This window comes from Aulostomus chinensis, chromosome 13, assembly GCF_037954235.1.
Source record: "Aulostomus chinensis isolate RoL2024-O1b breed Wild chromosome 13, RoL_Achi_v1.0, whole genome shotgun sequence".
In the NCBI taxonomy this organism is placed as follows: Eukaryota; Metazoa; Chordata; class Actinopteri; order Syngnathiformes; family Aulostomidae; genus Aulostomus; species Aulostomus chinensis.
Genome location: NC_141332.1, coordinates 21,231,622 through 21,518,593, shown reverse-complemented (window position 1 = coordinate 21,518,593; position 286,972 = coordinate 21,231,622). Strand labels below are relative to the sequence as shown.

Sequence of the window (286,972 nt, the reverse complement as noted above, 5' to 3'; positions counted from 1 at the left end):
TAAAATTGAGGGGGAAAAAACATTTTAAACAGTGGAAAAAGGGCATTCTGTTTTACATGAGCCAAAAGGAACAAGGACTTTTTGAACCGTCAGAGAAAAGAATTGAGTAATAAACTTCTCTGGTGTTCATCCTGCAAGTGTTGGTCCTTGCGCTTAAACCTGATTAGAACGAATAAAATGTTTGGTATGGTTCCACTTATCCTTCATTTGGAGGAAATGACATGAAGTGTGTCATTTTTATCATTAGGAAATGGAACACACACCCTCATGACTTGAAATTATCTTCCTTTTGTTTCCGTATTTGTCCTTTTCTCCCCTCAATCTGTGTGACCCCTCATCTTATCTCTCAGTCTACACATCCTGGATTCCTGGATTCCTGGATTCTTGTAGGCCCACACGTGAAGAAAGGAAGGATAGATCCCCATCACATGAGTACTCACAACAACTTTTAATGTACTTCATCGGGTGGCGTGACAGGAAGGTGTGGATTTTGTTGTTCTGGTTTCAAGATACAGGCCTAAACGGGCTCATTTTTGGAGCCGGTCCTTCCCTGGAAATGACCCACGTGGTCTTTTTTCAAGCAGCTTATGACCTCAGTGTGTCACTTTACACTGAAAAACCACTGAATGCAGTAACTGGACACCAGTTTTGCTACAAATTTGTGGTGACTTTACTAGCCACCGCTGCATTTTCTGTGTTTGTCATTGAGTTTTAGTTGAACCTCTACCACCATAGTTTTTTGAGCCTGAACCAAACTCGGCCGTAACCACAGCGCTATTGAAAAGATTCTAAAATATTACTTATTCCACCGAAAAGAAAAGGAACTTTCTGTTTGTTCCTCTCAGAATGTCACTTCAGGCGTTTCGTGGTCTGGTTCCCGGATCAGCCCTGCGTGGCGTCTAACTCATGGTCACCGAGTTAGAGACTGGCGTGTAACCTCGGAGCCAAAACACCTGACTTGTGTCACTAAAACTCACAAGAACAAAAGTATTTCACAGCTTTAGATCTGTTTTGGGGAAAAGTTGTGTGATAGATGACTTTTTTTTTTGGTGGCAGATTTTTTTTTTTTCTTGTCAAATTTTGTCACAGCCTTCCACACATACATAATGAGAGAAACTCAACAACGGAACAGGTATTAAAAATCCGTTCTGCCCTGCTGAAGCTGTGTCGCAGTTGTCAGACATTTTATTGTGAGACTGGGTTGCACCAGCTGAGTTTTCCACCTCAAAATTGGATTGAAGCTTTCAACTTCCATGGAGAAGCGACCTTCCGCCAATGTGAGATGACGCTCATGAAGCATTCGTATGACAACCTACGAAAAGGGATGCACAGTTTTCCTGTGGACTCGTGGTTAAGATTCAGGTACGACTTAGTCAGAGGAAGATCATGGTTTGAGTTTATTTATTTTTGGGGGATAACAGTGAATTTTCAGGGCCAGAAAATGTTAACTCTTCCACACTCGCTTGTAACTTTTTTCTTCTAAAGGAACAGTTGTGTTGTGCTCCTGCCTGAGTGGTGCTCTGACTAGGATATGGCAGGAAGCCTTTCAAGCCTCACCTGACTTTACAAGACAGCTTTTCCACACATTTCCTGCAAAAACTGAAAATGTGCAGTGTGGCCCTGGCTATTTGGATTTAGGAGGGATGTTTGGAGAGGGAGGAGGAGTTTGCCAAGAGGATAAAGCTGAGACGAGCCCTGCCGTGCCCTGCCGTAACTGCTCCTGTGTACTTTGCAAACTTTCATGTTAATTAAAGAGCGTATGTAATCCTCATGATAATAATGGATGAGAGGTATTTAGGGAATAAATCCACTTTATTTCTTCTCCTGAGTTTAGAGAGGATCTTCAGAAAAATATTAAAAATTGTCTGTTCTGAAACTGCTGGAGGAGCTGAGAGGAGATGTGGAGTGTAGGAGGAAACTGAAATGACTCATGGGGTGTGTTGTGTGTGTGTGTGTGTGTGTGTGTGTGTGTGTGTGCATGTGTGTGTGTGTGTCTAAAAAAAAAACAAATTACCTTTTTAACGAAGCTGATGAAGTTTAATTTGGCAGAATTACCTGAGAAAACTTCATCTGAGCGCAAAACACATCTGAAGTGTTTATCTGGAGCAACAAATAAAAGCCAATTTAAATACAATTGAACAACAATGAATACAAAGTAGTACAAACACAAATAAAAGTATTAGATTGAGTAAAACCTAGATTTGATAAATAATAGTTTTATTTCTTTCATTTACTCATTGTTTATTTTAAGATCGGCTTTTACCTGTTTTAAAAATGAATGAACTCGTCGTAGATGTATGACAATGATGGTGCTGGTTTGGCACGGTGGTGCAGTGGTCAGCACTGTGGTCTCACAGCAAGACTGTTCCGAGTTCGAGTCCCGGCTCAGGCACGGGATCTTTCTGTGTGGAGTCTCCATGTTCTCCCTGTGCCTGCGTGGGTTCTCTCTGGTACTCCGGCTTCCTCCCACCATCCCCCCACGACCCTTAATGTAGTAATAAGCGGAAGACAATGGATGGATGGATGGAGCTGGTTTTGGTTTGTCAGTGGTTTTGCACTGAATACTGCAGTTATACGTCATTCAGAAGCTAATAACGTTTTAGAATACAGTTAAAAAGTAACGCAGTTCACCCAACTGTGGGTACTTGACAGGCAAATTGCATGTTTTAGTGAAGTTTCCAAACTAGCTTTCTTTAGTTATCAGGGCAGAATCAACACATTTAGCTGTTATTAATATAATTATTATATTTCGGCACATCAGGCTTCATGAATAATGTTCAAAGAGCCAATCAGCAATCTGCAGCTACACAGGAATATAAACTCAAACTGATTACTGTGTTTGAGAGTCCTTTGGCTTTAAGATAAGAGCCTCATGCTGAGAAGGTGTCTGTTCAGTCTCCTCTGACAGGGGAAAGCTGCTGATGTTGATACAGCGCAGTGAAGAAAGCTCCTGTCAGGCTATGTGGGGGTGACGAGTCGGCCTGGTGGAAACATCCAGGTGTTTCAACCGGGGACGTGAGGGTAGCTTCAGGTCTGTCTGGCTGATCTTTGTTTGTGAAGAACCTTCTTCAGATCTTGAGGGTAAATTATCTGTGAAAAACCTGCTTTTCAGGGAATAAAACTGCATTGTCATTTGAATCTTTTATTTTACAATCATTGTTTCACACTGTCCTGTGTAAAGGTTACCTCTTATGGTTATTTAGCTTTCCAAAAATAGTTTTTTTCCTGAAAAAAAAAACAAACAACACACCTCACCTCAGAATGACAGTAAATGGTAATTTATTCCTGATATTCTATATCAGTATCAGGGCAACACAACCACCGCCTGCGAGTGACCCTGTGGAAATAACAACCTTTGCCTTGTTCTTGATTTGCAACGGCTGGCTTTTTTCTTTCCTCTTTTTTTTTTTTTTATCTCACGCTGCTCGTGGATGTAACTTGAATAAAATATTTTGGCCTCGGATCCTTTATACTGTGTTGTGTACTGAATGCTTTCTTTATATGTTTGCTGTGTTGTGGTAGTGTAGTCTAAGGCCAAGTATGTTTCATTAGTTACCGCAATAAGCTAACCGTGGATTGTAAAGGGACACAACAGGAACATTTTGTCCTCAAGCTTTTATTAGCATCACACTTTCGAGAAGACAAGTGCTCCTTCCTCTTAAGCCTTTGAAAAAAACAGTTCCCAGAACTCATCAGAACTGCCACCAGGTAATCTCTGCATTCCACAGGTGTATATGAAGTATGAGTTGACTTTCCTGAGCCAACGGGAGGATTCATGCTACTCATGTGCAGAGCAGGCCGATTTGCTACATGCTAACTCGTGGCTAAAAATTGTTTGTAATCGCTGTCACTCACAGCCACATGACGGAGACAAATGTTCTGCACTGTATCTTTAATGTGAAATAAAGGGTCAAATTCTCAAGCTGGTTTTCCCAACAAGGGATTCACCCCCGTCTGATCCAGGCCACCTCTCCAACCTGCTGCAATGCCAGACATATGAAAGTAGTGGACGACCCAGTCAGTGAACTGTAGTTATAGATTGTTCTGTGACCACAGCAGGTCCAAGGTTGGTAATTGCATGATGGGCTGGTCTCCCTGCAGGGATGGACAGAGACCAGGAGAGAAATGGTCACATTGTGTCCTTAATGAACATCAGCAGGATGCCTCAGAACTTTGACAGCACAGACCGCTGCAGTGTCAGACCTGCCTGCTTTGATAAGGGATTTAAAGAGTCAATCCAGGACGTTTATACGAGCAAATAAAGTAAGACATGGGTTTATCTTTTAATACGCAGTCAGACTTCAAACCTGGGTCACTGCATGTGGAAGGAGAAATTAGATTTGATATGTGACCAATTGAGAATTTTGCTGCCCGAGGCTGGATGTATTCTCCAAATGTAATTTAATTTGGCATCTTCTCAAAAGCTGTCAAATAACTGTACACCACGGCAACTTTAGCTTGTTTAGTGATGCTAAAAATATAGACGTATATGACGTGAGGAGAGAAAACCACAAATATGAGGTACAGAGAACACAAGTGCAACCAATAATAGGAAGCAGCTGACCATTGATGAGAGATCTACAAAGATTTAGCCGGCAAGAATTAACACAAACTCACAGTTGTGTCTTTACAGTCTCCATCACAACACTTTAAATGCTAATTTATCTGACAACCTGCCCGAGAAGCAATTCCTTGACTAAATGAGCAAACTGTTTTAAACAAATGAATCAATGGGCCTTTGTTTTCTGCAGCCGTTTAACTTCGCTCTTGATGACATCTGGATTAAAAAAAAAGACAGACATAAACTGAAGTTTCTCCTTAACACCTTTTACTCTGGGAACTCTTTCTGCACTGCTCAACATTTCCCCCGTAACCTGCAGATTAGCTTTGTCTGTGGGGCGATCCCTCTTTCATGTAATCTACTTTGAAGGAGAAAGGAGGCCATGCAAACTGCCACCTCGGCATTGTCTCTGTAGATATGAGGGGTCTCGTGGCCTTTGTCTTGTGAAAATGCTGATGTTACTTAACGGGAAGTGCCTTCCCAGAGGACAACCACTGCCTCTCCTTTTTCTATATAATCTGCAGTAGCAATGTGACTTGTACCTTTTTTTCTTTTGAAAGGTTCAGAATGGCTGCTCGACTTTGCTTGGAGTTGTATTTTATTTTTATCTGTTTTTAAAACAGGATTGTACCATGTAAAGTTGCACTTGATTTGTGAGATACAAGATTTTATTTTTACCCTTTATAACAAAATGAAAATGCATTTACACTCCCCAGTTCTGTGTGTGTAACCAAAGCACTATAGACTTCCCGAGGTGCAGCCATTGTTGTGGTGAATCATCACACCTGAGCCACGCCCGTTTCCCTGGTGGCTCACTCACAAGCACATTTACAGCCTGACACAATGGTTTCTTTCATGATCTTACAAAACAGCTGCCTGTCAAAACAAAGATGTGAGGACAAAGGAAATATTTGTTTCATGTGTTTGTTAGTCAAGAAGAAAATAGGAAGATGTTTTGGAAACACATAACATGTATGATTCCTTTCAATCAGACAGGCTTTTGTTTGAGCCTGCACTCATTGTGTCTATGCCTTGCTGCTATGTTTTTAACTTCTCAGTCCCAATGCTGTTTTGTTCCTGTTGTGAATTTTAGTTATGCATTCATACATATGTGTATTATTTTGTTTCTTTTTAACCTGGCTTTTTAAGTGTGTTTGTCTTTTAATGTAAAGCACTTGGTGATTTTATATCCGTGAAAGGTGCTATATGAATAAACCTTACCTACTTTGAGATATTCCTCTGTAAAAATGATTTTTATCTGATACTTATTAATTAAAAGACTGTCGTGCATTTGGGTTTAAGTCCAAGTTCAGTTGTGACAGGTTCTGTCCATTTAAGAAAAATCATTCCTCACTTTGAGGACTTTAATTAAAGTGGTGCTGATCAGTGAAGCTGGTTTTAATCAGCACTTTCTCCCTCACTTTTTCAATAGAGTTTACAAACAGGATGTAATTCTGCCCTAAATGGAGAAGGAAAAAAGAATCCTCCAAGGTTTAGCAGACAGAATTCCAGTGATTGAAGCATTAAGGGTGACCTCTGAATTGAAAAATGCTTGCTAACAATTTTAATCAATGTAATACCTCAAAGCTACATCCTCCGATACCAATCCTAAACTTCAGAATATCCATTTGGCATTGAAAGCTAAAGTGCACATGCTCTGATGGCAGCTAGCGAGACAGATGGACTGAGTTGGAAGTGGGTGGGGGGGTGCACGAATGACGTAAACTAACCTGTGATTTGGGATTTGATGGTTGAGAGGATTTGAATCAGTCAAGAGCGAGGTTAACAGAGGCATGAAGTGAAGAGGCAATAGACTGGAAGAATGTGAGCAGTTGATTACGGAACCCATTTGTCGCTGAAACCTCCAGAATGGAACTCCAACAAACAGGTTGAAGCTGTTCCGACGGTTTTGGACTTTGAACTGAAGAAAGGCTGGAAAATGTGAATTATTGCTTAAATCCCATTGACTACACGCCCACACTGGATATGTAAAGCACGTGTGACGATGCAGACGGAGACTTTGACGCTAATAGAGCGCTACAGTACCTTCCAGCAAAATGGCAGAGGAGTCAAATAATATGCAGACAAACAGTTGCAGACACAGCTCCGATGTGACCTTTTAAAAGAGAGGTTAAGGCGGACGGAGTGAGCTCTGCAGTATATCTGAACAGGTTTCCTGGTCTGTGAGCTAATATCCCTTGAAAAAGCAAATGAGGCAGAGTGACAACCGTGTTACAACGTGCGATCCAGAGAGCAGGAAAGACGATTATGTGCAGTTAAATGGCTGTGATAGATTCCCTCTCGCTCTGCACCTCGTCTTACCGAGATTTATGCAGGTGCACGTGCATACATGCATGAACACAAAGTGCACTTGCTTAGACACACTCGACCATAAGCGCACACACACACAAACACACACATCTGGGAGTCTCAGCACTGCAGACATCATGGTATTATTCTAAATGTGGTGTAAGTGAATCGAAACCACATGATTGCATCAAATGGGGGGGGGGGGGGCAATTTAGGCTTGGCACCACACTAAAGAAAGACACACTGGTAATTTGAGGCTGCCAGTGGTACACACACTGAAGATAACCCCTCGATGATGTGAATTTTGATTGGTGATGTTTACGGTGTTTTCTTAGCAATGCTGCGTCATTCAGGTTGATGCCTGTTCGGGTCACCAATCTGGATCAGATGATGTATTGAAAAAAAAAACAACAATCTGTCACTTTGACGCTGGTTTTATAAACTCACCTAACTTGAAGGAAATAATCTGTCAATATCAGTCAAGCGAATCATTCAGACGTTTCCTCTTTTACAAGCTGCTGCATGTGTTTCTTTGTGTATTCTTATCATGAATTAGATTATTTTGGAGGCTGTGACAAAAATTGCTTCAGTGAACTTGTCAGCCTCTGCTGCCAGAGGCTTTATGTTTGAGGCAGATACATTAACGCCGTCGCATTTTAACGGTATGATGAAGGCAGGAACTCATTCATACACAAAATTCAAAATAAAGACCCACAACTGAAGCTTTCCTTCGACTTGTGTGACATGAAAAATCATCATTCTTTGTGCTCAGATTCAAAGCCTTGGCAATGAAATATTGCATGAAATGGTTTCTCTTACAAAGTATCAGTAGATGCGCTCCCCCTTGACACCTGATCTATCATAGAGAGTCTTTGTGAAGGACCTCATCAGTCACACCCTACATCTCGCACAGACACATTAAGAAGAAGGCTTGGCCCACATAACCGTTCAAACATGGCTGTCCTTTACGGGGTTTTAACACTGGTTTTGATCCACTACAGCAGTCCCCGAGATTTTAAAAGCAACTCTTCATATGACAGTTGATGGTTTACTTGAAAGGGAACACATTTTGATTTCCCTTTTGTTTCCCTGTCATATATATATATATTTATATAATATATATATATATATATGTTATAATTTGCCACATATTGTAACATCATGAATAGTTAAGGAAAAAATCCCTGTGAGCAAACCCCCCCCCCCCAAACAAACAAAAACAACGCTTTTCAAACTAGTTTCAGCCGAGGCTCACTTAATGGCGTGTGACTAACATGGCAAAGTCATTTCACTTGTCATCACTTTATGTGTTTTGCTTTTCATGTGTCAGTTTGCTCCTCTGAGTCTCCTGAGTCTTCCGCTAAGGAGCATCATCTAAGGCTGGAATCTCATCCAGGAAACAAGCCAGATGTGTGTGTTTGCCGTGTTTCTGGTGACAAAATCGGGTCTCAAGGGACATTTCTGTAAAATTTTCTGCTGAAAGCTGAGAGCTGGATTCAGAGGCATACTTTAGCGTTGGTCGTAAAATTAGATCCTTTTTCAATATGTCTGGAAAAAAAATCAAGCTAAATCTGAGTACCACCCAGTTACGCAGAAGTGGAATGGAAGTGTACGAGGCATTCAATGGCAGGGAGTTTTCCCTCAGCAGGCTTCAGAGAGGTGGCAAACCAGAATAATGGTTTGAAGGGGGCTTGTTTTAGACTGGATCAATTCGGTGGGAGGGGTTGCTTAAATGGCCAGTACAAAAAAAAAAGATTCTTTTTTTTGCACTCATGCAAAACTTCTCCGGTGGAGTCCCAGCTTAAAGAACTGAGGATCCCATAGTAGGATGAAACCATCGATACAGTGGTTTTTAACTGTTTGTGTGATGGATTTCTGCTTCTATCTCATCAAAAATGTTCCTTCAGCATTTCATGCTAACGCTTCCACAAGCGTCCGTCTGTATTACCATCCGAGACAACCAGATGTTTCTGTATCACATAGTTAAAATTCCCGCAGTCAAAGTTAATTAGCGCTGGAGGGCCCGTACGTCTGAGCTCACCCAGCATTTGTTCTGCCCCTTCATGTCTGTCCAAAGACGACGCTGTCCTTCATCTACACACCGGACACACAGAGACAGCAGACAAATTATAGACAGAAAATTCTTATTACAGAAAATAAAGCCATCAACAGTGCTGCATTACAACTGCACTTGGTAACCATCCTCCACACACTGTGAAGCTGAGAAAGAAACTTTATATTCTGAGTGAATGAAGAGAGAAATCATATAAAAGTCTGTTTCTTGTAATAAGTCGGTAACTCCAAAAAAGAACCAAATGCAGGCTTGGCCTGGAGTTGAGCAGCAGTGGTAATGACCGCAGGGCAGAAGGAAATCAGTGGAAGTTGATATAATGTATAGTGAGAGATGTCAACATCGTTGGATGGGGGATGTCTCACCTACCGCAGCTTCTGGTGCAGGAGATCAGCGTTCACTTCCCGCTGTGAGCAGAAACCGCTGTTTTGATGGACGCTGCTGCAGGAATCCGCTGGTCATTTCCTCTTTTTAGCTGTGAGTCAAATATTTAGATGTATTATCGTAACTTTTAATCATCCTCATTTTTCTGTTATGCATATACGCGTGTGTGTGTGTGTGTGTGTGTGTGTGTGTGTGTGTGTGCGCGCCAATACAGTTCATCCTTTACTTTATTTGAACCCAAACATGATTTTCTGTTGAACTCATCAAGTACCTCCGTGCCTAAACCTAACCGGATCTTAAATTTTGTATTGACACATCATTAAACATAATTATTTCTCAAAGTTGCTATGGAACAAGGCCACAAAAGTAACACGCTAATGGATCGCTGAGGGAATCTACTTATTTGTCAGTGTGCTGGATGACTTGGTACATCCACACTATCCCAGCACACACTAATGTTTTATGTTGCAAGAATCTCAAGAAATTACCTGTTAAATGTGAAGGATTACAATAAAAACACAATTTTCTTACAAAGTGGAAGATTTGGTCCTCCTGTGCTAGGAGATATGAGAGAGAATTTATCAATTTTGTCCAGACTGAACTCCTCTAGTCAGCAGCTGTGAGAGACCCCGAGGCCAAAATGCCATCATGAGTTGATGCATGAGCTTGTTCAACTTCTGATATATCCAGGCTGCCATCTGGTGAATAATCCTTTACTGGCCACTGTTCAGATGATGAGCTTCCTCCCAAAAGAATCCTGCCTGCACCTGTAATACACACACACACACACACACACACACACACACACACACACACACACACACACACACACACACACACACACATATATAGCTTTGTTTTGGTGGCCTGCTGTGAATGGGGTAGCATGAGGAGAAGCGTTCTACCGTCATTACAGGATGTATTTAAAAAACCTAACAGCAGATGTTCAAATGTGCTCCTCTCTCAAGAGAAGTTACCTGTGTAACTCAGTGTTGCAGCAAAGCAATAATCATCTTAATTCCTGCATGATTTACTCCTCTTCATGAGTGGGAGAGTTTTAGCAGCCAGCTACCCCGGGGAGAGAGGGAGAACCAAGCTGCACGCATCCATCTGTCTATCAAAAGTGATCGCTCAGTTCATGCATCATATGTCTTTATGTTGAGTGTCAAAACCACTCAGATGACATTTGATGAAATCAAATTTACGAAAGTTTAAAGGTCCCACACCGAGGGGAAGTACAGCCTCACGTGGGTGAATCAGAGTCCCTGCTGGCTTCATGTTAGTGGTTAAAGATGAGATGAGAGTTGTGAGGTCCTGAGAGCAGGGGCAGCTAACTTAGCAGGCCTCACCTCTCGCCATCTGTAACCGGTCAGCGTTCACGTTATCAACAGCTTCATGTCTGGTTGTCAAACTGGAGGCTTTATCGAAGAGAAAAACCCAGAAAAAACAACCACAGATTACAGCTTTAAACACCCACGTATTCTCCTAAAAGACACTTCAAATACAAACAATAAAAGTGCAACGACAATGTGGATTCCTGTTTTTGAGAACTGAAAAAACAAATTATTCTGTGGCCAAACAAATGGTGATTGCCATTTCTTTTTTCTTATAAAACAAGTCAAGGAGTTACTCAACAAAAATAACTACTAAGATATCAAATAATTCATAAATTCACGAGCAGTTTCTACGTTCCAAACCTAATCCACAAATGCATTAAAATCTGTTTGTTAGCACCTCACCTTTGTTAAGGAGACCCCATCTACCTGACAGACATTTGAACTTCCTGATTAAACAGAAGGATTATAGCACAGATGTGTCTTGGACTTGCCCCTATTAACTAGGATGAATAATGCTAACACAAAAAAAACAACAACAGTGCTTTCATTGTCACAAGTTTTGAGAAGTATGCAATGGTACGCTGGCAGCAGGAATGTCCAGCAGCGCAGTAATAAAATGGAATTAATGTTGGTGGATTCAAGTAGGATCAGGTGACTCTGGTGACAATGATTGTTGGTAAAAGAGGAACATCACATATCTGATGTGGCTCACCCTGGAGTGGAATGAATCACAGGGGGAGGGACCTCTGGTAAAGGCTCGGTCTACACGCATCACCTGGGTGTGTTCCTGTAGGCCATTTGGCCCCTTTCATGTCAAGTCAGTTGGGGCCCTCGGTGATTGGAGTCAGGACCCCTTAGCAGTCAGGTGGTTTGTGTCTTTCGTGTGAGATTGTCTTGCATGACTTCACTCACACACATCAACAGAGGAAAGACATGATAGATTCTATCGCTGAAATGAGTCAGACTGTTTACAACTACGTTCAGTTACTGTATACTAACATGTAGAAAGTACAGATACAGTAAGTCATGTATATACTGTACTACTGTCTTAAAAATCAACTGCAAAGGCAGTGCTTTTCAAATTTTTTCATGATAAGCGTCTGGGAATTGCAAAATTGTTTCTTTTGTCTTATTTTAACAGTTATGCAACAATTTTTAAACAAGATCTTCCAGCAGTTCTCTACAAAACCAGTTTAAAGTGGCTAACAAGGTGAGAGATAAGTTTTTGGTCTATTACAGTAGAAATTCAGCTTCCAAGGTATTTGTGCTTGCAGCTGTGACAGAGTCATTCTCTGTGTTTTACTGTCAGATCACAATGAGCCTGATCTTCTCAAGTTGGTAAAAACACAATGGATTAAAGTGCAGGTGAGAGTGGAAGATGAGCCCAGATTTCCTCGCGGTGACGGAGCAGCAGCTGAAGCCATTCAGATTATCCAACAGAACTTTAAGAGATCCTTTGTGTTGCTTTTGGAAATCTGTGATATTCCAAGAGAAAACCGTTAAAATAAAGAAAATGCAAGACATTAATAATAAAACTACTCACAGGGAATGTAAGATCTTAAGAGCTTTGTAACACAAAGTGCTGGCGGAGTCGCATCACAGGCGTTAACACTCAGCTTAAACGATTAAAACGCTCTTCTGTCGGAGCATCTCCACAGCAACACAAGCGTCTCATGAAGCCGATTCTCATTATTGCTGCTGATGTGTGACATCAAAGCAGATGCTTCTCTGGGAAAATATCCCCCCCCCCCCCCGAAAAAAAAAGAAATAAAAACCTCCAAAGAAACAACTGGTTTAAATGATTTGGCTGTCATCACTTCAGAGCAACTCTTTAGAGCAGGAGGGGAACAAGGCGGAGTGACAAACTCAATTAATCACTGTCTGGCTTGTGCACCGCGGGCTCAAGATGCTGCTTTTGTACCACGATGCTCATTATGGCTCACGTCTTGATGTATGAAGAAGAAAAGGCTCCTTGTTTCGTCTTGTGTTCGAAGGCTCGTCCGCGTTCAGTCATTCATCATTCATTCGTCTTAATTGACTATCCTCCTCATTTCTTCCCCTTATTTAAAAAAAAACCTAATCTGTTCATCATCTCTCATGGGTTGGATAAGGGAGAAATATTTTGTTGAATTTAAATAAAAGCAAAGTAGGTTATACAAATGAGATTACGGTTACGAGTGAGAATGCTATTTTAAGGATGATTCGTGTAGAAATATGGAAGTCTTTCTTCCAGACTTGCCTTAATGGCTGTTCTAGTGTCTCTATTTATAGTCATACCTTTTTCTTAATGACATTTTTTTATATTACAAAGCAAAGTTATGCATAAGATGAATAAAAATAGCCGGAAAGAATCACTGAGGGAGACATTAAACACATTTTAGGGACAAAACGGAATTTATCTGAAATGAATCTGGACTGAAATCTCTTTACGACATGGGGCTGGAGAATTTTGAAAAAAAAAATCAAATTGGGATGATTTTGATTGATGTTGTAGTGATATGATTTGTGATATTAGATGGAATGTTACTTTTTACATCATCATTCTCATTTTCATTAAAAACGATAATAGTGTGTTTTTTTGTTCGGATCTGTTTAAAAATGTTCCATATCTTACACGTGGAATATTATCTGTACACAAAGTTTAGTTTAAAGTGGCTTTTCGACACACAATTCGCTGTTACGAAGTTTTGTGTCCTCTTGCAGCTTGAAAATTGCAGTATGCCATGTTGCGATTAATTTCAATTCGTTGTGCAATTATGCCATGTCATAAGCAGAATATTCCCTTTGAATCCCGAAAGGTTGTAAAATAAAAACTGCTCTGGAATTCGAATGATAACCCACAAAATTCCGCGTCAGGTGGAGCAAGTTTTCAGGGAAATTTTTTTGGTGTTTTTAGCATGACAGTGGAGACGCTGTTTCGGTGTCAAGTCCGGGTGTCCTTAAGAAATGTGCGTAAATAACTTGACATTGCTTGAAATTAAAGAAAATGTCAAACAAATGAGTCATAAGGATAAGTTGCAGTCGTATTAACTACAAACTCAAAAGGATTTGAGTGGTTTCACAGTTCGCCAGTCTGCCAGGAAATGCAGCTCCAACAATGTGAACCACTGATCTAAAATATTAGTTATCCCAGATGAACACCAGTGTTCTTTCTTAGCTTCAGTCACACACGCTGCTCTCAGTTGCTCTGGATGCCCCCGGAGTGCTGCAGCCTGGATGTGAAGCGCAGGTGTGACACCTTTCCCAGCTGTGAATCTGTATCTGCTGCTGTAGCAGAGACTTGCAGGGTGAGCGACTGTTCAAAAAAGTGGACACCAACAAACGTGCCTCACTCGTGTCATCCGGCATGGAAGAGAAACACGTTTCGCTGTCCTTGTTAGTATTTACCATCTGCTCGTGATTCCTGAGATAAATCTCAGGTTTGTAATAATCCTCTGAGGATAGTTGTGTTGTTCAAGTGGATCATTTAACCCTGTTTCGCATCACACAGCTGTATAAAATGCACATGATGACTGAGAGTTTCCATTTTTTTATACTACTTAATTGTCTTTGCTGTGTTATAGCATATTTAGATTTGGATATTTAACTGTCACTTATTTTGATGGTGATAACACCTACTGTACAACTGTAAATGGCTTCAATTTCACATTCATGTGTCCTTCACGAAAGACTTTTTTGAGGATGATGCACAGACTAAATTAGAATCAGCATGTCAAATGTTGTTTTTGTCTGAAACCTGTGTTTTAAAGCTTTCTGTTTTTTTGTTTTTTTTTGTTTTGACTCTGGGAAGTACACAACATCTACTGGGTCAAACTGAGGTGATAAACCACAGATTTTCGTTCATGCAAAACCCTGGAGATCCTTGTCAGATTGGATTTGGGCAAAACCATCAGGCCGTAACATGAGGAGCTGAGCTGTTTTTATGTGCGTCGTGTCCACACTTGGATCCACCTTCTTCCAGCCTGGGTGCTGCTGCGTATCTCTCACTCCACTCCTAAATAATTAAAGGCACTTAATGTGTCAGCTGTCATTAGGGACATGGGCCACGTGCGGCCTGCCTGACAGGGTCAGATGAGACAATGTAAGACTTCCAAGGAAGTCCTGAGTCATTTTCAAACATCTGTCGGGGAAAACAGCCAAGAAGTTTGTTAGGCTGGAGTAGTTTGGCTGCTGAATGTCCTGACCATGTGCTCCATCGGCATCAGGCTTCACGCTCTTTCAGCTCTTTCATACCAGACTTTTACTGTGATTGCAAGAGGCACTCAGCAAATGGAAATACTGTGTTGTTTGTGTTTCCACCCACATATTTCTGCACATGTGAGCAGGTTGTTGGTTTCTCTTATCGCGATGCTTTTGACAAGTTCAACACTGTAGAAAAACTTACCAAGCTGTGGATTGTGTGACGCAATATTTATACTTTACTCAGTGTCTCGGTCTTCCCAGTGTTTGGTTTTAGTTTGTTTCAGTTCAACCCGTAGCTCATTTTTTTCTTCCGGCTGAGTTCATTTACCATCAGATTGTTTGCATGTGCTTTGTGTGGTTTCTAACAATATATAGAGACCTACTGCTGCTAATTTGGGAGTTCAGCTGGGGATATTGTTCCTGCATACCTGAAGTACACTCCCAGTTTGTTTGCTGCTCGTTCAATAAACCAGTGTAAACTGCTTCCTTTACCTTAGATCAACATCTCTTTAAGACAGAAAAACTACTCTGTAATGCTGCTACTGTAGCTGCTGTAAAGAGAGCTGTTACATCTGCTAACTTTGGTATCCAAAAATGGATCTGTAAGTGTTTGTAAGCTGGTGGAGATGGTGCTTGTTGCACCAGCAGTCTGTCACGCAGAATGACGGCGTTTGAGGTGAGGATTTAAACCCCCCGTTTAAAAAAAAAAAATCCCACATCAAAATATAGCTGCCTGCATGTTGGATACGTGACTTTATCAAGTGGTTATGAATATCACCCGTCTACATGGCACTATATGACCAACCAGAGCTTGTTCTTTTGTGGGACGCATCAGTCAGGAGTTATTGATCAAATGTTTTCTGTGTAATTCTATGTCATCATATTGTATATATAATAATATATCATATTTTCTGGAAGGTTCTCAACATTAATGTTCACTTTTGTCGAAACTCACCAAATTAGAATGTGCAAAACACCTTTGAAATGTGTTACTGCTATTTGCAACATTGCCTGCAGTGTCCTGATACCATTCAAGCAGAGATATTAAATGAAGCTCCATTGTACCGAGTTAAGTGGCGTGCTGAATCGGTGGATTACAGCTCAAAAGTGCAGACAGCAATTTGACCCACTCCACCTGCCCTAATGCTGCTGCTGGATCGATCCACTAAGCTGTTTGTGGGCAGATTCTGTGCAACTGGCGCTTCAAATCAGACACGTTCTATAAACCGGCACCACTGTTGGTGATAACACAGGGTCTCTCTGTTTTGATGACTGGCTGATGGGGCAGAAGATTGCTTCTTCCCCTCAGGAAACCAAACAGGATGAAGAATCCCATTGCTCTCTGACACACTTTTAAGTATTTTGATCTTAATATGACCTTTACTACCAGTAATCACTTGATAGAGTAAGACTGAGAACAATGTGAATGAATTTCAGGTAAAGTCCTCAAAACCAAGCCAAAATACCAGTGAATGTTTCATAAACTTCCTCCCCTCTTTGTGTCTGCTAAATCTCTATTTGACCACATTGCCGTGCTTGTAGTGTCTCCAGAAATGTTGCATGCGCTGTGTATACTAACACCAGAGTACAGGATGAAAGTATTCATGCGCTGGACTAGTGAGTCTTGGTAGAAGCTTCAACTCAGTGAAGCAGTCAGTGGTTTTGTGTCATAAAACATTCAGAGTGATTTGTCCAGGTCAGCCAGGAGTCCATAAAAGGGTCATTTCACATTGTGAGGGATGTTTTTTCCATTCGGAGTCTCTGGGAATTGACTGAAATCAGCCTGAAGCATTGTGTATTTCAGTTGGATTAGGGCTGCTGTTGAGCTTTTGGTTTTTATTCTAAATCCTTTTAAACTTTGTGTTTGCAGGTAAACCACCACCGCTGAGAGATTGTCCTTTTGAGTCTTGTTTTGCTCTGATGTATTTTTTTTTCCCTGTAGTCACGCAGGATTAACAGAGCACTGAACAGACAAGTCCAACTATGTTCCAACTACAAACTTCAACAGACAGAACGAAAATAGTGCTCGCCGCTCGGCTCCAAAGCCCCAGCATCCCACATGTACATCTGCTCCAGTCCAGCTGGGTCCACAGACTCATTCAGGCCCAACAGTAACTTAGAGAACAACAGAATGTCCTTGTACATTGTTAATGCACTGCAAAGGTACATTTGACATGAATCGCATGTGCAGTTCCTCATACATGAGAGACGAGGAAATGTGTGTTAGCTCATCAAGGCAGCGGCTTTTCAAGTTGATTTGCTTGTCCACTTAACGTGTTGTCGTAGGTAGCTTGACGCTGGCAGTTTTACAATGAAACTGCCAGTAAACGAGCTTTCAAAACGATATTTTCGGATAAGTTCACGGGATGTTTTTTAAAAAAAAAAATTGTATTACGATTCAAACTTTCAGTTCTTGAATAACTCAGGAAAGCACTGAAGGAGCGTCTTTTGTCAATTTCTAGGGTGAATCAAATCAATTTTGGTGCTCAGAGTTCAAGTTCACTGTATAAACATTTTAGAGGATTCAGAAAACTAATCAAATTTCACACAAGTATCAAAAAAATGAAATGATGACATTTCATCATCCAAATTGACCCTTATTCATTGCCATACCTGACAGGTAGAAGGGTTATACATAACTTTTATTTAGAAAAAAAAAAAACCAGAACAAAATAAACAAATATTTAAATGATTTTTAATGAATACAAACCTCTAATTCAATTACATGCAGGAATTTTTGAATGGTTATTACAAATTTTCAGAGTTCGTTCATCAATGTAATACTGCTTTGACAGTGAGCCCCTTTTCCTTCCTCAGCTTATAGCAGTTCAAGGGTTTGCAGGGAGGAAAAACGTTATCCATTACTCATTAAAATGCTCCAGTTTACAACGATAGTGTGAATTATCTGTTCTGCAAATTCAAGTTGGTGTTTGTTCCTCAAAGTCACGCACAGTCAGTCAATAATCAATCAATTCTGTTTCCACCATTGCGTATCAATAGTGCCATTTGAACTGAACAAGGAAGAATTGATCACCAGACAACAAGTTGTTTGTTTCAGCGTCGAGATCTGGTGTAATGTTACTTTCTATTCTACGTATTGATTTGGAAATGCTTTTTATTATACATGGCCTTCCAACCAGACTTCATCTCAGATGTATTTGCTTTGTGAACCGGGGACAAGGTACAACCGGGATAGGAACAAATGCGTGCACATCCACAAATACATACATGAGCTGGATAAAAAGTGAACCATCCCAGAAAAGGACGGAAAACAGGTCCACACAGCGCTGAGCTCCCAAAAAAACTTTATCTCCGAGATCTTCCTCAGGCAATGTGGCGAGAGCCCAATGGTCTCTTCAAGCAGAGGTGCAATCAACCAAAATCATTATCACCTGAAAATAGGGACACTAAAAACAAACACCACAAGACGGTGGCTCAGGTGACCCACCTCAAACAGCTTAGCGACACTGCAGTGAGTATCTTTCCTGTACATTTCTAGAGTGAGGAGCTATTTCTCACTCTCAAAAAAAGAAAAAAAAAAGGCTTAGAAATGTGATAAGTGTAATTGTTTATTAAAGGTCACAGTGTATCTCATGAGATCTCTTCTCTAAAAGTTTGTTTAAGTGAAAAAATGTCCCCGGCTGAGAATGAATTAAAGTTGACCGTAAGTCTCAGTGCCTGACGTGAGCGGATTACGCCAGCCCAGGACGCTGGATCAAAGCGTTGCAGATAGAGATCAAGAGACAAGCAGTCGGAGGGTTGGATCAGCGGACAGCGTGTGGAGAGTGTGCAGCTTCCCTCTGCAGAGAAAGTGTGTTTTGGAGCGGTGAAGAACAGGCATGATTACAATCTGTGGGGGGTTCACGCGAAAATATGAACCTTATCAGCATCGTGTCATTTTTACGGATGAATGCCGAGAGAAACACCTCCATCTTGGCTGATGACACCTACTGAACTTTCCATGCTGTATCTGCCAGAGTTCATTATTCAGTGTTCCGTTAACTATTTCTCTGGAAGGTTTTCAACATCACTTCCTTCGCTCCAAATGTTGATCAGCTGACTCCGCCAGAAGCATTGTGCAAACTTTCACGCGTACAATCTACTTTTGTGCTGACGTGTTGACTCACAACATCCATGGATGGTGTTTTCTTTTGTGATCAAGCATTCAAACATAAAGAGGCAAAAAGCTGTTACATTTTTAATAGGCTGCAGCTGTGCGTCAACCCCTCGATGCGATGCGAACACCTCCACTGCCAATAATAGATTATTCCCAGGGGTTATTGTTTACCCTTACACCTCTATTGAAACTGGATCCCCCTTTACAACTCTGATAAAATCAGTCACCGTTGTATTAGGATGATCTTTCACCAGCTCACGACCAGAAAGTAAATAAGGACAAATGAGAGAAGAAGTTCATTTTAGTGCTGTTTTTGTATGATTGTAAAAGAAATATGAATGAAAGAATGAATAAAAGACTACGACCCGTCCAGAGTGAACCCTGCCTCTGACCCGAAGGCTGCTGGGATAGCCTCCAACCCCCCCCACGACCCTTAACAGGATAAGCAGAAGAAAATTGATGGATGGATGGAATAAAAGACTAAATGAATAAAGACTAATTGATTATTATATTACTGTAAGTGTTACGGGAAGCCCAGAGCATAGGAGCTTATAAAACAATTTCATAAACAATGATTAAACCTATGAAAAGAGAAAGAAAGTTGCAACGATGCAAACGTTGTGTTGTTTGCTGGTTTTCCCTCCTGTCTTATTTGCATATGACTGTGAAGCGCTTTTGTCAACTGATGTTCTTTTAAATGTGCTGTAGAAATAAATCAGACAAGGAAACAACAGAAAAATATGGCCCTTACATGAGTTTAGTGTTTGCAGCTCCAACAAATTACAGATAAGTCCTGTCAAGCACAACCTAAAAATCAGAGATTGCCCTCTAATCCAGGTTTAAGACACGGAATTGGCAGTCTGAAATTCTCCAGCCTTAAATAACCACTCTAGTTTCTAGGGTTTTTTTTTCTTTGTTTTGCTTTTACTTTTGCATCAAACTTGGAGTCATCATGTCATGTACTATAGAATACAAAATTCAGTCCTTTGAAGTCATTGTATATGTGCATATATTCTCTTCAGGCAGAGCTCTGTGTGTTTACTGAGGTGCAAAAAAATGGCAGGCAGTTATTTTTGAGGTATTAGATGTGGTATTAAATGAGTATATTTTAAGTAGAGTTCAAGAGTTCACCCCCTGTCATTATTTAAATCTCATTTATTCTCATCATCAGCAACAGGAAGCCCCATGAATCCTCGTTTAGTCAGCTAGAAGCTATTTGGACTGTAGAAGCGTGTCTGATCTTTTCGGTCAGTCTCTGTGACTGTAGAGCAGCAAAGAAAGAGTGACAAAAGCAGAGAGGATATTAATCTGAGAACTCACCGTCTGCAGTCTTGCTGGAATGGTATGTGTGTGTGTGTGTGTGTGTGTTCCCCTGATAAGAGCTGTGCTGAAAGGTCTGTTCACTCCCACCAGCCTGCAAAGCACTTTTAACACACACGCACAAACACACACACACACACACACACACACACACACACACACACACACACACACACAGACATGCTGACATATACTAAACAAACCCATCCACTGTCTATGTTATTATGATGTGTCCCTCAAAAGCTGAATACGTTCACAGTAGAAAGCAAATTCGCAGCCCATTTCCACTTTTGCAGTGATGAAGAAATTTAAACGCATCACCAACATTGGGGATGAGTGGGAATTGCAAATGAGATGTAAAACCTCGCTGGCAGGTAAATAAAAATAGAGATTGTGTTATTTATACATGGTTTACCGACATGATGAGCAGAGTAGAAAATAACAGAATTTAAAAACAAACTCTCTGAGCTGTGCTAACTTTCAAACCTCAACTCCAAGAGATTAAACCCTTGAAAGAGTCCCTGAATATCAATTTTTTTAAGTGCTCTCTCGAACATGTCGCACGCCATCGTAACATAAAACAGGAAAATTCAATACAAGGCCAAGAGTGGTTTAAGAGAATGTAAACCTTGAAATGAGACGTTGAGATATGAAAATGTGTGCGTCCTCAGGGGAAGGGTTTGATTTTTTCCCTCTGATAATCTGGTTGAGCTTCGCTTTTAGCATAAGTGACTCAATTCCTGCCTTTGCCCTGGAGGTAAGATTAGTGCATAACAGGATCTCAGCTCTTAAAGCTTCTGTTCCTCTTTACAGACAACTTGAATCATCCTCTTCCACGGGAAACATTTCCGACCACCGTTATTGTTTATGCGGCTGCTGATAGGCTGCAGGTAGAAGGGAAACAGAACGATGACTGGCCTCCTGCATGGAGGAACAGTTGTTTGATCAGTCACTGCTGGTACACAATTGCAATTTCAGATTTTAGGAAACATTAAATCATCTCTAAAACTCTGTGTATGTGTGTGTGTGTGTGTGGGGGGGGGGGGGGGGGAGTCCTGGCAGGAGCACTCAAAATATATTAGAATATTATCATAAATGGATGATGGGGCCCCAAATCTCTTACTGCAACGCTCGCTGTCACTGTTGATGGACAAGCAACAGTGGAAGTAATTCGCCAGATTTGGACCGTAATAAATTAATAAATATATTTCCCATTACATATATTATTTCACGACTGTAGCTGAATAATTACTTAGTAAACTAAATGTAAGAAAATGTAACGATGTGGGTTCTCGTTCTCGTTCTCTTGTTACTTATAAAGGAAATACTTGTGAATCAGGAGCGAGACGTCATCACATTTGCAGCTGTTTTCATTTATTAATTTGTTTTACTTTCAACTCAAATGACAATTTTTCTCTAACCCAATAGGTTCTGTGCCAAAACCTGACCAAACCACTGCAATGTGTCATGGAAAAGTTGAATATCACACTGTGTTTTCTTATGTTTGGACTATGCTTGAACTTTGTGTTGTTTTTAGGTTTGCTCGATGTTGGAACTTTGTGGTCGAGTGACATTTAGGTTTGAGACAGTCGTATGTCTGGGAAACGTCTCGAGTCAGACGTCCTTTTCTCTGCTTCTAAGCAATAAGCCTCTGGGTCCCTGTTTTTTGGAAGTTTCACGCTTAGCAGGTGCACAAGCTGACAAGAGTCCAACTTCAACTTTTTATGACAGCAGGTTTACACGTTCATAGAAACTTAAAAGGAATTCTTAAGGGGAGGTGGGTGTTGCACTATTTAAGGGAATCTTTGCTGATTTTCAACCAGCTTTACAGTGTATTGGCCAGGTAGTGGACGCCACGCTGACAGCTCCCCTCCCTCTCATCTGGCTCTCTTCTCTGAAATCAAACGTGTCTGCCCGGGTTGTCACCCAACTGAGGTGAAAAGGAAGTCATTGTATCATGTCTCATTAGTGTTGTATTACCAACACAACAACGCCACAGCAAGCTAACGAGACCAGAGCATTTTGGTTTTTGTCAATTTTCTACATTTTCTTCTTTAAAACCAGGAAAAATATTCAACTCATTGACATATAAAAGAGAGAGAGAAGCTACAAATCTTCACGTATGAAAACCAATAAAGTGATGATGTGAATTAGACAAATTAGGATGTGAATATTCTCTCCGGGTTCTGTTTATTGCATGAGGAGAAAACCTCTCATTTGTCAGAGAAATGTCAGCTAAACATTCTCGGCCATCACAAGCATTACCCATCTGAACACCGTACACTGGAAAATACTGTTTGACCTGGTGTCTGGTCAATAGCCGGCGAAGTAGATAAGGCGAGACAGGGGCTGCTGAAACGACACTATGGAAAGCCGTTACAGGGAGAGGATAAACATTGACACTCCGCCAGAGCCGGATCGAAAACCCGCTCATTACAACTCTTTCTCTGTGAGGAATTACTCTCTGTCTCTCCCTCGTTCATCACTCGCTATCGTGCTCGTGACGAACGATAAAGGGGCACAAATGTGTTGAAATCTTTCATAAAGTTGTTTTTTTTTTAATTGCCTTTGCAAAGACAATGTGACCTCTGTCTTTGGCCCAGGTATCGGTTTCTGAGGGGTGCAGGGAGATATCTTCCTGTTTGGTTTTGCGTTACCTTCCTGCAGCTTTAATGGTATGCGCATTGACCTGTTTTTTTTAGCTGTAGGTGTAAACTAATTCAATTAGATGCAAAAAGCCCACATCCACAGGCTTTCTGTGGACTAAACATGAGTTGATGTCATTAAGGTCACCTTGAAAACACTCTCCTGCAGCCCTCTTAGTGCTTTGAGTATAAACTCCGTGACTCTGTTTTTAATGGTTCACAGTCTGCCACCATGGTGATATGAGATACAGTAATGTGGCAGAGGTGTTTCCATTAGTCAAGCTGCATCTGTGGTGAAAAGCTTGATACACTGAGCCCACTTTGTACCTTGACCCTGCTTTAAAGGACACTGTCTGAGATATAATACAATCACTCAAATAGATGTGAAACAAAAGAGAAAGCCATCGCTGTTCTCCGAAGCTCAGCCTGTGTGCAATAATCGACCTTTTCATTCAGAGAAGCTGCCAGTTTTACACCGAACGCCATCAACAACTTTGAAAGAAAGTCACTGGCTGAAATGTGATGTATGTAGCAGAACAAATGCTCCATCCTGATGAAAACTTTTGTGGTGTTTTAGGTTGCGTTTAGCTTGGCAAGTGGTTTCAGAATGTGCTGGGTGCATTGGAGGAAGCCCAGCTACGCACAGGATAGGTGTTCACTTTTATAACATCCTCTGGTGGATTGTAGCCAGCAGAGAAAACAGCACTATCAAGGAACAATCTCTGTGCCAGTGGGCTCAGCTGAAACAGTCACACAGAATATGACAACAATGCAGAATTTACCTCCACTCAGGAGGCGTGGATAAAACCGGCGCTGGATCTTCTATCAACTCAGAAAGTCGAGGACGGGCTGTGATGGAATGTGGTAGAATGAGAAACAACTGATGAGACTTGAGAAGGAATCCATATCTGTTGACATTTCATCGCATGGGTGGAGGTGTGAACTCCTCATCTCCTTCCTCTTACGTGTAAGTCATTAAATGGAAGGGTGGTTACATGATGGCCAAGTTAAACTGGGCCTTCACCAGTTCTGGAAGGGAAGATCCTAACTTCACAAATACTTCTCCGCGATGAGGAAATTAGAACAAAAGGAAATCGAGTGAATAGCTGTGAGTTCAATCACAACACAGTTATTTTAGAAGAAAATTGAACTGTTGGGAGCACAACCGATACACCCTGATTACAGCGTTTCATAATGAAAAGGCATATTAAAACTGTCGTGCCAGCCCCAGAGGTTGTGGTCATTTCATATATTTCTATTAATGTTTGCTCGACTACTATAAAGGACAAATGATAGTAAGTAAACAAAAAGACAAAACAGTATCAATTCTATAAAGAATACTGAAAGACTGGCTGGTACAGTGATAAGGCAGGTTGTTATAAGGCTGATTTGAGACTTCTGGCTTCTTGAAAATGCATTGCTATTATTTCTTTTTTTAAATTCGTGTCATTATGTAAAGACAATGAAAGGTGTAGCCGTAGGATTGACATTTGCTGACATCACTTTTGGCTTCAGCTGCAGTTGTCTTTACTCGCCTCTTCTCAATTGATGGAAATTCAGCTAATTTCATACTTTTTGTGACATTTCGTGACAAAGTTGGCTTAAAGTTTCCTCCATGATCAAATGGAAACACTGCTATAGCGACCAGTTTTGTGTAGAATTTCAGGAAATGTGTTTTCTACATTTTCTGCAGGAGGAAACCTGGACTAAAACTGATGTACCCACCACCCACTCTTCAAATTAAATTTCCAACCTTGTGTTGTTATTCTGTGACTGATTTGAATTATCGATGGACCCTTGAACAAATTGATACATTGATGGTCGATAGAATAATCATGTATGTATTCTGGCTTTTACCAGTGATCAGAAAGGGTGTGGATAAATATGTGTCTGCATGTTTTTTTAAACGCTGCTCTTTCCTGTTGGTGACAAGCTGAGCAACAATTTAGTTTGGGGTTGTTTTTTTTGTCCCTTTACTGTTCGAAGAATTTAGAGCAGCTGATTTGAATATAAGCGAGGTGTGTTTGAGAGGCAATTATGATGTCACAGATGAAGGTGAAAACACGCCACTGCTGTTGCCCTTTTACACATCCAGTCTGTGGAAGTGTGCTTCCCTTGACCTGGCAAACAGTCCAAAAGAGACTGACTGACAGACATGAAAATTGAACAGTGATCCACATTTTTCCAGTTCCTATGTGATTCTATACACATCTGCCAAAATAGCAACTGAAACAAAGGGTCTTCTTATAGATTTAAATCCCTGTTATAGTTGTCTCTCTCTTCCCAACCGAACTATGGAATGGAATCTGGATCGGTACGTCAGTCATCATTCCGATGTCTGACCTAAGGAGGATTTCGGGGTCCGCTTTCTCACGTCTAAGAATGAACAAATAACTGATAAGGTGTAAGATCATTTTCTGTGCAGCTCCTACGTTCATCCACCTCGCCATGATGGGTTGACCGGCACACATGGCTTGAGGATTTAGACACTAATGGACATCCTTGTAGTGTCCATCTTTATGTTTGTTCCTCTGCATCACAACAGAAATTCCAATCTGCAACAACTTAGAAGTTTACCACTAGAGCTCACATCCCCACTGTACTTCCTGAGTATCGGAAAAAAGAAACTTCCGATGCGCATGAAGTCGTAAAAAGACCAACAGCAAGATCGAGGATGAACTGGTGACAATGTAGAGTATGTAGTGTTGTTTTATGAGTTCTTTCTTGCTTCTCTGGGAGCTTGGTAATGGCAGACAGACTTAAAAATGAGGATGTCTTTTAAAGAGAAGGTGTTGCTTCCTGGCATTTCCCTAAAGGTCAAATAAGGACCTTTGAATAAGGATGAACGATCACCCAGAGATATTTCCACCAAGAAAATATCAGGCATCTTTGAGATGTCTGTTAGTGGTAATAATAATTTTAAAAAGTTCTTCTTTAGTTGGTGTGGTCCCTCTTTGAATCAATAGGGAGTTTGTGGAGAGCTGCTGAGAAAAAAATAGGCAATATTTCAGGTTCAGCCTTTTGTTAGGTAATGGGGACATAATTATGTCACATGTTTTCGCGTCAGTGATGAGCTCATTCATGCTGCAACTTGGTGGACCTGTTTACTCTCACAAGTACGCAGTTGACCCGAGGACTTGTCAACTGCCAACAATATCACTGAGAAAAAGTTGAATGTTCTCGGTTTTACTCTTCACCGACTGCTATAAAGTTCCATCTCTTTAGATGTTTAATTTCTCTTTACATTTCTTTTCTGAAAAACTGTGATTATATCTCGTCCGCCCCTCGTTCCCTCTCCCCTTCTGCATGAGCGTTCGCGATGCACGAGTGATGACCCCATGTGACATACGTGTGACACTGAGTTTGAGCTGGTGAAGTGAATGAATCTTGCATGGGCGTGTGGTGCTGAAACGGTTCAAGTCGATACAGGTGAGAATGCAAGCTGGTTCAGTGCAGAGAATCAAGGTTCAGACAAACCCATGTATTTCAAGAACCTGAACCTTGAACCTGAAAATGGTTTCGGAAGTGCTGCTGGATTTTGGGACCCATTAGGGTCCCATGGGGGGGTTGTGTGTGTGTGTGAGTGTGTGTGTGTGTGTGTGTGTGTTCGTCTGTTTTGTTTTCGGAGTTTAGTTGTCTTCTTTTCTTTTCTTTATTTTGCTTTAATAAACTCTGAGCTCAACAGTTTGTGCCTGCCCTCTCATGTGCTCACCACACATGGCAGTCAATCTGCTTGACGCCGCTGCTTCTAGCAAGGGTTGCCATCCTGTCTCAGATCCTCATGTTTAGCATAGTTAGCAGAAACTGCATGTTGTCAGGTAACATTCTGACAATTAGGTGCGGAATGAAGAGATGTAATGAGGCCGCGTGGCTTTAGTCATTAATCAGACTTTGGAGTGAAGCCTCCACAGAAACATGAAAGAAATAAACTCATGTAAACACCTTAATGAAAAGGAACATCTTGTGTAAAAACTCTCAGATTGAGTTTTTTTTTTTCCCAGATAATTAAGGGTTTCTGGACACCAACCATTTCACATGAGCACAATCCCACTAATGGTTGTATCCTGCCTCTGGCCAGAAACAGTCCTCACAATCTATGTGATCCAGATCACCTTCCAAAGTAATTACTTCATAAAATAACCTAACACTACCAAATCTAATCACAATCAGTTCATTAATTTTTGAGATATCCTTCTTACACACACACAGACACACACACACACGCACACACACATACACACACCTCCTTGGCTGAGATATTCAGGCCATGGTCTGATTACATCCTGTGTAAACACACTCACCATATGAATGTGTCAGTATCTTAGCTCAGTGGCAGTTCGCCACATCTGCCAACAGCGTAAGTGTGTGTGTGTGTGTGTGTGTGTGTGTGTGTTTGATAGGGCGAATGTGTTGTAGAGTATGTTAAGAGGTCATCAGACTATAAAAGCTCAATATAAATGCAGTCAATTTACCATTTAAATGAAAGCCTGTGTCACATTTATATGAAATGAGGTTGGCTGAGCGCCGCCACAAAGCATATTAAACCCATATTTACCTGCCCTGAAAAACTATTGCAACATTAAGAAAACACACCTGATGAGTCATTTCTGCAACGGGGAGGTCAGCAAAGCTCTTTGTTGTTGGATTTAGAGTAAATTCAGAAAATGCAAAGTGTCTGTTTTAATGTTTCTTGTCGATTGTAAGTAGCTGGAGCAGCAGATTTTCAGGGTGTGTGTGCTCCAGCAGATGGCTGCATCCCAGGTGATTCTCAGCAGACTTCCTCCAGCTTGTAGGCAAACCTGTTTAGCTGTGTCTCTGCAGAGAGACAAATGAGCAGGAGTCAGGGGACATTCTTCATGTGGCGCTGATATGCTTATCAAGTCGGTAACATGGCAAAAGTTTAAACGCAACACATGGATGGATTTACTGTTGCAGCTGCTGTGTATTTTTTGAAGTGATTTTTTTTGTTGTTGTTGTTGCTAAATTTCCTCCTGTTTGTCCTCATTCTCGTAACAAGGTTCACTTAACTCACGTACTCTGGAGCTTTCAAACACACCACAGGACCTTCACAGGATCTGCTGCCCTCCTGCTTCATCCTCAACTCTAGAAGTCACAGTGGAAGAGACTTTTGAGACTGATGTGTTCCTTTCATCTGTCTCTGAAAAAAAAATAGCAAAAAAATTAACACAAGTTTTATGAAACTTGGCAACCCAAACTTTTCAGGTCAGAACTCCCCCAAAATTACTGTTGCAGAGACTCAGTTCCTCCTAGAGGTGGTTGAAGTGTGCAAAACACAACCTAAAAGGCCCCAAAAAACAGACAAATTTGAATAATTTTTAATGCTATTGTTTTCAGTAGCTTATAATTATCTTCAGAAACAAATAATAATCATGAATGATGAAACAAATACTCAGGTACTAAAAATACCTGTTGTTCAAGGTTGTTCCCATTTAGACTTGGGAATTTTAACTGCTCAGTTCCAACTGAGTAAAGCATTCAGCAGGGGGGCGGTTGAAGAAGGCTCAGAGACAATTACTGCTACCATCTCAGGTTTTTTTGTTTTTTTTTCCCCCTAAAATAAGTGGATTTTACAAGCTTTTCATCTTGTGGAAAGTTATGAAAAAGCTTTTATACGAACTGGCACCGTGACAGGTGAATAATTATTTATGTTGCATTTTTTCTATTAAAATTTGTGTTGAATCCAAGGTTGATGGTTCAGTCCTGGTGGGAGAAGCTCACAGTGAACCACCTTTCATATTTTCATATTAGATTCATCGTTTTAAATGCCCCCGAGACACGACAGTGTTTGGATTTCTGACTAGGCTTCAACCAGTAATTAATAAATAAAGTGGTTGATGTTAAGAAAAGAAACTGTCTAATTTCAGGACATGGAGGTGCGTTATGTAACTGGTATGGGGTGGACCCAATCGCAGCACTTAGAACCAAAACTGAACTAAAAGTAAAACTCCCGGGAGGGCTGGGTGTGGGTCCGGACCGAGAGATGGAGTCGGTGGGGATGAGTCACCAGAGAAGGTGAACTGGTGAGGTGAAGCTGACAACGTGGGTCTCTTGGTTGAGCAGGAACAGGCTGAGAGCCAACCGGCCACAGGCAGACAAGCAACTGAGAACGGGCAGGCAGCACTTGTAGTCGGGAACGGAACGGTCGGGGGCATGTCGGGTCGATACCAGGTAAACAGTCCTCGAACGAGTGCTGGAGGGTCAGGCATGAGAGCGAAGACAATCTGGCTAGGAGTGAGTGGAGAGAAGCTGTGTACTGGCTTGAATGCAGATGGTGAGCAGGTGAGGGCAGCAGGTGAAAGCTGTGAGCTGATGAGGGGTGTGGCTGAGCAGCAGAGCAGGGGAGAGACAGAGCAGACTGTGCTACACTCAGCTTCATGCACTACAAGTATTAAAGATCCACATGGAAATGTCTAGTGACTGACAGGTTGGTGGCTCCTGCGTGTACCTGAACTGTGGGGGGTTGCATGAGTGCAGGCTTTGTACTGTGCAGGGAAATGTGGAGGAAGAGAGAAGGGCAACTCTTTTTTCAGGCATTACAGTTCATCCTTTGCCGATCATTCGCAGCAGAACGTCTCTGGGAACTGTGACTGTGGCCATAAGGATGCTAACGAAATCAGGAAGCTCATCTTTTGTCCCGCGTGGCATTCGGCTGCTTAACAAGCTCTGGTCACACAGATATAACATTGACTCACACTTAATATATTTTTATTTTTGTTTTTTATGAGGTCTTTTTTATATTCCTTTGAGCTTAATGTGCGAAGGAAATTTCCGCAGGAACATTGAATGTTTCATTCAGTTCACGACACCTCCCAAAAAGTGTATTAACATGAGGATTAAATGAAGATCAACCAAAACCTCAACAGCCTGTAGAAAACAGCAGCTCATCAGTTACCAGCAATTGTGATTAAAAATGTATATATGAAAAGTGTGATGCAGAGTATGTATAGGTATTTTTTGGTGTGTGTGTGTGTGTGTGTGTGTGTGTGTGTGTTAACTAAACAGCACGTCATAAATGATTTTCTCTGTAAATGTAACATTTTCACGGACAGTTTATGTTTGGATTTTTGCTGCAAACAATCACAAAGCTTTGAGCCATAACGTCCTTGATGTAGCTGTTTTATTCTCCAGGGCCAGTTTACTCTTTAGATCCCTTCAGAGAGAAGTCATATTCCTAAATTTAACAACCTGCAATTATTCCTGGGCTGTAAAAGTTTATAGTCTAACACATCCTTAATCAGGGAGACGAGCGGTACAGCTCGTAAAAACACCGCCTGCCCTCCTGTGCATAAAAGGAGCTGTTTGATATCAACTTCCACAATAAACAGACGTATCTTCACACCGCCACAATATTCATAAACTGTGTGATTTAAAGCCCCCACCATGCATCCGTGACATTCCCCGATGTAAACACAAATGATGGTCCAGCTCAGATATATATCAGCAGGTGAATTCACAGAGGCAGGAGAGCATTATTCATACGGTTACTGTTGGTGTGTGCAGCTGAAGCCTCCCGCTGTGGAGAAAATGACTCCCACCTGTTAGTGCAGCCACTGAACCAAATCTATCTGAAACACTGCCTTATCAAATGATCTGTCATCCCTTTATCTCCCGTGTGAGCAAACGGCTACTGAGAATAGGCTGCAGCAGAGAACACAGGATGGCTGTGCAGTAGCCTGCTTGCTGCTCTTTTGTCAAGTTTAATTCATATAAATGTGATGGACAAAATGGTGGGAAAACAACAGCAGCAACAATTACAGCCCACTTAAAATAAATCAACGCCTCTCAAGGGTAGGTTCAATAAACCATGTAATAAATAGAACGATATACTGCTCACGAGGGGGGAGTTACGGCGCAGTTGTGTTATTGCTCTGTTTGCTATTTTTCTTCTGCTAAATGTGTCTGCTGCTCAGCAACAAAACTTTGAAGGCCAAAAAACAAAAAAAGGAAAAAAAAGGAAAACTCACCTGCTGCTCAAAAGGACCGCTGATTGACCTCGAACAGACCACTGATTTCCGTGTCACTGCTGAATCACAGGTCACTCAGTCCAAACATGTTGTTCTGGATTCCTGAGGCGTAGACGTTGCTAAGTATCAGCATTTCGATTTTATTTTTCACACTCATTTAAGATTTTTGCTGACTCTTTATGGAATAATGTCAAATGTTTGGATTTGGCTTGAAAGTTTTTGCTTTACCAAATACTCTGTGTATTTAAGAAAGAATCATTAATTAAACCTGATGGTGGCGCGATGATCAGGGAAACTCTGACAGTATGTTCTAGATCACATGATCATTTAGACCTGTTCAGGGATGCTTGCGGCTGAGTTGCGGCACAGACGAGGTGGATCTGTGGCTCGGTTCAGGTGACGTCATCATTTCAAAGCCAAATTTTTTCCTAATTACAAATGAACTAAGATCAGAGTTAAGCCACATTTGAACCAAACACTTACTGTCAAACTAAAATCAATCTTTTCATTCTTTTTTTTTTTTTGCCTGAAACGCTTTTACTCACGGACAGCACCAGCTGATAATCATTATTTATTTCTAAAGTGTGTGTGTGTGTGTGTTTGAGGTTGAATAAACATGTCAAATTCCTTGCCTTTTCTGTAAATCTTTGCAAATATTTAGAATTACGTAGCATCACCGAATGCTGAACAGTGGAATGGTGTAAATCCAGCTGCAGGAAGGTGCATCACGTCGCCTGCTGTCCTTGTGCATTTGCAACGAAAACAGAGATTTGTGCCCCTAATAAAATTTTTAAAAAAACATCACAAAGTTTCCTCTGCGGACGACGCCTCAATAGATACTGAGTTTGTACGACGATGGATTATTCTCAGCGATAAGTTGGGATTGTTTTGTCAAATAAAATTGGTGTGGGTGGGGTTGCAGACTGATGTGCAGCACTATAGGAGAGAGCTGCTGTCTTTGAATTTGAAATTTAAAGACCAAGAAAATTGGTTGTCAGGTCAGAATTCCAACTAATGTCTTTGTGTTTCCTCCTCCTAGAGAACCGGGCCGTGCTGGCAGGTAAAATGAAGCTGTAAATGAGCGGGACAACACCCACAGCAACAGTAGAAGGCTAATTTATCATTTGTTGCTGATTCTGAAGAGAATGGAGCTCTACAAAAATGCACATTTCAGCCATGGTGCCAACACAAAAACACCTCATCTCATCATGGCTGCTGCTTTGAAAGAATTATTCGACAGGTGGTGGATGTGGAGCAGGTAAAGTGTTTGCTAAAATTACAATTTGCACATAAGCCACTATTTTGCTCAGGAGAGGTGCTTATGAAACTGCTTCTCTCCTCTCTGCTTTTTTGTGCCATTAATGACAGAATCAGCCTGTAATAGTGCTGGAATGACTGTGTTCTGATTTGCCAAGCATTTTGAGAGAGAAAAATAAACCGAGTGGTCAAAATAGGGATGATGATTGAAGATGATGATGGCGGTAAGAGCGAGGGTGACAAGAGTGATTACTGACTGCGGTGACGGATGAGGAGAAAAGCAAGCACTGACAGTTCGTAGTGAGCCGTCAGCCAAGTAAAGCTGATTTAACGCCGGTAGACAAGTCCTCAGCTGGAGGATCCAAACTGAAAGCTCCACCCGACTGCTTTTTTGACTGACAAAAAAAAAAGAAGGGAACAATAACACAGACGAAAAGGAGTGGATTGAGGAAGAGATCACAAAGACGAAAAGTTTGAAGAGATGAAAAAAAAAATGATGACAAAAACAGACAGAGAAACTGAGCCAGTCAGACACACACTGTGAAAATCACCACTCGGCCAATATCCTTCTTTTTGATCCTATTCCACATAAATCATCTCCTCTATCAAACTCCCTAGAGACCTCCCCCCCCCCCCCCAAAATTCCCTGGATGCTGGGGTGAAGGCTTGCACACACACCCTCTGGCTGAGATGTGACTATTTCCTAGGCGTCTGCCATATCAAACCCCAGCCAGTTAAAGATTCCCCAGAGGAGAAAGCAGACAAAGGAAGAGATCTGAACCACCAACAACCTGTGCAGGGCGAAGATAGGGACAACCAAATGGCCCCCCACTGGATGCTTTGATCTGCTAGTGGACACCCCTCCAAGACACCATCGCAGCTTCTCCCCACAAACTGCAGATCTTAAACCCAAACTATATAAAGCATTTTCTTCCCCTCTGACCATTCGCTGCCTTTGCTAATCTCACAGATGAGGTGACTGGCCTCTGCTTATAGGGGACATATGGGCTGATCTGTTGTTAGGCGTGTGTGTGCGTGTGTGTGCGCGTGCGTGCGTGCTGATGTGAACAAGGTGCTGAAATTGCAAGAGCAGGAGCTCCTACGGATTAGAAGTGTAGAGTTGCTCTCAGGTGTACCTAAGAACTAATATTCTCTTTGGCATAAACCCTTAAAGCTGAGAGGGAACATTTATCTGCACTCATTTTTATCAGCGTCCACTGAAACACTGCCTTTCTTCACTCTGAACCCGTTGATTTATTTTTGTTCATATTCATCTGTAAATCCTGACTCGTCTCATTGTGGACACCTTTGATGACACCTGATATAAATGGAAGTCTGAGACACTATTATGCTGCGTTTAGAGGTTGTGGTTATTTCATGTATTTCCATGAGTTAACATCGGTGTTTCTTAATGATGACAATTGTGCAGCTCTCACTCTGAGGGAGGGGCCAGTTGGTTTTCTTGGGTGAACGTGATGACGCTTCCTTGTCTACGACCTTCGACGTTGTCCATCATGTAGACTTCCTCGGTGGACGGTGGTGCTGCACTTACACTGCTGAGACGCTAGTTGGTGTCGGGGCTTCTATGCCGCCATGTTGAGTTCTGCGTATTTTCAACTGTTGCCACTGAATGGAGCAACTGGTTACGTTCAGTGAAGGAAAGGGAACGCCAGAAGGAGCTCAAACAGAGGAGGAAATGAAGGTGTGAACATCATTAGGAGGAGTCACAGGTGTTACTCCTCACGTTATATTTCCAAGAAGGTGTAGTAATACGGCGCTGCATATCCTATGATGTCGCTCACAGGATCAATTTGATACATAACTCTTGATCCAAAATTTTACCCAATCATGATTCTTGGTAGCTACAGAATCCTTTTATGGAAGTTTGGTCTTTCCCTCTCTTATTTAAATCAGCAAGGCTTTGATCCACGCATGGGATCAACAGAGATGTGCTGCTGAACCTTTCCATCACACCTCAAAGTATGACAACAAATTTCCATCAAATACAAAAATAAAAAAATAAAAACTGCCGGAGCCAAAGAAAAATATTTTTGATATATCAGAGAATCCTTCTTTCCAGAAGAACACCACAGTCTTTATTATTCCTGGCTGGATTTAATGATTTGATGATACACCACTAAACAGAGAGACATTTCAATGCCAAAGAGTTTTCTGCAAAGCAAAAGATAAAGGAAAAGAAAACCTGACAGTGTTTTCCACTGATATATCAGGGACGTGCTGGCAGAAGCGGGTAAACGTTGATTCAGCCAAGGATCACGGGCAGTTATCTCAATCCTGCCTGTCATTCCTGTTGTCCAAGGCAATCCCCCCGGCGGTAACAGTCTGTGTTTAACCTCACTGGGTAATCGAACGCTTCTCATTCAGAGCACTTGTCTCCCGCTGCAGACGGGGATCAATATGAGGAGCACTACATCTAATCAAGTACTGATTACTTTCTCAACATTGATTGCAATTGGCTAGCATGTCGCTGGGTGTAGCAGAGCGTGTTGTGTTTCCATAGATGATCACTCAGATGAAACTTCCTGCTATTCTTACAGCTCACATGCATTGCTGTTCAAATGCAAACAATTTGTTCTGCCCAAAAAAAACAAAAAAACAAAAACAAATGCAGTCTTAATTTTGCTTTTGCACTCACACCTGGAGCGCATGTTTGCTCTGCCCACTGAGAGATTTCTGTAGCCAGACACAAAGGTCAGCTATGATTTCAGCTGTTATATGCATCAGTGAAACAACAACTAGTCCTCATGGCGCTTGAGCTGCTTTGTTTTCTCCTAATTTTTCCAACTCCGGACAAGGAGATGTTGATGGCAGGGCGGCACATTCCGGTGTTGCGGCGTAATCACTCACGCAGGCTCAATCGCCAGGGTGAAGAATGTGGCATAATCCAAGCGAAAGTTACATGAAGCCCTTGTTTGTTATTGAGACATCTCTTACAATCATTACCTGCTATCCTAGCAGTCAGATCACACACACACACACACACACACACACACAAACCCATGCATTTGGCCTGTTATGCAAAGGAAGAAATCCCCGGTGCACTGGCTGGGAAAAGGGAGCCGTGACACTGCAACCTAAATATTTTCTCCAATAAAAGAAAGATCTTACACCTGATCTCCATCAAATTAACTCTCATTTCGACACGTAGATGTTTTTTTTATTAAATTGACCTGTGTCTTCATAACAAGAACTGAGAATACGCAGTCAGATATTGATTAGAGAAGTTTGTAACATGCTATATTACCCCAAATTCCCAATCACAGTCTCTCAAACAGAGGATAAGAGATTGTTTAGTTTTCTGGAAACTAGGTTGGATTTATTTTACGTGCTCAAATGGAATAAACTCTGCAGCCAACAAATAAAAAACTTTGAATTGTGCGTTTCTTCTGACCTTGGAGCTGTTCCCTCAATCTCCACGTACGTCAAAGAGATGCCATTTGATTCTGAAGCCAACAGTGGAATTAAATTCACATACAGCAGATCTCAAAACAAAATGTGCTGGTGAGGGAGGATTTTTCATGATGGTCAGGTTATGCTTTGGTTCAAGATATGCAGCTCTTAAATGAAAACATTACTCGTCCAGCCTGGCACAGACGTTCTCGCTAACTATAAATGTCAACAATGTTACATTCATTACTCTTTTCATGAATGTTGATATGAAACATTTCTGGTTGAGAAACACTGAGATAATAATTATCAGTGCTTTGCAGAAACAACTTGGCTGCCAGGGTGCTAGTATTTTTGTGTGTGTGTGTTTTTTTTTTAAATAACTGCATAACAACCCTGCAGACCACTGACTTACAACTCATAAAATCATTCTTTGTGCATCGTTGTTTCAGCCAGAAAGACAAACAACATCCACGGTTGTGACTGATAAAGCTGAAGAAGTTGCAGCGAATCGCACACACTTTGGATTGGAAGGAGAATGGGCTCAACACTCTTCAGCAGACGTCGCTGATGAGACTCTCAGTTGGGATTCTGCTGCATTACACAACCTCAATTGTTTGTTTTAATCATTTGGCGGCGGTGGCAATAACCTTGATCTTCTAGGATGCCGTGATCTGTGGTCCTGCACCACATATTTTGGGGCTGTGTCATATCAAGGTTACAGGGAATTAAACTCAGTTGAATTTGTATTTGCGGAACGCGGTTGTTTCTGATGATGCATCTCGTGCTTTCAGCGGAGGTGTCAGACTTTGCCAAAGTGCTAAAAACAAATAATGGTTCTGAGAGGTAAACAAGCTGTTTTGAATTAACCCTGAGAAATGCCAATAGAGCAAACATTGCTATAAAAACTGCAATAACCTACGAGAAGTTTGCTCTCAGCTTGCGGAGTTATTGCCGCTGTCTCCCTCCTGTACGTCAACCTTTCACAGTAACCTTTTCATCACTTTGCTGCAAATATTTACTTTCCGACTAAACGATGAATTCCTGGTTCCATGTTGTGAAGTGTAGCTATTGGCAGCGAGTGAAAGTTTGTATTCTCTGAATAAGACTGAGGAGAATTTAAGGAAACAACTGTTTCCTGGCATGCTCAGACCCGAGGTAGAAGGGTCCAGTGATTTATTGCTCGCTCACAGTTCACACTAGGAACATTGGCTGCCTCTGAAACTCCCTGATAAGATTGGGTGTTTGTAAAAGTGAGGCTCTTGTTGCTCCACATTAGTCTTTATCTTGGGTGTGTGATTTGAGATTAACTGATAATGAGTTCATTTATTTCAAAAGGAGGGAATTTAGTTTTTCAAGTAAAACTACTTCGGAAATTAATTTTAGCCAAATAAAAAGTCTGTTCATAGCAAGAGTTTTTGGTCAAAAAAATAACTTTCATTCATTTTAACAGGAAAGCCACTGATGAGGAGCGGCTGGTGCTGACATCCAGGACCCACATCAAAAACAAAACCGTGCGCTTTACTTCCATTAGTTTACATTGGCAATACGATTTTTCCTCTTGTCTGTTTTTTGTTAAATTGAACAAATTTGAGAACCCGACTACATCCCAGTTGCATGAATGCATTAGAAGTCACTTTTTGCAAATCAAAAAGGGCCCTGTTTGTTACATCAGGCATACTTCCTTTAACCCCTAGGTGGCGCTATGATTCTGACTTCAACTCAGCTTGCAAATGTATTTAGGCCAGAACTCTCATTAAATGTGGAAAGTTGGGAAAAGCTTGGACCAAACAAGTTAAATCAGTAAAAAAAAAAAAGTATTCATTTTGCGGTTTGGTTCCATGTTGTTACATTTTTTTCGAGGAGAATGGTGTATCTCTCGGATACAAGACAAATTTTCAGACAAATATAATTGACAATACAGAGAAATCGAATCAAATTAAATCACAGTTTTGTGGTTTCAGTAAAGCTGTGTCACCTCACCATGCTTTCCTGTCCCATCATGTTGTTCTTCAGGCGAATCTCATCAGATATGAGATGATTCTCATCGACCCACTAGAAGGAGATGAAAGTGTGAAAATAAAAACAACCCACATGTAATTCCCTTTTGCCACTAGGTGGCGCTATGACTAATCTGCCCCATAATGCGTTTAGCGTAATCCTCCTGCAAGACAAAGCAGCCCCTCTGATAACATGACCTTCTTGGTGGAGCAAATAATGAAATAATCAACATTATGCAAATTCATGCTTTAAAGAAAAAGTAGCAGGTCAAATGTTGCTCACGGCACTTTTTTCTCTCCTCTTATCTCCTTAAGGATGACATAAACGTACAATCAATACAAGAACGGGCAGCCAAGCCTCATCAACCAAATCCTAGAGTGAAGCACCTATTTTATATGCATTGCTCCTGTTTAGGAGTCGGCATTGAGCCTGCTGGTGGAGGAATGATATGACCAGGCCAGCATTCCTTAATTGAAACCAGCGGCTGCACAAGCTATCCCATTACACCAGCCGGGTTGAGGTTGCCAGGTCAGAGTATAAGAAAGCTCCCATGTGTAATTTATGGCACTCTTACCTCAAATAATCCATACGTATAAGCTGTGAGGTTATGAAGCTGCAGACCCCCTACCCATCTGCAGCCAATTTGGCCCTTGCACAATCCTCCTTAAATCACACAAAGCTCCCAGACCTTGGTGACTGCACTATAGAGGAGGAGGAGGCTGTTTTCATTTGAATTCCCTTCGCATGCCCCTCCTGGTAAATTCAAGAGGGAAAAAGAGACATGGGCATTAACTACCTGAACTAGTGATCCTCTTTAAAAGCCCACTCCCTCTGCTTTTTCCTCTCACAGCAGTAAATTGTGAAGAAATGCAGGCCCCTGCACCAGATCAATAAAACTTCTTTGCAATTTAACAAGAACAGATGTTAGCAATCCTACTCAGCATACCCCTGTTACATTTTAAGTGAGATAACCACGAGTGTTTGTGTGTGAAAGTGTTACACAGGAGCACAAACATGGGATCCTTCTGTAAGCGGCCTCTTATCGCAGGCATCAACCATGTGATCCCCTTTATCTGTGAGATTAATCACCATGAAGATAACCATAATCTCAAATTACATTTCTTCACCCTATTTCAATTATAAGGACAAACTTGGTGTTGGGGAAGGGGAGTAGGTGGCCCTGAAGACAGAAACTAACCAGCCCATGTGATTACAGAAGCCTGCAGGCTGTTTTTTAATGCTGCTGTAACTTTTTTTTTTTTTACCCTCAAAATGATCTTTAGAAAGAGTTTAAGAACTGGCAAAATCAAAAAATAGTGTTCATTGTTCACTGCTGATGAGATCAGGGGTTCATTAAGAAAGCACGCCGGTGTAAAAGTAGCTCTATTTTGATTGGCCAGGGTTCAGGGGAAGTGAAGAATACGGGTCATGGATGCGGGGATGTGTGAGGTTGAATGGGGGTCAAGTTAAGTGTCTGGTAACCTGAGGTCATGTCTTGGAGAGAACCAGCTTCAACATCCTCCCCGTGGTTCCCATGATTAAAACAAAAGAGAAAAAGTTGGTGGGAGGAAACCGGAGCTCCTCGTGAAAGTCCATAGGGAGAACGTGTAGGATCCATTCAGAAATAACCTGGGATGACCGGTGTCTGTGGGGTGCAAACGCCAACCACTTGTAGCTCAAGAGGAAGAAGGGCATGGTTTGCTCAGGCGAATGGAACAATGAGGGATGAGTGGTTTTTGATCCTTAACCAACTTTATTTAATGTCAACACCGCACAGCTGCCATTAAATTAAGTATAGGCAGCCAAGTTTGTCTTGGTTGCTATTTACAAACAGGTTTCTATGGTTTCCCTCCCCCTGCTTCAATCAATATAAACAAGAGAAGCTACACGTGATCGTTAAGATTCTGTTTGGCATCTGGTAAATGACCTCCTTTGCAAAGCCATTGATAAAAGGGATAAACAAGCCGATTGATGGTGGACTACAAATGTTATATTTGAACAAAACATTCAGACTTTTGCATTTCCCTCCAGAACGCACGCTATGAAATGTCGCTCTGATCTGGTGCCTCTACTGGCAGGACGGCATCACGCCGGCCAAAACTGTTCATCACTGCGTTTTGTTTGGTTGTAAAACTAACAGCTTGGTTCAGGAAAATGTAGAGATACAAGTACAAATTTTGATTGTAATCGTGGTTAAGAGGGAAAAACAATAACGTTTGGAAACTGAAAACAAAAAAAACATGAACATTGTTTGGACATTTTGTAGTTACAGCCATTCAAACTTCCTTCCTTTGAGGATTTGTGGCTCTCACTGACATATCTGTGTCAGACACACCAACACTGGTCACTCTGAACACACGGTAGTTGTGGTCATTTTTTGGCGTAGGAATATGTTCCACGGGTTCATGATTCAGGCTCTCTGCTTTGTTACGGCTTTCCCGCAAATGACACATCTCCTTATTTGACATATCCTGTGAATGCTAACTAAATTATTTCATATGTTTCTAGTTAGACTGTAAGTAAAAAAATGTTTACAGGTTTTGCAAATTCACTCCTCACTCCATACTTCAACTTTCATCATCATTTCTATCTCGCTTGTAAATCTTCTACAGAATTTACCAAAGCTGCAGCTGTTTACGGAATCCCCCATGAGGTTAGCTATTAACGCTATAAATCATGTCAAAAGGAAGCTTATGTGAAACATTGGGGCACTTCTTTCAGAGCTTAAGATTTTCCAAGGGGCAGATCTGTAATTCAATTAGATCCAATGAAAAGGACACAGCATCCCTCGCAGGACTGCTGGACTCCTTCCATCCATTCTTTCACACTTTATTAGATCCACTTGTTGGAAATTAGATTCTGAAAGTCTTGCTCAATGGATTTAAATCATCCCCACTGGGAATGTTGAAATGTTCTGTAAAAGGTCAGCAGGCATCCTTCCTCTGGTGACCTCACTTAAGGGGGCGGTTCGTTGTAGGATTGAATCCGAATTGGCACGCAGGACCGTGGAGCCCTCCTTAAAGTTAGTATGTAAACATCATGAGACAGAGGAATGGGCTCACTAAACCTTGTCTGACAGCATTATCACAGCCATTGGTAACAGTGGAGGGCACCATGCAAACAGCTTCCTTTCTGATACATTCAGAGCCATTACAGGCAGCGGCGAGGTGACGCTTTGCATCCCAACAGTCAGTTTCTATAGGGAAGCTCATGTACACACACACACACACACACACACACACAAACACACATTGTGGGAAAGAACAAACAAAGTAGGCATATCTGCCTCTGTTGCTAGGATACCATTCCTCCTGGCTCCTAAGTAAATCAGGGTGACTGGTGGCAGAGACGGCAGAGAAACATTAACACACTCGCCAGTAACAAAGTAAAAGTAAAGCCAAACGGTTTCGTGAAGAAGTAAAGGTTGTAGTTGTGATGTTAAAAAAAAAAAAAAAAATCCTGAAATGCTGATAGCTTTTGAGTGAACGCATATCATCGTGTCCCCCCCCCCCAACTCCATGGCGGGAGCGTTATAGAGCAATTACTGCCATTGATTTTCTCTCTCTCCGTAGCACCCCTCGCCATGACAGCTGGCCGTCCTCAGAGGCCTCACTGGACTCCTAACTGCTGCTTTCTCTCAACACGTAATTTGCTCAGAGATTTGGTCAATGTAACACGTTGTCCTTGTCCTCTCCCCTCTCCAAAATGAGCTTCACTGCTGCTGCTCTAATATTCCTCCATCTCACATCCCTCCAACCATGCTTTATTTTGTTTTTAAGTAATTGGCAGGGCTGAGAAGTTCAGGTACCCTGAATATCTCAGTCTGCTCCACCTGCAGCTGCTCAGTGATCAAAATACCATGGGGACGTGTTTGACAGTACAATTCATTGGTGCACAGTCTGCACAGAAACAGCTTTTTGTCTGATTTAAATAACAGCTTTGGAAACTGACCGTAAGCTGCCAACAATGGAACATATTGTTTGTGGTGAAGTTGGTACATTGGTAGAAGTTTTTAACTGTTAGACTGTGCAAAAAGTAAAAAGTATTTTTCCAAAGTTTTAAAAAAGCTTTCAAGACATTGTTTTTCATCTATTTATCTTGATTTTTTTTTTTTGAGAACTTTTCCTTCTGCCTTTGTTGTCCTGATGTCCCATTCTTCATTTTTAACAGATCAATATCAGCTAAAGTGATCAAAATTCTGTTCTTTTGTCAAAAGTTTGGACAGTGTTTTTTTTTTTTGTGGTCGTTTTCTTTTCCACTTCTGTCTGCTGCAGCTGCAGTGCTGAACCCCTGCGGTTCATCAGCTCTCAATGTCGACTTTCAGTCCCACTTGGCCACTTGGTGGGGGTGAAAATTAGAACGTGATTGTGAGAAGTTATCTGAGAATGCTGGCGTGAGTCTGAACTGTGACATCCTGATTGGTGGAAAGCTTATCAGGCTAAACTATGACTCAGATTCTCTCTTTGCTGGCTGAATGTTCTCCAACTCCCTGGCAGTTTGTCGTTTTTATCCAGCACAGATTACAATGACAAACTGTCACTGCAGCAGGTTTCATCAGCTTTAGTGATCTCTTCAAGTTAATTAGTGACAGGCAAGTGCTTGTTTTTGTGTTAATATCAGCCGAAGTCGGCTCTGTGTCACAGTATTTTCTGGAGTTCCAACGACTCCAGCAGAGTTCCTCTTTCTAGTGGATCATCACCTCACATCTACTTATTAAACTTTTTAAATCTCTCATATCAATAATTTAACCTTTGGAACCTTCAGTGTTTTATATTGTAGAAGTCAGACAGCAGTTGTATTCTCTTGTTGTGCATCGCTCTTGATGCATGTTAAACTCGAGGACCTCAGCCAAGGCCAGTAATGGTCCGCTCCTCTGGTATATGAACGATCATATATGCCTTTGAAACTGATAGAATTGTGTAAAAATAGGAGTGAATTGAGATGTCTAGTCGCTCTGTGCTCTAAACTGTAGCTGAGCAGCAAGCCTGGTGTTCTAGATAAACTTGACCGTGGTTATTATAAAGCCTTCATCATGGTGGTGTGATCATGTTTACCAACAGGTTTCAAACAAAGTCGGTCATCATCATCATCATCATCAGGATCATCAGGGCTAACATCAGATAACAAAGGTGTGGCCTCATCTAGATAAGCAGTGCCAATGAAACACTTAACCTGGCTAAAACCCTGGCAGGTGAACTGAATGAAAAACATGAGACAACCACAAGTAGGTTTGACCTAAACAGTAACAATCAAAATAAGTCAAAGATTAATGAAATCCATGACAAAACATGTGAAGCCTACTGTATATATTTGTCAACATGATTTTTAAATTACTTTAATTCCCACTGTAGTTCAACAATGGCAAAAAATGACCACACGCCTATTTATTCGTATTTCTATGTCAAATCCAATTGATTTTTGCTTATTGTAAAACCTTTTTAGCGGCATGTTTACAGTAAGCAAGTTAAGATAGCTCGCTAGTGAAAAACTGTTACATCAATGTGTTTTAGTCTGTGGTCACAGGCCCGCTGGCTCAAATGTTTTCAGATTGAGGAAATCGAGATTTGAGATAGTTCCAGATTATGAGCACAAGATGGGCTCCATCTCTCTCTCCCTGACAGACACCTCTATCCAATTACCGTCAGTGCGTCGCCTCATGTTGCAACAAGCTCCGAACATACCCACGTTTCCGTAATCGACTTTTTAGATCACAATAGCGCAGTGAGACACTTTTGAAATGCAACAAATGTACAAAACGTCGTCATCCTCTATTAATTCAAGATTCAAGATAAATTTTATTGTCTCTCAAAGTGAGAAATTTGTTCTGGGCCAGTCGCCCGTGCTGCAGCCACAACACAACATACAACACAACAACAAGCATACAGCAGATATGCACATCCATATCACACAAGCTGCTGAAGACTGCGAAAACATGGTGCTGTCACATGTGGTATGGCGTACATCCTCTCACATCCACTAATTAAAGTCGTGCTTTTGTCACGCAGGTTTGTCTTGTTCAGGTGTGGAAGAATTTTAGAAGCCTGAGAATCCCTTCACTCACGTACATCGAGTCTGTTGTCTTGTTTTGTCAACTCTTGTTCTGCTGTGTATTCATTGTGTCATTCCACTCACATGCAATTGAATTATGCAGGTCATGTGGTTAACTAGTCGCTCATGTAGTTGATGCCACACCTGTGTTGTCTGGTTTTGAAGCCCTGCTGAAGCCTTATCTAGTGGAATTACCATTTTGGCTGTTTTAATGTTCCAGCAACAATAACAAAGGTGTTTTAATTATGCTTCATCAGAGGGATGCTGCACTTTGCACCAAACTACGCGATGAAGTGCAATTTTTGAGCACCTGCTGAGCTCCTCACCTCAGAAACAGCCTGTCAGACATTTAGCATATAAACAGAGTTTCATCACGTCATCTTCGCACAAACTCTAGCTGTTCTTTCTGCAAGTTCAAACGCTGAACCTCAGTGGTGGAGGAAGGGCTGGGTTACTCTGGTCTAAGTACAAACATAAAAATGACATTACAAACGGCGACAGCTGGTACGAATGGGCTAGCAGGTCTAAATCCTCCCTCTTTTATGTGATTTTGATGAGAAAATTATTGTGTAAATAATTTACCAGAATCTGAAGATGTCCTGAGAACTCGGATGATGGCGGCAGTAGCAAGAACAAGGTGGATTATCAACTTTCTATCCACTTTCTCATCACTTTTTCTAAATCTTTTCACAGATAGCCATCACAACTCAGATCAGTCAGAGAGGGGCTTCAGTCCACCAAGGAGGATGGAGATGTGTCTCAGAAGCACGATTGGACAGGATAGACTCTGGGGTCCATGGAGCAGGACGTTTGCACCCCAGAAAGGCCGTTGATGTGAGCTTCTGTTCAAATCAGGGAGGCCCATTCTTAAAAACTGTTTAAAGGGCCCTCATTTGTAGGTAGTTTTCTCATCTGGCTTACAGATTTTGTCGTCTCATCTCTGTAATGGCAGTTGTTTTGAGGAAGAGAGAGAGAGAGAGAGGGAGGGAGAGGACGAGAGAACAGTTTCTGTAACTTTGTGTCAGTGGATGGGATGTTGCTTTTGCTGCCACGGTTAACGATTAATGGGTATAAGGCATTTTTAAGTCCACTCAACCAATTTCACTAATGCTGATTAAACCATTGCCGTCTTCTGCTTTGTCATTTTGAAGATTACACTGTTAAAAACTATCACTGTATTCGTCAAAACATGTTTTGTGGATACTGTGTGATTTCTGCTGTTGCTGCACACCATTCCTGTCCAATCTTTATCTCAAGAATCCTGTGAAATTTCAAGTGATCCTTTTCTTCTTGCAGTGGCCATGTTCTATTATGGATTTTACAATCTTTAATATATTTAATTTACTTTTTTTTCCCCACGCAATGTTTTTGCTCCTGTTACCACAGCCGGTGCACCACATCCATCATCACTCATTGTTCATGTCTGCATGACAACAGTCCACTAGTCCCTGTGTCTAGCTTCCTGTGGCAGGCATACTGGAGCATTAATCTCTGCAAAAGCTATATCTTTTCTAAGCCTTGATGAATTTTGATTTGATATTTTTGCTAAATTTGATTGAATATTTTATTTTTTCACTCATGAGCGGAGAGGTTTGCTTGAACGATGGTGCTAGCAATATTTGATAAAGATCCCCAGCAGTAACTGTAGCCGTTAAACAAGAGATGCTTGGAGTATCTACTTGAAGTAAAAGTACTACAGCTGTGACTCTGTAAACCTTCTGCTTCTGTATTTCGTAGGTTGCTATTTAGTTAATAATCCAGTGAATAAAAATAGTGGCTTGGCTAAGTTTTGTATCATGATGCAGTGATGATTCTCAGTTTTTCCACCTCTCCTTTTACGATCAGCTCATCAGTGCTTTAGTCTGATGAAGGCAAGTGGAGTTGAGATAGAAAGGTAGCCAATGATATTTACCTTTTAAAGTAAAGGTCTCAAACAATGTTCTTAAGACAAAAAAAAAAAACATTGTAATTTTGAGTTCAGTTTTATGCACGAGATCTTTTTTTTTTTGGACAAGTGTGGTTTTATTGTTTATTTCCTGTGTTTATTGAAAACTACGGCATCTTTATTCTTGCACAGACGGCGGTGAAATTCATTGATCAATCAGTAAGTGGTCAGAGAAAAGATGGAGCAGGCTGTCGAAGTCCGACCCCAGAAATCATCATTAAACAACACGCTGCAAATGTATACCAACCTTGACCCTCCAGTAGACATGTGCTCTTCCATGTTTGATAGAATATTTCACCATATATGCAGCAGAAGGAGCCTGCAACACTGAATGAATACAATGGAAAGAAAGGAAATACTGTGATGAATATTTATTGTCAGGGACTGTTGGACATTGAAATGAATGTCATGATATCTGAAAACTTGCCCGTGAACTTCAGCTTGAGCGACTTGGCCTTGGAAAGTGAGTCTTATGTACTATTTGACTTCAGTGAACTGACTGTTTCTCTCTCAATGAAATAAACTAAAATCAGTATTTGTGATGGGGTGCATGTAAAATTGTACAGAGGTTAGTTTGAAGTCTTCATTAAAGCAATACTTCATCCAAAAAGTGTATTTTTCATGAACTCACAGGTGGCTTCAGCTCACTGAGATGATTTTTGCCCGGCGGCATCGCTACACCAGAACGTAGACAGAGCCAGCCATGTATATTTAGCTTGAAGCTAATGGCATCCCTTAGCCAACAACTACAAGTTACAGCTAAGAGCCCAAGAGAAGTGCATCATGTGACATACTCCATGTCCATTGGTATGCTCAGAATAGGTTTTAGCTAAAAACAAACTAAAATGCTACCTATAATAAGTGTGTCAGGATCGCTGTGCATGCATGGACAAAGAGGACACAGATTATCTCGGATGATATGCTTGACATTCAGTAAATGGCTTTTTCTGGGCAGTTTTGCTGTTGTCTACAGTTGGTGGCTATGAGGCGGTATTGCTATAGCTTCAGTCTAAAAATACCTGACTGGCTCTTTCTCTTTCTCTCAGCATTCTGGCGTCACACAGAGGGGAGTGAGCTCAAGGCACCTATTTGCCAGTACTGGAATGGTAAAATACATTTTTTCGGTGAATTATGGCCTTTAAGTTTACATTGTGTTGTATTCCTGTTTTTCAGACCGTAACAGCTGGCTACTACATAAAGCCTGCTTCATCATTTTTGTGAGAGATGATACTTACGTTTGAATCCTTTGTAAAACTTAAAAAAATTTTCAAATTCTCCAGTTGTATCATGTGCTATGTGGTTGGGTTTTAGAGGCACCTTTCTAAACATCTGAGGTCAACATCTGCGCTGTTTCTGACAGGTTTTCAGATATTTACACTGTAAACCGTCAACTAAAATATCTATAAACAGAAAAGGGTGATTTCCATAGCTGCTCTATCCTTTCCACCATTTGTTTTGATGTGTATTTTAGCCACCATCAACATGGAGATCTTTGGTTTCCATGATATGAAATAGCAAATGCCTTCAGTTTCCAGAATCTTAAAATGCCCAGATGCAAGACCCTCTGTTTGAATTGCTTTTTATGTGATCAGAGAGAGTTGTAAAAAGCACTCAAGTGGATTTTCCAAAACATTTTTCACACCAAATAGCAGCTAATTCCTCCTTTCATGTACTTGAAAACTTCCCTCTAAATAGAAAAAGCTGGCCAATTCAGACCTCATACTAAACGCTGGCTTGACTTCGGGGGTGGAAGAGCGAGGCATAAGTACCTGCAAAAAAAAAAAAAACAGTTGAAAATCATCTTGTGGAAAAAGCCTCTGCACACACATGTACCACTCCCCCTCACACACACAAACACATAGACATAGATGCATCCAATTCCAGTAGTCTGGTTGCAGTGTCGCAGAATATCTCAGCTGCAGCTGTGTCAGAAGTTTTTTCTACTAATCTTCTGAGTCGAGGTTCTTTGAACGGGAAACTAAATATCTGTGTCTGAGGCTGTCACACAGCATCAACACAGGATGATCAAAACTCCCGTCTGCAGGCTTTCGTTTTGTCTGAGGGAAGGGCTTCTTTTTGAGAAACGCAGGCTGCGAGAGAAGGGGTTGGCTGGTTGCGGCTGTGGAGGGAGGGCTCAGAGGGAGAGGAGTAAAGAGAGTTGGAAGCAGGGTTAATCCCACACTGTCATTATCCTCACTTCTTAGCCACAATCTGTGAGCTTCCCCGTAATGAAGGCCATTTCCAAGGATTTGCACCTGGCACAGGTTCCAAATTCTGCAGTAATTACTGACACCCTAGAGATTCTGCTTACCTTTAGCATTAACTGTGGGATATAAATAGTGATCCCTCATCATTCTGCATAACTGTAAAACCCCGAGGAAATGGAGCATCCACAGAACTTCCGCTGCTTGCTGGTACTGATCGACTGCGTCTCTCACCATTTTGCTTTTGTGTGGCTTATTTGCTTTGTTCATTTCATGATCAAAATCGAAAACGCTGAATATTCAGAACACAACCAAACTGCACCTACTGTAGAGTTTATTAAGCATTTATGGGGATGATATCAGGAAAGCCAGTCTCCAGGACTAACTGGATTCAGAATTTGAATATTAGTTGTGCTCTGCATATGGAAGCCAGGATGAGTCATTATGAATCTCTGGTTTCCCCTGTTGCAACACCGTTACTTTCCCACGATGGTATTGTCACCGAGCCTGTTCAGGCATGAGGATCATGGACAACCCTCCTCTCACTCCTCTGGCTTCATCTTACTACTGACAGAGCTTCTTGTGTTGTGATACACATCCTGCACTGGTGACTAATAACCTAGAAACAGTTTGCTCAAACATTACACAAAGCATTACTCACTGCTGGATTTATTGTATTTAAAATATACAGGTATATATTTGTCAGCTAAACCCAAATGTGTCTGCTTTGGCTGCTCTAATCTACTGGTTTAGTTCAACTGTTACTTAATGTTCACTGCGTTCCTCGATCCCTGGTTATATACTCGGACTGGTTTTCGTTCAGCTTTGAATAAAGTCTTGACTTCATCTGTGTGGCATCACTGTGAAGCTCCACTGTTCATTAACGTGACCCTTTTCCATTTCGAATTGTGGAACCAACAATGTTTGTTGTGCATTTCCTGCAAACCTGCAGCAACCTTAAGTAAACATAAAAAAAAAAGCATATCAATCTTTTATTTACACTTTTAACATTATGGTGTGAAATTGTTAGTAATGTGTTGTTTGATAAAAACAAATATGGGCTGTGTTGATGTAACCTTGTTTTGTGTTCTCTAGCATCAGCAATAAACATGTCTAATTTTTAACATAATCCGCTCCTAAGTAACAGTACTGTGAGACGTGCTTAAGACTTGAAAATTAAACCTCAAGTTTTGCATGTAACTTACTTCCAGCCCTGCCACTAAGCCGTGAAATGAAACCCCGACTTGGATTTTTGCCGATGAAAGTGTGCCTGCGATGTTATATTCCCTGCATGCACACGCTTTGTTTCCTGACTGAATAAAAAGATTACTGCTATGGTGCCAGTACTTGGTGTGTGGTAGAAGTCAGGTGTGGAGACTCGTGATAAATTAAGGCCATAATGAGTTTTGGGTGCCTGTGAGGGTCAAAGTTTGGCAGATGTGGTGTTCAAGGGAGAGGATGGAATTAAGAGTCATGCAATGCTGCATGTCTGGGAGGATGGGGAGGCGGTGATGTCATCCGTCGTCAGTGTGATGTCATTATCGCTGTAGCAGGTGGGGTTGAAGCTTATGAGGAGGAATTCAGTGTTGTCACTTTTGAGTGTGGGGAGATTTTACGTCACCCAGACCTTTATTACAAACAGGAGGGAGGTTTCCTGATGTATATTGTAGTGTCATCAGCATATGAGAGAAAGTTCAGGTTGAAATAGGGAGGTTGTAGAATATGAAAAGGAGTGGGCAAAGGACAGAACCTTGTGGAGTCCCTTATGTGACTGAGGAATCAATGTGAACTCAAACAAAGCAGGATCTGCTGTTGAGGTAGAACCTGAGAAGTGCACCAAAGGGAGTTGCACTCCAATTTCCTTGAATGCTATACAATGACAATAAAGGCTTTTGATTTGATCCAGCTGAGAACGGAGCAGTCAACACCGTTCAACAAGTCTAACACGCAGGATGTCAATGCTCATTTTAACAAAGGAGGAGGCAAATGAGGGCATCATAAATCTTAGAGGAATGACTGCTTTAAATGCTAGATTAATTTTTACTTACACTGGCAAAAATGTTGTCAAACAAGGTCATCCTGAATTTACAAGTTAGAAGCTTTGGTGATCACGTAACTTAACTTTGAAATACCAAACATGCCGCGCATATCACAAGAAATCTGTGCAGCTTGGAGGGGAGCAATCACATAAACTAAACATTTTGACCAGTTTAACATTTGTGAAAGATCTGAGTATTAAACCTTTAAAACATTCTTCAGTGATATTTAATCTGTTGATTGTATCTTCTAAATGACCATCACAATAAATCAGCACCTTAAACAACTTCAGTAAAACGGTAAACACTGTTACCCTCATGGAGGATGGACTTATAAAAGTGCCGTTCCATTATACAGCCCCAGTTTCACTGGTGTGAATTTAAACAATGTAACCGGATTGACATTTAGAGGAATTTTAATTGCAGTCTCACCCATAAGAACACTCCCATGGAGAATAAAAGTCAACGAACATTAGCATTTGTTGCCTAAAGGTAGTAGCTGCACTCCATCAAAATCTAATAATAACAAACAGGAAGGGTTTAGTTGGGAAATTGGATGAAAAACTGTGAAATAAAGTGTAATGTTACATCAGTTACAGAGCCTGCAGGAATATTGAAATGAATAAATTGTACCTTTGTGTCTGACAGACGACTCTACACTCAACAGAAATATCTGATGCGCAAACTGCATTTCTGTATTCAATGGAATGCACAGCAGCTCTGTTAGAGTTCCTCCTCCAAAGGTGGGAATTATGAGATTGCTATTCTATCTATCCTGTACATTTTCTGCACATACGGTTTGACAGTAAACACATTCATGGTTTTCCCCATTTAAAGCAGCTACATGAGCTATTTGCTGAGCTGTATGGCTTAAAATTCAAAGAAAGTAACACAGATTCTCTTGAAGAAAATTGAGTCATTACATGGAAAACAAAGTCTCCAGGCATTTTGGTTTTTTGTGAGCAGGTAAAACATCCTTGTCATTTCAACCCAACCTGTTTAAAACTAGTTTGGGTTTTTGCTGACCAGATCTTAAAAACATGACAAAAATACATGTTGTTGTTTTTTTAACCTACTGCTCTAACGTGTTTGCGTGTTACCTGCTCAATGCAAGAGGGTTTGGTGAGTCACATGCAAACATTTCCAAAGCAAAACAGTGAAAAATGTCAAATTAAGGGGATGGAGCAATGCAAAAACACACGTGACACAGTTGCAGAAAACCCTTTAGGCATCTCAGTCCTAAACTGTCACTCATCACACAGAAATGGCTAAACCTGTGTGTTCAAGAGAAAAATAGCTGCATTGAGTTAGCATGAAGTGGTGAAGAAAATGTTGTCGTCGTGAAGTAGATTTGTTCCAACCAGAAGGATTTTTGTTGCATGTTATTTAGAACTATATTATATTTCTGTTTTAGACCATTTTCAACTCCGTCATACTCTCAGCAACAAAGAGTATTTGAATATCAAAGTGTTCAGTTCTTGAAGCATATTGTAGTGTGCTTTTTTTAGGGTGGAAGTAAATGGAGAGAATCCTCAAATCCTTCACGTTGCCTTGTCAGTCATAAAGTTCTGCTGTGTGGACCTGTGCTTTTTAGGGTGCTGGCTTGTTTGCATCTCTATGGGTTTCTTTGACCAAAAGCCGATTGGATTTTTACGTTAGGTTTTCGTTCACTGCAGAAAATAAACGTTGTGGTAATTTTTTTTTTGTCAGTGAGGTCATTCCCATCTATGAGCACCACCTTTTCAATTTTTTTTTATTGAACCATAGACCCTCCTTCAGCCATTTAATTGAAAAACAATTCAAAATATCCCCTTAAATTTGTGATGAGGGGACCGTGTTGTTCAACAATGCTAATTCCAACTCACTCCTACATCAATCTATTTTCAGCGTTGCCTCTGCAGTTTCTCTCAGCTCATAACAGTCATGATTTTTTTTTTTTTTTGCTGGAAATGCTTTGTTTAGTTTGTCTTTTTGTCTAAATCCATCGAGGAGGAATATCAGTAGAAGAAGAGAATGCGGTAGACGTAACTAAAGCATTGATGAGAATTTCGAGAAAGAGGACTGAGGTTGTATACGGTCTGTAAATCTGCACCATTGTGGCGTTAATGTGGTCAGATGATCCTCCGAGTGGGATTATATAGTACGAGCTGCGCTCCGTGACTTCGCTGCACTTCCAGGAGACGAGGGCACAATCAGGGGATTACTGAACTGCACATAAACGCAACGTAGGGAAACTCTAGGTCATATCAGCACTTATACTTAAATGCAAACGCATTCTTTCTAGGAAGGGAAGTGTTTAAAAACTGGGGTCAGACATGACCTCTTGTGACACTCCTGCTTGCAGCCCTCTGGTATATGAGGAGTGTTGCTTTAAAGTGTATAATTGCCTTCACTTGCACAGCAGAAATTATCATCCACATAAATCCATACTTTTTTTTTCTTTTTTAGCCCTTAAGCCTTTCAGGCTTTAAAGGAATGCACCGACTTTGAGGGAAATTTGCTTCTTTTTTCTTTTCCAGAGCTACACAAGTAGATGTAGATCCCCATTCTCTCCCCTCTCTGTGTCTCCTCTTTGTGAATGTCCCGAAAAGTTGGCATGTTCCTTTAAGTCAAACATCAGCAGGGGACACAAGCACCTCTATCACCTCAAAACAGCAGAATACTAAGAATAAAGACTGCTGTACTTGATCGCCTCAAATCTTTTCTTCCTGTCACGTTTCCCTGCCAGCAGATTTCTCACTGTTTGCTCATCTGTTCGGGGCAAAAGTGACACATAGATCTCTGACATTTAGCGATGCATCACTTACTCATCAGCCGTCAACCCTGTGAAATCACTCGGGCTCAAACTTTTTCACACGACTCCAAATTGTGAAAGAGGCTATGATTTAACATCCATTATTCTTCAGTTTAAAGTAATAATTTGAAGAAAGGAGAAGAAGAGGAGTTTTTTTAAATGACAGTGAAAGATGTAATAGACTCCGATTACATCTTTGAAAAAACAAATCACGACTATAGAATATTGATTAAAAAAAGGTTCAGTCAAACTGTATGTAATCTTATTTTAGATACAAAACTCCAAACGTACATGACATCCCTGTATAGATGAAACCTTCGGACGCTTTCTTGCATCAAAACTAAAGTAAATGCTCCTATTTTTAAAAAGCCAGTCCAGGACTCTAGCTGTCAAATGTGTGTTCTTAATATTTGCAGTGATTAATCTAAATTGATCACATATCAATTTAAATATATCAATTCAATCAGATTTGTGTAAATGTGTCAACGAATGAGAATCTTTTTTTCCCCTCCATGTTCTGCCAGCACTTCTTAGAAAGAAATGTCAAATATGACGGACAGAGTAATTCAAGTCATAATTATAGAGTCAGTAACAGCAGGGCCAAGAAATGTTGTTCATCTGCGTCCATCATCGACAAAACCACTTAGTGTGTTCAATCACGCGTGACGCTGCGCTGCTGCGTCTTCGAGTTCCTCTTCTTCTTCTTCTTCTTCTTCATTAATTGGCAGACTAGACGCAGTCATGGCTCACTGCTGCCCTCAGCTGGTTACATGCAGCTCTCCATTTACAAAGCACATGGGGTCAAAGGGCAAGGATGTGAATCCCTGGGTTACTTTTTTTTTTTTTTTTTTTAATGAGTCAAAAATTAACAAGTTATTTTGACAGTCCCATGGGGAATACAAGTAAAAATCTTGCCGGAAAATAAATAATAAAGTATAGTTGTCTGTAATGAAGTGATTCATGTCGAGCTCCGGCACGCGCTAGTGAAGCCCTTTAAGAGGGCACTGAACGCTGGGAGTGACTTGTTTGTTCTCAACTATTCTTAACACAGTTATTAAAACCATTAAAGCACTACGTACACCAGCAGTGAATCTTTCTATGTTATCTGGTCACCATTCCAGTCCGCACACATTTCCACCGACGTGGTCAAGAAGATTCTACCTGGATCTCCTGTTTCCGGTCCAACAGCACAAACCTGCTCCATTACCTCTGCCAAATACCGTTACATGACAGCCACTTGAGTCAGAGGGGGTGGTCCCGCAGGCGTGCTGTAGGCGTGTACGCACAACAGCTGACAGTCAAAAACCAAGCCTGGGTCGGACACACACACACACACACACACACACACACACACATACACATTTACACACATACACATTTACACACAAAGCAGCTGGGAAGAGCCGCTCCCGTGAAGTTGCAGCCAGGTCGGAGGCGAGTTTTTTACGCGCGCGGTGAGGACCCACGGAGCCGGAACGCGTACATCCCCGTTATACTTGGATGAAGCGGCGCTGTGACGAGAAAGCGCATCGCTGCATGGGAATACATTCTTGTTTCTGAGGACGATCGTAGTTTGAAGAAGAAGAAGGGGGAAAAAAGAGGTAAGATGTGTTTGCGATGCGATCGCGAAGAGGACCGACCGGCGTGTAGCGGTGCAGAATTCCGCTGCTTTTTCTCCCTGTGCGCGCACATGGGTGCAGGTCTTTCCGAGTCTGTTTATGCATCCGCTGTTGTCCAATTGGTCTTAGCATTATTCGTCAGTCTGAGCTCTGAAATCCTCTTTAAACGCTTTCATTGGATGTTGCATATGATGTCGTAGAGATCATTAGCTGTGTACACTCAAATCAGCTGAATGAGTCCGTTTTAATGAAACTGTTATTATCTTTATATGAGGTCATAGCAGTGGTGCTGAATCTAGAACTGTCACTTCTCTGATTAATAGTTTACAATGTCACTTTTTAGATTAGTCAGTGTAAAGTTTGTTATTGCAGTTGTAAAACCAAAAATATTGCTTTTCAAAGTTGCAGACTTAGAATCCAGTGAGTCAGTGCTTGTATTTAAAAGATCAGGCACTTTGTTTTCGATGTGTTGCTTTCCAAGGATGCTTTTACGCTGCCAAATATCCTGAAGTAACAGCTGTTTTCTTTCCTTGCAGTTACTACTACTGGCAGAAGAGAGGACGTTTGTTTTGCTTTGCACTTGGACCCTTGTCTTCAGGCTGCTGCTCTTTCAATGATACAGTTTTGGTACGACCGCCAGGCTGAAATCCTCCAAGGTCAGGACCACTATTTTGGTAGTCCTGTTCGCAGGACTGCTGCTTTTTGCATTGCAGGCTCCCCCCCTCCCCTCGGCCCCAATGGCTGAGGAGGAACCAACTTCATCGCCCACCTTTTTCCCCACCTTATCCACCATGATCCCCGCCAAACCTGTTGAACCCGCCAAGCCCATCAAATCCGTAAAGCCTGTCAAACCAGTCAAACCTATCAAACCCATCAAGTCTGTCAAGCCCGTCAAGCCTGACGTGGCTAAAGAAGGCAAACAAAGTATTCCCGCCAGACGGCTTCCACAGGCTATAATTATTGGTGTGAGGAAAGCTGGGACACGGGCTCTGCTTGAGATGCTGGGTCTTCACAGTGCAGTGGCGCCGGCTGAGGGGGAAGTGCACTTCTTTGACTTGGATAGTCACTACAAGAAGGGCTTGAGTTGGTACCGTGGCAGGATGCCCCTGACCGTCCCTGGTCAGTTGACAATAGAGAAGACGCCAGCCTACTTCAGCACCTCCAAAGTCCCTGAACGTGTCTATAAGATGGACCCAAAAGTGAAGCTGCTGCTCATCCTCAAAGACCCCACAGACCGGGTCCTTTCAGACTACACCCAGATCTATTACAACCGTATTGAGAAGCACAAGGAAATCAGGTCCATTGAGTCTATGCTGTTGAAGGACGGCCAGCTCAATCTGGAATACATGGGCCTCAACCGCAGCATTTACTATGTGCACCTGAAAAATTGGCTGCGGTTCTTCCCATTGAAGAGCATGCACTTTGTGGATGGGGATGAGTTGATCAAGGATCCTGTGCCCCAGCTTAAAAGTGTGGAAAAGTTCTTGGAACTGAAGCCCGAGTTGAATGCTGACAATTTTTACTTCAATAAAACCAAGGGATTCTACTGTTTGAGAGGCAGTGGGATGGAGCGGTGTTTGAACAAGTCGAAGGGCAGGGTCCATCCTCCTGTGGATCCCTCCATCCTGCAACGACTCCACAAGTTTTTCTATGAACCCAACAAGAAATTCTTTAAACTGGTGGGGCAAAAATTCAACTGGAAGTCAGTGCCAAACACTCCATAGTCTGGTGAAGGGTTATTTAAAGCATCTGGACACACACACACACACAAAAAAAAAAAAAGTGGTGATGAGAGTTTTTTTTTTTAACAAATACAATGAAGAGACAAAGCTAATGTATTTTTCTACCAGCAGGTTTGTATGATCGAGCCAATCATCAGGGCAGACTGCAGCTAGTGCATGTCTTTTTATTTCCGTTGTCAAACATATGCATTGGTATAATCTTTCTGGGGAGTTGGAAACAAATCACTGCTGTTCAACTCGCTGTCTGATCAAAGCAAACAAGTTATTATGACACTGGTAATCACAGTAAGACTGAGCCTGTTGATGTGTTACATAAGCAGTTTATTATCGTAACACCTTCATCTCTCACTTAGTGTAACAGGACATTAACTTCTATAACTGTATATCGGGATCTGAAGGACTTTTTTTTCTGCTGCTATGATTTACTCACTGGTATTTGAAGGGGAAATCTGCAAAAACAGATAAAAGCCATCCTTGAAATGGTTAAATAATGAAAATAAAACAAAATGAATTTTGTATTTTATTTTATATATTTGATTTCTCTCTATATATGTATATTTTTAAATCGTTTTTTTTTTCATTTAAAGAATGGCTTTTATATGTATTTGCAAATGAATTCATTTGTTATTTTTGTTACTCAAATGTTTCTTAATATAAAAATGTGTTATATATTATATAAAAGCTCTTGTGCACATACATTTGCTGATTGCAGTGCTGATTTTTTTTTAAGGAGAGGGATTAATACCATAATAAAGATGTATTCTATTTTTAGTATGTCTGGAGTTTTTTTTTTTTTTTTTTTTATTTGTACATCTATTTTTATTCACCCACAGTGGGTCTGCTGTGCAGTTTTAGATCTTATCTTGAGTTAAGTGTCTGCACCAGTATCTCTGGAGGATGTTTTCTGAAGACGTTTATGGAAGGCACATTGCCGTCTTTTCATATATCTCACCACCTTGAATTTCCTGTTTGGTCCCCCTCTATCTCTACATGTAGAACCCAATGGATGTCCGTCCATCCATTTTCTCCCTGGTCGGGTCACCAGTCCATCACAGGACCAACATAGAGACAGACAACCATTCACACTCACAGTCACACCTACGGTCAATTTAGAGTGTCGATCAGCCTCGTCCTCTCTTGATGTCTTTGGACTGTGGGAGGAAGCTGGAGTACCGGAGAGAACTCACGCAGGTACGGGGAGAACATGACAATTTTTTTGGATGAACCTTGAGGCGATCGTGCTAAACACAGCACCACCGTGCCACACGCAGTGGATGATCTATCTATAATTGTCTGATGCAAAGTCATGTTTCTTGTCCTTCAACCGCTAATATTTGCTTTGGACTTTTAACATCCCTCCAGAACATTTTCAGCTAGTTAGTAAAAGAGACTTGAGAGTGAACAGTAACTCTGATCGCAACACAATCCCAACCATATGAAATCAAAAGAGGAGTTGTTTATGCTCAAGGGCACAGTCTTGGTGTTTTTAGAGAGGCAAGGGATTATTTATTGAAATTTAATTGCTTCTTTGCAAACATCAGCAGCAGCATCTCAAAGACATTAAGCTCCAAAAAAACCTTGCTGTTTGATTTAAGTGTGGCCTAGATTTACTGGTACTCTGCAGACAGAAAGTTAACCTCATTGCCCCTTCAATTTCACACCAAAGCATTATTTCTATCTTTTCACCTCTTTTTTTTTTCTTTTCCCTCTGGAGAGAAAGAATATTATTCCCTGATCTGTTTTACATGTGTTTTTTTTTTTTTTATTGTGAAAGTGTTGAATCAGATTATCAATGGCTATCAGCAGCGCGGAGGCTTGGCTGCAGGCTCAGGGGGGAAGGAGGAGGAAGAGTAAACAAAAAGTACATGGAGGCAGCTGTGAGATTATCAGACAGTCGCTTGCGTAATCTGGTATGTGCAGCAATAACAGAGCAGGCGTGTCCTGATTTTTGTGTTGCTTTGAAGGTATCAGGTCTTCAGAGGGTTCAGGCACATCTGGACGAAGGTGCCGGAATGTGGTTTCAGCGCTTGAATGAGGGGGCACTAAGTCAATGTCAGCCTTGTTTCAGTGAAAGATAAACCAGTGTTTCTCAACACCATACCCTTTAAAAAAAAAAAAAAAAAAAAAAAAAACAGGAGGGAATTACCTGGTAAGGTGACAAGTAATGTACATTTCCACGAGTTCAAAAGTTCATTTGTGCTTGTTTTCATCTTAAACCTATCTTGGTCTGTATCACATTCACAGAAATCAAAGCAAAGTCTTGTAAAACACACAGAGCAGATCTGGTTTGTGCCATGTGTCACGTTTTCGTGTCCAAGAGAGACAGATGGTTACATTTAACTCTTTGAGATTTAAATAGATATGTAATATTTCAAAAAGGAGAAAAGAGTCAATTAACAAATGACTTCCATAATTCATAACAGTTGAATCATGAAAAAGTCACAGGGGGCATTACTTTGCTGCCAATACTTCTCTTTCTTTCACACATAATTAAGAGTTTTTATATCGTGGTATTGGTTCATTACATTATACACTGGGACACTGAACTAAATGGTGTGCATACATCTTCCTCTGTTGGCTCTTCTTAATTACACACATTTGTCTGACTCCATCCTGCTGGAATTACAATCAGCAACTCTTGTTTTTTCCGACTCCTCAGCATCATCTGTGAAGAGATCGTGAATGTAGTCGAGCCATCTGAAGTTTTACTGATCTCCCTTAACGTCACCTAATTCATCAAAGACACATAATTAATTAGCATCCTCGCCTCTAACGCAGTAAGAGCAGTAAACTGAGGCTACAAGCAGGATTAATGGCCCCACCCTCTCGCTGTGCTCCCTCAGCCACCTCTGCCACACCGTTTCCTGTGGAACTTTCTGGACTAACTTGTAGCTAGTCTAACACCGCCCCCCCCCCCATCTCTCTTTCTCTCTCTCTCTCTCTCTCTCTCACTCTGTCTCTCCCCATCGCCGCCACCAGCCCACACGAGTTGTTCCTGAAGGGGCCTGTTTCCTCCGAATCACAATTACCCATTCTGGAGTTTTTGAAAGGATGATGTGATCCGATGGAGCACAGCCTCTTCTGCAGTCTCCAGGCCTGCACCTCGTTTTAATTGGAATAGATTGTTTGTCCACTCAATGTGTGAAGCTCGGCAGAAATAACACGTGCACACGCACGCACACACACACACACACACACACACACAGATACACTCTCTTTTTCTGTCTCCTCTCCGTGCATACACAAAAGGATCGCATGCACACGCACTCACACATGCACTCACACACATGCGCACACACACACACACACGCACTATCTCTCGCTCTTATTCTGTCTTCTCTCTGTGTACACACAAAAGGATCACATGCACACACACACGCATTACCTAACTTGTTAGCCTCGTCCCCTCTCATTGTCACCATTCACCCATGTCACAGGGGTAAGCATCCGATTTTCTTACAGAATTCTACCAAGTGGTACTTTAAAAACCCAGATTGTTCATAAACTATGTTCAAAGTCTCAGCCAAGAAGATTATGTTTTCATTGCTGTTTGTTAGCGAGTTAGCTTGTTTGTTGGCCTGTAGCCAGGATTACTCAAAATGACCGCACCAATTTCAATGAAAGGTGGTGGAGGGATGGCGCATGAGCCAAGCTGGAAGCCATGACCTTCTCAGACAGGTTTTTTTTCTCCCAATTTCTTTCACGTTGTGTAATCATGCTTTTTTTTTTTAAATTTCTTAATTATTACTAATTTCTCCAAAAATATCACTTGAAAAATGTGCACGTTCTTGATATGTTCAGAGCATATTGTTGACTTCTTGTGAAAATACCTTCCGAGCAAAATGTCATTATGTAGAGGAAAATTACAAGCTTACCTCTGTGAAAGGTTGGAACTACCGTACTTGTTACACCATGTTTGGGATTTGATGGTAAATGAAAGACAAGGAAACAAAACCCAAAGATGTTTGGATTCGTCCTTGTAAATTGCTGCTTATTACAGGACACATGCACATTGACTGACAGCCTCTCCAGGTGTCATCCGCTGCTTATAAGAGATGAAACACTGAAAATAATAGTTCTGTCCTTTATACAGTATGAGGTTTGCAGCGTTTATTCATTGTTGACATGCACTTCAACCCAAGATAAAGCTACTTCTTTACGACTGAGGTAACCTTGATACCAGAACACAGCCTCACAGAAGAATGAACCGATTCCCCAAAAATCTGTATTTCTTATCTGCAGCCTTGACTACCATCTTTGCTTAAAGCATGACAAAGGATGACAGTGAATCAAAGATTCCATCACTGATTTCAAAGTAATGGCTTGCAGGTTTCTGTTGATTTTAATCAGTATGAAAAGACCGTTTTGAATGGAACTGTGAGCAATGTTTGGTCCCTGCTCCTCATGGGACCATCTGCAGGCTTTTGACTGTGAGTGAAAGTGTGTCTGATTATGGACCCTCATTCCAATACAACACTGAACCTTCTACTGTGGACTACACATGCAAATAGTTGGAAACACTTTAAATATTTGCAGGTAAAACTAGAAGCTTGTGAAGTGGGTCTGAATTATACTCTCTGTGACATTGTTCATGATGCTAAAAGACTGAAGCTAAAGATGCAGGACTTGAATTTGCATCCTCAACGGTTGACACGCAAAAGATAAAAATACAAGAAGAAAAAGATCATGAATGAGATTGAGATCATCTCACAAAAACATAGAATGCTTGGCTACCTGCGCACTACTTCTGTTTTCAAACGGAAATATCTTGTCATTGGTAGTACTTGACAAAGAGAATGCTTCATATGTTAGTTAATGTTTAGTTACACACAAGAGTGCTTAATAAGCATCAGTTCAGCATAACTGACATTTACTAACTGGTAACTAAACATGAAGTCACCCTTGTTAATATTATTGTAAGTATATCCTTTCATTCTTCATGTGACGAGAGGCTGTGAAGGAGGACTAACCTGACCAGAGATGCTGGTTTGTAACCAACTAATTCAAATGCAGAAAGATTTTTAGGGCTGTTGGGCCTCACGCTCTTATTTCACTCCTATATTGGTTCTGGTACAAAACAATAAAAGTAGGAAAATCCTGTGTAGTATTCATGAGACATGAAGCCATTGTTTCCCATCTGACTATGTAGAGGAATTGTGTTTGATAAATTGAACACGCATGCTGGGGAATATACAATTACCATTAAAAACAAAAGCCTCAATAGTGCAGCAGACGTGTGTGGTGTGCAAACCCAAAAGAACAAGCAGTTTGAGAAGGTCTATGCCAACTAAATGCAGCAAAAAGAAAGAAAAATAATGTGCTTACAACACTTAAATGCTAACACTGAGATTAGTTGCTGTTTCATTGTCCCAGCAGCACTGCAGCTGTGTATGGGAGCTTGTTACCTGCTGTGGTTCAGCAGCCGCCAGCCCTTCAGTGTTCTGACAGAGTGCTCCATCACTGCGCTGGTGATGGGCCTCCTTCTGTTGTGGCTGAAGGTTGAGCACTGGGGTCAGAGGTCATGATAGTAGTGGATTGCCCACATCATTAAAAACAAAAAATCTCTCATAACCAATAAAGCATGTCCCTGCAGCAGCACCCGCAGTTTTGCCTCTCTGCATCAAGTATTTGGACACTGACTGAAGCGATTGCTTTCTGACAGCAAAGGGGGACGAGTTTGGATCCAGTGCCTTGATGAGGACTTGAATCTTAGCAACTTGGACTTGAGTCATCACTATTTTAATGACTTGTGACTGGACAAAAAAAAAAAAAAAAAAAAAAAACGTTTGAGACTTGAATGACTAAATCTGATGAGTGAAAAGATTCAAAATTATTATTACATGAATAAATATTGGAACAGCATTTCTTCATAAAGTAAATGTCTAACTCTTCATTATTAATATTAATATTATTTCCCAGCAGAGAACTGGTGTTAGTTTTATATTGGCTCTCAAATGTTGATCTTATCTAAGACAAAGCTGGAAGTATTGATCAATGCCTAAAACCCAGTGCGTGTGTAGTTACAAATCAAATCTGTGACACATGAAGCCCAATGTTCTGCAACTTGATGCGGCGTCTGCTTCTGGATTGTGGCTTTCTTTTGGATTTTTTGTGGTCTTTAATGTTTGTCCACAATTAATGGGGTTTTTTTTCCAGTTGCTTTTAAAATTATGAGAAGACATTGTTGCCTCCAGACGCTCCCCAGTTGTTGTTTAGTGTCCTCCATCCGTCAAGAAATCATCTGTTGTGTTACTCCTGCACAAAGAAAAAGCAGTTTTGGCAGCGCGTGGGGACGTCACAGGGAATAAAGTGAATCACCGGAATTAAATACCCCAGTTTACGACTCAAAGTTATGATTCTCTCTCGTGAGATCATACAAATCATCAATTTCTTGCCGTGCTTATTAGATCTCTACGCATTTTCATCTGGCAACTTGACATCACAACAAATAACATTTAGATAATGAATGAGAAAAATGGGGTTTTATCTCTTGAGTGTCTTCAATCCTGTTTACCCTTTCGGAGCTAATGGGATGTAAATACACGTGATCAGTGAGAAGAAGGGAGGGCTTGTGTGATGTATGTGCACACAGTCCCATCATCCCCTTCATCTCAGCCAGCGACTACATGTGCTGGCCGCTGTTGTGTGAGTTGGTCATTGCTGTGCTCTGTTATCAGTCATTTCCTGGCATGGCTTCCTGTGGCAGAGGAATAAGTCTCCATGGCCAATGATAACTCCCACTGCTAACAGACACCTCTGCATGGGTGAAGCATGACGGGGTCCACAGATAGCTCTCAATCACTGTGTGTGTGTGTGCGCGCGTGTACCTGACTGTGTGTGTTATATTTATTATACGTGTGCGTGTCCATCCACAGGGAGCAGTGAACCATATGGATTTTAATGCTGCACAGGATTTTCAAGCATTGGGCTGCAGACCCAGATACTCCCAAAAGAGCGCAAAACCCTAGAATAGCTCCAAATGAGTTCCCTTACTGGGAATAGTTTTGTCACATAGTCCTATTTTCTGTTTACATCACAACTGAGCTTATTTGGAATAAAAAGAAACTGTTGAAGTTATATTGCAGTGTTACTTTCATTGTAAAACAATGTTTTCTCCCATGCTGAAGTCACCATCAGTTCTGCAGACAAATGTTCTGTTTCCATGCACTCCAGTGACATGCAAAATCTCTCAAGTGTTGAATTAAAACTGTGTGTTTTTAGTGGAAAAATTGAGCTTGGCTGCTGCATCTTGAAGCCATGTTTTGTCTTGTCCCCTGGTAGGAGTGCCAAACTCCTCTTACTGGTAAACAAAACAAATATTCATGATTTTCTAATTAAAGTCAGACTTATGGGATGTTGTGACTGAATTTCTGAGGGAGATACAGCAGTTTACGTGCAGAAAAGCTGCTGTTCAAAGATTTGATTTGACATTTACATTTCTGCTTATATTCTCGACAGAAACACAGGGAGGGACTACGCTCTATCCAGTCAAACTGAAAGACTTTCTGTTGTTGTTTTTTTTTTTTCACACATTTCAAAAACCTCTCGTGTCCTCACATGTTAACACAAGAAAATAGGAAACAGGTGGTGAGGGTGCTCGCTGCAAGAAGACAAAATTACATTCAATCAGTGTAGTCAGGGAGGGAAATTTCCCTCTGCCTTGTGCCAAGTTCCTCAAATAAAGAGAGGAAAATCAATTGTCTGTTTCGTGATTGACCAAATCCCTTTACCTGCGAGTTTTGAAATCCAATGATCCTATATATATATTGGTTTGCACCCACAGACTGATAAAGCAATCTTTTCCCTAATTGACATGTTGCCTTCAAATCCCTTCTCATTCTGTGTTGCAAACTGCAGCTGTTGTTTGTGCTTTTTTTCTTTCTTAGACATTGCCATAAACATTTTATTGCTTTATACTCATTACTTAGATATAATTTAATTATTACCTCCTCCAAGGACTTTGTGCCTTCAGTGGCTGTGCAGCTGGATAGCACAAAACTACTAAGTTGAATTTCCTAAAACTTCTGCCAATGCCACGGGTTTACTGCCCCACAATGCACCGTGTTTCCTCGGCAGGCAGACACTATACTACTGTTACTTTTTGCTGTTGGGCAGTTAATAAAATGTTTTGAATCATTTCAGCTGAGAAAGTAACAATGTAGATCCTCAATGTACACGTCCAGAGCTTTACAACCAGGTTTCTGAAGATCTAACAAGTTTGTCAAGGTCGACAAATACACCGACCACAAGTTCTCTCCCAGATTTTGTTCTCCAATAACTCAAAAAACTGATTTTGCATGAACTTAGTGTATGACAAACTTGCAGCCTGGGGTTTCTGGGTGTTTATCTGGACCTTATGTAGCCTACTTTTATGGCTACTATCTTATTGTTAACAAGGGCTACATGTACCTTGAATAACACACTTGAGTTGAGAAGAAGCATGAGTATCCAGCATGGTTAATGCTCAAAACTCAGGAACACGGACCGATGACGCTTGTGCTGTATCTTAGCAACTTAGTGCATCTTTACTCGTTATACATTTTGTTGACTAAGCACAGGGATGCTGCTCCTACAGCAGAAATTAAACACTGACTTCCCTTAAAGAGGCCCTATTGTGCTCATTTCCAGGGCTTTTAATACAGCGTTGGACCCCAGTGGGGCATGATTGAAAGATTCGATCAATAAAAAAACTCCATAATTATCGCATATTGCAATGTGTGTACTCCTCTATTCTGCCTTTTTTCTGCTTCCCTCTGAAATGCTTGGATTCAGCACCCCCACCCCTCCCCCCACCCCCACACATACACCCCTTCTGCGCCCTTACCGCACCCACTCTCCTGAGATTGGTCAACGTATCGAGGGGCCTGCCCCCCCGCTGCATAATAACAGGCCTCCTCTCACATGCAAGGAAGATGTCTCACCCGGTAACCGGCTTGTTTATAGTTTTAGCATTTTTAAAATGTCAACTTCAGCGATACGACCAAAGATCTGTGACCCAGAATCTGACCCAGACACCAACAATATACACAACCTGAACCTTGGATGCAGCAACTACTGTTGCAAGACGTCTCTGAATGGTAAACGCTAAAATCCCCCACATCTCATATTATCTACTAACTACACTACTCTGCTACTGTTTTTTTAGTCACCTTGGCCTGACACTAAACCTCAGCAAATGCTGTACGGTGTGTACCCGCTGCTTGGATTTATACTAGGAGCAATTCTTTCACCTCAGTTCAGAGCTAAAAACAGACAAGACACTGACAGAATGTTACTTGCAGCCTGTGGTTCTGTGTCTGGGACCGGACAGCAGTTGCCTTCAGGATTAGTTTTTTCGCAAATCCAGCATTGAACTGAGGTTTGTTTAGGAAACTGCTGTCCATGAAATGCCAAGAGCACCCGAGTGGTCAAGGCAAAAGAGTTACTTGCTCCCCCAAAAACAAAAAATCTTCCCATTGCTCCCTTAAGTCGTCTTCTTTGGGAAGTTCGTGCAAAGATAAGAAGAGTTTGCAACCAAAAAAAAACACTTTCTGTTAGCCATTTCGACGACAACACCGTAGCTCTGTAGTCTGCACCGTATATTTCCATGGCAGAGCAGCGTGGGCAGCCGTATATGGAGCTTCCCCTGAAGTTGTGACGTCACAAAATGAGACTTTTGAAAACCCTCCAAATCCGAGCATTTTCAGCAGTGCAAAGCTGCCTGAAACTGCCCCCGAGGATTACTTTAACACACACCTACCTCGTGATATGACACTTCAACGTCCTCTAGAACAAGTGTCCAACATTTTAAACATATTTATAGGTCTTGAAAAGCTGGAAAAGCATAATAGGTCCTCTTTAAAGTCAGGAAACTCCGACCAGCACACTCTCCGAATTCAGAATCAGCTAGAGGGATTTATACTGACTGCCAACCTTGGTCACAGAACATAAAGGCAGTGCATGGATACACAATGTCTGTGCAGGATCTCTCACGACAGACACTCTTTATGTTTTACATTCTCTGGTTACAGCAGCTAAAAACCTTGGCTCGCTGTCCTTCAGTGTCGCAGAACAAATGACACTTAGCGACAATTTCTAGGAGCCTCTCGTTTTCAGGTGTTTCTCCACCTCTCCACTCCCCGACGAGAACAAGTTTGAGCATCAAAAGTCCCCCAGAGAGAAGTGAGCGAGGGCTAGAGGGAGAGAAGGCATTGATCTGCTGGTGTGACACGCTGCAGTTTGCCGAAGGTCAATGAAATTCCATCAGTTTTCCTCCCGTTGGTCAATATCCATCTATCTGAAGAGGCTGCACACACATTTGCTTCTTGCCTGAGCCCTCACACACTCGTATCCATCTGCAACCAGGTGCTTTCAGAGCAGACAAAACAGAAGCAGATGCAACATAGAGAAAAAAATGGCCTTAATCCATACCGGGGTCAGGGGATTCACTTGGACATTTAATCTGAAATAAAATCACGGTGCTGTTCTTTTTTACTTTTATTGCATGAGACTGACACTAACAGGTAAGGGTTTTAATCCTGTCAGTACTCTCTCCACTGTGCATGTGTTTGTTGTTGCTCCCTCTAGTGGTTTCTCAGCTCCCTTTGGGGAAGAGGAAGAGGAAGGTAAATCAATGACAATGTCACTTTAGGCCCTCGTCTAAGTGGTTGTTTGAGAAGGATTTCAGGTGATTGATACTTTAGTTGTTCTTTTGGCTGTAGTTGCAACCGGTGGGGATGTTTGAGGCGTCGCATCCGAACCATTTCAGCAAAAGAAAATGTGACATTTAAAATGTTTATTCTCTACAGACTTGATTGTCTTGGGGAAACCAGCAAGGAAGTAAAATGTGGTGAGGTGGAATTAGGAACGAAGTTTCTCCTACTCAGACACAGGATCAGCCAGTATGGAACTCACTAGAAATTAGACTTGTTTTTTTTAGGGATCAGCTGAGTTTCCAGTGTTTGTATTTGTTGAGGGACCAAAATGATTCATATTTTCAAAACTAGAAATTGTTATAAATGCCAATGTGAGTCTGTGTTCCAACAGGAAACAACAAATTAGATTTTTTTGTTTGTTTATAATCCACAAGACCCAGCTTTGCAAACAGTGAATTTGCCACCCATTTGGGCTACTTTGATCCTACTGGGCTGCAAAATATGTAATTGGATCATTGGAACATAATTGATATACCTTTGAGTGTTAATTCAGGTTTTGGCTTTGTTGATTAATCAGGTTTCTGGGACCTGAGCCGACGAGCCCAGGACTCTCTCGGTTTCGTCTTTCTGCGAGAAAACGCCGTCCTGACTGAAACGATGACAATATGATTTAGTCAGGTTATTTATGTGATTATGCAGCTAACTCTAATAATTTCACTGATTGATATTTGATTGTTGCAACGTGCTGCTACTGTCTGCATTAACATTGTATCTAACCAAGTGACTGTATTGATATTTTGCAGTTTATGGTCCTTGTGTTCCCCTAGCATGACCCTTGACCTCCGTCAATACCCCCTTGATTGATTAAACCCATAAGTACTGGCTCATCATGCTGTTGGAGGTGGAAACTATGGATCATCAGTCTGGGTAGATTTAGTGGCTCTCTGGATCAAACGATAGGAACTGTGGTAGGATTTGTTTTTCTTCCCCGCCTGGGTGCTGATTTTCTTACTAAGGACTGATATGGATGTTCCCCCCGGGTTTTATGTAAGTAAGAACACTGTCACATATCTGTATGATAGCGTGTCCCATGTGCAATGTGTGTCACGCAAGATATTGCTGCCTACTGACTCACATGAAATACTCCCTGCCTCCATCATGTGTCTGGCGGCGAGGTGCAATTCTACTTCCTGAATCGCCAAGAAAGAAGTGAGATAACAGAGACTGATCCCCTCATTTTATTCATAAATCAAACATACAGTAGTTTCTAACTCATTTTATATGTTCAAAACTCCCTGATAAAAAATATTATATAAGCAAAACAAAGCAGAGTTTATTCCAAGTCAGCAGGTTGAGCTCCCCAGCCTCTATTTTTGAAGGTGGCTCTCATAGTTCAACTCAGAGTCAATGAGACTCTTTTGCATATTACCTTGGCAACTGCCTTTTTATCATTAGGCTGGTGTTCAGAATTTCCTTAATAGTAGTTTCATTGTAACCCAGGCATTTCGTATGGAAATGAGACTCCTCCCTGCTTTGACAAAATGAGGCTCTCAGCAAAACGGATTTTGTTTCTAACTCAAAAACAAGACCTGCATTAACATATCAAGGAGGTGGGAAAAAAAGATTGAGTTATTCTAAACATCCTCCTGGTGGACGTCTGACAATAGATGTCTTACTGGAGTGATATTTCAGCCAAATTAATCTCAATTTTATAATTAGGTATTGCTTTGATATTTTTTCATTGCTTTTGTTCTCTTGCCGCTGTTGAACATGCGTTTTTACTTTCATTGTGCATCTTTGTGTTTTTAGATTTACATTTAAGCAGGTGTGAGTGCTCTCGCAGAATTAATAACGTTTTTTTTTTCTCATTCCCAGTTGACTGGCTCTTATTCTCAGGTCAGAGTTGCCCTCTCACGCATGCCGAGTGGCACTCGTCATGTCCCTACATCCACGCATTCTCACTCAGTAGAAATATTCACTTTGATTTTCAGCGCACCCCCCATGGGTATACACAGTTGCATCAGGGGTGCGCACACAAAAAAAAGTAAAATATTCTCAAAGTCAGTCACAATAAACTAGTAGTTCTGTTTCTCCCAGTCATGGTCTGTGAAGACCTGCTTCCTGTTTAGGCAATCACAGTAGCCCTGCAGGTGGGTCTTCTGCTTCGCCTCCAGTTTGCTCAACTCCTCCCAAGATGGAGAATAAAAAAATAAGGCAATTTAGCACCGAATATGTTGGCTCATTTGCTTAAATATGCATAAGTTGTTGAAACAAAGCTTCCCCACATCCATGTGAACAGCAGAAACTGCCACAGGATGCAGAACATCAGCTAATTAGGATTTTTTTTTCAGGCAAGTTGCTCCACTCATACTGTGACTTAACCTATTTGCATCATTTCAGGTGCGTCTTGATGAAGTATGAGATGGTTCATCAGGCTGAGTAAAGAGCAAAAGCTGTGAATAACATTGCCATGTCTTGATAAAACAGGCCTGCTTTATGTTTGTTTCACTCCTTTTTGCACCTTGCAAATGTAGCAGCACATGAGCGTTGGCTGTGCGTGGAGGTCGAGAGTACCCAGCAGGAGGGTGACTGTTTCAGGACTTTAAACAACTTGGGAACCACTGAGATCAGGGGTGGGGGGGGGGGGGGGCTTGTGGTCGTGTAGCCGATTCATAATTTGATTTCACTCAGTTGATTTGCAGATTATTTTCTTACCAACAGAGGTCCTTGTCCCTCTTACGGTGTATGTGTCGCCCCAATTGTGTTGTCATCGGCTTTTTTGTTGCTTTCTTTTTTTCCCTCAATAAATAACATTTCATCAGTGAATGAATCGATCCAACAATTTTAGTTTGTCAAAGACTAAGCGTTTCCTCAGGTTAGAAGTGCTGCTACCGATAGGCTTGCCTTTTGCAACACGGTACCTGTAGAGAGCATTGCTTTATCAAGTTCTGAGAAGAGTTACAACACTTGAAACCACTTCCGAGCCACTATTTGCTCTGTTTCCTGAGCAAGGGCGACTTCACATCGTCCCACTTTTCAGCTGAATCTTCTCGATCACCCAGACTTGCACTCCAACAATTTGCAGCAATTGACTCAACGTGGATCCTCGGGATGTTACATGGGTCACATACAGGTGATGAGTTCAATAAAAGCATCCCCTCTCTGTGTCTTCGTGACACCGACGCCGTTAAGGAGGCCAGTGTAGCTTTCTATGTCTTGCGGTATTTTTTTGAGTAAGTGACAAGAAGAAGTGGAGCAGTAGTGCTGCTGGTGTGTGATAGTGGCGTGTGGGGGCTCTGGGGGGTGCATTAGTCGCTGTCTGGCGTCTGAAAGAGTGAAGGGAAGTGGGAGAGAGAGCGGCTTAATGTCTGTCTACTTCTATTTCCCTCTTAATTTCACACACTGTTGAGTCAGCCTATTGACTGACTGCTTATGGTGATGTTGGCGATCCACCAACACAGCCGAGGAAGCAGCGAGCATAACTCTTCCTCACTGCTAGATTTCACCATGTAGGACCTCCACTTATCTAATAAGCCGATACGAGAGGGCCATTCTCACCCATCTGTGCATGTGTGCTTCTAACTCAGGAGTTTGTGTGTGTGCGTGTGTGTGTGTCTGTTTATGTGTGTGTGTTTGTATAATGCACTTATCAGGTTGTTGCCTTACACGCTCACTGTGTTTTTGTGTGAGACAGGAAGAGATGTGAAGTAGAAAGTGATCCCTCATACACGCTGAAGGCTCTTAGCACATTATGTTGCATGTATGCTCCAAATCAATACGCTCCTAATGTTTCTCCTGAAATTCTCCTAAATGTTTACATCAAGTAGCAGTCGAATGAGGCGATTTTTGTTTTTTATGTCCAAACAGGTAAAGAAACAATTTCCTGTCTGAAAAGTCTCTCAAGATGATAAGTTAAGCCTCCATTTTAAGCTGCCGTGTATGTTCAACAAGGGATTTATAGACTTCTATTGCAGAAGAAGCTATTTTGGCACGACCATGAATCACAGTTGAAATTCTCCCAGCTGAATCAGCTCTGAACTTCAAAACTTTTATGACAGCTAAAACTCCCAAGACGCATTTCAATAAGAAGCACCCAATCACTGATCTGAAAATTCTGGAGGGATGTTTCATATTGGTCGCTGTAATATTTAAATGCTGCACATCTATCCATCTGCAGGTTTAATCCCTTTCTTTCAAATTCGGGGTAAATTTTTGGATAAATTCTTTGACTATGGTGCCGATGGTGATGACACGACATAATCGCTCTTGGTTTTGGAAGTCAAATGGTGAAAATGTGCGAATTTTTGCTCACAGTGAGGACTGTTATATTATCCCAGTTTCTGTGTTAAGAATCATTGCCGTTACGAAGAACAAATTAACATTTCTGGCTCTTTGTGAACATCCCCCCTTATAGTCTCGCAGGGAAAAGTCTTGACGGACATAACAAAAGCAATTAAATGGGTTGGTGATAAGAAAATGGTCACTGTTTTCATTCGTCTTGAATGTCATTAGACAGCAATTATAACCAAACCTTCTCTCATTTATACAACAGCACTTCTCTAACAAGCCAAGCAGCAAACTGACATCTGTGTGCAGACTGATAGTTGGCTGGCACGGCCCAGTCGTAAATCCTTACGGAGCGAGCTGCAAAAACTAATCCAGGAGGCTATTTTCTGTGTTTACTTTTGTCTGACACGGAGACAAACTGATGTTTATTTGGAAAGATGCTTGCACTGCTTTCCACGCTATAAGCTGTTGTGTCATGTTTTCCAAAACTGTACAGACGAAACGGTGAGAGCATGATTTATTCATCAGAGTGAGAACAATTCTCAGAATAATAAAAGACCTGGGCTGAAAAATACTGAAGATTCTTTTTATGCAAAAATTGTTTTTCTAGATGTCAGTAAAACATGTTTGTAACTCCAAGTGATGCAATTAGGTTCTGCATTTACCCATTACGCATGTTTGCAACTCAGAAAAGAAGTGAGAGAAATGGGTGTTTAGCAGTTTTGTGACTTTACAGAGAATAAATGACGTGAGACTCAACTTGGCCAGACAAGTTTAGCGCTTTAGACTTGAGTTTGAACACTGAATGTGAAAATGTCGGTAATGTTACCAGCTATGCATGTTCCGCTGGGGAATGTTCAGATGCCGCGGCCATTTCACACGTCATCTATCACCCCCCCTGCTCCCCAGTGTTTTACAATTCTATATGTTGTTATTATAATTTATAATATTACCACTGCATTCATGTTTAATCCACATTATTCTACTGCCATAGATAGTTAAAGCTCTCACAAAATGAAAAATACATGCTCCTAGTTTTAATCTTGCGTCCCTTCTGGTCATTTATCTCTTGATATACTCGAACTATATGTTTAAAAATCTGTATTTTTACATACTTGATGCCCTCCTCCATCCACCCAGTGATGCAAAGCTGCTCAGTTCTCCTTTTTGTGTGAAATGATTGCTTCAAAATGGTGAATTAATTGTATTGATTGTGACACCACTTGGGCGAGATGACTTGTTTCACTTTCATAATGTGATCGGTTTGCTCTGATCATGTTAAGAAAGCCTGAAGGGTCACACCATTAAATGATTTATTCACCTTCATGGGCGAGACGTAGCCAGCTTGTCCAGAGTCATCTCTGATGCTTGGCATGCGCTATCATTCACATTCAATCATGTCATCAGTAGCTGCGAAGGTGAGGAGGAGCTTCACCCTCACAACCTTGATTTATATATATTTTAACAAACAAATGCCACTCCTGTCACTAGCTTTTGTTTCACGAGGCTTTAAAACTGAGCTCATTTGAACTCTATTGCATACTGCTGGATATTTTTTTTTATCTGAAACTGTGCAACACATTATATTAGATACTTTTCAAGACTGTGCAAAAGCATCCTCCAGCAAACCCAATGTTATTTTTCATAGAAGAAATAGAACTGTACCAATCCCAAAAGGAACATTTAAGAACTGTAGAATTGTAGAAAAATATACCAACACATCTGGGGACGTGTGGTTTACTCTGGATAAGAAAGGAAAATGTCATTTGTAACCTGCTGGAAACGTGTAAGCAAAAAGTATAATATTTGCTTCGAAATGTGCAACAATCCAATTAGGACTGTTGATTTTCAGTTCGGGGTCATGTGCCTGTTTCATTATGTAGTTTCACCCTCATGTGTCAGACATATTTACCTGCTGCCTGCTCATTCTTGTCAGTTAATCAGTGCTCTCAGCCCAGTTCTCATTATCTCATGGCTCAACCAGCTCCTCACCCGCCTCCATGTTCTACATCCATCTCCTGTTGTGTGATGAGTTGATTGTTTTTCAGTTCCTTGTGTTCTTTCTGTCTTTGTCAGATTTTGTTCCATTAAACTGGTTAACCTGTTCTCACTGTACTTAGATTTGCACATGTACATACACGCAAACGCGCACACACACACAAATATGTATATACATATCATTCTGTATCATTCGCATTCAATCATGTTATCAGTAGCTGCCCACCTCCATGTTCTATATCCGTCTCCTGTTGTGTGATGAGTTGATTGTATTTCAATTCCTCGTGTTCTGTCTCTGTCAGATCTCTTGTTCCGTTTCCTGGTTAACTTGTTCTCACTGTACTTAGATTTGCAACCTGTATCAAGAACATTGTACAGGATAAGCAGGACTCAAATGCATGACTAAGACCGGTGGGATCAGACAAGCAGGGTTTATTTCCAGGCAGAGGTCGGTACACGGGTGAGCAGTCCAACCAGGCAGAGGTATCCAAGAAGTGAGGTGAAAGGCGAGGTCAAAAAACAAGTAAGGTTCTGATCTTAATGAGGCTATGACTGTGAATGAGAGTGCCGGAACGTGAGTCAGGAACATCAACGAACTGGCGACAAAATAATACACAAAGGGGGAATATAGGGAGGGCTCATGGGGGGTGATGAGACACAGCTGAGGGAAACACAATCAGGGATCAGGTGGACCCGAACGACGAGAGGGAAGGGCAGACAGGAACCTGAAGCAGAGACAGGGGTGAGTGATCACAAAATAACACAAGAAGGACACGACATGAAACATGGCAGGAAAAGAAAAGACCGTGACACAACACCCCGCCTCCAAAGTCCTTCTTTTTGAATTTTGCTGTGAAACGTTCTCAGGAAGTTTGTTGTTGTTTTTTTGTTTCAGTACTCATAAATAGGTGCCTTGAGCAGTTTCTTCCCTTAGTACATCACCTTCTTTGTGGCTCCAGAATGCAGAAAGAGCCAGCCATGTATATTTAGCTTGAAGCTAATGGCGATTTACTGTTAACAGTAGCCACAGCAACAATGATGGAGCATACGTCTGGATAAAGAGTATTCGCCACGTTAGCCGTTAGCTCCAAGCTGAATTTACATGGCTCGCTCTCTCTGCTATCTAGAGCCAAAAAAAGTGATCCTGATGAGCGTAAGACACCTGTTTGTGAGAATGAGAAGTGAAGTATTGCTGTAAGCAGAGTACTTGATTAAATGTACTTAGTTTTGTTCCTGCATTGGTATAATATCCTTTCAATCTGCATCTCAATCTTTTCTCAAATGAAAGAAAAGTTACTTGAGCCATTTTTGGGGGGCCTAGGAGATTCAGTAACGCACCGTAGACAGTAAATCAAGTCGGTCTGCGGTGGAACAGCAATGTATACTAAATTTGCTTTTGCTCCTTTCTAGGTCACGGGAATGAATAAGGTAAATCACCAACTTGTAATCTGGCTGCTGTCACCTTGTTCCCAACGAAAGGCCCTTATCAGCATCAACAGTGCTAGAGACATTTTGTTTGCAGGGTATAAATAACGTTACACCGGTCATGAAGCAAGATAAGGTGTGAAATGTGAGCCAGCTTAACAAATTTTGAAAGGTAGCTGATATTCTGTTGAGTTGATTTGCCTTAGGCAGGGGGGGCATTGGAAATGAGATAGTGAAATATGTGCAGAAGCTGCGAGATATCAGCAATTTCTCCTGATGATTCTGAGAGCGCCGTTGATATTATTGTGTGTCACCGAGGAGAAGTGGGAACTGCTTATTTAATTATTGACAAGGTTTCATTACTGATGTTACATGGTGACATGTAATTTACCAGACACTGAAATGGGGAGGAAGAAGAGAAATAGATTTCTTTTTTTTTAAACGCCAGCACCTCTGTTCCCCATAGCAACACCTTCAAAGTGTTTGTCCACTCCTCTCTCTATAATACACCCCTGGTGTTACAGGTCCTGTGAAGAAAGCTTCTGGCAATGGGCTTCTTTAACAGGAGAGAGAGCCACGTCTGGCCCCGTGATTTGTTATTCAGTGAACCACATCTCTAGAGAAATGGATTTACTGGCTTGCCCTCTGCAGAGAAATGAAGGTCGGCCCCTACCTTGGAGATGCCATTTGTAGTGAGAGGCAATTGTTAATATGCAGCGTTGAGAAAAGCGAGCAGAAAAACATCCGTGCCCATTTGGAATTCCAGTGATGGGGAGAGATGAAAAGAGGAGGGTGGAGGGAGAGATGAGGAGGGCAGAGATATGACGCTCTGCTGGTTGGTCGGTGGGTATGGGCTTGGGGGTGGGGGGGGTGACAACTGTAGCAACTGTCAAACTGCACACATTCCTCTTGGCATGCATAGCTTAGAGGGAAATGTGCCCTTTGACTCTGAATGTGTGAGGCCAGAACAGTTTTGATGTTGCACCTGGAAGAAGTCAACCTTTATGTGCATGTACGCGAGAGTGCAGCCTGCGTGTTGTTGTTGTGCAGCAGAGTTATGAGGGAAAGACATATTGTAATGTCCTTTCTGTGTGCTTGTCCTCCCCGTGTGTCTGTGTGGGATTTCCCTGGGCGTTCTGGTTTCATCACCACCGAAGACATGTTAGGAAGCTAATTCTCCTGCCGCTGCTCCTCATCAAGGAGCTGGTAGAAAGAGCTGGAGATGCTCTCCAGAGGCAGCCCGCTGCTCTGGAGAGGACGGCTTACATGCAAAGGATAAAGTTCATTGAAGCCTGCACAGTCAGAATAAACACTTTCTTTCTCATTTTTTCTTTTTTCCTGCATGCTCAGATGTTTCAGCTAACTGGTACTTGGACTGGGCCAATCGACACTTCAGTTGCTCCATAACCAGTACTGCCTTTGTCTTCAGGAAATTCTGCAGCCATTATTTTACAACAAACCTATTTTCTTTTTTCTTTTTTTTCTAGCAAGATGGTGGTGTGTAATTTGCAGCCGTTTTTCTGGCAACATTTCGGGTTTTTTTTTTAGTATGATTTTGATAAAATTGCCGCCGTTATTTGCCGGTTTTAACAGGTTTTTTTTTTTTTTGTATAACTTTGGAAATGATCAGCCATTGTCCAACTGCAAAAGTGGGTGTTTTTTGCAAGATGTCGGTGGGATATTTGCAACCATTTTTTTGCTGACAGAACACGGAATTTTAGCCAGACTGAGGACATCTGCTACCGTTTTGCAAATCAAATTTTGTGATTTTTAGCATGACATCAGGACATTTATAGCTGTTTTTATCCATTTAGGTACTTAGGTATGTATTTTTATTTGTTAGCAACAGTGTTGTCAATATATTCCACTGAGAATTCAAATAAACATGACACGTGACATTTGCTCTTGGTTTTCACTGCGGGGGTTTTACGCAGACACACTGACTCCTCATGTTGGTGGACATAGACATGAAAGTGTTTCATGAGAATATGTTTCATCATTTAAAAATTCAAAGTGGTGGACATGGCAGTTTCTCACCTGTTCTCAGTCTTTATTCTCGGCTAAGCCGGCTGCTGGTTTCTGGCTGTGGCTTCATATTTGCTGCACAGGCAGAGGAATTTCAATCTCCTCATTTAAATCTCTGGAAAAGAATCAAATAAGCATATTTCCAAAATCACTCATTTAAGTAGGTTTCCTCCCTCATATCCGAGCAGAAGAAGAGCACTGATGTCTCAGTTTGATGTAATAATTTCACAGTCTTGCTCAGAGTTGTTTTGAATATGTAGGACAAGATTCAGCGTAGAAAAGTTCACTATGCTGTGAGATTTTTTTTTAAAAACACTCTTCTTCTTCAGCTTGTCATGTGAAGATAAAACTATTGTTACATTGCCATTTTTTTTATATGATTGCTGCACTGTTGCTGCACTTTTCCTTAAGTCCCAAGAGGAGAAGTTTGGGAACTCATGAAGTATTAATTCAGGGGGGATATAAGATAAAGGAGCTATTTTCAGACATTTCACAGACACATCAGTTCCATCTCAGCAGCTGTGCCAAAAAGAAATGTGCAAAAACACCCACTTGTTGTTAACTTGTCAGAAGTGACATAAACGCGTTTGTAAGAGATGTCGTGTCACATTTAGAACCTCCTCACCATCTTTTTCTTTTTGGGTCCATAATGTTTCCTCCCCCTGTCTTCCCCTTCCCTTTACTGAACTGTTTCCTCTGAGTAAAGTCCAAATTCTGATCTGTCGAGATTAATCAAGCTAAATATCTGGACAAGTATTGTTCTGTAAAAGCAAAGTTGCCTATGAATAATACATTATTTTTTTACAGTTATGTTTTACTTTATTTAAATGATTAATTTGACTATTGGTATCTTATCAAGTTCACTAGATATCTATTTTTAATGCTGTTTTGTTGCTCTTCTCGCCACTGTCATGTCATTCAGGTCCAAACCGAAATATCTCAGATGACCCGTTACCATTTTAGTCAGCTAACTTCTCCTCCTGAAGCAGCGGCATCAGGTCAAAATTTTAAGCATTTCGTTGATGAACAGCAACGAGTAAAACTAATTATAACATCGACCTCAGCTGATCACTTTTGTTTCCCTTGCAATAATGTGATTATCAGAATGGAGAACTGGCTTGTACTCTTCTGCCACTCTGATAATGGCCACATGCTGCATTTCCCCTTCACTCATGAAACATTTAAGCAAATTAAATACTCGCCAAGGTGCTGCTCATTTGTCTGTAAACAGGAGCACGCCAAAACTATTGAAACTTGGCAGGAGGATGAGGGCACGGAGTGAGGAGGAACTCATTTGTTTTTGTGTATGTGAGTGTATCCAACATTTTCCAAAGAGAAAATGGTTAATACGCACACGTGTTTTGTGTTACCAAGTCTTGTTGGATATTTGTTCAAGCAAGAGTGAGTCATGTTTTCATTCAGACTGTTGCCAAATGATTTCAGACAGTGTTCATTAAGCTCATTGCAGGCAGTTAAATCTCTTTGCATTTTGGACGGCGTTTGTGTGTTTGACAACATTCTCACACTTCTCGCAGGATGCACACTCCACAGACTGCATCGGCCAAGGTAGCGTCATCCTGATAGCCCTCTAATAACTTCAATTTGGATAGATAATTGAATCGTGCAGCTATTTCCAACTGTTATCAGCTCAAGTGGGTCAAATTGTGGCAGTGAAATGATGCATTTTGCAATTGTGTGATGCTCGACACAGTTTATCCACCATTTGTGACGATTGAGTAGCCTAGATCAGAGCCTAGGAGATCACATTAACTTGAGTACAAATGTGGAAATAAAAAGTTTGTTGCCCTAATTTCTCCTCTTGGTGCAGCTGCGAGCCCAGCTCAGCTGATGTAGCTGCAGTAAACCATGGCTAAATAAGTGGTTATGTTGTCCTTCTTTGGCATCGACCACTAATTACATGTGTTTGGTTCACTGAATCATCTGATTCCAGGTAAATATGAAAGAATACACGTGTCCCAACCCCCTTCACGGTGAAATGCTCAGAGAAAAACCTCGCAATGAAGACTTGTGGTCAGTGACCTGATAATAAAAGCCCGACAGGTCAGTTACAGCTTTTTTCCATCTGTAGATTCAAGTGGGTAAATTGTACCACAAACAGCTTCGGTGAACAAAGTAAGTGTAACAGTTTGACCTTTTCAATTTGGAAGCACCAGACCTGAAATACTGTACCTGCCTCAAAATTGACAAATTCCCTCCCTGTCTCAGGGGCCAGTCATATCTTGGGTGTGTGTGCGTGTGCGTGTGTGTGTGTGTATGTGTGTATTACTCAGGGGAAGAGAAGCCTCATCTGGACACTGCAGATAGTTTCATCCAACAGCAGACTGGATCTCACAGCTGCTCCGTTTTATACACCGTGAGCACAAAATATGTTGACAAACCTGCCTCACTAAGACGGTTTATTATCAAGTCACCTGGGGACCAACATATTTGATCAGAATAAACCACTCGAGATGTATCATCTTGAATTCAAGAGGGTGCCAAACAAAAACTAACATTCAACTCAGTGAAATTGATATCTTTTATCAGCAGAATGTGCCTAACATTTGGTGTGTAGCAAAGTTTCAAGTTAGCCCGTGAGATGTAGCACTGAGAGGAGATAGATTGGTTTTAGAGGTTTATCAAGAAAAAGGAAAGATGGCCATATACAGGAACACCGGCATGTGTCCTTACACTGGCCTCCAGCATTGATTTCTAAATGTTAGCGTTGCTTTTTAGAAGCTCCGACATGCTCTGACATCGCTCGCTGTTTCTGGCTGCTCTCTGACGGGCTTGTGTGCTACGAACACGCAGGACCCCCCAGGTCATCTGGAACAGGCTGACTGGTTGCTCCCAGGTCGCCATGAAAAAAATACTATAATTTTTATTATTCTTATTCTTATTATCATTACTAAATAGGTTAGCATTGTCGCCTCACAACAGAAGGTTCCGGGTTTGAGTCCCGATCCAGATCTTTCTGTGTGGAGTCTCCAAGTTCTCCCTGTTCCTGTGTGGGTTCTCTCTGGTACTCCAGCTTCCTCCCACCGTCCAAAGACATCAAGAGGGGACGAGGCTGACTGATACTCTAAATTGACCGTAGGTGTGACTGTGAGTGTGAATGGTTGTCTGTCTCTATGTGTTGGCCCTGTGATGGACTGGTGACCCGTCCAGGGTGAACCCCGCCTCTCACCCGAAGGCTGCTGGGATAGGCTCCAGCTCCCCCCCCCCCCCCCCCCTTGACAGGATAAGGGGAAAAAATGGATGGATGGATGAATTATATTTATATTTTTATATAATTCTTCTGTCTCGTCTCATCCACAGTTGTTATTGGATTTTCTTTTATCAGTTTTTTTGGCGTAGGTGGCTATGGGTCGCCATGAGCTTCAAGCTAAATATATGTGGCTGGCTCTTTCTGCATTCTGGAGTCACACAGTGATTTAAAAAAAAAAGTCTTTGTGAGCTCAAGCCACCTGATAGGAAAAATACACTTTTTAGATGAAGTGTCACTGTAAAACACGTGGCAGGTTTTTGGTGGCTCAAATGTTGAGTGAGACTGAAAGCAAAGAGATGCATCTCTTCTCTGCACTGACATCTGGACTGTATATTCAAGAGGAAATAAGCATTTTTCAATCATCCTCATCATCGTCATGAATACTTCCCACTCTCTACATGATGATGCCTGTATTTGATCATTCCATCTTAAAATATATCCAAAGATTGCTGATAAAAAGTAGGAAAGGCAGGATGTGTTTACTGGCACCACCAAGTGGTGGCTACAAAACAGGAGACATCTCATTTACTGGTGAAGGGAAGCTGACAAGGCTTCCTGTACACAACACGACTAAAACAAAAAGGCTGCACATACGATGTTTATCAGGTGAAGAAGCAAAGAAACAGCCATCTGTGGTTGTCACAGTGGATTTTTTTTAGATATTTGAAACATCAACACAAAGAGGTATCCGCCTGGTTCCGTGTTTCCTCTGAGGCTTTGTCCGACAACCTCAGCACATTGCAATTAAAACACAAAGAAGTATGAACAGATTGGCTGTGTTTGATCGCAACGGTGTCATTTACGTGAACTAAACAAAGCCGAATCCTTCAGTCCTCAGAAACATCAAATATGCAAATGGTTTCTCGAAGTAAGGCCTTTATTTTTTAGTTGTTGGGATATTTAAAGGGAATATAAGCTGATATTTTATAGTTTCCTGTTGTCCAAAAAAAATCTGCTGAAACGATCAAAACTAACATTGAATCAGATCCTGCTGAGAAGTCCTGATATAATTTACCTCTCTCTGCATCGTCCAACTCCTATCAAAAACACATCAGCGCGCCACATCATTTCACTTGGGTGACGTGTTCATTCCTTACGTGGAGCGTAAGAGTTGATCCCACATTCCTGAGGCATAAATACACCAAATCTGTGGAAGGAAACTGACCCAGCCAACTGTTTTATTTCCTCCTGCTCAAATCTACTGTAACGCCTTATTTATTTAAAAAGGTCTGTGTTATGATATCATACATCTTTAGGATACACTACAGATGAGGTACAGAAGTCGCAAAACGGACCAAGAGTTAAATTTTAGTTTCGTCATGAGATTTAATGTACTTTTCAAGTCAAACAAGAGAAAACAGGTTAATATCCCACAAAAAAATCATAATTGGTGCCATTAACATCGACAATGAGCACATTTGTCCAGTATTACTGACGTCAATTCCAAACGTCATTTAAAGGTCTGCGTATCATGTTTTCACATCTAAAATCTAAATATCCATCAGTAATAAGTGCAGAGCGAGATTGGAAATGTAGCATCATATGCTAATTAGGCATAAGAGTATAAGCAACCAATCAGCTGTAATGTCCTCATCACCTGTCATATGTAGTGTACTTGAAAGTACCGTTTCTGTCCACTAATTGCAGCTGCAGGCTTCAGTCTGCAGAGCAGCTCGAGGTTTTCACTCCGTCCAGGATCTACAGTCATCGCACAGTCAATTAACTTCCAATCTCAGCCCCGTTGTGTCCCTTCAACCACTTGAACCTCATGAGCGGGCATAACACATTCAAGATCCGTGGATTATATAAATGGAGTTGCTGTCTAACTCACATTGTAGGCAATGAGGATGAAATAGGCTTCCCCATCTTGAAGTTAATGGGGATGGATTGTGTCCGAGGTGATGTAGAGCCACATTTACTGCAGGCCGCAGCCGGCGTGAGGACCTGAACTGTGAGACCGCTGAACTGCAGCAGCACAGAGACGGATGTCTGTTCTCCCAACAGACTATTACACATGTGACCGGACCAGAGGTGGCCGGGAGATTGCGGACCAGGATTCAGTGGTCCAGAGGTTGCAGTAATTAGACTTGACCACTCTGCTGCTCATCCATTATTCCTAGTCCCACGGTTGCTCATTTGGAATTAAGCAGACCGTGTGTGCGTGTGTGTGTGCGTGCGTGTGTGTGTTTAAGAAAAATCAGCAGACACAAGACCAGTACGTTGGGAATGTTATTTTCAATGTGGGATAAAAGCTGTGTCCCCAAATGGTAAAACATAGATTTTTAGGATCAGTGGTTAAGGTTAAGCAAATACCCCGAAAGTGCCATGTGCGTGTGTGAGAGAGAGAGAGGGGGGGGGGGGGGGGGGGGTAGTGCACATAATATAGCAGTTCTCAATTAAAGAAATAATCATTTGTATCCCGTTAAAGTAGTGGGTTTTGCAAAGTTTCTTTTGTTTTAACTCCTGAGCCATCTGCATCATCCTACATTCCATTATTGCATTTTAGTTTATTGCAATCTCAGTTTTTACATATGATACAATTTAAAGGACTCCCAGAAAACTTTAAAATGCACCAACTCAAACATCACCCAGCCAACATGCATGTAACGTAACCATGTGCATGCAGGCTGTGCAAAATAAATAAATAAAGGAAATTAATTGGATCCCGTGGTAGCAATATGTTTGAATAACACAGCAGAACCGTGGAGAAAATCGATTACAAGTCTTCTTTCAGTGGACACATAAAAATCTCCCTGGTTCAACAGATGGTGGGTGATGCAGTGGTGGTTGATACCAACAAATACAATGACGTTTTGAATGTCTGTTACAACTAAAGGCTCAGCATCGCTGCAAAAAAAACATTTTTCCACAAGAATTTTTCACCATATGCATGCGTCTTTAATGACCTCAAGTTGGATGGATGTTTCTAACAAGACAGTTGACGCCTACACATTAGCTTTACTAGCCTACATCCTGACAAAGGTGCCCCGCTGCTGCTGCTGATTTGAATGTGTCTCCTGAGAGGCGGGGGGAGCATGGCTCGGAGCCTTGCTAACAATCAGCAGGCCGGTTCTCAGCTCATTAGCCATGGCTCCTCTCCCTCTGACACACCTCTTCCAGAGACGCCACACCACAGCAGTGAAATGACTGGGATAAATGAAGAATGATCAGGGAATCGTTCTGGCTGAGATTTGACCTGAATATGGTGATCCTTGCAGTCTTGGAGCTACCGCCAACATGTTGATACTATTATAATGAACGCAGAAGGAGACATACCGATGCACGGTCGTTCTACAGCTGAGATAAAAGAAATTTGGTTCAGAGAGGAATGACAATCTAACAGAATTTTCAGTACTTTATTTTAAGACCCTTGAACGTGCCGCACACAAGCACAGACCACAATGCAGAGGAATACTTCATCAGACCGTCTTGTAAAGGAGCACTTTTGTGACCCCTATAGCCAAAAGCAGCAAGTTTACCAGATAAAGACAGTTTTCCTCAGGAGCATCGGTGTCGGTGATGTTGTGAGGAACTCCGGAGGTTTGGCGTTTTTAAAGTGCGCCTCTAAGCACCTTTGTTGGTTTCCACGTTAATGAATAGAAAATTACGGTTACAGAGCAACAGAAATGCGCTTGTTCAAAACGACAAACAAGATGCATTGTCGTGTGCATCCTGCAAATAAAATATGTTGTATCCTGGCTTCAAAGAGCTGTCTTTTCTCCGGTAAACTCTGGTGCTTTGGACCAGAGGGGCTGCCAAAGTCAGCATAAACTGAAAGTTCACAGCAGCTGCTTTAAAGGATGGTCTGATAAAGAATTCTTTTATGGTCTGCGCTTGTGTGTAGCATCACACTGACAAATTCTGTTAGATTGTCATTGCTCTCTAAACCTAATGTTCTTTATGCATAGGAACTACGACAGCTAGGCAACAGCGTGAAGGTTTCAAAACAGAGCTGGATCTCGCCTTTGTCAGTCGTAGGTGCATCAAGTCTGAGCTGCTTTAGTGTAATTACTCCGAGTAACCTGGTAATTGTACATGGCACATTGCAATAAATCATTGAGGAATTGCTTAATGTTTTGTTTTGTTTTTTTGAGCCCATGGTAGCCATAGAGAGACCTCCATTTTCTCATAATTGATTCGTGGACGTAAAGTAAGAGTATACGAAGAGTTCACTTTTTAGTCACATTTTTTGAGTCAGAAAAACGATACAACAATTATGAAGCTGTTTGCATTCTTATTAAAAGTAGACGCTGTGCTCAGGATGTGTTGCATGAATACCTTGTGTTCCCCCTTTGGCCCGTCACTGAACCGGAGGGTTTCGAATACGCAGCCCCACTCAGGGAGCATGGCATCCTCTTGTCCACACTCCCTGGATGACTCCCGCTGGCAGATTCAGACGGCGAGGCAGTGACGCATGGACAGTGTTGGCACACAGGGATGATTTGGGATTTGTAGTGAACAGAGAAAGGACTGGATTGACTCTGAGACAGGGTCTGTTGTATGACTTGCCCTTCTTATCAGAGTGGACACATTCAGGTCCATTATGGGACATTTCATTTCGGAAAAACGTGTCACGTCTGTGCCTGAGGCTGCTGGAAGGCATTGGCATGGTTGGTGGTGAGCCTGGTCCAGCTGCACATGAGCGATCTCAAGTGTATGGCGGCGACTTGTAGATTCTACTTCTGGCCACGGCCTCTGTGTGGGGGTTCTCTCTATGTCTTATCTACAGGCCACAAAGTAATCAAAGCATGGGGACAACTTAATAATTTATTTTTCCCTCAATGGCAACTATAGGCAAGGCAAGGCAGTTTTATTTGTACAGCCCGTTTTTACAAACAGTACAGGTCTCGCTATTTTTCTAATATGGCTGCTTGTTGCCTGTTATTTTCCTTATACGTTTTCTCCTTTTTTTTCCCTTGTCGTCTTGTCAAAACACTTCGCAAAGCTTTGACTCATGGCTGCTGTATCAGCTCAGGTATCTTCCTCCAAAAGCTAATTTTTCATGTACGGGGCATTCGTTTTCTAGTCAGCTTCAGCTGTTAGCCATCGCTATTCTCCATCCATCCATCATCTCCTGACCTTCAGCATGGTGCCCTGACGGCTGCCCGGGGCAGAGGGAGAGTGACTAATGTCGTCTCAGTCGCCACCTCCCTGTGCACCAAAGGCCCCTGATATCCGTCCAGTATTATTCGACCCCGGCGTCTACAGATTCCTATCACAGCTCCCAGCTTTAATTATTCACGCTGCTGAATCACACTCTCATCAGAGCGATAGCCACACCGCCTACCCTTTCCCTCCCTCAGATCTTATCTATCTGGCGGCATGACACTAGGCTGGGCTTCACTGTGACCAGGAACACAATGAATAAAGCACCTGGACAGCAATCCATTACCAAGGCAGTACACAAGGGACGAGTGTGTCACTCGAAGGTGTATGTGTCGTGATGAATTTCTTCATTTTTGCTAAATCTGAAGATTTCTCATAACATCAATTAATCATTACTTTTACAACTGAAAACAGGTTTTGTCTCAGAACCAGAAGACTTTTCCTTGTTCCAACAAAGTTTATTGCAAGTCTCAGGACAGTGTGCAGGACCTTTTTCTTTTGTTTCATCTAAAAAAAAGGAGGAAAAAACTCAGATCGGCGAGGTTGGAACTGGCAAATGCTCTGTAATTTTTTTCAAACTGTTAAATTTTTCATTGATTATCAGAATCATTGCAGCACATTTTCCCATCGAACAAACCAGTTCCAATTGAAGTTGTGTGTAAATTCTATATTTTTGTAAGTTTTAAGTCCTTTACACACTTGATATGAACAAATTTTGTAAAAATGAAACGCTCAACACCTCTGATGCAAAATTTGAAAAGCTTTGTATATTTTTTCAGGTTTGTTGCAGTCGGGTTCCATGTTGTAATTCTCAGTAGTGTCCTCAGTGTTCTGAAAGGGATGAAGACATAATATTTGCATGCTTTGTAGAGGAGGATAAAACTCAAAACATTGCTGTTTTCACAGTGACCAGAAGATGGTTCCCCAAGATAGAAGACCGACAGCTGAAAGTTCTGCCTCCTATGACTTCAGGAACCTGAAGCAAGCCTGAACCTCAAGTACAGTGTTCTCATGGGGTAACAATTACAGAACCATGAGCTTGTTTAGATATGACTCCCTGAAAGTCACACCAGCACTGATTTGTTTTTCAGCATTGTTTCCAGATTAGAAGAGCCTAAATTTCATGTGACACAGGCGAAAGAAGACGGTCCTTGCAGTTTGTTTCATAGAGAAAATGAAGCGACACTTCAGTGAAAAAGGTTTATGTTTTAATCTTTGAATTCCTCAAAAATCGAGCTCACATATACATTCTTCCCTCCTGCATTGCCTCTGCAGTGTCTCAAGAGAGCAGAGAGAGCCAGCCAGGGATATTCAGTTTGAAGGTAATCGCAACTCATGGATGACAACAGCTTAAGCAACATCTGCAAAACGCTCCTAAAACTTTGGAGTACATTGACTGGTTTAATCAACTAGTTTGTAAACTGTCTTTAAAAAAAAAAAAGAAGAAGTTTTAATGTTGTTTTAAAAAAAACAAAAACTATCACCATTAGCTTCAAGCTAAATATACATGGCTGGCTCTTTCTGCAGTCTGAAGTCACAAAGAAGTGATGCAAGGTGGGAAAAAGGTCTGTGAGCTCAAGGTAACTTTTACTGAATACTTCGCAAAATACACTTTTGGTTGAAGTAGCGCCAGATTAAAGATCATGTCCTGATGAAAGATGACTTCTAGATTCCTCACAGTGGCGCTGTCGGCAGCGGTGTGGCTACGTCAGATAATATTATCGTAGATGACATAATCATAAATCAAATTATGGGGACGAATCTGAGCCAGATTAAAAGTCAAAGCTCTCTTACAGTTCAACCCAAAGTTCTTACGATCCAACAGACAGAACTTTTTGAGTTCTCCTGCTAAAAGGCAGATGGAGGAACCAACGCCGGTGATCACATTACCTCCTTGGCAGAGGCAATGAATGTTAGAAACATCATCCAAGGGAGGCATCCACCCACATATCCTGTCACTTTGTGGTTATTTTGATAGTCACTAAGGCGGCTGCGCACACATGATAAATTTAATGTGGTATATTACTGTCATCATATGAAATCCTTCCTGCTGTTCTGGGATGTTAAAGTTGTGAACATGTGGACTTTTAACTTTGGTATGAATGCATGATGGGTAACTTTGATCACCCACACACACTCCTATGGACACACTTCAGCCATATTCAACCTCCAGGCTGGGATCTTGTTTCTTCGTGACAGGTCCAGCACAGAGGAGCAGAGGATGGCTCATTTTTTGGTTGCGGGGGGTGGAGAATGAGGGGAGGGGAGAGCGCACAGGATGAGCTGCCGGATTGACAGGCTGATGGCCGGGGCTGTTGCTGGGGGAGAAGGTGTAGAGATGTTCGGGGAGTTGCCGTTTACCAGCTCAAAAGATAAGCATCAGTGAGAATATGAGAGGCTAAGATTGTAATCATTGACAGGAAGTCAGCTATACCATTGCAGAAGAAACCACAGGAGAGGGAGGCTGACCTTGTGCTCAGCTGCATTGCTGTTTGGGGGAAGCTACGCCTCCTATCCACTGCAGACAGGAAGACACCGTCGGGCTCTTTATACAAAATGCAAAGTTGTACATTTGGTTTCCTCATCACAGAAAAACCACATACATTTTATTTTTTGTATTTTTGCATCACTGCACTTTCTATTATTTGTATTTAGCCACAGGTTTCACTAACTTGCTACAAAATATTAAAAAGGTTATTTTTATTCCAAGTCCGTCCACATTAAAAACATTTTTGCTGTTGTGAGAGGGATTTTTGCAGTTTATATTGCTTTTTACTGCTGGTATTTTTCAGCCGTTTGTGTATAGCAGTGCGCGCTTTGACAGTTTTCAGAGTAATCTTTGGTCCCAATGACCTCAATCACCATTACCAATATAATTTCCTGCTCTGGCCACAAAGATGAGTAATACACAGCCCCTTTTTCTCTGAGACTGCTGTCGGCGTGCCCTCCGCACTGGTCAATAAAACCCAGGTTCAGGGCCGCTGCTGAAAATATTCTCAACACGATTCAGCAGATTTGTCTGCCTCATTTAGTCTGATATATTCTCTAACTTTTACTGTCTGGGGTTCGATATCTCTCATTGTCTACAACCTACTTGGACACTTAAAGCTGAGAACAAGACAAGATTGTTTTGCACAAGTGTTTTTGCAAGACAATGACAGAGTAACACATCAAAGTAAAATTACACTTTTAGAAAACTATATTTCTGGGTTTGAGCTCCCGTTTGATAAAAGAAGCCATCTACCATGAAGAGTAAATGCTGACTTTTGCACTCGGCAGAGCAAAAGCTGAAATGTCACAATGTCCCTGGTCAAATTAGGAGGAATACGTGAAGAATTTGCCAATTAATTTGACCCAGTTTGATTGAACTCTTAGACGTGGATTTCAGATATTCTACATTTGCTTTAAAGAAAGGACGGATATCTCCTTCAAGAAGAAATTGATTTTTCACATTTAGTTTTTGTGCTGCCATTTCAGGAAAACCATTTTATTGCTCTGTGCTGCATGATGAAAGATTACACCTGAAACAGTGAGGCTTAGACTGCAGATGATGCCCTCAACAGCTCTCCATACATCATTAAATTAATAAAACTTTTTTTTTTAAACTTAAAGCCAAATACTTGTAACACAAGCAGTGCATTCACTAAATATTTATGTCATAATCTGCTGTGATACAGTAACATTTTTAAATCAGGATACAAAATAAGAGCAGAGACACCACTCCTTACTGTCAAACACCAGTTAAATCCTCCGGCTTTTGGCCAGTTACTCACCACACAGGAAGTCCTTTTGAGTTACAGCCGGGGGGCTGCCTTACTCAGAAAGTCAGGCTTGAATCAGCCAAGGAGGTTTTGTATGTCTGAAGGAGGTTAAGAAAAACTGCAAACTACCTGTTTGAGCTGGACGCCCGCTGATGCCGCTGTGCTTATTCTTCTGAAAAGGTAGAAAACTGTGAATTATTTTGTTCCCTGCTTTCAATTGCATGTTTGCAAGTCTGTAAAAACTACGGCAGTACGGAAAAGGAGAACAAAAGGAGTTCTGTTGTACAAAAGGGTGAAAATGGCAGGTAATGGAGTATAAAGAAGAGAGATACTGGCTTTGAGAGGAAATCATTTCTGCTGGAATTGGAAAAACAGCTTTCCTTACTTTTCAGTAAAAAACATTAGGTGGTAAAATCATCTCACCTTGATTGGAAATTGGGTATTTGAATTGATTTGAATCCAAACACAGTGACTTATCATGTGTCCCTCTTGATGATATTTGAAATATCTTCAGAAGAAGAAAATCTAAAACTAAATAAAATATTATTATATATATCGTTAATTTTTTTTTACGCTCTATTCCTGCATTTATCCAAGTAAAGAACATTTTGAGATGAACTCCCAGATAATTATGCATTTCCTGTCATAAACAAAGTTTAAAAAACAAATTTTTTACTCATATATAAACACAAATTAAAAAAATACTTTTAGTAATCTTAAAGCCTCATAAAGAGCTCGTCTGCTTTCTAATTATCAGTCATTTATGTCAGCACTTATAGACTGAATCCGTACACATTTAGTAGTTCACATTTTCTGCAATTAAAGTTAGTTTAATTATGCAATTTGTTGACTTGTCAGCAGGATTTCCAGGCTGTAATGGCACATGTAGCTGTTTATTATCAGCTTGAAAATTGCAAAACCATGAATTAAGTCACCTGAGGAGACCATATGTAATAGAAATGCTTGGCATATTAAGAAAGAGTTGGTCCTGAAATAGAGCCCTGAGGCACCCCGAATTGTACTAGAGAGGGCTAAAACATAGTTTCCAATATAAGCAAAACATTTGCAGGTTAAAAAAAGGATTGCCGCTTCAAGACCGTCTCAAAAAACAAATACCTGCAGTCTCCTTCTATGAGAAATGAACACCTGCATGCAAGGCCTTTATTATGTGCAGTCTAATGACATTTTCTGATTTTTGAAAAAAAACAAACAAACCCATAATCTGCTAAGAAACTGTCTTGTAGCAGAGGTTTAATGGGTTAGGAGCAGCGTGTTAGCTGTTCTATAAATAATGAGAGCCAAACCAAGAGAATAGCATGAAGAGCGCATCTGATTCAATTGTTAGTAATGCTGCTCAAAACACAGTTAAATGAGATTATCACATTGGTGGGTGGAGGTGGGGGTGGAGGGGGGGGCAGCTCAGTGTTTTTCATTTACTGGAAGCTTCGTTTATGTGAAAAAATTTGATGTTAAAATATGGGCTCTCTAGTTTATTTGGACAAATACTATCTTTTTCATAGAGGAATGCACGCTGCCTGAAGAGATTAAAATAAAATCGTCTGTTTTTCTGCAAAGTCATGCTGTATACACTCTTGGAAGGGCACATTCCCTTGCAAACATAATCAATTATTTTTCGTTTTAGTTTCACTCTGTTGTTGGCCGCGGAGGAACGGAGCCATCATGAGTCTGCACTGAGAATAGAGAGTCCCACATTCACTAGATGTCCTTGTTGGTTCCACATGAATGTTTCTGGGGGCTCTTTGAGAGTTTGCAGGGGTGAAACGTTGCTCTGTCATTGTTCGTGCACACTAAGAGCAGAAGATCTTTGCTGTTGTTTTTGGTCAGATGAGTAGTCCTGTATTTCATAGTTTAACTGTTCCCATTCAAATTGATCAGTTTGTTCATGTTAGTTATTACAAAACGACTAAATTTCAATTTCAGTCAGCCCTGCGGCTTACATTGATGGTTTTTTTTTAGACTTTTTTGTAGATGTACAGAAGAATAATTCATTCGATTTATTAGACTTCTTAAGGCAATAGGTTAACAATGTGACCATAAATTATTACCTTGCATTATTTTCTACTCCTGGTCATTTCTTCTTGTTGTAACATCTCTCTCTCTGTCATCAAATTAAGATTTCTGATAATTAATTTCATTTTCTGAAAAATATATGAATTGACCATGTCCACTAAAACCCGTATTTCTTTGCCTCAGTAGCAGATAGAAAAGAAAAAAATGCCTCGGCTTTTGGCTTCTGCTTGAAACTGTTCTTTTTTGTGACTGTTATAATTATATATCTTTTTAAAAATCACACCATAAAGGATGTGGACTGAGCATGCGGTCTCATAGGAAGCATTCAAATGGCACCTCAGGTCATAAAAGTACAAAGAAACAGCAACTTGTTCTTTCAGATTCAAAGGGATGAATTCCAATGAACATAAAAGCTGTGCAAAAACAGAGCTCCAGATTTGATTGGTCCCTAAGCCAGCATGGTTTGGTGGTCAGTATTTTTGCTGGTACACCTCAACACCTATTAAAGAATCTGCATCTTGCCCCCCCACAGGATCGCTGCAGGACAAACATGAAGCGAAAACAGCGACTTTGTCACTATAGCAGCATTGTGGAGCCCGAGTATGACAAAGTGGGTGACCATGAGGACAATGAAGTACGCATACTTCCTGCAAGGCCTTTAAATGATCCAGGAGTGTATGCAGGTAGAAGCTTTCTATTTTCAACTTCGTTTTGATTTCAGCTCCATCATTTAGACTTGCGTTTGTAGAAACAAAGACTAATTATACTTTTTACTGTGCAGGTTTAAAACAATCCATTAGTTTTGTCCTGTGCTTTTATCTGTGTTCTTTTGTTATAATTAAATAAATAATAGAATCTGTGATTTTGTTGACAAGTCAAGCTGAGCCAACAACAGTAAACCACAAAATTGCCGCTCTTGACACTCAGTGGGCTGCAACTATAAGTGACTCACTCTGTCTGTGTGGGAGTTAATCTGACCTTTTGTGTATGTCAACACCAATCACCCTCCTGTCTCCCTTCTGTGTATAAAAATATAACATTGACTGTCAACTCAGAAAATAATTAACCAAAAGTCCCAAACTTGCAAAAAAACTCAATCCAGAAAACAGTTTGCTCTCCAGTCGATACCATAAGGCTGAGTAATTTTGGCTTTACCACCCACAAAAGCTCCGGTGATGATTAGAATGAGACTGTATAAGTGCCAGAAAAATAACAGCTCCTCTGCAAACTGTGGCGAGAATGAAAGCAGTGTGTATCCGAGAGAGATCAAGCTGAGTGAGCATGATCTTGCAGTGGGTCTCCAGGGCCATCTGTTGGCTGAGTCAGACTGCAGGAGATTACAATTATCCAGGAGCCGAAGGGGGCTGGAGGGGCATGTAGTGTGAATAGACTCCCTTTACTACCCCGCTTCCTCTCTTGCATAGAAGTGGCACACAGCCAGGGGCCTCACAGCTGCATGTCGACACATTTACACTGAATGTTGCTTTTAAATGTGTTCACACTTGGAGTGTTCTCCCTCTGTAATCAATACAATCTGCTGCTGGAGTGTGCTGCTGGGACTGGGAATGATACAAATTCAAAAGTGTTTAAATTGTCAGCTCACACTGAAACTGTCATTACTGTCACTGATAAAAGTGTGGAGATCACAATTTATTCCTCCTTTAAGACAGGGATCTTCCAAGGTCAGGATCTGCCCCGAGCCTTTCATCAATCTCTGTAAGATTTATTTTGCACTTTACATGAAGGTACCGTTACAACAGAAATACTGCTATTGTCTGCTTACGCTGCATTTGTGTCGTTCTGATCTCTGTTAGAGCAACTCTGACATTCCCCCCAGAAGTCCTCGCAGAGAATGTATTTCAGGTAATTGAAGTTTCACATAACTTGCGACTCCAGCAAGAACATGAAAAGGAAAGTCGGATGGAGGGCCCATTAACTGTGTTTTCAACCATCCTGTGTGGCTGTTAGCAGCAAACTAGCTCTGATAAAACCCCTGTGCACCACCTGCTGAGCAACAAAGCAGCCGGGTTAGCGAGCACCATCTACCAACAAAAGATACTTCTCGCACTGATGCAGCTTTAGTGGAACCGTTTATGAACTCAGTGGAAAAGATAACTGATGGAAAGATATGAATTGGATTTTAAGGAACTCATCCATTTACTGAAGCCACATCGTCTCCTTCTTTTGCCAGGTTTATAGTCTCCATTTTAACACCAAACAAAGAGCCATGAACTACAAATTAAAATTTGTATTAGCGTGTCAAAAGCAACAAAATAGGAACTGTATGAGTTTTAGTTTGGTCATTTCATAGTTGTTTGTTTGTTTGTTTTTTAGCAAACCTCAATACTTCATTTGGAGTATTTCATTCTTCAGTGATTACATGTTTTTCATTTATATGACTTTAATCCTGGGTGTTGAACTTTGACATTTTAATGACACTGTTGGAATTGGTTCAATTCTATCGAGCATTAGAAGGTTCCTTATATTCAGTAACAAATTTAACACCCAAGGCGTAAATCTCCATTTTGCTGGGAATTTTTCGAAGTTATAAAACTGCTTTAAGTGACAAATTGCGGAATACTGATTTTAAACAGACACATTTGATTTATGAATCCCAAAAATAATGTATAATGTCACTTTCATTTTGTTAAAATGGATTTTGATAGGTATTACAAAAATGTGTATCATTCAGAACAAATGTGAATCATTTTCAAACTAAAAGTAACCTGTAACAACACGCGTACTTCAGCATCTCTTCCCATGCAACACTCACGGGTCTTCTGTTTTTGAAACACAGTACCTGCTGTGAACAGAGATTTAAAACCGAGCAGAAGGAAGAGCAGACAAGGTAACGGAACGTCAAATGTCAGGCTCATGTTAGCGTCCCAATATTCATTTGTTGCTCTTACAGATGAACAGCTCAGACCCAAGCAGCCTGCAGACCAGGTGAACATGCAACACAACTTTGACTCTGTTTTATCAGCAAATTGGGTTGACTGCACTTAATTATTTCTCTCTCTTTCCAATGTTGCAGTGCTCACGAAGGTAATTCCCTTGGCTTATTTTTTTTGTCCTTTTTGATTTAAAAATTGATCTTTAAGGGACTTCTCTGTTCCCCCAGACTTTCTCCATCACTGCCATCGTGTGCCTTGGAGTTAGTGAATCAGTTTCCTGGTCTGACTCTGAAGGATCCCTGCTGGAGAGAGTGGGTTTCCTCCTCTTCCCTTTTTTTATTCAGTCCTGTTTGTCAGCTCCTTCTTGTTACCAGAGCAGAACAATGTAGCTTCAACACCATCTGCTGGTTAGAAATATAGGCACAGAAAACACTTCAGAATGCATGTTGTGACGTTATGCTCCTTTTTTGTTTATTTCAGTGGACAGAGAGTAATTGAAAAGGTATTTATTTGAACTCATTTTACTCCCATTACGATTCTCTCAGTTCTATTCAGCATTACCCTTCAATAAATTGTGCACCATGGACTGTTAAACATTGGCTTTTCAATATTTTGATAGGAAGAATTCAGTCAACATTTGAAAGGTAGGAGCTCAATAATCATGTTTGGGCAATAAAAAAAAAGTCTTAAAAGTCAAAATAATGCTGAATGTTTTTAGGTACACCGACTACTGAAATTCTCTCTGGCTCCTACACCAATCTCAGATGTATGAAAGATCGAGATGAAAGGTACCAGTTTCATTTGTAAGAAATGGTTAACTCGCGTCGTGTTTACTTTACTCTCTCTCTACTCTCTACTCTTACTCACTGTCTCTCTCTTTCTCTCTCTGTCTACATAGGTCACAACAAAACTGTGGTGAGTTATATGAGAGATCATCAGTGTCGTCATGCAGTGCTCGATTTATTAAGTCAGCATTTCCATCTTCTTAAAGAAAGACTGGTTCCGTATCATAACCAGCGACCTCTAAGCGGAGAGGTCACAGACCAGGACCAGCATGATTGTCCTCCAGAGGAAAACGCCCACCAGGTATTATATGCGCAAGAATAATGTCGTGCACTTTAAAGAAGAATGAGGTAAAGTCTCACTATACATTTCTGGCAGATTTGCTGTGAGGCAGATTGGTACGTTGGGGATTTTAATCGAGTGGATGCTGAGCATGCCTTACACCTAGTGAACAAGGTATTTAATAAGAGATTATTTCAACTATTTCTTCTTTTTTAATCGTTCCCGTTTACCTCACCACCAGGATGGGGCGTTTTTGGTACGAAACTGTTCCGTCAACACCAGCAGTGAACCTCTTGTGTTGGCTGTGTATCATGAGAGGAAGGTCTACAATGTAAAGATTCGGTTCATCAAGAGCGTCAACAAGTACGTCCTGGGGACGACGGGACAGCGATCGAACGATGTGAGTTCACAAGTTTAGCAAGCAGGTTCGGCTACGCCGGCGTCATATTGACTGCTGTCTTATTTCGCCTCAGATGTTTGACTCCGTTGCAGACATCATCAGGTTTTACTCCATGTTCCCAATCACACTCATCAGTGGGAAAAATACAGCAGGAAGTCAGGACCCAGAAAACTGTATACTGATGTGTCCTGTAACAAAGAGAGATGTTGAGCTGCTGCTACAATGATACAAGCACCAGTGCAGCGGAAATAATCTGTTGAATCCATCTAGTTTGTCTTGTTCTGTTATCAAAACATGTCCCTCCAGATATCAATGTCAGAATTTTTTTTTTTAATAATTTTATTTTCTTTGCTCTCATCATTTCAATTATTTGTAATTGTAGTGATTTTTAAACTTCTGCGATGAGGAACATACTTCAGAAAGTCACACACACACCTTCTGTGCCAGACTTACAAAGTGTGAGGTCGACCTCCAGTCAGTTTCAGGTGAAGCGAACTGGAAATCGCTGCTGGTTTTTCCCAGAAGCCAAAGATCTTCATGTGATAACCCTCATCTTCCTGCTGTGCTTTAGAGCAGCTAATACTAAGGGGCTTTCTCACCTAAGGAGTTCTCTTAAGCATTAATGTGCTTTATTAATTTCTTGATTTGGGGACTTTAAACTTTGTGACAATAAACAATTTTTTGGACTAGAACAGTTTGTGAATACCACCCCGGATCTGTTGATTTATAGTGATACCTTAACACGTCAGAAGCATTTTAATTAAGGTCATGCTGTAGAGTTTATTTTGAATAAATTTCCATCACTTTCCCCACAATTTTAAGGAAAATGCTCATGTATATATGTTCTCAGAAATGTTGAATTACACATGAAAAATACACTGGGAAGGTCAAAAATTTTCAGCTCATATTAAAAGTTAATGAATTCAAATAAATGACAAGTTATGTCGTTAGAGCATAAATGGGTACATTTTAACTAAACCATATTGATACTGGGTGGCACGGTGGTGCAGTGGTTAACTTTTCGGGGACTAGAAATTTTCAAATTCTGTGATTTGTTTTTACAATCATCTGAGCTCACTCTCTTTCCTCGCTCAGTTGCACTTGTCACCAACAAGACATTAAGTGTGAGCGTCTCTCGATGTCTACAGACCTTAATTAAGACATTTCAACGTGTTGATTAGCACTTAGTACAGCTGTGTTGAAGCAAATAGAACCAGTCTTGTAAAATGCAATCATGTTTACTCTGTTTTAATAGAAAAAAGAAAAGATACACAATTGTTATTATAAAAGCATGGAACACGATGATAATAAACACTGAGCCCATGACACTTGTACGTGGTAGCATGAGTAAATCTCCCACACATGAAGAGTGAAATAAAAGGGCCAAAGTAAAACATTCAGAAAAGGACCGTCAACACCTTGAAAAGAATATATACACTTCACTGCAGCCTGGAACACTGCAGTGTTAGGAAAGTTACAGACAACATAATTGCTGCTGTTCGAGAGGAAGAGGGATGCTAGCCTTTCTCTACTGAGTATCAACACCAGTCATGTTTATACTTAGAGGTTTATATAGATATATACAATACAAGTGGTAGGTGGCCAAAAATGTATATACACAAGAAATGAAACTATGGCACAAACTTTACCGATGATCTGAATAACTTTTCAGTATTAACACTTGTTTCTAGGACTATAACTCAAGTAGGGTGATTGCAAAAGATCTGGAATTGAATGTGATGTTACATAAAAAGAAACAGCGCTGAAAAATTATATGAAAGCATTCAAATCAAAGTTAATGTTAGACTCAAACATTAAATAAGTGCACAATGACTGTGTGAGCTTTTTTTTTTTTTTTTTTGGGCCCTTTCTGGTATCGACGATAATCAGATGTAACTTGAAGCTCCTGCCTCATGAAACACAACACTAGCGCTGCATTCAGGTGTCAACTGGTAAGGTCAGCGAAGGCCATCTCACAAGCAGCCACAAGCGTCTTTTATTTACACGCTGCACCCGCTTCCTTATTAAGACTATTCATCTACCGGTGAGCAACTGGAAAACAAATCTTTACATCTCAATATCTCCCAAATTCAAAAGTTTACAAAGACTGCCTGAATCCACAACTTCACAAATTACTGACCGTTTTGGTTTGGGGAAAGCTCGCTGCACACAAGATAACAAATGTGCCTTCCAAACTTGGAGTTGGGAGAACTGCAGGCTGCATTGTGGAAGGAAATAGTACAAGATAAATTACTATGGAAATGTGTAATATTATAAATATATATATATATATATATATATATATATATATATATATATATATATATATATATATTTTATTTTTTTATTTTTTTTTAAGCAGCCCAATTAACTATGATGTATCAGAAGTACTGCAACTCTTCCAACCAAATGAGGAGGGCAAACATGCTCAGCAAAGCAAAACATTCAAGGGTTTAAGCATTTTCAGTTTCTATAAAATGCACAGATAATGATCTGTCTTCTCCGATTGTTTTGGACCATTTAATTATCAAAGTATAATAAATAAGACCATGATTCTTGTTCCTGTGTATATCTTGTAGTGTGTTTTGTCATGTTTTTACCAACACCCATTTTACACAAAATTTTGTCCCACTTTTGAGTGGATGTACTGCGAAAGAACTGCAGGCTGTAGCTTTCGAGGGGAGCAAAACAGATGCACACTGCAACACGAAGGATGCAAACAAAAAAATACAGCAAGTTATCATTATTAAACCAACAACATGCATTAACGCCTTTACTCCCTACTGTCTGAGACTTCAACAGTACAAAAACCTGTGTGTGTGCGAGTGACGGCTGCAACCTACAGTAGTATCCCTGACTGAGAGCAGTTGCGTTTAAAAACTCCATGTCCCATCCGTATTTAGACGACATGTAACATAATGATCAGTGACTCTAAGATGTTAATATGTTCTCATCTTCTAGTTTCATAAATAAACTAATTGTTCTAGTAGTTAATTTTTTTAAGTCTTCCCCTTGTAATACTAGTTATTTCCACATATGTACACTTGTTTTCACTGATAATTTGTCTCATAAATTCATGGACAGACCCTAACAGTGCACCCCATCACCTCATATTTCTGCCCCATCACTTTGCTAAGCCTCATTTTTAATATTTGGCACTTAGGTGCCACCTCGGGGGTGCCTGTGTCAGCAACAGTGTCTGCCCTCTCCTGTACAGGGGCCCGTGGCTTTGGGTGGTTCAGCACCACCACAGGTTGGTTTGGGCTGGGTCGTTTCACCAGTTGGTCCTGCTTCAGAGGCATTGGGTGGATAACTGTACTGTCACTTAGGCTGCCCACAGGGAACTGAGGCTTAAATTTGGGTATTCTAAGTTTCAGACTTTTCTTGCTTTTTTTCCATACACGTTCATCCACCCTTTTCAAAGAGACAGTCAGGAATTTTGAGGAGATATCAGGCTCAGGCAGTAAAGGATCTACAGCTGGAGTTGCACCAACATTTGAGCCACATTTAGAGATGGATCCCTCATCTGTTGATGGTTTTAAGTCAGTGTGACCGCACTTAGTTTTGTCCATTGGCGTAGCGCTGTTTTCTTCCTCCTTGACATGGATATCTTTCTGTATAGGTGTCAGAGAATGCAGAAGACCTTTATCTTGCTCCTCTACTTTCACAGACTCGCTGGTCTGCTCCATCAATAAAGGAGTAAAGGATCCACTTTTTGTGTCCACCTGAGCATGGTGTTCAGGCTTTGATGCGTCCTTCTCTTGCTCTGTACTGCTTGTTAGTTTGATAACATCCCCCATCAAACTGTCAGAGCTGTCACTTTTGTCCATCACAATGTCACGCAGAGCCAGAACCAGTGGCTGCATGGAACCTTGAACATCTTCTGGTTGTTGACTCAATGAAAACACAGAGGAGATGACTGGAAACCCCTCCGGCTCTGGCATGTCTCCATCAGTGGATCTACCTCCCTGAGTCCACGCTGGAATGTTTGAGTTTGTGTGAGTAGAAACCACAGGTGTTTTGACAGACGATGAGGGCTCATCTAGAGCCCGCCGCGCGGCGCCAGGTACTGGAAAAGATGGATGTGGAGTGGCATTGTCCTTGCAGCCTGAGATTGCTGAAGGTCTCAGGTGGGTTGCTGCAGCTAAATGAACATTCAAAGAAGGAGAGGCTGATTTCAAATTCTGCTGGTTCCCGCCCACTGATGCTTTCTTTATTTTTGAAGCAGCGTTGTCTTTGAGGCGCATACTGCCTGGTTGCAGCTTAACGGCATGAGACGTTTCGCGAGGCGTGCTTTTTACATCACTCGCCTTCACAGAGGAAATACCCTTAGGATGCTCTGGAAGAAAAGTCTTTCTCTCATCCACTGTTTTCTGAGAAACACATGCTCCCATGTTTTCTGGATGTAGGGTGTTTGTCAGCCGATTGGGAATCCTGCTGGAAATAACTGTGGGAGGCGTCGCCTTGTGATTTACAGCTTCTCTCTGAGTAACTGTGATCCCTCCATTTCTTTCTCTTACAGGATTGTGGATGTGTTTGGAAACTTTGTTTGGAGGGTGGCAATCCAAGTTGATAACTCCTTGCGAGTTTCTTTTTAAACCATATTTTTCTTTGCTGATTTGATTTGAAAGGCTTTTGGGTATGTTGACAGGTGCAACAGTTGGACGTTCGCCATTCACAGCCTTTGTTTCACACTGCTTCCTGTTAACAGTGCACATCCCCATATTTGTTGACTTAACTGTGTTCGGATGGTTTAATTTGGGTGATAATGTCTTTCCCAGTACAGCACTTTGACAGACTGCCATCCTTGAATCTTTTATCACCGACTCATTCTCTTGTTGAGAGACCAACCTCAGCTTTAACTCCTTTGTCCCATTAACAGTTTTCACTTCAACAAGTTCAACCAAGCAGCCAGCAGGTATTGTTACTTCCTCTGGAAGTGAAACTGTTAAAGCCCTGTTGTGCTGAATAAGTCCACTCAGAGGAGAAGAGAGTACTGTATTTCCATTTGTGACATTTGGGAGGTTTGAGTCCAGTGTTTTAGCCTTCTGCTCATCTTTATCTAGTCTGACAACTGGTGCGATGGGTGTTGGCACTGTCACCCGAACAACTGGTTGACGTGTTGATGGATCAGCAGTGGGCACACCTGATAAGGCACTGGAGAGTGGGACATGTGGAGTTTTTATCATGCCGGGCTTTGTGGGTCCTTGAGCAATGCCTTTATTATGCAAACGCTCAATGTGCTTCACCAGGCACAACCTCCGCATATATCCCTGTCCACAGTGAGGGCACTTGAATGGATAGGTGGTGTGTTCCTTCATGTGAGCCTTGAACTCTGACTCGCTGAATGAGACGTTGTAGCAGTGCAAACAATAAAATCTTGTTCCCATATGCTCAATCATGTGCTTCTTGAATGTTGCAAGATCTGTTGAAGCAAATCCACATTTCTCACAATACATTACGTTTGAAGCGTTTAAGACACGATCCATCGGCAAATTTGGATGGCCACCATCCACTGATGATGGCATGCTTTGATAGCTGACAGGTTTCATGATGAGGGGTCATCTGGCAGCACGTCCAACTAAATCAGATATTGAACATCCATCTCAAGCAGGTGCACGCAGTGCACTCCTCGGAGAGGTGCAGGATACAGCCACGTTAGCTGTCAAACGAAGCAACTTCTTCCTGTAAAGAGCAAGTTATATTTTAACAGTGGTCAAATTGCAGACAAGGCCCAAAGAGCCCCTCCCCCTCACAGAGCTCTAGCACCAAGCTTTTCCTGCGCCAGATCCCGATTCATATTCAGTGTCGTCCGGACAGAAACACACCAAAACACACTAAACGGTAAACTAAACGGAATACAACCATCTCTATTTTCATTTCCCGACTGTAGTTGTAGCTACGCTCCCTGTCACCACAAGGAAAAGGCCTTAGCACTACCTGGCTACAACAAGGGGGGGTGGGGGGGTCGCAAAAACGACGCCTTGCATTCCAACTGTTAATGTTTGCAAATGCGTTACATGTCACATACACGTACCTTGCTGGAGTTTTGTGTAATCACGTTGACAATAAATATCTAAAGGTCCCTTTGTTTATGTTGTAGCAACGCCTGTCGTAGCTGCCAGCCGAACCGCGTTAGCATTAGCTCAATGTTTGTTAGCCTGCTAACATGATACCGGAGAACGTGAGCTCCTGCCTTCAAAATAAGAGTTTAATTTAAAATGTAGGCACTGCAGTACATTAGTTTCTCCTTGTGTGGTATTAACACGCCATTTATTCACTCAACTAAGTAAATTAAATATTTGGTGCCACAAAACAATTTATCTGTATGTTCTATGGCAAGAGTGAAATCTTCGTTTGAAGGATCAGACCGGATGTTGAAGTTGTGTTTTGATGTATGACAGCTGGCAGACCGAGCGTAACATACGTGCTATTCTTGAAGGGTAGCCGTACAATTTTTTTCTGTACATTGTAATATTATTTACGTCAGAGCCCAACTCTTACTTACAGAAATCACGTAACAGTTCGATTGGATAGTAAAATTTATCCACGCCTTTGGAGATAGCGGCTGCCAGCATCCATATTTTAGATTATTTCGTCGGTATAACCCTCCCATTGAATAACGGCGCATATACTGTACTTGTCTTTAGAGGAAGATTGTCCGGCGGTTAATAGCGCGGTTAGGTAAAGAGTTCAGACAGTGACACAGGAAGTTGTTGAAAGCTTTTGTGTGTGGTGTGATAATGTAGATCAGGCCTCTGCTAGCTGAGAGTGAGCAAAGGGAGAAATAAATACCGGCACGCTGTGTGACTGGTTGAAATGCCCTCGAACTTATATCAACATGATGTTTGTTAAACTCTGCAGACTACCTCCTACTGTCCCCAGGTATGTAGCACCACTGAGGGTAGTCCATGACTTCAAATGTGATCATAATGTGTGGTTCAACTGTTCGGATTCATCTTTGCAGTTGGATATTTTTGTGCTACGATGTAACTTACACCTGTTATTGTTACCGCCGGTAGCTCATGTGAGGATCACCACCATGACCATTGTGAAAACGTTTTCTGGGATTTACACACCATTGTTGCAATTCATAATGACACAGCAGTGGCTTTCACTTGACCCTCCCACTCGCCATTTGTTCCACGCACACACACATACACACACATACAGACACGCCTGCGAGCTTCCTGGTTATGGCAATAATAATCCGCACACAAGCTCCCCGCTTCCTCGTCTTCAAAGATCAGTTTTTCTCGTCTTTTCGCAGGCACGGTCTCATCCGTCGCAGCATGTCCTCAGTCATGGCAACCGAGCGGTTCGACTTCCTGGTGATCGGCGGCGGGTCTGGGGGGCTTGCTGGAGCTCGGAGGGCGGCGGAACTCGGAGCAGCAACCGCCGTGATCGAGAGCCACAAACTCGGAGGTACCTGCGTGAGTAAAAATAAAACACTGCCATCCATCCTGACCTCGTCGCTGTAGCTTCTCACACAGACACGCTCGTTACCAGCTGCACTGCGAAGCCTCCGGACGCCTTTTGTAAATGTGTTTTTCGTGTGTGTGTGTGTGTGTGTGTGTGTGTGTGTGTGTGTGTGTGTGTGTGTGTGTGTTAAGCTAACATGGAGTGTTTGTTGGAAGTTTACAGATATGAGTTAAACTGGATTTGTATTTACTTGCTGCAAGTTGTAAATGCGCCAACACTTGTTAGTTACCTATGTTGTTGTTTTGATGGTGTCGTGGTAACATGCGGCAAATATTAAAGATGCACAAACATATCAGCACATATCAGAGGGTAGGAAACATTGTTTGCTAAATGACTGTTGTTTATGATGAGGAAGCGATGCAGCTTTCATTAATGGGCCTATTTCAAATGTTTCGGAGATAAATAAAAACGTTCAGATTCTCAATGTTTACACCTGTTTTTCAGTACACACAAAATGAGATTGGAGAATCTCATTGTTTTTCGGTTGGTGGATGGGAAGTTGAGAGGAAATTCACCATTGCATCCTACCATTGCACCAATGCATATCATCCAAAGTATGATGTTTCCTTTAAACATCATACTTTGGATGATATGCATCCAGATGTACATACATATTTTCACATACTGTATGGATATCTCCACATATTATGACCCTAATTTGAGGTCTTCTTCTGCTTCTTCAGACAGAACGTTTATTGTGTGTGTGCTGTTTTATTTTTTGTATTTGAAGAACCTCAACTGTAGCTCATATTTCATGAAATCACACCCTCTTGAATGCTGTTTTTGTTTTATGGAGTCTACACAACAATGACTGACTGGTGTACTGTTTCAATGACTTTCAGGTCAATGTCGGCTGCGTCCCAAAAAAGGTACAGTTTGCTCCCCACACGTGTTGTAACAGTGTTCTTACAGATTTATATTCATATATTTGTAGTCATGCTTTTTGTTTGTGTTTGTTGTTGTTGTTGGTTTTTTTTTACAGGTTATGTGGAATGCAGCAGTCCACGCTGAGCTTCTCCATGATCACAGTGACTATGGCTATGAAGTTGAAAACATTCGTTTCAGTTGGGAGTAAGTTATCTCTTGGTGTCATTTTTCACTTTCTTGCACAACCTAATTCATCTCCTGTGAAACCTGTGAGGGTTAGTTCCTAGAACACAGTGATGGTCCCTTTCATAGCCAAACCCGAACCACCCCCCCCACCCCCGCGCCCTTCGCAACCTAGATAAGCCCAGATGACTGTTAACGATGGAAGAAGGAGTGGCAAAAGTCAAACATACAACAGGGCTCCACTGTAAATCCCACTAGGCTTTAGTAACTTTATCCAACTGTCTGCATTCTTCTATATTATGTGTCAATACTGTTGTTTTCCAGTATTGAAAACAAAGTGAAAAAAAATGTGTACAGAGTAGTATGGAAACAATATGATACAGCACAAGCAGTCAGAAGCGAATTCACACCGTGGACCAGCAGCGACGTTTCAGTGAACTTAATCAGAAATTGTAGTAATTTAACTCTGCAGTGTGTAGGAGTGTTTTTCACATGGTGTGTGTTATTTTTGTCCAACCCCCTGTACAACATCAATAAAATATTCGTCATAATCCAGTTAGAGCCTGAGCCGTAATTGGATTTTTTTTTTGTCCTTAATCCATTCATTTACACTCTCAGTTTTTGAGATTGATTTATTGTGCTTATCAAAGATAATCTCAGCCACTCATATGGATTGTGAAGCATTAATGCAGTCGTCAGAAGAACAGAGCTAACGTTACGCTATGAACGAACATGGCGGTGGACACGGCGCTTTCGCTGTTTTCAGTGTGATGAGGTTGAAACTCTAAAAACTGTTTTAACACACACAAACGCTTCAAAATTCTGGAGTGCAGTATTTACTGTCATATTTTATGTTGGAGAGTAAAGATGTCAGGCTTGTGTCAACCACAGACTTTATTTCAGGAATTTAACCAAAGCCCCATTATAAAAAAAAACAGACTGGAAGGTTTTAGGATTCATTCAATACTCAGATAATTCATTCCGCATACAGACATGCTTTAACATGCTGTGATGCGCCCAGCCTGTTTCTTCTTATTGAAACGTGTTATCAGTGGAATATTGAATAACAAACAAAAGTAACAGAACGCTGCTGCTAACTTCAGATGGTTGCACGTTTGAATCGCGGGACCAAGTCGAAAATCTTCGAAGCCAGAAGCGTTTTATCACCTGTAAAATTGGTTGAATTAGTTTAGTTGAGCTGCTTGGAGACAAACAATAGACAGAATGTGTTTTCTAAGAGCAGCTTCAGGTCTGATTCTCTGTAACTGTGTTGGTAGGATGTTGTCAGAGAGTAAGCAGAGGTGCAGTAGTTCCTGCTTTTTCGGACTGCGTTAGGAAAGTGTGTGGCCGGTTTCACTCTGCTTGTTAAATCAAAGGTCAAAAGGGCTTACGTCTGTTCCTCTGAGATGAATTTGGGTTTCCAGCCTTTACTTAAGGGAAGTGGATTTGTTAATAAACGTTAAGAAATGTGACTCTTACCCATCATCATATTCTGTTTTTGCAGAACTTTAAAGGCCAAAAGGGATGCTTATGTTAGTCACCTGAATCGCATTTATCGCAACAATCTTGACAAGGTAATTGCACATCGACACAACCGTTCCATCAAGATTGATATCCATTTGCTGTAAGCATCACACACCTGTTTGCATCATTGTCTTTGCAGGCTAAAATCCAAACTATTCAGGGTCATGCAAGGTTCACCAGTGACCCTGAACCGACTGTGGAGGTCAACGGGAGGAAATACACAGCACCTCACATCCTCATCGCCACTGGGGGGCAGCCTTCTGTCTTGAGTGATGCTGAAGTTCCAGGTAGGATATTGTTGGATTCTATACTTTGAACTGTGTAGTGATTTGTTCTGCTCTATTTAAGAAAATCACAATTAAGTAAAATTATTTGTTTATTGGCTAATCCAGGGGCAAGTCTGGGCATTACCAGTGATGGATTTTTTGAACTTGAAAGCCTTCCAAAGTAAGCCCCTTCTTTAAGCTCTTCCTCGCTTATTGGATGGCAAATTTGTGCTTGTAATTAAAGTTTATGATCCCTCTACAGGCGCAGCGTCATTGTGGGTGCTGGTTATATCGCTGTGGAGATTGCGGGGATCCTGTCCACCCTGGGCTCTAAAACCTCCCTCATAATTCGACAAACAGGAGTAAGGCAACACACCTCTTTACAATGAAATGTACAATGCTGATTTTTAAGGTCTGTGTAAAATTGAAAATAAATTAATTGAAATACACGTGTCGTATTCTCTCTGTAGGTTTTGAGAACCTTTGACAACTTTATAAGCACAAACTGCACCAAAGAGCTGCAAAACTCGGGCGTAGACATATGGAAGAACTCTCAGGTGAAGTCTGTGTGTAAAACAGATAAAGGTCTGGAGGTGACGCTCACAACCAAAGACCCAGAGAAGAAAAGTGACGAGGAGAAGATCAGTAGACTCCAGGAGGTGGACTGTCTCCTCTGGGCCATTGGCAGACAGCCTAATACCTCTGGATTGAACGTTGGCGAAATGGTAACAGTCTGCTTTGCTCCTGAAATGTATCCTTAGGATTTTCTTTTGCTGTAAACAAGATGCCAGAATATGCAGAAGTGACACAAAAGCACAGGGGAAAAATGGGTAGTTGGTCCTTGATTGTCAAATCATTGAAAATCTTAGTTTTCCTTGTTGGGAAATTTCCATCCATCTATCCAATTTCTACCGCTTATCTGGGCTGGAGCCGATCCCAGCAGCCTTCGGGCAAGAAGCGGGGTTCACCCTGGACAGGTCACCAGGCCATAGCAGGGCCAACACATGTAGACAGACAACCATTCACACCTACGGTCAATTTAGAGTCTGGATTAACCTCATCCCTGCTTGATGTCTTTGGACTGTGGGAGGAAGCCAGAGTACTTAACCATTTACTAGATTTCTGCACTAAAACCATCATAATTATAACACAGTTTTACTGAACAGAAAAGACCTACTCTTGATAACACTATATTGGATGGGTGGTTACATGTTTAAACACCTCTTTTATCAGCGGAAACTAAAATAATCCTGGATCGGGGAGATTTGAAGTCAAGGACAGAGTATTATCTAAGAATAAGACAAGACAGTTATCACTTAACACTCTTCGTTACTTGTTTGTATTGAGAGGTGAACTTCAAATCGTTGGCACATGTGAAATGCTTATTAGCTCAGGGTGGACATCCAAAGCGATAAAAGATTAACAGCTGCTAAGTCTTGGTTTAGTCAAAGCTCTCTTACTTCTATTTATGGTACATGAACGGTAGTAAGCTGCAGAGTGAAGCGGGGTGGTTACTACTGAGACCGAATCATTTGTCCTGGTATATCTGCATTAAGCGTACAGTGTTTGCAGCCCAAGAGCTCATCTGATCAGAGAGCAGAAACAGCTGGAACATCGCTCCTCATCAAAGAAATCGACCAGTATAATTCTAAGACTGTCAAACTACGTTTGTAGATATTAAACTTTGCTTGTGTTCCTTGGACAGGTAGCACTGGCTAACAGTTCTTCCTCTGCTCATCAGGGTGTGGATACAGATGAAAGAGGCCACATTGTGGTGGATGAGTTCCAGAACACCACCAGACAGGGGATCTACGCGGTTGGAGATGTTTGTGGCAAAGCCCTTCTCACACCTGGTAGGAAATTGTACAAATCAAATGTGATCTTGTGGTATTTGAATGCTGGAGCTGATTTTTATGACTACTTTTAGGAGGGTGCAGTGCTCAGGAAGCATTTTCAGAGTGTATTGATTCTTGTGATTTGTTTAAACTTTCATGGGGTAAATGTGTGTTTGTGTTAACATCTGTTCTAGATTGGCATCAGTATTTAAGAAAAAAAACAACAACTATCAAGACAAAGCATGACTGGCTATCTGTCCAACAGATGACCTGCAGCTGAGTCAGTATGTCTAGTCTCAAGCTATTTAGTGAAACTGGATGGATGGACCCCATCTTTCTCCTCTGTTTATCTGGGACCAGGGGCACCAGACTGGCTAAATCCAAGTTCAGCCAAGTGTGGTGTTTTAAGTTGAAGTGCTGTTGTTTCTCTCACTGTTTTGAGATCAGCCCTAGTATTGTCGCGGTCAGCCGTGTTGCCCACCCACGCGGGGCCTGCTGGTCCGAGGGGAACCGGACTTGCTGGCACCCAGCTTTGTTGCCTCCAGCTTGGTTGGGCATCCTTACTGACACTATTGGGTGCGTCTGCAGCTGGGAAAGTGTGGCTGGAGGGTGTCTGTGCTGGTGGCTGTACTGTGCCTCGCCTCTGGTCAGACGCCAGTTTGGAGGAGAGGCAAACTTGGGGTAATGCTGTGATGATCCTCCACCAGCTGTGTCCTCCTGGTAAAACTCCTCCTCCACTGTCATTTGCTCCTCAGAGCCTCAGCTGGGGTGGAGCAAAGACCAGGACAGCTTGGGAGGGTGAATCAACAATCAAAATGAAACAAAATAAAACAGACAACAGAACAACTAATCATAGATACAAGCCACTGCTTTCAGTAATTGCAGTGATTGTAAACATTTCCATTTTTGCAGTGAAGTTAATATTCCATCAGCAGACAAGTGAGAAACAAGTTCTCAGAACTCCTCAGAGCCAATTTGTTTCTCACACTTGCTGGACACACCAATTTAATAGCAGGTTGCCAAAATGCAGGTCCACCTTTGTCTGAGGGGAGTGGGAGCTGACACAGTCTGGTGGCATGCATGTTACACCCAAGACACTCCCATGACTCCCTTTGTGCCTTGCCACCAGATTCTTAACTAATTGTGGGTCTGTTAAGAGAACCCTGGTGTTGTTCAGAGTGGGACTCTGATGATCTTTTGTACTTTGGGACAGTTGCCATTGCTGCAGGCAGAAAGCTGGCACACAGACTGTTTGAAGGCAAGAAGGACTCCAAGTTGGACTACTCCAGCATTCCCACCGTGGTCTTCAGCCACCCTCCCATTGGCACAGTGGGCCTCACAGAAGGTGAGTATGCCTTTACCAAAGATGTCCCCAGGTGAGCAGTGACCAAAGCCTCTCCTTGTCAAACATCTCCCGTAATACGCTGCTATTTACATTCCCTCTACAGCAGTAAACAATTAAATTGTGAGCTAATGGAAGTATTCTATTCATCAAAGTTTTACTCATTACAAAAATGAGAATGCACTTTAATCTTTGTTTGTCAGAGGAGGCCGTTAAAACCCGGGGAAAGGAGAATGTCAAAATCTACAAGACGTCATTCACGCCCATGTATCACGCCCTCACGAGCAGGAAAAGTCAGTGCATCATGAAGCTGGTGTGTGTGGGCAAGGAGGAGAAGGTATTGTGAGGCTAATCTCTCCATTCCCGCAACACATTTCTCTCTTTTAGTGTATTTCACTTCTTACTGCAGTAAAGTGGGTGGTTTTGATATCATAATGAGTTAGCATTGCTGAGCATCTGGCTCTCTGGTGTCACAGTCAGTGCTATTCTAATGAGCTTTCAGCCAAATGCCTGACATATAGTCTGTGTCTCACTCAAGCCAAAGATACTTCAGCATTTCTGTGTATGACAGAATATGTCAAACACCACACTTGTGAATGTCTCAGCTTGTTTTGTGTGTTGAAAACGGCACTGAAGAAAAAACAAGCGTGAAGCTTATTTGTGATAATGAAGAAGACGCATGACAGATGTAGTTTGTTTATGATCTGACGTTTGATTCAATTGAATTTAAGCTTCAAAAATCTTCGAAGCGGTGTTCTTTTGTGAAGATGATCTTGCTGAACAACACTTACAGTCTTTCAAGCTTTGGTTTGCTTCAGAGCTTATTTTCAGAAATAAAGCAAAATCCATTCAATAAATCCCATTGGCTTTTGATCACTCTTGGTGATGCTAACTCCTGGGTTGGCCTACAGAAATACGTCATCCCTGCATCAGTCTGTTGGAGACACACCTAACTTGTTTTTACCCCGAAGATAATGGTGCTTCCAAAACCTGAATTGTTTTGACAAAAAAATATTTTTCGTATTTTCATACAAATAATAATGACAATAACAACTTTTGATAAGTTGCACTGAGGATGGATGTTATTTGGGGTACTTGTTTTCTACTCTTTAGAACAAAAATGGACGGTGCTGATTAAGAAATAATTCTGAATAATAACCATAAAGGCCCTGAAAAGTGATTTGTCTTTTCTGGTTCTGGTAATCTTTGTGAATATCACACATTTGTGGACCGTTATCAGAACTATGCAACATTCAAGTCATAATCTCAAGACAATTTGTGTGTTTCTTTTTTTTTTTGCAGGTCTGTCTAATCACATCAAGCCACACAGAGTTTTAATGCTGCATATTTGCTGTGTATTTGAACATTAAACCTTTCAATACCAATCGTAGATTAAAATGAATATGGGGCCAGATAGGTTTGTTGTTGTTGCTGCCTTAAATGAAACTGTAATTTCTGACTAGTCGACTCAGTCCTCTACAGCAACTTGCAAATGTGCATGTCTGTCTTTTTTCCTCAGGTGGTGGGTCTGCACATGCAGGGCCTTGGCTGTGATGAGATGCTGCAGGGTTTCGCTGTGGCCATCAAAATAGGCGCTACCAAAGCGGACTTTGACAAGACTATTGCCATTCACCCCACTTCATCTGAGGAGTTTGTTACCATGCGTTAATGCAGACACAAGCTCCCTCCTGGCTTCCCTATACGACCAGCAACCCAGACAATCACCCCGGGACAACGTCACTACTCCAGCATCAGCTTGAAGACTTGCTTTACAAAACTACCTACATGCTTCCAGTTTCTCCAAATTAAGTGACCTTAGTTGTGCACAGTGTTTCATTTTTACTTCAATGTACCAAGACTGAGTTATGGCCTTCATAAACTGTACTGTGGGTCTTGATGATTGATTGAATATTCTTGATTCCATTTTAATGATTTTGAAATGGAAGTGATGGATCTGCAGGTATTGCATTGTTGTCAAAGGCAGTCCAAAGACCTCTCTCCTACTGTATGTGTTTGATTTGTTCGTCATTTGTCAGATTAATATTATGAAAACTGCTGCCCCATCAAGGAGCAGTGTGGAAGATTTAGCGGTCAAGTTGCTAATTGCAACCCTTAACCCCTCCCCTCTTCAAGCATTTAAGAGAAGGCTAATATTTAAACGATCCTGAAATGATTTGTCCAAGATTTCAGTCCTTCTCTCTTCACATTGCTCAAGGCTTGACCTGGAGTCAGCATGCTGTTGACACTGTAACGCACACTGTTCTTTAACTTTGCATTCCTGCAGCATTGCTACCAATGACAGCCAGCGTGTCAGGGCCTAGTATTGTGATTGCTTGTGCCTGGGTGCAGTACAGAGCACTCACACTCGTCAGATGATGATACTGTGAGACGAACGAGCTTGGACACTTTATGGATCCTGAATAGGCCCTTCGATTTTGCTGTGATTTAATTGCAATAAATGGATCAAAATAATGAAAAAAAGAAGTACAACATGATGTCAGATGTCATAGCTGTGAATATTCTATTCAGTGTCTGCTAAAAGAGTCCCTCTAAATCCTCCACACTGCCCCTTTAGGGCACCAGTTTACTACCAATGCAAAGTCATGACATATCTAGTGTACTGTTATAAAGAATCAATAAACCTGCAGTTTTTTCATAAGTGTTGTGATTCGATTGTCTTCAATGTGTAGCAAAGCATTTGTGCTTTTTGTTTTTGTTGCAACTTCTCTGTAGTCCACTCCCCTACCTGTTCATGACTGACATGGGATGGGCAATGACTGAAAGACAATGACGGAGCTGCTCATACCAAAGAGACATGTTAATGTCCTGGCAGCAAACGACTAAAGACAAAGCTGAAATGGAAAGAACTGGAGTAAGTGGGTCTTGGAAATAGGTGGAGTGGAACATTAAAGAATACACCTGCACGACCCTCTTCTGTTTTTTTTTTTTTTGATTCTCATTTTCTATTTCTAATTCTGCATTAATTTTCCTCTTACATACATATTTATATTTTATAAATGTTTAATTCGATTTATTTTCTGAATTTGCTACATAATTACAAGTGAATAAATGCAGTGGGAAGGATGAAAAAAATTGTAAGACCTGCAATAAAGTAATTGAAAAAAAATGTCAAGTCAAAACTGATGTCAGCTAATCAGATCAAGAGTTTTCAAAGATACATTTTTAATTGTTTTTATTTTGTTTTTCCGGAGGTTGTAATCTAACCATACATGCTCGAAAAAAATCTCTCTCTCTCTCTCTCTCTCTCTCTCTCTCTGTATGTGTATATATATATATATATATATATATATATATATATATATATATATATATATATATACATATATACATATATATACATATATATACATATATATATACATATATACATATATATATCTTAATATTGTAATTTCAGGTGTCAAAAACTTACTTAAAATACAAGTTCATATATTAAAAAATGTACCTGGTAATAGTAAAATGACCTTGAGTCCATCAGTATCGCGATGAGACGTGTCACGAAACTGGATTCAATGACGCTCTCACGAGAAGATTAGCGTCACTGGTCACATGCGTATGTTTGTAGCACGAACCGCTTGCTCATAGCGTTATCATCAGTTTACCCATAGATTCTCAAAATGGATACAGACTATGCCGAACAGTCCACGCTATAGAGAGGTATGACGTTTTAATGACCACACTTTAATGTATTAGCCAGTAAATTGTTGTTGTTTTGTCATGGATTAAAATGTTAAACTTGTCTTTCTTTTATCTAATGATGTTGGCTAGCTAGCCAGCTATCTAGCTGGGCGAGCTAAGGCTAAATGGGTGCTGGTTAGCAGTGTTAGCCGACTAGTAGAGATATTAGTTAACAGCCAGGTGATCGTGAGTGACAACATTTTTTCTGTCATCCGTGTAAAGCGGTTCTGGTTTTATTATTTTCAACAATGGATCTCGTTGATGCAGACAAGTCTTGAAAGGCGAGGGCTTGTGGTTAATCTGTCTGAATGAGGTTAAGTTGACAAGCCGACTGCTAGCATAACTAACCGGTGTTGTTGTGTGTGACATAGCAAGTTCCTGCGCGTTGCTAGCGAGCCCTGCTCCAGGGGAGATGTTCCCCAGCCTGGCACACCGACAGTGGCATGTCTTCTGCAGGGTCTCGTTGCAGCACAGGGCGTCCTTGTCGCAACGATCCCCGAGGTTAACCCAGCCGTGTTCCGGTAAGGGCTTCCACATGTTAGCTGGAACCTTTTTTATAATGGGTGCTTACTGTAGTAAAGCCAACTTTCCTCTTGATTGTGCTGTACAGGCTGGCAAATTGGAAGCATTTATAGCCTGTGGTTCAGCCCGTTGGACTGCCGTGTTGCTTCTCCCGGGCTGTCTAAGGTACACTACTACTCCACCTCTGGAAAAGGTAAAGATGGTCCCCCGAAACCAACAGCAGGTGATTCTCCTGTGGGAAAAAATGTGTTACCTGGTGCTGCAAAACCAAGTCCAGCCTTATCAGGTAACATGTTTTTTATTTCTGTCTGCTTTCGCAGTGATTTTTTTTGTAATGCATTGATATTTCTTGTCCTCCCCTTTTACGATGTATATATTTCTGTTGTTTGATCTTTAATTACCCTTTCAACACAACTAGTAGGAGTCTCTTCTATTTTTTATCTAACTTACATGATTGGTTTCCTTGGTTCAACAGTTAAAGGGCTGACGAAAGCTGAGACAATTCAAGTGAAAGGTAGTGTGATTTAATATTTGATTTTACATTGACTTGCTTCAGATTGTGTGAGTGGTATGGCTGTAGGATTGGCTGCATAAGGGCGAATGTTAACTGTGATTGCTAAGAAATAACACCACTAGGACACATGAGCTTTTAAATATTAAGAAGAAAACACTAATACTTTTCCCTGTGTCAAATTCTCAGTCCGGGCTGTCCTGAAGAAAAGGGAATATGGAGCCAAGTACACTCAGAATAACTTCATCACTGCTGTCAGAGCCATGAATGAGTTCTGTCTCAAGCCAAGGTACCTGCTGTAACCTTGAAATTTAAGTTTAATTGATCACTGCACAGATTCATTTGAATTAATGAGTAAACACGTGGCTATAATTAGCTAATGTAGGGCTGGCCAACATAATTTGATACAAGCGTGTTCTCATCTTCTCATGTGATTACAGTGACCTGGAGCAACTTCGAAAGATCAGAAGACGCAGCCCCCATGATGACACAGAGGCTTTCACTGTGTTTTTGCGGTCAGACGTGGAGGCTAAGTTAGTGTTGCAACCTTCTTTTTGACACCTCATTAGACCTTGAAATTAAAACATGAAATGACATCCATGAAATTGTGAGTAAAAACCACAAAATTTCATCCTTCTGGAAGCTGTTCTCTAACATTTTTTATTCTTTGGCTGGTAGAGCTCTAGATGTGTGGGGAAGCCATGAAGCTCTGGCCAGAGAGAGAAAACTAAGGAAGGAGGTGGAGAGAGAATACCAAGAGAGTAGGTTTTGATTTCATGCTGGTTACTAATTAAACTTTGTTTATAATAATTAGTTATATATTAATGCTTTAGAACAGTGTCCACCAACCTGTGGGCTATTGATCTTTCAGGCTTTAAAGGAAATCTTTTACTCTCGAACTTCCTTTGGCCTGTTTCACCTCTAAGATGCACCATTTGTTTTTGCTGTTTCTCTCCATGAAACCATGACTAAAATTGCAGCCGGCATGAGTTTTCTCTGGAAACTAAATGCTGTCATGTCTGCGTTTGTCATCCAGAGGTTTAAAAAAAATGATGAAACTGATATTAAAAGTGATCCCCTGACAGCAACAGTGGAGGGTTTGAGGTGCTCACAGCTCTGAATTTGACCATGACGTTCCAGATTTACATCTATAATATTTTCTGGATGTAATTCTAATCAACACATTTGAAGACTGCAAAAGTACCTGCATCATGATTGTGAATTGAACAAAGTATGAATACTTTGTCACATAAGTCCATCAGATGACATGCAAACTTTGAAACTGTTTGTTTTCTATATGGATGTTTGGATTTTGATCAGCAGCAGTGGGTTTGACATGTAGCAGCTGATATTATCCTATGAGGTAACATCATGTGACTTTCCTGAGTTGGAAAATGTTGCACTGACCACTGCTTTAGATTTTTTCAGTGGACTTCTGAAATTATATCAAAAGTGTAATTTATAGGCCAGGCTGTTCAGGTGTTTGCGACTGTTCATCTCACGCTGGCATGTTGTGTTCGCTGACCTCCAGATATATTCCGGAATCAACAGTTGTTGAAAGAATACAAAGACTTTTGGGGAAATACAAAGGTGAGCACTTTCTTACCCATAATTTCATGTATTATTTAGTCAAGAACCTTTTCATGTGAAATCATTTGTATGCTCCAGTGACTAAAGCTGCAATGAATTAAGGACTTTTAAGCATCCATTAAGTCTGTCAGTTATTTTCACAATTAACTGAAGAATTGAGTCGTCAAAAAATTCTCACCACAATTTCTCAGAGCTCAAAGTAGCATCCTCATATTGCTCTTTCTGCCTATTCAACAGACCAGAACCCAAATACTACTCATTTATTCTGTGACTTCTTACAAAATAAAAGCAAATCCTTTCATTTAAGTGCCTTAAACCAGGAAATGTGGGACACTTTTGCCTGAAAAAGGCTGAAACAATCATCAAAATAGTGGGCAGTTCATTTACTTTTGATTCACTTATTGATGAGATGTTGCCCCCATTTGCCTTTGCGTGACCTTCGCCCCTGTTACTGATGTAACTATATGACATTGTCATTATGTGTTGCCATTCATGCAGTCCCCTCTCTTAGCCTCTACAATGGCTATACTGTGCACTGCACTTTTCTGGTATGTGGTGGTATGTTCTATAGATCACTGGCCTTCTTTGACATGCTCTCCCCTGTTTATGATCCGAGATGAAATCATCGGTTGCTTCTGGACTTCAGACAGGACATTCTTAGCATGGGAGCTGAATATTAGCAAACCTGTCAGTCAGAGGAACCCCTTCCCCTGACTAAGAGGGGTGACAACTTTCTGCTGATAATGGCACTTTACCAACAATTCACATATTTGTCTTTATTTCATTAAGCCCCGATCACGCAAGAGGACAACTTTTCTTCAAGGGCCAGGAAAGGTGGTCATGGTCGCAATCTGCATGTGAGTTTTCATAATCTCATCAGACTCTCTTCTTCCTACTGAATGCTTTGTGGGTTTTGCTGTGAAATCTTTCTGTTCTCCTGAACTTTACTGAGCTTCAGCACTCAGTTGGAGATATTGGGTGAGACAGAGGACGCAGACACCAGTTTTCAGCAGTTACTGCATACAGCATCTAGGAAATGTGTCAGTTAATCTATTCAGGTCTTGGGGGGGGGTTGCTCTATTAACCTTTGTTGTGGAAACAGATATCTTGTTTTCAAGAAACAGTCTGCACTATACAATTCTGAGTTTCCGTTAGTGTGGGAACCTTGTCTCACATGTGAGTCCTGTGACCTCATATAGCCTATTGGATTTAGATGATTGTGTTAGTGGACACGTGCAGTCACATGGACAGTAGTTTCCTTCATTGAGTGTGTAGCAGGACACACACTGAATTACTGATGTGCATACTGCAGGAGAGCTCAGTCTGGCTTTAAATTCTGAGATTAAGAGCCATTGAAACATAAACTATAAATAAACCATCCATCCATTTTCTATACTGCTTATTCAGGGTGGTGGTGGTGGTGGTGGGTGGGTGGGGGGGGGGTCTATCCCAGCTGACAATGGGTGAGAAGCGGGGTTCGCCCTGGACGGGTCACCAGTCCATTGCAGGGCCATCAGGATCATTGGATCATCAGGATACTTGGACATGGTCACCGGGGGAAGTGAGGATGGAACCAGCGACCCTTCAGTTGCTAGACAGCCACGTTATCTTTGAGTCATGCCATCCCCTATTATAAATAAACTATAAAATATATTGAAGTGATTTGAAAACTGCTTGTACATCCAGGTTAAATAGCTTTTTGTGGGGGGATCTGAAACAGAAGGCTGTCTGTAAATTGCTCGTCATGTGCTCTGTAAGAAAAAACTGATCTGAAAACCAAAGAAATGTCTGAGTCTCATGTAGGCAACCGTCAGTCTTGTGTCAATGTAAAGGAATGCGTGCACGTTATTTATCTACGGTAAATAGATCCAGCTTGTTTACATACAGCTGACAGCAGCTACTTCTAACCAACAAACCCGCCTCAGCTCTCCTGCTGTTCTGTGGCCTCCTCCTTATCCAGCCTGCAATAATGAACACATCCTGTCCTGCACCTCAGCCTCCTGAACAAGACAAAACAAACATTAACCCAGAAATGTCATGGAAGTCTGTGTAGAGATGCTGGTGTGGCCCAGTGCCACTGCAAACAGCAGTCTGCTATTGAGTTGTATCTGCTGTAGTTTTACGGATAGAGGGCAACATTGGAGGATTTCAGATTATGGATGCACTCATTCTTTTTTGTCGCTGTTATAGATAATTAGGCTTTGGGTATCTGCCAGTACCTTTATAGAAATTCAATACCAATTGTTTCATTGATAAACTGAATGCCCCAATGGAAAGAGGTTGAGATAATTAATTCTGTGTTGTCCTCTTTTTTTAAATGAGTAAGGCAACATCAAACATAATTTTATTACAATTTATCATTTTCCCAAGTTTCAAAACAATTACGATTTTTTTTTAATTCAATTTGTTCCTGTATAAACAATCCAACTGCTTCAAATGAGCACAGTTAAGTGACAAAACCAGTGCAAACAAACGTGATAATTCTCAAGCAGAAAACCATTCAAAACAAGCAGGAATTAGAATTAAAACATTTGTGCACAAACGTGGAAACATGGAAGGAAATGAAGAGCTGAGCCTAAAATGGCTGCATTCTGATAGTTTTTGCTGTGGTTTGTTTTGTTTTTCTTGGGGAGGGGGGGGGGTGTTGGACCGACTTTTATATACTTTTTCTCAAGGACATATATTTTATAAATTCATTTGTGACAAAACATTAAAAACCCATTAAATCAGTTTGACTGCGCAACAGGGTCAATAATTTGATTGACATAAAATAAGTGAAAACTACCATAATTGTTTCCAAACGTCTTATCAATCACAAGAAAACTAGAAACAGGCCTCTACTTTCTCCGATAGAACATTTGTTAACCATTAAATGCTGTTACTATGATGAATGTTCTCATTTTTCTGTGAGGGTTTAATCTGCTGGCTTCTTTCTCTGCAGCAATGGGTTGAATTTCTTCTTCAAGCTCCTGGCGTGGGTCTACACCGGATCGGCTAGCATGTTCTCTGAAGCCATCCACTCTCTGGCCGACACCTGCAATCAGGCTCTGCTCGCTCTGGGAATCAGCCAGTCAATCCGCAACCCTGACGCTGGGCACCCGTAAGTAGCGCACACACACACACACACACACACACACACACACACACACACACATATATACGACTGTTCATGTATAAAAATGGGAACAGGAAATTGAAGGAGTGTGAGATTAATAAACAAAAAAAATGCTGACTTAATATTTGTTCTAAGATAAGATCACCCCGGCCTTTTCAGGTATGGGTTCTCCAACATGCGCTACATTGCATCCCTCATCAGCGGAGTGGGAATTTTCATGATGGGAGCGGGTCTCTCCTGGTACCATGGCATTATAGGATTGCTGCACCCAGAGCCCATCGAGTCTTTGCTGTGGGTGAGTGTCTCTATGAGTCCGTCTTGTGATAGAAGTTAACTGTCAAGAATATTAAGATCCATCAATTCTGTTGCAGGCCTACTGTATTTTGGCAGGCTCTCTGGTGTCTGAAGGAGGTGGGTTCAACTCGTCAGCAGATCTCCAGACACATTTTGACATTTGAAGTGAAATTTATTCGACTATTCTTCTTCTGCAGCTACACTGCTAGTGGCGGTCAATGAGATCAAGAGAAGTGCCCAGCGAAATGGACTCAGCTTTTATGAATACGGTACGTACAGAAATATTGAGTTTCCTCTGACACTACCAGGCTCAAGGCACGTTTGCCTCCATCTTCACGGACGTTGATGGTGAAACAATCCTCAAACAGCATATGTAAATGTGTTGGAGGATATTCAAGCTCTTAGTGAGGAGGCTGAACAACATCCGCCCCCTCCTTCAGAATTGTCTGTTGATAATTAACTGAAACACTCGTTGATAGCGAGTGCGGCATCCGTCTCAGGGAATTAAAGTTCACCAGTAATGGTCGTCTGGCTAAAGAAAACACATTTTTTCTAAAAAATATATATATACATATTTATAAATGTTGGGTGGTATAACTTAAACAAGTGTAACGTGACTCTGTACTGCTTGTGTTGTGTGCAGTGATGCAGAGTCGAGACCCCAGTACGAATGTTGTGCTGCTTGAGGATGCTGCTGCTGTGCTAGGAGTCATTATGGCAGCAGGTTGCATGGGGCTGACCTCACTCACAGGTAAGCAGGCAGCAGCTGTTTGGAAATGCATGGTGACATCTGCAGAGACTCTGTACTGTTGTCAAAAAGAAGAAAAAAAGTAATCATTTTAGTTCAAAATACATCCCTTCTGTCATATCACATCACAAAATAGTTGCTCCTACAATGACTTTAATTTCAGTGACAATTTTATTGGCCAACAGAATGTGTTACGACAGTTGTGTATTAGACAGATTTTCCATCACCTGCTAAGACCTAATATGTCGTGTGAATTTGCGGCAGTCTACACACACGTGGCTATTTGAGGTTGTAGTTAAGTTAACTTACCAGCTGCCTCCTTACATTTACTGTTCATGTTTCAACATCAGTGGAGAATCTGTATCCTTTATTGCCAGAACATGCTGGCTGTTTAGAGAGAAATACTCGTTCAAGGCCATGGCCCTCAGGAATTATAAGCGGTCTCCCTTGAGTTTATGAACTATGGCCTCTAATTTAATGCTGGCTAGAAACCTGTCTGTCAAACTATCTTGAATTTGTTTTAGATGTTTTTCTTTCATCTCTTTCTTCCTGTGCTGTTCCAGGTAACCCGTACTATGACAGTTTAGGCTCCCTTGGAGTGGGAACGTTGCTGGGAGCCGTGTCAGCCTTCCTCATCTACACGAACACTGAGGCCCTGCTGGGACGCTCCATACAGGCTGAACGTGTACAGAAGCTCACAGAGTTCTTAGAGAATGACCCGGCTGTGAGGTCAGCGAATGGACGCACGTGCTTGTTTCCTCACACATTCCTCTCTGGGACTATGAATCATTCCTGTGAATCCATGTCATCCAAACTCACAATTCATCCAGTAACCAAATTAGCTGGTCCACCTGATCCCTCGTTACCGTTGGCCCTTCTAGCAACATGGCGGCTGTAGTCAGTCAGTTTTTTATGCTATCTGCTGTGGAGCGATTCCCTCACAGATTTTAATGTTTGATGTGCAGAGCGATCCATGACGTGAAGGCCACCGATATGGGACTGAGTAAAGTGCGCTTCAAGGCTGAAGTTGACTTCGATGGTCGAGTGGTGACCCGGTCTTATTTAGAAAAACAAGACATTGACCAAATCCTCAATGTAAGTGGCTTCTTTATTTTATTTAATTTTATTATTTCCCCTTTTGGTATGAATGCCAGTTTTTTTTTTTTCCCACATGTAGTTGCGTTCTTTGAATAAAACATATTTTTGACCTTCAGTATGTTGTGCAGTCGCTCTACTTTCTCACTAATTGAGATGTGTCGACTTGGCAGGAAATTCAGCTGGTGAAGACCTCTGAGGAGCTGGAGAACTTTATGCTGAAACATGGTGAGAACATCATTGACACACTGGGGGCAGAGGTGGACCGCTTGGAGAAGGAGCTCAAGGTACACAAACTGTTTTGTTTTTTTAAGTACTTTCTAAACATTTAGCAGTTACAGAAGCATCTCTTCGAACTGGGAGGAAGATATGCAATTATAATGCACAAAATTAACTGAACCAGATAGTTCCCATTGCTGGAATCAAGAGTGTATTTACAACCTACATGAAAAAAAACCACTTTTATCTTGATTTTCAAGATTTATTTCATGCATTTCTTTATTTTTGTGAATATAAATGCCATTTAAAAGCTGTGAGTAACGCTGCTCTGTTCCTCCATAGCAACGTAACCCAGAGGTCCGCCATGTCGACTTGGAGATACTATAGTACCAAAAGGGCCTCTGCTGAGGGAACGTCCTGCTCTTATGTGAAGAATCTCCAACTAGAAAAGGTGACAGGAGGGCCACACCTGCCTCCTCAATCAGCCTCCCAGTCTAACATCACAAACCACCTCCATCTCCTCACAGGTCTCTCCATAGAATAGTCCAGAACCATATTCAAGGACAGTGCTTGCACACAGATGGTGCTCTCTTTGAGTTGCTTGAACATCATGACAAGTTAGCAGTTAGCAAGTGTTTCACTACTTCCTGAGTTTCAAGATGGGTTTTAATCTCTGCAGCAGTTCTCTCGTGGGTATGACAGTTAACGCTTCCACTTTGCATTCACGTTCCCCCAGGAATGTGTTTGTACTTGGATCAAATCATGACTCAAATATGACCTCAGCAAGTCTGACTGCTACTTAACGATCCTGTTGTCCACTAAGATAGTTTTTCCTCAATAGTGCAAACAAAAGCTATTCAAGTAGGACATATTTAATTGCGAGGAAATACTAGTTCTTTTGTTTGTTTGTTTTTTGAATGTTGAACAGATTGATCAAAGAGGGCACAGTGGTGATGCAGGTTTCCTGATGAAGACTGATGAGTAGATTTTATTGCACATACTGAAATATGCAATTAAAAAGCGTTATTAGTACTTTGCATTTCATTTATCTGGTAGTGACCGTGTTCTCAAAACAACAGGAGATAAAGAACACCAGTTTATGCAAAAGTATATTAGGAAGCTACAAATTTATAATATCTATGATACAACAAAGACAGTCGAACAAATGCATATTGGGCATCATTACCAAAGGTTACATGTCAACAAGCCGTGGCATTGACCTTCTTTGCCAGCTCCAAACTTTGACGTGCAGTAAGTTGAAGGTTTAGAAAGCCTGGCAGCTCAACAGCAGATCTGATTGTAACACTCCAAAGATTAATACTAGAAGAGATGTTAACGTCTTTGCAACCCAGGGGAACCAAGTTGATGAAACAATGCTTCAAACAGACAGATGGAGCCCCGCATCGTCCATGCGCTCTGCCCCACAGATCGTTTTAACTGTTCAAAATGTAACCGGTGTAGTGTGTGTACCAGAATCCCACATACTTGGCATTTCTCTGCAAAAACATACTGCTTTTACTTCAAAGTCTTTTAATTTAGCACTTCCTCATCAGCTGCAGCAGCATGGGACACAGCTGCCGGTGAGCCAACACCTTCCTCGGCTTCAGGAGGTGTTCGAGAGTCATTTCATCTGTGTTGGGAGGGTGAATTTATATTTTTGAAGGTGTTAATAGTGTAATATTTCCATTTTGGTTATTATGATGTTGCCACTGCTGAAGGAGTCGGAATAAATTTGAAATAATTTATTAAATTATTTTGCTTTCCTTTTCTGCTGTGGATTTCTTTCACTCAAGATGTGACGGTTCCAGGTTTAGGTTGAAGTGCTCCGTGTCCAGGGCCAAATACTAGTTTCTTCATCAGTTAATCGGACAGTTGTTCTCATGATTAATCAATGAATGTTTTAATTGGCAAAATGTAGAGAAAATTTGAAAAAAAGGGGGGAAAAAAAGCTCATCACAGGTTCCCGAAGCCCAAAATGGTTCTGTTCTCCACATTCCAGTCCAAAACCCAGATTCTCCATTCTCTTTTAGAAATGACAAAAAGCATCAAGTCTGAACCAGTAAACATTTTTGTTTGAAAAAGGACAGACGGCTAATTAAATAACCATAACAGCCGATGACTCATTTTAATTCAATCCATGGATTGATTTTTATTTTTCAGCTGTAAAAGAATATCAAGAAAATTCAGGATCTGGGATATTGTGATGAACATTTTGAAACGTGACAATTCAAATTGCATCTTTGTTTGTTTTGGGTTTTTTTTAATCCAACAGTCCTGGGAAAGCAAATGCTTAGATTTGTTTCTTTTTCTTTTTTGTTAAAAGGCAAATGTATGAGATATTTTTGAAGGAAAAATATAATTTATTGTCATCAAAATGTTGCTGATGTGTAATTTACTCTGACTCGTCTGATGTATTGTTGCAGCTCTATTCCAGCTGTGCCGGCTCTAGTTAAGACTGCCAGCTTGAAGAGGACGGTCTCCTCATCAGGTTTTGACATGTTGTCCGTGCTAAATATGTTCTTCAGTGTAAATGAAGTAGAGTAAAAGCACAATTGGTCCCTGAAATGGAAAGACTCCAGTGCAGAGACCTCGACAGTGTATTTAAGTACAATACTTGCGTTAAAAAATACCATTTATTTTCTTCAACTGACGGAAAACACAGCAGTTTGTTCCCATCGCCTTCTTTGAAAAATAGAATGAACTTGAAGGAAAATCTTCGTTGGACTGGAAGCACTGGTGCATCTGGAAGAGTAAAGAGGTGCGTTTTCTCTGCTGTTTGGAGGAGATAAGCCTTGTTTCCTGTTTAGAGCTCAGATGTTTGACTGGAATGTAAACCCAAGTCCATTAGATGGTGCAGTTGTAGGGACGGGAGAGGGGGGCACTAGCCTGCAAGCTGACGTCAATAAAAACAGTCATTTCCAACCAGTCTGCGCATTGACCGACCATTCAAAACATTACGCACGGCATCGCGGCTGCTGGACCACGTAGACTACCCGACTGAGAAAATGTCTCGGAGAACGGGGGAAACGCGGACAAACTCCATTACAGGTTATTGACCATTGAATGTTGTCTTTTGGCTGTTGCGCGCATTTCAAGTGTCATGTCTCGTCATGCCATCTCCCGAGTGCCACTGCCCATCTCCTTTTTCCTCCATGTCTCCCCTCCTCAGGTAAAACCGCTCGTCGATGTTGTTTCAAATCGTTCGTGTCATTATTTGTCGAGAAACCGAGCGTGGATGTGCGCCCGGACATCACCTCTGTACCCCTGCATCCTCCTGCACATCCATCGCTGCTTCCACCATCATGATTTAGCTTATTTTGGAGGTGGCTGTAAAGCTTTTTTGTCATATTTTTCGATGCATCCATCTTTTTTTTTTTCTTCTTCATTAAAAAAAAAATAGTTACATCTCCGGCAGCTCACGGAAGGGGGCGCAGTAAATGTGCTCCCCTCCATTATCGCTACAAAAGCTTGCGGTTACAAAACCCCCTGAACCCCCCCCCCCCCCACCCCTTTTACTCCTGCGCGCTATTGAATGAAAGGAAATAGGTTTTTAGTGCTGCGATGAGATGATCAATACAGGAAACATCAGCTTTATTCACATGTCGTGTTTCTCTCAGTAATCTGGCTGCTGTTTTGAACCACAGGTGCAGGAAGGTGATGGCGGAGCAGCGTCGTCGCCTCCATGCTCTACGCTTTTAGCCTCTTTACAGTGCTGCCTTGTCTATAATCATGTTCAAGCAGCATTGTACAGGGCTATGACAGCATAGAGAGCTGTACCACGGACTGCCATCACGCCTGGACAGATCTCTTCAGATGCCATGCTTGTGACCTCTGAAATGCGTTGCCATTTAATGTTTGATTCTCTTGAGTTTAATTATTCAAGTTAGTAGCCAATACATTATTGAACCAATTAAGAGTAGCAGTAGAACCAATTAGTGATGCTTCAGGTTGTTTTATGTCTGCTGAGAGACTACAAATAAAAAAAAGTGCTACGAAAAGATGGCATGTTTTATTTCTTTGATTTTTTTTTCTCGAGTGAATTGTGCCGTATGTATGTTGAGCTCCACGTGTCCTGTTTTCGACTTGCAGCAAATGAACAGATGCTCACAAGAGTTTTATTTTAATTCCAGATTCAAGTTACACTTAATCCAAAAATGTGCATTGGACCTTTTTAAATAATCGCAAATTAGGTGTCTCTTAAAATAACTTTGTTGTGATTCCGAATGCAGAAGGAGCCAGCCATGTATATTTAGCTTGAAGCTCATGGTGTTGCAGCACTACAAACAACAGCACGACCGTCCAACATCGTCTCTATTCAAGCCCTGGAACATATCGCCTTGCACAGTCAGGTCCACCTATCCAGCTGTAAATGTAGTACTTCTTAAACACGTGGATTTGAGCTAAAAAACATTTAGCCACACAGTGAAAAGGCCAGTTGGTTGCTGCTCTAAATTAGTGCTGAACTGCATGGTTTGGTAGCTTTTAACTCAAATCAGGTTTTGTGGATTACTCAAGATACAGCTGGATAAAGAAGATATGAATGAAGATGAATTACACTGGACAATATGCCTGAGACAAGAAGGTTCCGGGTTCGAGCCCCTGCTTGGGTACAGGATCTTTCTGTGTGGAGTCTCCATGTTCTCCCTGTTCCTGTGTGGGTTCTCTCTGGTACTCCAGCTTCCTCCCACAGTCCAAAGACATCAAGAGGGGACGAGGCTGACTGATCCTCTAAATTGACTGTAGGTGTGACTGTGAGTGTGAATGGTTATCTGTCTCTATGTGTTGGCCCTGTGATGGACTGGTGACCTGTCCAGGGTGAACCCCGCCTCTCGCCCAAAGGCTGCTGGGATAGGCTCCAGCCCCCCACGACCCTGAACAAGATGAGTGGTAGAAAATAGATGGATGGATGGATGGAATATGCTTGAAAGATTGAAACGTAAATTTTTGGACAGTTTTTGCTGTTTTTTGTTGGTTGCCAAGTTCACCATTAGCCTCAAGCTAAATATATGTGACTGGCTCTTTCTACATTCTGGCATCACATCTAAGTGATGCAGCAGTGAAAAAATGTCTTTGTGAGCTGAAGACAGTTAATTTTTAGTGCTTGAAAGAACAAATTCGGGTGAGGTATTGCTGTAAATCTGAAGTTTTTGGTTACAAGTCGAATATTATATAGAAAAATACTAATCTGTTCAAAACATGAAGCAAAAACCAATTCAATCAAGCTGGAGTCCTACAATGCTCGTGGCAAGCTAACGTAACTAATGCACCTCAGCGTATGTTCAACGTGTTTGCTAACTTTCACATTACCAAGTGACCTGTTCAGATGCTTGCTCAGCGACCTGATGAAGTTTAATATGGTGGATCCAGCATCCTTCCTATTTACATCTGAGGTGTTGCATATTCTTTTTTTTGTACTTTGTGGGATGCTGTCATCGCCAAAAGTTATGACAAATGCTCCAGGTCTGCTGCTGCTGCTGCTCACAGAGGTTTTTTTTCCTTTGTTCAGACAGTTCCTTAATGTTGATACACCGAATAATGATTATTTATAACTCCAAAAGGCAAAATTCAAGTCAAATCTGAAATCTTTAGTGGACGAGTCCGAGTCGGGCCTGAAATCACGTGAGTGAGACTGGAAAGGCCATGTCCCCGACTAAAGTTTCCATCTCTGCTCATTGAGCCCTTGACTTTCCCTCCCTATCCTGTGTCCTTGTCTGCTATGGGATTAGTAATTAGAGCTTTGTTAATGAAGCTGATTAAGTTCAGAGGTGAGACAAGTTCACATCTCCTCCTTTTGTGTAAGAATTTGTGTAAGTGTGTAAAATAAACCAATAGGAGAAGCCTCTTGGTATTTGCACTAAAAAAAGGGCCTATAATAGAAGAGCTCATGGTCAATACCAAATTCACAGATTTTATTACAAATGTTTGTCTTTACTAAGAATGGCCATGGGAGAAGAGTCATGCAGTCCTGTCACTTCCTGCATTGAAGTCCAGTTTCAGGGCCCCTGACAGGATGAAAGAATCCGGGTCAGGCACTTAACATCTTCACTGGCTGCAGCTCACGCAAGGCTGCAGGCCGTTCTCATTGCAGGAAGTGCACTTGAGGGCTTTGAAGGAATCAGTGAAGCAGTTACGAAACACAGACATCTTGCTGCCATGGCACGTTGGGCACGGGATGAAGGCGAAGCCCCCACAGGTCTGGCACATCTGGGGATGCTGTACCCTCTAGAGACAGGGATCACACTCCAGGTTAGATATCCGACATTATACAAGATTATTATCTATTGTACTTTAAAAACAAATCGTGCATTTCAATCAACTGGATTTGGTTTGAATGACTAAATCATCTGGGAAATTTGCAGGATACCAGCTCTGTCTCTACAATTCAACAGTGCTCGATGTATTTTTCTGTATTTTCAAAAACCAGAAGAGCGCACCTCTGCCCAACTCTGTTAAATATTTGATGAGAATGCGACTAAATTTTCCAGAGACATGAATGATTTTACAGGATACAACCTTTTCTTTGTAGTTGACATACTTGTCCTTCCTTTTACTGTATCAATACAACAATAACATGAGATGGAGTACAAGTTAAACTGTCGGAAATGTCAGACAAGTGTTTGGTAAACACACTGAACAAAAAGGCCTTTTTGGGGTTAATTAGCATGAGAGGTGCAGCTGAGCAAAATTGAATGTATCCATGTGTGTTTAACAAACATGAATGTGACATCAATTGTCTCATCTGATTTTTCTCTCAAGCAAATAAGCAACACTGCTTTGATCGCAACTTTTCTTCCACATTCGTAATGTTTGGAGGGTTTGACTTGAGAGAAGCCAGCACACAATCAAGATTAGTAACTGTTGCTCTGGACTTTTCAGAGATGAATGCTTTTTATAACTGCCTGCAGTGACCATGATACATAACTTAAATGTCATCACACTGCTTTGTAATCACTCCTGGTTTTAATTAATTAATTAATTTTTTTTGGTCATGGGTCTATGAAGCACGGTGGTGCAGTGGTCAGCACTGTTGCCTCACAGCAAGACGGTTCAAGGTTCAAGTCCCGGCTCGGGCATGGGATCTTTCTGTGTGGAGTCTGCATGTTCTCCTGTTCCTGTGTGGGTTCTCTCTGGTACTCCAGCTTCCTCCCACAGTCCAAAGACATCAAGAGGGACCAGGCTGATTGATACTCTAAATTGACCGTAGGTGTGACTGTGAGTGTGAATGGTTGTCTGTCTCTATGTGTTGGTCCTGCCATGGACTGGTGACCTGTCCAGGGTGAACCCTGCCTCTCGCCCGAAAACCACTAGGATAGGCTCCACCCCCCGTGACCCTTAACAGGAGCAGTGGATAGAAGATGGATGGATGGATGGGTTATGGGTCTAAACTGTAACCTGGAATGAGGCCTGAGTTAATACTTGTGTGCCTGTCAGAAGCAGCAGTGGTAGTACATTATCATTTAGTACTTCAGAGAAATGTACCGTGTGTTTGAACAAATGTGTTCGAAGCAGAATCAATAACAGACCCTCCATTATTGTTGGTCACTTATTGACATGCATGCATCTTTTACACCGTAGTTTGCACATGTTTTATTCATGATGTGACTGCTGAGTGTTCATCTCAGTAGCTTTGGTTTTAATTTATAATGACTTCATAATCACTGTATGCTTTAATATTACATGTGCTACAAAACACATATAATAACGCTCACTCAACCCAACAAGAAATATAAATAATTAATCATCGTGTGTCAAGTCAACAGGAAAACCCTCAATTTGATCAGCATCAGTTATTCATGATCCGGTCTTTAAGGAACACACGGAAAACTGACCTCAATTTTGGTCAGAAGATCTTGAAGCTCTCCTGATTCGTTCATATCCAGAATTTTCTCAGCGCTCTGCAAAACAAAACCAGAGCTACAATTTAGTATTTTGTGTTTTATTTATACAAGACAGTACACATTAAGGTAGAACCGGCGCTGACCCCAAGGTAGTGTCCATCTATGAACACCACGGGTAGTGAGGGAGGTTCTGCAACACGTTTGCATCGCTCCTCCAACTCCTTCCCATACTCGCTATCCAGGGCGATGTTCTTCTCCACAAACTTCACCCTGTGGTTCTGGAAGATCTTGCGAACCAGCTCGCAGCGCTCGAAGGTGGTTCTTACAACACGGAAACTTGTAGTGTAGATGACTATCCGTCCAAATTCCAACAATAAATCCATCTACAAGGGAGTAGAAAACCCTTAATGTAGTCATATGATTATCATCTGCCATTCACAGTACTGTGTAATACCACGTTACGCCCATACAAGCATTTATCTGCACGTTCATGACTGACATTTGAATTGTTATACACTTACCTTTGTTTTTATACCTTTTATTCTTTCTGACAAGGCATCCATCCTGAAGGAATAACTGATGTATTTTTCACTGGTTAATACATCATTGTAGTAAGATCTCCCGATCAGGTTTTATCCATTTATGACAACTTCTTAGCTGTGAGCTTGTGATAAATCCTGGAGCGTTGGATCAGTTACCATCTACAGTGAAGCTGCAGATAGTCTGAACTACTAACCCTGCAGACGGCTGTCCGTCACCGTGGGCAGAAGGGAAGACAGCTTAGTGAGTTCTGTTACTCTTTATAAATCTGAGCACATGAAATTGATTTTTTTGTTTTGTTTTGTTTTGAAATGTGTTTTCAACATTAATGCAACTGAGGTATTTCAAGAAGATGGTGTGCTGGTACCCTGGCAGTGTTTGTACATAAAGTTTTTACTAATTACTCTGTACATTGCAGGGGGGGGGGGGGAAGCATAGGGTTAATATTACACTGTTTTCAAGGTATGAACAATGGCTGTTCTCTCTCTGTGTATTGTATGTTTTATTTAGCTATGACAGGGGTTCTCAACATGGGGTTTGGAACCCCTTGGTGTGTCATGAAAAACAAAGGCAGGGTGTAAGATAATTTCATAAATCCAAAAAAGATTCTAAAATGATTTAAAAAGACCTGAGTGTTTCTAAAGTCAGAACCTCCCCGAAAATACCACAAGAATTTATTTGTGTTTGCAAAGGATTATTTGTGCATGTGTGTGCAATTTATGCGCACAAACACACACACCGACACACACACACACACACACACACACTCTCTTCAACCAGTGGAGTGTTGTAAGTCTCAGGCACCTTTATTTTGGAGGTACTGAGCTGAAGAGTTTTGGAACCCCTGGTCTCAGGTACTGAATAAAGAATCCACTCTTGGTTTGCGTGGAGGCCTCTTTTACACCTTCACTCTCACATTGGAAACTTTTTTTTTTAACATATATTTAAAACAAAAGTTTTTGTTGTTCACTGTATAAAATTGCCTGAGATAGCATGAACGTGCATCATATCTGTCAGTGATTTTACGCAGTGATGTTGTCCCTGTTAATTCAGATTCAGAAAACTTTATTTATGTGATGTTTTATGAGCCCTAAAGTCACCAAAGTCAGTGCTAACACTCTTTTTAGTGACCTTCATTCCAACACATTAACACAGCTTTCCAATTACATTTTGGAACTTAGGATCCATAAACCTCATTTGCATTAAATTATTTCTCATTTATATTATCCCTCCCGGGTCAAAAATGACCTGAGGGCAACCAGAAGGTCACGTTTTTTGTAATGGAATATCCGACTCATTCCAGAAGTAATGTCAGAATCCAAGGCTTTTTGTTTTTTGTACATCATTTCTAAAAAAGTAGTTGTTGAGATAGAGTTTAGAGGGATAACCCTACATAATCTATTCCACGTTGACCCTGTTCACTTCGCGCTGAGCTGGTTTCTGTGATACGACCTTCTTGCATAGTTACCTATGAACAACAAGCAGGTCTTTGTGCAGGGATACTAGAAAGCAAAGTGCTGAGAATTCATTAACCTGATTAGTTTCTCTTGGAACACTTAACGAAATGTATCATTAAACTTTAATTGCTCTGCGACCTTGTCTTCTATTGTCAGCCTTTATCTCAGTCCTACACCCACATGTTGCTCCTACAAGGAACCAGACTGGAGTCAGACACCAGGAACAAGGCTTCACTCCCAAAGCAAAAATGTCATCAAAAAATATTTTAGGTATCGTAATTAGAAAGAAATGGGCCTTGCTCATACTTACACTGTTGCAATTGGGAAGGTTTTCAAAGAGAGTCTGACCTGCGCTGACTTTGTGTTTCACCCCCCTCACAGTTCCATTTTTACTGAGGATGTTGACCCTCTTCGTGGAGCCCATCCAGTCCTTGGTGGCCCCTGCATACATGAGCAAGTCATCAGGCTCGCTCTCACTGTCGTCCAGCTCAGAGCCCAGGTATCCATACACGTGTCCATGTGGGTCTCCACTTGTAGACGGGGTGCTGGCCCTCTCAGCATCAGAGCTGCTAGTGCAGTCTGAATCCAGGGAGTCTGACGGCCCCTCGTCTTTGAACATCTCCTTCAGCACCCGGCCGCTGTTCCCTGAAGCCACGCGGAACCTCACCCGCTTCTGTGGCTTCTCCTGCCCTGGTGTCAACATGGTCCCCTCCATTATTGACCCTCTGCCACATTACATGGTCCACAAGACTGCAGTACAGCTTCTTCCTTCTCATTCGGAGGTAAAGATGCAGCTCAGACACTCTATTTTGTTTCCCATGGATTACAAGTACGTTTAATCCTCCTCACAGTGTGAACAGATCTAAAAAGGACTGAGAGCCTAAGCTGCCTCACAGTTAGACTCACAACGCCATTAAATAATACATGCATTTCTGTCATGGCAACCTGGCAAGCAAAGTAAAATGATAGTCGTCTCTGAATTATTCATCACAGTTTACAGAGTTTTCACCAAAAGCTTTGACAGAAGACTTTTAATGGGCTGACTTTATATGCTTTAATCAAGCAAGCAAACATGTCTCCCTCCGGCGATGAGATGGCAGCTGACACTGAGAGGCAAAAACAGCTTTTCAAGACACATTACAGTTATAATTTTCTTTTAACAAGCAAGTAATGTCGAGGGGCTGTGTTTTCGTTTGTACAAAAACACCTTTATTTGAATTTAACTTTTTTTTTTTTTAAGAAGTTGAAGTAATAAACCTGAACAATAAATTCAGAAAAAAATCATTTCTACAAGTGCGTAATACTAAAGAAAAAATTGACATTTTAGGTTGGAGGCCTACATCCTTTCTTTTTAGGCTGAGATTTAGAGATCCTTCCTGAACTGCTCACATGTTCCCATATGGAATCACCCCTGACAGCTAGTTAGCTTAGCTTAGCTTAGCTTAGCACTAAAAAGTAAAGGAAGAGTCACGTGAGCCTGCTGTTCCCTCCTGTTTGAAGCTTTTATGATTGTCATCAAACTGCATGGAAACAAATTTATGGGTATATCAAATTGCTAGTCTAACCCTTTTAGTACTACAAAGGCCTTGAGCGACCATAGAAAGAAAAAAATATAAAATGTGTCGCAATAACAGCCACAAGATATAACTTGTTCCTTCAATTTAGATTTTCTGAGAACACAACATATAATGTGTTCCCACAATTTCATTCATTTTTGGACACAAAATAATGGTACATATTTAACTTCTTCCAGTGCTTTTATTTGTTTTGGGAATGAGCTGTATATTCTTGCCTCAAATAACTAAATTGAGGGAACTATTTATATCATGTGGCCACATTTTTTTTGTTTATAAGGTCACAAAATATTAAATTTTCTCTCTATGGTGCTCTATTTTGTCTCTGTTTCTCTTAAGGCTCAATAACAATCCTGGGTCTGATTACCTTTAGGTTACTAATTTTTGAAGTAACACATCAGAACTTTTTTTTAAACCACGATTTGTGTTCATTGTGTGTAAACTGCATTCATTCAGAGATAAACATACTGTGATATCCCATATTACATGAGAACACATGATATTCCTTGACTGTGTTCCAGCCAAAGTGAGAGAGCAGGTGTTCACTGAGCGTACGGCCGCGCCTGAAGAGCAGAAATCACCTTATGTCACGATGAGACAATACAGTAGCATGTCCACGGAGACGCCTTGGACAGTGGAGATGTGACACCTCAGCTCAGAGAGATGACGGCACCACTCTGTTTGAGTGGGCTGAGGTAAGAGCAACACACACACACACACACACACACACACACACACACACACACACACACACACACACACACACACACACACACACACACACACACTCTTCCATCTTCCGGTGGAGTCACCTTGTACTGATCATCTATGTAATGTGTCATACTAAGATTTAGTGACAAAGTCTGGTTCTGGTTCCAAGTGGTATTGATCCAAAGTGACCCTGACTCTCCTAAAAACTGTCTTTTATTATAAAGTCTGTTCTAATATGGCTTGTCATTGTGCATGATTGTTGTTAGCTGCCGGTGTTAGATTCCATTATAGTGTCTAGACTTTAAAATCACTGTCTGAGGAGCTGAGGGAAGCTACATTTTCATCTTTTGAAAGCTTGTCATTCTTTGACACTTTCACTCGCTCTCCTTAGATTCATTCTCACATATGTCTGGAAGAGGGTGATGTCCTTGGACCAGAGTTCAGCAACAGCTGAATCTGATTGAGGTGACAGTTGATATTGCAAAGTGGCTAGCATACATTTCATGATGCTGCAGACAAAAGACCATGCAACCCTCCCCAAAAAAATTATATATATACATATATATATATATGTGTGTGTGTGTGTGTGTGTGTGTGTGTGTGTGTGTGTGTGTGTGTGTGTGTGTGTGTGTGTGTGTGTGTGTATGTGACATTGCAAACCAGTAGTTTGTGTTTCAGTTTCATTGTTGAAAGGCCTGAAACAATAAATTATGAACAGGAAAACATTTAAAATTAAGAAATCTGACACTAATATTCTGTTCTATTCTATTCTATTCTGTTCTATTTATATGCAGACTTTGCTCTGTGTGTATGAGAGATTCTTTAATTTGTCAGTCTGTGCTGTCTTTATTAGTCATGATAAAGCTGCTTATATTACTCCAGTAACATATTGGCGTGCCAGTTGAACATACTGTTCAGATCAGTCATGGTCTTTACATATCATTTTGATTTTAATGAGTTTTTTTTTTTCCTATATCATAGAGGATCCGTTCTCAATCATCCCGCCCCCATGCAAGCGTCATAGGATATGAAAACCTCTTCAGCAGTGACATCCAAACTCTAATGCCACAATGACTGAAGAAAACTAGCTCACCATGTTGCCTAATACATGCTTATCTAGAGTCCAGTCAAACACATGCGCGCCATGTAACGTCAAGCAGCCATTTTATCTCATTTGAGCACATTTAGACCACCGAGATGGTGATCCAACCTGAAGAGCTTATCTCTCAGCCCTCCTCATCAGTAGTGCTAATGTAGCTTCACCAGTCACCTCGACTGCTATTAAAAAAGCAATTTGGAAAGATTAATCCTTTAACGCTCTTTAATTTCACTGCTGTGTTTCGGCTCGGCTGTGACTGAGTGGAAAAAGTCAAACAGTGCAGGGTGATAAATGGTTTTAATTTTGAGAAGCTTGAGTGAAAAGATTGCCTGAATGACTTTAATGTTTACTTCATGACTAATCCCCAGTACATTTCTGAGTTGTAATATGACAGACTCAAACTGATCTCCACACATTTTGAGCTTAAGAGAAATTTGTTTTTAGCTCTACTTAACTTTATTACATCTGAGTTGGGTTACAGACTGTGAAATGTGTTTTTTGTGCAAAGTTTGACAAGACTTAAAAAATATCTTTAAACATACCGACTCCTGAAATTCATTCTCAGATGAAGATTGATGTCATGCATTTCCTTGAGCTGGACCAATCAGAGTTTAGCAACCCAGGATCTGATAACAGTCGTTGGACCAGTCACACTTTTTCTTCAGTTAAAGTGAAGCACAAATGCAGACATTGAGTTAAAGTCCCATTCCACTCAAAAACATGTTTAGCTAATGACCAGCAAGTCTGTTCTCATGCAAGTCTGACAAATATCAATTGACAGCTGTGAGCAGAGTTCAGGCAAATGACTCGGCGGTGACTCACCACTTGTGATTAGTTGGCCATCAAACCACCCCACCCTCCCTGATCTCAGACCAACATCCACAAGGGGGCAGAGTGCAATTCAATTACAGCTAAATGTCAGACTGCCTAATCACTCCCTTCAAAGCTGTGGGCAAGAAAGAAACATGCAGTTGAAGGCCTAATGGTTGCCTCCATGTTTTGTTTTGCTTTTTCCCTCCCAGCATTTAAAGTCTCAACATAAGTAAAACGATTATCTAAAAGCAAGATTAATGCATCCTGAAAAGACTTATTTTTCAGTCGCAAGATTTAAAAAAAAATAGTGCAGAGGCGTTATAGAGACACACCTCCTCCAGCTGTATTCACATAGAATTTCTATTTATATATCTCATTTCATAGATTAATTCATTTAAGTGTTTCCTGGGCGGCACAGTGATGCAGTGGTTCGCACTGTTGCCTCACAGCAAGAAGGTTCTGGGTTCAGCATGAGCATGGAATCTTTCTGTGTGGAGTTTGCATGTTCCCCCTGTGGCTGTGTGGGTTGGGACGAGGCTGATTGATACTCTAAATTGACCGTAGGTGTGACTGTGAGTGTGAATGGTTGTCTGTCTCTATGTGTTGGCCCTGTGATGGACTGGTGACCTGTCCAGGGTGAACCCCGCCTCTCGCCCGAAAGCTGCTGGGATAGGCTCCAGCCCCCCCCTTAGGATAGGATAAGCAGTAGAAAATGGATGAATGGATGGATGGATGGATGGATGGATGGATGGATGGATGTTTCCTGCTGGTTTTAAATAATATAACAGACTGACATGGTGTATTTTGCTTCATACGAGACATGGTGCACATCTCCAGTGTGTGACTTTGTGTTTCTTTTCCCACATGACCCCAAACGCTTTCTCCTGATGAGGTCGCAGGGCTTGGTCAAACAGGTGAACATGAGGAAATATCAAATTCATGTTATAATTTGCATGTATCTGAAATTGTTGTCTTTCCGTGTTGTTCATCTGCTCTCTGAATGTCTGTCCATCCTGGCAGAGGTTGTCTTCCATTTTTTCTCCCCTATTTTTTTTTTAATAGTTTTTCCTCTCTCTAATCCAGGATCGAAGAACAGAGGGTGAACTGAGGCATGATCTTTGATTTGGGGTTTTATAAATCAAATCTGACTGGAGTGACTGGTTGTAAAGTAGCGTATTGCATTTGTGGTCACTGTGCTGTGTTGGCACTAGACATTAAAGTTTCATCGTACTTGTTTGGTCATGCAGTAACTGTCAAGCTATAGGAAAGTCCAGCATTGCTTTCCTTCAAGATGTTTAGCAATACAGGGAGTAGTTCACATCCGAGGGAGGTTTCACTGAATTTTTGATATCACTGGAAAGATACCCATAACAGAAATAGTGCTTCATCCTCTGTAGTCAGCTGGAAACCTTTTTTAAAGCATGTGATGGAATCCAGTAAAGTTTTTACAAGAGCAGATTTGCAGTATTTTATTTTTTTAAATTTCCTTCAGCTCCTAGATACATAGATGGTGTTCACCCAGATCATTAAGTATGGGCTCCACCTGAGTTTTGTGTAGTATCTCTGAAGGACACTGCAGCTCATCATAGTCAGCGTGATGTGGAGAACGTGACTGGGAGGCGTTTAGGTGAGATGAAGGAGCTATTGGTTGCTCCAGAAACATGTTCCGTATCCGCTTTTTTTGGGCTCATCTGATGGATTTATGTAAATTAAAACAGAGTCGAGCCTGTGGAGGTTGAACAAATACGCTGCAATGAGACTCAAATTTGCAGCGGACTTAAGATACAGCCATTGATCCATCATTCTTTTGATGATTCTCTGGTAAATTTTGTTCATATTAAAAGAGTTTCCAACCAACCAACAGATAGCATTTGAAGCGTTGCTGGGAATAGTCAGGGTTTATACTGACCTATAAATATATATCTGCATTTCACTCATCACAATCAATAGAGGCTTAGTAGGCCTCATGGATTTTGTTTTCTCTATCAGAGTGAGAGTGTACAGAGAGGAAGAGAAGAGGTGTGTTATATGCATCAAAAAATCCCTGACCAGAACTGAACCAGGGAATGTTGAAAAGTTGGATATGCCATGTATGAATTTTTTATATGTGGAAGGCTAAATGCGATTGCTATTCATAGCTCATCAAAGACAGGCATCCAAATGATATAAAACCCCTCATACGAGAGTAACATCAATACTTTACTGGCACAGCCATCCAAAATATGTTTGTATAGATACATAATAGCCAATTAAAGCACAAAGGTGTGTGGAGGTTTAAGTCTTTTTATTCTGATAAAGATTAAAAAAATAAATAAACTGATAAAAAACACTCAGTTAGTTCATACAGGTTTTTACGGTAGAATTTTGGACAGCTGGTTGAACTAGTCTTTGTTTGGACTGATGTGCTACAAAACATGAAAGCCATTTCACACGCACACCCAATCGAGGAGGCAGACTCGCTGTTGCTTAGCAACCGTGGGAGCTACAGAGTCAAATCCCTATGGTGGCGAGCTGGTGTTGAATTAGGTGGAGTGGGGGAGAGAGGAACTCTTTGGAAAAGATGTGACAGCATGGGAGGAGGCAGAGATGTTCAGGTGGGCATTTCTTATTTTTGGAAGTGGTGATTCTCAAGTGCGTGCTCTTCTTTTGCTGCTGTCTTTTTTCGGTGTTCAGAACAGTACTGAGAGATTGATTCAAAATGTAAAGAAACAATAAAACGTGTAAGTTCCTCAGTCTTATTCTTCTGCGATGTATGAATACAAATGCATCTGGCATCTTCTGCAATGCTGACACATAAAGCCTGCAGATTGTTTTCAGGCACATAATCTCATCTTCCCCTTATCCCCATAACAGTACACAGATATTCATTTTAAAGGGAATAAGGACCAAACAGCTGAAGAATCTCTTCATCCCCTCCTGACGGCAAGGGCTGAATAACATGAAAGCATCTGGAAGAACCCAAAGTCTTCTAAGTATTCCTCCACATAAGCATAAAGTTCTACATTATGAATATTTCTGCCTTTGCAATATGTATTATGTGTGTGACACTGCAGTTCTCCCAGGCAACTGCAGTGGTGCTGCTGCTGTACTAACACTCTCCTCTGTGTGATTTGCATTTCAACTGCAGGAAGAAAGAGATTTGATTCACTTTATGTACAGCGGCCAAGCATTGTCGCAGCTTTTTTTTCAGTGTATTCGCATGCGTAATGCTTTTACATGCCCTATATTTGCTAACTGAGGGTCCCCCTGAGCAGATTCATGGCAGGAGAATGGCACACTGATGAGGGATAGAAAGGAAGCCAGTGTAAGTCGCCCTGGATTAGATCTTCTGCTGAGCTTGTCTCTAGACAATAATCACATAATAACACTACCTGATACTGTGGTGTGCTTACAAGTGTTTGTTGTTGATATTTACTGTCCAGAGATGTCTCTGAACAAAAAACAACACATTATTTTTGACCTGTTTAATATGAACCTTTCCCACATGACACACTACGACTGATGGTTTGAGTCAGTCATCAGTGAGGAACAGCAGAGTGGCCTGGAATTATTGTGAGGGTTTCCCATCAAAGTATTAGTAGACAGAAAGTTCTGCTGATGCATCAGAAGTCACTCAACCTCTCAGATGTGATGGGACTTCAGCAGCATCTCACATTCTTTCAGTTTAAAAAAAAAGTTTTATTATACGTCCATTACAAACACAGGTCATGTGAATATGGGATGCTTCCATGACTGGAGAACAACTAACTCCAAAAAGAGAGTGTATGGTAGTTCGTTAAATGGATTAAACTCTGCAGCTTTATTTTAGTGTTTAAATGGCAGGATTATGTCTTGCTTAACATCCATCCATCCATTTTCTTTACTGCTTATCCAGTAAGGGTTTGGGGGGGGGGGGGGGGGGGGCTGGAGCCTATTCCAGCTGACATTGGGTGTGAGGCGGAGTTCACCCTGGATGGGTCACCAGTCCATCACAGGGTCAACACATATAGACAGACAACCATTCAAAGACATAAAATAACATAACTGTTCATAATGTGCTGTTCTGAATGTGCATTTCTTTGTGTGTGACACACACATTGTCAAATATTCAAACAAAAGTTAATGAAATTCTGGGATAATTCATGTTCATATTATTTTCATGAAAATGTCGACGATGTCATCAGGAGAAGCACATTGTTTTTCTGTTTTTATTAAATGCTACAAAATGACACAAAACATAAATTCATACATCAAAAATAAAAACAAACATTAAAAAAATAAACACAGGATCGACATTGTTGTATATAATCAAGCAGTAATCAGTATTGGTATGTAAAGATGTAAAGATGCTTCATAGAATTAAGGGAATTTCAAATGATTCTTTTCAATGTGAGATTGATTAAAATTCTCTTGTCCATGTTGAATAACCTGTAGAGTTCACATAATAGTGTTTTTTTTTGTCAAGTAAATGTTATGTACACATTATTTCAGTATCACTTATGATAAATTGTGGCAAATGTAATCGCTGATATCGGTGTTGTTTATCTTTAAGAAGAGAAATATAGTAAAAAGTAACCAACATATAGTTTCTATTAAGAAAAAAAATGCCGAATCTGTGAGGCTCTCCTATCCAATCAATCTTTGACTTTATTCCTCTTTATTCATACATATAAGCCAGAATAGTAAAGAAACTTACAGGAATGTGTGATCCAACTGCAAAACATCGCCTATTTCGAAAACACGCTGTCAATATGTTTACATTAACTTGAATTTTACGAGATGTATTACTGTTAGCAGCTATCATATTTCAGTAAATGGTCAGGTTTATCATGAACAGCACTGCAATGGCTATTAATACTTTCATATTCATAATTTATTAAAAAGGAAGATTTCGTTGTGACGAGCCAACTCCCACCCACTGTACTATTGTTGTTTCTTCAACCTGAGCACAACAGCTCCCGCACGACGGGGGGGGGGGGGTCCGCACAATGAAGCAATTTAATAGACAGTTTTAAAGCTTCTCTACACCGTCAAAAATGACAGGCACGTTATTTAAATTCAACTCGCTTTTTTAATTGTTTCGTTAAAACTGAATGGGCCATGATTTGCTGTCCTTAGAAACCATGTTATGATTATTATGTTTATCACCCCTCCCTTTGCGGTAGGGAGTGGTACAGTCCATAATGTGAAGCGGCGCTGTCCCCCTCACTTCAGTTTATGCTAAGTCCGTGTCCACTCCCGCTGCTGCACTGAGACCGTCTGTTGTTTGGATGTTCCGTGTGAACTGGGATGCCGGGAAATCCGTGAAACCTCCTGGACCTCCTTGTTGCAAGACCAGGAAAAGAATGCTGGTTTTATCTCCCAAGTATCCCTCATCGGCAGTAAACACGCATGACAGAAATTGCTCTGCTAAATTTTAGCTGCTTTCTTTTTATTTATTGGCGGTGGAGAGGGAGCAGCCACAGGGAGCAGAACTATCCAGCCGCGGCCGCTTGACAGGTGCCGTCGCCCGGCTCTACGAGGAGAGATGCCGCCCGTCCAGAGAACCATGTCAGATCTTCGTACCCGGGCGGAGGGTATGTTGACAGAATTTTACTATAACGTTAAAGATGTTGTCCAAGCGTCCTCGGACTATTTTCTTGTTAGTGAAGGAAGGCCGGTCCACAGCTCTCTAGAAGTAACTGTAACTTGCTAGCAAAAGCTGTGTTAAACAGTGCAGGAAGACAGGGAATCCCCTGGTGAGTTCCCCAAATATATCCTGATAAAACGGAACTTCTTGTTTAATTATAATATGACCAAATACGGAACGAAAATCACCCAGATATCATCATCTTTATGTCTGCAGATAAAATATAGGTGTCTCTTAGACAAAAGCCTTATCAGCTGAGTGATGCTTCTGAAGTGGACTGACCTGGTTATAGACCCCCTCCTGGCTTGCACAGAGATCTAAAGTACAATGACCAGAAATAATTCAGTGACAGCAGCCACAAGCCTGACAGCACACTAACAAGTGGCATCTACAGTAGCAGGGCTCTAACAATACAGCCATTGTACTTGATCTGGGACCCTGTCTCCTTCACTGCACCAGTAACTTTCCACTGCATCTCACTTCTGTTTGCCAGAGAAAGAGGATGCGGATACATAGCTAAAATGATTTCTCCATAAGTAGATCTGTTTCAGTCTGTTAAAAGCAGCTTAGTTGCATGATGTGTTTATCCAGAGAGCTCCTACAACATGACAGGCTCATTACTGACTGCAGATGCACCTTCCTATTCAATCTTTAAAAAATATCACTATTTTGTGGCCTACCCTGACCTCATGACCTCACAGGGATAGGAGCAATCATTTATCTGCAGGATCAATAATATGTCAGATGGTTGTGATTCAGTATGTTTACTGCTGTGTCTTTTTCTCCTCGCTGATGTGGTTTGATTTGGGGTGGATAGAGTTTGATGAACGGCCTCAGGCTCATAACTTAATTTGAGTTTTTGCTGCTGAGAATATTTTCTGGCTACTAAAGCAAAACGTCCAAGCTCGTAGAGTCAATTAGAGTGTATTTCATTTTATTTCTTAACTTCCTCCTCCGGATGTTTTGCCCAATATTTTAGAAATACTGCGACACAATGAACATGCATACTCTGATTTCATTAATTGAATACTTGCACCAAACGATTTACCACTAATGGAAGGAAACAGGAAATATTACAGAGATGGTTCCACCATCCAAGTAGATAGGACGGTGGAGAGAAACACATTTTAAAAGAGACATGCAACAGAATTTAAAAATTCAGTATCTGTGAACATGACGGACCATTAGAAAGCTGCTGCAGAGGAGCACGAGACCAACCTGTGGTGCCTCAGGTTGTGGTGCACGATATCTATCAGTGGACTTCTCCATATCCCACAATAACAGCTTACACATTTACGAATACTGAAAACAGTAACATATAATTGCACCTGATATCACACTCCGCTGATTTGTTTGTCATTGCAAATGCTAATGGGGTAAATTCCATTTATTAAAGCAACAATTCAAATGCTCCAAGAGGTCTGCAATAGATGTCAGAGGCAAGGAGTTACAAATAGCCACCAGGCTTTTCTTCCTGTCTGTAAGACTAAATTTAGGGTTGAAAAAGTCCTGTGGTTTGTAAGAACACACATTGTCTTACAGACAGGAAGAAAAGCCTGATAGTGATTTGTAGAATATTTCATGAATGAGAGCATCCTTGGCTGAAGATGTCATATGATCTTACTGAAGTGATAATGGAAGATGTTAAGTTGTGCGAAAGTAAAAAAAAAAAAAAAAAGAGGAAGCTGTTTGTCATCGAGTGCAATCATAGTGTGATGCGACTGAAAAACTGTGTATTCTATAGTCAAAAATCTAAATAATTAAAGACCAGTATAGATTCCATAGAAAAGTGTCGACTGATGCGTCTTCTGCAGCCACAAGAGTGAAAACACATGAATAATGCAGCAGTGATTGCTGCCCCCCCACCAACTACCACCTTTTGGGTTACAAAGAGAAGATGATTGCTGTTAGCATCCGCCATCTTCAGTGAAACAATACCATGTATTTTTTTGTTGTGAGCCTGTTAGTTTAACCTCCTGCGTCTGCAAACCCCGCACGAAACACTGTCAACCTCGTGACTTCATTTGTTAACCATTGTCCTCAGTCACATGTCTTTACTTCAACATTTCCTCGGACTGATTTTATGGGAGCAAGCAGCACACTCCCCACCCTTATTTTAATCACCACAGTGCATCAGGCAGGCTTCCATCTAGAAAGGGCAGCCCTCTGCCAGGCTTACCACCTAATCCATCAGCGGCCTGCCCGTCAGCTCTCCATGCAGCACACTCCCCAGCCTCGCCCACCACGTGCTCCACCACCCCTTGTCACTCTTCTTCTCTGTCGTGCTACGGAAACGTCACTGCCACCCCGTGCTTGCGTTTATTGACAATATAATCTCATCCCACCTTGGCTACACATGACATTCTATAGCTCCTTTCTCACTTGCTAAAAAAAACTCGCCAACACCTGCTAACCTCTGGTTTCCCTCTGCAGTGGGAGCAGGTTTACTGTAATCAGAATTCACTCTGGCTCTGACTGGACTGGTGTTGACATGATCACAAGTCCTGGGTAAATGTAGTAATCTCAACCAGCTTCCTTCGCTTCCATCTCAGATCCCCATATGACAAGCAGTCACAGCTCCGCCATCAACAAGATACATGGTGGCAATGAAAGCTTGTCACCTCAGCCAGTAACTCGCGCAAATTTTTGTCATGTTGGCCACAAATTTAATACATCAAGGTCTCCAAAATAAGGCAAAATCTGGATCAATCAGCTTTTTTTCAGCTGGTCAACCCCAGTGTGTGCAATAGAAGAGGGCCGTATCAGTTTTCAATGCTGTGCTAATGGAGACAGGCACCTGTTGTTGTTCATCTTTCTGCTGCAAATTTCCACGATAGATGGCAGGGTGCTTAAAACCGGCTTCAACTGTCTAAATGCAGCTGATCAACAGAGGCTGGGCAAGTTAAGGCTAGACAGATGGCAACAAGCATCCGTTTACCATCTTAACTCGCACGCTTATCTGCAGGCCAAATCTCCTCTCACAATTGACACTTATTGTTGAGTTAGGCAGGTAAGCCTGTCCTGGGAGGATGAATCCATCAAAACATCAAACGCTTCTCTTTTGGTGTCAGCTGGTTCACATGATTGAGGGTGCTTCTCAGTTTCAGTTTGCCTACACAGAAGACACAAAGTTGTCTGCTGGAACCTGTTTTATATCCTCACCTTTCCTTTCATTCTAAAGTTGTTGTTCTTTTTTTCATGTGCAAGTGCAGCAGGATGTTTCCTCCCTAGCATTTCAATAACACCAGCTAAGCCTCAGTCCGTCTGAATAGCGGTAACAACATTGGGAGGGAGACTGGAGGGGGATAGACTGCTTACTTCTGAAGGGATCGAAAGCTGCCCATGTGCCTGGCGGATCACTGGCTGATAATAACGTAGCACAAAAGCCCAACACGCCACTAAATCCCCTGTCTGGGGCCGTTGGTGTGTCACATCAAGTCCCTCGGGCCTCTCCACACTGCATGTGCAGGCATGGGACGTCTTCTCTATTTTCACTTCATCTCCTTCCTCACATCACTAACATGGCTGGGAATGGCACATCATTTTCAGTTGACATTCACTGCAAATAGGAATTGGATATATGTGAATTAATGTGTGAAGAACTTTTATATCTTGAAGGCAACTTAACATCTAGAGCATCTCCTGCTTTTATTCTTTTTTTCTGGTTTTGTTTCAGCTTTGTTTTTTTGGTTTTTTTCTGGCTCCGGTTCAGGAAGATGACATCTCCTCTTGCTTCTTGGGTGTCTGCCAATCAGGTGCCAGTAAGGCTGTGTGATATGATGATATTGTTTGTACCCAAAAGAGGAATGTGGTTTAGGGTTATTGACTAAAACCCCACTACCAGCACTAGTGAGTGGACAGAAAATGTGCTACATCATGATGTGTATCTTTACCTGACGTGAAATTACTTTTATGAGCATTCGGGATTGAGTTCATGGCACAAAGCCCTAGCTGCCAGGGTGTGATGGAATAGCTGAAAAACTGACACGTGTAAATTTCCAGATCTGTAATGGAAGAGTCAAAGTTTCCTACTTGCTTGTGATGTTTCCTTTCATATTATGTATGTATGTGACTTTAAGAAGTCTGAGTACCCTGCAGATGGCCTGAACACTGTTGTCTGATAAAGAATGATGTTTTGGTTTCAGCTGAGAGATAGTGAGCAGCTCTCCGCCTCTCTAGCTTCAAGGTTATCTAAATGCATAAAATACTGTCTCATCTTTGCTCTGGGCTCATTTGTGAAGCTCACTCGTATGAATTAATCAGCAGATGCCTGAATTAAACTTATACAAATACAATTTTTGTGCTTCATTGAATAGAAATGACCACAGAAGATGTTGAACCAGGTCAGTTTTAAAGTAGTTTCCAGAAAATGTTTGCAGTGTCTTCTTATGGGGAAGAATGTGAATCTTTGAATCAAATTAAAAGTATGATTCTAGACTCTTCCTAGAGTGTTTCATGGAATAACTTTTATTGTGATCTGGTGCTTTAAGAAAAAAAGAACTGATTTGTTTCAAGGATTGTTCAACTAATTTAAAGATTAAGATAAAATTTATTGTGCAGCCCTAAATGCAAAATGCCGTATTGCCTCATTGCCCCTTTGTCCACAAATTATCCATATTTTTTTGTGCTTATCGTTGTATCTGCACCTCTATAGAATATCTGTTAGTTCAAACCTTATTCGTGAGGCCATTAAAAACCCTATACACCCAGAGTAACGTTTATATTGCATCAAAGCTGTTGTCACTAACTTCCGCCATAACATCTTAGATAATTGAGGAAGAGGCCCGGACAGTTTCCTCACTCATAGTTCCTTCCTCTCAGGCTTAGTTGTGTGCTACACTCATACATGACCAGTAGCAGCCTGCGGTGTGACAAGGTCAAAAGGAAACGTGTTAGCTGGCGCTCCACAGGAAAGCTACACCATCAATAGCAAGGAAAATGAGACTCTTGCCGTCCTTGAACCCTCCCCAAAGTTCTCAAGCATTTTATGACCTGGTTTCTGTCTTGGCCTCTTGTCCAACTAGGTCATAGCACTGCTTCCATAGATAGATGGTTGGTTATAAAACCTCCCTGTGCATGTGGTCCAGGCCATATCATATCATCCATGATGTCATTACAAGTGGGGGTAGGCAATCAACTGAAAATATTCTTAAAAAAATAAAAACCTCTCCCCTCTCTTGTGCATGTAATCAGTGTTTGGAAGAAATATACCACAAATTGTCAAAAACATTATCACACAAATATTAGGAATGAATTGGTAAACGTTTTGTAAAATACTAGTTTGGTGTTGGTTTAGCAGTGTTTCATGCAGTGGATTTGGAAGAGGGTGTAAGTAAGGTAACGTTTGTCATGGCGCAACACCTCATTGGCACATTACTTTCTGAAGTCAGGACACAAACAAGACCAGTCAGATTTTTGGTGGAGCAATCATCGTTGATTAATCTGCAGATGTTTTTCTAGATTAATGTGAACACTAAAACTAGTCAAATATAGCAGAAACCACAGTGTAAAAAACAGAGAAAGTCATGAATCCTCTGAGAATGCTGATCCGCACTTCTTGTTGATGATCTCTCTGCAGACCAAGCATTTGAACATTGAGGGCGTGTCTTTCTTTCCCAACCTTTTTGTAGTAGGTTATTTTTGTTTGCACGAATGGAACCAGTAATCTGTCTTCTATCAGACAGAAGTTGCTCAACACTGGCTTTACCTGACAGACTGGCATTGACGAAGTTACTTGTTACAAGTCCTTGTCTCAGAGGAATTGGACACCATGTAATTTCACTTTTTCCATTCATTATGTGGAGCGGTCTGTCCCTATAGAGCTTAGCCAGGCCAGACCTGTGATGTCACTGATAGCCCCCGCTGCCTGTTTTCTTCCTTGACCGTCCCACTGAAGTTGGCCTGAGCCTATGGGGAGCCAGACGGAGCCGAGCACGGAGGGGGATTAATTCTGCAGCTGCCCTGTTGTCGCTGTGAGTGCTGGTTACAGCATTGTGATCTGATAAGCGACTTATGGATGTTGCTTTTGCTTAACTTGGGGCCGTATCTATATCCCCCCTCGACTCTTCCCCTCATTCACGCACACGGTGAAGATATAGAGGGGATTCCTATGAATAGACTGCGGCTGCTTTCCCTTCTGAAATATTTATCTGGCATAAATGAATCATGTACAGATCTTTCTTTGGTGGTGATGAGCAGATATAAATAACACAAATGCCCCAGAAGGGCATGAGATTGAGAAATCCCAGATTTTGGATTATGTTCTGACTCTGGTGCAGGAGTGGAAGGCTCAGCTGCTGGTTTGCACCTCACTTTCCCTTAGGCACTTGTTACCGTGGCTTCACATTTCATACCTCTTGTCATCTTGCATTTTCTGTTCTCGCTGGAGAATGAGTTTTTCTACTGAGAGAGCTTGACTGGCATTCATTTGTTCATGTTAGATCAATGTCAGTAGCCCCAAGCTGCCCCCTTCATCCCATCCCTGGTGTTATTGATGAATGGTGTGGGAGCTTGTAGTTGTAGCCAGCTCACGTGTCCCCCTCATCTACAACTATTGACCAGCCTACAACTCTCTCAGGCTCATTAGTGCTTGTTCCCTCTCCCAGCAGCTACACTGGACCCTCTCTACCTATTTCTGAAGAGATAAACTTTGCTTTTTTCAATAAATATTACCAACTAGGATCAGTCGTACATGAAAAGAAGTTGTCAAATGCAGCACATAAATCTTTTATTACTTCCTCTAAGGACATCATGTGATCTGATTTGTCTTTTTTTTTATATATTTATATCACAAGGATAACTCAAAAACATATTCATGGATTCTGATTAAATTTTGTGGGATGGTGGAACTCAGGTTGAAGAAAAATCAGTTCGATTTTGGAAAGGCTCCAAAACTGATGTCCATTCTGATGGTGTCATATGGGCTTGGCAGAGGATTAATCCTTAATATGACGGCTGCCTTGCTTTTTTGTCTGTCGTTTAGCAGAACTTTGCAAAAGAAGAGTTTGTTGCGAATCAAGGATCAATATTATCGCTACTATTGTGTTATTTTTTTTCAGGAAATATTCCATGGACCTTTTTTTTTTTTTCTTTTAAAGAAAAAAAATAAAGGTTTTGTCTAATGCCTAAGGAAATAACAAACAAAACATCAATATCTGGAATAGTAGACTGTTCACATACAGACCTTGCTCGATTATTTTGCCATTTTTTTTATTTGTTAAAGAAGCTTAATTTAAGGTCAAACATGAATAGCCAGAATCCAATAGTGTTACTAAAAATATCTGGGCTACAATGGCAGTGTCCATTTGATCCTCTTACTTTAAAAACAAGGATTAATACTGCTGCCGTGACAGTGGAGAGCCATTACACTGGCCATATTTTGTGGATGGATTATCAACATCATCAGTCAGCTGGGGGAGGTCAGTTATTTGTGTGTGTTCTTTTAGCCCTGAATGTCACCAAATGCTTCACCGGGTCATATTGTTGAGTATGAGGTCATTATCGTTCCTGTCATTGCACCATTTGAGGCATTTAATCTTGCTTGTGTTGACAGTCATGGCGGCAATAATTTTACACCCTCACCACTTTGACCTGACCCAAGCTCATACATTATCACGCAAGACATCGTAAATCTGCGGATGATGGTTCTGACTTTAACCTGGTCGATGCACCCGCAAATATTCGGGTGTATTATGTTATTGCTCAGTTGTTGTTGTTGTTGAGGTGAACTCGAGCGTTTTGACTTGTGAACAAAAATGAGATTTTACGCTGAATAAAATATCAAGTTCTCTAATCTCATTATGAATTTCTTCGGATTTACTACAGAAGGAATTTTCCCGATAGCGTCTCTGGAGCCTGAAACACTCACAGAGGATAAAAAGACAGACCAGGGAAGACCGGCACACCATGCCGTTTTTTTCCCATCGGGCAATTTCTTCAAAATACATGCTCCCTTGTGACTATTGTTGCACCAGTCTGTCTGTTGGCTGACACAAGCAATAATCCTGACATCTGGCCTACATTCAAACTCATTACGACACTTGGTGGCATTGATCCCTCCTCTAGAGGCTTCCCCTCCAGTGCTGGGTGCTCCTGCTCTTTACTCCTTTATCTGGCTCCTTGGTTCTTTTTTTCCCCCTCTCTTCTCTGTCCTTGCATCCAACAATGTTTTATATAGCCACCGTGTTAACATGGTGAGGGGGTATAAAAGATGTAGTTATGAAACAGAATATAATGCTGCTTAAGAATTGTGGGTGTGCGCCCAGTTTCCCCCGTTCTTTGGTTCCTTATTGACGTCAGAGTTGCTGAGCTGTGACGAGACTGCAGTTAATGAAATTAGTGCCGAGAAAATGCACAGTATCCACGGAGGAATATTAGGAGCAGCTCCCACTGAGACATTTGTGAATGACTGCATTATTCACAGAGTGTGTGAGAAAGCAGGGAAACAAGGTGGTTATTTTGGGAGGGAGATTCCATACAGTAGGAGAGACTATTTTAATGATGGGATCCTCTCCAGCTATCACCCCTCTGCCCAGCTCCCTGGACCGTGCTGGCTGCTGTGTTTAAATATATCGAGGGTCACAGTTCCGTTGCACGTGTAATATATTTTTCTGTTTATTAGCTCTGTATTTTGATGTCAAACTGTGCCAACAGTACTGCAGACTGTCCTTTCGTTGCATATTCTACTATAAATGTTGGATGCTGGAGTAGTATTAGACCCATATTTCTCTTCTGAAGCCCAGCTGATCCTGTTTTTGCCTCAGCTCATGTAATCCAATTAAAGTGTTAAATATGCAGCCTTTAATTGGCTCATGTGCTAGTAGCCATAGGTTGTACAGACTTGACAGTCACATCCATGAACTGGTCAATAGGCCTTAAAATCCTCCCGCTTTCAACTTGTTGTCAGAAAAGTAGGAAACAATCTCGTTGAACTACAAAAAAAGAGACCACAGTTGTACCTCAAATATTCATCATGGAGGCGCTAGCGTTTCACTATATGTAACATAAGCAATCTTTAAACTGTTTGATCTTTGTTTTTGATTACATATTTGTATCACATCATCTTCATCTTGTTTTATGTGGTCTAGTCAGTTCAAAGTCACAGCATTTTTATCTTAAATTAGTCAAAGAAAACCTTAATTTTACTGATTTTAGTCAGTGAAAAGTGACCTAGATTTCTTTGTGCTGAGAATAAGGTGTGTTATGGTTTTAAGACATCTGATTTGAGTTTTTTTTGACATAAAGGGATATTTTCTTTTCATATTTAAGTCTCAGTTTACTGGATGAAATCTGAAAAAGGGTTGTGTGAACTTTATTATATGGCGTCAGTTTGGTTAATCGTGGAACAAAACTGTTTCGTTTGGGTGTTCGCCATCGTAATACTTCGTTGAAATAGAGATCAGTCGCTGGTCCATAATGTGACACTGCAGTTATTACCAAAACTTTAAAAGAAAATAAATCTCTGGTACAAAAGCTGCAAAAAGGAGCATTCTAAAGGACCAAGTTAAGCAGGAGCAGTACCAGCTGCAACTGGTGCATTGCAGCACCTGGCAGGACACCACGCTGGCTCCTGCTGCGAGGGCTCATCCTGAACTCACACACGCAACATCAATCATAGCCGCTCAGCCAGCTCTCTGGCTTGCTTCTTCTTCACACTGGCCATATGCTGCAGTCACCAACTATGCCAGCTCCCGGTTTCCACTTGTCATTATAGACACTAATTCCTTCATTACCCTTAGCCTAGCTTCACAAAGATGTGGCTTCTCCTTAACTTTCTCTGCAGGGTTTGTCCCTTGTTACAAGCTGATGTCTCTCGTTGACAGACTATTATTATTGACATTGTGTTGGACAGTCTGAAGTTGGGAGTTTGTTGCTTCTTTCCTTGAGCTCTTGCTTTGACTTGTGCTACATGATTTGAATGTGTTTATTCTAAGTTGCTTTGGATGAAAACATCTCTCAAATGAATAATACTGTCATGAAAAGTAAAGTAAGAAGAAACGTAAATTCATCGCTCAAAATTGGAGGTTCTATTTTTTCCCCCAAATTCTTTGGAAAGCTTTTTGTTTTATCACTTCATACCTTTTAGAATGTTCTAAATTAACTTGAATCTTGAAGATAGAAGGTAGAGAAAGAAGAGAGAAATTGTAATTACGGTGTGTTTGTGTTCAGACTCAGCCTGCATGCCTTTGAGAAAATGTCCTTTCTTTCACCTTTATTCAGTGCTGTTACTCATTCCCAACCACCTGTCTTCCCACTGTTACTGGGCGGGATCTTGGTTGGAGGGACAATTTCAATTTTGGATGAGAAGAAGGGGGCAGGACCTAGTGATGGGCAAAGAGGAGGCAAGGGAACTCCTCTAGGAGGTGGCCTGCTTTGTCAAAGTGGTATCAGTAGGTCACCTCTGCAGGAATATCGTCTTAGCCCGTCGTGGCACAACATTGCAGCGCCTCAGTGTCAGATTTGATGAGGTCGCGTTTCTATAAAATCTCACCTGGCATGAAAATACCTTTTGATATTTCCTCTGCAGTTCAAAAATTCAACCTCAATCATTGCTCTGTGGTTTCGTCTACTGGTTCGATATGATTCTGATTAGCATTTTCAAGTTAATTACAGGTGTCGTTGAATCTCACTCGTGTTTACATGCGATGCAAATTCGAAAACAATCAACTCTGGAGACCTGGCTGGAGTGAGATGCCATGAGCTTGATCGTACGCTCGTTTAATCACATGCACATATTTAGATGTTTAGACTCTGGGTTTAAATGCTGCCTTCACATGTGACGAGAGATTTATAGCCTGACTACGCTGCCCTCCACCCATGTAAGACAATACCCCCAATATTAGATATGGGCTATTTTAAAATTCTGTGCCAATATATTGTCTGAACTGGAAAATGTACATGAATACAGTACATGGGCTCTGTTTATACGTACAATGTTACTGTACCTCATTCTCAAACCAAAGACATGCAAGGTGACAATCTGCTTATTGGGAGCAATTAGGGCTTCAATATGTAGCAAGGGCGCTTCATCCGGGGATCGAACCTGATTACCAGACCGCCACGCTACCACATGAGCCCTGCTATTGACCATGGTGCGCCCTCACCACAATATGCTGCTCTTTTTGAGTTGCAGAACCGTTGACCTTTTGCCGTGATAAACATTATGTAATAGATAGTTAGGAGTTCACGCTCACTTTTTCAGGCACAAAGTCACAGAGGTGGACACGGCTAGCTAGCAAGACTGGGAGAGTAGAGAGACGTAAGCAAGTACATGATGTCAGATTTGGAGGAGAGACCTCAGGATTACCTGCACTTGCCTCACTGTTTTTTTTTCCTTTCTTTTTGTGACAAGAAGGTTTGTTCAATTTTTTTTTTTTAAACATTGATATCCACTTCAATTCGTGGGGTAGTTGGAGGACCTATGTGCCGTGCAATATTCAACATTTGTAATGAGCATGTACTTTGGGGCCTTTTGCCTGTGATGTTATCGTCTTTGATGTTGTGATGAAATCATCTTTAATGTTGTAACAATGTTTTGGCGTGATTACTGTTGAGGCAGTGTAAGACTGAAGCTGAACGCACGTGTGTGGTAACACTGGTCGAGACGATTCAATTCATCCCTGAAGGGCAAGTGAACAGCAAGCAGTACAGGGTAAAATAGCAAATTCGAGGAAAAGAACAATACTCATATTATACTGTGCCGCACTTACTCGTTGTCTATATCACGCTGTGGACATGGTGTGTGTAGTCTAAATCGGTGGTCCCCTGGTTTTGTCAATGATACATGGAAGAATCCCAGCTGTCGTGTGCAGGAAGTTTCCCTCCTGAAGCAGAGGGCACCACTGGTTAAGCTCCTGTTGCTGCCTGGATCCATGCACACCCCTTTGCCACCACGCTAATCCAATAAAGCACCTATGCTGCTCTGACGTCCGGGTGGGCTCTTGCATAACTAGAGCTGGGATAGCCAACCCATGTTTACCCCGGTGACCAAATGTCTACAGGGGGGGCCGGTTATTTTTAGCCCCAGAGCACTTGCTAAGGGGAGAGACTATGGGAAGACGATGGTGGGAAGAAGGAATGTTTGGCTGTCACTCTTCAGTAATCCTCTCTGTGAAGCCAAGTGAATCATTAAAATAACAGCAGCTGTAATGTAAGATTCTGGCTTTGTGTAACATGAGTGAGAAAGTGCAAACAGTAAGGTGAGAATAAGAGCCGGAAAAGGAGCGGAGAAAGTGGGAAGAGTGACTTTGAAGACTGTCAGCCTTCTATTTTGTTTCGTCTCATGGAGGGAGGGAGGGAGGGAGGGAAGGGGTGGGGGGATCTTTCCATTTTAAACTCCCCGGTATTATCTGTAGTTATGGAAGCTATGTTTGCCTCACAGCACCGAACACCACCGCTGCAGCACACTGAGGAAGGCTTTCCCTCTCACTGGAAAACATGCAACTCGAGCGTCTGAATACTGGCGAGTTGTACAGTGTTGCTGGGTTGGTCAATCAAGTCTTATCAATCATATCAACACAAACAGCTGTTTCTACATATGCAAGCAATGACCTTTGATTTCAGAATGGATGACCAGTTGATAAAATTATTTGCACATTATCTTGACGTATTGGGCCTTTTCTCTTTGTTGTGAAGGCATGTAGAAGGTGAAATGTTCATCTAATTGTCTACACGATTCAACGCCTTTTATATGTCTTTTCTCTGCCAGCTGGAAAGTCTGCAGAATGCTGTGTATCGATCTGTGAATAGCTGGAATGGAATTTTATGCAGCTGCTTCACTTAGATGTGTTTGATTTCCAGCTGATTTCTTGTATGGCCAGTGTGGATCTTGCCTTGATTATATCATCGTTACTGTGCGTCACTCTATATCAAATAGAAGTTCTTTTGGTGCGACGACTCAAAGTGGCATCCATGACTGTTGTAAGCAGCCTGTGCATGTTGACTGGACATCGTTGCTAATGGTAAGAAGCAGAAACGGTTCTTTCCACTGTGAAGAGTGTGTGTTTTTGAAAGGAAAAAGGGAATAAAAATGTGATGCGTGCTAAGCATCTCTGCGACCCACGTACTGCACAGCCATCATTTGATGTGCTGGTGGAGCCAACGTAGCTCCATCCCACTTAGTTGAACTTGGTGGGAGCAGAGCCGAGCAGAGTTTATCCTCAGGAGGATCCAAACATCTAGGAGGGTTCATCAGCACTGACTGTGTAATGGTGGCTTAAGATTTTTTGATGAGATCAAAATTAGGGATGTATGAGATATGTATCGACCCCAACTGTGCAGAAATGATATAAATACTGTTAAGATTAAGGTCCTGTATGGACGGTATCTCTGTATTGTAGTAATAATACTCCAGCAGAACCACACTTTATCTCCAGTCACTGGCAGGATGTTCCCAGGAAATTCTCAGCTCTAATCAAACTGGGAAACCGAACATTTTCCAGTAACTAATGGTCTCAGAGGGTTGTCAGAGTTAGATGCTGAAATGTGAACTCCCACGTAATCCGACTGCATGAACATGTACTGGCAAAAACGATTATTTCCTCAAGATAACTTCATTCTGACATTCACTTGGAGTGAGTAAGAGGGTTTTTTCCTGAGTGATTATCTTTGAAAACACGAGATGAGATCTTTTTGAGGTCATATGAGGGTTTGTGATTCTCTCACTCTGATAAATTATGTCCAAATGAAAATGTATTGAAATGCTTTTTATGTGGAGAGATGTTGAGAATTTAATTCTTTAAAAACAATGATCATTTGGACATATGCTTCCAGATTAAGTCAGTATCAGGTGGAGTTGACGCCATTTTTTTTTCCTGCTAGGGAAGTGACTTTTGAGGAACACTGATAAGTTATTCTTGTGTTGGTTGCTGTGCTTTAGCATGTGAATGTTAGGTTTCTTGTTTTGGTCATTTGGTGAGCTGTGTGATGCTAGCTAGTGTGAGCCATGATGGCCGAACGTAATCTTGCCCGCTGCATTTGACATCCTTACATTCCCTTCATGATCTGGTGGTGTAAATCTTCTGGCAATTCATTTTTGTAAGTGTTGGTCACAGGGAGATACCAGATTTATCTTTTTACACAAGGTCCGCCAAACTCTACTTTTTAATTTACTCCCAAGTCTTCTTCTTGGACTCTGGAACCAAACAAAGAAAACTCTCTGATCACCACTAACAACACCTTTTCATTTTACAGTTCTTCTTTTTTTATTGTTCAAGAAAGGTTTTGTTTTTATAGAATTAGAATTTCTTTTCCCATTTCTCTTCAGGGTACGAAAAGACGGACGACGTGTCAGAAAAGACATCCTTAGCTGACCAAGAAGATGCCCGACTGATATACCTCAACCAGCCGCAGTTCACTAAGTTTTGCAGCAATCGTGTCAGGTAAGGAGATGTTTCTTAAAATTTACTGTATGTTCTGATGGAGAGGAATTGTTTACTGTAAGACAACATTGAATTACTGTATTTATAATGTGTTGGATGAACAGGGAAATGACAGATTTAACGGTCTGGTATTTATAACCCACGTGGAATGTTTTTTGACCCTCATCATATTTCCGGTCGATGCTGTAAAATTCTCACAGTCCATGTTTAATAGCCTCGTGTGATCAGTCCTGCATAGCTCCCAAGCATTGCTAAAGTTGGACCACAGAGAGGGTTGTTGGAGTTGATTTCCAACCTATACCAGCTGCTATCCTTCTATGCATCGTCCTGCACTCGGGTGGAAATAACTTTGCAAGCAGCAATTTCACTCCGGCACTTTCGTCAGAGGAAACAAAGACTGTCCTCTGTGAGATTTACAACAGAGGATGAGCACAGAAATTTCAGATATTTCATGTGCAGCTATTTAGTAAACGCTCCTGCATCATTCCCGTGTTCTATCAGGTATCATCCTGCTTTTACGGTGTAATTATGCAATGCAAATATTATTTCCTCAACCACTAAATTAGTCCTCATCTACTGCTTCATAAATTCACAAAATTCCATTCTTTTCAGGGACTTTGCCATTTGTGTGAATTGCTGCTATTTTTGACTTATTAATGGCAGCCCTAAGGCCGTTTTTGTGCTTCATCGTGACCTGCAGCGTAAGTCGCCAGTTTACCTTTAGCCCTACATTAACCTTCAGAGGCTGAAGTTTAACAGTGGAATTAAAGCTGCTTTGACTGGGTAGCTGCTGAACAAATGTAATCCTGGGGCAGATCTCCCAATAACAAGCCATCTTTAAATTTAAGCACCTTTCGAGCATATATTGTTGAAAAAAATAATTGCACAGACTTCACTCCACTATTAACTCAAATGCTTCATCTAAAATATAATGGTATTCTACCTGCTTGATGGGATTTTTAACTGGACAGCCTACTGTTAAGACGTTCACAGTGGATTTTGAGGTGAGGGGCTGTACAGGCATCGCTGCTGCGCTGGTACTGTCATGCTGGCACCCTCAGCTGTGTGATATTTGAGTAGTACCTGCTAGAATTCTGTTGTGCTTTAGTATAGATATTCCAAACTCGCCCCTTTTTATCCTCTTGTTTCTCTTTGAGGATCACGCTGCTTTTAGCCTTAAAGGTCAGGATTGTTGGGTCAGGCGGTCCTCTGTCAAGGAATATTACTGTTAGCATTCCTCCTGCATGAGCAGCCTGAGATATGTGTGTGCGTACAAAGACACACAAGCCGAACAATGAATGAAGAAATCTGAAGCGTGCAGTAATGATGATAGGTCAGCTTTATGGTTTCATGTCGCAAGTAACACGGGCAAGCTGATGTGATGCATGAAGAATGTTTTCCTTACTGAAATGACTCAACTATGGCTGATTCTCCGTGAAATATATTTTACGATAAAATCAGGAAAGGCTTATAATATAAATGAAAGACAGCTTCTGAAAGACTCATTTTTTTAACTGCCCCAGCTATTTAAAAAAAATCGTCCTCTAATTTCAGCTGTGTAATGTTAATGAGCACAGTCTGTTTAAATATTATTAGAATTTGTATTTCTATCAGAAATAAGTTTATCGGATTTTCCTTATAATTTATTCATGGGGTCCCAGTCGCTAGTTACAATTTTTTTTTCATTATAAGGATGAGTTCAAGTTACAAACTGCTCCATGAATTGAGGTATGTGTTTGGGCGTGGCTAGCAAGTGATTGACAAGCCTGTACCACAGCAGGATGGATCAGGACGGAAGTTCTCCACCAAGGCCCTCTTCCAAATAAATATACACTTCCAAAAGGACTGACAGTAGTTATGTGCAGCATTGGGTGTACTCTAATAATTCTAGAAGTTTTATTGCATTATTTGAACCGTAAAGTACCCTTTTTTTTAATTAATATAATTTCTGTGAACTTTGTACACTATGTGGCCAAAACATTTTCCTCCCAGTTTAAAAAAAGAACAGGTTTTAGTCAGCTCTGGATCTCATATTTGCTGTGTTGGATTGACTGGGGCTCTGAAAGTGACCTGTAGGAGACACAAACAAACAGGTTGTGTGGTGAACGGTGAATATAATCCGGTTTACAGACTAAAAAGAACCATTACAAGGTCTTGCTTTCCCTTTCTCATTTCCCACCTGCAGAATATGTCACCACTCACTCCCGACACCCAAGCAATACGTGTGCATATGTGTGTGTCTGATGCATGTCACCAATCACAACAGACGGGCACCCTGCTCTCGCTATTATATGTGAGGATTGTTTGTTCAGCTGTGCTGGTTGCTGTAATATAAAGGGGATTCATGGATGAGATCTGGCAAACAGGAGCGGCTGTACAAACCATTTTGCTGCCACGTATCTCTGAAAACTGAACGTGTGCGTGCGTGCATGTGGAGGATATAAGGGACAGCTGAAGCTCATATAGACCCGAACACATCAACTCAATGATGCACGTGTTGTTTTTCTTAACTGCACACAATCATTGAACCACATTGGTCTCACCATATGTCTTCTGCTGGTTGGCTCGTTGATGTATTTTGTTATCCTAAAGGCATATATTAATAAAATAACTAAACCTGAAACATGAAGTGTTGCTGCTGGTGTGAATGCATCAAGCACAGATGCAGTTACGTATCATACGGGTGAACAAGAAGTCTTTCACTTGTCCAACCAGCTCACCTTTGTGTCTGCAGTGGTGTTTATACTTGAAATATCTGCTCTGAGTCGCCTCTGTGGGCAAACAACAAGGTTTTCATTATAGCAAAAAGGGATGCATCATAACAAAGGCAGATATTGGTCAGTTTTTAAATATATTGCTATCGGTCTGATCACAGGTAGTGGTAGTATCGTGATTAGATTCTTTATTTTTGCTCATTGTTATTTATGATGAAGCAACAATAAATAAAAGGCCTTTTTTAAAATGTTTCAGCTGTAAAGAAGAACGTAATTCGCTCCTGATACTCTGAAAATATCGTCTGAATCAGTTGTAAAATATCAGCTGGTGCATCCCTGTTTGCAGCTCCTCTTCTGCTTGCTGTTTATAGTTTTAGCAGCTTGAATCAAATTTGTCTTTTCAAACAATTTAGATATATATTTGAATATTTGTTGACAGCCCTGCTAAGCTTCTATTAAACTCCTTAATTGACGTAAATGGAGTCCACTAAATACCAGCCAGACTTTGCTCCGTGCTCTGTTCTGACAGGCCCTTCATCAGGTTCCTCGCTGAGGCTGGTATTACATTCTACCGCTGTCAGAACAATGCCCTGCTCCTGCTCACTTGCTTTCACTCTGTCCCTCTCGCTCATCATAGGCAGCCAAGATGAATGGAAAACTCTCCTTTTGAATGAATTCAACTCCGTCCCACTTTACATTGGGCTACAAGTGAAAACGTGCTTGTCAGATGTGATTCAGTCCTACAGGGATATAACTGTGCTATTGCTAACATTAAACTCCGTATGCTTAGGCCCTTTAGATGAGTTGGAGGCTACGCTGACTGATCTGCCTCTATGTGTGTGACGGTGCTTGAGTGTGTGTGTGAGTAAGTAAAGTGTTATTGCCAGTGGCCCGGCATACGTCATGGCGTTTATCTTGGTTCAAAGTGGCTGTTCTGACTGGCCCTTTCACGCAGTTGTAAATCAGACAGCTGCAGGTCTTACCGAGGGGCTGATGAGGGCTCCGCCAGCCTCCATATACCAGCTCCACCCGTAACCCCCTGATCCCACTGCAACACACCGCATAGCTCACGTCTGCCACTAGCTTTTTACATCCCCTCTGCAATCTCCCGTCTTCCTCCTAATTATTCTTTATGATCCTTGAGTGGCCCCGTAGCTGCTGTTTATCAGTCACACACATAAATATAGAGGAACCTGTCCCTGCAGCACTAAAGACTTCCTAGTTGGGCTCTCTTGCTGCGAAGAAGTGGTAAATGTGCTCTAGCGGTGTGCTATTTACACTGGTTATTTTCATCATCTGCTATAGCTGTTAACAATTTCATCATTTGATTTGTAATATTTGGGGAAATAGTGGCTTACTGATCGTGCTTTGCAGAACTGCGATGTTCTAATTCACCACCACTGAAAAAAGGGACGTACAGCAGCAGCAATTAAAGCGACCACTAACCCACCAATGCCTGGCAGTCAGCTGACATCACTCGGCAAGTAAAATCCTGTTGCTAAAAGTGCTATAAAAGCTCTGCAAGTAAAAAGTCAATAATTTATCAAAACATTTAGTGCTGTAGAGCCGAGGTATTTTCAGGAGTGTCAGCCAGAGCGCATAAATAAAGGATGGGTTTATTCTAACTAACTAAGCCCTTTAATCACTCTGTTTACCGCCCAATGAAAGCAAAGTGTTTTAGGCACAAACATTAAAAATAATTGTTGGTTTGCGCCTTCATTTGTGCAAAATTTGTCATGTAATTTGCCATTGTCACCGATCCGTGGCTTCTCATGTGTACCTGATTGGATGGATTCTGCATTTAAATCACGATGAAAACTTTAGAAACTATGAAGGATATATTTCTGTTCGTAGAAATGCTATTTTATGACAATCTCAGCGTCCGTTGTGATGCTTTGCTGCAGATTGTCTGAATTTTTAACATCTATGTTGCCAGGTTGACGTCATAAAAACTGCTCCTGTTATTATGAAAATTTACCATGTTGTTTGTTTCTGTCTCTCTTCCATGGTTCCACCCATCACCTTGTTTGCCATCGATCCCTTGATCGGATCTTCAGCACAGCCAAATATAATGTACTCACCTTCCTCCCCCGGTTCCTCTACTCCCAGTTCAGGAGGGCAGCCAATGCCTTTTTTCTCTTCATTGCGCTCTTGCAGGTGAGATGTGGTGTTGTGTCAGCCTCTACTGTACGTGTTTGTCCGTTACAATCAGTAGGAAGCAGAAACTCCAACCTGAGATACATAGATGTGAATACAAATACACTCATGGAAAAACCACCTTATTAATGTCACATCACAACTCCTCTCACCTTCACTTCCTTCATTCTTTCCATTAGTATGCCAGTTGTGGTCTGTTGTTACCGTTTACTGTGACCGAGACACGTTTCCAAAGGTCACGTCTCTAATTTCATAGCACATGCCACACACACACACACACACACACACACACACACACACACGCGCACACACACACACACACGCACATATGAATAATACATGCATTACTTTGTGCTTCTATTATAGGGAAGCAAGATTTACCTGCAGGCTCAACAAATTATATATAATAAGGCATGTCTTGAAAATGCATGAGGTGCAGTGGTTGGTCATGTTTTTCACTGCATTTATGCTTTTCACAGCTGTACAACAACCACACATTCCTTTTTAATTGTGTGGAGGAAAAAAAAGAAGATCCAGAGCCACCGATAGAGTAATTATGTTGAAGTAGCGTTAAACGAAATCACGAGAGCTAAAGAAATGAAAAGCCATTGAAGAGAAGCCATCTAAGCTATCTAACTGTTCACCAGCATTTGAGTCCCTACAATCTGAAATCTTAAAAATATCTAAGGCTTGAAAGCGAGAGCTGAGGACCAAGAGTGTGAAGAAGTTGTCCTTTATTCTCGCATGTTCATTGTTCAGCCAAGTTTGTCCTCTGCATTTAAGCTGTCCTCAGCAGTAGCGTCTCTGCTTTTTTTTGTGAGAAATGTGTGTTTGTTTATTTTAAATCCTCTCGTTGGATTTTACAGTAATTCATCATTAGATGTTGAAGCCAAGGGTTTAGGCTACCTGGAGGCAATGGTATTGACAAATATTTTAGCTAGCTGGCGGCAGGAAATGGAACATGCCAGCCATTCTATCAATGAATGGACAGATGTAAAAGCAGAGATCTGTTCTTGGACATCTTGATCAAATACAGCTGCAATATGTCAAACTCCAGAGTCTTGTTAAGATAAAAAACAAACAAACAAATGAATCCCGGATTTTTGTCTCCCGGTGTCTCATTGTGTAATAATAACAAATGATTTATGTTGGTTAATTTGTAATTATTTCTTTCCACCTGGACGTTTGGACTTAAGCTCTGCCTCTTTTTCATAGTTATTCCTGGAAGAGGTAAATACCAGGAATCGCTTTCAAAGGAAAGGAGGTGTAGAGATGATCTTGAAACTCTTTCTTACTCATCTGTGTGGAAATGAACTTTTCCTGAGCAGGAAGTTTAAGTGTCCAGCTCATTAGTCTCTTCTAGGGTTCTGACTTCTTCCCAGGAGCAGCAGTCATCCACATGGTTTCGATTTAATCGCTAACAGATCATAGAACAAAGACTTTTTTAGCAGGAAGGACATTTGCAGCTGTTTGCCTGAGCAGGTCAACATTAATACCTTCTAAGCACACCGGAAGCCTCAACTGCCAATCACTACTTCATGATTCAAAGGAACCCAGATCCTTGTCTTGTGTTCAAAGATGAGAAAAAATATAAAGAGGGAAGGTTAGACGAGACACGGATCCTGTCTTCACCGATATTCCTGCAGACGGTGTAGCTCTCGATAATGAGAACTTGGAGGAGGGGAAAGGGCTCTAGTCTGTGACCTTGAAGTTGCAGCTTTGAAAAGCATCCAGTGAATCTTCATTACCTGCCCTGCCGATGTTGCAACCTTAAATAAAACATCTATGCAGATGAGGAAGGGGAGAGATCAATTTCGTTCAAGTTTCCTTTGAACACTATAACAGTGACGGTCTCCTGTGGCCCTCACTTGGCTCAGAGTTGCATTTTAATTTTTAGAAGACTGGAATAGCCAAATAATTACATTCAGCTGTAAGGAAAGGATTATAATGTTAGACAATAGTCGCTTTTGCAGGATGATATACCTCCCTCATTGGAGTTTGCATTTATTTCTGAGTTAGAGCAAAGGTGCTGGACATTTACATATAAATGAATGTCCTTTACATTCAAGCTCCTGCCAAATGAGCTCAAACACTCGTGATTAAGACTATCACTGCCAATATATTTCACATTATACGTTTCATTTCTAAATCTGCTCTCTAGTGACCGATCATTTCAGATGTCAATATCACTGAAAACACACAGGAACTAAATTCACGTGTGACTGTACAATAATGATTTATTGAGACTTTTTTGTTGATAGGGTGGCTTCCCGTATTTTTGTTGTATTTCAATGCAAGAGAATCCCTAAATGTCAGATAATAATATTTTATTATGTCCTAAAAAAAGAAGGCCAGATTTGGTTTGTTGTTCATTAATTTTGTCTCTGTTTTATTTCAGCAAATCCCAGATGTATCTCCCACCGGTCGCTGGACAACTCTGGTACCGCTGCTCTTTATCCTGGTAGTTGCGGCTGTCAAGGAAGTCATTGAGGATTTGGTAAGAAAACTCAACATTTTCTTTGGTACGGCTTTGAGTTTGAAGTTAGGAGACACTTGTGTGGTCAGAAGATACAGTAAATTTGTCGTAGAGTCATGAAAAGTGTCTTGAGTCAGCACAGGTACGCGAGTTTTCCCTGCAGCTAGTAGATGTGAATCAGTCTGAAACGGCATGTTTAAAGATGACCGCTCAAAGAAAATCAGCAATTCAAAGAGGAACCGACTGAAAAATATGTGCTCATCCTCCCACACACCTCCGAGGATTCTGCTGCCGTGATTCATCACTGTGCAGCTCTCTCACAACAACTAGAAACGACTTTTTCTTCTCATCTGTGTCATCATGATATTTTGCGGGAAATGAATGCATTTTTTTTTTAAACGCGCTGTTCCATAACGTTAAAAAAGAAATTTAACTAAAAGCGAAACATTCCTGTATATCTGGACATAAGTAGAATTAAAGGAGAAATAAAAGTATTAGAATCCAATGAAAGTCTTAAAGGTATAAATTGTCTCAAACCAGGTGGCCAAACTTTAATGGAAACATAAACACCTTGACTGACTGGCCTTGAGATAATTTCCGTTAGAAATTGATGCTAGATAAATTAAAAAAAAAAAAAGAAAAGAAATTTTTTTAATAGACTTGTCACCACGAATTTTGTTTCAGTTGTTTTGATAAACTTTTATAAACAGATATTTGTGTTCTAAAAAAACATTCTTCATTCAACAGCAAGGTGTGTGAGGTTGTGCAGATGTAAAAGCTCGGGCTGTACACATTTTGTGCAAGTATGCAGAATTTGTATCCTCAATCTGTCAAACCCTTTTTGAATTTTACAGTAATTTTCATTGTAGGTCAGTAGTTCTCTGTTAAATGCCCCCGCCCCCCCCCGCCGTCCCGTGACAGCTGAGCTCCTCGCTGTGGAGCAGAGAGGAGGCAGTGACAGTTACATGGCCACAGCAGGAGACTTCTCAACATATAGGCACACAGTTAGGCGAGGATATGCGCACGTGCATGCGTGCACACACACACTCACACTCACACACACACACACACTCACACTCACACGCACTCCAGATTCACAGCTGTGCCTGCTGCCCCCCCAGTGCTCACCCAGTCAATTAACCTATATACCGGATGCAAAAAAAGGCATTTAGTATGGACAAAACAACTGTTTGCCTTTGAGCATGGCTCAACTGTGGAACACATGCTGTAATAAAATGTGCTGGTGACTTATTAAGAAAAATATATTTCAGAAAGATGTTGTTTTTGGTAACTCCTCTTAATATGGGGACATTAAGGGCTCCATAATTATCTTTTTGTTGTTGTTGAGTAATCTGCTCAGGTGCGATCCAACCAGAGAGTGATGCATTTGACTGTATTGCAGTGACCCTGCAATGCGATCCTCCATGCAGGTCTCAGTGGACAGTTACGCTATACTAGCCTCTATCTGCTGCTGAAGGGACCAGCACAGCAGTTTTTCTCCAGGCCTGTTGTGAAAAACATGCCAAGCAAGTAGTGATGACTCTCTGTCTTCATTGCTGAAGGTCACCTGCAAACGCACACATCTCTTCTCTCACAAGTTGACCTGACAGGCACCACGTTGACCCCTAACTTCATGAATCATGCACATGTACTGTACAGCATGCATCTTACCTTGTTGACCTCCTCCACTGCAGCAGAGCGGAGCGAGGAATGGCTGTGCTATATATAAGGAACATTGCACTGTTGTGAAAACACTGTCAAGTCACCTGATAACAGCCATTTTTAGGCCTGGAAAAGTTTGGGAAAAGCATCTTTTAAAAATATTCATGAAATTTGCATCAAAAACATTTGTTTATTTAAGTACATAAGGTTCAGTTTAAAAATTAAAAAATTTTGGTTCCTATTTTTCACATGTACACAGACACTCCAGGAAAAATGGAAAGTTGGCCTCAAAGTCACGGAGAAGTCAGGGAAGTCTCATAGTAACTAGGACACACCCAGAGAGCACATTCAGTCGCTCCACCAAGGAGGCAAAATATGAACAAATATCAAAATCTCTCTTTTGAAAAATAGATAACCTTTCTAGACAATGATCCGTATCATCTGCAGCTTAATATTTATCGTTCTATCAAAAATACCTAGCCTCAATGTTTGTTTGTTTTTTTCAAAATATTCTGATATTTTTCTGAAAAATAAGGATGATTTCCAGAAACAGATATGTTCTTCTTTCTACCATTTCACATGGACTCCAGGAATTTGTTAATGAAATTTGTCTTGGACATGTCCAGAAAAATGGCACTCAGGGTCCAGGGTCAACAATTTGGTCCAGATCAGCTCCTACAGTTACTTATTCCGTGTATGTGTACACTCATCTTTCCACCAAATGTAATCAAAAGCAGTCCATTTTGTGAGATATCCTGCATACAAACAAACGACGTGTGTCTGATTGTCAGGGTTAATACAAAAATGTGTGCCAGCTCAGATTAGACCCCTTGTGTGACCCATCCTTTCAAGCCAGATGGAAAGATATCGAACTCTTGACTCTGTTTGACCCTCCAGTACAAGCAGTACTACCTCACAAACATCTAGAAGGATTTGTAGATAAGGTACAGAACCCATGGATCAGGGTGCAGTTAAAGATCTGGGATATGATAAGTGACGAGTAAAAATTAAGTAATAAATTACAGATAATCCAATGGTGTGCCTATGATCCTGTGTTTAAGCCTAATAAAAAAGACAAGGGTTTTAAATCATGGATTTTTAAAAGGAATAACGACATACGACTCTCTTACAGAAAAGGGACAATTTAAAAACTTTGAAAAGTTGAGAGAAGTCTGTGACCTTGAAAGAAATGATTTTTTAAGATTCCTCCAGGTGCCTAATTGGTTCGAGCATATTAGAAAGGAAACAGACCTTAATGACCTGATATTGATAATTCTTATTGATGCTTACCAAAGTAAATTCATTAAATTTCCAAAATTTCTAAGGGCCTGTGGTCTAAAAAGCCCCATAGTACAGGTTATGTTTAGGAAAAATGGGAGAGAGAGGGTAATCCATTAATACCTGAAGAGGATTGGCTTGACATTTGCCAGTCCCAGTGGAAATGTACTGACTCTCATGTATGGCGGGAGTTTGGATGGGAATGTATGGTTCGTTTCTTCATCACACCAAAACAAAAGGCACATTTTGCTGGAGGGGAAAGCTACATACTGGCGACAATGTGGACACCGGCTTCCCGGTACATCCACACTGTCTCCAGTATGTATTATACCATACTATATATACCATTGTATTTTGTCTGAAAGTAAGCAATGTACTACAACTCTCTCAAAAAGTAAAAATAAAAAATGTTAAAAAAAAATAAAAAATGTGTGCCACCCCCTGCGGGATTCTATGAGCCAAAATGCGGTTCTGGGAATGCCAGGGTTCCGTATTAACAAATAAAACTTGACGCAGCTTTGAACAGCCAGTGAAACTCAGATGAGAGCAGCAGTTCAAAGACCAACTGAAAATGCTGCTATTGCCTTTCAACCTCCTTCATGGCTGCTCATCAAGGTTTCTATTGAGGCCACATTAGCAGGTTAATCAAGGTAACATTGCAGATGCTGTTCTCTTTTATCTTCTTCTGCTTTCATCCCACCCCCCTTCTGCTGAAGTCTACAGAGGCCTGATACTGCAGTATTTACACATAACCTCCTGTGTGCTACTCACCCTCCCTCCCCCGCACCGTGATTACACCCATCATCATCATAATACAGTATCTCCCCTTTCCTGTGTGACTGTTGGAAGAGAAAGAGGCAGCCAGAAGCTTAGAGATAATGTAAAAAGAATGAAATGCAGTTCTACTCTTACTGTACTCCACTTCTATGAAAAGAGGAGGGTTCATCCAGCAAGAACAGATAGCATGGTTGAATGAAATTAGCTGACAGCTCTCGCACAGGGGATGATGAATGAGCTTTGTAAAAATCTCTTGCAGAAAACTTCTTTCTGGGCACAGTGCAGCTGTTGAAAGGCTGAAGCCGCATGACACTGCCAGCCTATTCATTAGATGCTACTGCATGCTGCAGGGATATTAAATCAAATTTGATTCAACCGGAGCCTGAAAGAGGAGGAGGGGATGGCAGAGAGGAAGCACAGGAAGGAGACACAGACGGAAGTTCAAGTGCAGACATCCGCTAAGGTCCACGGTACATTTCTTAGAAATGTCAGCACTTTTTATTTAGAAAAATTGACATATCATGACATATCAATTTATCTCATTATTTTTGTTTAGACGGTGGTGCAGTGGTTAGCACTGTCGCCTCACAGCAAGAAGGTTTCGGGTTTGAGTCCCGGCTCAGGCACGGGATCTGTCTGTCCCGTGCCGGCGTGGGTTCTCTCCAGGTACTCCAGCTTCTTCCCACCATCCAAAGACATGCAATTGGGGACGAGGCTGATTGATACTCTTAATTGACCATAGGTATGAATGTGAGTGTGAATGGTTGTCTGTCTCTATGTGTTGGCCCTGCGATGGACTGGTGACCTGTCCAGGGTGAACCCCGCCTCTCGCCCGTAGACGGGATAGGCTCCAGCCCCCCCACGACCCTTAAAAGGAATAAGTGGAAGACAGTGGATGGATGGATGGATTTTTGTTTAGACTGGGTGGGGAAAAATAAAAGATGCATTCTCCAGCATTCTGGGAGGAGTGTGTTTGAGGAGTAATACAGTGGCCTTGACGGCGTGCTGCCCTTGTTCGGTTTGTTGCCGGTGAGCATCTGTGGCCCTCATCAGTCTTTTCTTCCGGTATGTTGGACTGGCAGGTGGAGGCTGCTGATGAGAGGAATCTCTCTGATTTCTTTGTCAGCTTAAACAAATCAGTTCACGAGGAAGGAAACGGAAGTCACCTTTTCGTCACCCTCTCATCGGATCGTTCCAGTACATCCAACTTTTTACTGCTTTTTCTTCATTAGTAGAAACAGATGTGAGAGTGCTGTCAAAATTCTGGATGAATGCTTCTTGATGTAAGCAGACCCGGCTGTACTGTAGGTCTTCTAGTTTCCCTTTGCCAATGAAGAATACAGGCTACTGCCTCCTGCTGATGTGAGGGGATATTTCAGGATCCCGAGTTCATGGTCCGTTGGTCGTTAGGGTTTGCTCAGATGCTCCGCCCCCTCCACCAAGTTCCCTGAAAATCGTCATAAGTTTTTACGTGATTTGGGAATAAATGTCTGAAAATCATGGGTGGAAGTATCAAGAGGAAGAATGAACTCGCAGCACAAATGACAACACAGGCTTCGGAGATGATTTGATGGGAGATGCTGCGCCATTAGATCTCTGCAACTGAATCATTCGAGTCCCTTGGTGAGGAGGGACATGTGACCAAGAACAGCTAATACTCCTCCTCCATTAGCAGCCATAGAGTGAACAAACTTTCACTGTCTTCTGCTGCTCTGGTAGAATTTCTCTTAGAGCATATGGGGGACTTTTTTTAGGGCCTGAGCCTGAAGGTACTTCAGGCGAAGACCCTATTATGTTGGCTCGTTTTTTTTTTATTATTTCTTTCCCAAACTTGCAGTGACAAATTGTCTGAATACATTAAAATTGAATTAGAAAGTGACCAAATTACAGGAGGATAACAGTAAACAGTTCATTAGCGGTGAAGTGAGCGGATATACTCTCGTCTTGCCAATCATGTACGGTGGCGTTCATTGCTTTTAGGAGCTACATTTTAAATCACAGTCATTATTTATATGAGATGGACTCTGCAGCACATTATTACTCAGCATGATGCTAGCTGACAAGCTGTCCCTTGGAATCAGCTGTTGAAGCTCCAGTTGATTGCATGACTGTTCAGCAGACAAGTGGGACACGAGAAGAAGAAGTAATACTGCTGATTTGTATTCTGATGTGGCTGCAGATGGTCCATGTGGTCTAGTTTGACAAGTTTGACCAGACACTATGCCAGCTACACTGTCTACATACATTGCTTGACTAAATATGAGCAAGCTATAGAGTCTGTTTACATTTCATGACAGTAATAGTGGTATCCACGTAGTTAATATTGTCTGCCAGAGAGGTTTTCACCCTGTTGGCAGGATTAAAAAGAAATAACCGGGGTGATTTTTTTTGTTTTTTGTTTTGTTTAGAAAAATGGTTGAGGGAGAAAGCCTCGGTCCCAAAAAAAAAAAAAAACAAACTCTCGTGAAATAATCTCATTAGGAAGAGTTATGAAATATTGAACTGTAACCGCTTTACAGCCGCTTCATGTGACCATTTCTGATTTGTAAATGGTTGGACATTTCTCTTAATGTTATTAAGCTTTCAAGCTCTTATTGGCGCCATCTGTGCAAAGGCTTTATGCGCTAAATTCACATGGTCATAAAAAAAAGAAAAAGAAACAACAACTGGTAATTTGAAAATTTCCAGGCCTGGAAAAGCTTTTGAAATGTAAATAAAGCCAGAAAATGAGATAGAGATTAGCTTCAAAATACCTGAATATATGTGCTTTACTTAAGATCGTGGAAAATCTCTTTTGTTGAACGTCAATTCCCTTTACTTGATACATGTTTATGTTGTATCAGTGTTTGGTCATTTAAATTTTCCTCCGTGTTGTGCAAAACTCATGGAAATGTAGCGGTAAACGTGTATGAAACCTGTGTGCCCCGGTGGTCCCACAGCATGATGAAGTCCCTGTATTTGATAGACCCGGTTTAGACCAGTGACTCAACATGCAACCAATCTTGTGTGAACTGGGGCAAAGACTGTGAGAATTTTCCCGGCCGCTGTAAATTTACAGTCTTAAACATAAAATTCCTCCACGTAGTGAGAAGTGCTTCAAAGCGACGGCCATTTTTCCTCTGTGAAATCTGAGCAGCAGACACTCTGAACAATCCAGGGCAGTTCGTCTGCTGATATGTGTTAGTCAACCATTGCTTTTTCTGTTTCCTCCCAGAAACGTCACAACGCTGACAGTGTTGTCAACAAAAAAGAATGTCAAGGTACTGAAAACAATACGTTCCATTTATTTCAATCCTTTTTTTTTTTTAAATGAAACATTGTAATTCTGCTGTAATTCAAACCTATAATGTTTCTTTATATTTCTCCATCTCTTTCTTATTCTCCCCTCCCCCCAGTATTGAGGAATGGTGCCTGGGAGATTGTACACTGGGAGAAGGTATGTACCCCAAATGTTCCACTAATGATCAGTTTCACAGCAGATGATTTCACAGTGTATTGTGAATCTGTTGTCAGTTGGAGAAATTTTCTACACGCAGAGACACAGTTTGACACCCCCACCCCGCCCCCCTATCCAGCCTCCAATTAATCCCGTGTTTCCATGTGGACCGTCGATGAGCGGCGTCGCTGGGGGTCAAAGTGCAGCTTCTTCTCACCTTCATAACAAAACTCCTGTACTATTATGGCTAAAAGCAGAAGGTGTGGTTAAAACACATCAAAAGTAATCATGCTTTTATGTATTTATTGATGTGTGAAGTCATTTATTTGTTTTATTCAACCTATGAATATGTCAGTCAGATAACAAAATCTACTGCTTATATAGTGGAAAATATATATTTAAAATATAGATTATCCCTTGAATATACTTGTGCATAGCGCATGTAGCTGTTCTGTTCAGCAACAACAGAAAGAAGCTGCATCTTCTCGCCAGTATTTTACTCTGTTAAACTGTTAACACACACACCCCCCTCTCTCTTTTTTTTCCAGCTGAGCATCTTGAGTATGTCCGTGCTGTTTTTGTAGGCAGCAGCGCACAGCAATAACCAGTTTATTTTCACAGGTTGTGGTGGGCGATATTATTAGAGTTAATGGCAGTGATTTCGTTCCTGCGGATGCTGTCATTTTATCATCCAGGTATTAGGAGTCCACCCTGCTGCCAGACTGCGGGCAGATTCCCCCTCCTCCTCCTCTCTCCTCCCTTCTCTCAGCTCTCCCTAAAGAAATGATGGTTAGACAAAACTAGAAGCCACAAGTGTCAAACTTCATCGTTTTATCTCAAATTTAGTTTAGTTTAATACGATAATGATGATGCGCAGCCTGATGTAGCGACCATCATTTCTCTAGGTGAGGGAGTGACGATGTGGTTTTTGATTAGAAATGGCCAATCATGTCAACATCAATTCACTGACCTCCTTCACCTTTTCTAAAGCCATTTGGACCTGCTTTGGACTGCTGCTGTGCTTAAAATTCAATAGTCAAACGTCAAAATGCAGACTTGGCAAACTTTGGAGTCTGCAAAAATCTCTACTCCAATGTCTACTCACTGAATTTGCTTTATTTGAAGTCTTAGCTGCCGTTTTTCTGAATGGTTTTCTGAAAAGGAGAACAGATGACCAGCCATACCCTCTGATCACACAGGACTGATCATCCTCTCATCTCCCTAGAACTGAAATGTTATCTCTCCTCTTTTGTGTTTGTCTGTTTGTTTTATCCTCTCCATCCCTCTCTTCTTTTTCATCCTCTCCTCTCCTCTCCTGCCACACAACTACCACACTTTCTCTCCGGCCTTCTGCTGCTGGTGTGTGGTTGGTAATGTCAGGTGGCTGTTGGGGAAGTAGTCAGAGCTGCAAACGGGGATCACCTCCCGGCTGACCTCGTCATACTGTCGTCCAGGTCAGGAAACCAGCTACATTACAGACAAAACTGCTGTGACATCGAGATTTTCAGGCCCGGAGAAGTTTTGGAAAAACTTTGAGTCAGTTCAAGCAGACGGTGAAAAATCTTCATTGGTTTCTCTTAATTTACTCCAATTTAGGCGTGTTTTTAACCAAACCACATTGCCTGTCATTAATTTTGAGCCTCCATTTTTATTACACTTAAGAGAATTTGAGGCTATGGCACTTGGTCTCAGGGCTCACAAAAATTCATAGAAATGTGTTTTTGAATAATGTGTGCAACTATGGTAAGAGCTGTTTGCACCGGTTCAGATGAAACATCTTTGTCCTGCTCCTTCCCCACTGGGGGAAAGAATCAACACTTTCCTTTTCCTATATGTCCTCAACATTTTAGTTCAGCGGCTGTATTCTGTTTCACTATGACGCTGTAACTTTAAACACAATGCGAAGTGAATGGAGTCCTGTAGGACAGGAACTTCTTTGATTTGTGTTTGTAGTATTCAGTGTCTTTTCCATAGCCCCCCCCCCCCCCCGCATGGTGTATGTTACCATTTGCATGCAACCTCATGACAAAATGTAAAAATGACGAACCTCTTGGAGTCGCACGTTTTTGCCTACTTTCATTTGGAAGTGTAGTTCGGTGGTTCTCGATAGCTTTAACTCTGGCTGTCACGGCAGACTTCTGCACATTTGTTGACAAAAGTACCAGCAGCAAACTCTGCACATCACTGATTGTGGTTGGGTTTAATTGTCCAGATCCGTCTCCCACCTTGTGTGTGTGTTTGGACCAGCCGTCTGTTTGCATAAATCACTCTATACAAAGAGTTGCTAGCCAGCAACCCAGCTCACCTCAAGCACCAGCATGCACTAACTCCCCGTCCCTGTGCCCGGATCTGTCACAGGTCCGTTTGTCTGCTCTGTTTCTTGTGCTCGGCATGTCCTCTCACTCTTATCACCCCACTTTGGTGTTGTCCGTCTCCTACGCTCTCTGTTCCTTTTTACTCTATTATAGATTTTCCTAAAATAATGAGCAAACAAAGATGCTATGTCACTCCAAATGATATTTACATAAAATAAAAACTTTCGCTTAGTAGAATTGTATCTACCAGCAGCATCTTTGTTTGCAAGATGTTTTTTCGGTTATCTTTATCTGTTACTATACCTAGTCAGCACCATTGCCATGGTTAGATATAGTGTAATATATACTGTACTGTAGTAAAAACCTGTTTACTGGCGTGATACTCAGCTCCAACTCTTCCTCTCCCTCCACAACAGTGAACCACAGGGCATGTGCTACATTGAAACATCTAACCTGGACGGAGAAACAAACCTTAAAATCAGACAGGTGATCATCTTTATTTATTTGCTCACATTATTGTACACAGTTCACGTTAAGGACACAGTTGCTCATGTAACTGAATCGACAGGGTCTCCAAGTGACAGCAGAAATAAAGGACATCGACAGCCTGATGCGTCTCTCAGGGCGGATGGAGTGTGAATGCCCGAACCGTCATTTGTACGAGTTTGTCGGGAACATCCGGCTGACTGGACACAGGTGGGTTGAAGAGCTCCATTAACCAGGAGCAGAACCAGTATCAGTGCATGATGAGATTTTAGGGCTTATTGAATCTATCAAATGTATACAGGAAGCACCTGTTTCTCTGATATTCTATTATATTTGTATGGAGGCGTTGTGATTGCAAGGGAAATGGATTGTGCAACTTTTATGGTCTAACTTGATTTTAGATGTTTGGGACTATAGAGTTCTCCTGACCAAGTATTGTTACATGGAGAGAGAAATGGTAAAATAACTACATGTCGTGTTTAAGGTGGTAGTTTCCCGATTTGGGCTGATAGGAATACTGTTCTCAGAAACAAATATAAAGTAAAAAATAGTATCTTGTAGTATTTAGGAATGTGTTTTGATGAAAAGTTAAAATTATTTTGCTGTAGGGATGCAAAACCAATCTATTAAAAAAAACCTCCTAAATACACAACCCAAGGTTGGATTTACATGTGAATGGGATGGCGGCAATGTTGACCTTAAATGACAGTAAAACACAGTTTAGGTTATCTTATCATTTTAGTTCATCGTGAGGTCTCTTAAACTTCTCTGTCATTGGCTGGGGTTATATCTCTTCTCCTCATGTAAAAAATGAACCAACTTCAACCCAGTAACTTCAGTAAAAGCCAAACCATGGCTTTTCTTAATCACTGCACCCCTAAATGTATGTCAAAATGAACAACTTCTTATTGGAAGCCAAAGACTTACTCTTCTTGTCTGGAGCTTTATTGGCGGGTTTTCTGCAGAAGTGAGTGTACTCATGGAGTACTGGCTTTTCTCACTACAGCACGGTACCACTTGGCCCAGACCAGATCCTACTGAGAGGAGCTCAGCTGAGAAACACCCAGTGGGTCCATGGTGTGGTGGTTTACACAGGACATGACACAAAGCTCATGCAAGTAGGAGACACTGCATTTTTATTGGCATTATTTACAGAAACTGAAACAAAACCAGATGATTCTTTATACTGAAGGTGCAGTTTTTCATATTGATGCTGTTTTCCTACTATTTTACATGAAGTCTCTTGGCCAAATTAGTAATGTCCAGTATATAAAATGCGCCTGGCTGTATGTGCTTACATGTGTTGAACGTTTAGCTGTTTGTGTTAGATTTCAATAATCAAACATTTTATGCGCCTTGCTGGCTCGTTATAAGATCAACTCTCTGTCACCCTGAACATATTTCCTCCATACTCTTGTTTTGAGACCACAAAAAAAAGAGACCTTCAGCATTGACCATACATCTTGTCATGTGTTACCCAGAATTCCACTCGGCCTCCTTTGAAGTTGTCCAACGTGGAGCGAATCACCAATTTTCAGATCCTAGTGCTGTTTGGCTGCCTGCTGGCCATCTCTCTGGTCTGCTCAGTGGGCCAAACCATCTGGAAGTACCAGTACGGCAATGATGCCTGGTACATGGATCTAAACTGTAAGAGTCCCAACAGCCCGCGCTGCACCTCTTATTCCACATATTTTGTCTCACTTGTCCATATCAGCTTATTTTGTTTGTCATTTTAAGTTACTTCCTTAAATGCTGATATGTATTGTGTCGTTTTTATGTTGCCTCAGTTAAACTGTTTCCCATTACAAGTGAAATATGTGGCAATGTGGGAATGAGGGAATTCCCTGCTAACTGAGAAACGACAAGCTGTGACATGCATAGATGTGTTGTGAATGAGTGACAAAGAAATGGTTGAATATCACTGCGCTGCTGTACTTTTTTGTTCCTTTCTAATGTTCTGTTTGATTTTGTTGTTTTCTTTGTTGTCGTTTTTTTAACAGCTCCAGGTAACAACCATTTTAAAGCCTTGGCCATCCGTGAATGACCCTCCCTTACTAACCCCTTACTGAAGCTCTGCCTTTGCTAAGCAAATGAGGCCCCCCCACCCTTCGCCCCCTATATGGTTGCCCTACTTTGTATGGGCCCATGCCATGGACAAGCACATACCAGGGATCCAACAATAGGTTTTCCCCTCCAGCTCTCTTATACCTTTGTCCAGTTATTTTCAGTGCCTGATGCAAACAGTGTCTCACGTTTCCTCCATTTTTTTACTTTTTTTTTTGTGCCACGTTAAACGCTTTGCAATTCCCAAGCTTCAGACCCTCATCTTATTGTTTTTCCTCATTCATTGACAGGAAATTAAAAGCATTTACTTTTGCTGCTTTTACAGTGATGGGAGGTTGTACTCCAGAAGCTTTTCATAGCAGGGGGCTTATACATGTTTTGTCGCTTGAACACAAGATGTGGTGCAACCTACGGGGGCATGAGCTGACATTTTCTAAATGCCTCTGCCACCTTCTTTTCTTGTGTGTGGATTTTTCGAATGACAGATAGAGGATGGAGGAGGACAGATGAAAAAAGATTTTACATGTATTCTTACAAGAAGCAACACACACACACAAGTATGGACTGCTCAGAAAGAAATAAAGCACTGTTTAAAGAGAAATCCATCTGCAGTGATGAAGCTCTGAATCCGGTATGCAAAGTGATTATCGTGGCACTCTGGCCATTACTCTGTACCCTGATAGGCCTGTGTAGGAGAGGTGTGCCCTGGTTAATTTCAGCTTGAATTATGACTTACACTCCCCATTCATATGATGTATTGGCTTCTATTAGTTTTGTGGTGGGTTCAGTTTTGATGCATTTAAAACCTACTTGTGAAAGAAACTTTCATCATTAACAGTTCAGGGAAGTGTAAGTCATAAAGCAGGTGTCCATCTTGAGACTGATTGTATTTCCATAAGGAGTTGTTGAGACTCTGTCCAGTGCATATTGTCCAACCTGTGACAAAAGAGAGAGGTGGAAAGGTTAAGTTACATCACGGTATTTCCTAAATTATCTTAGGGAAGTAGTTCAGACCATGTGTCTGTTCTTAAATTACAATGTCTTGCAGTTTCATATTGTACGATACGCAAAACCGTAGTTTTATTAACGCAGGCTGATTGATGGAGAAGCTAACACTTCCCATTCACCACCATTCATTATGCTACGCTAACGAGCAGTCAGCCAGAAGCTGATACACACAGTGAGGAGAGAAGGGTGTCTGTCCTCTTGTCTGGCGCTGGGGAGAATGACAAATCTGCTTAATTCTCGATTAGTTCTTGTGTTCCTGTATGTTTTTGTGCCACAATCTTGTACCTCTCATAATGTCTAGTAGGTCTTACGCTCATGTATCCTGATGTCATACAACCTAAGTTCATATAATACAAACTTATTAACTCTTGCAACAACCTGCTGTGTATGAATTACTGATTAAATATGGTCAGAAAGTTAAATGTACATCAGTTCTGCACTTGTGTGATGTGTGCGCGCGCTGCTACGTGGTGATTTAAAATTTTTAACGACCCCTGATACATCCTAGTAACTAATTCAGTAGCTTGTATAACAGCACATAACAAGCTGGCTCCTAGAAATGAGCAAAATGAGATGATCATCATTAACACTAGAACATAATCCACCCACTCTTTTCCACTTCTTGTTGGTTGAGAATGTGCTATGGACTGATTCTCCCTCCCTTGTCTTGAGAGCATCCGATACGTTTGTCTTCCTCCCCACTTCTAAAAAAAAAAAAAAAAGTATACCTCCCTATATGTGTTGTTCCAGTAGCAGTAGCTTCCATTCTGCCATTTTCTTTGTGCCACCCAGTTTTTTTATTTCATTTTGCAATGTCATGGGAAAGGGCCCCTCCCTCTCAACCGCAATGCTAAGATCAAGGCTTGGGTTGAGGAAGGTAACTCTTGCATCTCCTGCAAGCTGAGAGGAAAGGTAAATCACATCCCTCCTGTTTTCTTGTTTGGTGTCAGTGGGGTTACATGTTGATCATTGCCAGTTGTTTGGAGCTTTCGGGGGGCTGGCATCATTTTGCATAGTGCTTTGTGGAATTCATTGCCTGGATCATGCTGGATGCCAAGGCTGCTGCTGTGACACTAATGACATTTGAGATATTTCAGTCCCTTTGCGCTACCTTAAACATTTGGGACAGTAAATTGGACTGCTAATCGGTTGAGTTGTAAGAAGATGAGGTTGGGTGGAAGAATTCCAGCTAATGCACGACTTTAGCCCAAAACATTCTCTGGATTGGGATAATATTGATCATTGGCTGGAAGTAGCTTTGGGCATTTTCATTTGACTAGCTGACTGTAATGAAGGCGCACTAATGAATCTCCCATGTATCTCCTGTGTATCACTCCCTTTGTCCAAAACTCGTCCCCTGATAGATGGCGGGGCGGCTAACTTTGGCCTCAACTTCCTCACATTCATAATCCTTTTCAACAACCTGATCCCCATCAGTCTCCTGGTCACACTGGAGGTCATCAAGTTCATCCAAGCCTTTTTCATTAACTGGGTGAGTTGAAGACAAAAAAGAAGTACCGGTACATAAAGTCGCTCTTAACATTTTATGGTAATACAAGGGGATGCCTGATATTGGATCTTTTGTCTCACGTCTAATTTGCCGGTAATATGACTCATTATTTGCCTTTTAGGAATCAATATAAACAGCCAAGTTATGTCATCATTCTCAGTATCACAATGAGTTGGTATTTGATATGATGATTTACATTGATATCCTGCATTACCCTCGTACAAAATTTCTCAGTAAGAGAAATGGTGAAAAGAACCAAACTGCTATTTGAAACATTACACGAAGAAAAGTGTTTGCCTAGAATATTGTACTCTTCATCCGTCCATACCAACTAGGTCAACTTCAGCAACTATCTTAGCTAAGAAATCGTGCCGTGTTTTTTGTTGTTGTTGTTGTTGTTGTTGTTTTTTTTGCCTGAAGTTATTCTGAGCTCTCTATTAATTTAATTTTAAATGAAAAATCCTTTCATGGAATTGTTTAGCGACATGTAAAGCAGTTCTCAGTTGGTCTCACTTTCCGAAATCGAGAAACAGCCTGACTGAAGTGATTTTCCATTTTTGGACTTTTTTGTCTTCTTTGTTGGGATTGCTTCAGGACACTGATATGCTCTATGAGCCCACGAACACACCTGCCATGGCTCGCACCTCCAATCTGAATGAAGAACTTGGCCAGGTAATGAACTGTCATAAGCATTACACGTCATAGCTCTCGTGTGAAAGAGCTAGTCCTGCAGAATTTTGATGTGCACGCATGAAAGAACTGCTCTCATCACCTCCCCCTACAGGTGAAATACATTTTTTCAGACAAGACGGGGACCCTCACTTGCAATGTCATGCAGTTCAAGAAGTGCACCATCGCTGGCGTGGCGTATGGGTATGTCCTCCTCCCCTCTCCCTTTTTTTTTTTTTTATAAACATCCCCTTCTCCCCTTTGCTTCCTCTCCTGTTGCCTCCCTCTTCACCTTCATTTGATACAGACTGCACATCATAGTACATCTGGCGTCTCTCGCTCCTCCCTCCCTCTCTTTAGCAGCCGCATCAGTGCTCCTCTCAACATAAACTATAAATAAAGCGTGGACAGACATTTGCAAGCAAAGGCACTTTATACTGTCCTTTGCAGGCTTCCGTCCATCATTTATGATGGAGGTGTTTATGAAAATTGTCTGTGTATATGTAGTTCAGACGCGAGGTAGAAACAAGAATATTGGTTACATGCAGTGTGTTCCCTCAGCTTCAGTGATACAAAAGCATATACACTGTTACATTTCATTAAATTAGGCTTTAATGTTATATTCCTCCAGAAAAAGAAAAAAACTAATTTCATTTTAATTCATAGTTAGTCTCAGTGGAAGCAAAACAAGTGGGAGAGCAGAGTAAGTGCAGGCGTGACAGTACATGATTAATCCCATTAGGACTTAGTTAAAAGCATGATTGATGAAGTACAGGCTGAAGGACAAAAGAGTATTTTATCTGCAGTCCGTACCAAAGCTCTCATCGTGCTATGCTATGATTGCTAACCCACTGACGTCTTCTCATTGGCCTTTCCCATGTTAAGGATATAACGTTAGTGATAATGTGGCCACTACAGGATCATATTTCTTTCTTTTTTTGCTGTTCAACAGTTGCTTCTGTTGAAATGCAAAGGTGTTATTTCATAAAAATGCTGAATGTCTTTCCTTTTTACTTGCAGTCTGAAGGAAGTCATTTAATTAGGTCAAATCCATTGGTCATGAGGAACAAACACTCCTTTCTGTAAAGAATGAAGTTCAGCAGCAGCCTCTCCTTCATCTCAAGCAGTGATATTTTCTTTTTATTTCACTGAAACGAGGGCTCCTTCTTACGAAACTGATAAATATGGATGGGTGGCTCATAGCAGGAGGGGAAAGACGAGTTCTAATGAGGCAAGGATGTTTTGATGATACTCTCATTTGGCTCACTCTTCCTCTCAGTCCCTAAAATGAGAGTTGTGAGGTTCCCTTGAAAAAGACTTCTTTACTCCATTTTGTTGTCATTGTTGCATCATTTTAATCCACCAGACATCATTGCTCTCTTATTTAATGACATTAGAAGGACGAGGGGCGAAGGCTAGTGCGACATAATAAACTAGACTTAAAGTGTTTACAATGTGTAACATAAAAATCTGATTTATGATCAATCTTTGTTTACGGTTAAAGTTAAAAATAAAATGTGGATATTTACCGCTACTTCAAGAAGTAGTCATGTAAAGAAAGTAGAGAACATTTTGACACATTTGAATGAACATGCATATGTGCAGTTGTAATTTGGTGCTGGAACATACGCGCACACACATGCATGCAAAACGTGCCCCCCCCCCCCCCCCCCCAACACCACCGCCTGCATGTGGTCCTCTGCACAAATTAAGTGCTGCTGTAATTAATAAAGTCATCCCCAAGGGTGCAGACATTAATTAATTCCACTGGAATAGAGTCCAAATCTCAAGGAGAGACTCTGTTTGGGTTTGAAAGACTCCTAAAACCCTCATGGGTTTTGCTGGATTTGATTGAAAGCATAATTTACAGATGTTCTCAATTGAAAAATACATCATGAGATATGTTCATAAATTAATTAAACTACAGCTGTGGACAATATGTTCCATTGTGCATTGTAACGCCCTGATGGATTAGTTTGTTTTCCTTGTAGATGAAGTCTCTTTGCTGAAGGTACCCGAGTGATAACACAGTATGAATCGAATTGTGAGTCGTAATGTTTAGTGGAGCGGATCTTTCTCGTCAGCTGCACCTCAACAAAACCCTGCAGTTAGTCTTTGGAGAACAGATGTGACAATCGCTGGGTGGCTCCTTGTAGAACAGTGTGTTCTCCGACCACTTTTTATGGTTAGTTTTTTTTCAGTTTCACTTGGAAATATACAAAGGCACAAACGTCCACACGCACACAGAGTTCTGCTGTAATTGCAAAAACTCGCCCGTTCGCTACATTTATAGTCAGCCTCCAGTTTGCTGTGGCCTGCCTCGTCTTTGCTTTCATCATCTCTGTACGACTTGTTCCTGAAACATCCGGCAAAACATCCTCTGTGTTATGTTTATGATGTAGTATGACCTCAATTTTGTCTGTGGTCTTTTCAGCAAATTTCTTTATGTGCCAAATATTTTGTAAGCACCAAGTGTTTTTTTTTGTTGAGACTACCAGATCATTTCTGTTTCCCGTTTTTAAAAAAAGAATATTTTTTAAGATTAAGTTGAAGTTTTTGCTAGTAATTTTATGAGGTATTTTGTTCATCTTTGTATCAAAAATAATCGATATTTATGTCCTGCTATAATCACCACTGTCAAACCTGAGCCCCCCCCCCCCCCCCCACACCTTAGCTAGAGTCCTTCCTGGCATCTGACCTACCATACTCTAACTCCTGCCAACTCATAAACAACCCTACAATAATAACAACAACCCATGCTCCCGCCCTGGCGCCTGCAAATTCACACAACATGTTAATGATAGACCTTGTCAACACCATAATTTCTTTTCCACCTTCGCTCCAACAGTCACGTCCCTGAGGCTGAGGAGGGTAGTTTTGCAGAGGACGACTGGTAAGATGTCTGGGTGTGAAATGGCCGTCTCTCTGCTTCTGTGATGTAGTACCGCTGCCGTGCCTTGTACGAAACCTGACTTTTGGGGGGGGGGTGGACCAACACAAAAAAAAAGAACTCTGTATATTCTTGAATGTTTTTGTTGTTGTATGTGCATTCATTAATACTGGGAAATGTTGTATGTGACTGTGGCTCTTGAATCGCATTGTTGTGACATGAAAATCCTTTTTATAACTGAGCACATCTCGTTGTTGGTACTGCACTGATTTTATGTGTGGTTAAATATTGTGTTCTCCTGATGAGAGGCACTGTTTGCTGTACTGTGTGCTGAGGCTGAAGCTGTGCAACACTTTTCTCCAGTTAACACACATTCAGTCCTACTTCTGAGTCCCATCTGCTCCAGTGTTAGTATCTGCAGTAACATCATGCATGCATCTCATCTATTTTGCATGGTGGGGAATGGAGCTTGTTTGTTGATGCCTCCTATGCCAAAATATAGACTCTTCTACAGTAGCTTGAGGAAGTTGCAAGCTTCCATGAGAGTGTCTGTCTCTTTGATGGGTTTTTTTTGTCTCTCTGAAGCTTTATTTATTCAGCTACCACAACATTATTTACTAATATAGAAGAAAATTTAAAAAAAAGGGTTTTGGCGGCTTGTTTTTATAGAAAGAACTTGAAGCCAATAGTTGCACTGTTTTAAATTTCATTCCAGCTCTCAAAGCTGATCTCAGAACAGGTTTAAAACACTGTAATTGACACAGGTCAGTTATAAAGCCATACGTTTCTCCTCCTGTCAGGCTCAGGACAGCACGGCGTGTCATAGGTTTAATCTGGAAACGGTCCTCAGATATTGACTGTGAACTGCCAGCACTCGTGTTCCCATAGTGACAGGACCTCTGTGTGCTGGCAGATAATCAATAACTGACCGGCCCTCATAGCTCCGCCTCCTGCCTTGGGAATTTCATCAAGACAATCAACATGGCGAGTGATGCCACTGCGTCAGTCTTCTGTCCCTCACATAAGAAGGCGTCAGCCCCCTGGAAAGTAGCTGACGGGAGGAATAGCGCACATTCAGACAAGTCACACGCTTGAAAGCTATTCAGTTGAAATATTTATCCATTTATAAACACAGACTTTATTCCCTGACATATTTTAATAAAGTGTGTGTGATAGATAAAACCACACCGCTGAGGATCTATGTCGGGGTAACACAATATCGACTCCTGCTTTGCTTTTCTAATTGCATCCCTCCCTTTTCCTTATTTTTCTTTCCACCCCGAGCCTTTATTTGCCGTGGATTGGAGTATTGCTGACCGGCTGGCTGGTTCCATCTCGGGGATGTGAAGAGTGTGCCCTGTGGGACTGAAAAGACTAATAGTTGCTAATGGCAGCCTCGCTTACATTTCTATCAAGCTCCAGTGCCACGGACAAAGCTGCTGTCTCTTGATCTATAGGACTCTATTTATCACAGAATCATGAATCGATCGGTCCTGGACAGCCAGCCAGTGTGACTGGTGGCTGCTTCTAAAATCACAACCCAAAGCTGCCGTTACTGCACGAATAAAAACATTCCAAAATATCCTGTCATCAGTGAAAATGGTGCGATCCTGCGGTCCTCCCCCTACAATCCTGAACCCCCCTTCCCCCAGTTCCACATGACTTTCTGTTGTTGATGAAAGACGTTTTCTTTTTGTTCTTCATTTTCTCAGTGGATGGCTCCTGAATTTTAAATGCATATTTCCAGTAATAAAAAATCATTTCTGGAGCACGAGAAAGAAACTAATTGTATTTCCACTAATTTATGAGGGTTTGGCTTTGGCTTTGATTAGTGTATGAGTAATATAGTCTGTTCAGCTGCCAGAAACTCAGCCGGCCTGCTGTGTCCCTGTAAGCACTTTCTCTTGCATTGTTTAATTTCTAAAGCAAGGGGAACACCATTTATTATTTATGGAAATGACTGGAGCGGAGATGATATATGAAGCGTGGATTCTTGGTGCAGTGTGAAATGATTAAGTCCCATTTCAGGGTATTGCTTTCTCCAAAAATGATCTGTGACTGCCAGCACGGATCGTTTCCAAAATATATGTATATTCATAATGGCAGTGATCAGACTGTTGAATTCTCTCTGCACTGCGTTTGACACTCCTCAACTAATATTTATACAGTGCTTGTTCCTAATGTGAGACCTGGCTTTTTGTTGGTAGCTACCCTAATGTGCCTGAGTAATACTGAACTGAATACTTTTGGCTTTTGTCTCTCGATACTTCATATTAGCCTCTTTGAAGTTGAAAATCAGCCTTTTTTTCGGACAGTGAAACTATGACTTATTATTATTTGTTTTGCGACTAGTTTAATTTTTAGGATGTGGAGAGAATTTGGTGGAAGCGCTTATTTTAAACAAGTACACTGGCCAATTATGGAATATGTTTTCAAACGGGAAATCTTCAGGTATTCTACTTAAACTCCAACAGGTTCTAGTTTCAGAGGAGACACTTTTGTCATGCCTGTTGTCATTTTTGGAGAACTGATAGATGCTGGGTGAATCAACATGTACTAGGACCACAATCCAGTTTGTCCTTTACAGTTTTTCTAGTCCGTTGTCTGAGTTACAGTGCACCTAATATTCTGGTGTCTTCAGGTTTTGTGACTTCTTGGTCTCTTCTTTCCAGGCACAGCACGCACTCATCAGAAGAGGCTGGATTTAGTGACCCGAGCTTGCTGGAAAACCTCCAAAGTAATCACGTAAGTAATGTCAGTGTTCCCCTCCATCCAGTGACTGCTCTTCAGGACAAAAGGAAAGGATGTTGAATCTGCAGTTGCTGTCTCTGTTAAGCCTTCTTGTCATTTAAAGCGGATGATAGGGATGTAATGAACTTGTGTTTGCTTCTTTGTTGTACCTTTAGAACAGTGACGAGGCTGTTTTCATGGCGTGTCACATTTGTGGTACCGATCATTTACTCTGGAGCAGGATGGCAGGTTGAGAAAGTGACTTGTTGTTTTTCTCTTGTATTCAGTTTGATTAAAATTGTGTTTTGTTTCAAGATAGTGTAAACACAGGCAAGGAAGCAAGCTCACTTATTTCCGTCTCCGCTGTGGGAACTGTTGAGATACTCGTAGGCTCTGTCACAGGTCTTGAGTCAGTAGAGGCCACCTGTGGTAATGAAGCACATCTAATTACATGTAGTTGCACCTACAGGAAAAAGTACTTGTTTGAACTGTGGCGTTTACTTTGGTATGACAGCAAGAGAGTTTATTAAGGATCTGCTTGAGTTTCATTTAGGCAGCCCCACTGCTAATTAGAGTGCTCACTGCTCACCCAGCCGCTGTCTCCACACTATGTTTCTCCGCTCTCGTGTCTTCAGATGATTCTGCTTATGTTCAGTCTAATAGGTTGTCGTTGCACAAGTGATGTCTTAATTCTTTTATCAGCCACAATTTTCCTTCCTCAAGTTTATAGCCTTGTAAGTGTCATAGTTTTAAGGATGGCAATGCCCCTCGGTTGTTTGGTGAAGACAGAAATATTTGCTAGTAAAATTAGCTGTGTAATGTCCAGGTAAATTTTTTTTTTTAATGAATGTAGCATTAATTGAGTTTTCTTCTCGATCCCCACCAGGTTAAGATTTTCCTTGGAAATATTTGCGTTTCTACTAGACGTGCAGGTACAAAATTAATCTTTTAGGGGATTTTTTTGCAGTCCCACAAGCCCACAGGTTCCCACTAGAGGCACTGTGGGGTTTACGCGTTCAAATTGAAAGATTTTAACATGCAAACATGCTAAACTATAATGTGTGTGAGTTGTTGCCACAAATAACAACATATTTGCTGAATATTAGCCAGAAAGGAGGTATCACAAGCCTTTCACGGCTCCATTTTAGCAAACCCAGGGTTGCGGCTCAGATCAGTCAACTGTGCCGTCCTTAGTGGATCTGGATGTGCCAGTGCACCTTTGAAACTGTGCTTTCCCCACTGCAACACAAAAGGACGCTAATTGTTGTCTGGAACATGCAGAGTATGAATCTGGATGAATGTAACTCAAACATACTGCCAAGAATAGATAATGACTCCTTTTGTGTTGAATGTTTTTTCTAGGACACACCAACATTAAACTAGTCCTCCTCGTCTTTTCTTCAAAACACTGAGTCACCTTGTAATGTATGTGGTGACTGCAGCTGCGATGTTTTTTTTTCTCTCTTTTTAAAAAAAAAAAAAAAAGCTAAATTGAGTTCCATTAACAGAGGTTAAGTTGACAGGCTGTCACATGATCTACAGGAGTAACATCAAAGCCGTCTGTCTGCATACACCACGGTGGTGCGTTTCATGTAACTCCTTATGTTCTCCCAGTCCTCGCGGCCGTCAGCATGCCTCTTACTTAAACAGTACTAATCCTTATCATTAACAACAGTTTTATGTCACTGCTGGCTATTTGTAGGAGCAGCGTTGATCCCGTGTTGAGGGTTGATGGCAGACTAGAGAGGGGAATTAACAGGGCTGACAAAAATAAACATCCCCTCCGGTGCTTTTCATGTTCTCTTGAGTCACTGGACATGTTCTCCGCCTGCAGAGACACAGCAGGCTCCGTGGGTGTTTGTTTGCTTGTTCATCCAGGCTTTCTCCTCCGTTCTCCCTTGAACTCTCAACTTTTTCTTCATCTAAACCGATCAGCGTCCGTCACCGTTGCTGTGACAGAGATGACCCAGGAGTCGGTGGGAGCGATCGATGTAGAGTATTAGAGTGCAGCATCAGAATAAAGCTCATGAGCCTTTGTGCTGTTTAGCATTTATACTTGTTCTTCTGGGGGTCTTTAGCAATTGTGACCTTCAGTATTCAACTAAGAGGAGTTTTCAGTCCAGATATAATTGAAGTGTGGTGCTGTTTATTTGAGTAATAAAGCACATTTTCTGATGGCTCAGTCCAGTTACACAAAGTTGTTTCAGAATACAATCCCCTGTAAACAATAGAAGGAGAAAAAACCAACAGAGGAGAAGTTGAAATGAGTGTTTATTACATTTACAGGCTTACATGACGTAGTTTTCGTATCTGGTCTGCACAGAAATATACCATATATATGCATGAACGGGTCACAGTAAATAGTTGAAATCAAAGCCCACATTGTGTGAAATTTTGTTTCTGTACTTCTGTTTTGCACTCGGATACAGAGAGACACGATCCATACCTATATATGTATTGATACATATAAATTTGGAACGACAGGAATAAACTGGAAACTTGAATGAAAAATGAAGTGCTCCACATTTGAGTTTTGAAATAAGTGTCTACAAACCAATCAAGTCAAGTGTAGGGAGAGGCTGCCCCTGTTCTGTAGGTGGTGACAACAGAATGTTGGATTTCCATGCAAAAAATTTTAAATGCATTGCACAAAACTAATGGGATCAAGTTTATACAACACAATTATAAGTCTTGGTTTGGGTCTTACTGTGGACTTTCAGCTGAGAAAAATGCCTTGAGTTTCAACCTTCCAACGGTCATTTGAATGTCCTCACCTTCCAAAAATATCCGCAATGTCCGTGTCTAAAACTCCTCACCAGGATCATACCCTTACAAACACACACACACACACACACACACACACACGCATGCACTCGCAGACACGTCCTTCAGAGGATACCTGTCAACCCGACCAGATTAGCATGCTGTAGGGAGGCCTATGGTACTCTCATGGCCACCTGGACTGTAAAAGATACTGTGTACTTTCATTTACAAGGGGCCCTTTGATTTGCACTGCCCCCTACCTCATTTATTTTCTCTCGTGGTCCCTGTTGGAGAGCTCTCAGCTGAGTTGCCATGGCAGACAGTGGCAAATTTAATAACACTGTCTGTGAGTGTGCAGCCTTTTGTTTGAGAAAGGACGCAAAATGCAGGTGCTGTGAGAAACCTGCAGTCAGCTATCCATTGCATGGCTGGTACATCTTATACTTGCTGTATATTCTATTTGAGACAAAATTTGAATGCTTTTGGATACAGGAATGAAATATTGCCGTTGCTGTTATTGTTAATAACCGTTAGACTACAGCCAGTGCTGCGGCTCTGTGATTCAGGCCTGGCGTCGGCCTGCAGGCAACTGATATCTTGCCTCAGCTGCGGTCACTAACTAGGAGCTGGTGGTCCTGCAGCCTCACACAGGAGCCTCTGCAGATGCCTGTCAGAGACTATCCCATGGCTAGTTAGTCATATGTTTCCCCTCATTAATGTAAAATGCCCTCAGTATTGAGGTTAGGCCTTTCTTTCATTAACTGAAGCATGTTTATATCAGTTGCACATGCATGAGTAAATGTTTGTGGGATCCTGCTGGCTTGTTACTGACAGTCATTAGTCTGACCACATGTTTTTTTTACTGTCTGGCAAACCTGAATAGGGCTGCAAACAATAATAGAGAGACCGGTTTTACATTTTGGGGCTCTTTTAGGAATGAGGCGTCCATAAGTAAGTCAAGATCATTCCTAAGTAGCAGTATTTCTTGTCCTTTTTATTGTGTTGGTGGTTGTTTTGGAGCTCCTGGATGTCACAGTCGGATATGAGTACTAGATGAGTTTTTATGGCAGCGCACACGGGTTGGTGACATCATCATTAGTTTTGTCCCCAACTCATCTGCGCTGCCGTGCTCGAACAACTAGCTTTAAATATTGATGGTGTGAATGATTTCTCTACTGCCTTTAACAGAGATTGTAAAACACACGAATTTAGCCAATAAAGAAATAATTTGATTTTGGTTCAGGAGTCTGAACTGTCTGGGTGTTTTAGACCTCCTGCGTCTGGTACCCTCAGAAAGCCTGAAGAAATGTCATGAATTACCTGTGAGGCAAGTTTTCTGTGACCATGTAGCTCATTTTATCTGGACTGGTTTCGTGTGTCATCAGTCACATGTCCATCAGCTGTGACTCACTCATGCAGGTCTATTAGCCTGTCAAACAGAACTCTCTCTCTCTTTTTCTCTCTCTCCTTGCCCTCTCTTCCAGTCCTCAAGGTCTTTCTCGATGTTTTCTTTTTGTTTTGTTGTGGCATGTTTTATGAAGGAACATTAAAAGTCAAAGTGCTCTTTCCACTTCCTGCAGCCCACAGCTGCTGTCATCCTGGAGTTCATGACCATGATGGCCATCTGTCACACTGCGGTCCCTGAACGCTCGGATGGGAAAATCACCTACCAGGCAGCGTCTCCAGGTACATCACACCTCTAGGAACGCAGATGCTTTGGAATCAGTCACATTTTGAATTCTACTCTCAAGTGCGTGAAGAGTATGCACGAGTGTGATTTAGGGATCTTATTATAGCCCAACTTTGTCCAGCATCTGAGGGCTCATAAGAATGTATTTGAAAAAAAATGAAATTTGGATTGGAAAAAAAAGATTTTGTGAAATACTACCAAGACGAGATGCTTTGAAACAAAGCAATTTATCAGATTTTTACTGAAACAGATTTAAAAAGCCTATTAACTAGTTTGTACATCTATGGGTTGTTTAGTTATTGTCTTTCAGACCAGCAGTGCACAATTGCATTGTGGAGTGTACGTAACCACAAAATCTCCAGGCTACTTTACATAGTTTTTTTTTTTTTTTTTAATTTAGAAAATATGGTGTACTATACAAATTACGGGTGTTATGCTTAACACCCAGCAATGCTATAAAACTTTAAAAGACAAGTGTCACAATTGTTACTCTAAGTTTTGTGTTGACAGGTCAAACTAGAATGACCGTTCTCCATACGAAAGCCTGGATGTGGTTCCTGGTACTTTGCTTCATTGACATTGTGTGTGATACATTTTTGTTGAGATGTTTAATTGATAGTCTAATGACTTGTTTTGAACAAATGGGGGGGTGCCATGGCTCAGAGGTAGAGTGGCCGAAGGGTCGCTGGTTTGATCCTCTCTTCCCCTGGTGACCATGTCTAAGTGTCCTTGAGCAAGGTACTGAACCCCTAATTGCTCCTGATGGCCCTGCGAAAGACTGGCGACCTGTCCAGGGTGAACCCGGCCTCTCACCCAATGTCAGCTGGGATAGGCTCCAGCAAATCCTCCCACAACCCTTCATGGATAAGCAGTATAGAAAATGGATGGATGGGACATGTTTTGAGCAAATGGAATAAGTCTGCCTCCAGGCTCCAGTATTTCATAAAGCGCTTTATATCATAAACATTGTAGGAGAGAGCCAAGAAACATGAAGAAAATGAATCTTAGCTATGAGTCTTAATGTGTCTATCACATTCATAGCTTGACGTGATCCACTGAGACGCATGTCAATTAAGAAAACATGCCCTCAAGTATATTTCTTTATGCTGCAATATTTTTGAAATAGCTGCCATGGAAAACAAGAGGTGAAGTTCAGTCTTAAAAAAGAAACGTTCGCTCTTTTCAGCTTTGTCTTCATACGTAGTGGTTGCCCCTAGCAGCAGAAGTATGTAAATTATCTAAAAATATAAAGGACCATCCTAATGAACCCTCAAAATGTCAAGATCCCTAAAGGCAGTCTATGCAGCTGCAAATGTAAACAAAGAGGTGGCTTAGCACAAAAAATAAAAAGACAGAATGTCAAATGCCTCTGTTTCTTTCCAACTGACCGACTGGCTTCGTAATTTTCTATGTTGCTGATATTTCATCAGCTGTCATTGTGTTTCCATTTCTGTGTCAAACCTTTTCATCATGTACTGTATGTGAGTACACCTTTAACCTTTAATAAATGAACATGCTGTTTTTTGCCATCTTGTATTTTGCATTTCATATCAGAAATGTTTTGCTGGGTTTTTTTTCCCCGTTTTTTTTTTGTTTTTTTTTTCCTGCTTGATTGCTCAGAACAATCATGGTCTTCTGGAGCTTTGGGGTTTGAAGCGGAGCGGGGAATGGCAGCAAAGAGAAATCTGGTTAAGTGAACTGTAAAAAAACAGACAGAGAGCTTTTTCCCGCCCTGCAGCATCCTCACATGCGAACTGTAGCATCAACTACCGGGTTCACAGCTTTCAGTTGCTATGCTCACTCTGGAAACGTGTGGAGATGACCGAGTTTTATGTACCAAAATCTAAAAGTGGTTCTCATCATAAATGTCAGGTGTGAAATGTTTTGGTTTTCTCTTTCTCTGTCTTCTAAGATGAAGGAGCCCTGGTGAGAGCTGCACGAAATCTGGGTTTTGTGTTTTCTGGCAGAACCCCAGACAGCGTCATTGTGGATATGGTACGTTTAAGTCGCTTCAGTGTTTGAATGATTAACAAATTCTGTATTTTTTTCAGGGAACACGCCACCTTTTTGGGAAAATGCTCATTTGCTGTCCTCCCTTCAGCCAGATAAGAAGCTAGATACCCTTATCTCATCTGTGTGTGCATTAGGGAACTGAGACCACACAAGACTGGCTGACTGCTAGTTAGCTTAGCTCAATGAATGATAGTGGGTGGTAAGTGGTAGCAAACTTTATGAGTCACCAAACAGATTAGGTTCCGGGTCTTGCTTTTTTCCAGAAACAAGTCATTTTGGTGATGATCAGTCATAGCAGTCACTCACTCTTTTAGTCATTAAAAATGTTTTGCTTTGTTGGCTGGAGTTTTGAGGCGCTACAAGAAATCACTGCACACTGACAGGAAAATATTTCCAACTCTGTATCTGATTCTAAAATTACAGTGTCTTGCAATTTTAAACCATTTCAACTTTTCAACAAATTTGCAATTTCAACCCTTGTTTAATTAATGTAGGCAAAAGCCATTTCAGAGAATAATGTTTTAGATTTTACTTTTGACGGAAAAATGCCAACCCGCTCACTAAAATGGATCATGCTAAATTAACTAGCTTTTAGCCAATCCCTAGCTGAGGATCTCAACTCCCGAAATCAGAAAATTCAGACCTTTTTGTCAAATGCGGGATTGGCAAAGCAGTATTACCGATTATAAAATATCTCTATAAAATATTCCTTGGATCAGAGTGAGGAAATTCAGTCACAGTTTTGTCTTGTTGCTCAGATACACGACCTTGAGAAAATATCCATCATTCCGACGAGGATTTTGTATTAACATGGCTCAAAAATGGCAAATGACTAGCATCACATCTTCTATGAATGCACTCTGTGCCGATGCAGCGTGGGTCCTCTCCAAAGTTTAGGTCACCCGTCCTATTGTTCCCTTAATTAGTTAACCTGATGATTTCACTGGGAGGCAGAGAGGCTAAAATGTTTTTTTTTCCATCAGCTAAGAGCATCTTGTCTCAAGATGTTTGTCCGGTTTCTTAGGGCCTCTAAAGCTCTTAGCTCTTTATTTAATCATTCTGTCTTAAACAAGTTAATTAGATTCCTCCTCGTTATTCTCCTGACATCATCTCAGACCAGGCAACTGATTAACATTGACAGTGCTATTAAGGCAGATTGGAATAGGTTGCAGGGTTAGCTTGCGCTACTTTAGACCAGTTGATTTTTGCCTCTCCTCTTTGACTTGTCTCTTTTTTTTCTTTAATGCAGCTGGGAACAGAGGAGAAGTATGAACTTCTTCATGTGCTGGAGTTTACCAGGTATGACTCTGACAACAGCTGTTTTTTTTTATCAGGTTTAACAGGTACAACTGCAGTCTGCGCTGCCCAAACAGGCCGTAGGTGCTCGTTATCTGTTTCATCCTCTGAGGATGTAATGTGGTCCATGTTGTTTCTGGTGGATGGAGAATGGGCGAAGGAATAGTCCAGTAAATATTGGGGCAGATTACTTGTAGTGCCACCTGGTGGCAATAGCAAACAACAGTTGAATTTTGTTTGATGTACTCGACAGGATTAATCTCGCATTCAGTCAGTGTTGGTTATGTGGCGGCCACATATTATATTTCACCAAGAAAGAGGAAAGTGTTGGAACTGGATTCTGTTTGGTCCAATCTTTTCCAAACTTTTGATGAGGTGCTCAGCCTAAATTTCAGTCATAGTCATAGTGCCACCTACTGGTTGCAGAAAGAAAGCTTGATTTGATTTACCTCAAAATTGCAGTGTGTTGTCTTCATGTGACGTAAGCCAACATGACAAAGTGTGTGAGTGTGCGTGTGTGTGTGGTGTTGGGGGGGGTGCCCTCTGGTGCCACCTTGGTGATGCAGGGATTTGCACCAGAGCAGCATTAGTCTGCTCTACTTGCAAAATCCAAATATCATCAGGTCCCACCTCCCTCTTGGCCCCCTGAAGAGGGACACACTGGGATGTGCATGGGGGTGGGAGAGCTCTCATATCTGAGGTTTGCAGGTTTGATTAGGGGCTGAGCAGAGAAATGCCAGGGGCCAGTGGTTTGCATTGGCACTCGTTGGGTGCTTTTCTAGATTAACATCGGGTTGGACTGATCTCCTTAGTCTCCAACACTTGTCGGTCAACAATACCGGTGGGGGGGGGGGTACGCACTCCTCCCAGAGTCCTCTAGTTTTATTTGATATTTGGTCCCAAAAAGAATCAGCAGAGTTCCTCAACATGATACACAGGTGTTTTGTGATAATTGATTGTGTGACCTGTGAGAGGAATCTTGTGACCCGCCTCTATGATTTCTCTTTTCAGCAGGCATCTGCTGGCTCAGACTGTAGTGGTAATTTGCTGTGATGACTGTAACACCTTCTTATGTGATTTCTCTCTATCCCACCTTTTCTCTCTCTTCTCTCCCTCTCTCTCCCTCCCTCTGTCACCCCCTTTTCTTGCTTTTTTTCTATCTATCATAGTGTGAGGAAGAGAATGTCAGTCATCATGCGCACCCCGTCTGGGAAGATCCGCCTCTACTGCAAAGGGGCTGTGAGTGTCTGTCTCTCTCCATGGCAACACATGACAGCCTATCACCATCATCACCACATACACAAGTGTCAAATCCCCCCCCCCCCTGTTGCCGCTTGCTCTGCTCTGTCAGGAAATCTTCTCAGTGAGCAGCAGCATATAGAGAAGCAACATCACCATATTTACACCCTTACACCCGTGTGAAACAAGAAATACGGGGAAGCTGTTGGTTTTTAAAACCACCCGACTTGTCTCACTCCACCACAGCATGAACATGAAACTTTGTCTCATTAACCTCAACACAACATGAACTGATTGCTTGTGCTGTTAAAGTTGGAGACCATTTCAGCCAAGGAGGTTCATTATTCATTTTAATTGTTCTACTTGTTTACATATGTGACAAATGCACCAACATATCATGTTCCCATGAGATGATTGTCTCTGTTTGGTCAGTAACCAAGGAGTGTTTGTGTCCCCTCAGGACACAGTGATCTATGATCGTCTGGCAGACAGCTCGAGGTATAAAGAGATCACGCTGAAGCACCTGGAACAGTTTGCTACTGAGGGTGAGTGGAGGAACATCGCCCCCTGTCTCCCAAAAGAAAAAAAACCTCTTGGTGTGCTCGAAGAGCCTGAATTTTCCTCTCATCATTATCAGGACTTGACCATCAGCCACAGTAGAGGTAGTGAAATATCTCTCTTGATTAACGGTCACAGGCCTTTTTTTTTGGGGGGGGGGGGGGTGAACTGTATCAATAATCTGGGTGAGTATAAGGAGGAGGAGGAACCTTAACCTGAGGCATCTGAGCTTCTTCTCTATGCTCTGCGTTCACACTGCCCCCTTGTGAGACACAAGTAAAATGATGTCATTGGGAATATTTGATGTGGGCTAAATATAGCATCCAGAGCAGATTGGAAAGATTTTCAGTTATTTGGAACGGCCTGGTATGAAGCACTTTCTCTTTATTTAAGATATAACACCTTGCCTTCTTGACAAATACTGTGAAACTAACTTCATTTAAACTTTCTTAGAATTTTATTTCAGCAAAGAATTCATCTTAGTTCTATTCAGATTCAATTTGGACTTCTCCTTGAAGTGATTAAAACACATTCACGGCACACAGACAGCACATGATGTGTCAGACAGAACTGTGCACGTAAAGTTATCTGGTTGGTGGTTACAAATACAAAATGAAATGTATCTTTTTGTTGTTTTGTACATTTTAACAGGGATTGATTAATACACAGAAGAAAAGTTAAGTAAACAAGTAGTTAGTCTGGAAGTAAAGCGTGCCTGACCTGTGTTTTAATAGATAAAAAAAATGGCATTGCAAATTAAAGATAAAGACGTACGCAGAGGTAAATAGATCTCATTTTTATGTAGTCAGGTTCAGTCAACAAGAAGGTTGCACTGCACAGCCTTCGTCAGCATGGAGAATGCTTTACATCCCTTTGACTGATCAAGTCTAGTCAATAAATTCAGACTCTGAGAGGAAGTGGTTAGAAATCATGTCATGACCCAGGTGTTGTGGTACTGTCTCCCTCCTCCAGGGCTGCGGACGCTGTGCTTTGCGGTGGCCGATATCAGTGAGTCGTCTTATCAGCAGTGGCTGGAGGTCCATCACAGAGCCTGCACGTCCCTGCAGAACAGAGCCCTCAAAATGGAGGAGAGCTACGAACTGATAGAAAAGGTTTGCTTCATGAAAAATTAATGCACTTTTGATCAACCTGATATCAGGTCACATGCAACATTAGAGCTTCTCCTTGTCCATCAAAATGATAGTATGGTTTTATCATGAGAACTGGCTTCAAAACATTTAATATTCTTGTTTGCAGTAGCATTGAACGCACATAATGAACTAACGTGTACATTGTACAGGCAAAGAGAAAAAAAGCTGATCAGAGTCATCCAGCTAATGGTCACTTTTCTTGTCAGCGCTACACAAAGCAGACACTGTTTGTCATTAGAATTTACATCTTTACCACAGAACAAAATGTAAACGGATATGAGATCATTTTGCGCTGTTGGCCGGAGACTGGAATAACCAGCGCCACTTCAGTCAGATTTTGAAGTCAGCGACGCTCTAACCGTGAGATTTCCTGATCATGAAAGCGTTTGTTCCCCGGAGAGGAAATCCCACAGCATGTTCTCCTTCTGGGGCGCGGCTGTTAACGGTACAACACTCTCAGTGGTCTAATCTGTCAAAATGACAGATGGCCTTTAGAGTTTTCCGTCATTGTTAAAAAATTCAACGACTTAGTTAACACGACTCTGCATTGCTAAACAACATGTATGCGAAAGTGTTCTGCAGTGACATTTGAGTAAATCTTAGGCCGATGTGGGTAATGCAATCACTCCCCAAAATCTGAAAAAGTTCCAAATGTTGTGTGTATTTATGTTTAGGAGAGATTGAAGGATTTAACAGCAGGTAGAATCGGTTTACTGTGAGGTGGGTCTATGTGGAAGCGCCAGTCAAACACAGGAAGCCAGAGTCGTAAATCACCCGCTTGGCATGTTCTTTGTGGCTTCTCCTGGCTGCTCAAATGGAAGCAATCAATCATGAAATAAACATAAAAGCTCTCAGAGAGGAAAATGTAATGTGCATTGCTTAATGGGCAGAGCGTGGCAGTGATGTGGCCAGGGGGTGGATGTTGTGCACACATTGACACCACATGGTGGCACCGTGGAGTCACAGGGAGCTTTTACAAACATTACAACACTGTGGGAACCCATCTTTACTTACTCTTTCACATCAACTCTCAATCAAATTGTCTCATACTTGCATTCATCCCTGAAAGGAACTAGATAATTATTACATCCAGAATTTTTTGTTATTATTTGATGGCGAATACTAAATTGACTCTGTGGTCTCCAACACTCCAAAAAGTCCTCTTATTACACATTACCTCTTGTTACAGATACCAAGTCTCCACATTGGCTGGTGAAGTCCCACAGGTGTGACACAAATTCATCACTCAAATTATAATTAGTCATCTAACGACAAAGCATTTGGCTACTGGCTGCTGTTATGGTCCCAACCTGGCTTGGGGACCAAAATCCTCATCCAAGTGTTTTTTTCTTTTCTTTCTTTCTTTCTTTTGTTCATAATCCACCAAAGGAACACTTGAACAAATCACATCAAAAACCAAATTAGTGCTCATCAGACCTAGTCATCCAAAGCACAGATTCCCGTGTTGTGTGCTTCCAAATAATCAGTGAAGACAGAGCTGCAGCCTGTTGGGCAGCAGTTTCTCCCCGCCTCCCCTCTGCTGCTGGCTCTTGCCTCCTCTCTATCCCTGGGTCTTGTCAAATCTTTGGCCCTGTGATGGGCCCATATGAGCCCACAAGAACCACCAACTTTGCAAAGAAAAACACCAACCGTATTTTGCTGGTCTGCTTGTGTGGGCCAGATCGTGTCCGCAGATACACACACACACACACACGCACGCGCGTGCACACACACGCAGAGTAAGTGGTCCAAAGCCCCTTAAACCCGCTGTGGTTTTTCTGTGTGATAAACAAGAGCAGCTGATGAGAGAGAAAACATGACCGAGTGAGTGACACAATCCCGACTCACTCACATGGTTGTCCGACGCTTTAAAGGCACGGTGATGTCAGCGGTCGCCGCTCTCTGACTTTTGACAGATTTTTTTTTTCTTTTCTATTCTGTACTCTTGTTTTCTGTTGTAGAACCTGCAGCTGCTGGGGGCCACAGCCATCGAGGACAAGCTCCAGGATAAGGTGCCGGAGACCATAGAGACTCTAATAAAGGCTGATATCAAGATCTGGATCCTAACTGGGGACAAACAGGAAACCGCCATCAATATTGGTAAGCCCCGGGGACACATCGGTGACTCGTCTTTTATTACTCAAATCTTGCTAGCAATTAGTCATCATTATATAAGACTTGATAAAACCCTACAGGGACGTTTGGCTTAATAAGCTCCATTTAGAGATCAGAATTTGAAGTCACTGAGCCAAGCGTGTTCCCATGTATGATGTAGCTAAAGAGCTTTCGCTTAAAGGACGGTACTTAAACTGGTTTTTTTGTGACATGACCAGTATTTGTTTGCACCTGAAGACTTCAAATGTTTGCACTTCTTGTGGACTTTTTGAACTGAATATAAAGTCACTAAGCCGGATCTGTTGACACCAGCCTCTTACAGCTACTCCAGTCAGACTTGTGGTCATTCTTCACCCAGCAAGACAAACTACTGACAAGTAGAATGTTTCTCTGTCAAACATATCTTGCACAAGCATCTGTCGCAGAATGCAAAATGATGTATGAGCACCCTGCGCTAACATGAAGTAAATAACATGCATATGTACACAAGCAGGCACCTCTCACGTATCTGGCTCCCCTCAGGGGTTTCAGCCTTGCAGATTTTATCAGAAGTGTGAATGACTAACTCTGGCTGGAGCAGTTAGGTTCGTGTTTCTTCTCCCTTTATGGCCCGGACGTTATATATCTGCAATGTGGCTAAATGCATGCACCTTGAATAGAGCCAGCATGTTAACAATGAGGTCAGAAAAGTCGATATTAAAAGTACCTCCGCTTGTGGCTACCTACCACTGAGGGCTGACTGAATCAGTCCTTTGTGCCCACTGTGCCCAGATGTGTGGGGGCTCCGCCGAAGCTCATGCTCACTGGAAGTATTTTCACAGGTCCGCCTTTTTTGACTGAGTTTCTCTGTAAAATCTCCTCTCAATATTGACTTTGTTTTTTACAATTTTCCTCACTGAAAGATGATCTCTATTGCCTGGGTTAATGGTGCACCTTTTGCCTCATCAGACCGGAGAATTTAGTCTGTCATATTATGGTTTTTCTACATTTTGAAGCGGCACGAACCACCCAAATGCTTCATTTGGCTCTGCCTAACAAAAATCAACAAAAACCCAGCTGGATTTACTTTATTGAACAAATTTATGACATAGAAACATGGCAGGTCAGTTTGATGTGACTTGTGTCACCCCAGAAGTTATAAATACTGACATTGTTTGAGTGTGTCTATAATCCTTAATTATCATGACATAATGTACAGTACCTACTCTGACACCAGAGTCTGGCTGGCTCAGGAGAGGGCAATGTTTGCTCTGGGACACACTCCCAGAGCTGTTGGTGGAGGGGAACTATATGTACGTAATGCTCAGGACAGGTCAGAGCCAGAACTCAGTGAAAGGAAAGTGCCTGCTGTTTAGTTTGCTGGGAAACTTTACGAACTCAACTGAAAGTATCGCTGAAGAGAAGGCAGACACATTAACAGCACTTTGTTAATCTTGGCCTAAAGGTGCATCACCCCCCTTAAGCCCGGACCTGTACCCATTATCTGCCAATATAAATACCTGCTTACCTACTTCACCATGTCCAATAATTGATTTCACATCCACATAGTTTTCCCAACTCCCATAATCCTAGTTTGTCCCTGTTTAGTGCCTTCTGTGGGTAAACTGTGCATCCTCAATTGTTGCTCCTGTTGCAACGTCTGAGTCTGCTGTGACATGAATGTTGTCGTGACATTCCTCAAGTCCTTCGGGAGCAATGTTGAGTTCCGCCTGACACGATGAAAGGCCAGGAATTTAACTTTCTCTGGTGAAATAGAAAAAAAGGCTAGTTCAGCTGCTGTCAAATGAGCTTAAGGTAAACACATTAAGCGGAAGGGCTGTGGCATGACTTGAAGGGGGTGGGGGGCTGCAGAGACAGTGTTGAGATGAGGAGACATTTTCCACGCATTGGCAAATTTTGGACATTTGCACCTTTGCGCTTATAAAAACAATCTGCCAGACCCAGACCCTGTTTGGTTTGAACTCCAGCTCTGGGGGGGAAACCTACTCATTTCCTCACGCAGGCCCCCTCGGTGTGTGTGTGCGTGTGTGTGCGTGTGTGTGTGTGTGTGTGTGTGTGTGTGTGTGTGTGTGTGTGTGCGCACAGTTGTGTTCTGTGTGTTTTTGTGTGTTTACCCCTATCTCAGTTTCACTCAGAGAGAATACCACTGATGTATACACAAAACAGAAGCTTTGAGGTCGCCCAATTTAAGAGTCGAAATTCTCTTTCCAGATAGCAGCAAAGTGTTGCAGCCCACAAGTATTCGTGTGGTGTTGCCACAGATGGTAGCTGCGATATTAAACTGAATGTCTCGGTTCATGAAGCATTTCTGTTTTTCCCCAATGGGAGGCTCCTTCTACCACTTTGCTAGTGACCCAGAGCGTCTGTCCCAGCCAAGAGCTGTGAAGGCTCCCCAGAGGGCCGTGCTGGGTAACTCACAGTTGTAACTGCCTATTAAAACAGGAAACTGACAAGCCCTTGTAAACCAAACTCATTAGTCATTGTCCGAGACACCGGCTATGAGCTGTAACATTTTAATTGGTATCGTTTTGCTGCATCTAATGTTGGTTTGAAGTTGTTACATTCTTGCTGTTGAGTTTTGTTTTGTGTATTTGATGTGTTGGATTGTATTCACCCGGCGAATGGAGATCGTCGCTTTGGACAAAAGCGTCTGCTAAATAAAATTGTAGAATTGTAGAGATCTGTAAACTTCATTTTGATGTTGGTGAAAAGTGTCGCTGTGAATAGAAACTTTTTCCTTGCTCCAGACTTTTAAAACCCATTGAATCTGCTCAGTAACGTGTACATTTACGTTTATATTTCCTTGTCTGCTTTTCCTTTCTGGCTACAGGACATTCTTGCAAACTACTGACCAAGAACATGGGCTTGCTGGTGATAAATGAGGACACACTCGATGTGAGTATTAAGCATTTTGTCTTTCACAGGATCAATCAAACCAAAATATGTAAAACTGCAAATTCCCGCTTGTGTCGTCACCCACTTTAATGCTCATCTAATTGAAATGACATCTTGGTAAACTACAAAGTGCCGTTGTTCAACTTTTTTAAACTCTTATTTTGAACGGTGATTGAATGACGTTATCTGGTTGTATAACATTCTCAACACACTGAATTAATTATTTACATTATATAAGAGACGTGAGTCAGTCGCATGTTACGTCATTCTAGACGTTAATTAGAAAACGGATCGGTTCAGTTACACTTAATCCTTTACATTTTAGCACTATTTCCCCACAAAGATAATTTACACAATCTCCACACCAAACCCCTGGGTAAAATAAAATAAAGGCTTGTGCCTACATGGAGGCTCCCACACACGCAGCTACCACAAATCCCCAAACTGCCTTTAACATCTTTAAGGCACCCAGCAGAGAAGTCTGTTAACCCCCGGCAGGAGAGCCTTGTCTGTTGTTTCTGAGATTGAAAAGGGCAAGTCTCTGCACTTCCAACAGCAGAAAGCTGAGAGGAACAGCCAGATGGAGAAGAAACTTGGCTGGGTTTAGTTTTTTAAAAAGAAGGGCCAAATAGTAGTGCATAAAGGAGGGGAAGCAGCAGGAGGGGTGTGTGGGGGTGATGACGGACGGCCTTCATTCTGTCAGCCAGTCGTTAAAGCGTGATAAATTGAGTTGAGGTAAAAATTTGGGGTCGGTGCATTCATAAAGCACACGGGCCGGCGCTTTGAAATGTCAGCTCCCATTCTCTTGTGGTTGAGCAGATGCTTACATAAGGCAGTTTGTTAAAACGCGAAGGGAGAACCCTCTCCACCAAGACTGAGGAGGCACAGTTAACAGAGGGCCAGGCAGCAGGGCTGCTAATTCCGAGTGCCCAGAGTAATTGGAGCATGTCTCCCCTCTTTGCTGTGTTTAGAAATGCTTATCAAAGGAAGGACAGGGTTTTAGACATCCCCTGTACTAAATCTTACTTGAGCTGAAATTCCCAAAGTGGAACTTGGTCTCCAAAGTGGGATTAGGTCATTTTGAACTGCTTTGTCTTCCAGTCTGCTTGTTTAATCAATTTGAGAGCTAACAGCGATTATTGAGCATTAGAATATTAATCTTCACAAAACAGAGCCATACATAGATTAGGGTCATTATTTTCAGTTTTATAAAGTGTTTTATGTTTTTATTTTAAAATATAAGTAATGTAGTTGACTGTGATGCAGGTCAGAAAAGTTAGGGTCCATGCATCTCTTAACGAATCTGGAATTTCCCCTTATTTTGTGCCTCCAAGCCTTAGACAGATGATGACATTACATCCATACAAATGTCCAGATTCCACATCATGAGTGTCACGTCCTGTTAGCTATATCACTCAAGGGCTATATCAACACTGGAGCTCAGTCTTTATGGGAAGCTCTTGTGGATTTCTGAATGGACGCCACATACCCATTCCAAAACCAAACACTAGCTATTCACATAGGCTAAACTGCTCATTATAGCCATAACAAAAAGGCTTTAGGAGGAGACATGTAGCATTAGTGCTAAAACTCCTCAGTGGATGTTAGGGGGGAAATGGCCGCACCACTTGAGGAAATGGTAAACTTTGCTTATCACCGTATGTGATGGATGGATTGTGCCCCAAACAGAGTGAATTCTTTAGCAGACAACTGGTAAAACATGCGTATATGCACTTCATGCACATTTGGCATTGTTGACTGAGATGGAGAGGCTTTTGGCTCCAGAGTTAAATGTACATATCAGCTTCTACTCGGCCCCACACACACACAGAGAGTTCTACCCACTGCTCCCAAACCTCATGCTGTTTTGCAGACCCCACCAGGGATGGTTAAGTCCTTTCAGCTGCTCTCTGCTTGTGTCCTCTCACTCAGTTTCTCTCCTCTGTTAATCCATCATCTCTTTCTGTGTGTATCTCTCACTTTTCTTCTCTCACTTTGTGAAACATAAAGCTGCTTTCTCCAAATATTTCCCTGAAGCAGTGGTTTCAGAGTTTTGTTATGTCAAGTGAATGTTGCGTGGTCCCCCTGGTATAATTTGACTGCATTGACACATTGGACCGTGTCACTATTCTGGACCCCTCCCTCACTCTTCCATTTTTTTTTAATGATTACAGCTGTTTGAGCATCTGTTTGTCACATTAGTGCTGAAACCATGCATGTACCATTAGACTTTACAAAGCAATTGAAGCATTTGCATTGGTGTATTTATTTCATCCACAACACCATAATCTCAAATCATTTGATGAGAGCCAGAAGTGTTGCTGCCATATTTGATCATTTGGTACCGAAATTAATTTTGCATAAATAATTGTATCATTCAGAAAATATAAAACTGCTTTTACTCCCTGATTTCCCCATCTGGGAGGAAGATGAAGTGATGATCTCACTAAACTCCATTGTTCCGGTCCATATGCCCTCACAGCGGACAGTTATGGTTTTACACCATCTCTCATCATCATCATCATTATCATAATCATTAAATGTGTATACTGACATGCAAACATTCTTAGAATTCATCTGCGTTATCGCCTCCGGGAGATGGTCAGCGTGTAATCAACATGTTTTTTTTTTCCCCCCCTTATAGTTTAGTTCTTGCATCTGTTAACACATAGAAAACTGCTTTTGAGCCAAATGAGGAAAAAACAAAACAGACTTGTACAATTATTCATGGTAGATATTTCACATTAGACCCACCAGGGCTGAAGACCTACGATTATTCAACAGCGATGCATATTTCAACTATCGACTGTAACACTGACGGTTTTACTGTTCTAATGACTTATGACACCAACTAACATTCATAAAATATTTTCCATGGTCCAGAGAACAAGGGAAACCCTCAGCCACCACTGTGGAATCCTTGGAGATGCCCTCTACAAGGAAAACGACTTTGCTCTCATTATTGATGGGAAGACGCTCAAATATGCCCTCACATTTGGAGTGCGACAGTATTTCTTGGACCTCGCTCTGTCCTGTAAAGCTGTCATATGCTGCAGGTGAGATTTACTCTTGAAACAATAAAAAGTACGCCTGAGAATATGCTTCCATTAGCCAAAATGAAAGCATGAAGCTGGTGTCGGTATGGCAGCATGTGTGCTCTCTGAGGAGGCTTCTGCTTTTGAAAATACAACTAAATATGCAAACAGAGATGGAAAATTAATCAGGAATCACCAGTCTTAAGCCCTTGTTTTCTCTTTAATCCGTTTCTCTAAACCTAGATACTGAAAACCAAACTGAACAAACAGTACAAGATTATGTTTGTTATTTATGCATCTCATCTCAGCGTTAATGTCTCTGCATTTTGTCCTCAATGTACAAAACAAAGAAAAACAAACTGTTGATCAAAAATTAGAATACAAACCGAGCCCTGGGTTTCTTGAACTGCTGCACCCGTAGTTGTTATACAGCATCTGCAGGAAATTTGGAGAAAATCTGTCAGCAGAACAGTCAAACAAGAAAAGAGTAAAATGTACAAATACTTTTTAACATGTTCCACATGGTACATTACAATATTTGATTTGGTATTTTAATACTTCCAATATTCAAGTATTGCACATAAAATCAGTGGCCCAGTTTCTCTTTCTGAGGTACAACCACAAAGTAAAAGTGTATGCTGTGCCATAATATTTTCATGACAGGTTTTAAAGGTGTTATGGTCATAAATGATGGCGCTCTGTTGACCTGCCCAGGCCACATACATAAAAGGAAGTGCTTAAGTAGTCCAGTGACCATGATTGGGTCCGTGGCCAGAAGTTAGCACCATGTTTTCGGAACAATATCAAATCTTCAGGTGCCACATTGTGAGTCAGCGCATTACATCACATTCGTATTTATATTTTCCCACCCCCGCTTGTGTTTCGTACACTCTGTTGGTACGAAGAGATGAATGAGCCTCTGTAGTAACAGAAGACATCAGTCATTTCACAACTTCTGACACAGACATGCAGTTGACAACAGCATCTCTTGAGACAGCTGTGCAGCAAAGGGAAGCTGCTGTGCATGAAGGTGCAGGTCTGGCTGTCACTCAAGGGATGACGTCACGTCTGAGCTCTTGTATGAGGAGATTTATGAGCGGTGTCACCGTTGATTGGCTGTTCTTAATGACTCTGGTTAGAAAGGGTTACAGGGTCTCTACGAGGAGGGCGAAATGTAGACAGAGGTCAACTAAATTTATCTCCAGCATTTATCCAGGAATGCAGCCAGTCTCTTATGTAACGTCACTGCTTGTTGTGCTGGTGACACAGTTTTGTGTTATAAGTTGTCACACTCCTAGAAGTAGTTCTGGGAATTGAAATCATATCAGTAAGAATTCAGAATCGCTAGATTTCGGACGATTCCCAGCCCTAGCCATGCTGTGACGATAGGAGTCAGTCAATGAGTGTTCCTCAGTCTGCACAAATGTCAAATCAAGTCCATTTATTGATTGAATTCTAGTCATATATAAACTGTTTGCAAATCGCTCTGTTAGTGAAGCTGAAAAGAATAAAGTTTTTTTAATCCAAACATTTCTAACATCTACAACTTTTAAAAAAAAAAAATCCTTTTTGAATCAAAGTGGGGAAATGATAAGAATCGGGACTGACGGACAGATTCTGAATCCATAATTTGCAACCCTTAATTTATTTACAAGAAACCAAATTAGATTCAGTGTGGCCTTTCACACTGATAAAGAGAAAAAAAAAACCTTTAATGTCAAAGTGAAAACAGTCTACTGCGTGATCTGTGTACAGATACACAGAAAATGGTGTGTTTGTTTACAGATCAGGCTCGTATTGATGAACAACACGAAGAAACACAGCAAACAACTCCATCAAAAGATGATTGGAATAGAAAAGAAAAAAAGGGCCGGCGAGCCTGATGTTCAGACAAGGATGATGAAGGTGCTCTTTAGTAGGGAACACAACAGTTCAAGAAGAAAAGTCCACGGCACTCTTTTGGCAAGAATATACTAGAGAGGCTTTATTGAGGTGACTATTTCATTGTGATATCCTGGAAACATCAACAATGTTCTGGCACGTTAAACAGGAGCCGCGTACCGCTCAGTTCCATTTTAGCATGCACAGGGCTGTAGACGTTTGAACTTTAGAGAGCACCCAAAGGTCAGTGAAAAACACAGGAGACGGTTAAAAGAGATGGAAAGAAAGAGTGTGCGCAGCTGTAAATCTAAAAACAGGCTGTCATCAAAACCTGAGTGCCCGTGCAAGACTAGTGGGGGAGGGGACGGGGGGGGGGGGGGCACCTAGCCTTATTGCCAATCTGAAGGAGTTGAAGAGATTGTTGCCAATGCGCCTCATCAGTTGCAGCTTCAACTTTTTTATTTTAATTGGGATTTTCTTTTCATTAATCACTGTCAGAATTTGACAAACATTGACTCAGTCACATAAGACTGAAACCTGCCCAAATATTTTTTATTGGATACACATGTACTTCCTTCAGTGCACGACTATTTCCAGCCGCCCTACCTGTAAGCGAAGGGCGTCACCAAAAGGGCAGACAGAGGTTTTCTTCATCCTCCAGGCTTCCTCAGCATTCTGTTCTACAAAGCTGAGGAAGACTTTTGGTGAAATAATGTTATTTTACGCATCCTGCCAAAGGAAAGGGAAATCGGTCAGCCGGGACAGTTATACAACCTTTCATGAATTATTGTCTGCATATTTTTGGGGGAAAAAGTGTGAATTCATCGTGCAATTGTAGCAAATGTTCATCTTACCCAAAGTGTAATACTGCATGCACTACTTCTGTCTTTCAGAGTATCTCCTCTTCAGAAGTCGGAGGTGGTGGAGATGGTGAAAAAACAGGTGAAGGTGATCACACTGGCCATTGGCGACGGCGCTAACGACGTTGGGATGATACAGACGGCTCATGTCGGCGTGGGGATCTCTGGCAATGAGGGCCTGCAGGCGGCCAACTCTTCTGACTACTCTATCGCTCAGGTGAGCTCGGTGGCAGGGACTCTCACGCGTGAGGAAATGAACAACGTTTTGACATTAAATTTAATTTTGAAGTGTAATTGACATGCATCTGACATGTGAGTATTGAGCTAAATTATTTTAAAAAATCATGTATCAGCGCTCAAGAACTGTGAAAATTCTGTTTGTGACTTGAAGCAAAACACAAACGAATCGGTCAATACATACACACATGCTATACATAAACCACACTAGAGGACCGAATACTCCTCTGTTACAAAGTTAAGATTTTTTTAAAAAGTGAAGTTCAACATAATAAAAACATGTTTTCAAGGCTGCAGGTGCGTGTCATCTTCTGTCGTCTAATAAATCAAATGTTCAGGTTGTCTCGAGTGTAATTTGTGTCAGTGATAGCGTGGCACATTGTTCTGAGCAGCAATAAATAATGAGTCTGCCAGGGCGTTCATTGACTCATACAGTGAAGTAGTAACACCTGTAAGACAAGCATCTGGTGTCGCTTAGCAGAAGTATACAGAAACAGATTCCGGCTAAATGCAATTTAAACACACACTCATGTCTGAGATACTTGTATGTCTGAAACTCTCTCTTGATATGTGATACCTGGAAACAACAAAAGCCACACTGAGCAGCACACAGCTCGGTACAATATTTTTCAATTCTAGCCACAGGGCTTGAGAGTCCTTCTGTTGAAGAGACCTGGATTTGTTCCCACTTCACTCCACATTACCTGGAGGCATGTCTTTTAAAGTCAGGTGGCCTCTTAGAATCCATGTGGGTTGTGTACCAGCTTCCAATTCAAAAGTTACTTATCCAAAGTTCTGGTTAACGGTAACTTAACTGTAATTTCCTGACAGGAAACTGAAATCCATCACTTGAAGTCGTACAACATGTGTGTCTCCCTTTCCCGTTGGTATCCAGAGTACACGATTAGGTGACTCTTCTGTTGTAGATTATTGTGTAGCTAGTTTCTAAGATGAAACGTTAAAAAGCTTGGATTTATCTCTTTTAAAGGCGGTGGAGAGTGAAGAGACTTTAGTTTGAGGCACCCCTGTAGTCTGTCTGTCATCAGCTCGGGCCTCTGCTAACTGAAGTTTTATCTGACCACTGTAGAGCTCAGACCGACCGTGCTTTCATTTTGCCGAGAACTACCGCAGTGCTACTGAAGAACCAGCAGATCCTGAACAAAGAAACGTGTTTGCCATTTCATTTTCCTTCCTCGCACTCCAGTTTCAAATAAATGTCCTTTAGTTGGATGGCAGAAGTGATGCAGCTTGGATATTGATGTGGGTAAATGTGGTTTGTGCTTGTTTTAGTCATTTAATGGCAGTTGAAGATAAAAGACTGGGCGCTGAGGTCTGCTTCAATCTAATCATACTTATCAGCAAGAAACTGCAGTGTAATTTTAACATCACCATAGGCCCCCTTATAGCAGCATAATTATAATATCATTTAACTATTAGGCTGAGCCCTTGGAGACCCCACATGAATGACCTCATTTTCAGCGACTCTAATCTTTCCCTGACAACTTTCTGTAGATGATTCTGGAATGCACGAGTGAGAGATTTGGCCATAATTTGCTTTTGTGCTGCAGCATTGACCTCAGATCGTCCAGATCTCTAGCACTGTACTATACACAGACTGTTTATTTATCTTGGTGTTTTCCTGAATTTTCTTCCCTCCTACACAGTTCAAATACTTGAAGAACCTGCTGCTTGTCCATGGAGCCTGGAATTACAACCGTGTAGCCAAATGTATCCTGTATTGCTTCTACAAGAACATTGTCCTCTACATTATTGAGGTACGTCACACTCAGATGACGTGGTGAGGTAAAGTCCGAGATTCCCTGTTTTTGTTTTTTTGTTTTTTTGTCTGGCCTTGCACTTAAAGGGATACTTCACCCAAAAATGTGTCTTGTTCTTCAGGAACTCACAAATAGGCATTTGATCTCTCAAACCCAACAGGAAGGGTCATAGTTAGTGTTTTGCTCATATCAAAGCAAAGAATGATTAGAATTTAGCTACCTCGCTACAGATGCTACTATTTTGCTTCCCTGTAATTACAAACACAAGATCTCAAGTGTTTCTGACCATGTGCTCTTACAGATATGAGTATGTCTCTCCATGTGCCAGAACCCTTTTTTAAGTTTCACTGAATCTGATGATCTGAGGGAGCAACTCTTCTCTTTATATCCAGGAAAGATGAAACGGAAAGTCGCTCACAACATCGGGTGACAAGTGACAGATACCAGACTCACTATGATTACAAGTTCAAAGCTATGACCAGGAACGAATGGACAGTTTAAATGCTTCCTATCAGCACCAGCGTTATTGATGGCAGTGCTCAGATGTTTTGATCTACAGCTCAAGCGTTTGTCAAGTGCCAACTCTACTTCTTCTTCTTTTTTTTCTCCTTTTTTTTGACTGCATCATCTTAAAATCACAAGAAGTTACCTTTTGCGTGTTTGATCAAACCTCGTCCCAGATTATATGGAGATGCAATGCTCTATTACGTGCTAATGAAAATAAAATGTAACAGTAGAGATTATGTGAGCCCCTCAGTGGAAAACCCCAGAATCCTGTTTGGGAAATATTGACCACACAACAACAAGGAAAACAGAACATGCAAGGACAGCCATGACAAAGTTGAACTCAATGAAAGAAAACATCACAACACACACACACACACACACACACACACTCCGAGGAGTTCTGATAGAAGTGATTTATTCTTTTCTGCATTTCCCTTTTTGGATGTAAAAGGGGAACAATGCGGAAAGCGCAGTGCAATGGCAGGATGGGATCAGACACATGTTTTCATAGTAACATCAGCACGTAACCGGTCATGGAAATGCGAGCTTTTCAAAAGTTCTCTTTTGTTCATCCTCTTTCTGTGACAGTTGGCCTCTGATCCCCTTTTTTCATCCTCATTCCTGTTAATGTGCCATGAAAATCAGTAGACTACCTTTTACATTCCAGGATGTCTGCTTCTGGCTTATCATGACTGAGAGTAAAAGGGAGTAGTAGTGGGGGGGTTTCCCCAGGTTGTACCTGCAGTTACAAGTACTGCAGCTGTTAGATCCTCCCACCTTCTTACTGTTAAGTTTGCAGATTCAAAATGGATTTTAATCTCAACAAGGTGAACTTTCTAAACAGTAAGTTATAGTTGACATTTCATCTGAAGTTAAAGCAGTACTCCTGCATTTCTAGTGCTCACCATTTCATTTGATGAACACGAACGCTTGTGCAAACAAGTTAAAAAAAACGCAAGCTCGTATGTGCAAGCTGGTCGCAGTTGTGCTGATGTGGAAATGTTTTATTGAGTTTGTTCTTGTCTCAGATCAAATTGTTAATGGATTATTGAGCACATGGCTGGATAAGGTAGACTTGGATTATAGGGGACTATGTTGTAGGATTTGCAAATTGATGTTTGGGTAGTTCTGCTGTTGTCAGCAGTCAATCTGCACTGGTGTTTTGTGTATTGTGGAGTCACTAAGACATCCAAACAAGAGGCCAGAAAATGTAGTTGAAAGGGGAAATCACACTTTTTGGTGTAGTATCCCCCCCCCCCCCCCCACCATACACACACTCAAGACTAAAATCAAATTCAGTGGCACAACTTCTGATTTGTTTGAAGCATAAACTCAGGCCTTTATAACCTCCAGTTGTCAGTCTTTCTCTTTTTACACTCTTGAAATGGACCAACAGTCCACAGCCACAATCAAAACATGGTCAAATTTCCTCTCAGCATTGTTTATCTTCCCTTTCTGCGTCTCACTGCAGTTTCCTTTTGAAATATTCCGGTCCTCCTTTCCAAGCAGGTCGTCTCTAACAATTGCAACATAACATTTGTAGTTTGTTTATGACTGTAGGGTGGCCGTCTTTCTAGCACACCTTTTGTTTCTCTCTGAAACATAACCCCCCCCCCCCATGTAATGCTCCTTCAGGGCGTTCAAGTAGATAATAAGAGATTCCTTCCCTGTTTGGTTGTTTCATTATTTCAAATGTCCCTCTTTTGTAATACCTCGACATCTAACTCACGAGCAGACCTCGGGGGTTTTTGGTGAAAGCTGTGTTTGTAGCACTAACAGGTTCACTTTTGTACTCGCATGTTTTTCTCGTCACTCCCAAGGCGAGAATCAAAGATGTTCTCAAAGATCATTGTGTCAGTAGGCTGTCACTCTCACGGATGATTGACTGACAGTCTATTTTGAAAAAGGCGGTTGTAATTACACAAATATTTCTTAAACAATGTGGCCCAGTGTTTGCAAAATTTAAGCAGAATTAATAACTCCCACTTGGTTACAAATTAGGCTGTTAGCCAAAGAATAGAAGTGAAAAGGACTGGATTGTGGCACATTCAAGCTGAGAGACCTTTCCAAAGGAAGCCTTCGCTACTTCATTCAAATCACCAATCCAGCTGGCCACTCAAGTTTGATTGACAGATCGCAACAGTGCTCCAGAGGGGGCTGATGGACAAGTGGCATTTATGAGGCAATTACATGAAAGCTTTTTCAGTGAGGCTCAGTGTATTGAAAGAGTTTTTTTCTCACAGTCGAAGAGCAAAGCTCGCTGAATGGTCAGAGGCCGAGCCTGGCATCATTTGTGTTTGAGGCTTCTCATATTTCCAGAATATTTATGGGCCTCTTCTTTAAGACTCTCTTTATTCCTCTGTTGCTTTATGTGTGTGGATTCCATTAGCAATTCTGCACAAGTAAGCTTAAGAGTATCAGGACTCACATTGTTGGGCACAAATATGCTCAGCCCCACCCTCTGACGACCCCAACCACTTTAGTCGAAGCCTGCAGAGCTGTAGAATCAATGATTTTTGATTTGCTGATGAATATGCAAGGAGACTTCTTATCATCTTGCCCTCGCCCAGCACCCCTTTTCTCAGCTCCCGCTTCCCTCCATCACTGTTTTTCATGATGTGCAGTGGGGGAGAGAGGCCAGCCACACCCCTCCACTGAGTGGTACTCAATGAGGAGAAGAAAAGGGGAAGAAAAATCCTGCCTGGTACTTCCCCTAATGAGCAAATCAATGCATCTGTTCCTCAAGAGATGGAAGCGGGAGAAAGAGAGAGAGAAGCTATGGGGACCCTAAAGACCAGGCCAAAACACTCACACAGAAGCAGTTACCACATGCTATGAATAGGCGCCTTTTTTAACTTAGCACAACAATATATCAGCCCAGAGCCTCTCATTGAGCAGAGCTGTAATTAATTCAGCAGTTTGACCTACCCGCTAGCCTCTCGTTACCATTTCTTGAGCCTGCCATGAGGCAGGTTCATCCCATAACCCATAGCAACGGCATCTGAATGTATTTCTCAGCGAGCCAAGTCTCTGAACTATTCTCACCCTGCCAACAGATGTACTGTACACCTTCTCATTCTCATGGTTACAGAGTCACATGGTCCCAGATTTGAGTGAACATCCCATGTGGGTTTGAAAACAGGCCCCCTCCTATAAAAGAAACAGCATCATGGTAGAGTGCCCCTGATGGTGGAGAGGATGGGATCTGGGTAGGATGGGTGTGGCAGTGGTGGTGGTGGTGTGTGTGCGTGTGTGTGGGGGGGTGTTTGGGCACACACAATTACATAGTTCTCTTCTTTACATGCCTGGCTTCTCCCCCGCGACCAAGGCAATGGGGGGGATGTTACACATTTGTTTTCATGCATACGCTTCCACGATTAAATGGGAAGGACCAGTGACAGATTGGTGTTGGCGAGAGTGGCAGTGGCGGGTGGGGCCCTCAAATAGGCTTTGTCCCAATCAGAGAATTTGTAGCAGTTCATGCCTTCATAATGAAGTTAAATGAAGCGAGGAAATGCTTGGTTGGCCATGGCCAAAACTCAGCACCCCTGATGTTCCCTTGACAGCTTTGGCGTGAGTAATAGTAAGAGCCTGCTGGGGGACATGAAATGTCGAACTGTAACACTGTGATGAACGATTTCTAATATACTTATTGGAGTACTGTACTTAAGGGAAATTGTCAGATATTTATATTTCAGATGGAATACATGTACTTTCTACTCTGCTACAATTATTTGACGTGTAGTTGCGTGTTACTGTCGTGATGAAACCGTGACTTGACTTTTTCTCATGTTTGTGGCTTTACTTTTATAAAAAGTAGCGTGTAGACAGGTTGTACATTCAAATTTTGTGTTAACGGCTCCATCAAATATTGTTTTTCCTGTTGTTGTTCTTAAATTTATTAACGTTGAATTGACTCAATGTCCCATTTAAATCAAAGATTGGAAAATAAGACCAAAAACTGAAAACAGATTTTTGCATCAGAACTTTGTTTTTGTTCTTTCCTCTCCCATTAATCATCTTATAACCCCTCCGATTGATGTAAAACTGTTTGTAAAGTAGTTCAAACTAGCTCCACCTGCAGCAGCTACAAGGGTAATATGCTGCTTACTAAGCATGCTGAAGCTTTAACATAAATAATCATATAACAATACATATGAAATTTGTTTTGTATACATCAGAAATTGTACTTCCTGTGGTCAGTAAACATGTAAATGTATCTTCACTTCTGCATTATTCAGCTGCTTCAACCCCATTGTCGACAATACATACCTGAAAAATGTGTATCTGTTACTCTCGTTAGATGTGTTCTGTCAGGTATTCTGACTGCTGTCCTGGTCTTGGAGGATTTGTTTGGTTCAACTAAGTATGACTAATCAGGATACTGTGATAAGTCTCATCTACACCCACCATATGGTTTACATTACCTCTGTCTCCCTCTCCTGACACAATATATCAAAGTTTCCATCATTCAGAGTCCCTGAGCCCTGACTTTGGCCCTGTAACCAGCCTCATCTGTCACCCACATGTCTTCAGGTAGATCAAGTAGAGAAACAGGGGGCTTGATATATGTTGGTCAGTAATCCTGCAATGAACCTAGGGGACAGTTTGCATCAGTGAGGTGGCACCTGGAGGTCTTTGCTTCTCTGCTGTCACTAATTTTTCTAATTCATGCTAGTTTGGCCCCAAAGACGAACAAATGACTCATCACGGGTCAACACCTAAAAATCGTACATATGAATAAACACATTTTTTACTTTGACAGGATTTTGTTCTGCTTCGTTATCAAAACCATCATTATTGCAAGATTTATCATTCTCACTGGTACACAGATAAATCTCCATGCTCTCATGTCATAAGCGGCCCTGCAGTCTTTACCTGAAGTGTCTTTTGTCATACGGGAATGTAATGCGATGGAAAAAGTGATTTTTGTAATCTTTACTGATAAAAATGAGAAATGATTGAAATGGGAGAAGTAGTATTTTAAACATGGCTTCATCCCTCCAATTTTGGTCTGTCTTTCAAATTGATTTACATTGACATATAAAGTATATGCTCTCTTAGTATTTAGCTGTTTCACAGACAAATGCATTGCCTACTGTGATTTGATTTTCTTTCCAGCTGTTTCACTCCTCTTTTATCTGATTTGTTTCTCTTAGATCTGGTTCGCATTTGTCAATGGCTTCTCTGGTCAGATTCTCTTTGAACGCTGGTGCATCGGCTTATACAACGTGGTAAGTGTTAATATAATTTACCCCATGTTGCTGACAAAGAGCTGAGGTTTGAATGGTCCAGATTATTCTGTTATTCCGTGACTATGTCATTAAGATCCTGTAAAATGTCTCTTGTATTAATGACCTGCCAAGTCCAAGCTTGCGTGTGTTACAAAATATTTTCTTAATGTGAAAGAACAGCACTTTTGTTCTCCTTAAAGATTGCAGTTAGAAAGGGCATCTATGTTTGAATGATAAAAAGAATAGGATGAATGTTGCAGAAATGAAGCTGGCTGCTTATGTGGGGAGTCCCACTGGGCTCTGTAATGGGACCACTCCTAATGAACTCATATTTCATATCTGTCATGAAATTAGTTGAGAAATGCACATTAGCAAGTCCCAGCTTTAATACTATTTTGTTTGGGAAATGATATGTAACTTGAAACTGTTTATAAAAATGAATGACAGTGTAAAATGGAATTTCCCCGGATTACTGATCAGGCTTGTTGTTCCTTGGAGGGACACAACGTCAAGAGAAGAACATTTTCTCAGCCCTACCTCTTGCATTTATTTCAAAATATACCAGCACCTTAGAGCCAGTACTGTATTGGGGGTAGAAGGAGGGTTCAGTCTTTATCCAAATTCCTCTGCTCAGTGGGAGTCTGTTAGAGGCAGTGGTCTGAATCCGCCCCTCAATGGAGATCTTCCCTAGGCCTGACTCTGAATAAGAAAGGAGCCCAGTGGAGCATGTCCTGTGGCCAATGGTCCTGCAGACGGAGGCCTGCAGACTCCCACTCCAGATGGGCCCGTTGGGAACTCATACCAACTGACCTGCTGTGCCCCCCAAGCACACAATACTATTGCTTTACTCTCTGCAGCTGCTATTCAGAGCAGTATTACAACACCACTAAGACACTACGCTCTTGTTGGGCTTAAAAGCTTGCTTTTTAGTCAAGACCATCGCAGATGCTCATTGGAGATGGGTTCTGCATATGAACAGATTTGAAGCATGACAAATCCAAATAAGACAGTCTTAAGGGGTTTGACATCAGTACCGGGTTTATATGGTCATGAAAAACCTGGAAAAGTCATGACATTAGCCATTTCCCAGGCCTTGTAAAAGTAAAGCCAGCAAGTTTAGGAAAAGTCATGGCCAGCTCTGCTTCACAAATACCTGTAGATCAGAGTACATGTGGTTCACAAATCTGTATTAATTAAGCTTGATTTACTTAAAGCTGTAGTGGAGGACATGACATCAGAGGCTCCACTGTTGGCTACTTTTTTTTTTACTGTTTCGGCTGCGAAGAAAGCGATTGTATTGTGTTGAGGGTTGCCCAACCTCGGCGAAATGACTCGTATCACTTTCACAATTCGATCCATTTGTTGTTGTAACATTTTTAAAGGTGTAGAAGCTGTACAATTCAACTATTTATCCTCATTCAGGTTAGCAGGCCTGACTGGAAATAGTTTCCCCACGGCCTTCTCAACTGTTTTGGCTACAAAATGGTGGATAAATTGTTCTGAATAACCCTACTAATTTCACTTTCCGAATCTGACAAGTTCGGTCCAATAACATTTGGGAAACCTCTAAGCTCAAGATTGAATTATTTATCTACGTTCAGTACGTTGCAGACTAGGAGAAGCCAGCTCTGTGCACTATGACTCCCCTCTGCAGCGCAGGAAGAACACGGCACACATGAACGCTATCGACTGTGAAATGCAGAGAGATTTACCAGGCTGCGATGAGCTCGAGTACAACGGATGTTTATTTGTATAAAAAAAGTTTATGAACCCTGTCAAAAATTTAAATCAAGACTGTGAGAGGCAGAGAGATGTGTGAAGCAAATCTGAAGACAGATGTAATAACGGAAAGGTGGCAATGATGAAGACGCCCTGGGGATTTAATGATGGACACTGCACAGTGTTGTTATTACACTGTTGAAGGGCATTTGGCACTAAAGTTGCATAAATACTCAGCAGTTTACTTAGAGGTTTGATATACAAAATGATAAGATAGTGGTCAAAAGAAAACATTCGCTGTCAGTATTATTTTGTTAGGTTTGTAATGAAATCCATATTTAGCATCTGGAATAATCACCAGTGGGTTTTTTTCTAGAAGATAGGAAGTTGAATATAGTGATGTGGAGAGTCATGAAGAAGAATCGAACATCTGTGTTGGTTTAATTAATTTGAAATGGAATTGCAAAAAAAAAAGGATAAAATGATCTGAAATTAATTTCAGCTTTTGCCTGGATTTTTCTAACATGTGCGTGTGGTGTTTTTGTTTTTGTCCAGATCTTCACTGCTCTTCCTCCTCTCACTCTGGGAATATTTGAACGCTCCTGCAGGAAAGAGAACATGCTGAAGTACCCAGAACTCTACAAAAGTTCCCAGAATGCCATGGGTTTTAACACCAAGGTAAACTAGTCACATGCTCTTTATGTATACACATATTTCTTATGTATTTATATATTTGCACAGAACCCACCAGCACTTAAACACAAAGTTGAGTTTGTCTAAATAAAAGCAAACATTAAATTCCAGTATCTGTCTGTTTCCCAAAGCTTCGAACCACACTAAACACTGTGAAGAACTTCATACATCTGAAATATATACAAGACCTTGATTTAAGACTTTTTTTATACGACAATTTTCTGTTACACAATTTGTTCCATGTATTCGATATGTCAGAGTACTTTGCTGCGTATTTCTTTGCTGAATCAGTAAACCCAGTTTCTTTGAAAGTAATAAAGAAGTTTCCTTTCTTTTAATACCATTTTTAACAGTTCTCTGACATTGTACCAGTACTTCAAATTGCATCTCTTTCTAAGGTGTTAATGTATCAGCACGTGAGTCAGAAGAACAGACAGACCTCATATCTTACTTCACCATATACAAAGAAGGTTTTATCTTTTCCTGGCGCTATGCACTCACAGTCTAACTTAACTTAGACACAAATATTTGCACCTCGGGTTCAATGAAAAGGTCAAATGGTCCAGTGCTTTCAAGCAATTAATGTCGTGCAAATGACACAAGCTGTTCCGGACGTGTTGTTTCACGGCACTGATGCATCTCTCTGTCACCGTGACCTGGCAGATGTAGTCAGCAAGTCTCCGGCTGAAGCCTTCTTTGGCCTGGCTTGACCTATTCTGTCTGCCTGCGAGAGCCCTCCATTAGCCCCCCCCCCCCCCCCCCCCTGGTAATAAAGACGTCTCCCCTTTTCCCCACACTGAGCCAGAGAGTCCTGTACCCTCCTCACAGGCGTGGTGACCTGGTTAGCATGGCTTGGAGCTGGATTAAAGATTGATTGGCTATGGGGGTCAGGGGAAGGGACGTTAGGATGAGTAGGGGGATGTAACAGAAAGAATCAGGAGAAGGAGGGAATAGGGAGTGTGTGCTGTCATTGTGTGACGCCGTTTGTTGTGGAAAATTCTGCAATTTGTTTAAGTAAGTCGCTGTTTGTCCTCAGAGGAGGGCTGTCAGGTTGAGTTGAACCCACGGTACCAGACTGAATCAACAAATGACAGCAGAGGGTTCGTGTCTGGTTTTATTGAGCAGCAGATTTTCACGTCAGGTCCATGTCAAGCTCCAGATTGCGATACAGTAACTTGTGTGTTGCACTACATTGACTAGCTGGCGATCCAGTGTAGAATAAAAATATGTCCACATTTAAATAAATAATATTCATCAAACCCCAATTTCACGTCAGTGACATTTGTTGATTTTTGTTGCACTCATAATGAATGCAGGTCAGCAGATGAGTTTGTATGAATGATTTCATTTCTCATGGAATGCTTAACACATAAAAACATGAATGCAGATTTAACAAGCGGTACGTGTCATCTTTATCATAATTATACATTAGATTGTATAAAATCATTTGGAATTCTTGTTAGATTCTGATATGTGAATCCTTTCAAACAAATATAATCACATTTTGGAGGAAAGTTGCTCTTCTGTAACAAGCTCCTAAAATCCGAGTATTTTCCAAAAAGTGTAATCACATCCCTACTGTATTGCTTGAGTTTGTCCTCCTTGACTTGAAAAATTAAAAATATGCTACCTTTTTTGGATTTTTTTTCTTTTTTTGGGATTAACTTAGATTTGTTTGGGCCACGTTTTCCAAGACCCGTAATTGATGACTCGGCCAGGTCAGCAGGTTGTTTTTGCTGGCTTGTCCACTCTTTTTCAGATATATTTTCCTTGCAGCTGGCCTGAGGCGAGACGAGAAAATCCAGCAGGAATTTGGCCCCTCGAAGCCTGTCTTTCTGCACGCCTGGCTCTTTTGTACACAACAGATACTGTCTTTGTGAATTAAAGCTGTTTATGTTGAGGTGAGAGAAGGGAGTGACTGAGGGTGTTAGAAATTCAAGGCGTGGCTTGAACTCTGTCAAACGTTCACTTTTAATGACATATTCCTGACACTTAAGTCACTCAAATAAACCACACTTTATGTGTTGCTTGTGATTATAGCAGTTTCACACCAACTATCACCTCTTACACGGCACCTTTCCCTCGACTGTATTCTTTAGTTCAGTCTTGCTTCACCATTTCAAAAACAAAATTGTCAGTCTTTGAAATATTTGGCTCAATATTTGTTGTTGGCCTCCATGTTGTTGTTTTTTTTTTTGTCAATTAGGACTTCCACAAAGGGCCAAATCTTTGCTTGACAGACAGGACATTCATTCACAGGAGGGATATAAGGGAAAGAGAGCGCAGGGTGGTAGGAGAGGTGAAGGGGAGGGTCCCACTGTGACAAATGATTATGAACATTTATTGATTTCATTAGCATTCATTATTGTGGAGGGGAAACTGGGGTTTGTTTGCACCCCTGCAGGGTCTGGAGAGGGACGGAAGAGGCGGATGCAGAGCCGAGCCTGTCAGCGGGAGGCTAATTGGCATAGATGTGTTTGGAACATTAGTGATAATTTAGTAAGCATTTGACCACTGAGACAGAGGGATGGGGGTTGCCTCCAGCCACCCGTTGCTTCGTGTATTGGGTTTTGTGTACACAGCGAGAGGGTGAGGTAATCCTGGGTGGGGGGTGGCTGCAATGGGACTTTGTTTGGTCGATAGGAAAGGTGAGGAGGTCGTGCCACTGAGGCCGAGATATATTAGAAAGACTCACAATCTAGAACAAGACTTTCCCTGCACTGGAGCACAGTCAGTCCCACTTTTTCACATCCCTTCCTGGCTGGGATTTTTTTTGGAATAACCTAACGATATAAAACAGTGGTCATAAACATGACTCAAACCCGCGAAAATCCAGAGAAATGTTTAGTTTTCAAGGTTACCAATTTGTCTTGAACAAACCATGTTTTATGTTTTGCTGACAGATTTGCTGAAGTGTGTTTTTAAGACAGCGAGCTTCTTATTTCTCCTCTGACAGATGATTTAGAAGAGGCCAGAGATTAAAATGCAAATTTTTTTTTTTTTGAGTTTGTATTTCCTTCTATCATCTGTTGACTGTGGGTTTTCAGCTCTCAGAATTAACACCAACGTCTGGGTCGGCACAGGGCAGGAACTGTTGGGGGGGGGGGGGGTGCACAAATGTGGAGCATTTTCTGGCAGAATAGATTTCATGGCTGTTTCATGGTACATCGCACATTAGTGTTTTGTTTGGCTCTAGCGTTGTATAATGTAAACTTGAAACAAGGTGGTTTTGGAGTGGAAGTATTGATTTAATAGACTCATCCAAAGTCAGCATCCTTGCATACACGCACACACACGGACTGCGGTCCACACCACCATTTTCCAGGCCCTTAATAATTACCATGAAAACAGTTTAATCTCTGTCAGGCCTGTCAGTCTCCCTGTGTGTGTTTCTAGACTGATTTCTGCTTGCTTAAACTCTCCTGTCATTTGTTTCTACACCCATTAAAATTCTCACATTAAAGGGTTGAACCCGAATGAAATGCAAGGAGAGGACCCCACACACACACACACACACACACACACACACACACACACACAGGACGTAAAATAGTGCTCTTCTTATGGAGGAGAGGAACTTTTTTTTTTGTTAGTTCCTGTTCTCATTGCTGTTTTATTTGACTTTCGTCTGATGTTTTCATGTAAAATTACAAAGTTAAAGTGTGATTTGGTCCAGGTGCCCCTCACTGCTGCTACTACCACTCAGCAGCCTCTCTCTCTCCCCCCATAACCCACACAGAGGATCTACAACGTGTCTGTCAGCGGGGTGGCCATTCACTGAGGAGGCCCCGACAAAACCGCCACTTAGCCTAGCGCTGGGCCGCCACAAAAGGCCCAGGTCAGGGGTCATTTGGTAGGCTGGAGCTCCCCACTCCCTTTTCTCATGCTTTTTTTCTTCCGTTGTCTCCCTTACTCTCCTTCTCTTCTTGGAATCTCCTGCCGCCTCCACCCCCCCTCCCCACCATCCCTCTCCTCCTCCCCCTCTTGCCTCCTTCTCCCTCCATCTTTTTTTTTTTTTTTTTTTTGCAGGTCTTCTGGGCCCATTGTCTGAACGGCCTCTTCCACTCCGTCATCCTCTTCTGGTTCCCCCTCAAAGCCTTCCAGCATGGTAAGCAGCTCGCTGAGACTCCTCCACAGCTCTCAGTGGACGAGGGAAGAAGAGGGGAGGACAGTCACGCTCGCATACTTTGTTTCAATGAATTCTCTCTTCAACCGTCCAGCCATGATTTGCAAACCAGAGTGTGCTTCAGCCAGAGCCACACACAATAACAAGAGTATATTCATGTGTGTTTGCTGTAGCACATAAACATACATTTTGATATACGTGTTCTTTGTTTGTGATTGTGTGTGTGCAGTTCATTTCCATTCATGTCAGAAAAACCCTGTCCATGTATGGACATGAGAGTGCATGCCTGTACATTTCTGCTTGTTTGTTCACATTGAGATGCAAGGTGTTTGTGTGTGTATATGTATGTGTGTGTGTGCAGACAGAATAGGGATCTTAGAGCTGGTAAATCTTGGTTGGACAGAGCTGAGGACCACACAAGCATGGGCCTGCTCTCCAAACAAAGGCGCCAAGCCCCTTCACTCTGACTGACAGGTTGTCAGCAAAGCCTCAGCGCACACAAGACATGTGACCAGCCGGAAGTAAAGGGAAAGGGAGCCCCTCTTTCTTTCTTTACTGGCAGCCGTGCTCACTGCTGATATTTTAGTCCAAGTTTGGAGTTGTTGCTCTGGCTTTGCAGTTAATTTCCATTTATTAATTTTGGACACTCTTCTAACCATTGTTTTTGGAAACATGTTTTCAGGATTTTGGATTCCTATCAAAGGCTAAATAAATAATCATTTTGTCAGAAAAACAGTCCTGGTCTTTGGCAGCGGATTAGCCCGTACATTAAATTTCTGACCATGATTAATGCACGTCGTCTCTGCGTTTCAGTCTGACTAATGGCTTTTCATAAAACCACTCTATCTTAAGAGTTACGAAAGAAAGACGTAAAAATTCCATCCTCTCTCGAAGGGCAGTAATGGAAGCAACATTTGACTGTGGTTCTCACCTCATCTTGTCATGTCCACTTTTCTTTCAAGTGAGGAATAGTGAGTTTCAAACTGACTTGTAACTGAATTAATATCAGGTAACTTGTTTACTTTTTCTATCCCTGCATGAAATCCAAGAACTGAAAAAGGTTCTGTTGTTGATTCCCTTCACAGATACAGTTTTTGGCAATGGAAGAACTCCAGACTATCTCCTCTTAGGCAACATGGTTTACACAGTAAGTTCACAAATCTTCTAGAAAGACAACCTCTCCGCTGTGTTGGAGCTCAGGGATCCGAGCCAAAAGTTATCTAATGTAGGACAAACGTCGGTGAAGCATCTTGTTCTTGTGATCCTTTGTCACATAAAATATGTGTGATGCATCTTTGGTTGGAGACCGCTGACAGGGTTTTGATTTCTGATGTCCGTGTGTTGTGTGTCCCCTCAGTTTGTGGTCATCACAGTTTGCCTTAAAGCTGGCCTTGAGACCTCCTCCTGGACCATGGTAAGATGATGGCTCTCTCCTCTCTCATCTCTTTTTAGTTCCTCTGTTTTATAAGTCCACCGACACTTGTGACGCATTTAACATCCTCCTCTCGTCTTTGAATCCCTTTATAGTTTTTCCCCACTGGGATTTAACTGTAAACCCACTAAAATGTTGTTTGCAGTATGGAAATCTGCAAGTGTCTCAAAGTTAATGGTAGAAACTTACGAGCCATTGATAAGAAAACAAAATGTATAAAAGGGCAAATATTTGTGCCAATATATTAGTAAAGCTCCAAATCACTGCGCTTTTTCCATTTGCAGTTCAGTCACATCGCCATCTGGGGAAGTATCGGCCTGTGGGTGGTGTTTTTCGGTATCTACTCCTCCCTGTGGCCTCTCATCCCTCTGGCTCCCGACATGTCCGGCGAGGTAATCACACACATTGTTAGCGTGTACCCACACACATCCACCCACACTTTTTCTGTCTGCACTAGTCCTGAAAGAAACGGCGGATGTAATCATGTATCACTGGGAGATCTGGAGTACTTCATAACACTCGCAGGGACGCTGGTGGGAAATCAGAGTAAAACGACCCAGGTCTCTGTAAGGAGAGCCAGAGCGGCGTAAACTGTCAGACCTCTGGCTTGTGTTGTGTAATGACTTAATTGGGCCAATTAGACAAGTGTTTGTGTTACATTGACCTCCCTCAGCTCTGAGTATCCACAGGTGACACTGAAACAGTAAAGCAGTGAGAGGTGAGGGTGTAGCCAGGTTAAACACTGATGTCCTCGAAGGCTGCTGATACTGCAACTGCTTTTATCTTTCCAAACACAATCAGAAAAAAGAAAGCTGCTGGTGTAAAAATATGCTTTAAAGTTGATTTAATCCTGATTGGAAGACTGGTGACTGATTTTGCGCCTCCTTTGAGGCGTTGTTTGTATTTGAATGAGACGACTATCAATTCCAGGTGCATTCTTGGGGAGAAAACTCACCATCTATTTAAGAGTTAAAAAAAAAACAACTTAAGTTTAAAAAAAAAAAAAGCAGGAATGCATTTTACAAAAGTTCAGCAGCCAGCTGTTGAGGAAAATACCTAACATTTACACTTGAAATTGTCTGTTATTTGCAAGCATAGTTTGCAGACATGTCACACATCATATTTCAATATAATCACCCATGCGAATTGATTTAAAATGCTCCTAAAGAAGCTTGCCTAAGAACCTCTCACTCACATTACATGTTCCCTTGTCTGCAGAACCCTGTACAGTAAGTCTTATGTGTGTCTGTGGGATGTTGCTCCTTGTATCTGGGGTTTTGGTGGACATGCGGATTGCAGCAGTCATTACCAAGAGGGGGGGGTCGTCAGTGATGAAGTAGAACCTTTAACTGTCATCCATAAATGTGAAACAGTTCAACTTTAGAACAAATATATAAAATTGTCTGAACAGCAGAAGGCTACACAGACCTCCAAGAATATTTAGCATGGATAAGCCCCTGGATCGGGGAGATGAAAAGTTTATTTTGTGTAATTTATGATCTCCACCAGCTGGCCTCTTGATTTTTGGTACTTAATGGTGTGTTCAATAGCAACTGGGAAATCGGAGAACCTAGTGTAACGCTTTCTGGCAAGGCAAATAATGTACCCAACTGTCGAGACTGTAGCTATCAGATATCAAATATGTAAATGTTGACCTCCTGAGCGTCATTTAGCCTTGATTTGATTTTCTGTGTGTGATGAGCTCGTATGATTGTATTTATATTTTGCTCATTGCCTCTGTTCTTCAAAGGTGTGATGTGAAATAGTTACGTACTGGTCGCTTTTCCGTATGGTGAAGGCATCAACACAGCAATATGCAGGGGGAACCATGTGAGTGTTCTTAACTGGGAAGTGGGGCGTTCCCATATGGGAACTTTCCCTATTCCCAGCTGCCTGAAAAACAACTAGAGGGTGAGGCCTGACATGGAGCTGAATTAGCCAGCAGTCAAAGATCCCTGTGTGCACAAGCACGTTCAGGTACATTACCTATATAAACAGGCAGATTGAGATGTCTCCTTGTTTATCCATGTCATGTTAAATTGTTCGCTGAATAATGAAAGGCTACACTTTCAGCCAGATCTGTCATTTCTAATGAGGTTTTCTGGTCGGATGATGAAACAGGTGTGTTTTAGGAAGGTGAAATTTTAGTTGTAGAGCCTCAGACACAAGAGAAATGTAGGAGATTTGGTTCCCAATGAGTTACGTTCATGTTTGATATATCTCAACCCAGAAAATTTGGCAAACCCACATGTGTGCGTGGGATGTGTACTTGTGTGTGCATGATACAATAAATACTCAACAGCACACACACACACACACAGGTGATGGCTACATCCAGCTATACTCCGTCCGAGAGTCCTGGTGCTTTCATCCACGCCCTGCAGCACTTGACTGAAGACAGTAATTTGTGTCCTGTGGGTACTTGGTAACCTTATGCTCCTGCCCCAACTCTGGGATGCCAGTACATCATCAAACAGGGACACCTCTCTCCCTGAAACCTGAAACTGCTTCAGAGAGACTATCTCCTCTTCCAGGACCTCGTAGCCTCTGAAGAGCAGGATTATGCTCAACCCCAACGCAGCACTGCATATTTCACAGAGGCCTCCCTGATGTCTACTTTAGTCTTCAAATATTTTTCTGCTCCTGCCCTTCCATCTATTTTCCTTTACTCCTTCTCTCCTACTTGTTGCATCAGCGTTTTACTCTTTGTTCTCCTTTTGTTCGTCTCTCTGCTAGTTGAAAACTGCCAGAGGGCCAAAAGCATAACAGACACCAGAACTCCCCTCAGCTCCTCTTTCTTCTCTCACTCCATGCCCACCTCACTGCCCAGGAGTCATGAAGCGGGGCTCGACTCTATGTGAACACATTAATCAATGTCAGGCAAAATATCCTTTGGCCGATTGACAAGTCAGGTGCAGGGTCCATCCATAAACCACGTTCCAACAGCAGCTTTGCTTTTCACAGGTATTTCCAAACTGGCTCAATCCCAAACCCCATATCTGACCTCGCAGACGTCTGACATAGATATCAAAAGAAAATGTCAGATTATTGACTTCAACAAATGTAATCTGCCACACTAAGAAGCTTAACTGCACCTCAGGACATGTCAGCTTTGTCAGGCTGACCTGCCGGCGGTACAGTTGGTCCCCTCTTTCTACCCAGTGTTCACACACACCTTTGTGGAGCAGGCGGACTGCTTATTATCTGCATATGGGTTTTACACTTGGCAAGCCTGTCAGATTCTTTTTCTTCCTGGTGATTAAAAACATGTCTGCTGATGTTTAACGTGCCAGGAATACACCCGGGGCTATCTCTGCCAGTGTGTGAAATATTGATTAGATTAAAACAAAGAGTGAAAACATTTTTACAGAAACAGATCCAATTATTTTGAGGAATGGTTCATATTGAAGGACGTGTTTTTATACTTTTTTACTGAGTTATACTAGAGGTTTTCTGAGGAAAAAAAAAAGAGAGAGCGTTCGTCATAATGAGGCTCCTCTCAAAAATTGCCTTCGCTGATCGCCTGTTGCTGAACAGTTTTCTTCTTTATGTCCAGGCCAGGAGGCGTGCGTTATTCACATCGACTTCCTCACTCATATATAAAAACAAATAATGTGTGGTACTTTCTACTGTTCTGCGATATTTCAAGTAGAACCCAAACAACACTTTGGGGGGTAAAAAAATTATATATGTATTGACCATTTTAAGAGTTTAGCAGGCAAGCTAATGTAGCAGTTTTAAGCAATCGATGGGCAGGTCTATTCGTTTTCCATCGTTTGTCTCGCCAATGAGAAGCATGATACCAACACTCAACACACTCAATTCATACTGAGACACATTTCAAGAAAAAAATAAAAATATTCGTATATATGCTACAACACTTGACAGTTAGAAAGCCCCAAAATTCCCATTTTCAGCCAAATGACAGTGATAGATGCGTCCATGTTTCCTTGGTGACGTCATAAAATCTGGTGGCATTTTATGTCTGTTTTTTCAGGCGTAATGATTCACATCAGTCGGCACAGCAAAACATGACAAATGTACAGCATTTGTTGATGATCGTGTTGTGAGGTCCGTTGGAATTTGCGTTGTCTCGCTTGTCCGTGCGGCAGCTGAGACTTGTGATTTATCATGTTTTTTGCACTTGGGAAGCCAAATTCTGTGGTTTAGACTGAAGCAAACGTTAGCATCATGGAGATCTGAAATGTTTCTGGTAATAGCACTTTTTAAATTGAATTATGGTCCCGTCACTGCTTTACTGCGGGTGTTGACTTTGTCTCACTGGTATTTTGGGTTCATCTTGGTTTTCATGTGAGAGGGTCTGTTGAACTATTGTACTCTCGTCTGTTGTTCTTCCATAAGCAAATGATTAAAACGCAACAGGTTAACTGCAACGACGGTGATGCACTGTGGCAGAGAAAACAGTTTTAACACACTGTAAATCACGAGGCTGTAGCCGGGGCAGTGAGAGGGAAGTTGATGTAGAGGGTTTCTCTGTTTTTCTTGTGGATGTCTTGCTGTCTTTGTTAGGTGACACACCGAGTTGAGAAAGAACCCAACCGAGAGGATCTTTTTTTGTGTCCCACATCGGAGTCTTTTGTCACGCTTTTTGGCTGATTTGTCTCTGCCAATGACAGTTCAGGAGTTTTCTTTGTCCAGATTGACAAAGAATTTTCTTTCTTTCGCTCTTTCTTTTTTTACGCTTTAAGTTCGATTCCTCTAAACCTTTAAATTTCTCATCTCTGATTCAAGCCAACATGTACTCCTCTGTGCTTTTTTTAGTCTGATGTCAAAAGTTTTTATTGTGGTAAACAGCTTTTCTTACAGTGCAAACAAAACCCTAGCTGTTATAGATGGAGGGGCATGAAATTGGGTATGTCCACATAATAGACAACTTCCCCAGCTGGGACATTGTTTAGAATAGAATAGAGTAAATCTTTGTGTCCAGGTGGAGAAATTTGGAAATTTGTCTTCAGCTCACCAATGCAGAAGACAGATAGTGGTACAATACAGGCAATGCCGGTGCTGAGAGGATATAATCCAATATCATGATTTAATTCATGAATCCTTCTTTTACTTCTTGTAATTCTGGAACTTTGTATGAACCTTGAATCATGCACTCCTACATACTGTATATCTATATCCATCTATCATTCCACGTCCTGCTGCTAATCCGGGAACCACGCCGCAGTGGCAGATGTCTCTTTTCCCAGCAATGCACCCTGAGATGTGCTGCGAACAGATGAGATATATATAATCCCTCTAGTATGGTTCTACCGCGTGGCCTCTTACCAGTTGGACATGCCCAGAATACCTTCAACATGAGGCGCCCAGTAGGCATCGTAATCAGATGCCCGAACCACCTCAGCTGACCCCTCTTGACCTGAGGCGGAAGCAGTTTTCTCCAGATATCCGAGCTCCTCACCCGAGGTGGCAAATGCAGACACATTCAGGACTCAAGCAGCAGTATGGATAGATAATCCTGGAAGAAGACACACTGGTAAAAGCGGAATGACGAACTATTTTCTCAAAATTGAAAAAGAACAGGCTCTTAAAACACTCAAAGTATAAAGTACTTGCTGGCATGGCTTCGTCAAGCTTCTTAACATCTGCCGGACATCTTTTTATTCCTTTCTACATTTTTGGCAAGAGGCAACTAACATTTACATGCATTAGAGAGGGAGAACAGTTATCTACTACTTTAAACAAGTGGAGATGTTAAGAAGTAAAAGTTTGGTTTTGTCTGAAAAAATAGGTACCTGAAAAACCTGATCAGGTAGGGTAACAAAGTGTCCTCTCCAACTCTGCTCCTCACCTGGGAGCTCAGCTACTGTAGAGGAAGCTCATTTCAGACACTTGTACCAGTGATCGTATTCAAAGCTTGTGACAAACGACCATCTAAATTTAACTGTCAGCTGTTGCTCATGATCAGAGTGGTGACTGATGGTTTTTGAGCAAAAACACATCGTCTACCAGTCGGTCTTGATGTGTCTCGTCAGTAATAAGAAATTGATTCATGACGCTCGAGCCTATCTGTTTTTCTCTCCCAGAGAAGTTTTTGTCATGATGAAAAATACTCCCCTCTCACCTCTGCACCGTCGGTCAGTCATGGTGTGAAGTGGGCGATAATACTGAATCCTCTTCGCAAAAACGCCCCTCCCCAATTTAGAGCTGGAAAGGTGTGTGTGTGTGTGTTGGGGGGGGGGGGGGGGGGTCCAAAGCTTTCCAACCGTCTGGCAAGCACTTCTGAAGGAGTAAACTGGCCTCATCACCCTTCTCCTCTCAGTCTACCTCATAAAAACGTGTCGCACAAAGAGGATCTGTGCTCGCGTCTCCGAGAGTCAGAGTTGGTGGAGAACTCTGAAGCAGGGTTCTTCCTGCTGAATTCAGAGCCTGCTGTTAGTCTGCGGGTGAATGATGAAGTCGTGGATTACCTCTGCTCACATTTACCGTAACAATGACTGACAATAACCAACCCCAAGATCCTCAAGGCCCTTTAAGGCACAATCAGCCAGGTGCCCTTGATCAGCTCCCCTTGAGAGAAGCATAAAACATGTCTGGATTTCTTGGCACGCTTCCACATATTTTCTAAAAAAAAAAGGCGTATTTATAACTCCCAATAAAGTTGTAGCGTCAGTGTCCAGTATTTCACATAAGTTATGCCGCCAGATTTGCTGAACATGAGATTCCCCGGATCACCCTCCTCCAGCCTTGTGTCTCTTGGGTACAAATTGGTGGACTTTTTGCGCGTCCACATGTGCACGGTTGATTGTTTCTGTCTGTTGAGTCTGTGTGTGGGTGTGTGTGGTCATGAGGGGGTCACTGGCTTGTCAAAACACACCCCTCCATGCCAGGGGACACTACTGTCTGTCCAGCTAGACAAGTTTATTAGTTTGTCCTAAAAATACAGCCCCCCCTTCCCGGGACCTCTGTCACCCCAACCAGCTCCCAAGGGCCCCCTTGGTATGAAACATCGCCAGTGTCCAGCAACCCTGCAGACACCCTGCCAACGTCATTTCTGGAGCCTGTTCAGGTGCCGGAAGACAAACATTTGTTGATTGCTTTGTTTGCATTTTGGAATGTTGACGTCACGGCGGAGGGCCGCTATTCAACATGGAGGGGGGAAAAAAAAACGTCTTTGTTTAGGTAAAGCTGTACTTTGCTTTCATAGTTGTAGCGAGTGTTTTTATGAGTTATTGTTCCAAATGTAATTACACGCATTATTTGATTTTATGACAAACATGAAAGCGTTGCACAGACACAGATGTAGATTTCTGCTTTGAGTTATGTTAGGGGATATGTAAATATTGTTCATATGAATGAGTAAGACGGTTTATTTTTCAAGCTCTTTTCACTTTGATTTAATATGGTCAGAATTTATCCAGTGTTTATTTTCAAAAGACCCTTAGGACAGCTTAAATGCCCCCATTAAAATGCATGATACATTGGATGAAAACGAAAATAATTAAACCGACTTACGAAAGTTTTACAAGAAAATCTTTCCACCAGAGCTGCATAATTTCAAAATTGACATAAATATATCCCGTGCTTCCATCTAATTTTCCCTCGTCTCATACATTTTCAGCCGCCGAGCTGCACAGAAAAGCTCCATTCATTCACGTCCCATCTCGAACTGTAGGAAAGAGACATTTTGATTTCCTGTCATTTGGGATTTCCTCCTCCTCCCAGTGTTTTGTCAGACATCAAAGTCAATTTTCAGGTAATAGCGAACAGATTAGCTAATTTGAACAAACCTGCCCGCTTTGATAGTTTGACACTGATGCTCGTTTGTGTGTGTCACATTACAGGAAAGACACTGTTGAAGGGGCCCCAGCAGTTTCAAAAAGTGGCACATTACAATGTGAGGAGCGCAGGTTTTGCACTTTGACATGTCATGACGGATAGTTTCAATACACGGGGGCCAAAGCAAACACCGTCCTCGTAAGTGGAGCTGAAAGGCTTCACCTCCACCGAGATGATCCGAGATGTCTCCTCGCCACTCTGCACCCTAAACACTCTCCTGACACCACAATCACTTCTGGGTTTTATATAAAAACATCACAGGCAACTGTCTGGCGCTCATGCATCATCGTTTCCCAACAGAGGAGAAGCGTTTTCTCGAGCTGCCTGACGTGAATCTGAAGTGGATCATATCCAAACAAGATTTTCTTCCTGCATGATAAATGAATCGCAGTGAGGATCGCAGCTGTCTCATTTGTAGATTTATTTTACTCATGAACTCCATGTGAACATTTCTCACATACAGTGTCAAAAATAAAACATTAGCTCTTGTGTTTAGAATTCGAGGGAATTATGTGACAGAAAAGAGAATCATTTGTCTGGGAGCTCCACATCAGCTTTGCGCGCATTAATAATATGCTGCAGGCTAAAAAAGACCTTTTTTTTTTTTTTTTTAAGAATACATAACAAGAGTATCTTCATATATCTGCATTATTTGGTTGTGGTTCTATTTTGACAGGGAAAAACTCTAGTGGGTTTCCCGGGTAGTTTATCTGCCCCTGTGGTTAAAGGGTTAGTTTGTGGCCCTGGCTGAATTTATTACCTTGTCCAAAGAGGTCTTTTTTTTCTTACATATGTTCTGGTGGATGTATGTGGCCTTGCTTAATGTCCTTTTGATTTAATTGCAGTTGCTTTTTTGTTGTTTTTTTATGTGTCTTTTAACAAAATTAAGCAAACATTTTTTTAACTGTTTTTAATGAAAATCAGTTTTACCTGGCATGCGTCTTGGCTTATAGAAGAACCCATAAAGTTTTTAAGAGTCCTGGAGCCTGAAAGGTTTAAAATGATCCTTCAGTGTTGTGAAATACATGGCATTTCTAGTCATGTCTTTACAAATGCAGCTCATAATTTGAAACAAGAGAAAAATGGGGGTCATTGTCTTGATGATTTAGAGAAAATATCATGGTGATCCAGGTCCTGATTTTCTTCTGGATCCAGGAATGCAGTTTATGCTGAGCCCTGATACGCACATATGGATGTGGTGAGTTCCAACCCCCAGATTCTTGCTGACATGATGCTGGTTCAATAGAGTGAAAACGGATTTGAATTTTGGATTCGCTTCTGCTTCATTATGTCCATGAATATGTTGTTCCCCTACAAATAAACTTAGTGGCCTGTCGAACGGCTGATATGTGCAGCTCATCTAACGTCAACGTTCTCCACATATCGGCTTTTGGAGTACAACTTGCAGGTACTACAGCTGCTGCGCTTCATCAACACCCGCTGACACCGAGAGCCGGCTGAATCGAGCGTAGCGTTAAAGGCAGCTAGGATGGCGGCCCTCCGTCTCTGTGATATATTGACAGGAGCTTTCAACACAGCTCACAGCCGAGCTGCTTTCCTGTGAAAGAGATATCACTGTGGAAATACTTCACAGGTACTTCCTCCGCCCTGAAGGGCAACGAGGTGGAGGGATCCAAACAAAAGCATGGTATCATTTAGTCATGGTGGATTAAGCCACTTTGCAGCAGGTTATTTGGGTCCATCTCCTCTATTTCCACAATATAGCAGTTTGTTTTGGGCTGCTTTTGTTAAGCAGGTTTCTTTATGAAGAGGAACTAAAGAGGATGATGAGGGTTGTTTTTATCAGGTGTTTAAGAGCTCTTCCTTAATCTGATCAGTTGTTGAACTTTGCATTGTCTACAGTGACCTGTGTGTGTGTGTGTGTGTGTGTGTGTGTGTGTGTGTGTGTGTGTGTGTGTGTGTGTGTGTGTGTGTGTGTGTGTGTGTGTGTGTGTGTGTGTGTGTGTGTGTGTGTGTCTTACAGGCGGACATGATGTTCAGTTCAGGGGTCTTCTGGATGGGTCTGGTCTTCATCCCAGTCACCTCGCTGGTCTTTGACGTGGCCTACAAAGTGTGAGTCTCCTCTTTGTTCTTTTCGCTCATCATCACTCCACTTCACATCCCATTCAGGAAATTCCTCCAGAATCTCTCCTATCTCCTGAAAAATTCCCTCTCTAGCTTTTTTTTCCCCCCCGAACTTCCAAGGAAGTCTAGGGTTTCCATGCTGTGAATAATCTGTGGGAAATGTGTGTTTCTGGTTGACATCAACCCACAGCAGACTCAGTGTGTCAGCAGCAATTCACAAAGCAACAACTTATAATTAATTCTTATTTATAATATCAAACAATCGGGTCTGCATTCCAGTAAAGCATCTGTCAATGTTTGTCTGCTGCAAGTTCAGAGTTTTATTCAATTTGTTTAATTTGCAGTGTGAAGAAAGTGTGTTTCAAGACACTGGTGGATGAGGTGCAGGAGCTGGAAGCTTTATCCAAAGACCCCGGTGCTGCTGTGCACGGAAAGAGGTACAAGAACGTCTGTTTGTGTGATAAGGATTGACTATTTAGTCATTTCACCTCAAACTGGAGCAAAACTATGTCTGCGTTTTAAAAAGAGAGAATAACAGCCCGGCCAGCATTAGCCTTCATCAATAGGTGCCGTTTGTTTTTGGTTTTTGTTTTTATAGGAACATGCAGAGTATTTCAAAGCTCCACAGCCATTAACTGCAACATTGAAATATTCTGTCCTTCTATTAAACATTACTATATACAGTACAGTAATAGGTGAGTCAGCTGGTGTCAGGGATTTGCAGTCGTGCTCTCAATGATCTAAAACAACTAGAGATGTCAAAGGGATCAACTCCTCAGTCAAGCAGTTACAGTAAAATCCCTGATGATTGTCTTGTCACTATCAGGACAACATGCCTCTGCACAATCTTCATTTTCAGAGCAGCTTAAGGCTTTTTCTCCCCAAATCTCAAGAGATCAACCTGGAGCAAGAATTATATTTGAGCCCAAAATTTCACATTCCCACTGGCAGAAGTATTAACATACGGAAGAGAGAAATCTTAAAAATTGCAGTTAAATTGCCAGAGTTTGACTGTAATATCAGTAATCATGTCATCATATCCTGTTTTTTTACAAAAAACACTGAAGGTCTCATTTTAGAGCAGCACCTATTAAAGCCAGATATTATAAAAGTGTATCGGCGTAAGCAGGTCTGCAGGCTGTCTTGGCTCGGAGGCCTACAGTGGGTAGTAGCATGGAGCAGATCAGTGTGAGATCTCCTGCTGGCTGAAAGTGATCCCTCTGCCTGGCCAACATCCCAGAACCAGCAGGCTTCTGGCACACACACCTGCAGAAACATGTGTAAAGACACACAAACAGCAATACAAGCAGGATTTTAACATATATGCATGTATACAGACACAGACATGGAGACATCCGCACATTTGTTAGCGCTACGTGAGAGTTCCTCTCAGCCAGCACGCTGCTTCAAACTCTTCACCCACACTTTCTTCTTTCTGGACTTTAGTCTCCTTACATGGCGTTTGAAGCAGCAGGTAGAAACGCTGGAGGTGCTTGGAAACAAGCTTGACGTATGGCTCATTAAATCTGCCTGTGGCATTTAGCTCGCTGCTAATACACTGAACAACAATGTGTGGGTAGGATTTAAGCAGCAAACCAGACTTGAGAATTGGAGAATTAGTAATGCTGATATTTGGCACAATGGGTAGTAATTGTTAGGGTATGTCTCCAGGAAGTGAATGGAAGAACTCCTAAAGTGACATGAGTAATTAATGTGTATTTGTAGTTTGACCGAGAGGGCCCAGCTCCTGAAGAACGTCTTCAAGAAGAGCACCGTCAGTCTGTACCGGTCCGATTCCATGCAGCAGAACCTGCTACGTAAGTTGCACAACATCTCTTTCTTGGTCTGTCTCTCTTCAATCCTCTTTCCCCTCTATCTATACGTGCCTCGAGGCGGAGACTGTTCACCCCAGACGGTTCAAGTTCACCCCAAAGACAAAAAAGATTGAAGATTTATCTGCTGCCAAATCTTCCGTATGTCAGGGGAAACATGTATCTCCTAAGCGACTCGTCCTGGAGACACAGAAACATTCTGCTTCTCTTCATAAATACTTGGCGTTAAACAGATACAGGAAGCACATTGTGTCTGTGCAGTTCTGTGCTGTTACACACCACAATATCGGCCCAACAAACTGTCACTCGATGAGTTACCTTCATCCTGGATTAGAGACGCAGTATCTTCAACTACTTTCTCATTGATCACTTTTTCTTTTCACCTGATTGAATCATATTTTTGTTTATTTTCTGCATCATTTCATTTTTTCCGTTCAGTATGTATTTGTTCTTGTGTTACAGTTGTTCAGGTGAAGACCACATTAAACCCAGGTATAATTTAAGACTTGACATCAAGGTGTGTCTTGGTTGATAAGGTCACAAGTGGTGGGGTCTCAGTGCACGCGTTCACGCCTGCTATTAGATGATCTGATCTTATTTCACTGCTCTAGGCAGCAAGGACGCCATCAAGGATTGAAAATAGGAAATCAAAACAATACAGACTGGTTCATGAATCCATCTGCACTGTTCAGAAGCCCCCTTGGGATTTTAATCTGTGCTCAAAGGATTCTAGAACCAGGGTGGACTGTTGTTCTCTGTTCTCCCCTAAAGAAACCATGTTCTCCTGTTTACAGTAAATAAAGCCTTGAGGCTCGAGGAAAAGATGATGTAAACAGCACAAACATTCAGGAGCTTCTTAAACAAGCGAGTGTAAAACTGAGCACAGATGTGTGAAATGAGAGCACAGATGCACACATGGCTTCTTTTGTTCAGCTGGCCTGAAAAAAGCTCCTCACTGTAAGAACTGTCAGATGTTGCAACAATAACATGATGGTTTCAGTGCCCAAATGAGCTGCTTAAACAGAGGACACCATGAGATGGTCCAAGCCACATTTACGCTCACAGATGTGGCCCAGAAAGCCTCTTACCTCAGTGCATCTCGGATGGGTTCAGGCTCAGAGCTGTCCAGTTGAGACCGGATGAGCCAAGACACATTTAAGTACCAGGTCGGAGCAGGACCCCAGACAGCTGCAAACAGCTTAAGGAGCTCCAGAGAGACTCCGTGTGTTGTTAGACACACAAAATCAGTTCTGTTACTCATAAATAAACCAACAGAGATGGACCCAATATGTAGAATTTGTAGGGTTTCAGCTCTCACGATGTTCAACTTTGTTTTTTCCTTCATAGTTTTGAGTTGATTGATGTTATTAAGTGTTTATCAGGTGACCAGTCGGGTTAGCAGCACTGCTACAAAATCCCTGCAGGAGTGAGTTAGTAAGCTGCAGGCTCTGTAGTCAGTACAAACCTCAGATGTCACCAACCAGCTTTCCAGCATGGGTTTGCTTTTCTGTTGATTCTTCTTTTCTGTCCTCTGTCTGATTGGTTTGTTTTTTGTTTGTCTCATAGGTGGGGATGAGACCATTGTTGTGTGATACCTTTTCATTTTAAATTCCATTATTCAAACCTCACCTGTAAAACCTCCAGCCCCCCTGTAGCTCCTCAATTGACTCCTCTCTTCCCATCTTCTCTCCTTGACTTCCTGTCCTCTCCCCCGTGTGTCCTGAGTTGAACTCAGTAGAGCGAGATAACGATGAAATGATGAAATGTTGCGCTGTTATTCCCCCACAATGCACTCCTCTCAGCGGGGTCCTTTGAACTCGCCCGCTGGCCTCCAGGTACTGACCGAGTCATTTGACACCTGAAGGTGAGTCAGGCGTCAAAGGTCAAAGAGGAAACCTATTAGGAGGGTTAAGGTTAGATTACAGGGCTGATTTTAAACAACTGAGAAAACCTTCTTTTTTTTACATGTTGTTACTTATTTTGTATTATTTTCTTCATAATTTCCTTTGATTTTCCTTTAAGCTTAAAGTAAAAGTTCTTGAGAAATATTCCAATTTGCTTAAGTGAGTGGAGAAGATTGATACAACTTTCATGTATGTAAAGTTACAACTAGCAAGAGGCTTGATTACCGTAGGATAGCATTTGGAAACAGGGGAGATGGCTCAGCTTAGCTCTGTTCATGCAAAATCTGATCCAAACAATATGTACATAAACTTTAACAGGTTTTTGTTTTTTTGGGGGTGGATGGGGGTGGAACCAGGCTAAGTGTTTCCGATCTTTAATAGCGCCTCATTGTCAGTTCTTACAGAACGGCGTAGAATGAGTCCTCAAACCCAGAAATAAGTAAGCATCATTGAATGTGCGGTTCCCTCGTTTCAAAGTGAATGGGTTTTCAGTTCAACGTCTGTGGTTAATACACGTGTAAGATATTTTAAAGTTACGCTATCCTTACACACGTCAGCAAATAAAATACACCTGAACTTCTTCAAGCGGCTAAATGAAACTCCAGAGTTTGATGATTATTAATCATCATGTTGAAAACTGAAGAGGCATGAAGCTCGTTGTTGTGATGTTGATGTCATGTGACCCTGGTTTAATTTGTTGACGTCAGTTTTTTTTTTGCTAATGAACCCATCCATCCATCCATTTTCTATGCCCCTTATTGGCTGACATTGGGTGGGAGGCGGGGTTCACCCTGGACGGGTCACCAGTCCTTCGCAGGACCATCAGGAGCAATTAGGGGCTCAGTGTCTTACTCAAGGATTCTTGGACACGGTCACCGGGGGAAGTGAGGATCAAACCAGCGACACTTCAGTTGCTAGATGGCCACGCTACCTCTGAGCCATGCCGCCCCTTTATCGTAGACAAGTTTCAAAAATCGCACAAGTGATTTTTATTTGTCGGGATTATTTTGCTGAACAAAACGTGTGAGAAGTGCAAAGACTCATGAACATTTATTTGCCACAAATCTTGTTCTCTGCAATCCAAAACCAAATGTTAAAATCCCACTGGCTTTTAATCGAGGGAACCACTGGGGTGCTAACTTCCTGTTTGGCCAGCAAAAACACACCGTCCCTGCCCAACTCTGTTGACATGAGATTTGTGTTGATCATCTCATCAAGGAAGCAAATGTATTTCTCAATTTGTCAAAATATTTGATTTCAGTATTGAGTCTTTGTGAATACTTTGGAACGTAGTCCTTTTCCATGTGTTTCCATTCATTTTTTAAAATGTATCAAATAATCCCTTTCGGCTCTTAACGTCTCTGATGCCACTTTGCAGACGGCTACGCCTTTTCTCAAGACGAGAACGGAGTTGTGTCACAGTCCGAGGTCATCAGGGCATACGACACCACCAAACAGAGGACCAACGAGTGGTGAGCGCCGGCGCCCTTGTCCCCGGCCCACCAGTGCGGAGCAACAACAGCCGTTTCCAATGGCGATGTTTGGGGAGAAGCTGTGATGCGAGTGTGTGCCTCCAGCACTGAGGGGATTTTTGGACATTGATATGAATCAGACAGAGGAGAATGACATCTTGTAATCTTTGATTAAAAAAAAAAAGGAAAGGGGGGGGGGGGGGACACGGAACAAAATGTGTTCTCTGTCAGCTGTAGTTGTGTGTCCAGCAGACACAATGAACACTCAGCTTTCTTCGTCTCTTCACTGGTCTCACTCAAATTTTTCAAAGTGAAGTTACCGATTTTCAGCACTGAGCCAAAAAAGACGAAAGTCTTCTTAGTAAATTGAAACTCCTAAACACTGTTATTGCAAAAGTGAAACACTGGACAATGATTAGAGATCGAAACTGCCAAAGAGCAGTCGTGTATACAATCCTCCAAGTACCTGTGAATTCGGAAACACCTGAAACCAAATGTAATTGTATTGTAACACTAACTGACCACTTCACACAGACATTGCAACATTTAAGTTACTTTTTGCACTAAGGGAAGCATCTCTCATGTTAAGCCTTACATTTGCTCATGCCTTCATCCTTGTCTCTCTTAGAAATGTTTCCATTTAAGTTGAATCTTTAAAGTATGTAGATGATCGTGCCTGGTTTTAGTCTGATTATGTCATTTAAGATTGTTGCCTCCTGCAACATACCATCGTCCGGTTTCCACCATTTATACAGCAGAAGTATTGCTCCTGACAAATAATTGCATTCCACACATCACTCCTGTCTCAGCAGTCACAAAGGTGCCTACTTTTCCATCGTAGAAGAAAGGCGGCGGCCAAGAACGGTTTGGCCAGTTAGCTTAGCTTAACAGTGCTCCACACACACCTACTGAGGAAGAGAATCACTGTCTCCCCCGTCACAGTGTTGCACTCGAACAGCCTGAAAATTACCGACCGCCTCGTAAAAACCCAGATTTGTTGCTGCAGAAGTGTACGGGCGGCTCTCTGATGGTCTTACAGTGGCGATTCGCTTCAAATGGAGATTTTATCCCTCTAACATAAGTGCCATTAGCTTAAGGGAGAGAAAAATATTAGCCAGGAAACTCCACGCCAGTATCAAAACTACTTTGTCTCTATAGTTATTTTGTGGATTTGTATTTTTATATTGGAGATGTATGAATTTTGCATTGACTGGCTTTGTAATGACTCGTCTGTAACTTTTCGTTTCTTTCTCCTGTGATACACTGGCAGGATAGAATAGATCAAACGAGGAAACTGAGCTTTCTTAAATGTCTCGTTAGTATTAATATTGTTACGGCTTGATTTATTTATAATTGACTACTTCGTGTCTGTGTGATTGCGTTCATTCTCCCTATGGGAGATCAGATTTCTGACCGTGTGCGAGTGTCGGTTTATCGCCTGCATGTGCATGTGCTGTGTGTGTGTGTGTGTGCGAGCGTGTGTGCGCGTCTGCTTGTGTATGCACTGCATGTGTGTATGTGTGTATGTGTGTCTTTCTCTGTGAGACCGGGAGTCACTGGCGTCTCTTCTCCTGGTGTGTTTTTTCTGTCTTGTACGAGTGAGTGTGTGTGTGTGTGTGTGTGTGTGTGTGTGTGTGTGTGTGTGTGTGTGTGTGTGTATGGTGACGCTTGCTGTCCGTGTGCACGACTCCAGGTATAGTTACGGTGTTCTACTGTGTGCTGATGCATGGCCCGTATGGGAATGTGTGAGTGTTGCTGTGCGTGTTTGTGGTCAAACTCTCGACCAGGACTGTGAGAGTCTCTGAAGCTCAGTTCGCCTCGTCAGGAGATGTTGAATAATGCACTCGATGTACCTTCTCAGTAGTGGATAATATCTAGTCTTATCTGGTCTCTTTTGATTTTTTGGATCTTTGTGACTCGTTTTCTTCACGCAGTGTATCTCTGCTTCACAGAAAAAAAGCTCTCTTTAGTTCAGTGAGATTTAAAGATTTCTTTTCACGGATAAAACTTCCAAACTGCTGAATGTGGATGTTGTCATCGTCGTGGAAGGCTTGGACTGTTGCTTTGTTTTTGAATCTCTTTTTCTTTGTCTTTTTTTTTTTTTCTTATTTTTTTTTCCTTCAGAAACTTAAAACACGTCGTCTGTGAAAGTTGTGAGCTGCATGAATGGGTAACACAAACTGTTCTCTGGAGTGTTTTAACTGTACTACTTTGATTCTCCCTCAAGTGTTGATCACGTTACAAAAGAAGAAGAAAAAACACGCACCTTTTAACTATGATTTTAAATACTTTTCTGTCATTTTGTCCGATGATTGTTCTGCATGTTGGGACTGCAAACGTATACGTGTTGTCTTTTACTGCCATGAAGGACTACTGAAATAAACTTTGCATTCATGGAGGAACCACCTCACTGCAGTTTGTTCTGCCTCCCTAATCACTGAGCGATCTGGAGCTTGCGTGAGGCAACAGACAGGACATCCAGGAGTAAACAGGAAAAAAAGCGGGCAAACAAACAAATGATATCATTAGCATCCATATACAAAATGGTTTTACTGGAGTTTTTAAATGATGGGGACTCTCCATGATCTCATGTAATCAAATGGATTGCTGTGTGTAGACAGGGAAGAAATGCTTTTTCCCCCCCAGATTTGTTAGCATTTTCACTGTGCCCTGTTCTAACGTCACATGTTGCCCTGTCAGAGTGAATCCAGCTCAGGTTAAAGGAGGTAACGTGCTTGTCCACTCACATGTACCACCAGGACAGAGCCGGTGTTTACAGCCAGGCTTTTCCTGTTTGACCGCTGGATCTACGGCGGGGTAAGTAAAACTCGATGTTGATGAGAACATCTTTGTTTGGTTTTTTTTGAATAACTGATTCACTCAGAAGAAAGTTCGCATCTTTTGGCTTCACTATTGTGTCCAGGGTTGTTTTGTTTTTTTTCCTCTTTTCTTTCTGTAATCACTGTAAACTGAATATTTTGGGGGATCCAACAAATATTTTGCTGAGAGGAAAAGTTTGTAAATTCATCTCAAATGACAGAAACCCTCAGTCGCACTCTCATTCCTACTTTAAGATGAACCAAATTTTTTTTTTAAAAAGGGAGTGAGCGATTAGGAATTTTAGGGGCTGGATTGACAAAACAATCTCAAAGACAGAATGTCGGATAATGAAGAAAATTTGAAGACTTGACTAAAATACATATCTTGATTTCCTATTATTATCATAAGACCTTCTTAAATATCATCGTAACGTCTCATGATTGATTTCAAGGCAGAAAGATTAAAACTTGTTTAACTGATTTAATACTTGCATACATAACGTGATAGCAAGGCAGCAACTGAGCTGAATTTAGCTCAGTAGGTTAGCGCCAGCTAGTCTGGTGATCTGTAGTTTAAGTGAAAAATACTACACCGACCTTTTTCTGTTGATGAGCAACAGCTTTAACCGAAATGAAATTCAGATTTATATCAAACTGTACTTACTGTTCACGAATAACGTCTAACATGACAGTTGATTACTCTTAAGTTATGACTAAGATCGGATAAAACTTAAGGATCAATTTAAGAATGAGTAAGTAAGCAAACGGTTAAGGGAAGAATTGGAGTTTTTCAGATGGTGATTTTGTGACTGCTTAATTTTCTACCCCGAATTTCTACTTACAATATAATTAAGATTTACTTACAGTAGTTTATTGAATCCAGGCCCGGGACTCAGAAAAAAAGATGCGATATGTGAATCAAGGTGAAACTAGCAAGACAATATCAACTAACAACCTTCAGTGTGACGTGTTAAGTAAACATCTGCCTTTGCTGACAACTTGAAAGAAAAGAAAGTGGAAACTTCAAGGCCTGGCAAAGACGAACCCATCCGAAAGATTTAGGAGATGTGTTGAAAACGTAGATTTTCCTTTTTCGAAGCAGAGGTGGAACGCGATACAGGAGCAAGTATAAACAAGACCTGACAAAGTTAACTAGAATCAGACAAAACGCTGATGGTGAGAATTGTACTTTGCTATAAGTTCTGTCATAAACGCAGATGATTTTAGGGGGGAAGCTGAACGTAACTAACAACAGACCTTGTCAGATTGCAGCTTTCAGGGGACGCTGATTGCCGGGTGTGTTTCACAGTCAGATAACCAGAGGCGGACAGAACAGCCTTTGTCAAAATTGCACCATAACCTGACGGTGCAACCCAAACCTCTGTCTCTGGGCCGGGTTGTTTTTAACACCGCGACCAGGCTATGCTCGTTGAGCACTGACAATGACTCATCTCAGCGCCGCATTCCTGCTGTGAAGTCTGGCGCAGGAATGAGCGACAGGTAGAGAGACTCCAGCGCTCCGGTTTCCTTTTGTTTTGTATGAGTAATGATTCAGTAAATAGATAAATGTGTCATTTCACAAATATTCTCTACACACAAATGAACTGGGGGACAAAGTTTTATATGCTGGATCGTTATGACAATCCTGTTTTGGGTAAAATGCCTGTACAACAAGTCAAAAGTCCACATTTCCTCCAAAATAAAATGTCCTTTTCAGCACCTTTGGAAAGGTCACTGCGATTGTCGAAAAACATTATTTCCTGGTTTCACCTATTTCTAATAATATTATAAAGTCTCAGTACTCAGAGTGACAGAAAGAGTCTCTGTTTTTTGAGTGAATTGTGTTTTAAATTGGAAAGATTTTTCTCTGCCACCTTTTAAAATACATCATATAAAACAAATAGTCCAGATAATTCTGTTTAAAATGTGGTGAAAAGTGCATTAGATTCTAAACTGATACTTCCCCTGACAAGTCTGTTGATTCATCCTGTGTAGCAGCGGAGGAAACGCCTCGGGTCGCGCCGCTCAACCGCAGCAGCTTTGTGGCGTTTTTATCTCTCGTCCGCTCAGCTGACACCAGATGTGTTGCTTTGTCTGTGCAGCCTGGCGTCCCACCATCTCTAAATCTTGTAATCCCCGTCCCTCCTCCAGGAGCCCTGTCAGCTCTGCCCGAAGTCGGCGAAGCCCTTGGCTGCTGTGAAAGCGTCAGGCTGCAGGGGGAAGAAGTACTGCTGGGGCAGGAGGAAGCTGGGGCCCTGTGAGGGGTGAGAGGGCATGGAGGGCTGGTGCAGCTGCAGCTGAGTGTGGCCGGAGGGCAGGGGGTGCTGGAGACCTCCTGACAAGGGCGCCGGTGGGGATGTGTAGGGGGGTGGAGGAGGTGGAGGTAAAGTCTGAGGGGCCTGGGTGGGGGTGGTGGAGGCTGATGAGGAGATGGTGGCCGACACCAGACAGCCATGCTGCTGCCCCTGACCTCCGAGGGAAAACCTGCGCATGGAGCTGCCCCCTCCTGCAGAACTTGAACTGGTGGTGGCCGTGCTGGACTGTCGCGATGGTGCGCGGAGGCTCGGGGGCGCCGTGGTGAGGATCATGGGAATGGTCTCGCCCTGGCAGCTCCGCAGGGAGAAGCGTATAGGCTGCTGGGTTGGCTGCTTGGGCCTCAGGCAGGTGCAGCAGTAGACGGCCACCAGGGAGCCCACCACCACGAAGGCGATGAAGATGCTGCCCACCATCAGGAAGGGCACGTAGACGGGCTCTGAGGGCGGAGGGAGACAAAATGAGTTCTCTGGTTTTATAATTACAGACACAAACTTGGAGGACAAATCATGTTCCAAGAACATTTCTGACTGCATCCTTTTCTTACTGGGAATTCTCAATCACATGTCCCAGTAATTAAAAAAACGTTTAAGGTGGCTAAAACACATCTATTCATTGAAAAGCCTCACTTTTACCATTCTGGCAGGGACGCATTCTTGCTGGAAAACACAAACAGCTCAGATTACACTTCATATGGCGTTCACAGTCTGGCAGGAAATCAGTCAGTGTTTATTTATTTTGATAAGAAATAAAAATAGGAAATTGTGAGCTCGCACTCCATTCAGCCGAGAGCTTAAACGCTGATCCGTTCGGGAAATTTAAAAGAAAAGCTGATAAAAACCAAGACCCGCCTCACTAACGCTACTGTTGAAATTCAACAAGCAACTATGTGTTCACCTTGACACCTCTTTAAAAGCCGCCAACCCACCAAGTGACCCACTCAGCCCCAGTGTTGGGATTTCTTTTAGCTGAGGTGATAATTAGTGAGCTGTCAATGTGCAAATATCACTGGACCCATAGCAGGTCCAGCTGGGCCAAGGACCAGCGTCTGGATGATCCATCTCACCTAACTAATGTGTGTGGAATTTATTTTCAACATTTTCTAAAGGAACTAAGTTTTTCATCCCAGTCTGCTGAAGTCTGGTGATTAAAAACCAACATGACTTGTGTTCACCACCTGATCCTCAGGTTTTATTCCTATTTTCTTCATTTTCCCTCCTGTCACCAGTGATTTATTTGCTGCTGCGAGTTTAACGATTTAGGCTGATTATCTGCAGTGGGCTGAATGCAAATGAAGACTAAAACAGGTGATGGAAACTGGACCCTTGCAGGTAATTTGATGATTGAAAGAAACAACTCAAAAACTGCCTGTTGAAAATGTGGCAACAAGGATAAAAAATTCTCAAAGAGGGCAATTAAGTGTAAAAGTTATTAATTGGACGTGTGTGTGTTTGTGTGTGTATAATATGTAATTATCTGCTCCTTACTGGTTTAATACAATTTATTTGAGGAATTACTGTTGTTTTATTGCACTTTTCACAACCTAATTCAACTTAAAGATTTCATGGAAAAGTTCATGTGCTCTTGAATAAGTTTAGCAAGAGTTTTTGGAGACGTACGCGCTGCATACTCGGTGTTGTCCACCTCCCGGTCATTGGTGCAGATGCCCTGGTCCAAGCGTGCGTCCGCGGCGGCGCAGCAGTAGCGCAGAGAGCAGGAGCCGCAGCACACGGTGGCGTCCATGGTATCAAAGTCCTCCGGACACTGGAAACCCTCATGATAATTCCCATTAGCGTCCAGCCAGCCGTGGCAGTATTCCCCCTGCGCGTCCGATATCCGCAGATTCCAGGTCAGATATCCGAGCAGGAGGCAGTTGAGCAGGCGCACCATCCCGGCGGCCACCCGCGGGGGTTCACGGCTCCCTTACCGCGACCACCGACTCAGTCCGAGTTAGACTCTGGTCATTGAGATGATTAGTTACTTTAGGAAAACCACGTCCACGGGTGTTTGGTCAAGTCACCGTCATCTTCACAGCATCCGAACCACTTTCTCCTAAACTTGCCCGCGTCAATCAGAGCTGCTTCAAGTCTCTTTTCTGACTCCTTGTCAGGTGACTCCTGCTTCTCCGGGCGGAGGGAGAGGCGCTCCGGGTTCTCGGTGGCCTCCTCCGGCGCTGGTTGGTAGGGGTCTGTGCCGGACTGGTGCGCGAGTGTGCACTCCTAGCTGGAGATGTGTTGCCTTTGTAACTCGAGGCTTAGTACGCGCGCACGTAACCCCCACCATTAATCAGGCGTGCGCGGTCACGTGGTGGCCTGGGGTGAAGTGGGCGTGAAGGTGCTAAATAACGCGCATAAATTACCTTAATTACCTTTATTCTGCTTGTCAGAGCCGCCTCAACCCGGCAAGGTGTGTGTGTGTGTGTGTGTGTGTGGGGGGGGGGGGGGGGGTGGTGTTAATGTGAGCCAACTTACACCTTTGTACACTTGTAGCAGAAGTCATACAATTAATGTCTCTGCTGCACTTTATTCAGACATTTATGCTCAGGTTTCATCCGATATTTCCATGCTGCCTGTGTGTGTGTGTGTGTGTGTGTGTGTGTGTGTGTGTGTGTGTGTGTGTGTGTGTGTTTAATAAATTTAATAATCTGGAAAGGGACAACAAAATAGATTTAATTCAATCAGATATAGTGTTTTTTTAATGTATTAAAGACTGAATCCACATGATGTCTTACTTGTGGCTACAAAGGCTCAGGTCACATGCAAATACTTACTTTGATGTGATGTTTTTATCTTTCAAGGATAAAAGGGAAGTTAATTTCCCCCCAAATACAGTTTGCAGAACATTTGTTTCTACCAGCAAATACATTCAATCACGAGACAATTCAGTTGGAATAACTGCCTTCTATGATTGGCTTCTTGCTGTTCAGCCCAGGGCTGTTCAAAGTGATTCAGAATTCAATAAAAATATGCCGAGGGAAAACATGTTTTAATTAATTAAATCGATCCAATATGCTGTTCTTAAAGGACTCTTGTTTGTTTTTTTATATCATCTCTATGATCAGAAGGCAGTAAGACACTTTGCCAGGAAGTAAAGTTAGAAAAATTCAAATAAACACCAAGATGTGTGTTTGCTTTTAACCCACCGTTAAGCTCCAGTTTAGGTCCTCATTGGGAGACCGTCTGGGCTCCCCGGTTTAGACTTTCTGTTTTCAGACAAGCAGAAGAAAATCTCCCTTTCAGGCTGAGGTGACTTCTGGTAGTAACACGTTGATGTGGCGCCCCCTTGTGGCGCTGCAAACTTTTAACCCTGTAAACTGCTGATAATCGTTTCAGATAAGAATCAAACGAATTTACCCTCCTTTCATTTATAAAGAAATTTTGCCGTCAGATTTGCAGATAAATTATATGTTCATATTCAGAGGGAAACTATTTTATTATTGTCCCTATTTTTTAAATTAAAGAGATCAGTCGAGGCAAAGAATGTTTTCCTCCAAATGTTTGGATGTCTTCACTTTCTCTCAGCTGCTACTGATGCTTGAGCCGGCCAGCAAATGGCCTCTGCCCTCTCGTTTGTCGGAATTCGTTCTGCTATTTTTTTTTATTTATTTACGTTCATTTTCATATCGGGAAAATTGCTGTAGCGCCCCGTTGTTCTCAGCATGGATTTGGGATACAAAGAAGGCAGGCGGCAGCGCGCAAGTCCCGCCTGCATTTCCCTCTGGAAGAGTCTCAATATCGACGCTGCCGACTGGGGATTGGAGCGGCTGCTTGTCAGTAAATATTAGCCCTCCCTTCCAAACCGTGAATGAGGAAAACCGAGCCAGACAGTGACGGATTGGATCCCCCAGCCATCCACTGCCTGTCACACCAGCGCGCCTCAATAACCACCTGGGTCCAACCGCCGTGCGGTGACACTTGGCAGGGATGGAGGGAGAGATGCAGCCCGCTGATGAGGGGCCCTGCGCCCCGAAGATGTGCCGACAACAACGCGGTCCTTACAGCAGCCTGAAGACCTTCCAGAGCAGGCGCTCGGCGGACAAGTCGCGCCTTGACAGGTCCGCGATGGTGGAGGTGCCTCTCTTTGGTGACGGATATCAGTTCACTTTCCACCCGGGGCAGCCTCATCCTTTCCAGCCGCATCACCACCAGCAGCGCCTGCAGCTCAATCAAGCCATCAGCAGCAGCAGCCAGCAGCAGCAGCAGCAGCATCGCTTCCCATGTGAGAGCAGGCCCAGCAGCAGGGTCCCGACATCCACCTCAGCGGCAGCGGGCGGCATCGCGGCGCCAGCATCCCTTGGTACCCAGCAGCGGCGTTCCAGCAGCTGCACGGAGCCCAGATTCTCCCCCGGCCGAACCGGGCTGATCCACGAATCTCCAGACTGCTCCTACGGTATCAGCTCAGGTGGGTTTCAAAGTTGCCCGGAGATGCCAAAGAACCTCAGACATGCAAAAGTCTGTCTCATCTCTCGCGGTGTGTTTCTCCTCTATAACGTTAAGACACTTGTATTTGCGGTTCTACTCTCCAGATTTGAGGCACCACTACTCAACTTGAGCTGAAAGCAAAACAATAAGTCGTTAGGAGAACGCATCTCTTTTGTTTAACACCTGATCGTCACGTTTTGTTCCCATTTCTTCATTTTCTTCCTCCTGCCAGCAGTGATTGATTTGCTACTGTGAGAAGAACAGTCATAATTGAATCTTGTGTGTGTGTGTGTGTGTGTGTGTGTGTGTGTGTGTGTGTGTGTGTGTGTGTGTGTGTGTGTGTGTCTGTGTGTCCAACCCAATCTCCCATTGAAAGACATTGTTCCTCCTCATTTCCCCCCTTTTAGCTGCTGTTCACTGGGGGGCAGTCAGGAAGAAATGGGTTCCCAGTGTGGAGGGTGGGTCCATGGGAACCAGCATCAGGATGAAAGCGAGGAACCTAATCCTTACAGTTAGGCAATTAAACATTAGACATCGCATCCTCTAATCAGACACTAATCTCTCTATCATTGTTGGCAGCTCACGCTCAACTTGCTGCTGCTTATTGTCGCTTTACAGATTATGGAGCGTTCAGACTCAGCTCAGGTTGCAGTGTATTAACTTACCTACACGAGGATTTGCCCATGTACATTAATGTAAAACGAAAGCATGACATGTCTACTTAATCGGTTCCCTCATTTATTGTTTACTTCCGTCATACTGCGCACATTAGGGCTCCAGAATTCTTCCAAATCACATTGACGACATATTTGAAAAAGGTTAGTTTTGCGGATATGTCAATATTGATACGGATTTTGCTGCTAGTGGACAGATGTTGATATTTGGACAAAGTGACAAACACATTTAGTTGTAAATTTGAAAAAGTAATGGATCCCCCCCCCCCCCCCCCCAAAGCATTTGGAAAAGCCCTAAAACTGTTTACCTATAGCGGTTAGTTAGTGTGAGGAAACTCTTTGCAGAAGTATAGAAGCAAAGTGGGCTCGTGTTGAGTTATCGGCCATCAAACTGACACAATAAACTTAAAAATTGATGAATATCTGCTGAAACCGACATGGTTCCAATATTATCGTTCATCTGTGAAGGGCTGCCTGTGTGTCAAAAAGCTTTTAACTGGAACACATTGGCGTGGCAGAGCCAACCTGCCTGTCAATCCCATCGTACCGATGAAAGACCTTCTTTTTGATGCACAAAATTTTACACCGTAAACAATTCAATGTTTTTTTTTTCAAATTTTTAATACAAATTAGACTAATGATTTCAGACACCTTCCTTGTATCCCCGCAAATCATTCAACAATTGCAAAATGTGTCAAACTAATCACAAAAATTGGCCTTATTTTTAAATCGTGCGGCCATCAAATCAATCAAAACCATATTTTCTGAGCCCGTATTCCTCCCTCACATCGGTGACACGTCAGAGTGCTCCTCTCTGCACGATGAAGGCAACTTAATGTCTCTGTCAGGACAGTGGGGAAAAAAAAAGGAGCCCTTGAAGTTAGCAGTCAGTTCAGCAAACAATAACACAAATTGTATTAAAAAGCCTTCCCAAAGACTTGTGATTAAAACAAATGGGCCTCATAAATTTTCCTCTGCCAAGCGTGTTGTTTTTAATGAAATTTTATGAGGCTCTCAGCTCACAGATCTGGTGAGAGAAGAGGTGGGGGGGGGGGGTGGCAGGGCGAGGGCGAATGATATCAGATACATCTCGACGGGTAAACAGAGACAGCACGCATATTAATAAATGCGACACATCTGCGCCAGGCTGATAGACACGTCTGAGCGAGTGGCAACGCAGCAGTGGCCGCCCAGAACTCATTTGTGTGTGTGCGTGTGTGTGTGCATGTGTCTGTGCGTGTGTGTGTGTGTGTGTGTGTGCATGTGTCTGTGCGTGTGTGTGTGTGTGTGTGTGTGTGTGTGTGTGCATGTGTCTGTGCGTGTGTGTGTGTGTGTGTGTGTAATGCCAGTGGACTCATAATCATTACATGGAGGTATGTGTGAGATCATCTCATTGAGACGTGCCTAGACTGCCAGGGAAACTACACACAGGCTTGTTCTGGACAATAGATTTGTGCTCATTTTCTCTGCTTGGATGGGTTTGGTCACTGCAGATACTGCGACTTAAAAGTTTATTGACATTCGAATACATCAGCATAATCAAGCTGACATTTATGAACAGCGGAGCCTGTTATGGAAAGATGTGGCAAAGAGGGAAACAGGAGTCATAAGAAAACGGAATCGATGAAGCTCAAAACATATTTATGCTGTCTTCTTGACTGTGAATCAATATGCAGCTTTGCTATTTCATCAGTGCTGGACGGTAAATTCACTGTGCTGCTGTTCACGCAATTTCATGCTACTTAAAGGAACACACCAACTTTTGGAAATACACTTATCTGCCACCCTCCCCAGAGCCAGACAAAGGCATTGATACTGGTCTCTCCTCTGCGTGTGTGGTACGTAGCTGGGACCAGCTAAATGCTAGTTAGTTTAGCATAATGAATGGTTGTGGATGGGCAAGTTAGCATACCTCTGTCAAACATCGCAAACACACTTTTCTACAAAAAAGGTTTTGCCTACAGCGATAGAGCTAGAGTTGTGTTAACATTCAGCATGAAATAACAATTCTGTTTTTCTGACACGACGCGCTGATTTGACTTAGCACCTCAAATCTTCGGCTTACAGGACAAAATGGTGACACCTAGAGGAGCGGATACTGCAACTAATCATGGCTTACTTTGTCATAGAAGTTGAGGAGGAGGTAGGACAGGGGTACCCTAATCTGAAAAAAGTTAACTAGCATTCAGCCAGTCTCTGCAAGTCTCAGCTGCCTGGGTACCTCATCCTCTTGACTGACTCTGGGGAGGATGAAAACTTTTACATTACAAAGAAATAAGACGATACGTTACTTATGTTTAAACCATTTTTTCTTCCAGTCAAGTGTGTGTTTATGTTCTGAGAGTTGAATGTGTGCAGAGTGACGTGCGCAGTTTGACACTAGAAGAAAGAATCTTGTCCAATTTATTGGTGATAGTGTACATTTTTCTGTGATTGAGGCTCGACCCCAACCACTCCTCTGAAAAATATTTGCGGGTGGCACGGTGGTGCAGTGGTCAGCACTGTCGCCTCACAGCAAGAAGGCTCCGGGTTCGAGTCCCGGCTCGGGCGCGGGATCTTTCTGTGTGGAGTCTCCATGTTCTCCCTGTCCCTGCGTGGGTTCTCTCTGGTACTCCAGCTTCCTCCCACAGTCCAAAGACATGCAATTTGGGACGAGGCTGACTGATACTCTAAATTGACCGTAGGTGTGACTGTGAGTGTGAATGGTTGTCTGTCTCTATGTGTTGGCCCTGTGATGGACTGGCGACCTGTCCAGGGTGAACCCCATCTCTCGCCCGTAGCCGCTGGGATAGGCTCCAGCCCCCCCGTGACTCATAATGTAGGAATAAGCGGAAGACAATAGATGAATGAAAAATATTTGCATATCATTTCTAATTTTTAAATTTTAAGGATTTTACTATGGTGACTACAGTTGCTGTACTTGTTGAGAGTATTTTGGAAAATCCTTATTTATCCGTGGAGGGAATCACTCAGATTGACTTTTGACCTCTTGTCTACAGAGAACCGTCTCATCCTGGATGCCTTCGCCCAGCAGTGCAGCCGAGTGCTCAGCCTTCTTAACAATGGCCGTCTGCTGGACCCCTCGTCCTCCATCTCCTCCAACATCAAGCTGGAGGACAGGTCGGGTCAGGGGCTTCCCTGCTCCTCCAAGCCCAAACCTGAGGAGAGCTCCCCCACCTTGGACCCTGAAGATGAAGCCCAGCAAAGCCATTTGAACCAACAACAGACTTCTGCTGTTCTCCGCATTTTCACAGACTCTCTGCAGAACTATCTATTCTCGGGGTCTCAGCAGCCCCATCTGGCTCTGGGCCCCGACGATGAGCAGTGTCAGTCGGCTGAGCCTGGTTCAGGGGTGTCACCTTCAAGACACAACATGGGAGGCTGGGGGTCCCCGACTCCTTCAGAGTCGTACGGCCACCCGTCGTCCACGCTGCCTGAGGAGGAAGAGGAGGAGGAAAGCTGCTGTCCTCGCTGCCTGGAGTTGGAGCAGGAGGTGCTGTCTCTGCAGCAGGAGAACGAGGAGCTGCGCAACAAGCTGGAGAATTTCCCAGGTGCATTTAGGGAAGGCAGCACTCACATTTCCAAAGGGATTTACAGCAGAGTTCAATGCTCATTAGCTGAGTGTGAGCAATGTATAGCACATTTCCATGCCACACATCCAAAAACACATACCACACGTAGTGATGTAGCTTGTCATCATAGCCATCATTAGCTTACCATAAGCCTATTTGTTCCATAAATTCGCTCATTTTCAAAAAGACGCTGTAGCTTTTAGCAAATAAACGACTAAAATGTTGTTTGGGGACTGATTTTTAGCTGAACATTTGCTGATTTTGTCGTTTCTGCGTCGGCAGAATATAAATCAGATGAAACTGATGTTCATGCACATTATAATCCAGGCACTCACTGATGAGGAAGATGCTACATCCACACATTCACTATTGGTTAATTGGATGTATCACTGGAAAAACACCCTGAATAATATATATTTAAGCTAATTTGCAAAAAAAAAAAAAAAAAAACAGAAGCTGTAACTGCATCGTAAAGACACAGAGCTGTCAATTTCTAGAGTCATTGTGACATTTAAGAACGAAAGAAAGAAAGAAGGTGTTGCACCATTTTCCCTCTTTAATCACGAAACAGATGGGTTGTCTCATCGCTTGCTGGGAAGTGTGTCAGTGTGTTAGTGTCGCTGGTCCCATTCACTTGTGTTTCTACACAGTTCCCTGTCAAAATGTTCTTGACTACTTCAAGACTGTTCTTGAGTTTCACAACCAGCTGGCCCCGCCGATACCAGACGAGCAGCTCACCGAGGTAAGAGAACACCTCTCGCAGGCTCGTTCACGTCACTCATTCCTATTTGAAGCAGTTGTTTGAAGGAGTGTGTTGACATGGTACTGAAATCTGATGTTCGAAAAACATCTGGTACAAAAAAAAACAATGTCTCTCATTGCAGGAAGAAGAACGGCAAACAGTCTTTGAGGTTGGTGGGTTTTTTTAAGACCCTGAACCAGACCAGCTCATATCCCACTCTGTGTTCACTCAATATGGGACTGAAACTAGTAAATATGTCTGGATATATGACGGTCACAATATCCAAACTCTTTCGGTACAACATTTGCAATAAGACCTCTCCACCCCAAACCTTAACACTGACACAAAATATCCCTTATTATTATTATAATAAGTAGTAGTAGTAGTGATATATTCAATGAGGCTATTTAATATTTCCAGAGAAATAGTTGTTTTTGTAAAGCAAAGGACAATGTCACAATTTTAAAGTTAAAAAAATTCTTGTAAGGGCCCTAAAAGGTGATGTTGTCCTCCAGGTCTCCTGCCCCATGGCTGCTGTTGTTATCCTTCTGGTCGTCTTGGCTCTGTTCTCTTTAGAGACAAACTAACAGTGAACAGGAACTGAACTGAGATACTGAAGGCAGATTTGTGCTGCGCTTGAAATAAAACCTGGATTAAAAGTCTGTTGTGTGATAGCTTTAAATCCGGAGTTGAATCGTGGTGTGTGTGTGTGTGTGTGTGTGTGTGTGTGTGTGTGTGTGTGTGTGTGTGTGTGTGTGTGTGTGTGTGTGTGTGTGTGAGGACAAACCTCATCCTCACCTGGATGCGTGTTTTCTGGTCCCTGCAGGGCAGTAAACAGCTCCTGGAGAACTATCCTCTCTTCATCACTAATAAGCAGTGGGACGAGGCTGTTAACTCCTCGAAGAAAGATGGCCGACGGCTGCTTCGCTACCTGATTCGTTACGTCTTCACCACAGATGAGCTGAAGTTCTCCTGCGGTTTGGGTAAAAGGAAGCGATCGGTCCACTTACGAGAGCCGGGCCTGGAGAGACGACCCCTCAACCCCATCAAAGTCAGTTGCCTCAGAGGTACGTGGTGATTGAAAACTCTCTTCAGGCCTTCCATATACCTGAAAGTTTAATTACGTCTTAAATTGCCTTTATTAAAGTGGAACATGAAGAATTTAGTCCTCGACTTTACCCCGCGGAGTCAGCAGAGGTCACTGTTGCTCAGCAAAACAACATAATGTTTCTTTAAGGTCTTAAGCAGCCTTGTGAAACACCCTTAAATATGTAAAGACATACAGTATCTTGTTATTTTTGATAATTTCATATAATAATGAAGTTTGAGATGTTTTCTTCAATGCATTGTAGAGGACTGATTGAATGTTCCACCAATTCGTCTCCACCACGACCTTCGGGACAAGTCAGTTGTAGAAAATAAGGTCGGAACCACCACCTTAAATAATTAAACAACTATTCCTTTGCTCCCACGAACATCTTGCGGTCAGAGTTCATCCGAATGCACTGTGCCTCAAACCCAGACTGGTGGATGCCCTCGGAGGAGCAGATCAATAAAGTATTCAGCGACGCCGTGGGTCACGCTCGCCAGGGCCGGGCGGTCGGCACCTTCCTGGGCAGCAGCGGCAGCGGCAGCAGCTCCAGCAGCCTCTATATGGACGGCTTTGACGGACATCTGTCACAGGATGAACTCTACTTAAAAGGCTGTCAGAACGGCCAGTCGGACTGAAGTGAAACTCAATTCAGATGCCCGAAATGTAGCTGTACAACAACATATCCCGAGACACTGACCTTATCCTGTCACTTTACACAACGAAGACAAACATTCCACGAGAGGTTTATCACAAGAATATAAATATACTCCTCTTTTCCAATAGTTTTGTAGCTTTTTGCCATTTTTATACTTATAACTTTATTTAAGTCAAGTTAGACTCTTAAGGGATGTTTTAAATTTTTCAACAGTTTACGTCTTCCATTTGCTACCTATGTTTTAATATGTTTTTGTTTCCTATTTTAAAATTGAGACATTATAGAAATTGTATTTCTAAAGTCATCAGGAAGATCCCTGTAGAGATGTCGCCCGAGTTAAAAGGAATGTCTCAGAAACAGAGACCTACACATCCATCCCTGACATCCGGTCACAGACAGTAGCATTTATACTTTTGCATTAAAATATGCATTACTTTGTGCATCATTTTGCATGCATTACCCCCATATGTAGCCCCATATAGGAGTGCCTCCGAGACAGCTGTAGTCCTGCACTTTACGTCCATATTTTTTCATCAATTTTTCATCTCTTATCAAGCGAAGTTCCTCCAGTGTGCAGCTTGTGCCCTGCTCTTCCCCTGTGGGGTTCACAGGTTGAATGGTTTCACTGCGCATCGTAAAATCCCCTCTTCCTGCAGCAGACATCAGGATATGCAACAGAAAATCCTCCATGTTCTGCAAAACCTGCATCAAATTCAAGCACACTGACAAGATCGATATTATAAAGGCTTCAAATTCTTTGATTTGCTTACTTTCAACTACTGCTTGTGTTTCCTGTCTGGTAATTGATCCAGTGAAATTCTCCACCTCTGATTAGATTCAAATTTTAATGTAAGTACGTGATAATGAAAGTGTTCCAATTCTGCGAACACAGACCTGGAGAGAGAAAAACCTTCATTAGATATCCTGATGTCCTGCCCTTTCTTTCACAAAATCTCTTTGTTCATTTATTTATTTTTGCCTTGACATAGCTTTCCGTCATCTACAACGGGGTTACCCAAACTTTGGACCTTCCAAGGGGCAAAACTCAAACTAAATGGCGGGCTGGAAGTCAAAAGCGAACACATATTGTGTTGTTCAAATGCCCTTTGCCTTCGTACCACTGTCTCTGTCTTTCCACTTCTCAGTACTTTACCTGCAGCCGTGTCAATCTGCCACCTGATCAAATATTGAAAAAACAACAACATTATTAGGGATCCTACTTATTTAAATAGCATTGTTACCTCACAAAAACAGCATGAGTAGTTATTTACATGAATATATTTTTTCATCATTTTATATTTTGTATTATTAGGCCCGTTATTAAATTACTTCTTACATCTGGTGGGCCAAATATAACCTTAGAGCGGACCAAATTTGGCCCCCAGGCCCTATTTTGGGCAGCCTTGATTTAAAGTAAAACTTTTTTCCAGCTGAATAAACTGGGGGGGGGGGGGGGGGGGGGCACTGTTGCAGTACTGTGAGGTGAACCGGAGTAGATTAGTCATTGTCCTGAAGGCAGCTGCCATATAATATTGCCTTAAATTTGATGACCTCCACAGTGTTGACATGTGACGTGTCATGTGATCACCATGCGGGTTCCTTTTTTTAAATTAAAAAAAAAATAATTTTGCAACCTAAAGTCTATAAAACTGAAGCAAATATTAGTTATCCAGCACTTAGCAATGACCCCCGTCTTTTTCTCTAATGTGCACTTTTAGTCATCCCTCCGTTTTCATCTTGTGACTTTATTTCATCGGCGCTCAGTTGTATTACGTTCCTACGTTTGAATGTACCAGATCTGTTCGGTCAGTTGCCGTGTCGACAGTGCTGTGTAAATGTGTAATATAAAGTACAGTCATGTGTGAGGTGTCTCTCTCTCTCTTTCTCTCTCTCTCTCTCTCTCTCTCTCTCTCTCTCTCTCTCTTAAAAAGCCAAGTAGAAAAGTGCCACAGAAACCTTAAAGAGTTGGATTCTGTTGTTGTGTACTGTTCTGAATGTGAGCATCTGTTTGTGTTTACTCATTTACCCTCAAAGTGGCTGTTATCAACACTGTGAAGCATCCGTTGCATTTTTACAAATCTAATAGTTTCTGTTGTTTTTTATTTATAATAAAGGAAGCACTGAACTCTGATACTGATGTTAATTGCTCTCCCTCTCTCTCTTTCACTCTCTCTCTCTCTCTCTCTCTCTCTCTACCAATCTGAATTACAAAAATATTCCCCGGCAAATCTGAGGTGAGAAATACAAGGTTGAGATGTCAGTACAAGTTGGAAAATACAACCCACTTTTTGATCACTTTACTCGCTAATCTCAGATTTAGTCAAGGCAATATTCACGCTCCGACTAAACGGTTTCATTTCTTCATGACCTGGATGTCTGTAACAAACTTTTTTTTTTTTTTTTAAAGGAATAACAAACCTACGAGAAAACCACCTGGAAAATTTTTGAAGATCTACTGTGATCTGATCTCCATCTCTCACCGAAGTCCACCAGATGGCGCTGTGGTTACAAAATTTGACAGTAATGTGCATCACAATCAGAAAAGCTCCACCGCTCGATACCGCCTACCCTACACAGCTTTAAAAGATGATTTCTTTGATTGTGAGTTATTTTTGATCTCAGGTTTTACATTCAAATACTTTTCTTTATGAAAGGGCTTCGTTGTTATTTATAATTTTAGCAAAAACAATTAATTTTTTTTAGGTATATTTGAGAAAAACAATGACGATATGAGGATCAATGCTACAGAGTTGGTTTGACACCCTGGAAGAATCTCTTTATTTTATCATTTTATTTTTTTCAACATAAAAATTGGGGGGGGGGGGGGGATTAACAAAAGCTTTGAAAACAAAAACAAAAACAAAGCACAGGAGGGATGAGAGCCTCCGGTGCTGCTGGCTGGGTTTGATCAGGGCCGAACAGGTTTTCATTTGCAACATCAAACCCACTGCCAGGTCAGGAGCTGTGATGCTGCGGACCTGCTCGTCACCACCAACCACTGGGCCACTGTAGACTTTGGGGATGATCTCTGGAAAATGAGAGAAAATAGGCCCAGAAACTTTCATTTGCTGTCGTTACCGTGAAAGTTGAGCCGCGGTCACGTGACGTCGCGCGCGCCCGCCGCACGTCCGGGTGACTGCAGTTTTGATGTGGGTGAAGCTTTTATTTGGGTGTTTCTCTTTAACTCTGCGGCATCTCTCTCGCTGCATACGGGCCTGCCTTTGTGGAGGAGGGCGGGCCGTGAGCACACATTTCGGACTGTAAACTCCGGACTGCTGCATGCGTGGAGGATCGATTTCTGCGCACAGCTCGTTTAACTTCGTTTGCGCTGATTGGATTTGGGAACGGCATGAGGCGCATCAAGCTCAGCGTCGGCTCCTCTGCTGTCTGAGCACTGACCTGAGGTAAACCCCGCACAGGAGACTCAGCGCTTTGAAGATATTCTGCAGAGGTATTTTATTTATTTATTTTTTATTTTTTTGCGCAGCGTGAGAAGTCTGGCGCAACTCTGAAAGGGGGGATGATCTCCCAGTCAGCTGACCAGTCTACCATTGTTTAGGGACACATCTGCAGCCCCTCGCTCTCGGTGCAAGATGATGTCACTGATAGATCTGGACGATGATCAGCGGTGGGTGCCCACACATGTCAATGTCACCGTCCTTCGCGCAAGAGGACTGCGAACCAAGGGCAAGCATGGCAGCCGCTACCTTTACACCATCATCCAGGTGGGGAAGGAGAAGTACACCACCGGGCTGGTGGAGAAGGCGGAGGTGCCCGAGTGGAGCGAGGAGTGCTGCTTTGAGCTGCTCCCCGGCATCCTGGAGGCCGGTGGTCGGAGCGCCTACCCCCCAGGGAGCGGAGACCTAGTGCTCACCGTCATGCACCGGGTTCTCATAGGACTTGATGTGTTTCTGGGTCAAGCCATCATCCCTCTTGATCGGATATTTCAGGACGGAATGTGTCCAAGAGATGAGTACGTGTATTTCTATGCAGCCATCATGAAGAAGATTCACCCAAAAGAAGTGATGTGTCATCTTGGTTTGCTTAGTTTCCATGTGTTAATTCTGGCCCTCCCCGTTTATTATTTATAAGTTCAAACCCGCATTTCAATGTTTCTTACATAAGAACAATGTAGTCAAATATGAAATTGTCATATAAGTTTCCTCTGGACACGCTAGAACTTACTACATTTTCTTAAATTAATCCCCCCCACAGTGTTTTTTTTCCTTCCATGTACCTTCAAATGGGTGTCTTGAGCTCTTATAAATGGTTTTTTTTTTTCCTCCCCCTGCATCAGTTCGTTTTGACTCTGGAATGCAGAAGGAGCCAGCCATGTATATTTAGCTTTATGCCGATGGAAACTAACTTCTAACAACAGCAAAACTGTTCTAGAACATGCAGCTATAAACGCGCACAGGCGCATCTTCTGGTTTAATCTTCATCATCTTTATCCATCTGTATGCTCGGTAACCTGCAAACACTTTGAGAGAAAAACATTTGCCGAACAAGAAAGGTCATGATTTGTTTTATTTATTTCTTCTTTTTTTTTTTAAGCTCAGGTCCATGTTTGTGGACCATCACATCATAAATCTCTATGTACCGAGCACCAAGTTTGAAGTCCAAGGTCTTTGGGGGGGTCTTGTTCCAGGATCCTGCCTTGATAGCACTGTTGCTAATTGACATTGTCTGGTTGTCAGAGAGGTTTTGTTACGTCACACAACCCATGACCCCTAAATAGTCAAATATATGTGGACAAAAAAAACTGCCTTTAACCAGAAGCTCTGTCTTCCCTCCAGCAGCAATCGCATCAGGGGCTTTCACAGTAGACAACCATCACAGTTAGCGCCATGTTCATCAATACATTCGTTATACCTAGAATTTTGGTTTAAACCTATTTGTGTTTATTCTTATTAAGCTAATTACTCATTAGTAGTCCAACTCTACCTGCGTTGGCTCTCATTCTTACCTAATCTACCCGGTCGTGAGAGTTTGAAGCCTTCTGTTATGGTGAGCAGGTGACGCAACCAAACTCACCAATGATATGTGAAACATTTCCACCATCAGCACTGAGAAAGCACTACAACACATCTGGCTTTAATTGTGTGTTCTCTGTCCTCGCTTCTCCCTCTACACTCACTAAAACACTTGATTCCTGCTGTTAGTTTTGGCTCAACAAGAATTTCTCCGTGGGACTCGAGGGGAGACGGGGAGGATTTCATTGGTTGAATCCTCATATTGTCCATATCTCTCATTGCACATGTGCGCCAGGTGTAGGTGGGTGGACCTCCAGGAACGCAGACTCTGATTTCTTGCTTTGAGAGTTGTAGAGTTTGTTGTCAAAGACAGTGGTCAGATCTTGAATCCAATCCCTCGAGCAGTGTTGTGGGATTATGTAATATGTGGAAAGCATTACTGAAAAGGAAAATCAGTGTTTTTCATTCTTAGTTTTATCCCACAAAAATGAACGATAACAAGTAACTCGTTTTGAGTTTTAAACTGATGGAACATAAGGTATTCTGCTGGATGTTGACTGTCCCCCCCCCCCCCCTTATAATCCCCCCCCCCTCCCCAGGTGGCTCAAACTCAACTCAAAGGCTGGACGAAAGGAGAAGGAACGTGGTGAATTGCAGGTGACGGTCCAGTTCACACGCAACAACATGACAGCCAGCATGTTTGACCTCACCATAAAGGACAAACCTCGCTCTGCTCTCGGCAAGCTCAAAGATCGCGTCACAGGGAGGAAAAGGTGTGACGTGGAGTCTTCCTCAGCCATTGTACCGGGTCGCTACGCCGCCCTCTCAGGATCCCTGGGGCAGCCGTTCGGCAATGAGAGTGGAGTGGTCATAGAATCTCGAGATGTGGAGATTGCAGAGGAGAAGAGGAGTAAGGTGAAGGATTTCTTTAAGGGAAGGCTGCGTAAATCATCTGACACTAGATCCTGCTCATCTCTCGCCTCAGAGAGCAGTTTGTCTTCCATTGCCAGTGACAACCCTGGGCCTCCACCCAGTCTCAGTCTTCTTTCAGATCTTCCCAGCTCCCCCATCTACACTAGCAAAGTGAGAGTGGACACCCACTACGGGGAGACAGATTTAGCCAAAAAAGGTAGGTTTGGAAATTGATTTCAATGCATGCTACAGATGTTGCAGAAAATTAAATTACACTCATTATATTTTCAAACTGGCTGTAATGCTTTACAATAGCACTGGCTCGTGTAATTACTTATGGACTCAGAGATTGCCCGTGGACCCTCCATTTCCCGTAGCTGTAAGGAGCATTTCAGCGTGAGTGCTGGTTTTATGGCCTCCATCGTCTCTTTAAAGGCTGAGCAGGCAGCTGATTTCAGCATAAAACTCAGATAAAACTATAGTGCCCTTCCTGCCCAGCAACAAAGCTGGGAGCAAAATATAGAGTTTAGTGGGCACGACTCTCTTACATATTTTTACTACTCTTGTAACATTTAGTACAAACATCTCAAACACATTTTTTTCTCGTAGGTGTGTAGAACATTTTTGAGGCGACGCTGTCCCAGGGCACTTACGCCTTCACTGAGGAGTTTATGTTTTCACCAACATCTGTTTGAATGTCAGCAAGATTACTTTTTCACACAGTGTTACTGTTTTGACAAAAACTCTCAAACATTTTGGTTGGTGACAGCAGATTTTGGATTTCTTTCCGAGTATTTAACTCACGGTATTTCACCAATTTTTGACACCACAAACGAATGATTCCATCACTGCATTTAGCGGAGTCTCCTCTCTCTGACGTTACAAAAACCGAGGGCCGTGAGAGCTTCGGACTTTGAGTACTAAGCCAGAGTTCAAGAGGTGTTTCTCATCCAGTCGACTCTGAGCAGTTAGCATCTCCATGGCAACCATTAACTGCAGGTGTACCTTCTTAAACAATTAAGTTGTGTCCGCAGTGTTTGTGGTATTTATCTGGTCTGAATCCATCGCAACAAACAAGCCTTTGTCGTATGTTATTTTCCAGTGTTGACTACTGATACAGATGTGATAATCTCAGCATTGATGATAATCCTACAGTCTTGAGCTATTCTCAGATTACCCCATGTTCCTTTAAATACAGCGGAACCTTGGGATGTTTCATCTTGTTTTCCTCCCTCCCACAGTGCTTACCACCCAGCACACCACAAAGGTTCTGACACACAAGCGAGCCTTCAGCGATGAAGCAAGTAAGATCACAACGGCCTTCCCTCGACCAGTGGAGTCCCTGAAGGGTCAGACCATGACTCAGTCCAAGTCTTCCTTGTGTATAAATGGAAGCCACGTCTATGACTCTGAGCCGTCGACTCCAAAGAGTACAGGAGCCCTCCCGTCCAAGCTGGTCTTGTTAGAGAAATGCTCCCCGCTTTCTCGCTCATTACAGAATCTCACCAAGCGAAGCGAGGACAGAAGTTCCTTCGCCGAAGGCCGACGCTGGTCCTTTGACAAGGTGAAGAAAGAGGAAAAAGAAGAAGAAAAGGAAGCTCAGGCATTGTCGCTGCCAAATGAACAAGCTCAGATAGAAGGTCGTTCAGGCCCGGCAGCGACACCTGATTCACCTGACAAAGGGAAGAAGCTGAGAAAGACGTTATTCTCTGGAGGGAGGAGTGATTCCCTCCCGGTGAAGTCAGACCTGAACCAGGTCGCCTCGACTTCTGAAGGGAGGCTCAGAGGATGGTTTGGCTCCACGGACTCCCAGAACAAACCAAGGTGAGTCGGGGTCATGTACAGGCTCGCCACAGTGTTTGATGAAGGGGGCTTCTGTCCAGGCTCAACAGTCCAACTGGAGGCCCGTGGGTGCCCAGTATGGAGTGTTTCCTTGTTGAAGATGATGTAGCTCTTACTTTTTACCATTTTACAGCCATTCTGTATCCACATCTCATACTATTCTTTCCTCAAACAGCACTTCACTTTCTTTTCCAGCGTGTGTCTTGTCTTTTTCTATTATGTCACCGTGATGTTAAAAAAAACAAAAACAAAACAAGAAGAAGGCGATGCTTCCATGCAGACATGAGCTCATTCAACTAAACAGCTGACGGTCCCAACTGGCTACAGTGCATTATTTATTTTATGCTTGATTATTTTGCAAATGTGCTTTGCTTTTTTAATCTTATTTTAAAAATCTGTTATGTTTCCATTTTTCTTTCATTTGGCCAATTTGTAATGATGTTTAAAGCATGAAGTTAGTTCCACTCTGTTGTGGAATATCCACTAATGATTTGGTTGTGTTTTCTGTTTGTGTAAGAGAGATGTTCCCCGTTTGGTACCCTGGCCCATCATTAACTAAGAGGACTATTGTGCCCTATTTTCCTCCACAGGCTGGAAGTTTCTCCTAAGGTAGAAAGCAGCTCAGCTGTATACCCTCCCCTCCTTCCACGCTCCCCTGTTCCCCCGCAGAGCTCCTCTCCCTCTGCTTCCCCGTCTGGTCATTTCTCACCTGATGACCAGGTTACCCCCGCCTCCTCACCCCCTTCGAATCCCATCTCTCCCTGCAACCCTTTCCTCCCACATATGCAGCGTAACCCCTTTTTTGAGGAGCTCATGGTGGATGAGTTACCGCTCTCCCCTTCTTTAGCACTGTCTGGCTCTTCTCCCTTTCATTACACAACCCTGCCTTCCCAGCACTGCACTGCTAATGCTGCAAATATGGCTTCCATAAAGCGGGAGCGCCCCAGGCCAGTAGCTAGGCAGATATCGCTTCCTGAATATTTACCCAAAGCGGCACCATATAACTCCTCCAACTGCTCGACTCCTTGCTCCGTATCAGAGTGTGCAGGCGGATGGGAGGATTCATTCGATGCGTTTGCCTCGAGCAGACTCAACTCTCCTCAAGGAAATCCCTCTCAACTGAGAACCAACCCAACTTCCTGTCATAGGCATGGTTGTCCTCCAGGTCATAACAGTACCAATAACCATGCACAAGAGCAGCAAGCATGTGAAGAGGAGCCCCCGCCTTTGCCTCCGAGGAGACTTGTGAGAACTTCAATGAGTGAGATCTACTCAGATGGTTGGCTACATCGAGGTCAAGAGCTAGCTGTCCATAAAGAAGCCTGCCTCCTCTCACAGACTGGAGTGGCTTCACTACAACGTGGAAGAGAAGGAGATTGCAAAAGAAACACACCGAGTGTATCACCTGACCCTCCGACGACCAGCGGGACGTCTGATTCCCTCAGCGTTCATTCTGAACCATCCACAAACACGACGTCGCCAGGATTCACGCCTGAAGAAAAGCTGAAAAAGTTCAAGTATGAACCTTTGGAGGATGACACCGACTGCTGGGGAGGGATGCTGTTTGAGCAAGACTTGTATGGGCGGGTTAGTGGGGGGAACTTTGGGCAGCCCAAATTAAACAGTCTCCGTGTACCACTGAATCCTGAGGAAACTGAGGGAAATAAGAAGAACTCTGGACTACCGATGATTCTTGACAGTGAGATGTCTGTGACTGACCTTTTGAAGACGTCTTCTAACTCTCCCCCCAAGCCCCTCGATCAGACTCCCCCTCTAGTTGATCAGATAGAGTCTGCCATCGTGGACTCAGCTCAAACTACATGCATCAACAATAACGTGTCTTTCTCACTAACCTTGGGAGATCTGAATGTGATTAATAATCAAGATTTTGGTTTTATTGATTCTGACGGATCGTCTCAGTCAGAGGCAGCTGACGCTCTGAAAGGGCTCAACAGTTTGGGTTCACAAGTGCCGCAAGACACACCGATAGTGGTTTACCGCGAGGCCACCACACCTGAAGACATCTTCACTCTAAAAGACACCTACATCCCTGAGTTGAACTCCTCCTTTGAAATAACCGCATCATCTGCTAAACTGCCTAAAGTGTCTCCGGTTTGCCAGGACAATTGCCAGGACTGTCGATGTGAGCGGAATAACGTGATTCCACACTTCAGGAAGGACAGCATCTCTGCTTCGTCATCGCAGAATCAGACATCTAATCAGCCGAATCTTGAATTCAGTAATGATAGATTGAGAACTGATGATTTCAGAAAGACAAAAAGTGACTGTGACGATAATGGAAACCCTCAAGCTCAACGTGCCACACTTGAGCAGACAGACTTGTGTACAAGGGTGGTTAGTGCACGTATCAGACCAAAAGGAATGTCCAGAACGAACAGCGTTGACAGTCCCAACAGCCAAACCAAAAATGGAGACAGAGAGTTTGAACAGTTCTTGTCTCTTGTGCAAAACATCTCCGAAGTCAGTGAGGGACCATTGTCGTATCAGCCCACGAAATCAACTCTTTCCTCCATACTGGCGTTAGACAGCAGCGCAGACAAAGACAAAACATTTACTGATTTAACAGCTCAAAAATCTTCTAAACCCTCTGAGATCAGTTTTAAAGACCTTCATGCTAAAGTGGCGCCACATTTGAGGACCCCTTCAAAGTCAAAGGTTGGGCCGTCCTCACAGGAGCCTGAAGCCCCCGCTCCCATTCCCTCTGCTCTCTCCCCGTCAGCTGATGCCCAGGCTAAGCTCCTCCCTCCCCCTGTCTGTTGCCCCTCCATACATCCCTCCGGTGCTGGAGCCAGTAGGTCTCTGGCGGTGGCCCCCTACACCACCACCTCCTCCTCCTCTTCCTCCACCACCTTCACCACTGACCAGCCCCTGTCCGATGCACAGCACTCACTTTTGCCTGAGGAGACACAGCCAGCTAGCAACCTGCCCCACCAAGAGAGCAGGTGAGATTCCTCCTCCCACTAGGACTTCTACCGTAGACACTCTAGAGAATAACAGACTAGATCTCCACTCACAGTACAAAACATGAAAATGGAGATTTTTTTTTTTTAATTTGTTGCTCTGTTGTTATTGTCGCCTTGGCTTGTTTGTAGCTGAATGCATTTCCGCATCTCTGAGTTCTGCCTTCACATCCAAAGCAGTTGGATGGAATCTGCTGTGCGCTGCTCCTGGCTTTCCCTCACACTCATCGTACTCATCTCATCTTCCAGTTCCTTTTCTCTTTTATTTTTCCTTCCACTTTTCCTCTCCCTAAACACTTCCGCCGCTACTTTGGCACCTGCTGCACTGCGTCTAGTCTCGTAGTAGCATTACGTGATAGCGCTAGATGATGGTGATATCTTTCAGATGTTTTCGAGTTATTTACTACCTTCTCTAAGGATAACCACGCTCATTTTCTCATGATAACAGGTGAATGTATCTCACAGAGTAAAACTGAGGGGAATTTTGTAAAATTTTTCAAAATGTGATTTTGTTCCCTCAAGGTAACGAGATTAATGAACCCAAGAGCGATAATTAACTTGTGATCCAAGTTGATTATCACGTTGCCAGCAGACAATAACTGAATTTATCTCATCTAAGAAAGAAAACAGATGCCGTTTCCTTGAGATAAATCGAGTTTTGCTAAGATATCCATTATTTTGAGAAAACAAAAGTGTGTTTTCTTGAGATAACAAGATAGTAAGCGAGTTATCTCAGTTTCAAGATACCGAGTTACCAATGAAAGATAACAAGGAGGAAAACTGCCTTTTTTTCCCCCTGAAGATATGAAAAATAAACCCAAAGGCCATTTTGTTGACTTGTTATTTTGAGAAAACAAGAGGCAGCTTTCTTGGGATAACAAGGTAATTTACTTGTTTCCCCGGTTTTCTCAAAGATAATCGTATCTTGGTGAGACAGCCCTTTTGTTCTCTCAACATAAAAGGATTAATGAACCCACTATCATAAGAAAATATAAGCATTGTTATCGCCACGAAAGGCAGTGAGTAACATGATCTTCAGATAACTGTTGTTCTCGGCTTCAGAAATGTCAGAGTTCATGTAGACATTACTGTATATTGTGATTTTATATGGCTTCCTAAGGAACAAGGACATTAAAGGGCGACACCTGTAAAATGTATAAATAGCTGAGAACAGTCATGGACATCGTTGGTGCAGAGAGGAGGCCCAGCGCTGTGCAGGGAATTCTAGATACTTACAGGGTCAGAGCTATTTAGGGGACGCAGTATTTCTGGTAGGATGTTTGACTTCAGTCCCAGAAATATTATGTACATTAGAGCATTTTTAGATATACGAGCTACTATATTGATTATAGGAGAGATGCAGGTGTGTACTCTAAAATATGCTTGCCGGCTCAGAAACAATCAGTAACTTTTAGTAGCTTTGATTCTATTTATCGTTTTTATTTTCTGTTTTCTGAGCATCCCCCTGTGTTGTTGGTGAACAGTCATGCGTGTTCATCCTCCAGGAGCAAAGTGATACATTTTCAATTAAATTTAATTAACTTTTATTTAATCAGAGCTTCCTCATTAAGTCTACCTGCAGTTCAGCAATAACTGCTTCCCACCATGCAGGATGAGTTTGCTATTTTTCCCAATGCTAAGATGATAGTGTTGACCTCTTTTCCTTGCAGACCCCATCCAGTGAAGCCATTAACCTCCAGTCAGTCAGAGAAGAAGGAGGGTCGTTCAGTTCTGGAGAAACTCAAGTCCACCATCCACCCCGGACGCACCGCCCACCAGGTCGTAGCTGAGCCAGAGAAAACTCAGGTGCAGTTCAACAGAAACACAATCTTAGTGCCTGTAAAAAAAAATAATGATAAAATTTTTTTAAAAAAATGTGTGTGTATATATATATACACACACATACATACACACATTTTCCACAGGTCAGAACAATAGGCTCATTAGGTGGTGATGTGAGTCGTTGGCCTCAGTTTTGGGTCGTTACCCCCCCCAGCCCTACACTGGACTGCATAAACAACATTACTCTGTTCATGCCTTGGAACCTTGTCTTTAGGATGGACAGGTTTTTGCCTCAGGGTGTTGCTGTATGTATACATATACATTTTCTACACCTTATCCTGTTGAGGGTCTCAGGGGTGCTGGAACCTATCCCAGTTGGACAGGTCTCCAGTCCATCGCAGGGCCAACACATAGAGACAGACAACCATTCACACTCACAGTCACACCTACGGTCAATTTAGAGTATCAATCAGCCTCGTCCTCTCTTGATGTCTTTGGACTGTGGGAGGAAGCTGGAGTACCAGAGAGAACCCACGCAGGAACAGGGAGAACATGCAGACTCCACACAGAAAGATCCTGTGATGGAGCTGGGACTTGAACCTGGAACATTGGTGTGAGGCGACTGTGACTGTGCCGCCATACATACATACATACATATACATATATATATATATATATATATATATATATATATATATATATATATATATATATATATATATATATATATATATATATATATATATATATAATCTCATTTGGATGTGAAAGTCTACTCAGCTTATGGAGCTCCAGGAGCTAAATCCATAATTAGAGTGCAGTTAAATATATTTTAATGATTTCTTCCACATGAATAAAATATAATCCAGTCAAAAGCCATATTATGCTTTGGTTATTAAATTATCAGAATAATAATGCCTTCCTCTCCAGAGAAGTCCAGGAGAAAATAACCTTGTGAAGCTGCTACCTTGTAGCAGCTCGTTGTCAGGCTGAGGTTACTTCCAACACTTGAGAGAGAAATGCTGATCTTATTACTCCTCTGCTGTATGACATAATTCTTTGACCTGGAAAAGGCTTTCTGAGTTGCGCCACCCTCAGTCGAACCTGAAAATTAACACAAGTGTGGATGAAACAGATTTTTAACACACCTAACGATTACAAAGGTATCTAATGCCAATATTTTTCCAGTTGTGGAGGTAGTTTCTGCCGAGAAAAAAGAAAATGCATTATGCTTCTATAAGCATGTATTAATGCCACCTGTGCACGTGGTGTTAGTCAGAAATACACCGTGGCAGGTTTTTTTTTTTTCCTCACTAAACTTGTTTTTGGTGACCTTAGTTTCAGATACCTGCAACTGAAACGTGCCGTAATGAAGCTGAAATGAAACGCTCTGTTTTCTCTGCTTATCGTGTCTAACTCAGCTTCCCAGTGGAGAACAAACACGATTAAACAAAGATCAGGTTCATATGTGTATCTTTCTCATTACTTTTGAACTCCAAATTTTGAGTATGTGTGTTAAAAATTGCAAGCATGTTCAGTTTAAAGGAGTTTATGGTTTAACTGTCTAAGTGCCTCCAGCTTGGGCTGGATCCATGGCTCCCTACAGCAACACTGTCCCCTTCCTCTCTGCAGGAGGCGACTGTGGACAACTCAGCGCAGTACCAGCACCTCACCAACATGGAGCTGATCTCTCTGCTGCTGCAGCAGGACATGGACATGCAGAAGCAGCAGGCCGCCTCCGAGCGGCAGGAAGCCCAGCTGGAGAAATGTGAGGCTGAGCTGAAAAAGGTCAAGTCACAGGTCAGAGACTTGGAGGACTACATTGATAATCTTTTGCTGCGGATCATGGAGCAGACGCCCACGCTGCTTCAAGTCCGCACTAGACACAAGTGACTACTGATCGAAGGTGTGTACGTGAGGTATGATTAGTGTCCGCCTGGATACTCTTGTCCTTGATTTGTTGCAAATGTGAGAGTGGGTTTGAACAGGGTTACTATTGAAGGATGGACTTGTTCCAGACACAAACAAGTGCTCCACAAAACCAGATCTCACCACTAACCAGGTCTTCTTACTGCAAATACTGCCCTGTTGATGTAGACACAATAAAACCTTATGTGCATGCTGGTTACTATTTGGCATGAAAAGCAAACAAAAAAAAAAACAACAAGAAGTGAGAGAACATCTAACAAACCAGGTGTAAGTGATTAACTTATTCATGCTTACTAGAATAATTATGCTGGTCAGCTCTTGTCAATTTAATATTTAAACTCACCGCTTTCATGTAAAATGCAAACTAAAATACAGGCTTGAGGAGAGGAGGTGCTTCACGGTGCTCCTCAGGACAGGAATGCCACGTGCACAAAGGTAAATTACATATTTCGAGCTGGAAAAAAAAAAAAAGCTAAATAAGCAACATGTCTTAGGATGCTGCACTGCAATGTGAATACCTTAAAAAGATGTTTCTGCGTTAACGTTGCTGTAAGATACGCTAAAGGAGAAAATTTATGTCTACCAGTAAAGAGGAAAAAAGAGTAACTGTTTGCTTTTCCTTTCTTGTTATGTATTTTTACAACAAAAAACGTGTTCTTCGAATGCTTTCTTTTAGCAGGTTAAACCGATGAGAGTGTTTGATTTGATTCTTTTTTGCGTTTTTGTCGTTCATCATGCTGTTTTTGTATTGTTGAAAGAGCAACACGCTACTGTAGAGATGATGCAGTAAATAAGTTATTTCTATAAAATACTTTTGTCATGATAATATATTCTCTAATGCAACTCTAGTACCACTGTAGCTACTTGCAAAGCTTTACATGACCACAGAACTGTACTGTAATAAAATAAAGTGCAGATGGACCAAAGAAAGTGTCTGACATTGACTGAGGGAGCCTCAGAAATGCCATCTATCACACTGGTGCTGCAATAGCGGCTTTTGTCCACTAGAGGGAGCTCCTCGCCTCAGTTTCCCCTGTTGATTTTTCATCAGGCCTTTAATCAAGGCAGCCTGCAGGTTCCCATGTAGAAGAGAATGTGGGCAAACCAAAAGAAAACACATGAGAGGAGGAAGATTGGTTTCTGTTCTGCATGCAGATGTTTAAGTTCAAATGTCCAGGTTAAAGTTAGAGCTGATCTGCTTCATTAGAACGACTGAATGTCTGTTGTACCATCGATGCGCTTGTACATTTGTGGGGTTTCTCCCTTTGAACAGATACAATTTTTGGCACATATTCTCTAAAGGTCCTTATTTTATTACCACAGCATCTTTATTGACTAACACAGAAAGAATTCTCTGGTTATTAAATCCAATTTCCATATTTGCCAATGTCTCCACTGTGGGATGAATAAAGGGTTGTCTTATCTTTATTCATGCAGCCATATTAACTTACGTGAATAGTTTGACTTTAATATCTGATTAACATGTTCATTCTTGACATTTTAACTTGATTCCAAACATTTTGACTCGCAATGTGAAAAATCTTCCTCCTCAAGCTCTTTTTTTTTTTAATCCCTGGCTCTAAAACTCCTCTGTACTACACAGCTATTAGAGATTATGTTCAATAAGCCTAAGTGTGTTTACTGGTTTATACAGTGAGACTTGCCTTATTTTACACACGAGGCTCAGCTTACTTGCCACTGGAAATACTCAGCAAAGTAGTTGTGAAATTTTTTCTTAAGTTCTGGTCGAAATTGATTAAAAAAAAAAAGACCCTGATGATGTCATCAGCTTGGAGCTTGGAAACTTGACGTGCAGGGCTGAAAAATCTGTGCTACAAACTAAAGGCGATGAGTGTCAAAGACCAGCGCACCTGCCATCCAGAGGAGGTCCGCTGAACAATGAGAACAGGTTGCCTTATGGGAAATGCAGGATTCCAACAGAGTTTGAACTATCAAAGAGAATATTAATGAATCTCTTTCAAATTACTGTTTTACTGTTTGTTCTCTTCGATAAATATTTTGAGGTGTGATTTCAGGACCATCTCTTTAATTTCTGGAAAGTGATCAATATGTCTTTGGCAGTTCTGGAATGTGCTTTTGTGCTGAAAAATGAACAAATGCCTCTTCTGCTTACTCTGGCTCTGGCAAGCGACTGTATGATCTAACACTCCATTGTGATATGGAACTCCTGCAGCAAACGTGTTCAAAACTAAAGCGAATTTTATCAGTACACCTTCATTTGACAGCACATGTAGAATTCATGCTATTTGGTTTTGTTTTGTATTCAAAGAACAATCTCCTCTTCCCTCATAAAGATGTCATACTACATTAGCATAGTTGCCTACATAATTCTGCCCTGTAGCCTGCAGCCCAACCATGTGGGCCCATAACTGGGGTACACCACATTTGCCCCGCCCCTTCCCTCTCTATCTCTCCCTCTCTCTCTCTCGCCGCCCCCCCCCCCCCCCCCCCACTCGGGTTAACCTACATAGGTTGATGTTGGACCCTAATTGGCTCCAAAACTTTAGCCCACAATTAGGACATGCAGCAGCCCATTTCTAGCCCATATTTTTAGCACACTCCTAAAACTCTAACCCACTTGGAATCCATGTCACGCGGCAGGCTGGACTGTTTGCATTGTGCACGTTATGCATTTAGTTTGACCGTTTTTTTTTTTTTTTTTTTTAAAGTTCGAGTTGACATTTTTGTGTAAATTACTACATTTTTAAAAAAATATATACTGCGTTGGATTTGTGTGTGTGGTTTTTTTTTTTTTTAGTTTTCAGTACTTTGAGGCAGATGTAACGGTATTTAATCCCTACACGTGTGGTAATTCTCTCGCTTTTTCCCCTCAGAAAAAAACCTGACGATTTCATTTCCTTCCAGCTTTTTTTTTTTTTTTTTAGAGTTATTATTATTTTTTGTTCTTCCACCACAAGGGTGCTCACCTGAAGAGAGGAGAGGATTCTTCTGACAACAGAGGTTCAAACCCTCCCCTCATCACACACGGATCAACCTCTAGCTCTCCCAGATCGATCTCAACAGTTACGCAATCGCCTGATCGATCATTCGGGATGTGTAGTCATGCGCTTCAACTTTGCCTGCGCTGATGGAAAGCAAAAGACTACGCATCCCAGCAGACGTTGCGCCTCATTGAATCACTAGTTTCCTATTGAATGTAGTTCGCTTTACTTGGGAACGCGTTCATGATCCACTTCATTAATAAATAAATAGTTGGGTGTCATGGCGGAATCTGCAGCTTGTCCCGCTTTCCAGCTCGGGAGATCGCGGTACGACCAGGTAAGGTTGCTTTGTCCTTCCTCCGCGGTGCGTTCATAGCATTTTGTTTTTAAGGGTCTCGGGTCGAAAACAGCCCCATCCTCCTCCTCCTCCTCCGCCCTCTCCTCCTCCGCCCTGCACCGCGCTGCTGCGGCTGCTCTGCTCCGGATGCTGCTGCCACTTTGTAGCGAAAGTTGCCTTTGATCCGTCTGTTGATGGCTCCTGCAAAACTGCTGCAACTTTCGGCTGATTATCAACTTCTGCGCCGATTATCAGTTCTGCTATCATTGCTTTCGTAGTGGAGCTGATCAGCTGGCAGCAAAACATCGCTGTTGATCATCTCCGCTGACAGATTTCTCAACCTCCGTGCCAGATTGTAGAGACGCCTGCGATAGGCTGTCTGCCGCGTCCATCTCGATAAAATCTCATGTAAAATCCAGTATACTGAATAAATGTCCCGTTGTAATTGTGTTTTCTCATTTCTGTATGTTTTCTACATCTCAATTCGTCGGTTAAATGTAAATTTGCGCACGGTTTTTGCGCAGGAATCCAGCGCAAACAACATTTATAAAGTAACACCCTGAAAGTGATTTGTTTCTCCACGGTGACTGACGGACTGTCGGTCCTCATCTGAAGCCCATTACTCAATTTTCCGTCCTTCCAAATGAATTTGCATTGGTCGTCATCCCTGAATGTGACCTTCATGTCAACTCCGACGGCACATTAAAGCTGCAGAGACTCCAATCGTTTCTAATACTTCTTTGTATAAATGCAGATTGTTGTAATTATGAAATAGCAGCTGCAGGAGATGTTGTTGCCGATAGTGAGAGTTCATGGTTGCAGCTGGTATGAAGAACAAGTTTCACTGAAATGCATTTATTATTATTGCACTCATTTCAGGCTTGATTGTAATATGACAGACCAGATTGTTGGTTCTCAAAAAATCTCTATTTTACACTCAACTCTTCTATTGTTTTAGGCTAGAAGATCATTTTTTGGAATAACAATCATTATAAGAAAGACAAGAATTCATCCAGACGTCAGTGCGACTGATATATCAGTGTGGCCGATAATACCGGCCTGTCATAAACATATCAGTGTCGGCGCAGTTGTGCTGATAAGAAAACTTTATATTACAGAACTCAATTCAGGCTAATAAGATTCTTGGGGTGAATTTAATGATTTAATCCACAGTGACGAATTTTATTCCAGTATGCTGATGTGAGTTTGGATTTTTAAACCAAAAACTTCCTGCCTCCATGCATTGGTATCAGTCTGATAAGTCTCTGAAAACAACATGTGGGGGAGAAAAAGGGCCCTGGCTGATAGATGATATTATCAGTACCGGCATCGGGCTCAGAAGTCTCTTGTCAAACAGTAAAATACAATATTTCCATTGCAGGCTCTCAAACGATATCGAAGCTAAACGTAGAACTGTGTGTTCCGATGGATCGATCTTGATGAGAGTCTTCTCACTCTCTAATGGTGGTGTGTCAGCAGGGGTTATCTAACTTTTCTGATGTGCCATCCATCGGTTTCACTCCTGAAGCTTCTTCATGCCTCCATCCGGCCAGGTTGATGAAGGTGCCTCGTGATTTCAGTTGCTTGCATCAAAGCCTCTAAAATGAGGCCAGTCCTTGAATCAGCATAAATCTTGTGTGGTTTGTCTGTGTGCTCTGTGCCGCGCTGCATCTCTGCCTGCCTTGTTGTGTACTCTCGGGGGAGCTGAGACTCATACATAATTAAAGTGGGCTCCTCACACAGATCCTCTCTCACTCTAGCCGCTCTACAACAGCGCTGCGGCACGTATGGTGTGTCAGGCGAGCAGGCGTGCGAATGGCATCGTGAACTCCAGAGATCTTCAGGAGGAATGAAGGTCGTTTCCGGTCGTCTCCGAGCACTGGATTGACAGTTATTATTCAGTATGATTTAAAAAAAAAAAAAAAAAAAAGTGGTTTGTTCCGTCGTCTCTCCGCCGTGATGTCCGTCCTTCATAGCTGATAAATGTCTCACAGTGAATCTGATTGAAACTGGCTTGTTTTCATCCATCTGCTTTGCCAAAGAGACTCTTGGCATTATTGGGCCTTTTCAGAGTGCTGGCACACACTGAGTGTTGGCAGGAGCGGCTGTAGACAGAGAAGGGAACAGAAAGCAGGATGCTTGACCAGCAGCTCCGCGCCTCACTTTAAAACACGTTCAACTCTCTCTGATATATATTTTTTTTAGTATAGAATTTTTTTCCTGAAAACTTCAACTACTCAGTCTCAGTTGAAGCTTCGTCCTCCATCTTAAGTGGTTTGTCCGGACGTTTCTGCGTGCAAGATTCAAAGATTATCAGTTTGTTAATCATCGACTTTGTCGGGATTCAAGTTACCTGACGTCTTTTTCAGAAATCAAGCTCAGATGTGAATTTAATCATGAATTCCTCTCACAAAAAGGAGGAAAGACTCCTTGTCCTCCATCTTGAGACTTGATAAATCAAAACTTTCAGTCTCTACCCACTGAGGCAGTGCTGCTCAAAGTTGACCTTTTACTCATTACTCTTTTCAGAATTACTTTACTTTTTACTTCCTGCCAGTGGTACACTTGGTGTACTCATTACTTTTCTTACTCCATCAAATGGGTGACTGGAAAAGGAATGTGGTGGTGTTCTAAACCCTCGAAGTTCTGACCCGGTGCTCGTGTCTGTGTGGATGTCAGAGTGATGCAGCGAAGAACTGAGGCTTCAAATTAGGCCCCCCCTCCCCTCCCCCCAATTCACTAATGCATAAAAGGAACTGCTGAAATGAAAAGTGGAAGAACTAAGATGTTGTTTCAGGATGCTTGATGTCATGTATTCTTGCAGTACACCTCATACATGTAAGCACAATCAAACTTATGAAAATGAATTCAGAAATAGTGATGCGGGTTCTCAAGAGGGTGGTGCCCCAGCAGTGAAACTGATGCATGCGGGGCCTTGGTGGCCAGTTCAAGCCACTCATATCCTCTCCTGTCCTGAATAGAAAGATTAACCTGTGCCTATGTAGGATATTATCAATGTCCCTTTGTTCTTCTCTTATCTGCCGTCATTAAGCATGAACTTTGTCTTTTCCAGGGTTCATTTCTTGGCCGTCTGAGACACTTTATAGACATCATTGACCCCAGTACCCTGTTTGTATCCGAGGTAACGCTTGTGCTCTGCTTCCTCTACATGTATGTGTGGTTTGGTTAAAATAAAACATAGGTATTAAATTCAAAGACATTTTGGTTTCAGTGGAGGCACATCTATGAATGTAATGTAAACTGAACTCGTGCTTGTCCTGGTCTGTGTGTGAAGAACATCCATCCACACATCCAGTTGCCTTCGCTCATCACTCATAATAATCTGTTTTTGCCAATTAGGAACAGATTTTTAGACAATGACCTCATACAGCTGGTTGTGCTATGAGAAAATCAGGTATTGACAGAGGTTAAGTGAATCGCTGACAATCATTGTTCCTGCTCTTAGTTGTTATCCTACATTTTCTCCTGCTTTATTTGTGTGTAGAAGCGGTTGAAAGAATGCATCAAACTCCTGGATGACTATAAAATTGGCTCCCTTCCACCTGGAGTGTCTGACCTTCAGGTGAGTCTTTACTGATGTTGCTGTGACGCAGGACACGGCTCCTGTGTAATATCACACAGTCTTAAGTAAAGTCTGAGGAAACCTCAAGTACAGGACATTATAAAGTATTTGCACTCATGGCAGGAAGTTCAGGAATATCTCTTAGTCACTGCCAGTAAATCTGATGATTTCTTGTTCTTCTTTTTAAACGCGCCATGTTCCCGCGAAGCTGTGGGAAGCCCAGAAGATCAAGCAGGTAAGTGATCGAGCATCCGTACGCTCTCCGGCTTTACTGCACTTCCATACATTCAAGTCTGGGAGCTCCTGACAGCATGAGGATGATGTCATGCTCTCTGCACGCAGGCCATCATTCATCCTGACACAGGAGACAAGATCTTCATGCCATTTCGAATGTCAGGTATGACCTCAGATGAAGATCTTTGCCTGACTGTGTAAAGTTGATCCATTTTTGTCTTTGTGTGTGTGTGTGTGTGTGTGTGTGTGTGTGTGTGTGTGTGTGTGTGTGTGTGTGTGTGTGTGTGTGTGTGAGATTGTTTTCACACTGAAGATTATTTTCTCACAGGTTATGTACCATTTGGAACACCGATTGTAAGTTCCATATGAAAATCATACATCTTAATCATGAAGCTTTTTCTTTCTTTCTTTTTTGTTTTAGTCTTTCATGATTGGCTACACCAATACCCATTTACATTGACACAATCATTTCTTTGGGACTTATTTTGCCTCAAAAATAAGCTCTCGTTCCTTGGTTCCATTTAGGTCATTGGCCTTCTGCTCCCAAATCAGACTGTGGTGTCTACCATTATATGGCAGGTACTGTAAATAACAAACCATTCTGTTTGTACACCTGCTGAGCTCCTGTTTTTGTGTACTTTTATTCCTTTTCCACCTGTTTTTTTTAAATAGGAATAAAAACTGTTCAATAAAAATTGTAAGCCAGTTACAGTAACTGCCTTTCTTCTGTCTCAAAATCCTGCTTCCCTCCATCTATGCCCTCTCTGCCTTTCTTCCTCCTGCCTTTCTTCCTCCCCAAGAGTTTTTCTTGTAACTGTCCTGTAATTTCTTCCTTTCTTTCCTACAGTGGCTGAATCAGAGCCACAACGCTTGCGTGAACTACGCCAACCGCAATGCCACAAAGGTCAGAAAGACTCACCGTGGACGTAATCTGACTAAAACCAGAATGGGAAGAGAAAAAAATTCTGAAATCTATTTCTTAATGTATAATTTCCCTGTATTAAATATGTTTGGAGCTAATATGATGCTAAGCAATATTTATTTTGTCCTCTTTTTAGCCCACTCCAACATCCAAGTTCCTTCAAGGATATGTAGGGGCAGTAACGAGCGCAGTATCTATTGCAGTGAGTGTATTTATTCTTCACCTTCTCATAAAAAGAAAGACAGCATTGAAAAGCGTAATAGAATATTTAAAACTCAGCTAATTAATAGGAACTTTATTTTTGTGTTTTCTTATAACTGATATATATATATATTTTTTTTAGGTGGGACTGAATGTGCTGATTCAAAAGGCCAACAAGCTGAATCCTGCCACCAGAATGATAATACAGAGATTTGTCCCATTTCCAGCTGTAGGTAGGTTTCAAAGGACCCTGTGTGCTAGTTGTGATCAAGAGGGGTCATTATGTGGCCCATTGGTGGCTGCAGTCACAACATGTAAAATTTACTCTACCGGAAACTTACACAAGATAATAAAATGCTAATTTCACCCAAATTTTCACTTCATCAATGTGTGGTTCATTCAGTTAAGGAATTTAAAATCCTTTTTTTTTTTTTTAAACGGTCAGTGTGTGCTCTTTCCCCTCAGCCAGTGCAAACATTTGTAACGTGGGCCTGATGAGACACAATGAGTTGTCCGAAGGTATCGATGTGCTGGACGATGGCGGGAATGTGGTGGGATCTTCCAAAATTGCTGCCCAGCACGTAAGTGGCAACTCGCGCGAGGGGCCGGCTCGAATGTGTGGTGTTTTTCTGTGAATTGTAAATGTGATGGCTGCGGAAAATGCATTATTTCTCACTCAGCTCCTGTCACTTAGCACCCATCTGAGTTTATGAAAGTGAAAATTAAATCCAACTCATTGCAGACGTTGAAATGAAGCGTGTGCACATTGTTCTCATCTTTTCCCCAGGCGATCATGGAGACCGCCTTCACACGTGTGGTCCTCCCGATGCCAATTTTTGTCCTGCCCCCCATCATCATGTCCTACCTAGAAAGGTGACTAAAGACACAATATGTTGCCTTTTTAAAAAACAACAACAACAAAAAAACAACTACTGCTGCAACTATTGATATTCTAACTAAATAATAATAAATACATTTTCAAGAAAATCGTTCAGCATTTGGCCTGAAATTATCAGCTAATTTTGCCCAACATAGATTCACGGAGTGAAATGTTTCAATATCTAATTTTATTCTGAGCCGCAGCCCAAGTCAGTGTTTTTGTTCGTCTGAGTGAAACCTCTCAAATCACGACTAGCAATCCATTTGTCAGGTTGCATTGTGAAGGAAATAAAATGTTTTTTTTTCTTTTTTTCTTTTTACAAAAGATACACAATTACATGCCAAGCAGAGGAATAATGTGCAGCGATTCAGATCAAAACATCCTTACGATGTTCCATCAACTAGAAATTGTTTTGGATAAAAAACCCATGACTGCGCATGTCAGTGAAGAGACAATTGCTCTGTCAGGCGCTACATGCTCATGTTCAGCAGGTGAAAGTTTTATTATGTTAGCATGCTAATGCTCATTGTGATGTTGCCATGTTAATGTTCAGCAGGTGTTATGTCAACCATTTTTTTAAATTGTTTTGGTTCAGCCGGTAAGCATGCTGACGCTCATTCTCATAGTCATTACATGCCAATGTATGGCAGGCAAATTATTTTTACCATGATTATTGCCTTCGCTTTACATGTTAGCATGCTAATTTCCTCACTGTGATGATTTTAACATGTTAATATGCCGCATGTATAAGGTTTACGCTGTTTATTTTCTCAGTTCAATATGTTAGCACGCTAATATGTTAGCTGTCATATTGTTAACATGTTATTATGTTGCATTTATAAGGTGTTATTGCCCTAGTTTAACATGTTAGCATGCATAGCATAATGTTTCCATAATAGTATGTTGCATGTATGAGCTTTACACTGCTTGTTGCCTTAGTTTAACACTTTACCCTGCTAAGGTGTCATACTGATTATCTCAAATCCTAAAGTTCAGCTGATGGCAATCATTCATTAGTCATTAATCTAAGAGAAGACATGAGACAAATCAAAAAGCTGAGGAACTTGAGGAAATTTTGATTTGGGGACACTGGAGTCATTGGTGGGGGACTGACAAGTATATTTTAATTGCAGAGTACTTGCTTAAGTTCAATATATACCTTACATGTCTGCATATCAGGAAATCCACCCATCCATTTTCTCAGGGCCAACACTTATAGACAGACAACCATTCACACTCACAGTCACACCTACGGTCAATTTAGAGTATCAATCAGCCTCGTCCTCTCTTGATGTCTTTGGACTGTGGGAGGAAGCTGGAGTACCAGAGAGAACCCACACAGGAACAGGGAGAACATGGAGACTCACACAGAAAGATCCTGTGCTGGAGCTGGGACTCAAACCTGGAACCTTCTTGGTGCGAGGCGACAGTGCTGACCACTGCACCACCGTGCCGCCCTCATATCAGAATATGATCCCTAATTAACCTTTTTTCTGTCCTAATTCAGACATGAATGAATGAAATAGACATTTTGAAGGGTGGACAAATGACCATTTCATTCTTATATGTTTTGTTCTTCTGCTTCAAAGAGGCCTTAAAATATTCCTGTGTTTGCGCAGAGCAAACATATGTTGTGCCCTAAAGTGCGTCCCATATATTCACTCAGCGGAAGCACAGAAGTGGTAGTGGTAGAGGCAGCTTTTCTATTCACACAAAAAGACTTTAACCTTCATATGTATTCATTTTCGAAATGATTGTCTAATTAATGGTTTAAAATGGTCTGTGCACTCTGACTCATTATACACAGAACTGGAAGTTTGACACAGACAGATTCTAACACCCACTAATTGTGTGAAATAGCTCCCCTCTAAAAAAAAAAACAAAAAAACCTGCACATGATGTTTTTCTCCAGATCCAAAAATAACTCCTGGCTTCTCTGTAGTCATCCGGGATCGATCCACACAGCAGGCTCATGTTTGTTTTGTATCTACATCTCCTCTCTTACAGGCTGCGATTCCTGCAGAGCAATCGCCGATTGTTGCTGCCCATCCACAGCGTCGTGTGCCTGGTTACCTTTGGCCTCTCCCTGCCCGTGGCCATCAGCCTGTTCCCCCAGATGTCTCAGGTACAGAGAATCTACGCTGTCAAGTCATCCGCCTCTGCTGCTGTTTCAAGGCCAGATGGCTCAGGGAGCAGCTGGGGAGGAAGTCAAATTACACATACACCACTTGACATGCACGGCCCCTGCACAAAGTGACTTATTCTAGATCTCTCTCTACGCATGTAATTAAGAGCCTAAGTGATTTATAAAGATAAGCAAGCGGAGGCGTAGAGCTAAAATTTTTACCTTCAGTCTGTTTTTTTTGTTTGTTTGTTTGTTTGTTTGTTTTTGCAGATTGAGGTGTCTCGTCTTGAGCCAGAGATTGCCATGGCAACAGATTGCAAGGTGGTGACCTACAACAAGGGTTTATGATGGATGGCGCGCTGTGAGAAAGGAGAGGACAGGGAGTGAGGATGGAAATGAGGCTGAATTGCAGATAGCTCTCAGGACCATCTCTTGCCTGCTGTCCTGTCGAAGGATTTAGGAATTTCGGTGGCATCATCAAGTCAAAGCCCACAAATCACAATATACGACGGTTTCTTAGTTTTAGTTTGTTTTTTTTAACAACACACACACACGGTTCTATTTCTTTTGAGCTTGAAAATAACTTAGAATAGAGCAAGTTGTAACTCTGTATATAGCAATAATAATACATTTGATAACAAAATTGTAAACAACACAGTATTTCACACTCCCGGGTATAATCATGGGTGCTCAACTATATTATGATCTGTTTTAACTATAGCGAATGTTCAATGCAATAACTCTTAAGCCACATGGGGGCAGCAGAAACAAACTGTTGACACAAATAGGACCTGACATCGCCTTATAAGCACAATTGGTTAGCAAACAGCCAGCTAATGTAGAGCGTTATTATTCATTTGGAGTGTTTCTCAGGCAAAAATAAGTCCATTACAGACCTTTTTCTTTTCTTTTCTTTTCTTTTTTTTTTTTTGGTCTCCAATAACTCCAGTGAGTTGAAGGTGAGCAGGGAGTGAACAGTGAGTTTTTAGCGTATTAAATGATGAGAGAGCAAACCGGCTTGAGAAGGAAAAGTGAGCAGAAACATGAATCTCTGTAAGACTGAGGGTGGCTGCAGAGTCTGGCAATAATGCTCCTCCAAGCAATAACTTTCCCATACACAAGCAGCCATGTGAGTCATTGTTAATTAGAAAATATTCTTTATAGCTGCATTATTCCATATTTCATTATCAGGCTCACCGTCCCACGGAGCCGGAAAAAAATTGTTTGGAGTTTCTGTACTTCATAAAAACCAGTGCCGATATATGTGCAGTTAGCTGGCCCACATGGTCATGTGGTGGATTTATGGTTCGCTCCCTCGTCTGTTTTATATTTGTGATGGAAATATTCGAAGGAGCTTTGAGCGGAAGTAGCCTCAAATATATTTATGACCTCGACCTAGAGGAAGCTATTCAAGCCCCCATGAAAATATTAAATATTACATGGCTGACACGAATGCGTTTTGCTGTCGAAGTACAGGATGCGAGCCTGTAGGGAGAACGTGGAGTTCATCGAGCAGCCACTGAACTTCTATCCAGCCTAAAAATAACATCAGCCTTTATATCTGCAAACACTGACTGATCAATAGACTCAGTGGGAATGCTAGTCGGCAAAAAAACTTCCCCTCTGAGGTTATTTTTAAGTCAAACTCAGCCTCTATTGACCCGAATGCCAGCTGAAATTGAGAGAGGCGGGTTTTGTCGCCGTGTGTAGTTTTAAATTTTGTGACCATGGAATATATTCTCTTTTAAATATAAAGAAAAAAATCCATCTTTTGTTGTTTTATACTCATGAATACCTTCCTTTGAAACGTGCTCTCAGTGGTGGAGTCACTGCCAATATGAAAATACTGGGTTTTACTGAACATGTTCTTAGGTGTGTGGAAGGGTGTTCTGTTGGTGGAGTCATTTATAGGTAATATTTATATTGAGAAATGTTTTGTTAAGACAGATTCTGTAGATGTTCAGTGCCTCCTCACTGAGGATTTTATTTACGTCCTCCCTTCCTTTTATATGTTTTAAACAAGAGGAACACCAGTAATGATCCATGTTCAATCCTCCTGTCGTCACATCGGCGTATCACATAATCCCGCGAGGTAGAAAACTACCGCGCAAAGACGTTAATCTGTCTAAACGTGTAGGAATGAATATCGCCAGTGTGAAGATTTACTCTAAATGTTGGTGTACTACTTTAAATTTGAGAAATACACTTGATTACCAGTTGAGTATTTTTAACCTTCATAATGTGAAACAACGTAGAGTCTGTAAGTTTTTCTACTTTAGTCAAATATGCTGATTTTCCTTGTTAGCTGGCTGGAGAGGTATTTTACTCAAGAACTGACTGTTAAACCTCTATTATATTCCTAATTACTTGTTTTGCACAATATTTTGGACGAATGATAACTTATACACACTGTATTAGCCTATTAATTATTAAGTAATGTTTTTAAGTCTTTATATTGCTTCAAAACTAAAAATGTATTAATTTTTTGCCAATCAAACATGGTAAAAACAAATACGTGTGTAATTGAAATTGCATAATAAATACTCTTACTCTATTAACTTTCTTGTTATTTCCGTATATTTTAATGTTTAAAACTTCTTAGCACACCTGTCCTCGGGTATCTGCGGCTACTAGAAATGCCACCGTCCAGGATGAAACCACCAAGATTACAGGAGGATGTAGGAGGAGGACAAACCATCATGGAAGGACAAGCCCCCGCGCAGCACGACCCACCGACAGAGAGAAGAAGACGGGACCCCAGGTGTGTCCCTGAGACGCTTCAGCACATAGTAGCAGGGTATAAGATGCAGGCAGGAGGAGCCTTCATGTAGCGCCGTACCCAAGTGGCCGGTGGAGTGTACAAGAACATCTGCGCTGAGTTTGGGCTGGAAGTCTGGAGGTCAGAATGGAAGACCCCTCCTAAAGTGGGGGAGAACGACCCAGCTAAGATCCTGTGGGACTTCCAGATCCATCATGGCGATGGCTCACCAACCGGACATCGCGTTGCTGGACGAACAACAGAAGAAGGTGGTGGTGGTAGATGCAGCGACCCCGTGTGAGAGCCACTAGTCATCGGAGCACTGGGGGCCCCTCCACTGGTAGAGTGGCTCCAGCAGATCCCTGGTGCAACACCCGAGTGTGTGTCTGGAAGAGCACCGCCTTCAACTTAGAAAAGTTGCCAAGTTAGAAGTCAAGTATCAGTCAGCCAGTGGTGTCGATTGGGTTTGATGCACACGCACACAATTCAAAAGTTTTCCAGTCCATGCGGGAACATTTCTGTTTCATCTTCATCAAAAATAGAGTTCATCCACCGCATCTTGAAGATTTTATGTGCTGCTTCTTGAAACCAACAGCAGAGAAACTGAGGTGCTCTGTTCGTGCCCCCCACAGCTTCGTCTAACAACAGCAGGCAGCGAGGAAGCTGTGTTTCATGCTGAAGTAGACAAGTAACGGAAGAAAAGGCTGGACTACAAATGAGGCTTTTCCAAAGCAGCGTGAGACAGTCTTGAAAATGTTGCAGAACTCAGAGACGTGCACCAAAAAGCTGAATAAAACACTAAAGGAAAGGGGAAAAAAATAACATCACATCTTCAAATGTGATTTATTACATTGCATTTTACTAAACTCTTTCGTCCTTTGCAACACTCATATCTCATTATCTCTACAAATAGATCTCATCCATCGTGCTGCGTACCTCATGAAAAGAATATTTCAATTATCATTATTGATATGACCGTTGCAGAGATGATGCATATTTGTTCAGTCTGTACTGTTTTATGGTCTTTTCATTCATTTGTATTGAAAAAAAAGTCCAAAATACATATCATTGAATATGTACATTGTATAGAAGTATAACAAATTTTTTTTGAGAAATAGTGGGCAAAGCCTTAATCTTGTTTATGCTATTTTGTACAATCTTTTTCTCCTCCTCTAGTTCAAGGAAAACAACAAGCGAACAAAAAAATCATCCTAAAAAATCTTTTCAGCTCAAATAATCTTAAAGAAAACAGTCCAACGCGTCACTGTAATGATATTTAAAATGAGTTTTCACACCAACCTCTTTGTCACAAGATCAACCTGTAAGAATGGGCTACTTTTTACTTCTGTAATTCTTGTCGGTCGACTTGTACACGAGCTTGTACTTTTCACCTTTTATGAGAGTGAAGAAGTTTGTCAATCAATATTCACCTGCAACCTGTGGCGATAAAACGCTGCTGTTCAGATGTCGGCCACTAGATGTCGCCGCCGCATCTCCCGGGGATCAGACGTCAGTGTCAGGGTTGAGAGGGGAAAGGTCGTCGGCAAGATGGCTGCTCCCCTGGATGACATGTTTTCCTTCTGTGCAGACCCCGGTAAAGTTGCCGGCAGCGTGGAGGTCAGATTTATAGACAATATTAAGGTAAGATGATAAATTTGTGGAGCCTTTTGTTTTTGTTTTTTTTGACGAACTCTCGGCTGAATGAGGCTGTGAAACAGAGGCGGTGTGCCGGCTGTTGGGAGCTGAAGATGATGAGCTCAAAAAGTGCTACAAACCGGTTAAACCTGAGGTTTTCAGTCATAACCAGACGCTAAAGAATGAGTTTAAAGTTTATGTTGGTCGTTTTGATAAATAACATGCCGAGGAAAAGGAAATGCAACCGTATGTGTATGTGTTTAACTCTACATTGATACATTTCTTCTGTAAACGAGGGTATAATTTTCTCCCAAGTTTTCTAAGTCTTCATTTGTTGGTAAAATTCAATTTGAATTTATGAGGACGCTCTTTCATAGTTGCTCAACTACAGCAGAAGTCACGAAGAACTCTCAATACGTTCTGATTCTGACGAAAATACTTGAAATCAAAGGTACACTTAATCTCATACGAGAGTCAAAATGACATCACCTCCCTCGGTGATTGTTGTTATGGAGGAAATGGGAGGAAGCAGGAAAAAACAAAAACATCAGGAACTTTGATCTATTGTTGGTGATTCTTGCAGTTATGATACAATCAAGTTATATTGCAACTAAAAGGACAATATAAGACATATATAACTCTTCTGTACTGAAGTAAAATGTTGCTTATGTGCACCAACATGATGGTATCCTGGGGGGACAATGTTGTTGTTTGCCTTGTTCAGGGTAAGGGTCTCTTTGCCAAAAGGAGCATCAAGAGGGGAGAGACCATCTTTGTTGAACGCCCTCTTGTCTCCGCCCAGTTCCTGTGGAATTCTTTGTATAAATATAAAGGTGAGACGCTGATAAAAACATCTACAAGTTATCTGTTTGTTACTTCAGCAACACATGAATTATCCATTAACCCAGATGGAAGTGGGTTTTTTTGGAACGCTGGAATTCAGACGTCCTATTGTGAACCAACACGGTGTTTTCTCCTCTTCCTCCTGCACCACGTGTCCCGTGTTTTTAGCGTGCGAATACTGCTTACGTGCTCTGGAAACAGCCGAGGAGAATGCGAGGAGACTCAGCGGCATCCCTGGACTCATCCTTCCTCACCCCGAGCTCTGCCGAGTTCGGCCGGAGCTGCACCAGGCCTGCCCTCAGTGTCAGGTGGGTCATGTCAGGACTCCCATTGGTTTATTGGCTGGTGAAGTATGTGAATCTGTATACTGTAAGGCACACGGCCTATTGATTTGGAATCGACTGTGTTCTGCAGGAAACATTTAATGCATCAACAGTGGACGATGTGACTGATGGATTTTGTTTTCGAGGCATGCGTTGGTTCCGTGAATCGATAAAGAAATGGATCTGTCTGGTGCATTAATCAAATGTTGATACTAAAATAGTACTTTACATTTACAGGATTGGGTATTCTTTTCCAGGCTGAGTGCACAAATGACACTGTTTTGGAAATGAGTCAAACCTGTACCGGCCCTGAGTGATGCTGCTGTGACAGTATCGACTGTGACAATATGTTTTGAGCAGATACCTCAATATTGATATTTGGATTTTGGTGTCAGGGTTAAAGGCTAATTAGGTAGAACATTGTGGTAAGAACGAACTGCCGTCATTCGTTGTAATGCAGCAAATAAAAACTGAAAAAAACTTTTTTCTGTATCACAATGTAGCGATTTTCAAACTCTAAGATGAAATCTAGTCTCATATCACATTGATACAGTGTCCAGCTGTAACCGATTGATAGTTTCCCACTTCTGACCACAATATCAATGTCACTAATGTTTGACAAAAGAAGCTTTGCTACTATCAAGTGAAAGCTAGAACTGTCTTGTTAATGATGATGTTCTGTATGTAGCGGAATCAGACGAGGTGCAGCCCTGCAGTTCTTCAGATTTCCTCCTTGGAGCTAATAATGAACCTCAGGTCTTCACTACAGAGGCTCCAAACAACAGTTGTTCTGAGGTCACGTTACTCGCAGCAGTTCTGTCAAACCGTCTCCCTCTGCAGGTGATGTACTGCAGCAGTGAGTGCCGGCAAGCTGCAGCGGACCAGTACCACCGGGCTCTGTGTCTCGGCCCATCCCAGGAAGATCCGGACCACCCTATCAACAAGCTTAAAGATGCATGGAGGTAAGAGAGGATTTTTGCTTTTTGTTTTTCACCGCACATTCACCTGATTTCTGTCTAAACATGGCGCCCTCTCTTCAGGAGCATGCATTATCCTCCAGAGACCTCCAGTGTCATGCTCATGGCCAGAATGGTAGCTGTGGTCAAACAGGTCAGACTCTCATCACTCCTATGTTTTCTACACGTCAGTGCAGCCTGGGTGCTTATCCAGGTAAATCTGTGCAAACAGCAGAAAGTCAAAATTTTATTTTCTCCCAAAAAACAAAGAAGACGATGTTCTACACTCTTGGTGGTCACATGACACGCTGTTGGAACCCTATTATTTCAAAAAACAACAAAAAAAAACAGTTTTGGATGAAACAGTTGCAGCAGTTTCACAGTATGACACTGAGAACTCAAAGTCTAGTGAGGTGTAAAGGGTGAATGGAGGCTGTGGCTGCACACAAGTCAGAGCAGTTTGCTCTTTTTATTCCTTCGCAGGAGCAAATTAGTTTTAAGTCATAAAACTATTAAAACCAAGCTTTATAAGGTGAGACTCAAACGTGCTTGTCTGTCAGAAATGATTTGGTCTTGAATCTTGATGTTTACTTTGCTTTCAAAATAGTTTTTCTTTATTTTCCTCCCATTCTTGTTCATAATGTAATCGTGATTAGGTAAAAGATAATTTTGTTGATTTATGTTTTATTGTGTATTGCTACCAAACTAAAAAGATAAATATGTTATTATTGCTTTCTTGTCCCTCCAGCCGGTGAGGTTTTCTTAGATAAGCCTGTGGTACTGGGTTCCTGCTTTATCTCACATCTCTGCACATCTGAGTTTTTCTTATTTTTCTCTCTTTTTATTCAAATAATGTGCAAATAAAGAAACGAAAGAAAAACTAGACATTCACGTTCACCGATGCTGAGTTACATCGATACGAACGTTGCCTGTTGTTAAAGGAACATGCTGATTTTTTTTTGGGGGGGGGGGGGGGGGGGTACACTTATTGTGAATCCTGGAGCTCCAGACCATCCGCTGTGAAAAAAACAACAACAACAAAAAAAACAGTTGAAATTTACTACATAACTAAAGTTATTTAATCAGAAATATACCAGGACCTCCTGTTCCGTTCTTCCTCTTGTGTTTTATGGATCAGATTCAGGGTCTCGATTTGTCCCCCTCAACCTCCCTAATCAAGGGGGCCAGGATTGGTAGCAGCAGTCGTTCTCTTAGTTCCTGTGGTTCCTGCTGTGTACCAGACTCTTAGATAACAGCATCTCCCAATTGTCATCGTTTTGTTTTTTTTTGTTTTTTTCACAGCAAATGATAAAACACACCTCCAGTTCTATCAATGCAGGCAAAGATCCTTATGGATTCAGGTGTATTTAATCACTTAAAACCGTCCCATTGCTCATGTTCATTGCAGCTAAGCTAACTAGCATCAAGCAGTGCAGTGGGTTTTTGAAGCTCCATAAACGCACGCAGAGAGAGATGATTAATGTATCTATTAAAAATTATGGCTGATAAGCATATTTCCCAAAAATTTAGCCTGTTCCTTGAGTCTCCTGCTGGTGTTAACGATTTTCTCATCAAACTAAAAGAAATGTAATAAAAGAAGTAGTGAGAAAGCTAATGGGTTCATTGTGTGTTGTCCAGGCTAAAGATAAAGCCCACTGGCAGAAGCTGTTCTCACACTTCTGCAGCCGAACAGCAAACGAGGAAGAGGAGATGGCTCATAAGCTCCTGGGGGACAAGTTCAGAGTAAGTGGCTATCACGTTTGTCCTGCTGGGGAAAAAGGGGGAGTGGCTGAACAAGTGCAGCAGCTCAAAGACAATATCGTGCTCTCGTGGTAATCGCTGTTCTTCACAGCTCCGTGAGCAAAGCATGAAAGTGCGTCTCCTCTCTGACGCAGGTTGACCTCTCACCGAGGCCACCTATGCATATGATTTATGTGTTCTGTTACGCAAACATATTTATGCAACACTGTTTCTTCAGGGGCAGTTGGCTTTGCTACACAGCCTTTTTAGAGAAGCACTTTACGATGATCATCTGAGTCGGGTAAGTGTCGCTCAAGTGTGTAACCATTCTGTCATGTTTTCGGTTTTCACACACCTCGTTTTGCACGGCAGCGGCAGAGGTGCCAATAATAACTCATCATAGACCAGCTGACACTTTGCTATGTAACGGTGGCCTACTTAGTCTATCATGTCACCTAAAATGTTCCTTGTGTCACACTGATGCCGTTTCATCATCGTCAGAACAATCTGTCAGCGGGCGGAAATATAAATTGGCGAGTATTTAGGTCATCACATAAATGCTTGAGTCTTCTTTTTTTTTTTGCCCCTTTGTAAAAATAACCGACATATAATTTCAGTGAGTATGTGAAGGTGCACTGGGTTATGTGTGACTTATGGATGGTTGGTCACCCTGAGAAGCAAACACTGTTTAGGATTTACTATCTGATACGTACATGTCAGTTTCGGCTAAATGAGTTCCCTCAGTTTGTAGTAATGCTGTAGCTGACCTATCAACCTAGAACCAATCCTCCGTTCCACGCATGGATCAGACCTCCACCAGACGAGTGACATCGTCTACGCCTGCGTTTACGTCTGAAACGGATTCCTTACTGAGCTCATTATTTCAAGGACGCGCTGTTGGCAGGTGCAGGTTTTAGTGATGTATATCCCGACACTTTTATCACTGTAGATACGGATTTTTTTTTTCATAAAGGTTCGTGTGGTATTCCCTGAGAAGCAGTGGGTGGGAAAAAAAAAGTGTCATAGTGTAAGAAAACAACTTTGTCACTTTCCTTTGAAATTCCTTTTGCATCCCTGTGCAGCGCCAATCAAGAAATTGTAACGTGGTACGCATGCAGATACTTACACATGTAACTCCCTCAAAGATCATACAGGTATACTACAGCAAAGTGATTTTGGTTTTTTTTGTTTTTTAATTTATAAAATGTGATAGGGTGTCCCATGCTTCATCAAAACCAACCTGCTAGTTTTGATGTATTACTGCTCACCAACAAGCAGATGCCGGTGAAAATGTTCCAACATCAGCAACAGAAACTCTCCTTTGACAAGCCTCAATTTTATAGAAGAACGTGCGTTTAAAGAGACAACACACCCATGTACACGGGAGCAGCGACTGACAGGTGGAGCGAGAGTCCGTGATTTAACAGTGAAGTTATGATCACATTGCAGTGGTTTGTTCCCGAGGGTTTCCGCTCCCTGTTCGCTCTTGTCGGAACCAACGGACAAGGCATCGGCACCAGGTACCCGTGTAACCCTTCACTCCTGATATAATAGCCCTCCCTCTGGATCATCATGCTCTCCCCCCCCTCTCTGTCTTGGTAACCGTTAGCTCCCTGAGTCAGTGGGTTCATGCCTGTGATGCATGTGAGCTTCCTGCCCAGCAGAGGGAGCAGTTGGACTCCTTTATCGACCAGCTGTACAAAGACATTGAGAAAGGTCATACATTTATCTCAGCTTTGCAGTATTTTTTTTTTTTAGAGTAAATTATTCTTGTCTCAACTGAGCAGATTTGTAATGGTCGTATTCTAAGTGTGAGTGTTTTTGATTGTGTCTGCCAGAATTATGATGTAACCTGTGAGCTTCCAGATGTGTGCGTGAGTTCTCTCTTTCTCTCTGTAGAAACGGGAGAGTTCCTCAACTGTGAGGGCTCTGGACTTTTCCTGCTTCAGAGCTCATGTAAGTGATGCCCATGTTTGTGTTGTGATTGCTGTCACGTTAGTTCATATACACAAGCACTCAGGTCAAATCTGATGACCCCCCGCCTTCTCTGTCAATGTTGCTTCTGTGACCCCTTCAGGTAACCACAGCTGCATACCCAATGCAG

The 286,972-nt window shown here is 41.8% G+C and overlaps 12 protein-coding genes and 2 long non-coding RNA genes across 35 annotated transcripts in view; 10 read left to right on the top strand and 4 right to left on the bottom strand.

The window, feature by feature from the left end:
• Nucleotides 1–8,849: 8,849 nt before the first annotated feature.
• Nucleotides 8,850–10,082, bottom strand: LOC147251412 (uncharacterized). The gene is made up of 3 exons (XR_015119090.1): nt 9,858–10,082; nt 9,312–9,417; nt 8,850–8,965 (listed from the first exon to the last, which is right to left on the bottom strand). It is a non-coding gene; the product is annotated as an uncharacterized LOC147251412 (long non-coding RNA).
• Nucleotides 10,083–29,261: 19,179 nt separating this feature from the next.
• On the top strand, nt 29,262–46,244 carry LOC147251411 (uncharacterized). The gene is made up of 3 exons (XR_015119066.1): nt 29,262–29,372; nt 31,952–32,170; nt 44,320–46,244. It is a non-coding gene; the product is annotated as an uncharacterized LOC147251411 (long non-coding RNA).
• A 7,672-nt stretch (nt 46,245–53,916) lies between these two features.
• hs3st1 (heparan sulfate (glucosamine) 3-O-sulfotransferase 1) lies at nt 53,917–56,916 on the top strand. Its single transcript, XM_086222709.1, has 2 exons — nt 53,917–54,206; nt 54,761–56,916. Exon 2 carries the CDS (start codon nt 54,962–54,964, stop codon nt 55,946–55,948), a length of 987 nt encoding a protein of 328 aa, XP_086078835.1. The 5' UTR covers nt 53,917–54,206; nt 54,761–54,961; the 3' UTR covers nt 55,949–56,916.
• A 31,599-nt stretch (nt 56,917–88,515) lies between these two features.
• Nucleotides 88,516–97,156, top strand: clnk (cytokine-dependent hematopoietic cell linker). 3 transcript variants are annotated; one of them, XM_086222077.1, is made up of 16 exons: nt 88,516–88,650; nt 91,034–91,184; nt 92,168–92,217; nt 92,316–92,364; nt 93,299–93,349; nt 93,413–93,447; nt 93,536–93,546; nt 93,623–93,706; nt 93,876–93,897; nt 94,015–94,039; nt 94,114–94,183; nt 94,294–94,310; nt 94,387–94,481; nt 94,557–94,634; nt 94,702–94,860; nt 94,934–97,156. In XM_086222077.1, exons 2-16 carry the CDS (start codon nt 91,052–91,054, stop codon nt 95,084–95,086), a joined length of 1,032 nt encoding a protein of 343 aa, XP_086078203.1. In that variant the 5' UTR covers nt 88,516–88,650; nt 91,034–91,051; the 3' UTR covers nt 95,087–97,156. The 3 variants fall into 3 exon arrangements, with proteins under 3 accessions (XP_086078203.1, XP_086078202.1, XP_086078204.1); XM_086222076.1 differs by having other exon boundaries at nt 93,299–93,447; XM_086222078.1 differs by lacking the exon at nt 94,557–94,634 and having other exon boundaries at nt 93,299–93,447.
• Nucleotides 96,080–102,389, bottom strand: znf518b (zinc finger protein 518B). Its single transcript, XM_086222071.1, has 2 exons — nt 100,898–102,389; nt 96,080–100,545 (listed from the first exon to the last, which is right to left on the bottom strand). The coding sequence occupies exon 2, from the start codon at nt 100,410–100,412 to the stop codon at nt 97,935–97,937; it is 2,478 nt and encodes an 825-aa protein (XP_086078197.1). The 5' UTR covers nt 100,413–100,545; nt 100,898–102,389; the 3' UTR covers nt 96,080–97,934.
• On the top strand, nt 100,683–111,410 carry gsr (glutathione reductase). 4 transcript variants are annotated; one of them, XM_086222074.1, is made up of 13 exons: nt 100,683–100,704; nt 102,131–102,293; nt 103,185–103,211; nt 103,325–103,413; nt 104,897–104,966; nt 105,056–105,203; nt 105,309–105,363; nt 105,445–105,544; nt 105,653–105,907; nt 106,924–107,035; nt 108,231–108,362; nt 108,563–108,696; nt 109,879–111,302. In XM_086222074.1, exons 2-13 carry the CDS (start codon nt 102,153–102,155, stop codon nt 110,026–110,028), a joined length of 1,413 nt encoding a protein of 470 aa, XP_086078200.1. In that variant the 5' UTR covers nt 100,683–100,704; nt 102,131–102,152; the 3' UTR covers nt 110,029–111,302. The 4 variants fall into 4 exon arrangements, with proteins under 4 accessions (XP_086078200.1, XP_086078199.1, XP_086078198.1 ...); XM_086222073.1 differs by lacking the exon at nt 100,683–100,704 and adding an exon at nt 101,348–101,745; XM_086222072.1 differs by lacking the exon at nt 100,683–100,704 and having other exon boundaries at nt 101,993–102,293; nt 109,879–111,410.
• Nucleotides 111,411–111,902: 492 nt separating this feature from the next.
• On the top strand, nt 111,903–122,574 carry slc30a9 (solute carrier family 30 member 9). Its single transcript, XM_086222069.1, has 18 exons — nt 111,903–112,037; nt 112,430–112,579; nt 112,669–112,866; nt 113,056–113,094; nt 113,281–113,380; nt 113,532–113,624; nt 113,770–113,852; nt 114,623–114,681; nt 115,471–115,538; nt 117,623–117,781; nt 117,956–118,091; nt 118,168–118,207; nt 118,288–118,359; nt 118,734–118,841; nt 119,402–119,567; nt 119,804–119,933; nt 120,107–120,220; nt 120,495–122,574. Exons 2-18 carry the CDS (start codon nt 112,471–112,473, stop codon nt 120,537–120,539), a joined length of 1,719 nt encoding a protein of 572 aa, XP_086078195.1. The 5' UTR covers nt 111,903–112,037; nt 112,430–112,470; the 3' UTR covers nt 120,540–122,574.
• A 2,896-nt stretch (nt 122,575–125,470) lies between these two features.
• Nucleotides 125,471–130,785, bottom strand: grxcr1a (glutaredoxin and cysteine rich domain containing 1 a). The gene is made up of 4 exons (XM_086222708.1): nt 130,298–130,785; nt 128,134–128,373; nt 127,982–128,047; nt 125,471–126,374 (listed from the first exon to the last, which is right to left on the bottom strand). Exons 1-4 carry the CDS (start codon nt 130,700–130,702, stop codon nt 126,195–126,197), a joined length of 891 nt encoding a protein of 296 aa, XP_086078834.1. The 5' UTR covers nt 130,703–130,785; the 3' UTR covers nt 125,471–126,194.
• Nucleotides 130,786–139,379: 8,594 nt separating this feature from the next.
• atp8a1 (ATPase phospholipid transporting 8A1) lies at nt 139,380–237,067 on the top strand. Of its 11 annotated transcripts, none has more exons than XR_015118943.1 (39): nt 139,381–139,739; nt 154,056–154,170; nt 158,942–159,041; nt 161,440–161,538; nt 168,449–168,494; nt 168,630–168,670; nt 170,051–170,124; nt 171,402–171,471; nt 171,554–171,681; nt 172,478–172,589; nt 172,953–173,118; nt 175,908–176,035; nt 176,648–176,725; nt 176,838–176,926; nt 179,571–179,615; nt 182,285–182,357; nt 186,686–186,791; nt 188,708–188,790; nt 190,058–190,107; nt 191,274–191,343; nt 191,804–191,888; nt 192,874–193,013; nt 195,014–195,152; nt 197,998–198,062; nt 200,946–201,118; nt 203,872–204,055; nt 205,740–205,850; nt 211,520–211,594; nt 213,869–213,991; nt 218,036–218,114; nt 219,218–219,279; nt 219,490–219,546; nt 219,849–219,956; nt 229,352–229,440; nt 229,797–229,889; nt 231,178–231,269; nt 231,747–231,776; nt 232,851–233,148; nt 234,567–234,662. XR_015118943.1 is itself a non-coding variant. In XM_086222066.1 (39 exons), exons 1-38 carry the CDS (start codon nt 139,691–139,693, stop codon nt 233,137–233,139), a joined length of 3,480 nt encoding a protein of 1,159 aa, XP_086078192.1. In that variant the 5' UTR covers nt 139,381–139,690; the 3' UTR covers nt 233,140–233,148; nt 234,567–237,067. The 11 variants fall into 11 exon arrangements, 5 of the variants coding, with proteins under 5 accessions (XP_086078192.1, XP_086078193.1, XP_086078190.1 ...); XM_086222066.1 differs by having other exon boundaries at nt 233,087–233,148; nt 234,567–237,067; XR_015118944.1 differs by lacking the exon at nt 231,747–231,776.
• A 1,953-nt stretch (nt 237,068–239,020) lies between these two features.
• shisa3 (shisa family member 3) lies at nt 239,021–242,048 on the bottom strand. The gene is made up of 2 exons (XM_086222063.1): nt 241,412–242,048; nt 239,021–240,231 (listed from the first exon to the last, which is right to left on the bottom strand). The coding sequence occupies exons 1-2, from the start codon at nt 241,680–241,682 to the stop codon at nt 239,639–239,641; spliced, it is 864 nt and encodes a 287-aa protein (XP_086078189.1). The 5' UTR covers nt 241,683–242,048; the 3' UTR covers nt 239,021–239,638.
• Nucleotides 242,049–243,337: 1,289 nt separating this feature from the next.
• On the top strand, nt 243,338–252,376 carry bend4 (BEN domain containing 4). Of its 2 annotated transcripts, none has more exons than XM_086222062.1 (6): nt 243,338–244,193; nt 247,887–248,438; nt 249,110–249,258; nt 249,344–249,370; nt 250,028–250,268; nt 250,691–252,376. In XM_086222062.1, the coding sequence occupies exons 1-6, from the start codon at nt 243,716–243,718 to the stop codon at nt 250,927–250,929; spliced, it is 1,686 nt and encodes a 561-aa protein (XP_086078188.1). In that variant the 5' UTR covers nt 243,338–243,715; the 3' UTR covers nt 250,930–252,376. The 2 variants fall into 2 exon arrangements, with proteins under 2 accessions (XP_086078188.1, XP_086078187.1); XM_086222061.1 differs by having other exon boundaries at nt 243,341–244,193; nt 249,110–249,201.
• Nucleotides 252,377–253,949: 1,573 nt separating this feature from the next.
• On the top strand, nt 253,950–265,725 carry rab11fip5b (RAB11 family interacting protein 5b (class I)). Of its 2 annotated transcripts, none has more exons than XM_086222058.1 (7): nt 253,950–254,353; nt 254,437–254,922; nt 256,522–257,051; nt 258,076–258,658; nt 259,267–261,639; nt 263,328–263,463; nt 265,072–265,725. In XM_086222058.1, exons 2-7 carry the CDS (start codon nt 254,543–254,545, stop codon nt 265,330–265,332), a joined length of 4,263 nt encoding a protein of 1,420 aa, XP_086078184.1. In that variant the 5' UTR covers nt 253,950–254,353; nt 254,437–254,542; the 3' UTR covers nt 265,333–265,725. The 2 variants fall into 2 exon arrangements, with proteins under 2 accessions (XP_086078184.1, XP_086078185.1); XM_086222059.1 differs by having other exon boundaries at nt 253,950–254,400; nt 254,509–254,922.
• Nucleotides 265,726–267,886: 2,161 nt separating this feature from the next.
• Nucleotides 267,887–279,151, top strand: sfxn5b (sideroflexin 5b). 3 transcript variants are annotated; one of them, XM_086222055.1, is made up of 14 exons: nt 267,889–268,668; nt 271,742–271,810; nt 272,174–272,251; nt 272,460–272,486; nt 272,594–272,648; nt 272,814–272,839; nt 273,011–273,064; nt 273,333–273,389; nt 273,544–273,609; nt 273,751–273,841; nt 274,074–274,189; nt 274,396–274,481; nt 276,496–276,613; nt 276,884–279,151. In XM_086222055.1, exons 1-14 carry the CDS (start codon nt 268,612–268,614, stop codon nt 276,959–276,961), a joined length of 978 nt encoding a protein of 325 aa, XP_086078181.1. In that variant the 5' UTR covers nt 267,889–268,611; the 3' UTR covers nt 276,962–279,151. The 3 variants fall into 3 exon arrangements, with proteins under 3 accessions (XP_086078182.1, XP_086078181.1, XP_086078183.1); XM_086222056.1 differs by lacking the exon at nt 274,396–274,481 and having other exon boundaries at nt 267,887–268,668; XM_086222057.1 differs by lacking the exon at nt 272,814–272,839.
• A 1,698-nt stretch (nt 279,152–280,849) lies between these two features.
• smyd5 (SMYD family member 5) overlaps nt 280,850–286,972 on the top strand; it is a 13,265-nt gene continuing 7,142 nt past the window's right edge. Inside the window, exons 1-11 of one of the 3 annotated variants that reach the window (XM_086222053.1) lie at nt 280,852–281,012; nt 281,731–281,839; nt 282,018–282,157; nt 283,013–283,134; nt 283,213–283,342; nt 284,767–284,871; nt 285,107–285,169; nt 286,318–286,388; nt 286,478–286,584; nt 286,768–286,824; nt 286,946–286,972. The exon at nt 286,946–286,972 is cut by the window's right edge and continues 68 nt beyond it. In XM_086222053.1, coding sequence (XP_086078179.1) covers nt 280,920–281,012; nt 281,731–281,839; nt 282,018–282,157; nt 283,013–283,134; nt 283,213–283,342; nt 284,767–284,871; nt 285,107–285,169; nt 286,318–286,388; nt 286,478–286,584; nt 286,768–286,824; nt 286,946–286,972 — 1,024 coding nt within the window. In that variant the 5' untranslated portion in view covers nt 280,852–280,919. Of the gene's footprint in view, nt 281,013–281,730; nt 281,840–282,017; nt 282,158–283,012; nt 283,135–283,212; nt 283,343–284,766; nt 284,872–285,106; nt 285,170–286,317; nt 286,389–286,477; nt 286,585–286,767; nt 286,825–286,945 lie in introns of all 3 variants that reach the window. The other 2 variants (XM_086222054.1, XR_015118939.1) reach the window with 2 other exon arrangements.

Excerpts from the sequence above, each read along its gene's own strand:
- hs3st1 (XM_086222709.1), top strand. The coding sequence starts at position 54,962 with ATGGCTGAGGAGGAACCAACTTCATCGCCCACCTTTTTCCCCACCTTA.
- clnk (XM_086222076.1), top strand. The coding sequence starts at position 91,052 with ATGAAGCGAAAACAGCGACTTTGTCACTATAGCAGCATTGTGGAGCCC. Across the intron at positions 91,185-92,167 it reads TGATCCAGGAGTGTATGCAG|ACAGGGATCTTCCAAGGTCA; the intron begins GTAGAAGCTTTC and ends TCCTCCTTTAAG. Across the intron at positions 94,861-94,933 it reads CGGGACAGCGATCGAACGAT|ATGTTTGACTCCGTTGCAGA; the intron begins GTGAGTTCACAA and ends ATTTCGCCTCAG.
- znf518b (XM_086222071.1), bottom strand. The coding sequence starts at position 100,412 with ATGAAACCTGTCAGCTATCAAAGCATGCCATCATCAGTGGATGGTGGC.
- gsr (XM_086222072.1), top strand. The coding sequence starts at position 102,057 with ATGGCAATAATAATCCGCACACAAGCTCCCCGCTTCCTCGTCTTCAAA. Across the intron at positions 105,545-105,652 it reads TCATAATTCGACAAACAGGA|GTTTTGAGAACCTTTGACAA; the intron begins GTAAGGCAACAC and ends TTCTCTCTGTAG. Across the intron at positions 105,908-106,923 it reads GATTGAACGTTGGCGAAATG|GGTGTGGATACAGATGAAAG; the intron begins GTAACAGTCTGC and ends TCTGCTCATCAG.
- slc30a9 (XM_086222069.1), top strand. The coding sequence starts at position 112,471 with ATGTTCCCCAGCCTGGCACACCGACAGTGGCATGTCTTCTGCAGGGTC. Across the intron at positions 113,381-113,531 it reads GAGTTCTGTCTCAAGCCAAG|TGACCTGGAGCAACTTCGAA; the intron begins GTACCTGCTGTA and ends ATGTGATTACAG. Across the intron at positions 118,360-118,733 it reads ACTCAGCTTTTATGAATACG|TGATGCAGAGTCGAGACCCC; the intron begins GTACGTACAGAA and ends TGTTGTGTGCAG.
- grxcr1a (XM_086222708.1), bottom strand. The coding sequence starts at position 130,702 with ATGGAGGGGACCATGTTGACACCAGGGCAGGAGAAGCCACAGAAGCGG. Across the intron at positions 128,048-128,133 it reads TAGATGGACACTACCTTGGG|AGCGCTGAGAAAATTCTGGA; the intron begins GTCAGCGCCGGT and ends TTTGTTTTGCAG. Across the intron at positions 126,375-127,981 it reads ATCTTCTGACCAAAATTGAG|AGGGTACAGCATCCCCAGAT; the intron begins GTCAGTTTTCCG and ends CCCTGTCTCTAG.
- atp8a1 (XM_086222064.1), top strand. The coding sequence starts at position 139,691 with ATGCCGCCCGTCCAGAGAACCATGTCAGATCTTCGTACCCGGGCGGAG. Across the intron at positions 172,590-172,952 it reads ATGACACAAAGCTCATGCAA|AATTCCACTCGGCCTCCTTT; the intron begins GTAGGAGACACT and ends TGTGTTACCCAG. Across the intron at positions 191,344-191,803 it reads GCCTCTACTGCAAAGGGGCT|GACACAGTGATCTATGATCG; the intron begins GTGAGTGTCTGT and ends GTGTCCCCTCAG.
- shisa3 (XM_086222063.1), bottom strand. The coding sequence starts at position 241,682 with ATGGTGCGCCTGCTCAACTGCCTCCTGCTCGGATATCTGACCTGGAAT. Across the intron at positions 240,232-241,411 it reads CAACACCGAGTATGCAGCGC|AGCCCGTCTACGTGCCCTTC; the intron begins GTACGTCTCCAA and ends CTCCGCCCTCAG.
- bend4 (XM_086222062.1), top strand. The coding sequence starts at position 243,716 with ATGGAGGGAGAGATGCAGCCCGCTGATGAGGGGCCCTGCGCCCCGAAG. Across the intron at positions 249,371-250,027 it reads AACGGCAAACAGTCTTTGAG|GGCAGTAAACAGCTCCTGGA; the intron begins GTTGGTGGGTTT and ends TGGTCCCTGCAG. Across the intron at positions 250,269-250,690 it reads CAAAGTCAGTTGCCTCAGAG|AGTTCATCCGAATGCACTGT; the intron begins GTACGTGGTGAT and ends TCTTGCGGTCAG.
- rab11fip5b (XM_086222058.1), top strand. The coding sequence starts at position 254,543 with ATGATGTCACTGATAGATCTGGACGATGATCAGCGGTGGGTGCCCACA. Across the intron at positions 257,052-258,075 it reads GACAGATTTAGCCAAAAAAG|TGCTTACCACCCAGCACACC; the intron begins GTAGGTTTGGAA and ends TCCCTCCCACAG. Across the intron at positions 261,640-263,327 it reads CTGCCCCACCAAGAGAGCAG|ACCCCATCCAGTGAAGCCAT; the intron begins GTGAGATTCCTC and ends TTTTCCTTGCAG.
- sfxn5b (XM_086222055.1), top strand. The coding sequence starts at position 268,612 with ATGGCGGAATCTGCAGCTTGTCCCGCTTTCCAGCTCGGGAGATCGCGG. Across the intron at positions 272,487-272,593 it reads AAGCCCAGAAGATCAAGCAG|GCCATCATTCATCCTGACAC; the intron begins GTAAGTGATCGA and ends CTCTGCACGCAG. Across the intron at positions 272,649-272,813 it reads CATGCCATTTCGAATGTCAG|GTTATGTACCATTTGGAACA; the intron begins GTATGACCTCAG and ends ATTTTCTCACAG.